We start from the raw sequence: 288,358 nt of genomic DNA, 5'->3' as shown, positions 1-288,358 counted from the left end.
CGGAAATCACTACCCTATTTTAAAGGAGTACTTTCTGTTTTGAAAAAACTTGATATTTAGGATCTAAGCCAAGATCTGTTTTAAACAAATATCCTACTAGTTTCAGTGCCTCCCCTCCAAGTACTTGTGGAATTTAATGAATAAATTATTCTTATCCACTGCCTTTATGATACTGTACCCTGACTGTATTTCCCTCAGCCGCCTCTGCTCCAAATTGAACATTTTGGTCTCAATTTCTTGATTGGTTTAGTTGCTCTTACATATACTTCTTCTAACTCCATCATGTTGTTCTTCAGAGGCAGAGAGCAGAACTGCAGATTTTTTTCCCAACGTGGGTGCACCAAGGTTTTTCTATAGTGGCAAAATATATGTAGTGATAAAGTGGCACCTTTTTCTAAATATTCTTCCTGATGATGCCCACTAATTTGTTGGGTTTTTTGGATGCTTCAAAACTCTGAGCCAATGATTTTGGAAAACTGCCCATGAGGACTCCAAGTTCTGTTGCCCATCATGTAACACCATTTCCATATTATGCATGTTTGAATTATTATTGTATTATAAATTTAAGTTTTGAATTACCTTAAATTCATCTATACCAAAGCTTTTATGCCAAAGTTAAGTTTACTCAATTTTGTGAGGCCTTTCTGGAATTCTCCACCATAGGCTTTTCTTTTTACTCAAAAGACTTTTGTAAGATCTGCAAACTGCACATTTCCTTCACCAAGTCACAGATAAAGATGCAGAATAAAACCTCATAAAAATCTCAGCAATGATTCCCGAGGACTCCAGTGATGACTCTTGTCTACCCTGGAAAGTGACCATCAAGACTTACAGTTTGCTTCCAATACTTCAACCAGCTTTCAGTCCAAGAAAGGACCTTCCCCCAGCCACATAGCAGGATAACATCTTTCACAGCCTTTGGTGTGGAACTTTATCAGAAACTTCTTGCAACCCCCACCACTTGGTATACCCAAGTATGAGTGCACTCTTCATCCATGTGCTTCCTATCACACTTCCAGAACACCATCAGGTCAGAGACATCTCTTCACAGAGGCTCTCTTGAGTCTCTCTCAATAGATCACTCTAACACATTTGTTCAATGATCGTGCTCTTCATTATTGTTTGCCATCTTTCCAGGGCTGGAAGTCAGAGTGACTGACTGATAATCCCCTTTTTGGAGCCCTTTTTCTGGATAGGATTTTCACTGGAAATCTACAAGATCTTTGGCACAGTGGCCATTTATAGTGACAGTTCACACACCTGGGCCCACAGCCCCCTAATTTTGTCAGCACTTCCAAATCATGCTCATGACTTGTTCACATGCAGCTTACCTTTTTAGACTGCCACACCCTGTATCTTCGTCTCAACCTGATCTAGTTCTTCTGACTTGTTTGACAAAGAATGTGTTCAAGATCTTCCATTGTGAAGACTGATACAAAGAATTCACTGATCTCTGCTACTCTGGCTTCAGCATCTGTGAGTATCCCTTTTACATATTGGTCATCAAGTGGTCCTATGAGTTTCTTTACTGTATTCCTGCTTTTGAGCTACTTAGAGAGCTTTGCAAGGCATGCTTCAATTCTTCTGTAGCTCTCTTATTTTTCTGTTTACACTTAACCTGCCATGTTTTATGGGTGCTCTGTTCCCTCATTTGGGTAATCTTTCCATGCTGTAAATTCAAGACTTTTCCCTTTCATAGCCTGCTTACTGTTTCTATTGAGCTATGCACAGTTTTTGTTGGATGGCTTTATTACTTTTTTTGCATGAAGATGTATGCTGGTGGGTTTAGGCATGCAGATAGCATTTTAAGAATGACGTGACCCTAGAGGTCCCACACTTTCTACATTCTCATGCTGTATCCTCACTGAATGGTGTGTTACACCTCCCCATACTCAGTCCTGCTCCCTGACTCACTGGCCATGTGCAGAGCAGCACACTCTCTATTAAAGTTCTGCCCAAGCTGCTGGGACTGGTGCTGCCCAGGCAAACTCACTGGGAGACAGGTACAGTTGTTCAAATCCTTCCACCTGATACCTGTGAAATTCCAAGTATTTTTGAAGTTTTTCATTCCTAAAATATGCTTTTGCATCTGTTTCAGGTACATGTACAGTAAAAACAAGTGCAAATCTTAGAAACCAGACCACTGAAAAACTACAGAGACTACAAGATGAGTTATTGCTCTATCCCTTGGCCCCCCCTCAGCAATTTGTACTAGGAAGATGAAATCATTGGTTGAAAGAAAAATCGGTTCTCCAGATGTGTGAATGATATCGAGGTTTTTTCCTTCTCTTATTAATGTTCTTTAACTGTATCACTTCGCCTATTGCAAATATGCACAGGTAATAAAACATGTGTGATGATGTATGCTTATAGTTTTAACATTCTAAGGTTTTCTTACTGCATTTTAGAAATACAATTACTGTGCTTCATTTGTTGCTGCATCTCTAGGATTAGAAAAGAATCACTGGAAAAGGATTCAAAAATATGTATGGTTTACAGGCAAGTTTCAATGAGGAATCTGATTAGTGCATAATTTATCTTATGTTTTTAAAGGCGAATGAATTCAAACTATGTAGACAGTGTTTTGTGTCCCAGAGGTCCTGTTAGTACTTAGTATGGTCTTCTTATTTGCTGGAATAGTACTAAAGAAAGAAGTGATATATCAAAAACATAAGTGAAGGAATGTTGGATAACATAAACAAAGAATTATCAGGAAAACTGGACCAGTGTTACTTGTCTAATAAATCATTCTTTTGCAAGAATTTCATAAACATTAATTTTCATGTCTACAGTCTCTATTTCTTCTTCCTAGTGACACAGTTTTACGATTGTACCCTCAACAATAATCCCTATTGATTGTCACTCACAATTGTTTGGCTCCGTTCTCTAACCCATCAAAACTAAGCCTGTGCCTGGATGTGGGAGGAATAAGAGAAAAAAACAGATCACTTTGTGAAAAGATGTGCAAAGAAAGAGCCACAACTTTTTACCCTGACAGAGCACTGAAATGTAAGAGACTACTATTTCAATTTAATCCCCAAAAATGAGGTCCTAACTTGAGCCATGTCCCTTGCAAGTCAGTCAGGAAGAACAGGCACAAGCCCACAGAACGGGGAGGGTGAGTCACCCTCCAAAGGTGCCTGTTCCTGTCCTGTGACCACAAAGGGAGCTCATATCATGAAATTCAGATCTGTCCAGCTCTCAGACTTCCGGCATTACTTGAAATGAATTCTACTCAAAAATTATATGCAGCACACATATACATGCTGGTCACAGTTTGCATCATGAGGAAAGAATCATATGCTGCAGAGATGATAGAACTACTCAAAACCCTGGGTCACACTGTGCAGTGCATGGCTGCTCTTCTTTATTCCGCGGTAGTGTATTGGTAGGTGGAGAGATGGATATATGAAGGTGGGCTTCTGGAAAAGTATAGAGCTGCCCTGAGTCACATCTGGCCTTAACAAGTAGGTTCAATATGAGTAACACATGGACTGTGCAATGGAGTTGGGGTAGAAGTCCAGGATCCTCCAAGTAAAGCCCATAAGCAAAGGCCATGCATGGTGTCAGATGCTTCAGTTTTCCTTTCCCATTTCAGTTTTTTTCCTCAGATGTTGTGAAGTTTATCTAAGCTGCCAGCTGGAGTGTGCCAAAGAAGTCCTACTTTTATTAAAATAAAATGTCTTAATTCGTGCCAAGAGAACTGCATTTTCAGCAGCACTGAAGAATTTGGCCTTGGGATCCAATGATGAAAATCCCTTCTTACCACATCTGTCCAAGTTCTAGCAAATCATACCAGAGCTCCAAAGGTTTTCATGTTCAAGGATGAGAGACATGGATGTGTTAATTAATACATAAATTTAAAACAATTCTTTACAGCCCTTTTTGCAACTGCAGCAGAATTATTTTCTTTCCAAAGACAACTCTGGATCACATTTTTCATTGTGTGTATAACATAAAAAAACCTATTTATTAAAGAAGTTAATCAGGTTTAACTGTATGAAACTTACAGATTTTAAAAAGGATTGCTATAAAGACCAAAGATAGGACCTGAGGGAATGGCAGGAAGATGTGCCAGGGGAGGTTTAGGTTGGGCATTAGGAAAAGGTTCTTCACGCAGAGGGTGCTGGAGCACTGGAACAGGCTTCCCAGGGAGGTGTCACAGCCCCAAGCCTGACAGTGTTCAAGAAGAGACTGGACAACACCCTCAGACACACGGTGTGAACTGTGGGGTTGTCATGTGCGGGGACAGGAGTTGGACTCCATGATCCTGTGGGTTTCTTTCAACTCAGGACATTCTATGATTCTATGATTCTATTGTTTAGTGCCTGAATGAAAGATATTTGTTGATTGTTTATCTTCTTAACAAAAAGGCAATCTTAAAACTTTTGCTAATCAGTGGGTTTCACAGTAATGCAGCCAGCTTGGGTATGTCAGTTATAATTTACACGCAATGCACTTTTGTTTAATCAAGCTCCATTCCCATTCTCCAAGGTGCTCTAGAGGCTCAGGCATCTGCTGAGACTGTGCTTCAGGACCATCCTAAGCTAGAAGGCCCCAAGGATTATCTGCCTCCATGTGCAAACAATATGCACATGCACAGAGTGCTTCTGCATCACAAACACAATAAAATCAGATTTTATGTTGCATGAGCACTCATACCAAACTCCAGGATGTCAGTGAATATCCTCTCCAGTAAAACCAATGAATCAGACTTGTTACACTTTTTAACAAAGTTTGACCCCCCCAGTTAAAGAAGGTTATTGCAAAACTGAAGAGAGTCCATTTGGGTGCTACCAAAATGGTCAAAGGAGCTAGAACTCCTGGCCTACAAATGAAGGTTGAGGACTCTGGGCTTGCTTTTCCTGGTAGAAAGGAGGCTAAGAGAGGAATTTCATAGCAGCTTACAACTTCTTGAAGGGGCAGTTGCAAAGATGATGGACAAGCTCTTCTTGGTAGTGGTAGATGTCTAACCAGGGATAAGGCCACAGGTTGTAGCTTGGCAAGTTCAGGCTGAGCATCAGGAAAAACTCATCCACCTGGAGGGCAGTGCAAAACTGGAGCCAGATACCAGAGGTCTGGGAATCCCTGTCTTTGGAAGTTTACCAGGCTTTGTTAGACAAAGCTGCAGTTGGCTTGGTCTAGAGTTGTTGATAGCAGCACTGTGAGTAGGAGGCTATAGAGAAGACCTCCTGAGGTCCCTCCTCACCACTATGATCCTATGATTCTCAATGTTTTCTAGACAGATCTGCTAGTTAGTAAGCACACTGTCATCTGGAAGCTTGCAGGATTTATGAATGTACATTATGTCCATTAGCATCAGTGAGAAGAGTGACCATAAATCCCTTCACGCTATTAATACACCACAGTGTGCTAGCTTCAGTTCAGCATGCCAAACAGAACAGTGAAGGAAGATGGAGATTAAAGTGTTGCTTTCCAGTCATCACTGGCAAATTACCATAAATAATTACCATTACAGCAACAACAAAAAAGCAAATGATTAGGCATTTGCCTGGAGGCATATATACAGTTTGAATACTTAGCTTAATTATCTCAGAAATGTGATAAGTCAAAAGTATTGTCTCAGCTACAGCTGTTAGGAGATTTTCCTTTCTTACAGTAAAGAGTTTTACAAGTCTGAATTATTTTATACACTTTAATAGTTTTGAACAAAATATTAGAAGTAAAAAGTCTCTAAGCATTTTAAGTTGATTGTACATTTTCTTTTTATGGAGATGGCTAGAATCCTGGCTACATTCTAGTTAAATATCTCATTTCTACCTACTTAAAATTTACTGTAAAGATAAAGTCGATGAATGTGTCCGTCTTCCTTCCCTGATCTGAGATGTTGCAGTGCCCAGTGCAATGACCATCACACAGGCAGCTGCATTTCCCTCTGACCGCAAAACTGGTCCATGAACACCTCACACATAACTCGTCAGAAACACAGGAGGGGTCAAGCAGCTCTTGTTTTGACAGGCAGCACAGATAGCAACAGATGCAGCTAAAAATATGCTCAGATTTGGTCTTTCAAGGCCTTATTTTCAGTTGCCACTCAAACACGGAGAAGGTGAAAGAGACCACTTCTACCACAGCTGGAATGTGACCCAGCTGCCCAGGTCCTCACACGGTGGTCCTGGTGTAAAACCCAGGGTGAAACCTGGGGCTCCTCTTTCCAGAGCCAGGTCTCCTCCTGCGAGGAGGTCCTCAGCAGATTCCTACCTCCTCCCTCCAACACAGGCAGCTTCACTCGGCTGGTCAACTGTGGACACTGTGCCACAGGAGCAAATTTCTGCTCCTCCTGGTTATGTAAAAATATACAAAAATACGCAGGAGTTAGAAGCACAGAATCACAGATTCTATTTTATTTAGCTTCTTTTTATTTAATGTAAGTCAACACTGTAACACTGTACAGGCAGATAAGACGGGTGCAGATTGCTCAAATAATTCTTATGCTGATGTTTCCTAATCATCCAGTGTTTAACCTTGCAATCTTAATTCATTTTTAACATCGATCTTGGTACATGATTCTTTACGGAACATGATCATGATAACTAAATAAGTGTCCATAGTTATGGGAGTGTTTAAATCCTGGATTATCTTTTTTTTGCACGCATTGGAGCATGTAAAAATTGAGAGCACGTCTACTGTAAGACTCTTCTTCTGGCACTCCCCATCTGTCACACAGTCACTGATAAAGAGAAACGTTTGAGGCCCATCCACAGTATAGAATATTTGAGAGGCAACATCTGAGAGTCCAGGGGAAAACTGGACATGCAACCAGCTGAGGACAAGACAGCAATATCCTGTTTGTCTCTCAATCCCTCTAGCCTGCATGGACCCTGCAGTAGAAACTTCAATGTGCATCACAAAGTTAAACCCGCAGCCCACTGCCAGCTTAGTCCTGCGGTGTTACTCAATAACAGTGAAAGCGGTGCAGTGGCAAAACCTGGAGCAAAAGTACAGCTGTGTGAGCAACTGATGGAGTGATTTAGTAAATGTTTGGTTTGAACGAGGTGTTTTGTCTGATCTGAAACAAGTTGCCTCATTCTTCATTTTGGTTTGGGTCATTTTTAACAAATGTAGAGATGCAGACCCCATAGGGTAATGAGGAGCAGCAGGGGGCTGGGTGTAGCATTAGCCTCAAATTCAAACCTCATCCCTAGTGCTGTGTTCAGAGCTGGGTATGGTTTACTGCCTGCCACCTTCCCCAGGGAATTTAAGAAATTCTGCAAGGGGGTTTTCCTCTTTCTCCTCTTTGAAATCTTCCGCTTTGTGTATAAAATACTCAAATATTTGTTGGATTTGCCAGGTGAGTACTCTGAACACGAGGCTATCTCTCACGCAGTAGAAATTTAATAGTCTGATACAACATTCAGTGAAGTCTCAGAACAGCACAGATTTGTACAGTAGCTGAGGGACTAAAATACTTCTTTTTTTTTTTTTAATGTTGTAGTCATCAGTTGAGACCCTAGCTCTAGAGGGGGCAGAAAAAGGACATTTTGGTCACATCTAGCTAAAGGCTAACAAGCAGTCTTCCCTGTGTGATTTGTACATGGAGGCTGGGTGTCCTTTCAAGACCTGCATTAGCTGAACCTGCTACAGAGCAGGGTAAGGCAGTCTAAAGGCCTTAAATCCCTCTTACTGACAGCAAAGGGCTGAATGGGCTTACATGCCCTAAAACTGAAATAACACCATAGTGAATCAGATACAAAGGCTATCTGTAAAGTCGAAATAAACGGAGTGTGGGATAGCTGTCCCAAGAGGCGGGCCCTTGAGGGCAGCTCTCAGATCCTCAAAGAGTCTATATACTGCAGTGAAGCTTTTTGTCCCCTGACCATGGGTCCCAGCTGGCTGGAGGTGCAACACACTCCGTGGTCAGTGGGACGTTAGTGCTCACAGTAAGGAGGTAGGACACTGCTTATGTTTGCACCTGGGACACTGTTGTCCTCAGCTGGTGTGCTGGCATGGCAGGGGTTAGGCTGATGTGTGAGCTGTCATGCCAGAGGGGTGGACACAAGGAGTGGATGCCACTTCCAAAACAGGGGCTGGAAACGTCAGCAAAAGGGTGGAAAGTATGAGGCACTTAACTTCAGACACAAAGCTAAGTCCAACGGGGACTTAAAAACTTAGAGATATGAGAGAGTGATACTGACAGTAACAGACATTTTGGTCAAAGTACTTTAGCATCACAAGGTACCTGTCAGGCACAGTCCTTCAGCAGGACTGAGTCTAACATGGCCAGGGGATTGCTTGCTGCAACCCCCTACTGCTGGAGAGCTCCATCATAGAACAACATAGCCATGCTTGTGTTGCTGCCTTGCTTTCAATAACCAAGCCATCTCAATCATCATTAGTTGAGGTGGCTCTGCACGGTATTTTGCTGCTCCCTGGAGCTGTGCCTCAAATTCCACTTAAGTCCAACTGTAGATACCTGACTGCTATAATATTAACATTATATCTTTAAGCAGCCTTTAGACACTGAGGCGGCCAGGCAGTAATTATTTAATAAACTTTTCAATATATTAATAAAAATGCCTCCAAAGACAGCATATGCTTGTTATTTTGCTGAAATGAAACTAAATTTTCAGTTCCAGAATAAGGGATTTGTTTAAACTAAAGAGCTTTGGTCTTTCCGGTTTGTGATTGTTTCCTTCTAAGATACAAGCCAAGTGAGTATTAAATGAGCCCAGTGTGGGGAGAAGAGGAAAAAGTGAAAATATAATTTGTTTACATAGTGAATGCTCCACATAAGGTTCATAAAAACAAAGCCTATTATAAAAAGTGAATTAAAACCAAATTGCTTCCAGGTTCAGGGAGTCTGATGAGCTAATTAAGTGATGTTTTTCCAAATCAAATCCCTGAAGTCTCCAGAGAAGGTGGGATAGCTGAGGGACACACTTTCAGGCCACCTGCTCAATATTTCTTTTCTGTTCACAGCACAGATCCACAGCCTGTGTGGCACAGGAGCAATCACAACAACCTTCACCAAATCTCTTTGAGATTCTTCCAGGAAAGGTAAGTCACCTTGCAATGATCTGGTGTGTCTTGCAGTGACCCGGTGTGTGCCATTGCTGTCCACAGGGTGAGGCCAGAGTTGCTCAGCTTTGTGTTGTAAGTTTTCTCTGTCTGGCAGGCAATGGCAGGTCCTCTTCACCTCCTTGTTCAGAGGCTCATAGCAGAAGGAGAATCTATTTGGACATTCTCAGTGACTGGCATGCGCATTCGTATGCCAAGAGTGAAGCCAGATAAGCAGAGACTGTTCACAGCATTATGGCAATGCAAGCAGTTATCTGCAGCAGATTAAATGCTGTGTACAATTCTACATACATTCTGTAACTTTCTGCTGAATAATATTTGGTGTCTCCTTACTAAAAATATTGTTAAAAAATCCTGCTGACTTCCAACAATGCCTACCGCAGGGACAAGGTCTGCTGGCAGCGCAAGCTAGGACAATTCCCAACTTGATTCCAGGATTTCAGAAGTGCCAAGTTTTGGACACTATGTTACTTTATCTGAGCATGTTTTATCTGTACCCAGTGCTGTAAATTTCTCAGTAATGTATGTATAGCTAAACTCACGTTTTTCCTAATCCACATGTCAGATCCTGAGCTACGTAGATTTGTTTACTTAAGTCTTGTATTCCATCAGTTCCAAGCATATGGCAGGAAAAGCTCAAGGCTTAAAAACCAGTACCTTCAGCTTAGTCTTCTTCCATTGTTTTTCCAAGTATTATAAACTTTCCTTTTTGGTGGTTCAAACAACTGAAATCTCAACTTCATCATTTCTTTGAAATACTGATCTGATTTCATCCATTAGCCCTACACATGAAGGGATGCACTGTATTTCATTATTTCAGCAGAACTCACACCTAATTTACAAACCCTGCTGCAAAAAAAGCACCTTAAATTAACAGAAGTAGGTCCTGCTATGGGATGACTTCAGAAGGAGGAAAGATTTCAGGATTTGGTCCATTTTAAGCGAACTTTGGCAATTCTTTAGGAAACAAATTTAGATAAATTGCAGTAAAACCTGTGTTTCACAGAAATGTAATTCTGAGACTTCCAATGTACAAAACAGAGTTGTGATCATTATACAACATTATGCAGATCTGGCTTTAGCCTGAAAACACTGGAAGGCCATGGGTTCTTCGTAATGTAATGTATCCAGCAATCAGAGGGGAGTTTGTGAACTGAAAACATCCTATGGTCTTCTGAATTGAAAACAACTTCACTGGCTCTATCACAATCAGAAATGTTTATAAAGGTCAAGAGACTCTGACTTTTGTCTCTGTGCCTTCCTTAGGCTACTGTCAAGACTAGTATAATTGTTGTTTCAAAGCTCTGTAATTCTTATTTGTACTTTAAAACCAAGAAACATTCCTTAAATGGTAGGGGTAATATAACAGTAATTTTCAAACTTCACATAACACACAGTAACACATTGATATTTTTATGAATCATGGGCCAAGTATGCTTCCAAACAGAGAATTTTATATTCCAGTGGGTACACTATTCATTCCATAGTGTGTCAAAAGTAATTGCTCTCTAAGCTCCAAAGCACTCTAACACACTCAAACCACATGCAAAATGGAATCTCAGAAATTATTGTGAAATTAACTGTTTTGAGAAAAATTAGTCTCCAGCTACCCAGGCTCTTCAGATTGCAAATCCAGCCTCGTTCTGATACAATTAAATTGATTTCTTTTCATACAGACTTCTAGGGAAGGAGCTGCTGTGTCTGTGCTTGGATATACTCAATTCAATAAATGTAAATATGAAAAGAATTTTTATGCAAAGCTTTTGTTGGCTTGTTGCACTGGTAGATTAAAAATTGGCAGTTGCACCAGTTTCCTGTTTCAGAAACTGAGCTATTTTCTCAATTTAGATGTGATTCTACAGTCCTGTAAGACACTAGAAAATAAAAGGAATCATTACATCTTTTTTTATCACAACATGGAACTCTCAGTGGAAAATAATGTCTGCCGCCTATACTTTGGTATTAGGAAAAAATAAGAGGATAACTTAGGCTGAGTTCAAATATGAACAAAAGTTTTCTAAGGTTGCAAGTGTTCTCCTAAACACCTCTGTTTTTATTCATTCTCAATGTGGTCCCAGAAACCCCACCAAATGTTTTTTTTTTAATGAGCTTTCTTGTAATTTCTGTTCTTGGACTGAAAATACAGGAGAAACAATTCTGTTCTCCTAATTCTCTACTAAAACTCCTTATACAAAATTGAACTTTAGCTCTGCCTTTGTAATATGCCAAAGGGAAGGGAAGGGAAGGGAAGGGAAGGGAAGGGAAGGGAAGGGAAGGGAAGGGAAGGGAAGGGAAGGGAAGGGAAGGGAAGGGAAGGGAAGGGAAGGGAAGGGAAGGGAAGGGAAGGGGGAAGGGGGAAGGGGGAAGGGGGAAGGGGGAAGGGGGAAGGGGGAAGGGGGAAGGGGGAAGGGGGAAGGGGGAAGGGGGAAGGGGGAAGGGGGAAGGGGAATGGAAGGGAAAGGGGGAGGAAGAGAAAGGGGGAGGAAGAGAAGGAGGGAGGAAGGAAGGAAGGGAGGGAGAAAGGAAGGAGGAGGAAGGAAGGAGGAGGAAGGAAGGAAGAGAGAAGGAAGGAAGAAAGGAAGGAAGGAAGGAAGGAAGGAAGGAAGGAAGGAAGGAAGGAAGGAAGGTAGGTAGGTGGGTGACAGGTGACTGGTGACTACTGGCAATAACCATATAAGTTACTAAGTGTTAAATATCCTCCCTGTATTTAGAACCATAGAAGCATGGAATAATTTTTGTTGGACTAGACCCTCAGGGTCATTGAGTCCAACCATAACCAACTCTAGCACTAAACCATGTCCCTAAGAACCTTGTCTGAACATCTTTTAAACACCTCCAGGAATGGTGACTCCACCACTTCCCTGAGCAGCCTGTTCCGATGCCTGACAACCCTTTCTGTGAAGAAATTTTTCCTAATATCCAATCTAAACCTCCCATGGCGCAACTTGAGGCCATTTCCTCTCATCTTATCACTTGCTGCTTGGGAGAAGAGACCAACACCCTCTGTGTCTCAGTAGACATAAATTCTCTTTTCAACTCTTAAATAAATGTGATTTTTCAGATGGCAGAAGAGCATCTTGGGCGTATCTGAGAGCTAATAAAATATTGAAAGAGAGCACTTGTCCTTGTTGAACTTCATGAGGTTCACATGGGCAAACTCCTCAAGCCTGTCAGGGCCCCTCTGGATGGCATTCCTTCCCTCTAGCTTGTCAACTGCACCACACATCTTGGTGTCATCTGCAGATTTGCTGAGGGTGCACTTAATCTCACTATGTTCTTGAATAAGTTATTAAATAGTAGTTGTCACAACATGGACCCTTGAGGGACACCACTCATTACTAGTTTTCACTTGGACATTGAGTCATTGACTGTAACTCTTTGGATGTGGCCACCCAGCCAATTCCTTCTCCATGTAACAGTTTGCCAGTCAAACCCATATCTCTTCAATTTAGCAGCAAGAATCTGGGGGGAGACGATACTAAAGGCTTTACAGAACACCAGGAAGATGACATAGATAGGTCTTCCCTCGTCCACTGATGCAGCCACTCCTTTGTAGAAGGCCACTGGATTAGTCAGGAAACTAATCATTTACTAAGAGTGATTTTCCTAGTAGCAGACAAGCAGTACTGCTTTCTTCCAGAATACAGCAGATCTGTAATCTGGTATCTACATCTTATTTCTGGTCTGCAGAACTTCCTCAAACCCTCTTTTCATATATAAGTCATGCAGTAACTGGCATGTAAGAGAATCAAGTATGCCCTGAACCACTCAAGAGATGCTCATCTAGAAAGCCTCCTTCTTAGGAAGGGCCTCACTGTGTTTAGGAGATAGACAAATGTACTCTGGTCATAAGGGTGAAGATATGAAGCTAATTTTTGATCCACAAAAAGACAACTCTAGTGTCATAGTGTGCTGAAATCTCCTTCAACTAAAACAATTACTGAAGCATATGGACTCTCCAAGCTTGCAAGTGTTAGATCCTAGAGAGTTAAATCCAACAAGAATGATAACTCAACAAGACCGCACTAAGACTGTAAAGACAACAAAACCACCAAATCTGAAAAAGGCTGATAAAAAGGCAAAACTTTCCCAACTGTCATGATCTTTAAAATATCTCCATTCTCTTGCTGGGGTTTGCATTTTTGAGGAGAGTCAGCATGAAATCACATTTCATACTGAGACTCACAAGTGACAGTCCCTCCCATATTCCTGTCAGCAAGGAATAAATTGGATTAGTCTCAGCCAACGTATGGTGTTCTGAAGGTGTAAACTTATGCCAATAAGAAGTAATATAACTCTCCAATTTAAACAACATACTGCACAAAGGAAGCCAGCAAGAGCCATACCAAACTTGAGTTAGTCATAATAGGCAGCTGCAGAATGTGGGATGCCAGCAGATTTATCCAACCCCTGGTGACCATTAAATAAGAAGGGCAAACTTGTTTTGCTGAACCTATAAATGACACATAACATCATGTGCTAGATCTTGGAAAGAAGATATTGGAGGAGAAAACATGATTTCGAGTCATCACTTTGACTCTGATCTGTAGTGACTGCAGCTTGCAATGATGCAATGACCAGGCAGTAACACATGAGAAATTGTGTCATGGCTTCACTTTATTTATCTGCTGCTACAGGCATGAAGCAGAGAAAGGGCCATCCTGGTTACTGGTAGCTGTTATTATGAGCTGGGAATAGATGTAGAACTGGAAAACTGACCCATGCTCTCACCTTTCACAGAGGTCAGAACTGGGTTACACTAGACAAGCAGGGGAGGAACAAGGTAATCTACTCCTGCTGCTCGCAGTGGACTATGGACCCTGTTTTTCAAGTCACAAACTAAGCACCAAACACACAATTCTTCCTGACATGCTTGGTCAAGAATAAGGTTAAAATAGATGCTACTGAGGTCAACAGAGTTTCTCCAGATTCACACCAGCGAGGGTAACAACAAGCAACTACTTGTGTGTTACATTACAGAGATTTTTTTTTTCTTTTAATCTTGCTGCCTGCTGCTGTGCCCATTACAAGCAGCCAGTTTTTCACTCCCTTTTGGGTGAGCTTTATGGGAGATATGCTCAGATTCTGAAGAGACTGAATAATCTGTGGGAGCAGTCCTGAAGGACACAACAGCTGGGGGGTGTTATCTGCTGCTGGACCATATGCTGAGCAGAGTCTGTGTACACAAACACAATTCTCTCTTCACATTAGCAGCTGAGAAGAAATTGCATTACACAGAAATAGAACAAGCCTTCATAAATCTGCAGGAAATCTACAATATTCATGTGCCTAGATGACATTCAAGGGGAATTATTTTGTATAAATAAACTTTAAAAAGACATAGCACAATTAGACAGAATGTGGTATTTTGATCCCATTCTCACTTGTTGCAACCAACTTTTTGATGGCAGAGTGTTCTGTAATGATAATGCAGGGAAGTCTAACATATTTGAGTTTGGTCTGTATTACCCGTTTAAGAGGCTTTCAAGACTCTTACAGGGATAGTGCTGTGCCTGTGTGAGCCAGCACGACAGCTATTACCATCTCTGGAATAGCTTGTGCCCAGCCTTTTACATTAGAGCAATTTCCTGCAAGGCAGAGAAAATGCTGCCCAGGACATCCTTAGGTCTTTGGAACAAAAAGCTCCACCATATGAGCTACTAAATAAAAGAGCCTCTGTTTTTGTTTAACAAACACTAATCTGAAAAATACATTTAGTGCAACAGCAATATCACCAGGTAGGAGGCTGTGTCTACAGCACTACAGTAAATACCCAGAGCTTTTCTAGCCTTTCTTCTCCATCTGTCCTAATGTTCCTCTGAAGAGCGCATATTTTGAAATAAGAAGCTTATAATAAAATGGATTAATGGTCTCTGCAGATCTCTGTCAGATGTTGCACTGTTCTCTAGCAAACCTGCTCTTTGTCAGGCAGCATCTTCCCTTGACAGCCCAACAGTATTTTAAAATGTTGGATGCCACTGTACTAGGGGCAGCAAGCAATAGCCCCAACCAATATGAGCACCTCAAAATTATTAACATACAATTGCCAAATTAAAACACAACCATCCATTTATGTGTATATGAGAGATAAGTGGGGAATAATAGAGCCAAAGAAGAGAAGGATATTTGGAAAGAGGGGTATGAATGCAGTGGGGTGGAGGCGTGAAAGAAGAAAAACAATTATCTGTGGACTCTCACAATAAAGAGCCAAACAGCAGCAGCCATATCCCAGATGAAAAAAATGAGGAATCAAGAGCAGTTTAGTAAGACCCATGGTACATTTTTCTCCTGTTTTTCTTGATAAAATCATACACCAAAGAAAGACATTCCAGTGCTGGCTGGTGAAACCTGACAATGAAAATTTTGGTAAGCCAGTTCTGGCATAGCTGTGTTTTGAACTCTTCAGGTAGGATTCAGTTCACTGACTACCATGGCTAAATTTAGATCCCCACATGTGCACTAGGTATCTCTGATTGCTTTGCTGTCAGTGGAGATACAACCAAGTCAGCCAGGAAGCCCAAAGAGAGATTCAGCTCAACATAAAATAGGTAGGAACCTACATAGTTATCGGGACTCAACTGACTATATTGACCAGGAGCTTGACTCTTGCCTAGAGAAAAGCATCTTGAGCTGCTCTTATGTATTACACTTCCAGTAACTATCTATCCCAGAAGACAATGGTCTTTCACAGGTCCTCTGTGGTACTTGCCAGCCCCATGCAGCTCTTTTGGACATCCCAGGGCATCTAAATCAGCAATAGGCACCTAAGTTTAATCAACTGAATCCCATGCTAGAGCTCCACTGTTGAGATTTAAAGGTCAGATCTAGAATCCTGCAGACGGAAATGTAAATAATGGGGGTTTTTAAATGTGAAAAATAAGTATCTTCTTATCTTGACTCTGCTGTTAGACATGCTCCAGCCGATGTTTCTACATGCCTGCCTTCATGTTTTTCAAGCATTCTACAGAGCTTTAATTGTAAGAGTCCCATTAAAAGCAACTCCATATATATATATATTCAAGCCTCACATATCACATATGGAAGAGGTTACTAACCAGCAAGGCATTTTTATTTCTGCTTTGTATATAGTTATATTTGTTCTATAAATAGGAAAATGCAAATGTACTTTAATGCAAATGTAACCTTTCTACTTGTAAGAGCTGAATGAAAAAGGTGTCAGCATCAGTTGGTCTTATAATAAATTTTATGGCATCTAGAAGTTGTGTAGATGGAAAGCTCAAGAGTTTTGTTCCAAAATTACCAAGGAAAACAGAAAAATACAAGATTTATTCCTTCCTTTCATCACACAAGTTCTCAATAAATGCTGCTAGGCTTCATAGTGGTGGTGTAGAAACATTTTCAGAGAGCACACTTGTAAGTAGCAGATCTGACAATGATAGTGACATGTTTCTTCCGTTCTGCTCAGACAAGAAAAAGATTGACAATTAGCACCTTCATAATGTCATTTGGAAAGCCAACGCTTAAGCCATAATCTATATTGCATTAAAAATCTTCATTGTTTTTCAAAGATCTCTGGAACTGGTCCTATTGATATAAATGTGCCAAAACCAACAGGTGGGATAGACTGCTGAGTTTAAATTCAGTATGATTAAATCATTACAATTTTTATTGCAACTTTATAGAACTTTATTGCACTTGCTATATAACGGATTCTACTCTGAAGATCTTCCTGTCAGTTAGCCACTAAGCAGAGCCCATGCATTGCCCACAGGTAAGCAGGAGAGCAGCTGTGGATAGCCTGGTCATAGCCTGGCTGTGGGTGGAAGGAGTAGGAGGAAGAGGATGCTAGGCTTTTGGTATCTGGTAAACTTGTATAGTTAAGGGAGGAAAACTAGGGGAAAAAAAAAAAAAAAAAGGAAAAAAGAAAAATGTATAAGTGGAACAAAATGAAAGGAAACCTGCATATGGGGAGATTAGCCAGTCATTTGAGTCTGTAAGTCCTAGCGGGTTTTCATGCTGTGCTTACCTTATGGAAAATGTCTACGCAAATTCGCGTCAAAGCTTTGGCTGACTTGATGCCCCATTACAGGGTATAAGAAGTGAAGAAGATAGAGAGAGAACCACAATAATTCGATTTTAAGTCTACATCTGAGTTGCAGGGGAAATCCAGAATAATCCAGCGGAGTAGCAACTAGAGAACCTGAACAGTAGACAGAAGGTCAGCAACAACTGATGAAATGCCAGCTACGTATGAGGTACTTCATTGATTTTAAGGCCAGAAATAAAATTTACAGTCCAATCTGATTCAGAATTTCACTGAACAACTTCCACTGTGAACAATTATTTACAAAGGTACAGAATTCATTTTGTGTGGCCGTCGAAAAGCTATTGTGGGTCACCAAAACAGAGATAATAACTGAAGTTCTGCATGGAAATTAGGTCATCTAGGATTAGCTTAGGCATAGAAAAGAATGGGCTGAAGATGCAGACCAGAGGGGATTAACAGAAAGCATAAACACCAAAATAATTTAGTAACCTGTTAATCAGATTTCTGTTATAGTAGGGGTAGTCACAAAGAGGGTTGTTAGCTTTTGTACACTTGTACTTCTGGAGAAAAGTACCCTTTCAATGAAATATGGAAGTACATAATGAAGAGCAAATTGTTTTATTTACTAGCTGTAAATGAGGTAACACAGTTTTCCAAATTACATGCTTACATGGAAATTACTCTACCAAAAAAGACCAGGGGTTCATCTAGCTCAGCCGCCTACTTCTGGCATCAGGAGGAGTAAAAACATGCCATGTAATGCACCTGGACTGCTGTGCAAAGCTGTAGCACAGGGAGAAAATCTCAGCCCCAGCCGGAGCTGGCAAATGCATTTTGCCTTCAAGCAGGAGTCCAATTTGATTTCTCCAGCACTCTTTATTCCACTTGATGTCTTACATTTTATTTAAGTCTAGACTGGAATCTTTTAAAGTATCTCTTCTCATTTAATTTCTGTGCTGGTCCAAGATGGGTTTGAGTTTGCCCCTAGGACAGAGCAGGACAAAGAAGATGGGTTTTTAAATCAGAAACTACTGATCAGGACTATGAACCCATTGTTTGTCACTGTGCACAGCACTTTGTGAGCATTTTACTGCGTAACTTGGAAGACCATCTCCCATCACAGGATTAGACAAACCCATATTGGTTAGGACAGATATGTGGTCTCCTATTGCAATTCCGCATAAGGTTGCACCTTTTCAATGATGGGTAGCACTTCTCTTTAACTCAGGTTGCTACTGTAAAAGTCAGCCATGTCCTTTAATATTTCATAAGAAGTTGCAGAAAACATTTTTGATTGTTTTTAGATTGTTTTCTGCTAATAGCTGCAGCTGGAAGTGGGGCACTTCAATGGAATACGTAAATTCCCACAAAGTCTTTCAACAGAAAATGGCTGCAGATTTTGTAGATAAAGGCAAATGCTCCACTCTGTCCACTGTGACTTTTTTCTTCTAAGTGAATTTTTTTGATGCATTTCAATTTGATTGTTTACTGCAGTAAAACAGGGGGTTATAATAATGGCTTATACAATACATGGCATTTAATGTTAAATAAGCTGCACTGTGTTTAATATTGAATGGCAATAGTAAAGTCAAATCAAAATGAATCAAAGTAATACTGTTGAAATGAAATATCTTAGTAGTTCCTGAAAGGAAATTTTGGCAAATTTTCATTTCAAGGGGACTCCTGATGCTGTGTTCCTTGAAAAAGCTCAGGAACGGTAGATCTTGTTGTGCAGATCTGCACAGAACATGGGTACAGATATGAGATGAACTTCCAAGTTACAGTAGCAAAAATAGCAATCACCAGTTCATCCTAGGGCCTTGGAACCCTGGTTAGGAGCTGGGCTGAGCACTGTAAAAAACAAAACAAAATAAAAAGGCAAAGATTTTAGAATCTATTAGTAGGACAAAACAGGTCACCAAAATTGACCAGCTGGGTGTTCCTGCTATCTACATCATACACCGTATAAAATTGGGAGATCACGAGGGTCTCGCTCTCTTCATCCATGGCTGGCATCTGAAAAGGATCCTGCTTGTTCTCCTACCTGCAATCCTGGGCCTGGTTCCAGTCTGTGCATCCCTGAATCCAGTTCCTGTGTACTGCCGAATCCAGTTCAGGTCTTCCAGTGTTTGTCCTGCAGCCTCGAGCTGCTGCTGCACTAGGTTGGGAAATTCAGTTATTGGTTTTGTATATTTGGCATTATTTTTCTCTCATTATTAGTATTATTAGTAAAGCATTTTTAAATTTTCAATTTGTAAGTCTCTCTCCCTTTTCCTCCTATTCCCTTTCCTTAGTGGGGAGGGCAGGGGTTTAATAAGGAGCATCTGCCACACTTTGTTGTTGCCCTTCAATAAATGATGACATTCAGTTTTGCTTCAAATATTTAATCATTTAAGTGGATCAACCAACGTCACCTTCCAGTTGGGAACCTGTCCTTCACAGGAAGACACCTACAGTACACATGAACATCAGTCCCCTGATGCCCCACACAAATGTCCTGATTCTCAGTCAAACACATGCCCATCCCTGGCAGTCTGCTTGCAGTGTGCTGGTGTCGAATAGGGCCAGACCACTCAGGGCCAGCAAGTCTCACAAAGTATGATCATAGGGTCACTCAGGTTGGGAGCAACCTCAGAAGGCCTCAGGTCCAACCTCTTGCCCACAGCAGATCAGCTCTCAAGTCAGCCCAGGTTGCTCAGGGCTTCATCCAGTTGGGTCCTGAAATCATTCAAGGACAGAGACTGGAAAGACTCTCCAGGTGACCTGTGCCTCTGCCTGAGTGTCCTCATGGGGAAAAATTGTTCCAGGCTGAGCCTTCCTTCTTTCAACTTATGCCTGTTGTCTCACATCCCTCCATCCCACGTCATCTTAGTGATCTCCCCATGGGCCCTGGGGACTTCTGTGAGGTCCATCCACCCCGAGCCATCTCTGCTCCAGATTAAATAAGCCCAGATCCCCCAGCCTCTCCTTACAGGGCCAGTGCTCCAGCCCCACCATCTCAAGGGCTTTCCCTGAACTCCATCTGGTTTATTGGTGTCTGTCCAGCATTCCATGGTCAGATATGGTCTAATCAGTACTGAGTGGAGTATAATGACTACCCTTGATCTCTGTCTCTGCTCTTGTTCATGCAGCCCAGGTTGCTGCTGGTCACTGTTGCTGCCAGGACTCATTGCTGGCCCATGTCCCACTCCCTGCCTACCAGCACCCTCAGGACCTTTCCTGCAGAGTTGCTCCTCAAGTGGTTGGTCCCAGCCTGTGCTGTAGCAAAGGGCTCTTAAATCCATGGGGCAGGATTTGGCACTGGCTCTTGCTGAATTTCAGGTTTCTTTCAGCCCATTCCTCACAACTGACTACCTTCCTCTGAATTACACCCCTTCCCCTACCACTGAATCAATAGGTCCCTCAACTTGTTGTCATTTGCCAATTTGAGAAAAGACCACACCATAAGCCCCTGAATCCAAATGGATGGGCCATACATCACATTGCCTGTTCACAACACAACAATAAGGTCCACCTGGCTCTGGTGAGAGCCTTCTCCAGGCTCAACTCCTGCAGAGGTGGCTACCTGTGTTCTCAGGCTATGCATCCCATATGTTTTTTATTTGGGTGCCTGTTCTGTATTGCATCCAAAATCCTCTTTCATGCTAGAGTATGGCTGTACTCCCACATGTTTCTTTCATATCTGTTTTGTCCCCGATGTGTTTATTCCGATGTTCTCACCGCATGATATTTTCTGCCATATGTTGCAGTGGAGCAAGAACTGCGCTTCCTCCACACGGGTGCCAGTGGGTGCCAGAGGCACACTTCCACTACGTGCCTGTGCTCGAGGAGAAGCTCACACACTAGGTGTGTCAGAGGCAGCTGACACAGGAGCCTCCAGAGATCCATACTGCTGGAAGCGCAATGCAAATTGAACCCCTCTCCAGGGCCTCCTGCTCTGGTCAGGCTGAGCATGGTAGCACCATGCAGAGCATGTGTGGAGCCACTGAACAGTCTCAGTTTTACAAGTGACATGTGCTGGGACGTGGGATCTACTGGTCATTCCCAACAGGATCTCTTCCAGCCTCTGATTTGGAGTAGTGGAGTCATTTCAAGCACACATGGTAGCAACTGGACTGAGCAAGAGGTGTCCTTGCAGGTTGAAGTTTCAGGGTAGGACGTGTTTCCGCCAGCTCCAGCTGTATGAAGGTTAGTCCTCTAGTCTAAGCTGGCTGTCAGGATTCCACTATGCTAGAAAACTAGAAAAGGAACCTGAATTTATCCTTGCTCCCCTGTTTCAGGATAGGATGGGTCATCCTCTGGAAGTGCCTGTTTCTTTCCAGTGATTAAAGGAGACCAAATGTCGTTAGATTCTCCTTCAAGTGGCTAAATTTGGATGAGGATACTCCTGGCATTTTTCAGGCTCTGTAGGTGTAGTATATATTCAAGGAATGAGGTTTTCTACTACCCCTGCAAAAATTAGAGATCTGATGGGATCGAGGGAAACTCTTCATCTCAACAGCTCTGCTGTCTTTCATTCACCTTGACCCCCTTAGTCCTCTAGCATGTTATTTAGTTTGCAAACTTTTTGGAGCCAGGACCTGGCCCCTGTCTGCTGGTAAAGCAGCTGGCACATAGTTAGTTCTGTACAAACAAGCAATAATAATGCTTTCTAGAAGCAGGTGTTTGGAACCTGTTCTCAGATGAAAATGGCTCAGTCTAATTTAATGGAATACAAATAATGTGTTACATGCAATTATCTCCATATGAATGTTGGACTCCTCATTAATTAAAAGGGGACTTAGGGAATTTATTACACATTATGTCAATCTGGCCTCACAGGTAAATGTTTTCCATACAAATTACTTTGGGCGTCGATCCTGGTTTCACTGACATCCATTGTGAAAATGTCACCAAATGCAGTGGGAGGCAGGAATGACTGTGAATATTCACTTCTCCCTTTAATATAACTACAAAAATATTATAGGCTGGTGAGGTAGTCTCCAGATACTGATAATTTTCTTTGCATTTTTAAAAATCTTTAAAGATCATGTATCAGTACTTGAACACTGATGCTGTTTCTCTCACTCCATAGACAGATTATACAGCTCTTGAGCTGCTACACTGATTATCAGTGGGTGTCTCAGACAGTGGAAAGCAAAGACATGAGATAGGTGTCTGTCTCATATTTCATCATGGATTTTAAAACACTGAGTAATAAATATGTTAGCTGTTGAACTGGAAATGATTCTCCCTTTGGTCACCTGTCTGGACCAAACAGGTTTTTGTTGTAATCAGACACTCTACAGACAATGTTAGCAGATTGTTTAACCTACTGGAATTTAGTAAAAATGGATTAATTATGTGCTTTCAACATAACAGAAGATATTTGAGAAGAATACATATATTTATATACACATTCTATAATATATAAATTATAGAAATTGAATGTAACAGAATTTTCATTTCGGCTGAAATTGCCTCTTACATCTCCATCATCCCCAGCAGCCTTTCACAGAGGTAGATAGCAGACCTGTGTGTCCTTCATCACCCCAGCCATGGTGCACCTTCTTTGCTAATTCATGGCTCAGAATGTTATTGTACCCTTCTAAGTTAACTTAGCTTTTGGCTTCAAGGACCCAAACATCACTTCACCAATCACTTCTGTTTATAACTGCATTGATTTCAGTGAAGCTATTACTAACAGCAGTGTAAGTCAGACAAGAATCAGGGCTTACTTCAATTTTCTGCTATGATTACCTACAGATTCAGAACTCCAGACAGGAAAACATGGGCAAAAACGTGCTTCTGAAGTGTCTTCAGATTTGTAATTTCTGGTGAAAAAATGTGGATGCTGTTTCTCTGACCCGACAGGTTAAACTTGCTTTTGCTTGGTGGAGAGATCTGCATCTTAATTCTGACTGTGACAGGTTCTGGTCAAAATGTCATGCGACAGGCTTCTCCTAGAAAAAAATGTTTTGAATAGATGAAATTTGTTCATGAAATCTGAAGGAAGAGTGGCTGAAAAGTTGTCTGGCAGAAAAGGATCTGGGGATATTGAACATGAGCCAGCAGTGTGCCCAGGTGGCCAAGAAGGCCAACAGCATCCTGGCTTGTATGAGGAATAGTGTGGCCAGCAGGACCAGGGCAGTGATCATCCCCCTGTACTCAGCACTGGTGAGGCTGCACCTCGAATCCTGTGTTCAGTTTTGGGCCCCTCAGCACAGGAAAGACATGGAGGTGCTGGAGAGAGTTCAGAGAAGGGCAACAAAGCTGATGAGGGGTCTGGAGCACAAGTGTGATGAGGAGCAGCTGAGGGAACTGGGGCTGTTCAGCCTGGAGAAAAGGAGGCTGAGGGGAGACCTTATTGCTGTCTATTATTATTATTATTGTTGTTGTAGTTGTTATTGTTGTTGTTATTTATTATTATTATTATTATTATTATTATTATTATTATTATTATTATTATTATTATTATACTATTATACTATTATACTACTATTGTTATTTATTTCTCATTCAGAGTATGGCACTGTTTCACTAAAACGTGAAGAGGAAGCCATGTGATTTACAGATAGAAAATAAGGTGTTTTGAAACAATAAAAAATGAATTTTCTATTGTATTTCATGTTATGTATAATAAGGTGTGTTCCGAATTTCTGCAGTTCAAAGCTCAGAACAAACACAAATACCACAGTGACAAAAAACCCCACAGAAGGGAATTCTGCACTTTGATCAGCTCTATTAATAGCCCTGAAATTCTCAGTAGGTCATAAAGCTGGGATTATCACCATATGGATTTGAAAAGAAAAATGAAGCCTGAATATTAGCAAGTATTAACTAATTAGAAGGCTCATTACACTGAAATAGCATGTCAGAGTAACTTATGGAAGATCTTGCTCTTGTAGCACTGAATATACAGTTGGACAAAAGCATTTAGAAAACTATGCTACAGACAAGAAGACAATCTGACTAAATCATTCCTACTATCTGTCCCTCTCAGTGAGAATTAGATGCTGAGTTCTATCAAGAAGATTGAATTTGGTCCAACTGCTGCAGAGCCTTTCGGAGTTTCATAATTTCAACTTTCAAAACTCCTTAAGCTAATTCAAGAAATCTCCCAGACCTGAACATTGCCTTTTGTCTTTCAGAGGAAACGATTCTGAGCACTGCATGAGCAGCATTTTCACCTCCGAGGTTTGAACGCGCTGCAGTAATTGGAAATGCAAAGCTTTTAAAGGGAGCTGAAGTGTGCTGCTTGACACTTTGCTCTCTGCATCATGCTTCCACATATGCTCTTCTAGATACACAAAGTCTGTGCCAAATTTTCTAGTCCTACCATGCACTGACAAAGTAGCACTTGTGCTCAGAAGAATGGCACAGCTGCTGTTCTGGATTTGTGGCTTCTACTAATAGTTCTTTTAAGCAGTTTTTTACCTACATCCAAGTATCAAAGTTATTTGATACACAGAAAGTATTTTCATTATGAAATATAAGGATGATTGTTCATTTTTTTGTTCCATACAGTTCAAAATTTTCCAGTTTCTATGGTGAAAACCATGTGATATCAACAGTAAATTCCTTGCTAAAGTTAAAATATATTCCACTCTCTATTTTCCAGAAACAAAATATTATCATATTGTGCTGCAGGAAATGAAAATTTGATTTCCTGAAAAAAAAAGAAAGCATTAGAGGCCCCAAATCACTTAATTGTCTGTGGTTGCTTAAAAGATTTAATTCCCTGCAAGCTATGGTCTGGCCACTGGCTTCCACAGCTTTTTTACCTTCTTGTTGGATTGTGATATAATAGTAACAATATTAGCAATATTTTTAATGAGGTATGATAAAATAAACGATACATTGGATATGACTCTGTCAGGACTTGAAGGATTCCTGTTAGCATACAAGCTTCACGTCTGAGATATCCTCAGCCATGCTAGCTCTAAGAAACAAATCAAACTACCCACACTCACCCACAACACCTCCCCTGGGCTTCCCCTGAGTAATAAATCTGGAATCAAGATCCCAGGCAGGTCTCTAAGGTACCTACTTCTGCACCTACTTCTAGATTGTCTGCAGCTGACATTTCATGTCTGCAACACAATAAAACCTACTAAGGTAAGAATAAAAACTTCTCTGTGCGGGGCAGGGGGGGGGTGAAAGTTCCTCAGGAGACAGCACTAAATGTTGAGGTGCACTTGCACTGAAACTAAAGAGTCCCCAGCCTCTCTGCCTGCCACTCCCAAGGACAGAGCACATTTCTTTGACCCTGTCTCCTCCAAAAAGAGCCACACCTGTGCATTTTGATAAATCTTCTTTAGACATTAAAAAATAAATCACTACCTGGATTTTTTTTTTTCCAACTGAAAGGAACAGAAAAAAGCATATTACTTATTAGTCATGTCAAAGAAACCACTCCTAGAAGGTGACACACTGTTGAGAAGTTAGCATAGCACAGCACAGCACAGCATCACACAGCAAAGAAAACAAGGCAAGGCAATGTTTGGTTGATTTCAAGATCAAATCAGTGTAATTATCCAGCTCAGATCCTCCCTACATATACCTGCAGTCGCCTTATTTTCACTTCTTATCTTAAACCATGATAACTCCATCCCAAAAGTGAATTCATTAAGGAAACATTTCTTACTATGCCTTGCCTATGTCAGTGGCAATGGCACAAGTGTTAATGTTATATTTATTAAATACCATCTAATTTTTAAAAACCAAATATTGGTAAAATACAAATACACTTGTATCAAAAACAGGTTCCTTTTTCAGTGAAGAAACATTATTAAACTATCTGTCCAGCTGCATCAGCCTTAAATTCTAGGAAAATGAGGGCTTTCAGCTTAAATATTACCACAGTTTTAGCTGCAGCTATTACCTTTGTTAAATGTCATTTTGCAGAGGCCAGGTTAGTTTTATACCAGCTGAGATATTTGCTTAAACAGCTATACTCTTACAGAAATCATAGGACTGAAAATTTCTCCTTGTGTGGGCTGGTGTAACAAGACTGTTACCATAGACAGCTCAGTGGTGTTCCTGACAATTTTCAATAGCTGCTAAGAATAGAACATCTAAAGCCATTTCCTTCAGTTCCCTGTTTGGGAAGGTAGGGACATGATGACAATGATCTAGAAAGCCACAAGAAGTCACTTTCAACTGTGTTTTATTTGGATTCCAAAGCAGCACAGGCAAAGTAAAGGTACAAAAAGGCCCAGTATTTATGGTAATGTACAAGAAAATGTAAAAAAGTTCTGCTAAGAATGTCAGGTAAATAAAGATGGGACGCTAGGCTGAGAACCTGGAGATGTGAGTTTCCTCTGGGGCAGCCTAGGGGTTCAACAACAGTCATTTCAACTCCCTTGTGTCTTGAAACTCTTTGCTGTCAATGGGTTTAAGTGATCATTTCTGTAAAGCACTTTCAACACAAGAAGAATTAAAATTGTGTAAGGACTAGAGATTAGTTAGACATTAGTGAGTTACTACTCATCCACAGCAAATTTGTGATTCAATCTTCATGGGTTTCTTGAGACAACAGTAGCAGCTGCTGCCACGCTGACCATGAAAGCAGATAAAAAATAACTTATCTTTATCAGAAAAATGGCTGCATTGGCTATGTAACACTGTTCTCAGGAACACCCCAGTTACTAACTTCTGTACATCAAGTTTGATCATTCCACATCAGTACAACTTAGTAGATATAAGGAAGCAGAGACATGGAGGCATTGCCCTCCTCAGCTATTCCTGCACTGCACAGTGCCACACTTTTCTTCAGGATGTACTGCTGGGTCCAAATTTATAAGTTACATGATCAGAGTTTGGATGCGTCATTTCCTTCAGTCCCTTCTTGTGCTCCCTGACCCCATCTCTGCACCATCGTCACACAATGTGGCTCTCCCAGCTCTGTCACGGGTCAGGCTCCCTGCACAAGGAGAGGCAGGTGGTGTCTGACCATTGCAGCAAAGCCTCCAGCAGGAAAATTCGAACTATGGGGCAAGAAGGAGATGGAGAAAAAGAAAAAGAAATAAAGCAGCAATTACAGGCATGAGGAACATAGTACAAGGATCCAGATCAGGGTGCGCCAGCTGGAAATGGAGACCAGGAGCGTGGCAGGGGATAGAGAGATTTAGTCCAGAGGAGGCAAGCCTTCATCAACTCAAAGCCATCCTGGTCTGCCGAAAGAAGGAAACTTTCCCCCTGTTAGCAGCTCCGCTGATTTTAATGGGCTGTGGAAAGCTGGTATAGCTGTATGCCCTGAGCTCTCCTTGAATTATTTATTATGTCAAATAGTCTGTAAGGAACAGACTGCACCACCTCATAGTGCTGCTCCACAAAGATCAAAGTCTTTAGAAAGAATCCACCTACAGGGCTGCAGATTTTGGAAGGCAAGTCTAACCTAACCCATTTACTGCTCTGGGTGCTACATGAAAGCCCGCTTTGTCAGAGCAGGTGAAAAGAACGAGCAGGATTTTATTGTCTGATAACAGCCAATACAGGAAGCTGAAATATTAAGACTAACCCTAACTTTGCTGTTAACAGCAGGGCTTTTTAGCCAGATTTGCGTGCTTTGAAGCACAAACACTACAGACAACCATGCAGTACATTGGAAAGCACCACACACCAAAGGACTGGGGAAAGAAAATGACCTTTGAGCAAAGGGAAGGCTGGAGTGACTCAGGAAGTAAAATCACAACTTTGTATCTTTGGATGGCCAGTTCAGCAAAAGGAAAGTAATGGGTATGAAAACAAGCACAGATTTTAACCACACCAAATGGAGTATTGTGTAAAACTTACCACGTATTTCTGGGTAAATTCAGTCTATTTACTCAGATTCAGAGAAGAGAAACTTACTCAAAACCTCTTAATAACAGGAAGTCAAGATAGGGATTTTGGGGCCCTTTCAAACTGTACACTTTATCAGCCATTGGCTATAATCCCATGGAAATGAGAGATTACCTATTGTTAATCTGCAAGGATTTTGTATCAGTAATACAGATTACTGACACCTTATATTCACAGCATTGTTTTTCTTGATGACAGGAACATCTGCTTGCCCCTTTTTTTCAGTGGAGAAAGCAGATATCCCACCCAACCCTCTGCCCTGCAAACCAGCTGCACACAGGGACCTTCTCCTAATAAAACAATTATCTTTACCATGGAAGATAATTAGAAGAGACTAACTCTGTCTCAGCCTGATTAACCAATAAAAAATGCAAACTGACTTCTCACAGAAATTTGAGATAGAGTTAATTGATCAATTCTGGTTAAAAACAGTCCTTTTCCCAGAAAGAAGGGTAGGGGCTAAGGATTGACCTGTATGGTGGTGGACTGTCCTTGTTCATTAACATCTTCTAGAGCAAAAGCTCCTCTTATTTAACACTGAATGCATAGCCTAAAACTCTAGTAACTAAAACTCCTGTAAAGACCAGACCATGCTGATAGTTAGTTAAAAGTGTTGGGAGAAGTCTGGAACTCATCATTTGCCAAAGCACAACCTGCCAGATCTTCAATGCATGTACATATATTAGTGCTTCAGCTACCTTGGTAAAATTAAAGCAACAAAAATCCCTCCTGGAATGGCTTCATTATACCAGCATAATTTCCATGGTAGGTACCTGCATTATAAACAAAAACCTGCCCTGATTTGATGGGATGGACCAAGCTCTCCAAACAGGGAATGATGCTCTAGGTGAAGTTGCTTTCGGCCAAATTCAGCTACTTCAGTGGCCATGGGCAGAGCCACAGCTGCTTTTAAGGTATGATTCCTCTCTTCCACCTGAGATATAGGATGAAAGAGCATGGTCTCAATGTGCCTGTTTGCTACCTACTAAGGAGGCAGGATGGCCATCACTAGAGCAGATGCAAACATATACAGGGTCAATATTATTTTTGGTCACATAAATTACACCCTTTGTGTCAAAAAATGGCACTACTACTTGTAGCCGTGGTGGATCAGAAATTAGAATTACATATTCTGCTGCATAAATCACATATAAGGGAACAATAGCGGATAACTGCTACATTTCAGCTCCTTAAAAAATATCGTTCTTACAGAGGTAATAAAAGTGTTCTGATAGTCCCTTTGATTTGAGTGACATGCACTCAATTTTTAATGCTGCCAGTACTAAGTGATGCCTAAGATTTCTAAAAATATGTATCTCACTTTCCTAACTCGCGGAAAATGTGGGAAAAAAATCTATATTAGACTTCATCTTGACATAGAAAATAAAGCTGATTTTAGAAAAGGTTGCTCCAACTGGATTGGCTGCTTCAGAAAAAAGTGCTTGTGCATTGATTACAGTTCTTACAGCAAATGTCTTGACCACTAAACTTGGCAGCTTGAAAGGGCGGGTTTCACAAAGATTGTTATGCACTAAATTGGTTAAGAGAATGAATTGAAGTAGAAAGACATAAGTTCCCTAATGAAAAATAAGGGTTGCCTGATTAGCAAAACAGCCTGGGGTAAAGAGAAAGTAAAGCAGGGATAATAGTAGCAATGCAAATAACAATATGTTTTTTAATAATTACATATTAAAAATCAGAAATTTAATAAAATATAAAACAAAGCTATATTGAGTTTGCATGGCAGGATTTTTGTAGAGGGGGGACTGCAGGGGTGGCTTCAGTGAGAAGTTCCTAAAAGATTCCCCAGCTTTAAGACAGACCTACTGCTGGCCAAGGCCAAGCTCATCAGCAATGGTGGTAGTGCCTCTGGGATAACGTATTTAAGAAGGAGAAAACAACCTGCTGCACAATAGCAGCTGGGATAGAGGAGTGAGAATATGAGAGAAACAGCCCTACAGACACCAGGGTCAGCGAAGGAAGAGGGCAGGAGATGTTCCAGGCACCAGAGCAGAGATTCCCCTGTAGCCCGTGGTGCAGACCATGGTGAAGCTGCCTGTCCACTGCAGCCCATGGAGGTCCATGGTAGAACAGATCTCCACCTGCAGCCCAGGGAGGACCCCATGCCAGAGCAGGTGGATGCCCATAAGAGGTTGTGGCCCTGTGGGAAGCCCACGCTTTAGTAGGACATGTGGGTCCATGGGGGACCCAGGCTGGAGCAGTCTGTTCCTGTTTCCCCCTGCCATGGAAAGGGCCCACACTAGAGCACTTCATGAAGAACTGCAGCCTGTGGGAAGCACCCACGTTGGAGAAGTTCATGGAGGACTGTCTCCCACGGGAGGGACCCCATGCTGGAGCATGGGAAGAGTGTGAGAAGTCCTCCCCGCCGGGGAGGGAGAAGCAGCAGAAACAACCATAACCGCCTTTCCCCATCCCCCTGTGCCACTGCTGGGGAGTAGGTTGAGAAATTGGGACCAACATTGTACCCAGGAAGAAGAGAGAGGTGGAGGGAAGGTGTTTTAAGATTTGGTTTAATTTCTCATTACTCTACTCTGATTTGATTAGCAATAAATTAATTTCCCTGAGTTGAGTCTGTTTTGCCCATGACAGGAATTGGTAAGTGGTCCCTCCCTGTCCTTATCTTGACCCATGAGCCTTTCATTATATTTTTTCTTCCCGTCCAGCTGAGGAGGGGAGTGACAGAGCAGATTTGGTGGGCACCTGGTGTCCAGCCAGGTCAATGCACCACAAAAGCAAAGCCACAAAGACAATTACATGAGCTTCTGAATAATATGCTGTGTTTTAATTATCGCAGGTATAACAGAAACCTGAAAAATAACTAAATTCCTGTACTAGATTTAAATGTTAGTCTTGTGCAATTACAAAAAGCTGGTAAAAACATTCAATAAATGTTTCTATTCTTCACTAGGGAAAAAATGCATTGATACCAAATGATGACAAAATACTTTTATTTCAAGAGCAACAAGTGACAACGTCAAAGAGCAGTTACTAAAGTTATGCATTTATTTAAGCATATTTGCCTAAATTGCACATGAAAGCTTGAAGAAGCCAGGCCAGGAGTTTTCTAGATCATTCTTTCTGAGGTTTCTGATTCTGTTCTCAAGAAGGCCTATGGTCTTTTCAAAGGTCTTGACATTCAGAGAAATAGTGTTATGCGAGTGTGACCTCTGCATTTACCAGCTTTTTAGCTTGACATTGATCCCTAGAAAAAGAAGAATGCAAGTGACATACACTCAGTTAATATAGAATGACAGAAGTCAATGTATAATCTTTGAATATCAATCAATGTGGAATTATAGAAAACAGATTTGGTGAAACAGCTGAATTACATTTTTTCACAGGATTACACGTTTGGATGATAAAAAGACTAGTATTGATGTAATAACAGCACTCTTATGTAAGCAAGTTGACTTAAGGCTGCATGACATTTTAAACAAAATAGAACCACCCAGTATCAACATGGCATCTATTATGTGTACTAAATGCTGCCAAACTGATAAAAGCACAATCTCTCCATTTATGAAGAACATTTTAGACAGATTTGATCATAATTTTTAGTACCTCCAGAAATGTCATAATGGGGTTCTTTGATGGTTCCTTCTACTTATTTCATTATGCTGAAAAAACACATATAATGAGGAACCAATAGGTGGAAGTTGAAGTTAAATGCATGAACCATAGGAATAGCTCCCTGGGGGTTACAGTGGAGTCCTCTATATATGTTAGAAAATCAGGATTGATAGCTTTTCCAAAAATGGTGCTCTGGATCCAACATACATGAAGTCAGCAAAATCCCATGATTTATGGTATGAAAAGGTCAGACTAGAAGATGGCCCCTTCTGGCTTTAATTTATACATTGCTCATGTCAGAGCATTTGCCTGGGTAAATCCAAACAGCCCATACAGGTCCACAGGCAGAAATACAGAGATAAGGGAAGAATCACTGATACTGAAATGAATTTTGCTTCTGGCTTCAGTGGAGGCAAGAGTAAGGAACTATCTACCCAGACCTCCAGATTTGCTGCACTGCCATTCATTCCAGCAATGGTGTGGACCCATCAGACAGCTTCATGCATCTGCATGACGTCCCTGCTGTCCACAGGGCTTTCTGAGAGGGCAGAGACATTTTCACAGAGAAATGGGTTGGATCAGACCACAGAAATTATAAGCAATATTAGTTTCTTCCTTTACCTTGCAACAGAGCTATGGGTCTGTCTTGCAATTTTGAAGTTAAAAATATATATGCAGATACATACATGCTTTTTTACACAAGCAGAGCATTAAAGGAGTGTGAACAAAGTCAGTATCAAAAAGGCACATCCTCACCTATGGGCAGATAGTGACATTAACAGGGAGAATTCTCGTTAAGCTATGAAGAGAAATCACTTCCGCTTGTGCATAGGAATGATCCATGGACACAACTGAGTTGGCGGACAGTCAGACTGCATGAAATTTACCCTTTTGCACAAAGCTATGCAAAACCTACTCATTCTTTAAGTTTATTTGAGAACCTAAATGGTATATAAGGAATGCATAAGCCCAGTGCTGAACAGAATTCAAAATATATCCTTGCTTCAGTCAGAAAAAAGTCTCAGAAGTATTTCATCTTGCAACAAGCTGCATGTTACTGTGAAAATGAAAAGACACATCATCTCCTGGTGGCAGAATACACCTTGGGCTAAATTTTATGTAACCGAAAGCCCCCTCACTGTAGTGAGAACGGCACATATGGAACAAAGCACAGGGTTTTGACTCCTGAAGTGGAATTAAATATCTCTCAGAGTTTAAGGAACTAACAGACTCATGAGTTGATGTTTAGGAAGGGGAGCTATCTTTCCTTTTGTGTATGTAGCACAAAGAGTGAATCCATATTAGTAAAGGAATTATTCCAGTGTGGAGTAGAAGGAGAAAGCAGTGAGACCCATGAGTGACAAGAGAGAATCAGTCTATTTCAGTGAAGTGAACATGTACAACCCAAGTGAAATATAAGAAAAAGAATTCATAGTAAATATTATCTACAAGGCACTGGCATCACTACTTGCAGTTAGAGGTTATGTTTAATGGCTTCTCCTATAGTAGGGGAACTCCATCTCTCATTGGGCTTTTGTTTGCTTCACAGGTTTAATGGAAGCAGGCATTATTAACTACAAATAAATAATTAAGCTTAATTTCTTCTGCCTATCAATTTTAGTTTGTTATTGAGCCTTAGCCTGGAGAAAAACCTCCAGACAAAAATCTAATTCCATTTCTGAAAAGTGTTCTCTTATGGCTGTCGCCAAACTAAAACCAAGGTGGGCAGATACTTGTAGTTTTAGGTAAAACTCCCAAAGGTGACCATAATAACCACATCATAATGCTTATATACAATTTTTTTGCTGTATTTATAGTGGATGAGATCCTAATAATTACAGAACCACAGAATAGCTAAGGTTGGAAGAGACCTCTGTAGGTCATCTAGTCCAAGCCCCTGCCCAAAGCAGAGTCACATAGGGCAGGTTGCTCAGGTCTGTGTCGAGTTGGCTTCTATGCCAAGCTGCTTCCCAGCCCACGGGCCACCATGTTAACCCTGTGACTGCTGCTCATAGATAGGTACAGTTCCACTTGTCTCACCGGCACCCACAGTGCATTAGGGTTTGACTATATTTTCAATCTGTAGAGGATGTGTTACGATCACCAGGTCTTGTAATGTTTCTCATGCAAATGGGCACGTTACTGTAGGAAAAGCAAGTTCAGTCTAAGCACTCAGACAGCAAAAATGATGACAACATAAAAAGGACAACTTTTATTTAGTGAAAACATAATGTATTGATTATACTGAAATTTATTTTAAATGAATACTTGATTGAGTGTGAAATGGAGAATTATATATCAGCCTGCATAACAGATGATACAATGTAGGAGCAGACTGGCTTAATAAATGTGGATTATTACTGGTTTTACTGTTACAGTACATTATGCAAGCACAGTGGAGATCAACAATGAGCCGACAACACAGATAAAGAAGAGAAAGATCAATAAAACACAGAGGTGATGTTACCCATCCAGTCTCACAGCCACAAAGATGTAAACTGAATCCAAATCTCCCAAATTCCAATCCATTAATGTCTTTAAAGCTACATATTAAAAAACTGCTGATGGAACAATTTTGTTCAGATTTTGTTAGTCTGTTGAAAGGAAACCATCCCCAAAGATGCTTGGATTTCAGTTCTGTCACAGTGGAAACCAGATAGAAATCTGTTTACATTCCCAGCAGTTCATCTGCTGTGCTCCAAAGGCAGACGCTGATTTAGGATTGCAGGAAACTGGGGTCCATAATCCCCGCGCAGCCTCCTGTGTTTTGAAATAGGAGTTCTCCTGACTCAGCCAACCTGATAGATATGCTGAAGTGCCATCACCTTTTGTGGAAAACTAAAGAAAAAATGAGACCAGGTAAAATCAAAGACCTGTCTGACAACTAGATGATCCACTCTTTGGAGATGCCCACCTCCCTTCAGAAGAGACTGAGAAAGCCTGGATGACTATTGTAAACCATATCATACCTTTCAGATAGCGAGATGATAGCGGAGATGAAGCCAACAGTATGTGTGCAATACAGAGGTGTATTCTCCTCATGATGATTGCCAGCAATTAATATAATTGTGAACTTGATTTGCAGACTCATATCAGCTGAAAAAGAGTGTAAAAAATTCTTTAAATGACAGATCAATAGAAGAAGGAAGAGGAGGAACAGACTTCATTGTTTTCTAATGTCCATTTAAAGCAATTAAAAGGAATGCTTTGATCACTTGTTTTTCATATTAGCTATCCTGCTGGTTCGGAGACATCTTTTCCAAGATCAAGGAGGCAATAGGAAAATTACCTTGAATGAATGCAGTATAAAGTTAAATAAAGCATAATGTTTCATTGAAGATTAATAAGTTACTGTAATTAGAGATTACTCTCTTTTTATTTTTTTTATAATAGCACTTTGCTCATATATGGCACGGAAGTCTGATCTTGGAGAAACAAATTAGATATCAGTTCCTAGAAGCCCCACCTCTGTCTGCTACTCTCCATCTCTTCTGAAAGGCTTGTCTTATCCTGGTCTTTGGATAACACCAGCAGGACCAAAACATGTCACCATGCCTTCATGATCAATTCCTGTCTGTCATACTTTGGACTTGGGAATTATTGCTGAATTTAGTTCATGTTAATGTGTGCTCTGAACAATACAGTACTGATGTTAACTTTGCAATATCTACCAATTAAAACCCTTTAACATTTTATTTAACCAACCAACATTATCGCCTTCCATGATTACTTGACTGTGAGACTTCAGTGATCTTCCTCATGTGTTTTCAGAGGACTTGTTCTTCCCCAGACACTGCCATCTATCAGTTCTTAAAAGAAATATATGGTTAACCACAAACCAAAAAATATTGCTAATAGCAAGAGACCTGTCAGATCATGTTCCCTTATAGTCAAGACACACGCAGTTTTCAGAAGTGTCAGTCAAATGTCAAAGTCCAGGGGTGTCAAACTCATTTTCACAGATGGCCACATCGGCCTCACAGTTACCTTCAAAGGGCTGAATGTAATTTTAGGACTGTATAAATGTAACTACTCCTACATTTATACAGTGTTCAAATTACATTTGTCCCTTTGAAGGCAACCACAAGGTTGACGTGGCCCCCGGTGAAAATGAGTTTGACACCTCAGTCATAGACCTTTAAAGGTCCTAGACCTTTATAGACCTTTCAGGAATACTTAGATTATGTTTGTAAATCACCTTTGAAAACCTGAGCTTTTGGTGGTTTGTTGGTTTTTGGTTTTTTTTAACTCCTCTGTAACTCTCTCTTTCATGGAAAAAACATTGGTATGATCCCATGAATTGTGTATAGTGAGGTTTTGACAGTAGAAGCAGAAAGAGTGCAGAGAAGAAGCTGTCAGCTTGCAATACCATGTTGTGACCAGTCAGAGGGTACAGGATTTATTAAATAAATGGTTTGTCAAACCAGGAGCAATTCTGGTTCTCTAAAACTGAACTAATACGATCAGATAATTAAACTGATGTCAGGCCTCTTGGAGAAGGTGCATTACCAGCTGGAGCATTCCCTCTGGCAGAAGAGGATGCATGGGCATAGATCTGCATTTTCTGCTTGTACTAATGATTTAACTCAGCTTTCATCCCAAGGAATGTCTAAAGTAAAGAAAGAAACTAATTGTGAATATCCTCAAAAAAAGCCAATGTAGTCAAAGGCAGATTTGTTCACTGTTGTAAACGGAACAAAAATAATCACATCCCTGCCAAAAGGCATGCAAAAATATGTCAGCTGGGATTTGGTAGGATGAAAGTTAGGACAATTGTAGCAGTGTGGGGGGTAGATAGGAAGAGTGCACTGAGAAATACACAGGGCCAGACAGCACCACCTGAGCCCTGCTGCTGTGTGCCCTACCCATGGCCCTCTGAACATCCAAAGGCACCAGGAGGAACCAGAAACAAGTAGTCGTTCTGCCTTGCTAAGTCATAGCACAGAGAAAGGTTGGGATGAGCAGAGCAGGAGCCAGGTTCACTGGTTTCCCGTAGTGCGAGGTCTCCAGCCGCGCTCCTGTGATACTGCGCATCCCGCACTGACCTCATCCGAGGCACCAAAACACGTATTGGAAGGCTGGGTCAGGGAGAAAAACATGGGAAGTGCTTGACATTGTTTAAGATAATATTCAGAGAGTCACAAGAGGGTAGAAGAAACTAAATCACAGAATCACAGAATGTTAGGTATTGGAAGGGACCTCAAGAGATCATCTAGTCCAATCCCCCTGCTGGAGCAGGAACACCCAGATGGGGCTACACAGGAAGGTGTCCAGGTGGGTTTTGAATGTCTTCAGAGAAGGAGACTCCACAACCTCCCTGGGCAGCCTGTTCCAGTGCTCTGTTACCCTCACCATGAAGAAGTTTCTTCTCAAATTTGAATGGAACCTCCTGTGTTCCAGTTTGTACCTATTGCCCCTTGTCTCATTGTTGGTTGCCACTAAGAAGAGCCTGGCTCCATCCTTGTAACACTCACCCTTTACATATTTATAAACATTAATGGAGTTACCCCTCAGTCTCCTCCAAGCTAAAGAGAGCCAGCTCCTTCAGCCGAAAAAGGTGAAAATAATTTATTTTAAATGGTCAAGATTTTCAAATGTATGATTTACTATGCACAGTCTTTATCTGTCAAGTGAACATAGAGATTGACACAGTGGAACAAATCAGTCCAATTTAATTAATTACCTGATGCTTCACAGGAAACAGAATGATGAAATACTCAGTCTCCCTATACCCTGTGACTAGCCGGTACATTGAAGCATAAAGATTACTAACTTTTTTTTTAACTTTGCCAATTTAATTTGCTTGTGGATGGCCCCATTTTCCATATTATTAATGCTTTCTTATACCCTTTTGGCTCCAAAAAAATAAACAAAATTTACTATATTTAAAAATCTAATCTATGCTTTGCCCTTCACTTCTGCTGAAAGCCACTGCTGTCCACTGTGTTTGTCCTCCTTGGTGACAAAGAAAACTCAGCAAAGGTATTTTAAAATACCAGTGAGGGCTACTTGGGTCTTCCGCAAATTACAGATAATTACTTTATATTTCTAATGATTGCGATCCAGTCTCAGGAAAAAAATTCCCTTTTGATCTTCCAATTATAAATAAAATACTTTCCAATTGTGTGGCATCCCCTAAGCATGTTTTTCTAGTTATTTTAAATGACCATGGATTTGAAGGCCTCGTTTTGAAGATACAAATTTTTCAGGCCTCTTAAAGATGCCTCACTTTTGGAAAGTAATGAACTTTCCCCTCTGTAAACTAGATGCTGCATGTGTTTGCTGAACACAAAAGAGAGACTTAGAATTGCTGATAACTTAAAAAAAAATACAGCTGCAATTCTAATGTGCTGAAGCAAAATAATTCTCTCCAGTGAACTGTTTCCTGGGGATTGCTTACTAACAGTTCTGCTTGTAGCAGAACTGAAGAATATTCCTTAAAACAAACAGTGTTATACACTTCAGCACAAAGTAGCACCCAGCATCCTCTGGAAATGAGTCTTCCTGGGAAAGGCGCCGCTGAGCTGGACTCTTCTGGAACAGTTTATCTATTTGCTGAGACCACCTAGGAATATGGACCAGGAATTGAAAATTTTATTCATAGCCTATTCAAATAAATAGTAATTCAAATTTATTCCTACAGGTTCCGCCTTGGGACATTTAGCAAACAGCTTTTAGCTATTAGCTTGGCTTGTAGCTAAATCATTTACTCAACAGAATTACTGCATGCTGAACCTTCTGCAGCCTGCATCCCATCTTGCAAGCACCAGCCTTGCTAGGCATCATTTGCACATAACAGGAACAGAAATAATTTTCAGAATACTTTGAATAAATTAAGCTGCCACTAGAAATCTGGCATCCCCTGTGCTCTTGTCAGACTTCTTGATCCCGTATTAAAAGATCAGTTGTTGATGCCAATGACAGATTTGTTATTACTAAGTGACAGCATGTGTCAGAAAATCGAAAGAAAGCACAGGAAGAACCTGAAAAGGTTGAAAGCAATAGGCACAGCACCGCTGCTGCCACGGCACAGATCGGCACCCAGCGAGGCTGGCAGGACAGTGACAGCCAGTGCTCAGGTGGTTTCCTTGTCCCAGATAATTCTACTAAAGCACCTGGAAAGAGGCGGAGCTCACCCTGCAGAGCGCTGCCACTGTAGCTGGAGCGAGGCCTCAGCAAGGACCACACCAGCAGCTGCTTCTGAACAGCCAAAGCTGATGAGGAAGAAACGCTGGAGTCGTCCCCGAGCAGCGCAGACAGCCACTCTGTTATTTGTCTCAAGGGTTGCCTTGCATTAGCAGTCACACATTTTGGCAGTGGCTCTGATAAGCCACTGAATAACATTTTATCTCTTGCCAATTCTTGACCAGTTCATGGAACACATTAAAAAAATGTGCCATTAATCACATCAAAACCAAACACCCTTGGTGTTTGTAACACTGAAGTCCATAGGGGCAGGTGGTTTCTGCTCTTCTAAAGGCAAATCTTACTTTTTGTGTTCCTGCTTTTCACAAACTGCCTCTCTGCCTATCCAGCTGCTGCTGCTTTCTAGGCAGCCATGTGGACACAGGAAAGCAAGTAAAAAGCAGCTTGTTTTCCAGTTTTTGAGCTTTCTGAACTTCTTAATTTCAACTACTTATGAAAGTTTTGCCTGCTTCAAAAAATAGATGTGGCAGAAAGCAAAAGAAATTGCTGATTTAATGTTGGTGGGAAATTAAACCTTGATAAAAATTTCTATCGTACGTTATTCCCTACAATTACCTATATTTTCTATTATTCTTACCTTTTGTCTATTTTTGGTTACCCTGTCTCAGAAGTATTTCTTTCTGTTGAGGGCCATAGCACAGTCATCCATCTGCAATGACCTCAACAGCTAAACAAGGAAGAAGCATTATAGAAACAGATAAATCATTTTATGCTTGTGACAGAGCCTCCCTGTACCCAAGACCATGGCAGAACACCAACCTTCCTGCAAACAAAGCTGTACTCAGGGTGACTCTCTTTGAAGAACTGAGTATAGCAGTTCAATCAAAGTACTTGGCTCTAACACAATAACATTGTCTTTAAATTCATTCCTTTGCAATTAACATGTAACAGTGTTTTATGTATTCTAATTACATTAAATAAAAATAAAAATAATAATTAAAAAAAGCTTTTACCAGAAAAAATACATCAGCTCACTGGCAGAAACAGCATAAGTATCTTCCCGATATTTCATGAAGGCACAGAGGGAAAACCCAGCCAACATAATGGCAGGTTCACAGCAGTATGTTTGCTCACATCTATTGCAAGGAACCAGACTGGTATGGAAAAGGATGCTTGTATTTCTTCTTCCTCATCTCTGACCTCACCCCCCTTTTCCTGCTATTAATGTCACACTACTGTGTCATGAGGAGTCACGACATTGCCCTTTTCCACCAGCAACTCCACATTGCACAGATTGACCCTGTGCCAGAGCTGGGGCGGGAGGCAGAGGCGCAGGCGCAGAAAGCTGCACAGAAAGTGCTGGTTGTGCATGTCTCTGTAGGGATGCCCAACCTTGCCCTAGTTGTCCATTTGCTGACACTGACCCTTAACCATGGCATGGGTTCTAGCATTTGGTTTCACATAACACTTGATGAGATCATTTTATAATACAAAAAAAATAGTCAGATAAGTTGTTCTAACTAGACAGAATCAATATCCTGCATTATTCCAGCAGCCAAGGTATCTGTGATAATAGAATACATATTTAGTCTATTTTAAGCACAGATGAGTATTCATTTACCCAAACCATACTCATCTGCCATTTTCTCTTCTGCTATGATTCCTGTTTCGATAAGCTGAGCCATATTAGGCAACGTGACGGCCATTTTGCAGACCATTTCACTTATGCTACAAAGGTGCAAAGCAGATGTGTCTGACAAAACCCACGAACTGAGCAGGAGGTGGTCTCCAGTTTCAGAAGTGCAGGACCTACAACAGCCCAGTCCCCACAGTCCCCTTCTGAAAAAAAACCACTGCTAAACCCATCCGTGTAAAGACAGGCTGAGGGGACGGACACACCTGTGCTGAAGAGGAAAGGCCTTGGATGCTGTATTTTGGAGGAAGACAGTCTGGCTTCCTCCATAGGAGGTAATAACCAGTTCTGCAGGCACCATCAGCTTGCCATGCCTGGTGTCCTTAGCCAAAACAACGGTTGTACTCAACTCTTAAACCATGCAAGGCCACAGAAAAATTAACTCAACCAATTGGTAATGCCACAGCTTTTGCTGCATATCATGTAGGATTTTAAGAAAGAATAATCAACAAATTGTCCATTTAAAGGAAGTTTATTATTTTTTTACAGTTGAGCAAAACAAAATAAAACATGTTACTATAGAAAACATAAAAATCCAACTAGCATGTCTAAGTAAGGGGTGTATCTTGCAAGTCGCAAGAACCATAACTTGCAATATATCAGGAGTTTTGGTGACTCTGATTGGAGCACTATGTCCAGGTTTGGGCACTGTACATGAAGAAACAGTCTGCACTAGGAATCCAGAAAATAAAACAGGCTGGAAGAAACTTCATTTTATGGGCATAGTGAGGCACTGGAAAAGGACAGATAAAAATATTATGAGGTCTCTACAATGAGAGCTTTTAAGAATATGTTGGATCATGAATTACATAGACACAAATTAATCCTGGCTGAGAGAGGGAAGATGAGCTAAACAGATTCTCAAGATCAGGGGTTTTTTGTTTGTCTAAAGTGCTACGTTTTTATGACAGCCCCCATGCAGTTTAAGAGAAAGTCCTTCAGCATTTTAGTTGGTCAGGCTGCAAAGCGTGGGAAAGAAAAGCTATCTAAGCAGGCTTAATTTTTCTAAGTTAACAAACCAAGAAAATGGCAAAGAATCTACCCAATATTACCAGGGTCTCAGCCCAAAGCAGCTTGTAACCTGCGCCTCTGAAGGGTGAGTAAGAGAATTGTCTGGACTTCACAGACACAGACAGCCTCATTTAGCTCCCCTGCTAACCCAGGTATTTCTGCTGAGAAGGGGGGGCATTTTCATCTTCAACCTTAACAATGTCTCTTTAAAGCTTTATACTATTTCAGCTGAAGTCGGACTAATTCAGACTGCTCAGTAATGGGTCATCGCTCACTTCCAGCTTCCTTTATGTGTATGGACACAAATGCCACACATCATTCACAGTTTAATTTCCTTCTCCCTCAGCAAATAAAAGCTATCTTTCATTTTACCCTTAACTCTTTAATTAATAGATAACTAGATATTTATATCTACGCCTTCTGTATTAGATATGCCATTTCTACAGCATCTGATTGCTCTCTCAGGGGATTGTGGGACTGCTGCAAGCATGAGACAACGGGAGGCAATTGCCTGGTCAAGGAGCATACAGATTTCAAGCCACTAAAGGAAGAGGATTGTCAGAAATGGCAGACATTCATCTACCCTGGGACAGATCAAGGACTAGATTTCCCAGAAGCAGTTCTCCCAGAAACTCTCTCAAAATCTGACCCAGCAATCCATTAAGAGCAAGCAAGCCAGCAACATGCAGATGAGCCAGCTCTCAGATGCCGTAATGACTCAATTCAAAATCATTAATGCCAAATACATATAACATCAGCACATCCTCGGAAAAAGTGAATCCCCATAAATCTGAGGAAACAAATTCCAGGCAGTTCTTGTAATGACATGTATTCATTGATACCAGAGGGGAGAAAAATACAGAAACCTTACTCAGGGTATAGTTTCTAGTGTGTAATAGAGATACTCCAAACTGGTGGATTCTCTTTGCAGTCTTCAGCCATTGATCTCACAGATTACAGGACTTAAACACCTACAGGCAAATGCATTTTTGCTGGCCAGAAATCCTTCCTTAGTGATCCTACTCATTTCAGCCAGCATGCTTTGTTTCGTTTGGTGCAGCGTGAGCAACAACTTCATCCCTCCTGGGGAGCTACATGGCACTAGTCTTTGAGTCCTCAGAACCTTCACAACCCTGGAGGAAGAGACCACTTAGCAGAAGAGTCAACAGCAGAAAATTGTATCCAGTCTTTTATAAGTCTCTTGTGTGGCAAAATAGTAGTCAAGCAAATCCTTCTCCTAGTGATAAAAAGGCTCTAGAAAACAAAAGAAAACAAACAAACAACAAACAAAAAATAAACAAACAAACAAAACCAAACACATAACAATTCAAGCTTAATTCCTTGGTGTGAATACAAAATTTCTCTATAGGATTTCACTGACTATTGCCAACAATTAATTTGATTCATATAGTTTCCAGCAAACTGCTGCCCCTTCTCTGGGTAGTACTGGTCTGGGTCAGTGTCTCATTATGGGTGCAATCATTAGCACAGTTAGGCCATTATTTACAGTTGCAATGTTTTCCCAGTACTTAATGTGGATGTGCATGTGGACCTGCCATCCAGCAGGATGCACCACATAGTAAATATACTTCCAGATACTAGAGAAGATGCAGCTGAGGGGCTACTGAGGAAGCTGGCAGGAGGCTACAGGCTTCTGGCAATGGGGGTGATTCCTCCTGCAGGCTGGATCCAGCCTACAGATCAACTGGGGCCTCTCCTTCCTCTTGAACCCTCCAATGGGCACCTCTTGGGCACCAGTCCTTTTTCTGCAATCGTTTTCAGCATGACTTCCCAGGCAAAGTGCCTTTTCCCATACAGTCCAGGACTTACCCCTGAATGATCACTGAGAAACTGTCCTCCAGAGCATCTACACACTGCTGGCTCACAGCATACATAATGGCATCACTTGTTGTCACACCAACAAAAGACTTGAGCCTAACAGTTTAACTAAACCATGACTTAAAAAGCGTCTCCATGTCTTGATGTTTTGTGCCCTTCCCTTCAGTTGATGTTAAAACTAGAGGAATAGTAAATTCAGAAATTAGAATAAAACTGAAAAAAACTAGTTGCAAATCTCAGAACCAGATAAACTGCCTCAAAAAACCCCAGCATTTTAATACAAAATTATTAAAATGAAGAACACTCTTAGGATACCTTCAGCAGAAGACCCTCTCCATATTTCTGTTCCAGGCATTTCCAACAGAACTGAACTGAGGGAAACATGTGATAGAGTTAAGGCATGTTTGGGTAATAGGAGATATAATAAATAGCAGGCATGGTAGTAGAAGCAATAATGTTTTTATACTGCCGTCTGGAAAAGCTTATTAGTATTTTTTCCATTTTGCAATTTTCCCCATAGCAGCATTAAAGAATGACATACACACTACCTGTTGGGTTTATGAGAAAGGCACCACATGCTTTCTGCATGAGAAGATATTCACAGTTTTTGCACCATCAAATCTGCAGTTTTCTAACTCCATATAGCTTGTTTACCCAGCAAATATGTGTTCTGGACAGGGTACTTGCCAAATGCTGGTCACTGGGCTGTTAGTACCCATTGTTTCCTGCCAAACGAAACTGAAGCATGTGCTTTTTTAATGAAATTGCACAAAAAGACATATTAGAGCTTTCTATTAAAAAAAAAAAAAAAAAAGAGTCTGTATGAAATCACAGCTCTTTATTCAAGCAGTATCTCAATCAACTTGATAATGTTTCAGTTTTTCTATTACTACCAGCTGTGGATGCAGAGTAAGTCCAAACTTGATGCAATACGGCCTTATTTTGTCTAACATTTTATATACAGATTGTGTCCAAAAGGATTTACAGAAGTAAATACACAGCTCCAGGGGAAAACAGCAGTATTTGAAAGACGTTAAAAAGACCAGCAAAGAACTGGAGACTAAAGAGGCAAAGAGGTGCAGGTGTTCTGCAGAGGATGCAGCCACTACAGAGAACCAGAGTCAGAAGGACAATGGCTGGGAAGAGCCTCTGCACACAAGCAAGGGAAAAGGTTCATGGAAGCTTGGCAGGATCCCTAAACTGATGGTCTGACTTTCTATCACACCAAACACTTCTTGAAAGGTATTCCACTGAGAATAAGAGCTGACCTGAAGCTCTCAGGAGATCAAACTGGCTGGACACACTTCAGAACAAAGTTTCAGATGAAGTAGAGCAAAATTCAAGGGAAACAACTTTTCAAATAATCCATTTAACATAAAGTTATAAAGTCAGATGAACCATACATGCTTTTTTGCAGCAATAAGTGAAATTAATTATGCAGCAGTGAACCCGGAACTGTGTTTTGAGTTTACTACTAAGTGTGGGTTCTGTTCTTTGCCGTATGCTTAAACTAATTAGATGAGATAGTAACAGAACCACACAGTCTAAATTTACTATAAATTTCATTAGAAATGCATGACAAACTGCTAGTAAATAGGTGTTTCAAAAACAGCAGAGCAACACTAAATTAGATTTGTTCAGCTGTTGTGCAATGCTACATATTATTTAAGCATAAAAGGAAAAATCCTTACCTAATCTTTATGATTTACATAGAAAATGGTACATTAGGAAAAAAAACATTGATTATTAACTGTTGCACATTTATATATTAGTTGTTCTTGTCTTCCTTTTAACGCAGAAGAAATGTGAGAAATTTACCATAGACATTTAAATACACCTGTCTTTAATCTCAAAAGAAGAAATGAAAGTGCTTCATTTAGAAGAAGGGATTGATTTAAGGTATTTATACATGGCAAAGAAACCTACTTCCACTGCAAAGCAAACGTTCTAGAAAAAGTCTTCCCATATCTAGCCCAGACAATGACATATGCATTGCAGTAACAACACAGATGCTACAGGGCTTTGGCCTTGCATAAATTTACATTTCTGGATCTTAAAATGAATACCTTCTGAGTAATCATAATGTAATTACTTAAAGCAGATTACTTGATTAGAATGGCATGTTAATATAAGAATCTTGTAATTTAGATTTTGCTCTTAACTATCTTTCCTTTTCCCTGGGTAATCATCATTACAGTAATGACAACGATAAAGGCCCATATGTTTCTTTGTCTTACGTGCTGCTGATTGAGGGAGTGTGGTGCAAGTTAATGTAAAATGAGTTTCACAGCAGCACACAGTGCCAGATAAAGATGCCTATGCAGAATTATGTGAGAGCAGCCATGGTCCCAGAAAGTAGGGCACCCAGTGCCTGGAAGGCTGCCACCTGAGATGGGGGTACGGTTCATTGGGGACCGCAGAATCAGCTGGGAGCAGGACACGACACAGACTTTGCCATGTGATTGCTTCATCATGATCACAGATATCTACATTTGCTAGGATAAAAGATGCTAATGCTGTCTGATGGGGCATTAACATGCACTGTGCAGGAGCCACACGCTGCAGATGTCCCAGCCAGCACAAAACCCAGTTTTTGAAAGCCGGCAGCTCCATGAATGGAGGTCACTCGTGTCTGTAACCCACCTCTTGTCTGGAAGCACATCTGCCACTGGCATAACTGTGCCGATGCAATTCCCTCAGGCAGGCACACTCCATGTCAGCACTGAATGACTTGTATTGCAAGTTGTGTCTGCATGAAGCCTTTGCACCAGGACAGCTGACCCAGTGTCTGAACTTCAGGTGCAGATGAGTTCCCAGAGTGTGGATAACCAGTCCACAGTACTGGCCTGCAGCTCTGGCTCCTGTGGTGCTCCACACTGTTTTCTTATGATCACAGTGAAGAGCACAGATTGAGAGCAAGGTTTCTGAGAAGACAGGATGTCACATAATGGGATGTTCTTTGCAATAGTCCTTGCTGTCCAAAAAGGTAAAGGATGTTGTAATGGCTGTATTTTAGCACTTCTGCAGCTACTCAAATAAACAGGTATCTTTTTGCTCTTGCTGTCTACCCACAGATAACAGTGGAGCCTGTCATACAGCAGCACCAGCTGCTCTCCCAGGCTTGTTTACTCGTTCCCACTTAATCTAAACACTTTGTCATGACAGAGGAGCACCCACCTCCATCATCTTGCGGTGCTCCTCACAACAGGAGATAACAGAAGGTGGTTGGCTTTCTCTTTCAAAGGCTAATCTTCATACATAACTCCTGAATGCTGGATGCTGCTTGTGTTGTACATTGTAATTTTTCCTTTGGTGATAAAAATTTAATCTCTACTGTTTAGCAGAAAAATCCTGTGCAGGGCTGGCAGTTTTCACAGGAGTGTATATATGTGTTGTGTTGACATGTAAGCTTAAATAACTATAGACCCTATATTTCCCACTTAGTATGTCCCCCAATAACACATACAAAGATACCTTGAAACCAAAAATAACTTCATGGCATTGCTTTTGTGCATATATTTTGCTTATGGGGAATGATTAAAAATTGTGCCCATAAGAGAGTGAGAAAAAATAAAGAAGACAAGGAGAAAGAACCAGTTACAATGCTAGACTGACTAAATTGCTTCTGGCATTTCTCATCCTTTATTAGGTTCAATGTGTACATGGGAAAGTCACTGGCATACACATTTTCAAACTAACCATTGGTTTTCATGGACTTCATTCATGTAGAGAGATTGTCAGTTTAAAATGAGTTGGCCTTCGTTTCTTCACAGCTCTTGAGTATTTCTGTTTTCCATTGACCTGAATCTGTGCTGTGGATGCTCTACCTTCTTGCAAATTGGCCACACAACATCTCTATTTGCATCTGAATATATGTTATTTGATGCATGGCACATAATCGGATTGTTTTTTCCGGTGTTCAAAGAAAGAAAGGTAGAGACTGTCACTGGAGTTTAAAGCACTAATTTTGTGATTTTTGATTCACATCTCAGTTGTTGATCTGGGAGAGACTTTCTCTTCCAAAGAGAAGCTTGGCCTCGTTAATGCTGACATTAATCCTTGACAGCAGAAAGGCAGAACTGGTTCCTTAATTTAAAGCAGAACTATTGATTGCATTCATAAACAAGAAGGAAGAGCTGGGATTTCTGCATGACCTTTATTCTCCCTTTTCATTTTAAAAAAGCAAAATAAAACTATTCTGTTGACCTTAGCTATGCAGGGTTTGTGGCTTGGGGTACTACATTGTAACCACCCAGCCCATCTCCCTGCGACAGAATCCACTATTGATTGCTCATGGTCTTGATGGATTGACCTTGATTTTCTCTTTCCAAGTGAAACCTTATCTGCTGCCTGGAAAGGAGTCCAATGGCTTGTTTAACTGTGCAAGGAATAGCGTTGGGGTGGAGGCTGCACTTCTTGCCAACACCAATTGCCTTGTGGAAAGCTTTCTGGCTTAGGAAGCACTGAATGCTTCAACACTCATCGTAGCTTTTGCTCTTCTTTCAAAACAGATGTTTAATCTACACTTGGGAAGGTACTTTAAATGGGGTGGAAGATCTTACTGGGAAGTGAGAAAAGGCCTCTTTATGAAAACAACCTGAAAGCCTCCTTCTAAAAGTCTTTTCTGAAAGTTGCAGGTGATAAACCTCTATTTTTGACATGACAGAGGGAAGGCAAGTCCAGCATTAGTGGAGTATGCTTTTTCACATCACAGCTGACCTCCCTCCACAATATATACTCAAAGCATATTTGTTGTTTGTTAGGGAGTGGCTTAAAGATAAAGGACATGAATCCACGGAGCAGTTGCACGATCAGAGTTTGTTCTAATAAGAGTTGTGTTCTAATGTTTGTTCTAATAAGAGTTGTGTTCTGATAAGTTAATGGTTTGACATGTTTTAGGAGCTTAGCATAACCAGGCCTCAGTGCCTCAATAGGCCTCAGCAGAGACTGCTGATCATGAGGGAACAGCAAGGACACTGTGACCTTGGCAAGGCTGGTCAACAACTCCAGGGAGGGGGGAGTCGAAAAGGCGCGAAACTCCGGTGGCCAGCCAGCCCCAGGTAGGAGGATCAAGGCAAATGTATCCTTTGGACTTGAGCCAATCAGCAGGTGACAAGTATGCATAATTACTGTAACCCCTATAAGTATGTGTTGTTAATGGCAATAAAGTTGAACAATGCGTTATCACTCACATTGAGTTGGCCTAGCTTGTTCCTCCGCTGCTCGCAGTTGTTTCTGGAAGAATTATGTCTGACAGGAGAAAAGAGCTGTCTCTTGAAAATTCAGGGTAGCTCTTCACCAGAATAGATGTCAAAAGCTTTAATCATGACCACTCAGCCAAAGCCTTCTTTCTGACAAAAAATATTTTCTTTAGTGATGCAGATAAAGATGACAGACGTGACTGACAGTTGTTGTTCAGTTTCATACTATTAGTATTTACCTTCATGGACAAAACCATCCTGCATTCTCACAACTTTGCAGATTTTATTTTTGTAATGAAAATTACAGAGAATTTCATTTAAAGGATTTTTTTTTCAATATTTCTTTGTCTGAAAGAGAATCAAATCATAGTGATATTTTGGAGTGATTTGGTGAAAAGCAGAAGTGATTTGGTGAAGGCTGGCGCTTCAATCCTTTCCTACAGTATGAACAGGAAACCTAGCTCAACCTAAAGTCGCTGTATTCAGTCTGGTTCGTCTATTCCTGCTTAAACTTATAGAGAAGAGGTCCAGTACGCTATAAGTCAGATCTGTGGTAAAGCAAGACAGAAGAGAGGGACACAGAATAGGTCAAATATTCTCATAGAAGTGCTTTAATTTCCAGGGCACCCCTTTGGCTGCTCATGCTTTGTGATTTTTCTGTAGGAGCCGCTGATGTGTAGAGACAGTAGCAGCGCTTTCATTGTCTTGTTTCTTTGAGCATAAAACATTTATTTAAGGCAATGGCAGACAAAACTTAAGAGTATTTTTTTCATACAAGTACAGGACTAGAAAGGATGTGCAAGGTCACTGGGTCTTGCCTTGCTCTGCAGTGAATGTTCCATAAATATCTTCATGAAGTTAATAAGTTTCACCTTTAAATTTGTTCAGTATTTTGTCTCCACTGGTCTTGTTCCAGATCCTCCTTTCCGTGATGGTAAAAAACATTCTTCTCATTTCCCACTAAAATGTATTCTTGCAGCAGGATAGCGAGTAGGTAGACAGCTGAAGAAGTAGGGAAGGGTCTGTGGAACCTTGGTAGTGAGGTGGGCTAAGGTTTTCCTTTCTCCTGAAGAGCACAGGAGGAAAACAGCTAAAAACTCCCCAACTACATCCAAAGTCTTCCATAGCACACAGAAATTGAAGTCTCTCATCACCTTAGCCACATCTACCACATCCAAAGATCCCCATCAACCAATGACTAGACCCCCCAGTCACCCAGCCTAACCTGTGTCCCTTAGAGAGTCACTGGCCTGTCATCTGACCAAAAGCTTCCCCTACTACTTTCTTCAGTCCTCTCTCCCAGAGCCCCACGAAAAGCAGCCAGCCTTCCTTCACCTTCCTGGCCTCTCCATGACCCAACACAGAACCCCAGCACCTGCCCTGAGGTCTCCTGGTGCCCACCTTTTCCTGGTCTTCCGTGGCATCTACTCTGACATTAGTGCAAAGCAGAATTACTGCCAAAAGGACTGTATTTCCAGCAAAATAATAATTTGTGTGACTGACAATTTTCAAGGCACGACTAGGTCTTGTGCCAAAATCGTCAATACTGTTTAAATAAACCTGTTTCTTCTCCAGCATTTATGTTGCTCTTTCATTTCTTCCTCTCCCCTTCTTTCTGCCACTTCCACTCAAATTATAGAGAGCAATAGTGTCCACTTGCTAAATTCAGTTCACTAGAAGAAACCAAGCTCTTTTTATTTTTCTCAGAGAAGATCCTCTCTATTCCCTCCATGATGCAAACAACACTTCCCTGTGTCTGCTCCTCTGCAATTAACTCTTCCTTGAGCATTCACAGCCAAAGCAGAGCACAACACTGCAGGGGAGCACTTGTTGATGACATTATAACCAATGGAACATCTTGACTTGTTCATCATGGGAACATATTTGTGTATTTCTCGGCTGTAACACATTTCTTGTTCACATTGGTCCCATGATTGCTCCTAATTACATCCAGCTCTTAATAACTCAGCTCTTTTTTTCTGGTTAGGTCTTTCTTAGTGCTGAATTCCTACATTACTGCAGAAGACACTTTTCTGTTACTTCCTAACTACACATTCCTGTGCTTCGTATTGTTGCCCTTTGGGGTTTTGTTTTCATTTCTATTACTGCACTTTTTAAGACTATCTTCTTCTTTCTATTTGACATATAAAGGTCTCTTCGAAGCCACTGCCTCCCAGCTGGCCTTTCCATAGCCACCAGCCCCTTCGGCAGCCACCCCTTGTCATCCTGCAGACCACAGGCCTCCACATCTTGCCCAGAGAGGCTACTGCAGACTTGGAGATGATAGAAATGAACAGATCTTTAACACTAACACTTTCTACTTAGCACTTTCACATTTCTAATTTAACTTCTATCATCTGTTCTCTTCTGTTAAGCAAGAAAGGTGATTGCATTGACATGAGCCATCTGTGTACTTTAATGTGTAAGAATAAAAGATGTTCTCCCGTCATAGCAAACAGTCCAAGGGAGTTGTGCTTTAGGTATCAGCATCAAATTTGTCTTTGGACAGGAATGCATTTGGAGTTTCTGTTACTTCACAGAAGTTTCCCATAATTTTATCTTAATACTGTGCAACTATATTTTTTAAAAGCTTTGGGAATGTCTATTTATCTTAATTATAAAAATGAGCATAATAAAAATGTTTTTTCAGATTACAAATATCTCCCCTCTGAAATTACTGAAAGTCTCTTACTGACATCAGCTCTGAGGAATTCCTGATGCTAGTTAGTTAGATTCACATCATTCACTATTTAAAGTAGGGGAATTTAGCTAGAATTGCACCAGTGTAATGCTTTAGAAACTTGCAGGATAATTATTTGCAAGCTCAGGACCATACATTTAATGTTAAGAACTAGCATTTACACAATCTCTATTTATTTGCTTTCTGATTTATCTCTTTATACTTAGTTGGAAACTTTAATTTTGTGAAGATCAACAAATCTAAAAATACAATGGTTGTTAGCAGTGTTTTACTTAAATGATCTTGAGACTTTATTTTGAGAGGTGAAGTTGGGCAAGAGGACTGTACACCTAGAATTACATCTAAAGTGACGCAGAGATGTGAAGCATTCAAAAGATGGGATAAGCATCACCACAAACTAAATAGAGAACAGGAACCGAATGGGCTCCAAAGAATATGAGACAGATAGAAATGGAAGAAAATGGAGAGAACAGAGCAGCTTCTGTACATCTCCTTCAGATACCTCACTTCGGTGCTCTTTGTAGCCCAAGGACTCTCACCCTCTGCAGCAGACATCTAGGCCAGTAGTAATGAAACACCAGCACCACTGGCACTGAGAGAGATTGGAGTGGGCACCAGTAATCACGTCTACAGCACTTCTTAGTGTAAAAGTGTTTATTTCATAACACAGCCATACAAAGCTTGCTTGCATTGAAACTTTTTTAAGGGAATGAATGAAGACTCTGGCATAACCCTGAGGCTACGTCTTTGTGCCAGTTAGGGCTGAGCCTTACTTGCATCTCACTTCAGAAGCAAGCTGATCCACTGTCTTGATATAATTGATGTTATTATTTACATTCTGGAAAAGTAAATTCATCAATGCAGTTAAAAGTCCCTAAAAAAATTGTTAAAAATTGTGGAGTGTTATATACATACACCATGACCCTTAAGGTCTTTGGCTTCATAACGGTACAGCCTAGAATTGAAAAAGTAAAACAGAGTGCTGGTAGATGTTTTCAAAAATTATAGAAAATTATAGAAACTCAAGCATGTAATGACTGAATGAAAGAGCAAAACATTATTAAAAATAAAATATTTGGTAGACTATTTACTGTTAAATGCCATTTTGAAAGGCATCACAAAAATGGTTTTCAAAGTGGAAAAAAAGAAGAATTCTTATTTGAGTAGCATGCTTAGGAAAGGACGTTTTTGACTGAAGTAATGTGACATTACAGTATTTTGAGAACAAGGATGAGTTTATTTCTTTAATGGGATGCACATCAACAAGGACTAAAGCCAACTGCGCTGTTTAAGAAATTATTCGGTGGTATGTTTTATTGTTCATAATGGAAAGCTCCTGTCTGACAAGGACTGCATAGAATAAACTATATTTTCTTCTGCCATGTCTTCTTGAAAATTTAGGTTAAAAAGTATTGAATGCATCAAAATACACAGTGGGATATAGCTAAAAAAAGAATGAGCCCACTCAGATATAATATTACAAATCTAGCAAATAATTTGTGTAAAAATAAATACTTTTCACTTTGTTTAGATGAAAGTGTTCTGAGAATACTGACAATTACAGTAAAATATCCTATATATTGTATTAAAAGAGTAACTAAGCTCCATGAACAACAAAATAAATATGTTCATTAAATTAAAGCCTGAAATTTATTTTGTTAGACCTAATCTGAGATACTTGTGGACACTTTTACCCTTGTGAAAAAGTAGCTGGGCATTCATGTGGCATTTCATTGCCACACATGAAGCAGCTCAGACATAACACTTAAGATCAAAAATTTATTAAAAATAAGTGAAAATTGTAAAGCAAATATAAAGGTGAATGTTTTGCAAGTACTGAAAATCACTAGTTCGTAGAATCATGAAATCATTTGGGTTAAAAAAGACCTTTAAGATCATTGAGTCCAACTGTTAGCCTAACACTGCCAAGTCCACTACTAAACCATGTCCCTAAGCACCTCATCTACACGTTTTTGAAACACCTCCAGGGATGGTAACTCCACCACTTCCCTGGGCAGCCTGTTCCAATGCCTGACAACCCTTTCTTTCCATGAAGAAATTTTTCCTAATATCCAATCTAAACCTACTCTGGCATGACTTGAGGCCATTTCCTCTTGTCCTATCACTTGCTACTTGGGAGAAAACACCAACACCCTCCATGCTACAACCTCCTTTCAGGTAGTTGTAGACAGCAATAAGGTCTCCCCTCAGCCTCCTTTTCTCCAGGCTGAACAGCCCCAGTTCCCTCAGCTGCTCCTCATCAGACTTGTGCTCCAGACCCCTCACCAGCTTCATTCTGGAACAGGGAGTTCATAGCATTCAGTAAGGTTGATGAATAAAAGTATGGGATAATTTAGTCATATGTAAATGTTTCAGCACTTTATTCAGACTTTGGAAGAGGTAACATGGCTAGTCTCCATTGGCCAGAATTATCCATAACTGTGTTATCAACAGCAGCCCACGGGCTTCATGTGTTTTGTTAATTTTAATCTTGGTCTCAAAATACTAAACTATCTATTTCGAGATCATGAAAAAAATGTGCAAAGTGAAGAGAGAGCTTCAAGAGAAAGGATTTTCAAGGATTACATTTGAAAAATTAAAATGTTTTCCATTACTGAAACTTCTTTGATAAGAAGAGAGAATTACACAACATTGCTAACAATGATTATGGAACATGTAGGTATTATTTTTTCAATTTAATTATTTAATTAAAAGGTTAATCATCTTTTTAATTTGAAAAAAATCCACTAGAAAGAAAAAATATTATCCAGTTCATCATGAAGCCTGGTAAAACTAAATTTAAAGTATTATAAAAGCAGAATTTTGTCCATTTGGCTATAAACAATGTACAGATAGAGAAGATAAATTATTAGCTGAATTCAATTTGTAAAAATCATAAGGGATTGATATAGAACAATTAGAAACTCTTCAATGTGAAACACCAAGTGTCAATATCAAAAACTAAGTTCTAAGAGCCTAGAAATTCTTGCATGTGAAATTTTTACTACTGACAATGTAAAATTTTTTGAATCAATATATTTATCCAAAAAGCTGTTCTCATTTAAGAATTACATAAAATGCAATACAAGTAAATGTCTTGCAGAGTAAATGAGCAAGACACATGTAACTCTTAAAGCAGTCACATTCAGGTACGGGATTAAGGAGGACCACAGATCTGCAACAGCAGACATCTCATTAAGTCCCTATAGTACCAGCTACTCACACTAGTGTCTCTACTAATAGGAAAGTTGATTTTTTTTTTTTAATAAGTTGGTCTTCAGAGCCCCAAAAAAGAGAGACATGGAGACATATTCTAAGAGGGATTACAGGCAGTTAAGTGAGGTATTTTGGTTTACCATTGATTTTGTAAGATTCTCAAGCATCACTCTGCATAACTTGGCCTGTTCAAACACAAAGAGTGCGGGAATCAGTTGTACAGAAGGCCAGGCACACCAGCAGACGTCTGCACGGGTGCCTTGCTCAGGCCTTCTCCATGGCTGCCAGCTGCCACTCACAATTTAGACTCCAACACCCTCCTCATCTGGGGACAGACGCTGATGGGGAGAGAGAGGAGAGCAACAAAGGGAAGGAAAGATTGCAAATCAAGAGGTTATGAGGGGTTTTTTGAACAAATAGACAAATGAATTAGAGCACTACTGAAGAATGAGAAGACTGACATGTAAGCTCCCTCAACCTGGAACTCACAGATCTCACATTGCAGGCAAATGCCTTTAATATCAGACCAGAGAAAAATCCATGGTGGAGACAATCTCCACCCCTCCTGAGCAGTGAGGTCATCCTATAAGATGTGGAAGTCTTAACCAAAATGAAGGCACTTCTCTGCAGGAGAAGACCCCTTTGGTTCCTGTCTCACCCCTCTCTCAAAGCAAGTGGGAACTCTACTCAGGAAAGGTGTAGGCAAGAACTGCACTCTGAGCCTCTACCACCCTGTTCTCTGACATGAAGGTGCCTAAAACTGTGATCTAAATTATGACTGAAAGACAGACATTTCAGAATTCAGAGTGCACAGTCAGTCTTAATTCAATTCATTTTGCATCTAGTCTGTAAATTAAATGGAAGAGTTTAAAAAAAAAATAATAGTCAAGTACCCCATTTTTTTACAAAAAACAAGTGCTTGCTTTTCCAGCTTACATGTTTCTCCATTTTTTGTACCTATCTTATTCTTAAGAAGATACAAACTAATTCTGATCTATCAAACACCTCTATGAAGCCTCAAGGAAAACTTTAACTTGAATCTTCAGTATAGGCACAATCATTCCAGGCGGGGATTCAGCACACCACAAATAGTGCTGGAGAAAGAACTTCTTCATGAAAAGAACTTCCTATGAAATAGAATTGATGTAGCAGAGAGGATTAACTGACCTTGACAATTCAACATAAAACCAAAAAAAAGTCCTTCTGATGCAAATGAAGCTATGTCATTACTACTGAAGAAAAGAATAGCACGATGGGTTATCACACTGGTTTTCAGTTGGTTTAAAACACATCATTTTTTCAAACTACATATTATATCCTACAAAGCAAGACTTCATTATTTTGAAAGAGCCCAGAGAAACCTTAAAAGCAATTTAATTTTTCAACAGCTTCACAGATATAATTTTAATTGTAACTCTTTGAGCTTAAAGTAAGCACAGTGTGGATACAATCAACCCTCCTCAGAGTCTCTTACAGTCACTGCATGGAGGAGATTCAATCTCAGCAGCCATAGCTAAGCAATATAAACTCTGTCCTATTGAGTGGCAGAATGTACATAGTGATTCACAGTGGTTTATAATTACAGAGATTAGCATCTCATAGTCATTGATACCACAGAGAGTGTTTCTTTAAGAGACATCTTCCTACCCGTGAAAGACACCGGAAAAACTGAATAAAGCCTACAGTTGGCGAGCACTCAGTGAGAAACCCCATACCACTAGAAGGGTCAATCACCACAGCAACAGCAAATGTTTCCAAGCAGATCTATCCATTGGCTTTCACTCCATGAAGCTCTCTGTAAGGTCCCAGAAAATGGTGGCAGAAGACAAATTTCCTTTTTTCATTTGCAGGTGAAATCCATTGAAATCCATTACATGGAACTGCTCAGTGTCACATTTTAATCTATGGTTCCTTGGTTGTTATGGCATGAATTTCTTCTGATGATCTGAGTTTGCAGGTTCCTGTACTTTCTGGAAAGGTAATCTCTAAATTTAAACAAAATCTCAAATTAGATAAGAATGAGCTATTTCTGTTATACCTGGTCATGGATCACTCTACAGTCCCAATCTGGATTTTCAAACAACTCCTTCATTCAGTTGCTAAACAAAGGGGGTGAAGCAGATGGTAGACTACAAGGGAAATACAAAAATTTCAAGATGCAGAAGTGTTCATACTGGGAGTATGGAGGAAGCTTATGTCTCCAAATCCAAGAACCAAACCAGAAGGCTCTAGTCTATCACTGCCAAAACTCCTCAGTTGGATGTGTGAGACCCACAAGTTCTCCTGGCACCCTGTGATTTGGTGCATGCTCACAGTAGCACAGTCCAAGAGTTCAGCATCTTCCTAAAACCCATTTCAAGCCACACATTAGTTCTCTCATGCTGCCATTTCTACTTCAGCTTAAACCCCAATAGTCAGAGTTGTATAACTCTGCAAAGTTGCAGATGTGCAACTTTCTCTGGCATGTCAGAGCCTGAAAGTGAAATAAGTCTTGCCCCAGTTTTTAAAGAAGACCCACAAAATAGGCAAAGTTTTTCATGTAGAGGTGAAAACAGTAAAGAATCTAGTTTAATCCAAAGCAAGAGAGTGTCTATCAGAAAACCCCATAAAGCCCATGGAAAGCCATTTGCCAGTTTCAGTGAGATTTGGATCAGACTTTAATTACATTACTTACAACTCTGGAATCCACAGGTGTAAAGAAGCCTGCACACAAATCCTTAAAAAATGAAATAGAAAGGGAACACCCTGTGATTTCTCATTCAAATTACAAATTTTGAAGCTAAAGCAAATAGTCAAAATAAATGTGTTTTCACAGCTGCTCATAATAGCTTGAAATATATAAAGCTTGAATTATAAGTTATTTTTCTGCTTTAGAACTGCATCATAACTTCCGCCCCCATATGCATTTGCTCAGAGAGCCTGCTAAAATAATTTGCCAAGAATGGGAGTGCATTGCCATCTGCTAACAGTCAAATGAGACTGGAGCAAGCTTTACCTACTTCTTAAAAAAAATGTTATCCTCATATTGCTGTCAATTTCTCCTCATCCTCTGTCTTGAAGTGACCTGTTTTCAGTTTCTGAATTAATTCTGAGATCATGAATAACAGAAAGAGTCATAACTTAGGCAAGAGTCACTGAAGTCAGAGAGGAAGAACTCTAAGAGGGCAACAAAGTCTGCATCCTTATAATTACATCATTGTATTTTTATTTTCTTATGTACAGTTTCAGTACATTTTGTAACCTGCCAGTTGTCAATGATGCACATCTCAGTGTTCCTTCTGCTTCCTTTCAGAAGTGATTTGGTAGCCTAACAGTACTCATTCGCACAAAAGCATTTCTTCATATCATATGAGCATTTAGGATGACCCTTGTTATATGTGTATCAGCTGTTGTTTATTTCAGATAAGTTTTAACTGTTCTGTATTATATAACTGTCTCTCAGAGAAAGGAAAGCTGTAGCCCTTCCCTCTTTGCCAATGTTAATAGGACACTGTGGCTCTGCAGTTACTTCTCCAGCATTTCTAAACAGGGTTCCAGTGTGGAGCCGCACTAGTAATGGGACCTTTCTTTTTCATAGTGGGAACCTATTCACCCACTATGAAGAGAATCCCAGCTGTCTGAGCACTTACAATTTAATGGTTCTTCTGGTTAGAGAGAAAATGTACTGAGACTTCTGCTGCATAAAGACTCCAACAAGCCACACAGTCGAAGGTCACAATCAAATGCCTTCAGGGAAGGAGATATTTCTGTACTTGTCAGCTAAATAAAGGAAACGGAAAAGGTCTCCATTGTATTTTGGTGAAAAAAAGTCAGAGAAGAAAGTGGGAACAAAGCCAGACTCCTAGGGATACAGCTGAGATTATGTATCCCCAAAACACCATTGTAAAGCAGCGAAGATGCATCTCCTTGTGGCTGAAATTAAATACATCACCTTCTGCATCTTTCATAGGCTTATAATTCTGAAAAAGTTAATCAAAGGCAATATGTCTTATAAACAGATACCACATTAGTACAATTACGTATGACAATTATTTTTCTTACAATTTATATTATGATACATTTTAATGAAGCCATATGACAGATATCCTCTACTTATCTCTTACTTACACCCACTTTCTTTCTATAGTGTGGAGACAGAAAATTTTCCCGAATTAGTTTAAACAACTGAAGGGGGGAGATAATTTATTTTTATTTCCTTCACTGCAGTTCAAACATCAGAGCTCACTATCACTCATTTGAGATTATCTGAGAAACCAGACTGCTCAAAAGCAATGTGCTTTTACTTTTTGCGAAAGAGGTACAATTTTGCTTGGTTTACCTCACCAATTGTAAATTTTGCAAGTGACAGAGTCTGAGAAGATTAATAAATTTTATTTCTGAGTTCTGTTTAGATCCACACAGTGTATATTATATTATCACATTTTCCTCATTTAAATTATTTCATCCGTGATCCAGAATAGATTGAATAATGCCAGAGGTCTGAAAGGTGAGATAGGGAACAAAAAGGTTCCTCAAATCTTTCCATTTTAATATTTTTAATTTAACATACTCTGTTCAACTGCTTGAATTGCAGTAAAAGCTTCTAAGGAAAGAACAGGTGCCTCAGCATTTCAAACCAGATTAGCCAGTTCAGTATCATGTTCATGGATAGGCCATACAAAGAGAAAGCCTGAAATGCCGGTATTGCCTGAAGAACAGGAAGACATTTCGCTATGTACATTACATGATCAGCATATGTTCATGCTGTTTTCAGTAACATTATTCTTTCCAGTATTCCTCTAGCTGAAAGCAAAAATTACAAGCCTAAAATTTCAAATGCTCCTGATAATTTTGTAGCCCATATTCTGGAAGTCATCTGGATGACCTCAGTGAAAAACAAGACACTCAAAAATCTGAAGAGCAGATTTTGTAAAATTGTGTGTCTGGGAAAACAGAATTGATTGGACTCTGCTTGGTAGGAGTATTTGGATCATAGTTCCTCTGCTGAAGGGTGCATGGTCCCCTCACTTGGCTTCAGGAGCTGGGTGGTTAAGTAAGCATTTCAGTACAAAGTCTTAGAGATGCAAGTCTCATACTGTAGCCTTTGAACATGTCAGACATTGTGCTCTGAATGGGGATCAAAATGAGCATTAGGCTGAAATTTTATGTATCATGATGTCTTTATTAGAAACTGAGGTATGACCACAACCTTGGGTTGGTAGACCAACAGATATGGGATTCTTGGATCTAGAGGTCACAGAAATGCTTTGGCAAATTCAAGGTTTGTAACTCTTCTATCCTTTAAAAAGACCACTGTTTACTGATTTTAGTGTTGTTCTTAGTTTGACCTGTTGTAAATGAGAGAATAATCAAATCCAGACTGCAAGCAGCGGAGGAACAAGCTAGACCAACTCAATGTGAGTGATAACGCATTGTTCAACTTTATTGCCATTAACAACACATACTTATAGGGGTTACAGTAATTATGCATACTTGTCACCTGCTGATTGGCTCAAGTCCAAAGGATACATTTGCCTTGACCCTCCTACCTGGGGCTGGCTGGCCGCCTGAGTTTCGCGCCTTTTCGACTCCCCGCTCCCCGGAGTTGTTTACCAGACTTGCCAAGGTCACAGTGTCCTTGCTGTTCCCTCATGATCAGCAGTCTCTGCTGAGGCCTACTGAGGCACTGAGGCCTGGTTATGCCATTAACTTATCAGAACACAACTCTTATTAGAACAAACATTAGAACACAACTCTTATTAGAACAAACTCTGATCGTGCAACTGCTCCATGGATTCATGTCCTTTATCTTTAAGCCACTCCCTAACACCAGACATTTCCACAAACAACAGTTCTTATGATGACAACTGCACTATTTTGTCAGAGTTCAGGTAAGCAGAGAGAAAAAGCCAAATAACAGGAATTGAAACATGGTAAGAAACAAAAACATCATAAATTTTCAAACACAGTAAGAGCAAGAAATGTATCAGAGACCTTGCAGAGACAATAGGTGCTGAAGCTACAACAGAAAGGCTCAGGAAAAAATGAAGCCATAGCAGAAAAAACTGTGTTTCATATACTTCATTTGCGGTGAATAAAAAAATATATTAAAAAAGAGGACATGCTGGTACCCATCAGAACATGGTTTTTCAGTAAGCACATGGAAGATCTGTCTCAACTCAAGGTGCCAATAGAAGCAGTTACAGAGTGAAGAAAAGAAAGAGTGGTAACAACAGGCAGGATGGTAGCAACTCATGATTTTACTCTCCAGGATAAAAAAGCCAAACCACTAAAGCCCTTATATCTGCTTCATAACCAGGAAAGTGGCAACAGGTTTTACAAAGGCTTTCAAATGAGATTTGATGAACTGTAAGCAAATAACCCCAACATCTACACTAGGGAAATTGGTGGAAACTCTTCTAAGGAATAGAATTAGTAGGTACAAAGCGAGGAAGATTGACATAGCCTTGACAGAGACCAGGCATCACAAATCTCCCGAAATTCTCTGATTATACTTTTAATAAACGTGTGGACAAAGAAGATGCATTTGGTATAACCTACTTTCATTTCCAGAATGCATCTGCCAGGATTTACTGTGAGGTGTTTAAAGAAGGAAACTAAAATGGATAAGAGGAAAGGTTTTCACACGGCTACATGTCTAGAACACAAAGAATAAGAATATTTGATCAGTTTTCATGTTGTGGGAGGTCACTATGAAGCTCCGCTTGGGGTCACACTGTTCTATAATGAGATAAATAATATGCATAAGGGTTGTCAACGTTTGTTATCAATACCAAGCTGTGCAAGGTAATAGAGATGCCAGCTGACTGCAGAAATGCAGAGGGGTCTTATCACTAGGTGACTGAGAGAGAAAATGACAGGTAAATCTAAAATGATACAGAGGAGAAAATCGTAATTGCATGTTTATGACGCTGGGCTCTGAGCTGGCAGTTGTCACTCAGGAATGAGGCCATGGGATAATTACATGAAATAATTCAATAACATTATAAGAAATACAAAACATTATTTTGAAAGCACTAGAAGACAAGTAAGTTTCACTGTTCACTGTACAGGCAACTCCATCTTCAATACTGCGGGAAATTCTTACTCCTCCATACCAAATTGATAGAAAAAGCAGCACTAAGTGCTGCTCATTTCTCACATCCTTACCTAAGTATCTGCTGTTGACCCCTCTTAGGGTTAGCAGGGCTTCATGGACCTACTACATGTATGAAAATTTGTTCTTCCGCCTGCTGAAACGTAATACTTCAAATCCAGTAAGCAGTGTAATAGGAACACTTTCAGTCCTAGTGAGTAGTGAGATAGTGATTTCAGTCTTATTATAAATCCTTTTAACTTAGCAAAGCTTTTTGTGTATATACAAGCTTGAACAAACAAAATAATATAATTCAGAAAGGAAGATGAATGACACTGTTTGTTTTTACGCCAGTTCACATTTGCTCCGGACAGTACAGCTTCTCACTGGTTTTTTTTTCCTACTAATTCCTAAGAGAAGTTTTTCTGTGGTTAATATAGCTCATGTCATTTCCCAGAGGTTGTGTCACTGTAATTTCCAGTCCCTGTGTGTGGTAAAGACATCTGTGAGAATTATAAACACCCACCCTGAAACTGCAACCCTAAATTAGGTAAAATTCCCTTTTGAATAAATGGGAGTCACCGTCCCTGAAAAATCACCATAGGCCTGTAGATGTAAGTGGAAGAAGAACTCAAATTGCTTTAGAAAATAGTGAAATAAGAGCAAGTGTTTTGCAGTGCACTATGTACCAGAGTTGCAATCTGACCATAATATCCACTCAGTCCTGTGGAACACTGTATATTCTACTATTTCACAAATAATCAGGTGGTCTCATTCTGAACAGTGTGATTTCTCCTAAATACAGTTGGAACGTTTCATAATGAACTGTATCATTTTCTCTTGTTTGTCTCTAATGCAAAGCACTACCTTAATTTGACATTTTGGGATGCCACAAGTAAGACTTAAGCAAAAGATACAAGAATAGAGGGTGACCAAATACATCTCCCCTCTACCACCAAACAATCACACAAAAATCTTTTTTTATATAGATATGTTGTGCAGGCTGCCAGAACCCTAACTAGACAAGATGCTCCCAATACTGCATCTTGATGTTTCAGAGAAGCATAAGGACAGAGAGGACCACAAGAGCACCAGAGAGGTGCTGCAGAGGACAGTGTTTTCAGGTGAAGTTAATAGCCATTGACTTTCTCCAGGGAGATGGGAGTCCATTGGTAGGTTTATGAGAGCCTTCCAGCTCATATTTCCATGAACACTTCAGAAAAGGCTTTGTGCAAGACTTGCTGAAGAACCAGTGGGTGCTACACACTTGTTAGAGGATATCTGTAACAAATGCTGTTGCCTGGAAGTTGCATTGGAGGAGGGACTGGTTTATGACCTGACAGTCATACTAGGGAGAATTTAAAGATGTTTAATGACAGATGGAAAGTACGGGTGCCAGCACTAAGTATATAAAAAATTTAAATGGCCTGCTGGCTTTTCTGATTTCATTATCTTCTCTTTCAAATTTTAGAATACCGCATCATGGAGGGAAGGCTGCCACCCTCCATCTCAGACCATTCAGAATCCTCTTCATAAAGCACAGATATGACCAAAAAGCTGCTTGCCAAAACCTGGCCATGGAGTGTCCATCCTGGAAAACCAGCCGAGACAGAAAAAAAAGGCAAGCACCCTATAAACTCAAATTCCAACATGAAACAGCATCCCCAAATCTTCCCCGAGGAGTCTGGGCCTGTTCCCAGCTGCCACCACTGCCCAAGCACCACCTGCAAGATGCAAGTCCCAAAGCCCTCTCAGGAATGCACCTATGGGTAGCTGGCTTTGCAGGTACAAAGTTTGGAGGAGCTTAGTATTTTTTTCTCAAGTATACATCTGACTGTGCACCCCAAGTTATTTGTTCCCTTTACGTAAAGAACACCATGTCAGGAGCAACGTGAGTTCCCATCTCTTCAAGGTGTTGACTTGAAGAAGACCCAGGCTGAGCCTGGGCATCATCTGGCTGGGCATCATCTCTCTCTGCAACACAGAAACCCAAATATGAATGTAAAAAGACCCAGGACAGGGTATTTAGGGGTTAATATTGCTACCAGTGACAAGAGGAGGTGGGATGACTCTGGCAGTCCTGACTCAGATGTTGTCCATCCCCAAGGATGACTCATGGCAGTCTAGGGCATGTTATACCAGATTCCTGCCTAGCACTTACACACTGCAATAGCTTGTGCCAGGCCAAACACTGGGACCTCCCACTGGGCTGTATTGGTGACATGGGGCTATGCACTATCCTTTCCTTCAGCATTATCTGGAAATGGAGCTCAGGTAGCAGAAGATGAGTCAGGGCTGCAGCAACGGGGAAGCATGAGAATGCTTTGTGTCCAGAGACAGACAGCTCTTCTGGCTTCTCTTCCTGCCACTTTTGCTGTCTGATGAGAAAGTGGCAAACGACCTAAGCTCACACTGGTTGCAACTATGCACTCCCAGAGCTAGGCACTCTGGATGCTTGGGCCATGGTACCATGGGAGCACATCATCAACGTGGTTAGTAGAGGACAGGTCTCCTGTTGGTCATTTTATTCTTTTTACTTGTTGACAGTTTTATTTCCAAAACATACAGATTTTCAGCAATCTTACTTCTCTCTCTCTTATAGGTAATCGAAACACGAAGCTGAAGTAATAGGTGTTACCCAGAGAAATTTAGAGCAGAATCTGTACCATCTGAAATCTCTTGTGCGGTTCTTTTTTCTTTACTTTGGACCTTTTTCCTCATTACAGATTGCATTTCATTCTTCAGAGGGTTGACAGGTAATACATATTTTTAATATGTGTCCATGGCAACATTTATTTCATTAAAACATACTGTATATGCCACATTGGCAACAAATTGACAGTATCTAAACTAATTCCAAAAATAATAATTACACCTTTCCACATTGTCAACAAAGAGATCACTATCAACATTCCCAGCCTCAGACAATTACTGAATCCACTCCTGAACTTAATTTTGGTTTAAAACTAACCTCTTCCAGGAAATATCTGAGTGACTGCAAAGCCTTGCACCACTAAAGAGTCACATAAATAAGTCTGTAGTGAAGTAAGAAATGAAGTGACTATGAGACCACAGAACTCTCTACCAAAGATCTCAGATCTACATTTCAAAAATGGCATTAAATGTCTTTTAACGAAAGCAGTATGATTGAGTTCAGCCTTCTTGCACATTTGCTTAGTTGGAATAAATGGCCTTTTCAGTGCTGTACAGATTAATATTTACTTTCTTTGGCTATTTTTATGATAGCAGTGGGATTTACAATGCCTCTAGAGATGGTCTCATTCTGATCTATTATAAATGAAGGATACTTGTGTATGATGATTACAGAATGTGTTTTCTTCATTAACTGCCTTATTTTTTGGATCCTTCTCAAACCTTGCATGGCCCAGTGCTTCCCTCCAGGTTAACTCAGCCAGGGAAGGATTCTGTTGTAGACAGTATATACAGTACTAGTATACTGCTAAAGCTTCTAAGTCCCACCTAAACATATGCTGCCTCCCACATTCCTGTAGGAGCACGTTTTACCTTTTTCCTGGTAAGCATGCCAGTGCTGTTCCAGCAGCAGAGTGACTTCCTTACCAGGTGAACACAGAAAATATTCTGCTTCTTGTTGGGAAGAATTGAGTACAAATTAGCAAATCATTGGCAGAACAGTTCAAGGAAAATGAATTAATTCATGTTCTGCTCTAAGTGGACTTTGCTGCCAGTGACTTCTAGAACTGGACAGAACTTTAGAAAAACACTCTGTGGGGCATAACCCTTCGTCCCTACAAGGAACTGGGTAACCTAGTAAGTATATCCTATCTGTATTAGACTTCAGCACCTGTGGCCTCTCAGACATCAGGACAGGTAGAAGGGTATCTAGCATCATCTTGAAAAGTATATTAATCTTTACTTGGATATTAATGAGGTGGTAGAGGTCTGATGTATAATTCCAGCCTGTGCCTCCAAGATAACTATGTGTGAAACAGTTCAGTCATCAAGTAGAGATGATTAAAGACATGGACTAACTCTATCTGCCTTACGCTCATCGTACCAGCCCCTTCCCTACACTTTATTAATGAGCACACCATTGGAAAATCCGCTTCCAATGTTCCTATTATGCAAAGGTCACAGACTGCATTAGCATTTGCAACACAGCAGTTTTTCTAGAGGTTGTGCAAGTCAGTCACTCACCAGACAAGCTACCATATAAAGAATGCATCATCTTTCCCATATTCACTCCTGCCTGGGCTCAGAGTAGAATCTATTGGAAGTCAATGATGTTACGAGGAGCATCAAGAAGTCAGTATTATCAATATTGCTCACACCTTTCCATAACACATATTTTCTAGCAAACATCTGCCTATAGAGATCTGAAAAGCAGCTCAATTGAAAGTATCTAGCAGTCAGCATGTCTCGACAAGTTTCTCTATCTTTGTTTTCAGGATATAATTTTGTACCTGCTACTGACTTCTCAAGTAAATGTCAGTGCTGCTCCCAAATCAGCAGAATCTCTGCTCAGAAGACAAATGGGGAAGGAAAACACAACAGCTTTTTTTATAGTTACCAATCTTTACAGAACTCTGAGGTCAAAGGATGATGACATTCAGATCTTGATAATGAACATGACATTTTCACAGTTACATTATCTTCTCTAAATGTCGGAACAGAGGACTCCAGTCACAATACATCAGTGCACTCAGAGGGGATATGGTCTTCCATTCCCTCACATCAGTTTTATACCAGTTTGACTTCACTCACATTAACAGAATTGTAAAATAATTTATTTAAAATTTAAAAAAAAAAAAAGAAATACAGCACAGGGATGGAGCCAACAATGATTTCTGTATTTGTGGGGAACATTTTCCTAAGGTACCTTGGCCAATGTAACAGTTTACAAAACATTTACAAACTGGTAATCAGAAAAATGAAAAGCACAAACCAAAAAGAAAGAACCCACCCCCTAAATATTGATGCATACCCTTCAGCACAATCAATCCAGAAACTTCAGTCTTTTTGCTCAGAATACTTGCTTCAAAATATCAGACAGATATGTACACATGGACAGTTAGAAGAGCTATACTGTTAAGACCATCTGTCATGTCACTTTGCAAAACCTCTTAGTGAAGCTAGCACAATCTCTGGCTTCTTATCTCTGTTTGCTTGTCTTTGGCACATCATATTAGATTCAGAACCTGTAGTACAAGAAGAAGGAATAATAAAAGAGCACATAAATTTTAGACCTCTGCTTGATTCCCCCATACCCTTATAATTACGTCCATACTCCTATACATGATGTTCATACTCTTATAATTACATTTTTCCTTTAAGTACCTTTCCAAAGGTAAATCCTTTAAATGCATACATAAATAAATATATACATACAGACAGACATAGCTTTGACAAACTCATGCATCTGCAAAGCTGAGTGAAAAAAGCAAATTTGTGTTATTTGGCAGATGAGAAACTTCAGAAAGCAGAGAAAATAACAAGAGTGTGACAGGGTAACCAACTGAATATGAGCTGAGAGTAATTTAATTTTAGGTGAGAGCAATTTAATTTTTGCTGAGAGCAAAAACAAAACCGTACAGTGCATTAACAGATGCAGTAGAAGTGGCAAAGTGGTAATCATTCAGTACATAGCATTTTGTCTGGTCCTCATGTCACACGCACAAAAGTACAGAAGATTGTTCAAATGACATTGGCACATCCAGATACAGCTTTGTTATCGAAGAATTAAAAGCATGATCTATGCAGTTTCTCTAATGGAAGGCAAACACAGAGCTTGATCAGTTTTTAGATTCCTACACAGCAGAGACATTTCTGAAAGTAGATGGATCTTTAAGCTAGCGGAGGAAAGAAATTATGAGATTCAATATGTAGATATGGAAACTGGAGACTTGGGCCTAAAAATAGGTGGAAACAGTTAACAAGGAATTTAACAACTTATAAATGTGATGAGTTTTCTTTAATTTACAGTCTGTAAAGCCAAAAGCAGTTCTAAAGGCTTTTAACACTCATGGCAGTTAACAGCTAGCACAAAAGACAGTGAAGAATAGTAAAAGTGATTTTTTTCATTAATAACTAGCTTATTTAATTCAGTACGTGTTTAAATCATGGCCACCACAACTGGTAACAAAAGTTACAACACATAAAAATTATTGCAAGAAATTTCAAAACCATAGTATTATGGTTAAATGTGTTGACCTAGAACATATTTGTGACAGGTTGACTTCCAGATGACCCCTTTCCCAAAGCCAGTGACTTTTCACCATTTCAAGAAAATCACATGTTGCAATAATATTTCCCGAATGCAACTGTTCAAGTGTGTTTTCTCTGTTGATGTTAACTAATGGCAATAAAATATATGTGGTCACGTTATGTACAGAGAACAAGTAAGAAAAAAAGGTCTATATTTAGATGAGGCAATGGAATAAATAAGAGGAAGAAACTCCAACCGAGTTAATCCTGGTCTGATCCAAAACCTCACATATCCAATGGCTGGACACAGCTCAGCAGGATACACAGATATCAGAGTTCAGGCACATGGAGATCTCACCACCAGAAAAGCAAGAACTGTAGGCAGCAACTTCCCCTTGCTTCGTTAAATAAAGTGCATTTCTCTTGTGCAGTGACACTGGTTTGTTCCAATTAGTTCTGCTTGGAACAAAAGCTAGTTCTGACAGATGATGCCTTATATTAGTACGATTTCAAGATGTGAGCATTACATATTCTTTATTTGTATATCATAATCTTTGACTTTAAAATTATTTTATTTAAAAAGATTAAGTTACTGATATCTGCAATCCAATACACAGTGGTGAACACAGAAATAAAAATACAAAGAACTGGAAAGGACAGTATTTATTAAAATACTTTAATAAATAATTTCCTAACATATTAATCATTTAGATCTTAATGGTATTATTTTGAAATGTTTGGATCACTGGCAGGTAGGTATCCTCATATAGTTCTAGCATCCTCTTCAGAAATACAGAGACAGGAACATGCAATGCCTTCCAAGCACAGTTTTTTAAACAATTCAAATTATAAGGAGATTTTTTTTTTCTCGTGCATGTTCTATTTCCACACTGTTCACCTCTTGCATAATTTTTAAGATATCAGTTCCAGCACCCCGGGAGGAACCGTCTCTCACACCAAATGGCAAAACTGCATATCCAGTTTAGCCTTTGACCGCTGCACAGCTAACAGTGAACTCCTGCTAACATGACTGCATATTGTACCTTAGCTTTGCACCGTTGTGTATGCATTCAGTTAAATTCACTGTTAAGACTGTCTTCCTCATGGGTGCCGACACTCAACCAGATCATTAGCAAATGTATCATTTTGATAAAAGATTTTGTGGAGAATGCTTTCAAAATGTTGCAAGAGTAATGAGACCACAGACAGTAGCCCACTGAGAAGGCTACTATAAGATATCTAATGACGTACACGAATCCAATGCTCTGCACAAATCTGCTGGGGACGGCTGCAGTTAAACTGCTGGAGGCAAATCCCCTGCCAGGTTATGGAACAGCAACTTTACATCAGTAGGACAAGAATATGCTCCCAGTCGACTGTCTTCTTTATAGCCTTGATCGAACAATATTTTTATATCTGGCAGACCCAGTGTTTCGGGAACTTTTACACCTTCATGTAGTAAAAAGCAGGCTACTCCATTTGGAATTAATTTCTTTATGGTTTTACAGTTACTGCTTAATGTTTCCTGCCTGACATCACAAGGATTTATACTGAATCTTCTGTTTATTTACTTTTCTTCCTGAACCTTCTCTTTCTCTCTCAGCCCTGTGTTCATTTTTTACCATGAATAAAACAGCTTCACATGAGTTATGTAAGATGACAAAAGATATCGTAGAGAATAAAATATAGGAAATCTCTTAGTAGAAGAAGAAAAATTAATCCAAAACTTTTTGGCAATAACAGTGGTCTCCTTACTCAGTCCATCCTTGCATGCTTGATATTGTCACAGTAGAGGTAACTTTCTTCTTCCTGTTTTTTAAGTGAAAAATCCATATTAAAGTTTAGATTAGATTAGATATTTCTAAGTGAGAGAATGCATTTATGAAAGTCCATCTCCTTGTGCGTTCATTCTCTCTCCTGCAATGAGTTGAGTGCTATAAGCCCTACGCCACACCGGACAGCAACATAACAGTGTTTAAACCAGCTCCCAGGAGAAAGGCTATCAAAGGGTCAATCATTCAAAAGCTTCTGGCTTTTGTTTCCCCACAGAGATGTAGTGGAAGGCCTTCTTTACACAATTTTAAAAATAACGCTGTTAAAGAAAAAAAAAAAGAAAAAAAAGGCAGGTTAATTCTCAGTGCTGGTCCCTCCTAACCTATTCTACCCCCAAGTTAGCCTAAAAAGTTTCCTCTTCAAAAGGGTTTTCTCCAGAATTCTCAGGGTATGCAGTACACCTTCCTGAAGTACAAGATCACAGAATCACAGAATGTCAGGGGTTGGAAGGGACCTCGAAAGATCATCCAGTCCAATCCCCCTGCCGGAGAAGGAACACCCAGATGAGGTGACACAGGAAGGTGTCCAGGTGGGTTTTGAATGTCTCCAGAGTAGGAGACTCCACAACCCCCCTGGGCAGCCTGTTCCAGTGTCTGTCACCCTCACTGAGAAGAAGTTTCTTCTCAAATTTAAGTGGAACCTCTTGTGTTCCAATTTGAATCCAATACCCCTTGTCCTACCATTGGTTGTCACCAAGAAGAGCCTGGCTCCATCCTCGTGACACTCAACCTTTATATATTTGTAAACATTAATAAGGTCACCCCTCAGTCTCCTCTTCTCCAAGCTAAAGAGCCCCAGCTCCCTCAGCCTTTCCTCATAGGGAAGATGCTCCACTCCCTTAATCATCTTGATTGCCCTGCACTGGACTCTCTCCAGCAGTTCCCTGTCCTTCTCGAACTGAGGGGCCCAGAACTGAACACAATATTCCAGATGTGAGCCCTGTCAGCTCTGACAGCAGATGCTAACGTGTTGTTGGACCTGTGAGTGCTCTCCCCTTCTCTCCATCACAGCAGGTCCAGCCTTCATGCTCAGCTCAAGCAGCAGAGCTCCCATGGGGACGGCTGTCGCAGTAGATATGCTGAGAGATGCTTTCTTACCTTCTCCACAAACACAGCATGGTAGTGACTCCAGCCCTGCCGTGCCCCTTGTGCTGGAAATAGTCATCTGCTTAAGCTCCACCACACATGGGAAAGCTGTGCTCTCTGCACACTCTTCATCTTTCTAATTTCCAGCCCAGCAGACTGAGGAAGAGGCAGGGGGAGCAGCAAGGGTGTGGAGGGGATGCTCCTAATGCTCTGATCCTCAGCAGGACTATGGGTCACCACCTCTGCCTCTGGTCTTGGCTGTTGTGTTTGTAAATCACCCCCTTGCCAATGCAACGTGGAGGAGGATTTTCCACAGGAAATAATCCTACTTCCAGTGTCTCTGATTTTGTAGCTTGTGCTAGTTAAACCTCTTCCTCCAAAGCTGCCTCTATGGACATTTTAATTTCATCATTGTATTCATCAGTGTTAATGTTGAAGTGCAGTCTTTCAAAAGGGTGCTCCATCTCATTCTAGAGTAACTTTCTCACACACAGGCCCTTCTGCCTTTCTTTCCATTGGCCTCAAAGTGAGCAGAACTGGCAGATCTGGCTGTAAGAAGGAGGGAGGTGAAGCAGGTTGAGTATCAGACCTGCAGCCCAGCCTGTGGCACCATGGACAGCCAGCTGAGACAACCGTGTGGGGACAGGCAGAGGAACATACAGTTTCACAGGGAGCAAAATGGCCTGAACCACACAGGCCCATGAGAGTTCCAGCTAAAGAACCGTGACCAAGCTAAAGGCCAAATGAGTAGATTTAACGTCCTCAGCCAGCCATGGACCTCCCACATAATGAATTAAATTTATTGCGAACCCATCCTTTGTAGCATTGTCTTTCTCTATTTCACACCTTTGTTTCTTACATTTCAATTTTTTTTTTTTTTCTAAACTTCAGGTAATTTCAAAATCACACAAAAAGAGCTGGAGTACTTTCCAATTCATTAACCTAAAAGAAAACAAAACAAAACAGAACAGTACCTAGGAAATATTTGCCCCAACACTTTCTTTGAGAAATGAGATAAGATCACTGGATACCAGTAAGAAGCCTCTAGGTCCATCTTCTTTACTCACAGGTATTTGCAAATGCTGGTAAGGACCCCTGAGTCTTCTCCAGGAGAAGTTCTAGCTCTCTAAGCCTCTCCTCATATGGAAGATGATTCAAGCCCTTAATCATCTCCATGGCCCTCTGTGGACTTGTTCCAGAATGTCCCTCCCATTCCCATACTCCCCCTACTTGTCTTCCCAGCTTGTGGTTCCAATCTACTGCAGCTGTCCTACCACGTTGCTGTCATTACAGTGACATTGTAACCCCACAGCTACATGCAGACAGGTTGCTCCTCCTGTTTGCTCCCCACGCAGCATGCACTACCACACAGGCACTCCACAGAGGCACTTGGTCATGCTGATTTAGTAGCTTAGTTCAGCCTTTGGTCTGATCCTGTAAGGCTACTGGTGTGGTTTAATCCCAGCTGGCAACTAAGCACCACACAGTCACTTGCTCACTCCCTGCACACTGCCAAGTGTGGTGGTGGGGAGAATGGTAAAAGCGATATAACTCATAGGTTGAGATAAAGACAGTTTAATAATGTAAAATAAATGATTAAAAATAACAGCAACATTCTAAGGAAAAGAGGAAAAAATAACAAAGAGAGAAAAACATAAATCCCAAAAAAGACAAGTGATGCAAATGAAAACAATTCCTCACCACCAACCAACTGATGTCCATCCAGTCCCTGACCAGCAGTCCCTTCGCCAGCCTCCCCCTTAGTTTTACTGCTGAGCGTGACATCATATGGACTGGGACATCCCTTTGGCCAGTTGGGGTCAGCTGTCCTAGCTGTGTCCCCTCCCAACTTTTTGTGCACCCCCAGCCCACTCACTGGTGGGTGGTATGTGAGGAGCTGAGAAGGCCTTGACTCTCTGTAAGCACAGCTCAGAAGGAACTAAAACATCCCTGTGTTATCAACACTGTTTTCAACAAAAAACCCAAAACATAGCCCCGTACTGGCTACTATAAAGAAATTTAACTCTGTCCCTGCCAAAACCAGTACACTTACTCTCATAAACTGGTGCTCTCAGTTTTTATCTTTTCAAGGTCAATATTGTAGGTAGTTACCATAAAATCATAGTCAATAGAGAAAGAACATTACAAGGTCATGGTCCAACAACTTACTCCAAGCCCGAGTCAAATATTGCTCCTGAGAGATGGGATTTTTTTAATAATTTCATAAGGTATGCAGTAGTTTCAAATATCAATTATCTCACTAAGTGTTTATCTCTCCTTAGAATTTGAATGCTTTTCCATAGTATTTAGTGTTTCACAGTCTTTGCTTCATCTGAAGTCCAAACTTTGTTCAGCTACAGCTCCCAGACGGAACTTCTGTTCCTTCTTCAGTGAACACAGAGGACAGTCTATTGACTTTTTCCTTTCTGATACCTTTTTTCTATTCCAAGGCAACCTACCCCACTGTTGTTCACATTCCTTTAATTTTCTTTTCATTGGCCCTGCTTTCCTGTCCCCTGACAAGTCTGGCTGCTTTCCCTGGGACTCTATCCAACCAGTCCACCTTTCCCTTGATGTGCTTCCCCAAAACTGGCATAACAGAGCAGTGAGGCCTGCCAAACAGAAAAAGTACACCAAGTATCCTTCCAATTACACTTGCCTTGTTCACAATAACATACAATTATGGACTCACATTTGCTTTGTGACCTCTAAACTACATAATTTCAAAATCCTTTCACAGAACTCATACAGGCCCAGCTTATATCTTATTTGAGGACATCCACAACGCAATGGCTGATGGAAGTGGCACAAATGGGCTTGGGACATGACTTTCCCTCTTAACAACATCTGAAAAAGGTTGGCACTCAGAGAACTGGTGGGTTAGCAGTCACAGAGGAGATATGGCAAAGTCAGGAGAGGATGTAGTACTCCTATACCACAGAGCATTTGTCTATCCCAGAAACATATAGCACCATTAAGCATCCAGACCCAAAGACTTCCCATCCTTCTTTGAAATGACTCTAACTGTATCACCCTGATACCTTGAACATAGTGTATAATATCTATCATCATCTCTGCTACTGTTGAAGATGAAGCCTGCAAGAGCCACCCCTGTAAATAAATCCTGTATGTCCCCACGTATTTGTCACAAATTCACGCCGACAACTTCTCATTATGAATAGCCTGCTTTTTGCATGACTCCTTACTGATGAAGCCATTCCTCTGTTTCTTTCAAAGACAAATGTGTTCATTCAGTCACTATACCTTTCTCTGACCTAAACTCTCACTAATTAGTGCTAAGAGTGATGTGAATCACAGACTCTGTATCACTCACTCAATAGTATGCACTGATCACATAGTTTCCCGAACTGGAGGAGCCAAGAGGACCCCTTTGACACAGAAGCAGGTTCACACTAGAAGAAGATGCATGGAAGTAGCACTGCTTACCTCAAGGGTTGCAAGCACAAGAGCTGACAAAAATCAAGGATGTAACAACATCTCTTGAACTTTGTTTAAAAAGGTCTTCAAGATGCTTTGTTTATTAAGTAGGTCCAGTTTATGAGATGAGAGGGCAAGATAAACATTTAAAAGTATAGATACATATATAGCTACAAAGGAGCTGTCAAAAGCTTTTGTTCCCACATGCATATAGGCACAGGAATTGTTTTATGAAAGTGCTAATGCCACTGCCTACTACTAGCCTTCCGGAAGTGTAGCGCTCCTGAAAAGCAGACATGTCTAAGCTATTTTTAACATGGCAGATTAATTACATTAAATTAGTTCACCTTGGCTTTTAATGATCATTTTCAAATTCTCCTTTAAAGCCACATCTAACTCAAACTTTACTTCTGAGCAGAAACTCAGTTGTGTATTAGCATTATAGTCAGAGAAAGGATAAAGGAAATAAACAAAGGGGAATATCAGCTACATTTGGAATCTGAAGGGAATTCCGAATATTACAAAGACCCTGTACACTTCAGGCCTGGAACAGAGAACTGAATAGTTCTGTTCCTCCTAATGCTTAGGTAGGTGACAAAGGTAGAGATGTTTACAAATTCAGGTGATCTTCAAGGGGGACCCTTCTATGAAATTAGGTCCTCCATTCTCTCTAGTTTACTCTTTCCAATAAGAGCTATTAAAGGCTGCAAAACCTTATTACTTATTGTCAGCCACCTGCAGATTTCTCTGTTGCGGACAAAAAATAAAAAACCACCAATATAATTTTAAAGTATTACAGTTGATACTTTATCCTAGGGAGAGAACAGACAGCAATATCCATCAGCCTTTAAATCCCCTTGTTTACTGTACCACTAGACTTTATGTAATGTTGTTTTTCTTCCTGAAACGCGTCTGCCAGTGATATGAAATGATCGCAATGTAATATCCTAAATGTTTTCATTGTGTGTAATTATTTATTTTCATGCCATTCTGAAATCCTAGGCAGATTGCCGACTTGATGATCATGTTTTCCCCCACAAAATACTTAGTAGACAAGAGACAAAAGCCTTAGAAGGATCAGAAATAGAAATGTTTACATAACCTGCCACTTGAATCATCAGAGAGCAAATGCTATATCTTATTAGAAAAACACAAACAAGCTTTTCTTGTAAATGGATTTTTATTAATTGTTTGCTATAAAACTTTATCAATTAACTACAGTAATACTTACAAACAGAAATGTCAATAAAACAAAGAAACAAAGAAGATAAGTAAAAGCCAAGCTGACTGAAATAATTTGTACAAAACCTAGCAAAAAGCTGACATGTAATTTCAGTTAATGTTATTAATTTAATTGGATGCCTCTAGAACTGCAGCTATATTAATTCAATTTACAGCAATTTGCAAATAAATTTGAAGTGTAGGCCCTAGTACTTAAACTGGGTGGAGAGAAATCAGTCATAGCATCACAATCCCTTTTATTTTTTAAAAAAGTAAGATATTCTGTGAATCTTTCAAAAAAATTAATATTCAGTAAATTCTCATACCAGATCGACAATTCTGAAGCTTGCCATCACAGTGGACAAAAACACAGGAGCATGGGGATGGCCTCTTTTGTAAAGCAGCATGAAAAATGCATTTTCAGCTATTTTGCTAGAACAAAGATATCCTATAGGTGTGTTCCCCATGGTCAGATTATTTTACTCTTTGGGTTGAATTAATTTGATTTTGAAAAGTCAGTTGCTGGATGAGCCTAAAAGAAAACCTGTGCTTTTTCACTAGGGCCTGAGATTTCAAGCACCCTTGGCACTTCTGCACACTTCTTCAAAGTTTCATATGTAGTAAACAACTGCACTTTGGTCTTCTCAGTCATGCTTGAAAGCATTAATAAATCCCAAACCCAGTACATGGCTAATGTGCATGAAGAGAATGCAAGAGAACCTGTAGAGTTTGGAGAGAAAACTCTTCTAGACACATTATTAGATAGAATCATCTGGGTGGAATTTATCTCAGCAAAAGGTTGCAATGTAGATGTCTCAGTGTCAGCTAGTCTCTCTAAATTCCCTTTATGGTCAATGGAGAAAAACAAGCACTTCTAAATGTGATTTTTCTGTTTAGCTTTACACATCTCCTTAAGAATGCAAAGACTGGTATTCTAAAAGTGACTTCCTCTTCACTAATTACAAGAGGGTGGTCAGATGAATCATGTCCGGGTTCCAAAGATCTAAGTATCCATATGCTTATAAACCGACCCTTGAGGTGACATAGCAAAGGTCTGTTATGGTTGCAGACACGATAGTTCTTCTTCACAAGTAGCAGAGAGCTGGTATTCTCCACTTCTCTGGGACCCATGACAGTCTTGTCAGGTTATTCACAAGTAATGGTTACACAAGTCATCTTCCTCACAACGAGGGCTAAACAAGGGCTGAAACTGCACTCATGGAGTGTTTGCAGGGAACAAGCCCCATCTGGAAAATGTTATTCTGCACAGTCATTTCTGCTCAGAATTCTCCTGGCCCTGGCTTTCTTTAGAGCGTGTCAGCTGGGTGACAGGAGGGAGAATAAGTTGGCCAGACACAACATGTTTTCAAACCTTTTCTAGTGATGTCTTTGAGATTCTTCCAGGGAGAGTCCAATGAAACCATTCTGCTGTTTTGCCACTTTCACTTCTTCCCAGCCCTACTGAGATCACTGTTATAATGGAGAGCAGCATAGCTTAACAGTGTTCTGTATAAGCTTTGGAACTCCTTTTGAAGTTTTACCTTTTAATAATGCTATAGGAAAGCTGGAAAATACAATGCTCTTATCAATCTCAAGAACTACTTCGAGGCTCCTATCAGTCCTAAGAAGAGCTTCTACTGCTATATCAGCAGACAACAAACAATAAGGTAAATAAAACCAGGTAGAATTTTCAGCAGAGTATTTTGAGCAAGGATGATAAGCTTTATATCCTTAAGTCCTTTCTTCCCACCTACACTTTCACAAACACCATAGCTCTTTTCTTCTACATTCTCAAGTAATCTCCCTTCAAGTAGGAAGCTGCTCAACCAACCTGTCTTACTTAGTGACTGCAAAATTCATGAAGAACCCCATCTAAGACAGACAGGTTTTTAAAAGTGCTTGACTAAAACAACCAAACCAAACCCACACCACACCCTTTAAAAACAATCTGTAGGCTCTTTCCTGGACTCATTAGAAACTCTAGGATAAGAACAATTTAATTTGGGTTTCTAAACATGTGTCCAGGTCTCTTGGACCTATGACCTGCTTGGAAAGACTGAAAACAACTGGCCCCGCATGAACTGATCAACTTTGCCTGGAATGTGACTCAGTTCCCCTTAATAAATACATGGAAATACGCTCTAAGAATTTCTAGCATTTCTGATTCTATCCTAGTATTTTCCACTATTTTAAGTGAAATTCGTTTGAAAAGTTTTGATTTGGTTTTCTCCTTGTTCCAGCCACTGCTCTACTGCTCCAATCTGGCTGTGTATGTTGTTCAGTTTAGAAGAACAGGTTTCACATTTTCCATTCAGTACTCCAGTGATTCCTGGAATACATGTAATTTATAGGGAAGAACTTCCACACATTATTTCAGCCTCACAAGTTTGACCAAAGAAACGGAGAATGCAACATGGAGAGAAAATCCAGCAAATCCCTTCCCTCACAGAAGACAGACACTGGAAAATACTTGAGTTTCTTGTCCCTTGATTAATATATGTCATAAATTCTCATTACATATTCTCTGAAATGCTATGATCTTGAGACACATTATAAGTATTCACAAACAAGCTCTTGTCCAAATTAAATAAGGTGCCAGAATGCCTGTCATAGGAAACGTAAACCTGTGCTTTAACTGCTCTTCATGATTCCCCATTGCACTCTGTCAGCAAGCCACAAGCCTGTACCGGAAGGATTAAATCTTCATGTGAAAGAATGCTTTTTCCATTCCCTACAGTGGCATCTTTGCTAAAGTTAATATATCACCTGAAATGTTAATTGGGATGTTTTCCCCACCAGGGAATACACTAAAACTCAAACCATATTTTAGTGATGCTATGAAGGAGATATATGTAAGTACTTAGTCACTGGTATAATAAATGTATATAAACCACGTATAAAAACCTAATCACACACCTGCAATAAGTACATGTGTGTAAAGATTTTATTGTGTATATCCTTAAGCATCTTGTGCCATGGTTGAACTCAGTTCTCCAGAAAGAGAGGCATTACATCACAGTATTACTCTACAATATTAACTTTGTATTGGACCTTTTTTCAGATTTTGGGGGTCAGAATCTATCAGCATGGAAATTAAAACAAAAATATACCAGTCCACACCAGGAAACAATTTGAGAAAAGTGTCTTTATCTCTTATTGTGGTCATAAGTGTATGTTTAGAATAAACACATAGAACAGGACAGAGTGTAATGGTGCTTCCCTTAGTAGACTCTCTTGCTGTGAGCACCAGGAGACTAGAAAACTCTGTCCTACATTGCGTTCTTCAGCAACATCCAGCCTAAGAGCTATAGCCCATGTAAGCCTTTTCCTACTGAAATTTCTGCATATTTCTAATCATTCACAGTGATTTTTATCTGCACCTTAAAATGCAAAGAACAAAAGTGCATACTTATCTAAGTGATTTAGAGTCATTTTTCCTTATGTGTGATTATCAGTCTCAACTTCATGCTCAGTATTATAGGAATGTACTAAAAAATAGCTTTTTCCCCAATAAAAGTTATTAACCACATATTTTAGTTATTATTCCAGCAACAAACAAACAAAAAACTGAAAAAAAAAAAACCAAACCAGAAAGATTGATAACTACATGAAAGATGGAACAGCCAGCTATACCAGCCAAGGTAAACAAAAATACTTTCTGTTAATGATATTTTATTGTCTTTTGAAAGGAAGTGAAACTTAAAATACAAAACTTCTTTTTTTGATTCAACAAAGGCTCTGTGTGTTAATTCTTATATGCTATACATGTAGCAGCAACACTTTCCACTTTCTCAAACAGCACATGTGAACCCAAAAGTGAACAATACCAAGATCATTTTTGGGAACAGTAGTTACAAGAGGCATACAATCATAGCTTTCTCTGGGACCACAAACACTATGTTTCTTGGATTTTTAATATTTGTCGAGGGTTTTGATTGTGGGGTGACAATAAAACCCTGGCAGATGTATTTTTAACCTCCTCTCCTCCACTTTTCCCCTTTTGCCCCTCCCTCTCCCCCCTTCCCGCTCAGGACAGGCAATCAAGAGGGAAAGAAAGACAGAGAGCAGAGAGTTGGAAAAATTAAAAATGTTTTACTAATGCTACTAATAAGAATAGAGAAAATAATACAAAATATACAAAACCAATCTTGCAAGTCCCAGCAACTGCAGAGCCAGCACCCAAAGTCCTGGATTGGACTCTGCAGCCAACCGGAGCTGGAATCAGTCTGTCACTAGGCCTCAGTTCGCAGGGATTACTAGCAAGGTCCTCTCCTAATGTCGGCCATAAGGAAAAGGGTAAAAGGGATGAGATCCTTGTGATCTCCCACTTCTACATGAAGTATTCACGTGAATGGAATGTTATACTCAGTTGGTCAGTTTCTTGGTCACCTGTTTCTCGTTGCCCCTCTCGCGAGATGTCCATCCATGCTTATCAATAACTTTGCATTCCATTGCTATGTTTACCAAAACATGTATCTGGTTCTCCAGGAAAATGCAGCTAATATGAAGGCTTTAGCTGACAGGCAAATTCACTAAAAGAGGAACTTGTTTTTTAACAAAACCAGGACAGTATTATATCTTGTGTAGAGGATGACAGATTTAAAATTAAAACTCTTACAGTCCTTAGAATGTGCCCCACTTGCTTAGCAGTCTATTTCAATTCAGATTCTCCATTTGTCATTGATTCCATTCCTTTTTCTTTATGCGTGAATAACACAAAAACCTTAAAACATAGAGTATCTTCTAGTAAAATGCTTAATTATCTTCCATAGTATAGGCAGTTGATTCGATGGTAATGACGATGCCAAAGATTGGAGTGGGTGTGTCACAGGGTGGTATTCCTGTTTGTTTTAAACAAGACTACTTTTATTGGTAAAGGAACAGAATTCAGAACCAATGGTATGTGGTATTTCTCATGGGTATTACAACCCCTAATAGCTGTCCAACTCCTTTGTCTACAGTTTCAGACAAAAATTCACAAAACAATCAAAACAGACAAGGGGAACTGATGACCAAGTAACTAACTAGCTCAGGGTCATACAAGGAGTTAGTGGAGGATTACAGTACTAACCCGTCATTTCACCAGTTGCACTATCCAAGCTCGTAGCCATGAGGCAAAGCCTTATTAACCATAGGAATAAACCATACTCTTCCTTCACTGATATCCATTTTCAATGCATTATGAAGAATTCTAAATGGTAAATCCTCTGAATGCCTTAAGAAATCAACTATTTTCTACATATTGGTTATAAAAGACAAAGAAGATAGTGGTTTTGTCTCAAAGAGAGGTCCAGTAAGGGAGACTAAAGCTGAGCAGCCCAGTGGGATGCTGAGAGACTTGTACAGACACAGATGGTAAATCGTATTTTCTACAATCTGCTGTGAGGGGAATCTTATTGTATATTCGCATCTTGAACTGCTGAAACTTCATTTACAGGCACTGAAAGAGTACTGATCTTTTCATCTCACATAGGTGATTCTGACAAATCTTCTAATAAATTTGGTTCTTGGCAAATGCAGATCTTTTATTGGTAGTACTCTTTATCACAGGATCAGATCATGGCACTTATCTCATCATCCATCGTAGCATACAGTGCACAGCTGCTGACCTAGACAGACCCCAAAGGTGAACTGAGAGAAGTCTTCTCCGTCCATTTCAGATGAGGCATTCTGGTTACCTATAGCCTTCACATATGAAGTTCAGCATAGGTCACGAGCCAAATCTCCCTTGTATTCCATATGTAATCTCAATGAACAGAAGAGAGACCATGCCTGCTTTAGGGAGTGGTTATGCTTTTCCTAAGATTTTGCCTCCAGCACCTCTGTTTGTGGCTGTCTCTAAACAATAAACATACTACAGCCAGGGATGTGTTTGTGCTATGTGTATAACCACCTTGCATCCAGTTAGTTTGTCCAGAAACATATGAAAAGAGCACACTGCAAGCCTTGCTGTGCATGGCAGAGCTTACCAGGGTCCGGTTGCCCAGGTTACCATGTCTTCACTCTCTTGCAAACAAGCTCCATAAAACATAGCTGGACTTGTTCTTTCCATGCATGAGCAGAAATATGGCAGTCAAAACTACACGCAGCCTTTGCAGCACAGTGTATTATACTACTTTCTGCAACATTATATTCCATAGACTATGGAATCACTATTAACATAGTCTATAATCTCATTTGGTTTCTGAAAGCAGTGGCACAGAAAGCCACTCTTTTTTTTTCCTGGAGACTTTATAGTAATTCCAGACTACACAAGCATGGATGCAACTGACATATTTGTGTCCAAAAAAGCATTGCTTGGTATTTGTCTGTATGGGGTTCACATGTTATTCAGGTACTGCTATTCCTTAGGCTCTAATAAAGTCTCCTAAAGGCTCCATTTATTTTTAGTATTTTTGAAGCTGTGTTTTTAAATCACCTAGGCAATAAAGGATGAGCTTAATATTACATTATATGATCGGGTAAAAACAAATAACAAGCCCACTCACCAGCACGTTCCCCTCAGCTATGTGCTTAGCCTCTAAAAACCTAGACTTTGTTTTTCCCTTGTTGTAATAACTAAACAATAATTTATGCTCCAAAGATTTGGACTAGAAAGGATATTTCATGGAGAACTTCAGATGGAATTTTTGCTGTGAAATCAAGTTTCTTAAAGATTTAGAAACAAAAGAGAAAGCTTGGTTTGCCTAGAGATAGAATTTCATCTTCAATGAGCCTAACAGTGGCTGATCTATTATACAAAATGAATTTCAGAAAGATGTCAACATCTTTTATGTATCTCCATACACACAAATATAATTGAAAGACACCACAAACAAACTCTAGTGCCTGCACAGATCCTCCAGTCAGACCCTGCAGCACAGCACAGTCTTTCTCTTTGATACTCATTTGTGCATTAGGGCCCAAATCTCTGCCTTGCTATAGACATATTGAGTTTCAGAGGTTGAAAGCCAAAGTCACAAAAAGATCTTTTGCTTGTTTAACAAGTCTTTATTTTTCAGATATCCCTATTAATACCATGTGGTCATGGTGCATCGTAGCCTTTTCAATAGTGAATTAAAATTGGGAATGTGTGCTCAGCCACACTGCTGGCCAGACCTGGAGAGATGAAGCTGCCATAGCCTCACTTCTGTGGGGCTTCCGGATTCAGCAACCGAGCACAGTGGACAAGGCTAACTCACAATCTAACCTCTGGCTTCTATTTTCCAAATGCTAATAAAAGACAGAATTTAGACAAAAAGTACTGCGTTATGCTCACAGTGAAAAGCTTGTAAGAGCAATTTTGAAGGATAAAAGCTTGATTGAAGCATTCGAGATGTCTTATAAAAATAACACTTTAAATTAAACATTTTTATACCTATGAATTTTCATGCTATATTTTACTATTAATATACATGAAGACAGACTCAGCAAATTTGTTACACTGTGCTTCAAAGAGAAAAAAGATTCTTTAGAAAAAATAAAACAATGTGAACATGGTACCAGTGCGACTAAAAAACCTAGGGCCAAACTAACCATTTACAGATAGTTTGTTGGTTTGAACCAACAGGGTGGTTATCAGGGTTATCAGGGTGGTTAACAGGGTGGTTAAAGGTATCTGGCATACTTTGCCATTAATTTCATTAGTAGAAAATTAGATAAATAGTAGCTACTGAATATAAGCACCCAATAACTGCTACAATGAGGACATAAATATTAGGAGGCAGAAACTGTGGGTGAGGCACTGAGATTAAGCACAATATTTCCTTCAGGTATCAGTGCCTCTCTGTTGGACCACTAGAATGTTTTGAGATAACTTGTCTAACTCCTGTAAACCTTAGGAAAAGGATAGTTCAGCTGTTAATGCTACATGATCACTAATGAAATTATACTTCCTATACAACTGCACATCCTGTATCTACAAACTTTCCTCAGTTGTTGCATTTGGCCCTCTCTGCAGTAACACAATGGGGTTTCTTTCCTTCTCTAAATACATGTGCAGCCCCTCACATAACATTTAAGGGAAAACTATTTTTCTACTTATCATGTAATCACCTGGAAATACTACAGAAAAAATCCAATAGAGATTACACATCAAATAACCAAGATATACATTTGCAGAATCTATCACTTAAATGCAAAACAAACAAACAAACCCCAAACAAGCAAACAAACCAACCCCACAAACACTGGCCAGTTCTAGTGCATTTAGTGATTACATTTTGAAAGTATAAATTCTTGCTGAGAAAGAGCAAAATACAGCCGACGAGAAAGGAGGGTTAATCCATGCTGCCATCTCCTGGTTGCCACATCAGAAACACCGACTTCGGTCACATTGCCTGCATCTTGAATGATATTGTGGAAAATGAAGAAACATCAGTAATGTTTGCTGAATAGCTACTGGCACGGACAGGTATTCCTTCTTTTCTGGAAAATTACTGCTGTCTTTTCTGAAATAATAAACCAAGTTGCCTTTTTCATCTTCCGATTTTCAGAGTGGTGTGAATGCAAAACTGAAGGGGGGCAGTGTATGTTTACTTATTCTTTCACCTGTAGTCTGACAGAGCTACAAACAAACATAATACACACACTTTCAAGTGCAGGCAAATGAAACCAATGGTGATTTGGGTGTTTTACCAAAAAGTAGGCGAAGAACTAGCTCCACAGAATTGGCTCATTTTTGAAGTTTACTGCTCCTTTCTTCATGCTTCTTTCCCAATTATTCCTGAAATTCTTCTTCTGCCCTTTTGGCAGACAGGACTGCAGTCTTCTCCTTCCTCTCTTTTCTCAACAAAGTTATTGTTTGCCTTGGCCCTGCCACTGAAGTACTCCCTATTGTTGAGAAAACCTAGCATTTGTGTGACCTTTCAAACTCTGTCTTGTTATTCAAGTCAAAACCCCAGCCTAACAAAATTTACTTAGTCCATTTGAAATGCAAGGTTTGGGGCAGAATCTGGTTTCACTCTGTGAACAGTGCAAAAACATCAGTAAACTAGAATTTGTTACAAAACTTGCCCCCTGGAGGAGTGGCCTAGTTCATAATTTGGCAAGTGTAAAAGCTGCATGGGAAAATCAGTTTAGTTTTACTGTTTTAATTTAACTGTATTAGAAATCTGGAGAGTATCACGGTGCACGTGTGATAGCCAAAACAGGAGAAACACATCTTATTTTTTCTGCAAATAATGAGAACGCAGAATACAGTTAATTCCAAAGCATGGACCTAGCGGTTTACGGCCCAGGAAGCACGCTGTTCCCAAAGATGTGCGGAGGGATCAGGCCGCACACCCCCCGCCCGCCTGAAAGCGCCACCATGGCGGCGAGGGCTGCCCGCGCGGGCCACAGCAACCACCGCCCTCCTCCTCCCGCCTCGCCGTGATTGGCTGCAGTGGGAAGAAGTGCTGACGAGGCGCTCGGTGATTGGTGGTTGGGGTAGATGTTTTGGCGCGCAGACGGCGCCGCGAGGCGTTCGGGCTTCGTGCTGAGGGAGCTCTCTGCTGCGTGTTCTCCGTGTGTCCCCGCTCCAGCCCTGCGGCGGCAGTGGCGCTCTGGGTGCTGGCTGGGAAGAAAGAGCAACTCTCCTGTCAGGAGTCGTGGTGAGTACACATGGTGGATTGCAAACAGGGTGTGAACATACAGTATCGAGGTACTGCAGAAAACTGAGTCATATTGAGGATGTATGGTCAGGAGGGAGGTTTGAAGACCTGTGGTGGTGTCTTCTACTGTGTCTGGTGGCGCATCTAGAGGAGGAACTGGATAGAGCAGAACAGGCCAGTCTTGTGCTGCCTTTAAAAGATTCGCTTTTCAAGGAAAAAACAGGTGTATGTTTTCTATGGATTTTGTGTCTTTTTCATTTTACTCTTTGCCAAGTGATGTAAGCAACCTGTAGTGTTTGCTCAAATTATGACGTGTATATTGTAGAGAATGGTGTTTTGTTTTGTTTTGTTTTTTAGTAAAGTCAGACACCATCATGAGTATTAAGAAAGACTTCTTGCTGGCTGGCAGTAATGAAGAGCTTGATAGAAGGAAAATGAGAGCTATAAGGTATGTGAATTTTGAGATTAGTGCCTTCATTTCTTTTAAGTTCTGACAGTATAATTGTCAGGAAGCAGTACTGAGGGAATGTAGAAAATAATGTTTGTATTCTGCAGTGTTGCTAATAAATCCATTTTTATATAATATGTATGTATATAAAACATACAGTTTGTGGCAAGTTTTAGCATTTGGAGTAAGTTCAGGGAAAAAGGCATTTTAAATGCATTTTAGGATGTCAAATACTGAGTTATCAGGCTACCAATCTCTAGTATTGATTTCTATGTATATAAATAAATCACTGTTGATCTATTCAGTATATTTTTAGTTAAATAATTATGTAATAAATGTGGTTAAAGTTTATTTTGTGGCAGTCTGTTAATACTGGTTCTAGTTACCTTAATGCTGGTTCTGCATACCTAGAAACTCAGGTATCACTTCTATTGATAATTCATGCAGTAAATTGTTTCTCCTGTGTGTGTGGTGTGCGTTTCATTATCTTAATCTTCTTTTACATAACGTCATTTTGTAAAAAGTGGCCAAGCTTTGTTCTAAGGAAGGTACAAGTCAGAATTCGTGTTTGGTTGATATATCTAATGATCTTAAACTTTTACTTCTGAAGGCAGTGTCTTAAGATACTAGAAGAGGACTTTACAGAACCAAATCAGAGAAACAGTGATTTGTGTCCTATGTCAAAAGGTATGAGTGTGAAAGGTAACCCTTTGGATCTTTTATTTCCAGCGATTTTGTGTTATGCAGTATTCACTATAAATGTATATTTTATATGGTCTGTTAAAGACAAGTGATGGGCTGCCAGATTTTGATTAACACATTATTTACTGCATTTCCAGTACTCAGCAAGAACAACCAATACCTTTGTCTTCCCTTCTGTTTTTCTTGACAAAGCTACAGAAAAGTTTTGTTTTAAAAGAAACCTCGTTTTTCTGGGATTTTCTGCTTGAGTTCCAAGAGTTCTAAAATTGTGTTGAGTAGCTGGTATTTACACGCACTTCATGAAACTATTTTTTTTTGCCTGTACTATAGGTACACATTTGTGTGTTTTCTTTTGCCTGTTTGCCTTCCCTTTCATGCATTTATCCTGTCCTGAATGTAGCAGCAAACTAATACAGGTAATCATGAGCTAATACCCTAATCATTAAATGCAAGGAAGTTTTTGTAATTCCCAGATGACTTCTGTATCTATTTATCCAGACTCCTATTCGTAGTTTTCAAATACTGTCATTACAAAAGTCGATGTCCAAATTCCTGTTGACGTGATGAATAGTATGCAGAAGACTATTCCAGTGATAGTGTGTTCTTGCTTGTCATCTTGAGTAAGATGCCCTACGGTTAACAACATTTGTGGCCAAGAGTTTCCTATGCTTGCTTTTACAGTGTTGCATGATGATGTGGAGGATGAAGACACTGATGTTATTGGCTTCTCTTCTACAGAAGTAAGTTGATCTAAAGCTTTCTATTCAGTAGTCACTGTGGTGGTATGAAACAGTGATATTCCAGGATCTTTTGCATTTTCAGTCTGAGTGATCAAAGCAAGGTAAGATCCCCTCTGAGGTGAGGGCCTGCATTTAATAACTACCTGTTTCCTAGCAAGGCTTTCCTCACATTTCATGTTACGTGGTGTAGCTATGTAGTACGCATCTGATGTCTAAAGTCTGGTTTTAGGAAAGCTTGTTTTTACAGTTCTCATTGGTGCCCCATGTTTCCAGCATCATTCTACCCTCTTGTCTGCACATAATGTGCAAGAAAGGAACCAGTGTGTGTGTATATTTCAAACAAACAAACAAACAAACAAACACCTCTTTCCCTGTCAGCTCCCAAATAAAAGGACTTAAAAGCTTTCTGTAAAAAAACAACTTCACTTTGCATCATAGTGCATGACTTAAGAATAGGTTATGGTTGGACTCGGTCCTGAGGGTCTCTCCCAACCAAGATGGTTCTATGATTCTAATATGTTTCTGTTTGTGCATTTAAAAAAAATGCTCTGCTTGTGAATATTTTCTGTGTTATGGCATTTAAATGCCATTTGTTTCACAGAAATTTATGTTTTTGACAAACACTAAATGCTTGTTGAAATTTTTTTTTTTAAATCTACGTAAAAGATAAGATGTGGAAATTCTGTTTGGTTGGTTGGTTTGTTTGTTTGTTTGTTTCTTTCCTGTTATGAAATTCAGATTTAGCCTTTCTTGCAAAATACAAGTAAGTCAGATCTTTGGCTTGAAATGGGGATGGGGGAGGCAGTCGTGTAGGTGAAAACAGGCTTATAGAATGTTTTTTACTGGGACTTGGATTTAGGCCTGTATTTGAACTTGCTTTACCTTTTCCCTCTGAATTTAGACCAAAACTGATTTTAAACTTGGGCTGCGCAGTGGCAATTCACGAAGGCTAGCAAGGTAAACCTTTATTAACTCAACTGGGTTTTTATGTGTTTAGATGCCAGACTATGGCAGGACTTGACTGAGCAAGCATTTCCAGCCATTTTTCTTCAGCTGTTGTGGATTTTTTGAGTTGTTCGGTTTTGTGGGTTTTTTAAAATTATGATTTATATATTTATGTATTTAATGTGTTCTTTAAACTTTACTAATGTGTTCTCAGTATGGATTTGTAGTACTGTTTGACCCTTGAGTACAAATAGCAATTCATTGAGAGGCTACAAGAAACAGATGGGTTTGGCTTGAAAGTGTTTGGAATGGAAAGTTGGAAGCACTGCCTGGTAAGGATGTGGAGGGAGAACAGCAAGCTGCTGAAATGGCAGGCTGTGGTGGGAAGGACTGTATCATTGAAGTGCCTCCTCACCACTCCCCTGCTGCTCCCATTGCACCTTCTGCCTAGATTAGATGGCAGCAGTGTTCTGTGGTGGTGTCATATGTAAATTACATTTATTTGCTTTATTTGTCTAGCTGTGTGAAATTGAAGGCAATCTTAAAGTGAGTGTCTTTCCCTCCTCCTTCATTGCTGTGGAGATTCATGTTGATACAAATGAGAATAGGCCCAGATAATTCTTACAGATCTATTATATAAGTGATCTGTTCTACACACATCTACTCTGTAAGGGATGCATAGGAAATGTATCTTCTGAGATTGGTGCATGGCTAACCTTTCCCAAAGGAAAACAGAAACTCAAGGTTTCATGTACGGCTGTCAGTCACTGCAGCAGTCTTCTCCAGGTCTTCTGACAGTCCATCAGAAACGACAAACTGGACAGAGGAAGAACCACACTGTGTGTCCTTCCTGTCATTACGCTGGTTTATGCACCCTGCTTTTGAGAGAGTCTTGACAGCTGTTTAGATCTATATGTACTTGGAAGAAGAGCAGGTATGGGTGACCGTGCAACAGAATTTTAAGAGTTTTCCTAACAGGATGTCAGTAGATGGTTTTAATAGAATTGGTCATGCATTCTAAAGATTTTAATGACCTAATCAATATCTCATGGAATATCTAAAGGAAAATATTTAGGCAACAATGAAAAATTAATCCTGGGATGTTACTCTCACTGAGGTTAAAAATCACTACCTTCTACTAAGGATTTTTTTAGTCTTGCCAAAATTGTAAGGTGAAAAATAGGTACAAAAGATGAATTCTAAGATTATGCCAGTAAAAAGGAAACTTTTTGAAAAATTATGTATCTGTAGTATATTGCAGTGTGAATTCTACTGTTTCAGAGATTGATGTGTGTGTGTGTGTACTTAATGAGAGATTTTGTAATACTCGTGTTGTGTCTAAAGTATTTGCGGGTAGCTTGATATTTTATTTAAAATGTGTAGGTTTTTTCTTTACAAGTTTTGTTTTGCAGTCCCTTCAGACCCAGTACTGAAGAGAAAAAAGTTCAGCACCATGTTTCTTCAAGTGGTAGACTGAGGGATAAACCAGCTCTAGCTCCATCAGGAGACATGGTGTGTTAATATGAAATTTCCTTATATTTTCACTTGTTATTTTTGTATATGCATAGTTAATACTGCACATAGAACACAAAAGCCTGCAGCCTTAAAAGTTACATGCTGTTATTCCATCTTATAGACTTGATGTGCAGCTATAGTGTTTGTAAAATAACTTGATAAAATGAATGCAACTCAAACCCAACCAAATCACAGCTGAGGAGGGCTAGTGTGTTCAGCTGCCTGTGAAACTCTTCATTTTGAATTTAACTTTTAGAAAAAAGACATATGAGGCTTCACAATATTTGAGTTTGGGGGTTTTATATTTCTTTTTAAATTCAAGATAGCTGCAAGATTCATGCAACACATTTGTTATATCACTGAATTAGTATATTTTGAGTTTTGGATGTATTTTTATGACTGCATCATGGATCATAATGAGAACTACAAAGTAGAGAGGGAGCAATGTAATTCCATTTTTATCTGTTACATCTCCTTGCATCTGCTCAAAATAGAGTGGTAATAATTGTCATAGGGAAGTATTTCTAACACAGTTAATATCCAAGTCCTAATAGGAGTAGGGTTTTCTGCCCTTTTTCTACTCCTAGGAAGGAGACATAGTTGGTTGAAGATGTTCAGGTACATTAATTGGAAGTTGTTCTAGAGATGAAGGTGACAACAAGAGTCTTTAATAAACTCTGTGATGATGTGTGTGACTGACAGATCTCTCCCAGATTGTGGGCAGCGCTTCCTTTTACTGAAACCAGTGTCTGGTTGGAGGCAGATCTGTTTCAGGTTTTTGAACTCTTAAATTTTAATTTCTCTCTAGTTTGAGTTTGTTCTCCTTAATGCTAGTGAGGAACTCTTCAGAAACTGGAGGTGTTTACATGTTAGTTAAGTTGCCTTTTAGCAAGGTGAACTGGTTGTCAAATAGTGACAGACTTACACAGCACCATCCCTGACTTCTTGGGGAATCCCCAGCCGATGATATTCTCATTTTGCTTTTTACAAAATACCACCACTCTAACCAGTACTCTTAACACTAGCTGTAGTAGTGCCAGTGGCAAAATAAGACATTTCTGTATATACCTTTGCTCCTGTGCCAATTCATATGCAAATATTTTACTGCCTTTCATCAGTATGCCACTGGGAGCTTCTTGCAGTTTTTAATTTTTCTTGGTTTTCCCAAAATATTTTCCTTTTTTTCTGAGATGCAGTATTCTCTGTATCAGTAACTTTATTTTCCTTTTCCTTCACATACTATCTTTTCATTTGTTTTTTTGTGTGTATCCAAATAAATCGCATGTATTTAACAAACAAAAAAATTGGAATCCATGTTTCAGAAATGCTACCGTGTAAATGTTCTCAGTGTAATTCAGGTGAGCTAAGTATTTTGGGCCTGTTTGCAGTTACAGAGCTGCTCAGAGCTTTACACAGATGATGAGTAGCCCACATCAAGTGCCTCTTTGTCAAAATAGCAAATTAGTGTAGCCCATCTTGTCTTGCAGTCATACAACCAACTTTATATTCATTGGTGAATCTTTCCCTAGGACATCAAAACTGTGGAAGAAATTGATGGAGCTTTGTATGCATCTATTTGTAATCTCAGCCACTTACATGATGCAGATGAGGTGGGTGAAAATAAGTTAAATAAATCATCTAATCTTAAATCCATTGATTGAAGCTTTTTGTTATGAGTAGTGACATACTAACATGCTATTTAAACATGTTTTTACTGCCTTTGTTTTGACATCTCTTTTGTCCTCCAGCTGTTTGTGCTATTTCTGTGAATATACAGCTTTAAACTTCAGACTGTAATCTGCAGTTTAAAGGCTACAGGAGTGGTCTGTAAAGGAGTACATGTGCCTGTGCATAATTGAAAGTTACTGTGTCAATTCATACATTTTGCAGAACCATACATAAGCCAGTCTTTAAGTACTAAGCTTGTGGTTCCTTGGATCAGGGTAAAATTTAGTGTTTGTTTTTGCTCTAGCAGCTACACTAACTTCCTAGTTTCCATGTCTCTTTCTGGATTTAAAGTTGGAAAAGAAATTATATGGGCAACGGAAATTTTGACAGACACAATATGTAAAACATGTAAAGCAAGTAATGCATTTTTACGCACAGTATAAAATATAGGGAGAATCCTAAAATACTGGATAAAGCTATTAATAGTTTTTACTGAGTAACCTATGAACCTCATAAATTATAATTATTTTGTTTTAACTCTTACTGAATGTGCTGTGGCAGAGCCTGCAGTTCTGTCTTTGCTGTTTATTCACATTTTACCTGTATTCTAAGATACCGAGGCGTAGAAGTGTTTAATGATTCAAAAGCTCAAAGCAAATTTATTCTAGTAAGTGTGGCATTAAGTGTCCTTCAAAGCTGTTTTCCATTTGTTGCAGTGGCCGATTTGTCGGTTAAGCAAAGTTACGGTAAATACCTAATTCGTATACTAATAGCATCTTGTAAAAACCTACCATTTCAGCAGCTCGATATAATAACTCACGCATACAACTGTGGTCTTCCAGCCACCTTTCAGTGAAGACTGAGAATTGACAAAGCAGTGTTGCATTACTCGAGATATTTTTCTCCATAGACTCTTCATTAACTATAATTTTAGTGACAAAACTGATGCTTAGCCAGAGAAAGAATGTTTATTTTTTTCCTTTATGCTCACAATGAGTTTTAAAAAAACAGTAGAAATTTTATTGTGCTGGTTGTCTCTGTACAGTGCTGTGTTAGAGCGTCAAGAAAGGAAAGTGAGGCAGTGGGACCAAGATCTGTGTGGTTCTTGCCTCATAGAGCTAAAGACTTCAGCTGACATGAGGATCCAAATAACACGAGCTGACTAGATGTTAGAGAAAATAAAGGAATTAATGAGCTACAGGTTTTCCTCAATTATATTATATAGTCATCCTCTGGTTTGCCTTATTTTGTGTCACTCTTACTGATGGAGTATTGTTTGCTGTCTTCCTGTTCATTGCTTCTGTTCTGAATTTAAAAAAAAAGTGAGAATAATGAAATAATAACAATGAATAATGAAATAATAAATGCATGTTTATTCAACACTGAATGAAATAGATCCTGAAATACTTGGAACTGAAAGTGAAGCGGGAAGGAGACAAAGTTGCAGAAGCTGCCGTTAGAACGTTTGATGAACTTATTACTTCTCTCTGTTCAAGGTAGTAATCTGGTTTGTAGTGTGGCAGAGGTGAGTTGTTTTTATCAAGAAGTTTCTAATTCAGATAAAGAACTCTAAAAAAACATTTCAGTCTTCTTCGTAGCAGTGTTTCCTAATAACTGTCTTTAATTTTTGTGCAATATTTTTGCTCTTTCTTAGTGGCATCTTAGTGTTTTCCAACCATGCAAACCTGTTCTAGCACATGCAGCCTCTGCTCTTCAAAGAAAGAAAAAAATTGGAATACACTTAATGATGTTAGTTGTCTGAAATAGCTCAATTTTGAGAGCTTTTTGATATTGCCATTAGTGGAGGATGAGTTTAACAGTAAGAATAACTTTAAAATTGACTTTCTGCAAATTTTCCAAGCTGATAGAAGTCCAAGGACACTTTATTTCTTAATTTTCAAAAATATTTGTCATCAGCTTTGAGGGGGGAGGTGTCAAAGCTTAGGATTCCAGAAGAGCCCGTGGGAGGGGAGCCTGCGATCTTAATAGACTGAATTGCAAAATTGAACTGGTTGATTTTTCAGTTGGATTTATATGGAAATAGCAGGAGACTTGAATGGAAGAGTGCTTTAAACATTTAATAAAAAATGTTTCTCCAAACAAAATGACTTTTCAGTGTGAACTCTTAACTTTTTTGTTTCCTCTGATTATTAAGTGAGTTTTCCGTGCTTTACACTGTTTGAGGAAAATTATATTCCTTTATGAGATGTATCTTGTTTGTATTGTGGTATAACTGGCTATTGTGTATTCTAGTTGAAGCTTGAATCTGTACAGCTGAATTCTTATTAAATTCTGAAAAGTAATATTTTTCATACAGAAGAAAGAAGTTGTGTGCAGAATTAGTGAAGAGTGTCAACAACTACAGCACTACTATTGCAAAAGCTAAGGAAGTCATTGAAGAGAAGAAAAAATGCTTGATTGATGCTGTCAGGATTGCAATGGAATTAAAAATGATACCTTCTGTAAGAACCTATTGTAATCTCACTCAGGTAGTTACATTCTTGCACTGTGAAATTATTTTTAATTAATTCAGTCAAATATGGATTGAAGGTTTTTGTGATCTTTCAGTTTGCTCACTTCAATATTGAGATTTTTGCAGTAATGTATCCTTACTCCACCTCTGCACACACCACTCCAGTTTATATTTGGTCTTGTTCACTAATTTGGGTCTGGTGACTGACATGAAACACAAAAGATGGTACTTGCCTCGACGAACTTGCTATCTGAAACAGCAAATGGAGGGGGAGGACTGGAAAACTCTGACATGGTATTGATCAGTGGAAGGGCAGTGTTCTCAGCACTTTAGAAGTCTCTCAAGCCTTTTCCATTCCAGAGCTCTCCAGCCTTCTCACTGAACTACTCCAGAATGAGGAGCCACACTCTCCTGATCTTCTTGGTCCCAGGCCTTTACTTCCATTCCTCCTCCCCATCATATCTGCCATTCATAGACACCCACGCTGCCTGCCATGCTGTATCAGACCAAAGGTCCAGCCTGTAAAATCTTTTGTCTCTGACAATAGAGAAGAAAAGGTGCTTAGAGAAGAATCTTAAGAACCTGGGCATTCAGAGAGTACAAGAAGCTGAAAGTTAGGGTTTTATAATCACTAGGATACATCAGGATCATTACACTGAGTAAACAGTACCTCATTGAGTCATAAGCTCGTGTAACACTTCCTTGAATGTCTTCATAATGCCTGTGGCAGTGTGTGTGTATACATATGTACATTGTATATATGCATGCATATGCAGTGGTAGTGGGTTCTACATTTTAATACTTAAAACCGGGTGCTTATTAAATAGCTCCCTGTTTTCTTTCTAAAAGTACTACACATTTATTTCATTTAGAGCCTTTGTAGTCCTTGTGAGAAAAATAATAACTGGTTTTGTCATATGTTGAAGTAGTGTGATTTTTAGATTGGCATGTTCCCTGCACCCAGTTGTCATTTTCCATATGAAGAAACTTAAGTCTTCATCTGACCCACAAAAGAAGCCTGATACCTCCTTTTTTTTCTGTTCTTTGCCTCTGTCTTCCCCAGTGTGACTTCAGGGAGCTGGCAGCCACTGCTGTCCTCCCGTGGGCCTGCCTTCTTACTTGGAAGTCCCCTTCTCAGTAGCTGTTTATACAAAAGGAAAATCCGACTCCTGCTTCTATTTACATACTAACGTTACAAAATCCCCAACCATTAGGTCTGAGCAATTGTAAGATGGCATAGTTGAGAACTGGCTGTTGGCTGTTAACCAGTAAACTCTTGGGGTTTTTTTCTGTAAAACTAAAGATGTCATACTCTGGCTTTATCATGTTGTAGGTAATACATTTTTGTATATTATAAGCTGAGACTCTGCTTCTTAATTTCAGGTTATTTGTAATTTAAAGTTGTCAGTTGACACTGAAGTCTCAAGAGTCAACAGCTTGAAGGAGGAAATATCTCCAAGGTAAATGACTGGAGCTGGAGGTATATTGAGGGGTAAATGGATGAACTGGTTTTCTTAATTACATAAACTGTTCCTATAGCAGTTAAATAGCAGAAATTGAGCTGCCTCACTTGCCTTTTACTGAAAAACTGCTAGTTCAGATGTGTATAAACTCATCACTAGCAATGCACAGTGGCCTTCATTTGAGCCATCAGGGAGAAAGCATGTGCAATTTGCTGTGATGTAAACAAACATATGCATTTAAAGAATCCTTGGCAGACATCTGTCACTTCTAAGCTTCCTCTTCTTTCCTTATCAGTAGAAATAATTTGAATAAATAAGGGCTTAATTGTTTTTTAAAAATTGAATCAGTTTCTGATCTTCAGGAGAGCCTTAGATGTCTAAGAAGATATTTGGGCAATATTCCAGTTATCGTGTTGCCTCCACTGGAAGTGACAAATGTAGTTTCTATACCATAAGTAATCAAGTAAGTGTGTCACTGCTGTGGTACAGCTGACCCTGTGCAGCTTGGTCATAAGGCTGGTGCTAAAATGTCTGTCTCTGTCTTTCTTGGAGACCCCTGTAAGTATTGAAAGGCTGCAATAAGGTCTCCCCAGAGCCTTCTCCAGGCTGAACAACCCCAGTTCTCTATGGAGCCAAATTCTTCAAGGAATGGCAACTCAAATCACTTCCCTGGGCAGCCTGTTGCAGTGCTTGACGAACATTGTGACGACTGCTGTCATATGTTAGTTGAATCATTACAATATAGATAAAGGAATCTTTAAAATAATATTTTAGTAAACTTATCGACTTGGTACATAGGCCCTATTTTGAAGAGAATGTCATTGGTGAATGAGTATTTCAGAGAAGGCTATTTAAACGCACAGTGGCAAAATCACCCAAACCAGAAAAAACTAGAAAATGACCAAATGAAATTTGTTTGCATTGGAAGACCTTACAAGAACTTGAACAAAACAGGGGAAAGGAGATCTGATAAAAGATGAGTATGAAGGTCTTCCATGATGATGCCACTCTAAAATAACATCAGAGGTGAAAAAAATCACAGCTAGGCGGTGCATGGGAATTGAGGTACGTTCTGTGGGCGTAAGATACTGTAGATTGAAGGGTGGATACATTCCTGGAGAGGCAGCGGGGAGAAGAAATGATAGGCTACACTTCAGTTTTCACAAATTGTTTATTATAATTGGACAGCAAAGCTAAGGATTGGATTAAGTTATATTTACAATTCTGTTAGCTTAACTGTAAAGTACTTTAAATATTTTGCTAGATTTCATCAGTAAAGGAAACAGCTGTTTATTAGTGTAACAATAAAGGGAACAAAAAGAACGTACACTTTGGACTTCAGTTACCATTTTATTCTTCAAGACTGTTGGAGAATTAATTTTCTCCATGCAGAATAATTTGTTGAACTAAACTGGGTATAGGTGTGAAAACTCAGTGAATGTTGGAGTACTCCATGCATGAGACAGCAAAAGGCAAGAGTTTAAGTATGACTGTGAAGATAATTAAGCAACCCAATTTGTTGTTAATAGGAATGAAAGAATGAAACTGGGGTAGGTAATTAATCTCTTATTTTGCCCCTCCATGAATAATATTGTGCTGAAAAATATCGTACATCCCAAAGTGTCAAAGTGATTTACGTATTCATGTCACCCTCTGTAATGTCTCTTCTCTCGAGATTCTCCCTAAACACTGATGAGATTACACCTTTGCTAAAAAATTTGGGCAAGATTGAATGGGGAACAACAGGGCAGTAAGTATTTCTAATTTAATAAAGAGGGTAGGTACTGTAACTTAGCTGTTCTTATAGTGGTTAAATACATATTGGAGATTAAATTAAAAAAAGAAAATCTGTATATGCTTGTGGGTTTCTATAAGAGTATAATGAAACACAGCAAAACTTCAGATGCTGTTATTTCAGTAAGCATTCCAGTTAATCCAGTTAGTGTTGCAGTTCTCACATTTCAGTTTTACTTGTGTTTCACCCAACTATATTTCACTGTATCACTTAAGTTACCAAGATTCTTTTTATGCTTTGTGCTTTTTAGCTTTGGCTGGTATTTAATGATACAATCGTTAAATCATTTAGGTTGGAGTAGACCTTTAGGATCATCAGGTCCAACCATAAACCTAACACTGCCAAGTTCACCATTAAACAATGTCCCTAAGCACCAGGTTTACATATCCATAATAGATGTTTATCATTTCAGCATATGAAAATTACTTCATAGAAGAGTAAATAAATCTCTAAAATCAGCAGCAAATATTGAAATGTATAGTATTTTCACTTCACAGTCTAAATACCGATTGTGCCAAATGCCGAAAGAAATTGCTTAAGATGAACTTGCAGTAGCAAAAAGACCCCTTATTTTTAAAATTACAATTGTTTTTATTTTATTAGTCCCGTTCATTTTTTCCCCACAGTCTTTGAAAAAAAAAACTTGACAAAATGGAATGGAGTTGCATTTAGAGCCGTAGTTAGCACTGGTTATATTAAAAAAGGCTTATTGCATGCTATGATGTTTGAAAATCCTGCACATTACGGTGAAGACTAACGGGTAGTATGAAAACATCTGACATGCCTTTTGTTCTTGACATGAATTGTCTATCACATTATTAACATTTCTTTCCAATAGTTTGTATTTGTACCTGTGGTCTCTGATCATTTAAGTGAGTAGTTCTTGTACTGAGCTGTGCCCAAGAATATGTGCCATTTACGTGCCAATCCTTATGAGGTTTCGGAAATCATGTTACTGTTTTTGTTGTCTTGGTATTCAAAAACAGGTTGTTTCAACCAGCCCTTACGAGTTGTATTCTTAATGTAGTGGTATGTTCTTAATAAAACCTCTGCTGTGACTCGTGATTTTCTGAAACAGACTGGATTATGCTAATTTGTCTCCAAATAAATATTTTCCCAAATATAGTGAAGATAACAGACAACGCACTCTTACCCTTGATGACAAAGAAGAAGTGCCAAGCTGCAATACTCAGTCATCTGTAGAGAATATGTCTCTAGCACTTAGCAGAGAAAGTAAAATTAAGGCTTTTGCAAATAAACTCGGTGTTCACAAAGAAGTGAAAAATACTCAAGATCAAGAAACACTTCCTATGCTGTGTCAGCAGAGTATTCCTGCTTCACCCGAGTCTCCATCTAGCCCTGATGTCATAATAGAAGAAATATTTGAAGATGACCTAGAAAGTAAGTTTCTTAGTACCTGATGCTTTAAATGTTCCATTGTTGAGTATGTTATTATGTGTTTTGTATTATGTTGTGTATTTTTAGTTAGTCTCCACTCATATGAACTCTTTAATGATGTCCATATTTCACTTTGTCTTCCTTTGAGCTATCCTTTCTTTTCTGTCCTAGTTCAACTAAGCTTAGTGAAAACTTTCTCTCAGGTTGTCTCAAAGAGGTGTCCTAAGTTCCTGTGTCTGCCTGGATGACTCTTTTTGGCTCTTAGTTATTGCAGTCCCCCTTGAGGTTTCTGATACTGGCTTCTGGATGATGCTTTTCTGGCAGTTCCCTCAGCTTCCTGCATCTTCTTCCAGGGCATTGTCCTATGTTAACTGGCAATAAGATTTAGGTTCTTTACCTTGCGAGGTTTTCCCTAGACTGTATTTGTAAGTGTGTAGCTAACAGGTCCAAGAAACGATTCTTCTCCACTGTTAGGCTCTTGTGAGACTGAATGTGAAAAACAGTCTCCAGGTTTGATGCTGCAGAACTGAAAATCACTGTTGGGGATAGGACTGAAGGAATTGGGAACAAGGTGGAATGTGGAAATTCCAATTAGATAATGGGGGGGTAGATGCGTCCCATAGTATTATATAATGAATATGCTTAACTTCAGAGTGCTTTACCTCTGCAACATACCTAGAAAATCCCTATGATTAATAATGTTTGGGGAGGATAAGGGGAGGGGGGTGGGTAGGGATGGTTTGAGAGAGTAATTGTGGTAGCGTGTAACTGTGATAGAGGTGAAGTAAATTTCAGAGCTTCAGTATGACCGTCTAAACATATTCCAGAATCTCAGTGGACCTCACAAATCTCTTGTCAGAACAAAATTCCTTCAAACTGAAGTGTTACATGAATTTTGTATGTCTTGAATCTAAGAATTTTAATTATAGTTTTGGTATCTTGGAATTAGCATGTGGGCTGGCCATGTGTAGGTAGCCACTTTGTGTGCATCTGTTTCAGTCACAGGAGAATTTTTGCCTTCGCAGTACTCTAACAATTCATGTAATGTTTCTTTACTTTGTGTGCTGCTTTACTGCATATGTATAAATACTTAACTAACCTAATTCATTAAACTTTTCTTCTACAGAACAAACAGAGTTTCCCACAGAATGTCACGCTGATGAGCAGAGGAAGAAACTCTTCAACAAGGAAACACCTTTTCAATACAAAGCTGGTTAGTGGTTTTCCTATCTGGTAAATGGTTTTGTTTCCTGGCAGAGACCCATCCTCTAAATAGTGAGAGCAGACACTGGAATTTGTTGGAGAGTTGGACACATTAGCATTCTCGTTGAGATCAGGAACGATCTAGATCATCTCCTGACCATCCCTAGTTAGTGTGTATTTGTTCACATGGAAGAGCAGGCTTGGGTACATAAATTGATTTCCTTCCAGTTAAAACTAGTCTGGGAGGTTCATTCAGTGCAGATGTAGGTCTTAGCACCAACTATTTTGCTTTGCAAAAACACTCTCTGGTCTGCTCTCCTTGCTAATGTAAAGACTATACTGTCTTTTTAAGATACGCTCTAAAGGCACTTAGTTGGAAGTTGCAATACAGCAGTCCCAGGCAGCTTTCAGAAACTAAACATTGGCAGTGTTCTCAATACCTGGCAGATATTTGACATAATGTTAACTGTCAACAGTGTGACCCATTTCTTAGGTCAGTACTGGATTTTGAACTGTTGTCTTTTTCTCCCCCTATGTTTATTTTTTCTGAATTATGAGTGAATGGATAAATGTACAGAACTGAGAGTAATTTGAGGAAATAGATTACTTAGCTCAAAAATTCTATAGGTACAGTTTGTGCGGTGCTTTGAGCTTCATTCGTTGCTGAGTGTAAATGGTAATAAAAGTTGAAGAGTCAAGATAGCAGTATTGGAGAAGAAACAAACTGAGCTAAGAAGTTGACATTAAGAAGCAGGAAAATACTGCTGCAAAAAGATGTGCTTTAATCTAGGACACAAAGTAATACTAGCAAATAAAACAGATTAAGGATTTTTTTTGTTTTGTTTGGAGCAGTTTTGGTGTTTTAGTTGGGAGTTTTAGTGTTGGTTGGTTTCTTGTTTTTGGTTTTGTTGGTTTGGTTTTAACTCTAGAGCCATATAAACATGCTCTTCTCAATAACTTGTGCATTTACTGGCTGCTCTCAGTGGGACTTGACAGAATATTAAGCAATTTGAGTTTTTTAAGTCCATAACAAATTCTGTGGAAATAAGTAATTAGCAGAGAAAATCTCCTAATGCCCATACTGAAGTTAGTGTACTGTGTGCTCACCCTTTAGTAGACATAAAAGAATTTGCATGGAGAGAGAAACATATCACAACTATAACAGGTATGTGATGTTTGAGCCTTTTCAGACTCCTGAATTTGATTATACACTGAGAGAATAAGATTTTAAGAGATTAATTTATAATAGAATTAACTTGATGTGATTGTTTTTATCGAGAATATGCTAAAAGGTGTATTTTGTGCAATACTGTGTATTTTTGGATTATGGGAAGCATAATTTGAAATTTGATATAATGAGTTTTTCATTCTTTCCTGCTAGTAGGGTTAGTTATCAGACAAATAATATTTTTTTCAAATCCTCCTCAGGCAGCTGTGGTTTGTTGGGATTTTTTGTTTGCATTTAGTTTAAGGAACGTTTTCAAATAGCTTAAAGACATCTCCTCTGAATCCATGTGGCCCTAGTGATCCAGAACTGGCCCAGCTCCTGTTATTGTTTTTTTGGCTGGAGGTATCGGCTTCTGCTGATCCAGTGAAGTGCTGTTAATACCTGCTTTTCCTGCGCTACTTCAGAGGAGCTAACAGACTTATCTCATCGTCGGAAATGGTGACCAGGGTGATCCAGAAGAGTTAGTGTACCTATAGCTGAACTCTTTCAAGTCATTCAGACTTTTTTACTCCGATAGCATCTTGTCTACTGGAAATATCCAAGAGTGCTCTTGCATCTGCTCTGGACACTGCATTTCCTAAACTTCCAAGTACAGTTCTGTGTGCATGCTCAGTATGTTTCAAATGCCAGAAGCTTGGTACCACTTTTTGCCCATGATCAATTGTAGTTCAGAGATGTGTACAGACAGGGCAGGGCTCTAAAATGCTGCAAATCTTGTCTGTTTTCCTGTGCCCTGATCAGCCATCCCAGTGACATTGCATCTAGATGATGCTGTCCACTCTTCGCAGGAAGTTTTGTAGCGTAAAATACTCCTGTAGGAATTGAGTTACTGGGCTTCTAAAACCTTCTGGCCCATCCAGCGCCTTTGGTGAGTAGCTTCAGAAAGTGAACGGAGTCAAGGAAGGTACCTGCAGTGCAAAGGATTCGGATGCTTAGAAGGCCTATCTTATATAGGGGTCATCTCTTGACTGGCTTTAGGCCTTTTCTTGATTTTCATGCATTACCACTGAATAACTATACAAAAGTACTTGGCATACCTGTTCTTAGAGGTAGAAGTCTTAATCTGTCTCATTTGCTCTATAGAAATTCCCTATTTCTCTGTTAAATAGAGGGAACACAAACTCTGAGTTACCTACTTAAATTTAGGTGACCACTTTTTAAGCAGACAGCCTTTTCTTTTACAGGGTAGCTTGAGGAAGGTAGTTGAGTGGTTTTAATCAGACAGCAAACACGATAACTAGTTTGAAACAGACATGAGCAGACTTGTCTGATTAAAAAACATTCGAGGTGATGTTATGATTAATGCAGCATAAACTAATCACATGTCTAATAATATCTGTTGGAGTCACTTGGAGAGTGTTTGATACCTGTTTTCTGTCTTACTCAGGTTCAGCAGAACTAGTGTTTGTAAGCCATGTTATAAATCCATGCCACTTCTATATTCGGAGATACTCCCAGATGAAAGAAGCAGGGGTTTTGGAGGAGAAACTGAAAAAACTTTGTTGTAGTAAGAGTTCGTATCTCTTATCTTCAGATGTTTTGGAACTAGGTAAATTATTAATTTCTGAAGGTCATGTTAGCTTAAAACGCTATCTTGCAGTATGTCTTCCTTAGTATTTTTTTTTTCCCTCCTTCTCCCCCTCCTTTTACATAGTAAACAGTCCTTATATGTTCTGAAATCTACAGTTAATGCTTTTTGGCAAACATATGTGGACTTTTAATAAATCACAGAAATGAAAACTCCAGAAATAAAAAAACTCTGCAGTTCTTCTCAGCCTCAACAAATTGAGTGCTTAGACTAACCAGCAGTTGAAACACCTGGCTGTAAATGTAATGTTTTCAAGCATTAGGTGGTGACTGTTAACTGATAGTTCTTTTTCAGTATAGTGATTTTAATGACTAGCCTAATTCTTTCATTACTTCAGTAAATCAGCTTTCACTCATGCAAGCAACATTACCTTTGGGTGGATATGTGTGTGGTGGTTTTTTTGTTGTTGTTGTTTTAAATTAACTTTCTGGATAGAAACCATTCTGGAAGTAAAAAGGAAAGACAATAATGCATTGCTAAATCACTAAAATTATTTTCTAGCCCGCCTATTGACAGTGTTACTCACTTGTAGAAGGTGTTTATAAAACTCATAAAAAGTCTGTAACAACCCTCAATGTCAATGGTTTTTTTGGTACTTCACTAAGATGTATAGAAAGTTTGCCAGAAATTACTTCTTAATGTAAGCCAAACACTTCGTAGCCTTACAGATGCTGTGAAAGTGAATGTGAGGAGAAAAGTTCTGGTGACTGTCAACACAAGGTTTTTATGTCTTTGTGTCTGTTTTAGGAGTAGCACTTTTACTATCTGTGGAAAATAGACAACAGTAGAACATCATGCAGAACTGTAATAATACTTCCAGTATGAAATCCTTACAAATATTGAATTTAATCTTTCTTTTTATTTGCTTCTGTGTAGGGGCTACAGCTTTTATTAAGAGTAAGGAAACTGGAATGTGGTGCCGTGGAACTATCACTAAACTAATTCCGCTGAAAAGTAAAAATAAGAGGAAGCCTTGTGGTCCTGTAAGATACAAAGTTTGTGATATTGCACTGCTGGAAGTATTCCTAATTGATTTTGGGAGCTCTGTAGTTCTGACTTCCTCAGGGTATGTTTACGAAGAGAGGTTTTTGTCTGCAGTTGTTGTCCTTGACTGTTGTTACATTCATCACTACTAAGAAACAAGTCCTCCATCAGCTTCACACAAGCAGATAACCAGATATCTAAATGACAGTCATGTTCTGTATATATGTATTTCCCACAGGAAGAGTGGCAGCCTATGTAAGTACACAAGTGTATAAGCCTTCACACATTGAAATGTTTAAGTTAGACTTGCATTGCAAAAGAAAACACATTTCCTCTGTGTTCAACAAAAATGCATTTCATTGAGACTTTCTAGTTTTGTTTCAATGACATGGCATTGTGCCAATTATTGCAGTAGTCACCTTTAGCTTAAGTCTGGGGTTCAGTTTGGCGTGTTTTTGGCGTTGGGGGTTTTTGCTTTTCTTTTAAGCTAGTACTGGCTTTATTCCCATTGACAATAGATACATTCCTGCTGAAAGGCCTGAACCTGCTACTCTGCAAACTATTGAAACAGATGACTTTTCTTTGTTTGTACGGAAGCCCAGTCAGCATATTGAGGCAGAACTTGCAGCTATTCCTCCATTAGCAGTACAGTGCTCATTGAAGGATGTTGTTCCCAAAAATGCGGTAAGTAAAAGTTGTTTATACTATTTCAGGAGATTATTTTTTTTTCTTCCTATGATTTATGTTAACTAAAATACATAATTTACAGTAATATTATTCCTGTATAAACAGAATGAAACTCGAGAGTACAGGGTATGTTTTATTCTTTTAAAAAATTGAATCATCTCTTGCAAAAAGGTGGGTTGCATTGCTTTCTTTGAAAAGGAAACAAAAGCATATAGCAGTCTGTCTTAAAGAGCCTCTGAGTTTACAAACACATATTTGAGGTTCAAATCTCGCTACTCTCACTCTAGACATGTTCTTTGTCAAATTTAAAAACAAATTGCAGAACTGATATTCTTATTTCAAATGACTGTTTAATTTTATGCAAGTAATAACTTTCAAAAATCATCCGAACGGAACAAACAGATAATCTTTTCAGGGATTGTCCTTTATTATAATACTTAATTTTTTTTTGCCACATATTGAAAAGTGTCGTTTGTTGTCTTTCAGTATAACAGGAAAATAAGTACCATTATTTTATTCCCTTACAAAAAGGACATATATTGCAGCATTCTTTTATTTGATAGTTATTTATTAGGCTTGCTTTATTTTTGCAGCATTCACATAAGAATAAACTACGTCCAATGCCGCTGTGCATTTCTGACAGTATAACTACTGGTTAGTTTGTTGTTTGTTTTTTTTTTTTTTACCAGTCTGATGTTGTCTGAAAGAGCTTTAAATAGGAAAGATCTGGAACGATTTTCACAGGTGTGGCTAAAATGCCTTCCTTGTATCTGCTTTCATTTTTATCACACCTAAAAAGCACAGATTTGCAGTATCAAATGAGAACTGCATTAACTTGATCCAAGAGAAATTCAGACTGGCTTTTTCAAGGTAGATAAAATGTCAAGAAGGATGTAGTGTAAATGGACCAAGATATCAATAAACTTTCAAATGAATTGGGAGAGCAGAAATGTAAGTCAGGAGGTGAAACTGTATGACAATTCTGGTTTACCTAACAAAAGAATCAGAGGATGAAATATTGAATCTTTAAAAGAAATGTGGTGGAAAGTGCAGCACTTTGATCTGGCTCAGTTTTGTACAGTTAAAAACACAAATCCAGCACAGAAAAATACTGTTTAGTGCTGTCATGTCTGTGGATTACACAGCCTGACAGTGTATTCAGTATTTCATCTGTTAAAATGTAACTACACTCCCTTCCTTGCTTCTGCTTTTATTTTATTTTAATTACTAATTATAGTTTTTGTTTTAACATTCTCTGACATCTTTGTTAACTTTTTCTTTCTTCCTAACACAGAGTGAAGGGTGGGGAGAGGAAGCAAAGACAAAATTTTTAGGAATGGTAAATAATAAAGTTGTTTTGATGACAATATTTAGAGAAGAGGATGGTGTTCTCATTGTGGATTTGAAAAAGCCTCCATTTAATAAAACAAACAATAACATGCCAGTATCTCTCAGGGATGCATTAGTTTTTTTAGACTTGGCAAGGTATGTATTTTCCTTTAGTTTGTGCTCTTATGCTGTAAATAACATCATAAGACTTCCAAAGTGAAGTTTACCAAACAAGTTGTTTTTGCAGTGTTTGGTATATAAATGTGTGATGTATTAATCTTCAGCAATATGTGTTGATTCCTTTTTTTCACCTTCACTAATTAACACTGTGCCATACTCATTTGCACTAGTCAGGGCTTTATTTGGATTATGAACTTTATTGTCGAAAATGACAGAAGTTAAATTTCTGTACAAGTTTGAATAATGGGGTTGAAAGGAGAAGCCCTGAGTGTCTGTAACGGACAGAAAAACATACAGAAATCAGCCTTGTGGCAGTTTGATGTGACAGCCATGTGATGTGATGCATTTAGCAGAATGAATTGGAGAAACGACGGTAGGTCATAAGGAGGGGGAGTTTGATGGCATTATAACAGCGGAGAGCTGCTTTGGCGGGACTGATGGAAGAAGCAGGAAACAGAGAAAGCCACGAATGTTTTGTTGTTTGGGTACAAGGGTATCACAGAATGTCAGGGATTGGAAAGGGCTTTGAAAGATCATCTAGTCCAATCCCCCTGCTGGAGCAGGAACACCTAGATGAGGTTACACAGGGAGGCGTCCAGGCAGGTGTCATGCAGATCTCTAGGAAATGATGGTTCGTTTTCTTGCACACAGAGAAAGGACTTTTTTATCATAGAGTCATAGAAACAGAGTAGTTTGGGTTGGAAAGGACCTTCAAAGGTCTGGTCCCAGTACAGACCCCTGAGGGACACCACTTGTTACTGGTGTCCGTCCAGACATTGTGCCATTGTTCACTATTCTCTGGATGTGACCATCCAGACAGTTCCTCATCCACTGAAGAGTCCACCCATCAAATGTGTATCTCTTCATTTTAGAGAGAAGGATGTTGTAGGGGACCATGTCAAAAACTTTACGCGAGTCCAAATAGCCCTTTCTTTGTCCACTGATGTAGTTAGTCCATTGTAGAATGCCACTAGGTTGGTCAGGCAGGACTTACACTTGGTGAAGCCGTGCTGCCCGTCTCAAGTCACCTCCCTGTCCTCCATGTGCCTTAGCAGAGCTTCTAGGAGGATCTGTTCCATGATCTTCCCAGGCACAGAGGCTGACAGGTCGGTAGTTCCTGGGGTCCTTGTTTCTACCCTTTTTAAAAATGAGTGCAATGTTTCCCTTTTCCCGATCATCAGGGACTTCACCTGACTGGCATGAATTCTCAAATATCATGGAGTTATATTTGAGCATAACTAGTTGTGGTGGTGCGAACAGTGATAGATACTGCATAAGTGTTCTTCAGGTCGTTGCTTTTTCTCATAAGTGAGGAAAAGAAAATCTGAAAGAGAATGCTTTTGTCAACGTAGTGGATTCTAGACTTTTACTTTATTTTAAAAACAATTTAAGTGTATGCTACTGCATTCCAGATACCAAAGTCTTTTTAGGAGCCAGCTGCCATATATCATTCTTCATATGTTAACATTTGTGACAGAAGCAGCATTAGGGAGAATTGGCTGCACCAGCTGCAAGAAAGAAAGTTCAAGCTATTCATACAACTATTAATCAAGTTATTTTTATAAGACCATTTTGCATTTTTTTATGGGAATCTTGACATTTTAATATAAATAGGTTCCTTCTCACTTAATTGTAACAGAATTAATTCAAAATTTCATTTTGTTTACCTTAGGTTTAGATCACAGCTTCCCAGTGAGTCAGAAAATAATACCGTCCTGCAGTATAGTCCACCTAAGATTCCACAAGAAAAAGAATTCATTTCTGTTGTAGTTTGTCACGTTAATAGTCCAAGTGATTTCTATCTCCAGCTGGTAAGTGTAGAAATAACTTCTATTTAAATAAAACTCTGAACAAACATTTTAATTTTGAGCTACTTTTAGTCCAAATTAAATAAGTTAAATTTCATTTAACTTCTGTCACTTGTTACCAGTTTTAGCATTCATAGAATTAACAGATTAGATCAATTCCTACAATCCCAGATTAATCCTAGATAAATAACTTTCTGGAATTTTAACAATTCCTGTAAATGTTTTTATCATAGAATCATGTAACAGTTTGGGTTGGAAGGGACCTTTAAAGCTCATCTAGTCCAACCCCCTGCCGTGAGCAGGGAAATCTTCAACTAGATCAGGTTGCTCAGAGCCTCATCCAGCCTGGCCTGGAACGTCTCCAGGGATGGGGCATCTACCACATCTCTGGGCAACCTGGGACAGTTGTTTTACTACCCTCATTGTAAAAAATTTTTTCTTCGTGTCTGGCCTGAATCTCCCCTACTTTAGTTTAAAACCATTACCCCTTGTCCTGTTGCAACAGGCCCTGCTAAAAAGTCCATCCCCGTCTTTCTTATAGGTCACTTTTAAGTACTGAAATGCCACAGTAAGGTCTCCCTGGAGCCTTCTCCAGGCTGAACAACCCAGCTCTCTCAGCCTGTCCTCACAGCAGAACTGTTCCATCCCTCTGATAATTTCTGTGGCTCTTCTGGCCCCTCCAACAGGTCCATGTCTTTCCTGTACTGAGGCTCCAGAGCTGGACACAGGACTCCAGGTGGGGTCTCACCAGAGCAGAGCAGAGGGGCAGAATCACCTCCCCCCACCTGCTAGCCACGCTGCTTTTGATGCAGCCAAAGATATGATTTGCCTTCTGGGCTGCAAGGGCACATTGCTGGCTCATGTTCAATCTTCCATCCACCACTACCTCTGAGTCCTTCTCCACAGGGCTGCTCTCAATCCCTTCATCCCCCAGCCTGTATTGACATGTGGGTTGCCCTGACCCGTGTGCAGGACCTCGCACTTAGCCTTGTTGAAGGTCATGAGGTTCACATGGGCCCACTTCTTAACCTTTTTCAGGTCACTCTGGATGGCATCCTGTCCCTCAGGTGTGTCAGCTGCACCACTCAGCTTGGTGTCATCCATGAATTTGCAGAGTGTGCACTCAGTCCCACTGTCTATGTCATTTATGAAAATCTGAAACAGTACTGGTCCCAATATAGGCCCTGTGGGACACCACTTATTACCAGTGTCCATCTAGACATTGTGCCATTGACCACTACTTTCTGGGTATGACCAGCGAGCCAGTTCCTCATCCACTGAACAGCCCACCCATCAAATCCATATCTCTCCGATTTAGAGAGAAGGATATTGTCAGGGACTGTGTCAAAGGTCTTACAGAAGTCCAGATAGACAACATCTGTAGCCCTTCCTTTGTCTTCTGATACTTCTTGTTTGTTTGTTTTGTGATGTGGTTAATTGCTATGTGAATTTGTAGTGTTCTACTCTTTTGGGTGGTCATTGAACAGGGCAATATTCAACAATTGTTAGGCTCTTTAATTCACTTCACATGTTCACAACCATTGTTTAATTTGGAAGGGGAACACTAGGTGGTACAGTACTGGAAAAAATGTTCCTTGAAAGAGCAAAATTACCATTAGAAAAAACTGGTGTGTATGTATGTTTTGTTTTTCTTATTTTAGAGAGATAACCTGGATTCTTTAGATCTTCCAAAGAAAATTCAGGAGGAATATAAACATGAGGATGAGAAAAACCTGAAAATTGTCTGCCCTGTTGAAGGTCAGGCCTGTATTGCAAAACAGAGTGATGGGAATTGGTACAGAGCACAGATTATAGGTGAAGTACTGATTCTTTCACCCTAATGCTAGGTTGCAAAATCAGGTGTGGCACTAGATCAGAGTCACACACTGAAAATGAATACTAACAAACAGACACGATTTTTACTAGGCATTCTTACACTAACAGGTTCATAAAGTCAGTAGTACTAATACATATCATATTTTGATATTAATGGAGTAGTTTATACATGTATTTTTTTATAGAAGTGGTATACTTGGTTTTCTATACTTTACTGAAATTTCATTATATATTTATTTAATGTTTCACTTACTTTACTGTTACAGTTTGAAATATAGGTTTGTCTGTTATAGCCAACCTCTGACTGTAACTAGTGTGGGTTAATAATTCCCCATAGAAATTGTGAAGGGAATGGCGATGTCCTTGTGCTGACCTCTGTGTTGCCTGTGTGGGCAGTGTAGGATGCCTGTGTGCTGACATGTCTACTTGGCATCTATTTAATGTGCCAGCATCTCAGAAAGTTATTAGATGGAAGGGGACCAACATGCTAGGAACCTGAAAGAGCTGGTTCTTAACATTTGAAAATGTGGTATTTTAATGATTATATGGTATAATGTGTATTTTGCTCTCAAATTCTGGTGCTTTAACCTGTATCAGATATTCTTTTTTTTTGTTTTAATAACTTGGGTTGTTTTTCTTGAAGGGCTGCCAAGTCGTGAAGAAGTTATGGTAAAATATGTTGACTTTGGCAACATTGGTAACATAACTCTTAAAGACATACGCAGAGTAAAGAAGGAGTTTTTGAGCTTTCCAGAAAAGGTAAATTAGTGCTTGCGTGGATTAAATACTCAAAAATAATAGAATGTCAGTAGGTGGAGGAGGAAAGTGAAGGTTGTTAACTTTCTGAAATAAATGTTAAGAAAGTTCCATTTCACGTGGGTTTATGATATGACTCATTTAATATGTTTAGGTACATATTGAAAAGGGTTTTTTATATAATTCACTTTTAAATGAAATCTAATGTTACCTTGCAGTGAGGAGGTATATATAAATTTTGTATGTGTTTAATTCAAGTACCTTCTTTTCGTCTACAGTAAGCCAGATTAATTTTTTCATTCCTTCATTTTCAAATGATGACCCTGATATCGTATCTTTTTAAAATTATATTTTTGTTTGGTTTATGGCATTTAAAGTTTGATGCTTTGCTAACTTGAGATTGTAGGAGTTTCCTGCTTCTGATGAGAAAAACTGAGTCAGAAGGGAAATGGCAAAGTATTTTTGTCAAATAAAAAGCACACATAAGTAGAAAATAATTCTTTTTCTTCACCTGTTCGTTCAGTAATTCCGGTTGCCAACTACAATTATGCTAAACCTTAAATCTTTGCGTGTTGATAGGGGTTTTTTTAACTAGTTGTAGACACTGGAAGAAATGATTATTTTAACTAAGGTTGGCCAGCATCTTTTACTGAAAATAGGATTTGTTTATATTTTGAGCAGAGGTTTCTGGGGAAAGTTTCAGCCAGAATAATTGAGCTTTTTTTTGACAGCAAGGGAGAGGAAACATTTTGAAAATGACAAAATGTTCTTGCAGTTGCAATGTCTTAATCCGTCAGATCAGAGCAGCTCATAAATAAGGGTCTTGGGATTTTTGATGTGTGTTATCCCATCAGTGCAACTGATTGCTTGTTATTGACCAAATATAAATCCTCAGAAAAATCCTTTACGAATTAGTAACCTCTTGAGCACATAGTACTGGGCCTCCTCGCTTGGAACCTGAAGGAGAAGGAGCTGAAGAGCTATGGATACAGATGGATATATGACCACCAGAGAATCGCCTAAAAAAACTTGAACCTATCAGTTATTCTCAAATCCCATCATTCTTATACCATATATAGGTTATTGTGAAACATGCTGGCAAGGTGTTTACACTTGATGTTTGTGTAAGAAATAACAGCTTCTTGTTGCTATTAGTTTTAATGAAAGTAATAGAAAGATCAGCAGGCTTTAGTCTGCTTATGTGTTGCTATGGGTTCAAATCTTTTTATTGAAAAAAAAAAAGAAATGAAGGATTTAAAATTCTTTGAAACATAAATGAACGCAAGATTGCAAAATGAAGCATTCAGAAGGTAAGAGTATCAGAAGGGAGGTTGGTTGTGCATGTAAGCATTAGCAAGTCTGCACACATGATAACATACTGCAGTGCCTCAAATGCAAGTTGGTTGTTTAAGAGATTTGAATTAGGCTGTTAGAAGTTGGGCTTTTTTTCAGCCCGTTAATACAGTTTGCAGACATTTTAATGGACTTGGGTGGTGCAGAAATTGTGACCTGGAATGAGCGGTGCTTAATGTACTGTTGGTTTTGTCATCCACAGCCCTGTCTTTTAATGTTTTTTTTTAACCTGTCAGTCAGTCTGATTTTCTTATTCCTGACTGCCTGTGTCCTAAGAATATCTGCACAAAACGTTGGTATTCCTGTTGTCTTTATTTCCTTTCCCTCCGTTTCCCCCCACCATGTGTTATTCTTCTTTCTTTTGGCCCAGTGAACAAGAAGGAGGAAACGATAACATTTGCAGTTAATTTAAAATTGAATCATAGTGTAGCCACTAAAGTTTGCAATAAAGATGCCAAACAAAAATTCTTTTAATCAAAGTACTTAATCTCATCTGATTTTCTGGGTCTCTCTTTTTTTGTATCTCCTAATGAATAACTTTCAAAATTCTGGCAGGAATTTTCTGACATAGGTACTGTGGTCGTCTCATATCTCTGTGTTTAGTCCTTCAGACTTTTATATTGGTATAGTCGTGTTAATCTTAGGTGCTTCAGGTTTGGGTTATTACATCATGATAAGCAAAATATGATGGACGCTTTATTACCTCTCTGCAGTAATCTCATCTCTGCAGCCAGGTCTGTGCCTAATCATAAAGGGAGGCCAGGAAAAGTAAGCTCTGTTTCTAGCCAGAATGTATCTGAATTTGGAGTTCATGCTCAGCTGCTGATGGGGGGAGGGGATCATCTTAAATCAAATAATGGTAATGTGGAACCAGAACCAAGGTCATGCTGTCTTGCGGCCCTGCTTGAGTGCAAAGCAAAAGCTATGATTTGGCTGTAATGGGATGGTCTTGATATGTGGTGGTAGACACATAATTTGAATTATTCTTTAGGCATTCAGGTGCAGGCTGGCTTCCATTGAGCCTTATGAAGGGGAAAGTGAGTGGAACAGAAAAGCCAAGGCAAGATTTGAAGAAATTACTAAAGATAAACTTATGCTGTGTTTAGTTGTTGGTAAGTTATCAAAATGTATTAATTTACATTTAAATAATATTAAATTAACTCAAATGTAGAAATATGCATTTTCATATTTTAAATAGTATAATATTTGTTTGAAGTACTTAGGTTCATTCTCACATCAGGCTACCTGTCACAAGTGTATCTAAACATGAACTGATTTGAGGAGACATAACAAATACAACTTCTGGAAAACACTGTTCATGTCTTCTGTTACAGACCACACCAGCATTATGTGATGTAAATATCCTGATCTACTAACAAATGCTTGCTTCCAAAATACTGGCTATCCTTGACTCTTGAGTTTTTGCTGGTTGGGAGTATGATCGCTGCTGCTCTAAAGCATAGGAAAAAAAAAGTTCAGATAACACACATATGTCTTAGTAGGGTTTTTCTCAATACCATTTATTCTTAAAAATACAGCTAGTTATTTTTCAACAACTATGGAATAGTCTTTTGGAAGCTATCTAATAAATGAAATTACATATAGCAGTTGTTATTTTGTACAAAATATTTTGTAATTGCTGGTGTATTTAAGTTAATTTTATAGGTATGTGCAAAGCTAAGCCTCTCCATACTGTTGATGCTCAGAATCAATTATTTTATAAATTTAATTTTACAAAATTCTGCGTATTAGTACCATTTGCTGTGTCTTCAAAACCATAATCTTCTTACTCTCATTGATCAGCACTAATTATGTTTATATTATTTATTCTCAGAAATTTTAGATAATAACATCTTATCTGTTGAACTCTTTGACTCCTCTGCTGTTCATGCAAGAAGCTGTAGTATTAACTTGCAGCTGGTTCAAGAAGACCTGGCATCATCCTACATACCTAGGTAAATACACTCTGCATAACTTGGAAGTATTTAGAAATACTGAATTTGTGTAACAAAATTACTTGCTTTAGTATGTCACCTCTAGTGGCTGGAATTTACCACATTTGTGAAAAATTCATTGCAAATCACATTTGTCAGCTGGCATAAGTTAGAGTGTAACTCTGCAGTTTGGCATAGTTGAATTCTTAAACTAAATCTTGATTAACATAATTGATTCAAAAGTTGGAAATTAAATGTTTCTGTCATACTTGTAATGTGCTTAACTGCCAAGTCTTCCCAAATTTGTTATTGTTAAGGTTCTCATTCCTTTGTAGTAAGAAGAGAAATATCACTTTTGTGTGTTTAACCTGCACCTGAAGTAAGTTGTCTCTATGGAAGGTCTTAATTAGAAGACAAATACTCAGATAACTGGGTATGATAGCAACAGCCAGAAGGGCTGGGAAGCCTGCTGGGGAAGATGAGGCTTGGAAGGAGATAGCACCGCTGCGTGTAATTTGTTGGCTTTTTAGAAAAATATTCAATGAGTTGTATTCATGAAAATCAATAATTACTCCATTAGTAGTTTTTGAATACTGGAAAATAAAAAGATTGTTGAATAGAAAGTTTTGATTCCAAAAGGGAATTATTGAATTATTTTTTTTCAGGAGGAAGTAAATAAGTGGATTTTCATCTCCTAGCTCAGAAATACAACTAAACTCCAATTTTTAATAAGATTTTTGTAAAGTTAAGCGGCTTTATTTAAACCCGAACAGCTCAATTGTGGCTATCAGTGAAGTATTTTGTTGTGTTGCAGCTATACTTTGACATTGCTTGTGGCCTGCAAACAAGTGGTTATGTTACTTTAATATATGTTTCTATGTAACTCTGGTAACTTTACTAATGTGGGGTTTTGATCGTTCACTCATTTCCCCTTCTTTAATTGGACTGGGAAGAAAACAGAAGAAACAGGAGAAAGAAAACTCCTGGGTCAAAATAAAGATAGGGACATGGCTTACCCTTGGTACTTTTGAGGGCAAACAAGACTTAATTAGTTACTAATTAGCATAAATATTACTGACTCAGGCATTGGGACACAAAATACATATATAGCACCTACCTGCCCCTTTCCTAGGCACAAATTCACTCCAAGCAGCTCTTCTCCCTCTCCTGCACTTAAGTGGTGCTTGGTCCCTTCAGTGAGGCAGTGCAGGGGTTGGGGTCAGGTCAGTGGGGTTTCTCCCTGCTGCTCCTTCCTTTTTGCTCATTTCTTCCTCTGCTCCAGCGTGGGCCTTCCACGGGCCTCAGTCCTTTCAGCAGTATGCCTGTTCACTCACAAAATAGTTTCTACTTGTCTGACCTTGTGTTCCTTATGTTATTCATCTGCTGTTCCTACCACTCTCTCACTGGTGTTTTTTGCCCTTTATTGAAGTAGAGGTGCCACCAGCTTCACAGAATCATAGAATAATTTGGGTTGGAAAGGACCTTCACAGGTCATCTAGTCCAGATAGACAACATCTGTAGCCCTTCCTTTGTCCACTGATGTGGTTACTCCATTGTCGAAGGCCATAGGCAGGACTTGCCCTTGGTGAAGCTTTTCTGGCTGTCTTGAGTCACCTCCTTGTCCTCCATGTGCCTTAGCAGAGCTTCTAGAAGGATCTGTTCCATGATCTTCCCAGACACAGAGGTGAGGCTGACAGGTTGGTAGTTCTCAGGGTTGTTGTTTCTGCCCTTTCTAGAAATGGGTGTGATGTTTCCCGTTTCCCTTTTCCCAGTCACCAGAGTCCTCCAGAGCTCATTTGTGACACTTACTGAATTTCCCATTTGTGAAGGTGAATGTCTGCAAAAGGCAGGAAACTGGTGAATAATTGAAACTTACTTTAGGTCATTTAGGATCACATTTGGCTTCTGATTACTTTTCCATGTTTAATGCTATTGAGGGACACCCAGGCCAATTCTAAACTAGTATAAGACAATATAAGCAGAAGGGCGCAGCGTTCCATTAACGCTGACTTACAAGCAAACACCATCAACCCTGGGAGATTTAAACAGTCCTAGGGAGCACGAGCAACCAGGAGCACTGCAACCAGGGCGAGCACTTTGTGCAAGGAGGCACTGTGGGCTGCTCATAGGTCCCCAGCCCAGGATAGTGCTCCAGACCTTTCCCATAATGGTGGCCGCTTGGCTCAGAGTTAAAAACTGTGCTCCTGCAGGGAATACCTGAATTGTTTCGCACTTCCAACCAAGATGGAGCTGCTAAGGAAGGAGACTTCAGTACCAGCAGTAGGTTGCAACAAGTGCCCAGGTCCTTCTCCTGGAGAAAAGGCAAGTGCCTGCACAAGGTGTGCACAGGTTGATGATCTGATGTGTCAGATGGCTGAGTTGCAGGAAACAGTTAAAAGGCCGCGCAGTATTAAAGGAGCTGAAATGGAGATAGGTGGTTCAAGAACCGTGCTCCTGTAGCAGACACCACTGAGAATGTAGCAGACACCACTGAGAATGTAGCAGACACCACTGAGAATGAGGTGTCTTGGGCCCTAGCGACCTCCAAAAGCAGGGCTCCCCCTCAGTCTCCACCCTCCAGCATCTCAGCCAAAAACAGATAATGAAGCTTTACCAGCTATAGATGCCAACAAGCAAGGTCTGCAAGGAGAAACTGTACCAGCCACATGCAGTGGATACCATAAAAGAAACAAAAGATGCTCATAGTGGCTGGCTCCCTGGAGTGCCTATCTGCCCTCCCGACGGGGAGTCACACGAGGTATGATGTTACTGAGAGGGCTCCACAACTTGCCAGGAGCACAGACTACTACCCACTGCTACCCTTTCATGTGATCACAAATGACACTGCAAGCCAGAAGCTGGGCAGAATCGCCCTGTGGATGCAAGTGAAAAATATTGGTGCCCAAGTCATCCTTTCCCCCATTCTGTCAGTTGGAGGAAAGGGGGCAGCCAGAAATAGACATATAATGCACATCAGCTCCTGGCTTCAAGGCAGTTGCTGTCGTGGGGGTTTTGGCTTTTATGACAATAGGACATTCTTTTATGACTATAACCTGGTAGGGAGGGATGGAATCCATCTGTCTAGAAGAGGCAAGAGAATCTTTGTCAGTAGTTCAGCCAACTTTGTGAGGTGTGCTTCTTTACACTGATGAGCTTAGGGGGATGAAGTCCAAAGTGGTGATGCTCACACCATCACATCCAGCTGGCAATGAGACAGGCCAGCCAGAGCAGCAACAGGTATTCCTTAGCTGCCTCCCAAGATGAGAACCAGAAGACCAGCCACGTCAAGGGTATGTATGACTACGGTGGATCTTTCTGCACCACTCATGAGCAACCCACATGTTTGATTGCTTTTCTGAAGTGCCTGTACACCAGTGCACATAGCATGAGGAGTAGATAGGAGGAATGAGAGATCTATGGGTATTCGCAGCACTATGATCTCATTGCAATTACTGAGATGTGGTGGGACAGCTCACATGACTAAACTGTCTTAGAAGGCTATGTGCTTTTTGGAAAGACAGTCCAGCAAGGCGAGGTGGAGGAGTTGCACTTTATTTGAGGGAGCAACTTGAATCTATCAAACACTGCCTAGAGAGGGATGAAGAACAAATTGAGAGCTTATGGGTAAAAATTAAGGGACAGGCTAACAAGGGGGACATTGTGGATATTTACTACAGCACACTTGATCAGAAGGAGGAAGTTGATGAGGATTTCTACAGACAGCTGGAAGGAGCCTCACATATGCCTCCATATGCCGTGGTTCTCATGGGGGACTTCAGTTGCCCTGACATCTGCTGGGAAGACAACAGAGCTAAGCCCACACAGCCCAGGAGGTTCCTACAGGTCATTGATGACAACTTCTTGACACAGGTAATGGAGGACCCAATGAGGTGAGGTGTGCTGCTGGACGTTGTCCTAACAAACCAAGGACTGGTTGGAGATGTGAAGGCTGGGGGCAGCCTTGGCTGCAGTGACCATGGGATGCTGGAGTTCAGGATCCTGTGTGGAGGAAGCAGGACAATAGGATGACAGCCATGGACTTCAACAAGGTGAACTCTGGTGTCTTCAGGGTCCTACTTGGAAGAATCCCATGGGTCATGGCTTTAGAAGGTAGGAGGGTCCAAGAGAGCTGGTTAATATTCCAGCATCACTTCCTCCAAACTCAAGACTGATGTATCCTTATGGACAAGAAATCAAGTAAAGGGAGTAAGAGGCCAGCATGGATGAGTAAGGAGCTCCTGTCAAAACTCAGGTGGAAGAAAAATGGTTATGTAATGTGGAAAAAGGGACAGACCATCTGGGAGGAATATAAGGGGGCTGTTCAAGTATGCAGGGATGCTATAAGGAAGGCCAAGCTCTACTTAGAAGCAAATCTGGCCATGGATGTCAATGACAAGAAGGGCTTCTTCAAGTACTTCAACAGCAAAAGGAAGGTCAGGGAAAATGTAGGTCTGCTGCTCGACCTAGTGGAGGGTGCCCTAGTGACAGATGATACAGAGGAGGCAGTTACTGAATGCCTTCTTCACTTCCATCTTCATTGCTAAAACTGGCCCTCAGGTATCCCAGACCCTAAGAAATAGAAGAGAAAGTCTGGAGAAAGGAATACTTTCCCTTGGTTGAGGAGGATCAGGTTAGAGATCATTTATGCAAACTAGACATGCACAAATCCATAGGCCTTGGTGAGATGCTCCCACGAGTGCTGAGAGAGCTGGCAGACAATATTGCTGAGACACTCTCCATCAAGTTTGAAACATCTTGGAGAACAGGAGAGGTGCCTGAGGACTGGAGGAAAGCCAATGTCACTCCAGTCTTCAAAAATGGCAGGAGGATGACCCAGGAAACTACAGGCCAGTCAGCCGCACCTGCATCCCTGGAAAGGTGATGTAACAGTTCATTCTGGATGTCATCTCCAAGCATGTGAAGGAAAAGAAGGTTGTCAGGAGTAGTCAGCATGGATTCGCCAAATGGAAATGTTTCACCAACCTGATAGCTTTCTATGATGGCATGACTGACTGAGTAGATGATGACAGCAGTGGATGTGGTCTATCTTGACTTCAGCAAGGCTTTTGGTACTGTCTCTCAGAACATGCTCATAGTTAGGAGCTCAGGAACTGTGGGTTTGGTGAGTGGACAGTGAGATGTGTTGAGAACTGGCTGGATGGCGGAGCTCAGAGGGTGGTGATAAATGATGCAGAGTCTGGTTGGAGGCCTATAGTTAGTGGCATTCCCCAGGGATCAGTACTGGGTCCAGTCTTGTTTAACCTGTTCATCAGCGACCTAGATGAAGAGAACAAGTGTACCATCAGCGGATTTGCTGATACAAAACTGGGAGGAGTGATTGATACACCAGAAGGCTGTGCTGCCATTCAGCAAGACTTGAACAGTCTGGAGGACAGGGCAGAGAACAACCTGATTAAATTAAACAAGGGCAAGTATAGGGTCCTGCACCTGGGGAGGAATAATGCCAGGCACCAGTACAGGTTAGGGGCTGACCTGCTGGAAAGCAGCACTGCAGAGAGAGACCTGGGAGTTCTGGTTGACAACAGGTTGACCATGAACCAACCATGTGCCTTTGTGGCTAAGAAAGCCAGTGATACCTGGAGTGCATTAGGAAGAATGTGACCAGCAGGTTGAGGCACGTTCTCCTCCCACTCTACTCTGCCCTGGTGAGGCCACATCTGGAGTACTGCATCCAGTTCTGGGCTCCCCACTTTAAGAAGGACAAGGAACTACTGGAGAGAGTCCAGTAGAGATCTATGGAGATGATCAGGGATCTGGAGCATCTTATGAGGAGAGACAGAGAGCTTCGTCTATTCAGCCTGGAGAATAGAAGGACAAGAGGGAATCTCATCAATGCTTATAAATATCTCAAGAGTGGATGTCAAGAGAATGGGACCAGGCTCTCTTCAGTGGTGCCAAATGATAGGATGAGGGGCAATGGGCACAGACTGAAGCACAGGAGGTTCCATCTGAATATGAGGAAAAACTTATTTACTTTGAGGGTGCCAGAGCCCTGGAACAGGCTGCCCAGAGAGGCTGTGGAGTCTCCTTCTCTGGAGACATTCAGAACCTGCCAGGACACATTCCTGTGTTATCTGCTCTGGTGAATCTGCTTTAGCAGGTGGATTAGACTAGAGGATCTCCAGAGGTCCCTTCCAACACCAACTGTTCTGTGATCAGTATTTCTGCATTGGGATAGGAAGTGGTCCATGCAGAATTCTAGGAAGAAGCCTTGGAGTTTGAAGTTCATTACAAATTGACTGTTTTTTCCAGTGTATCTGCAACGATAACACTATACTGGAGTTATGAGAGAGGGGGTTGTGAGACGGTAACGTGTATCACTTCGGAGAACCCTCTGTGGCGGGTTGCCTCTTTCGTGGTTTAGACTTAGTTGTAAGCCAGATAAGCAAGTTTGAGCTACAGTGTTAATTTCTTTCCTGGTTCTACAAGTGATCTGTTTTACCCATCGGTTTCTGAATACGTGCATCAGAAAGGTTTGCATAAAAAATTGTGTAGCAGTATGTAGTGGATGATTCAATACTCACAGAATTTTCTCTCATAGAGCAGTTTGTTTCTTTTCCGTGAAGGAAAAGACAGGTGGTAAATCTCTGAAAACAGAAAGTGTTTTCTTCCTGGAGGCCTAGAAGTGGCCAGCAATTAAACTCAAGCTTGCTGTCTCCTGTAGTCAGGGATGTTTACAAGAAGCCAATTCTTTTGCATTAACAGTTTTTGCTTGTTTGTTTGTTTGTTTGTTTTTTAAGCTACAATCTCTTAACATCTCTAGTTGGCACAATTCACACAGGCTTGTACTAAGCCAAGCTGTAGCTCAAAATACATAGCAGCCAACTCTTTATTGTTATTTGGCTTTATTCTATCCAGTTCACACAATTTAAACAAGTTTTCATCGAGGTATTATCATGGCCGTACTTCATTCAGTACTCTGCTTTGGAAAGTGCTAGCATCTCTTGTGTTGTGTTTCTGTCCTCAGGGAATGCTAGACAGGGAAATGTTTCACTAATGTTGATATTCTTCTGAAAGGAATATTTACGCATCTTAGTCAAATATTGCAGCTTTTTCTCAGAAGCATGATATTAGTAATTTGATGTCTTTTAAGCAAGACACAAACATTAATGTTCAGCAGTCCATTTATGTCAGGCTTTTCTGCTGGCAGCCTGTGTTGCGTAGTGCTTTCATCTGTCGGTAGAATGTGCAAGGATACCTTCTGAAGGAGGATAAAAATAAGCTACTATCATGATTGTTTCAGAAGTGGCATTTAGAAATGTTTTTGTCTTTCATTGGGATATTTTTTTCTGCTTTTTTAAGTTATTCGAGTTTTTTTCACTCTTCATATTGAATTATTCCTGTCACATTGAACTGTGATTATTGAGCTCTTTTCCACTTTGTTTGAACTGCATTTAAACTTTCTATTCTGATTACTTTATGCTCTTCACAGGTCCACTGAAAATACTGCTGTAAGACCCAATGAAATATGGGATGTTCCTCTAGTAGAAATTCCTGAAACCTCAGAAGCTTTAAATCCTTCAGACATGGAATCTGTAGATGAAGGAGATTTCAAATCCCTTTGTAAGAAAGAGCTACAAGTGAGAATTAGTCATGTTGTGTCTCCTAGTAAAATTTTTATACAGTGGCTGTCATCAGAAGGTGTACTGAAAAGGTACTAAAATTTAAAGAACTTTTCTTGAGTTCAGGCATTTTTATTATGATTGGTGAAATACAGTTAGAACAAACTCACTAGGATTGCAGTTGTCACTGGGTTCTCTTTTGAATGCTGTTGACTTTTCTTGCTTTGTTGAGGCAAGTGTAGGAACAGAAGACAGATTTATACTATGTTGTGGTTTATTAAATACTTACGATTCCAAATTAAGTACCTGGTCTAGCTCCTGTTTCAAATCAGGTTTAATATAGTGAGTGTTGGGGCCTGATAAATGCAACACTGTCCAGAAAGATAAAATCTTTCTGTTCTTTCTTTTCTTCTCCTCATTCCTTTATTAGAAACCTTCTTAAATAATACTGATATCCTAGGTCATAGAACTTCAAGTTATTTATTTCAACATTATTCTAATATGCTGTTATGAAAGTTTGAAGGCAATTTCTAGATAGTGTATCAACTTTCCTTTGATAGATACTTAGGTAATGGTTAGATAATAGTGCATACTGTTTGGAGACAGTTGAATGGAAATATCATTGCTTAGTGCAAGTTGCTTATTTTCTGCGTCTTCTCCTTTCTTTTGTCCTCTTCTTGCATGTAGCTGCCTAGAGTCCCATTGAATTAGTTATGACACTAAATTAGTAAGTACCATACTACCAAGCTGTCGACAAAAGGAAGTGCATCTTTCAAATAGTGCTATACAGAAGGGTCAGAATCACTTACATTGATAGTTTGATAGTTTTACAGAATTTACAGATAGCATGATAGTTTTACAGAATTTTAATCAGATTGCATGTGTTTTGAAGCTCCATTTTGGTTATTTCTAACATGTCGTGAAGAAAAACTACAATACTACGTGTCTGTTAAACAGTTATTAAACTTCACTGTATGCTACTTAAGCAGCAATGGACTAAATAAACCCTTTATTCACTGGATAAAATTTTACCACTAGAAAAGCATGCTTTTTAATGTCAGTTTACAGGAGATGATGGCTTCAATCTACAAAGACTCCCGGCCACAGTCCATGAAGTGGGAAAGTAATATGCATTGTGCTGTTTACGTACATGATTTGAAACAGTGGCAAAGAGGTCAAATAATCAGGATTGTCTCTGAAACAAGTGTAGAGGTAAACTTGTTATTTCATAAGAGGGTTCGTTCATACTTGTATTTCTAAAGTCTTTAAGCATTCCATGATTGAAATAATATCAAATCTTTGCTTCTTTTATGTTAGTGTTTTCTCATGCAGTGTTTTGCTTTTGTTGAGAGTTTAAGTTCTATTGTATATTGCTGCAGCTAAGGTCATGGTCTCGTCAAAGCTCAGACACTGTTAGCAGGGAACCTGGTAGTTGAGGAAGGCTCATGAGGTTTGACTTCATGTATGTTTACACTATGCTTTGCAACGTAGCACAGGTTCCCAAGCTATAGCCTAACAGCTTAGATTCCAGAAGCTGAATCTGAGGGTCCCATTAATTCACACTTAATGATCCTTGCTGAGAGATGGAGCTGGTTGAACTGAGTGCCCCACCACAGGAACACATGCGGTCACGCTGTTGCTGGAACCCTAAACTGATGATGATGATGCCTGCAAGGGTAACATTTTCCATAGTACTTTCTCATGCAGCAATGCTTTAAGCATGCATTTTGTTTCACTCATTTGAAAAGGGTAGGGAGCATCAGAAGAGGCATTTTGTGAATAGATAACTACTCAGTTCAAAAGTAAGAGTGTCTTTTCAATGAGACAGATAATCCAGCACTGGATTAGCATTGGTTCTCTCCACCCTCATCAGATTATCCCCATGGGTCTTGTTAGCAGGAGGCAGAAGTGGGACTTTCTGTACTTGTGGCTTGCATAATCTGCTTTCTAAGGCTAAGAGCCCTCAAACAACTGTTTTACCACATCAGAATAAAAAGCAAGGGCTGGAGGGTCACTATTTCAGCATTTCTAGGTTTGCAAATATAAATGCATCAACATAACTGAAGCAGAGGAATTTAAATTTAATTGGAATTTAAATGTTTATTTAAATAACAGCTTCTGTTTTGAGCACACTTGTGTGTTTTGTCCTCTTGGTACGCTGTGGCAGTCATTTCAGTTGTGCGATGGGGTATGTCAGTGCAAAGGCCATTTATTGAATCCTGGTGATGCTTGTTTGAATTTTGTTTACTTATTTAGGTGTGCGTTGAATTATTATTCATTACAGATAACACTAAGAGGTGGGGTTTTTTTGTTGTTTCATTGTGTTTCTTGTCTCTAAAAGGTAATTCTTTATGATTTTGGAGCTGAAAAAACAGTGGATATCAGCTGCCTGAGAAAACTTGAGGAAAACATGAAGATAATTAGGAAATTAGCAGTAGAATGTTCCTTGGCAGATATAAGGTAGCCTTTCCCTTATACTGAGTAGCAGTCTTAGAAACCTAATAACGACATAACAATATTTTTCTGTATTAGCACTGATTATCTAAGATTTGGATGTGGTTTGCTTTTTGAATAAAAAAGACATAGGATGGCAGCTGGGATTTTGTTCGGGTTTTTTTCAAGGGTTATGCTACGTATCAGTAAAGCAGAAACTGTGCTATAGAAAGAAAGAATATTTATAGGATGAATTATAAAATACTGTACAGTCGATAGAGGTTTTTCTTACTTTATTGAATGCTTTGGCCTTGGCTTGGAATTTGAGATGAATTAGGTCTTGTGAAGATGTGAAGGAGGTTCCTCTTTTCTGGACTGTAGAAAAGAGAGAGAACCAGGGTATTCTCCTGTGCATTTGTTTATGTGCTGTCTATATTGCAAAGAAATACAGCCATGTTTGTAATACCCATTCCCTGAATAAATATAAAAAGCTGAATTTACAGATGAAGTATGGATTTTCCTTTATCCTGTTAAGACAGATGCCATGCTTCTGGGATTCATGATCCTCAGTTTTGAAGTTTTGTGGTTACTTTTTTTAATTCTTCCTGTCAAACAGATCTAGAGATAAATAACAATTTATTTTTCCTGTTGACTGTAAGGCAGATTGTACTGTCAGTGGAAAAAAGACAGGCAGTTTCAAACAAATCAGAACTCAGTAGAGGGAAGGGTTTGTGGTTAAGCTCAAGAGACGCAAACTTCTCTTGTACTAAAGGAGATAACAATTTGTTCTATGTTAGACCAACAGGTGGAAGCACACAGTGGACAGCAACAGTGTGTGAATGTTTGTCCTATTACCTAACTGGGGCAGAAGTCAAAATGATCATACAGGTTTGTATTCAAAAGCAGTGGTCTTTGTAAAACTTCTGTCAGGTTGTCTAGTTTTTTTCTGAATATTTTCACTGTTCAAAAAAGTCCTGAGTGGAACTTGCTTGGACTCCTGTTTGCTGCAGGGTAAAAGATGCTTTTTATTTTTTCTGCTTTATTTTCATTATTCACTGGAGCACTAGAGCAGCTTGGCTACCCAGTGTAGAAAGAATACAGCCTTAAATATATTTAGTTACTGAAAAAGAATAATACTTACATCTTTGGGATCATTCATGCTGGCAGCTTTTATGGAGAGATGAGCAAGATGCTCATGTTCTTAATGAGGAAAAAATTCAGTAACTACTAGATTAGTTTTCAAGCCTTAGAAACTGAAAGAACAAGTCCAATGCTGTACGAACATCATTAGTAATTGATTTCTTCTGAATTCTTGTGATGGCTTAATTTGCTTTGTGTCTGTTGGCAGCTGCCAGTGAGGTTTTACAGAGTGTCTAGAAATAAAAGCACTGATGAGAAAAGTTACTTATGAGTGGGTTTAAAGCTCCTACTAGGGGTAAACAAGTATTTGGCAGTTCATTCTAATAGAACAGCTATGGGAAGAAGAAAGGTTATTTTCTGGGACCTTTTTTATTTTAATGTCATGTTTAGAACAGTTGATAAAATGATGGGAACTGTGACATGGCTTAAATAAATTTTGTCTTCTGATATAGGCATCAGTTGTTCAATGACATCTGATTTGCAGTCAGTACCAATAAAATGAAAAATATGCTGGTAGTTTAGAAGAAATGCATATTGTGATGTGTTGTCCAGCTCTCTCATTTTTTCCAGGAAAGTGATGCGGCTTGGACATTGCCTGTGAAAATTATTTGCAGAGATGAAACAGGACGATTGATTGATATTTCAGAACACCTTATTAAAATGGGTTTGGCTTTTAGAAACAGAAGGTTTGGATACTTTTATGTTCTTTCAGACTGTTGTATTCACATCGTCATAAGTTAATAAGTAAAACAAAAATTTGCAGTGTCCTCTACAACATATGTAGCAGCAGAATTCTGTTTTTAGTGAACTTAAATGAATATAACATCATTAGTTGTATCCATTGCACGTTTCAGTTCTCTGAATTAGTAGATGAGATGTTTGATGGTATTTTAACAAGCATTTGCCATCTTTATATGTTTGTTTTTTAACTTCTGTCATTTTATTCTTTTTCACTTTGCAAATCCTGTGTCAGTTAATATGTTCATATGATTTGGTTGAATCTGCTAGAACTGATAAAGCTGCTGTGGCTTGCTCAGACTCCAAGGAACATCTTAAAGCATGTTTAGAGCAAGAGAACACACAACTGGATGGTTGCAATTCCAAAACTGCGTGTGCAAGAAACAGCGTTGCTCCAGAGGAAAATGTCACTGTTTCAGGAATTGAACAAAATTCACGTGGAACAAATAAGGCACTGCTTCATTCAGGAATGGATGAAATATATAAATCTCCCATTATACCCGAAGCAAAAATTTTTCAAGCTGTAGTAAGCTATGTTGGACATGATGGAACTATTTACATAGTACCAAAATCATTTGGTAAGATTACATAGAAGAAAATAAATTTTTGTCAATTAATCTGGTAGCTTTGGTATATTAGAATATACCAGATTTGTGTTCTGTTATTGTATATGTGTTCTGTATCAGAACACAGTTCTGGAAGATTCTTTTTGGGGAGGATTGCTGTTGGGAGGTGATGAGGCCTTTGGTGGGGGGGCGAGGGGTGCCCATACACCCAGTTCTCTGCAGTGGTGGGGAGGTGTCCCGCAGTCCCCCAGCAGAGCATGCCCAAATCCCCAGGAGGTGCCCCCCTGTCCTTATACAGCCATCAGCATTGGCTCTTCTGCCACCCAGCCAAGAAATCAAACCCTAAGCGCTTGGACTTGCCTCTCTTGTCTAGGCAGTATTGGGTAAAGCAGTAAGTGCTTTAGTTTATAATGTTGAGATTGTGATACATTTTACCAATAATAATGAGGATACAGTCCTAAAGATTCTTAGAAGTTATCCTGGTTCTTAAATACTACTGGAATTTTTCCTTCAGTATGAGCTCAGTACTCAGTTTCCTTGGGCTCTTTATTTGTGTTGTGATAGATTCTGTAGCTGTTAGTATTCTCTGTGTGTACTGTTTGAAAGAGGTTCATTTTCATCTGACAGATGCAGTGTCAGTCTTCAGTACCATCATAGTATGTTGTGCTTTAGATAAATGTTTCCGTGTGAGAACATTAATTTTTTTTAAAGGTTTTTTGACAGGTTTGACTATTAGATCATATAATAAAACGCTGAAATTCAAAGCACAGTAACCCCATTTGCCCAACACTGTTGTATTCTTGCAACCATTTCTGTAGACTCTACCCATAGCAGAAGAGGGTCTCCTGGACATGGTGTTTTTGTTGTTTCGTGGTGTCCTACAACTGCCTCTGGGAATTTCTTGTTTTGTTCACCGAGAGGCTCTTGTATTACTGCTGCCAAGGTGTCAGTTGCAAAATTTATAGACCCTTCTTTGAGGTAAAAATCCAGAATTACTAATGGCTTTGCAATTGGGAATGCAGTTTACTTTCTTCATTAAGTAATAACCTGTTTGCATATACCAGACATTGAACATATATATTGTGTGAGTGTTGGTAAGTATTGTTTGGAGCAGCATATGTATTTTATGTGTATACGTCTTCATCTGAATCTACTGGGTTTTAGTGATTGAAATAATTTACACTAATATGCTATAGACTATTTTGAATTTATTTTTTAAAATTTCCTTGCTCCCAGAAACTGAACTAAACAAATTGGTGACTGAAATACAAAGCAACTTCAAATGCCTTGGTCTTCTGGAACCCTACTGCTGGAAAAAGGGAGAAGCTTGTGTTGTAAGAGGATCAGATACCATGTGGTATCGAGGTAAAGTTGTAGAGGTCTGCGGTAGTACTCTCCAGGTAGGTTTGATTATGGGGTAGGGGGTTGGTGTGCATGAGCATGTGCACATGTATGTTTTTGTTTTGTTTTTTTTTTTAAAGGCAAATGATATAATCCTCTAAAATAAATTTATGATCACACCTGTTTTTGTTCAGCTGGCCTGACTATCCAGATGTTTGTTCTGCTTTAAAGTCTGATAACTGTCCTGATTTTTACATTTATTTTGAAGATTAATTCCATCTGACTATTTTCAGTTGTCACAATTTTTCCCGTAGCATTCCTGGTGATTAGAAACGTTCTTAAGTAAAAAGCTACTCTTGATCATCTGTAAGTTTTTTCTTCTTCTTTTGTTGTTGTTATTGTATGCAGAATGCTTTGAAAACGTGTCCCACCCAAAAAGTAGTGGCTGCTTTGAATTTTTTCTGCTGCACAGGTGTACAGATACTTTTTCTAATTAGCAGTTAACCTAAACTCTTGAGTCTGCTCATGCTTTTTGAATGCAGATTTGCAAGTTTCATGTTATACTAGTTCACAAATTTTATATTTCTTTCAATTTTAAACTGCTGTAGGTTATTACACAAAAGGTAGGATCTCCTACAAGACAAGTTTAGAAACTGAACTTCTAATCTGCCATACCAGATTTTTAATCCTTTTCTCCATTTCCATACTTATCAGCAAACCATTATTTTTTTCTCCAGAAAAGCAAATGCTGCAAATGGACACTTTGTATTATTAAACTTGACTAAATAAATAGGGATTATTTCAGGAAAGCTTTTCTTTTCATATAGGTACAGTACATAGACCATGGCTGCATAGAGAAGATTCCTCAGTGTCATCTGTATCCAACTACATTATATACTGATATTCCTCCATTTTGCATCCCATGTCAGCTCTACAAGACAGTGCCAGTGAGTAGTGGTAAATTTGAAGACATTTTAGTAGGTAGTTACTCAAATTGCTACACTGCTTAGTCATACAAAGGCTGAGACTAATTGGTGTTTTTTCTTGCCTCTGAGAATTCCGACAATAGCTGATGAGGATCATTTCAGCACCACAGCCTTTATGAGGAAATGCTGGATTGCTTTATGAAGTGACCGTGCTTCAAAAGCAGCTGTCATTGGAATTAAATACTTGTGAGACAGGACACTGCAATAGTAGGCAGGATTGTACTCTGAATGACAGTCCATTTTGCAATAGCAGCAAGGAGAAATAAGGCCTGGCTTTCTTATTGCAGAATGGCCAGAAAATTGTAATTCATCAAACCCTGCAAAGTGTTTCTGTCATTCTGAACTGAGCTGTGTAGGAAACAAACTGTTATGCTAAGCTAATACAAGTGAAGTGTTTTAGGGGATTTTGTTAGTAAGTAATTGATATGTAAATAACATCTTCACATATTCAAATTTGATTGGTATATTTAGTACATGTGAATTGCTGAAACAACTACCTTAATTTTAAACTTATTTTTAAAGAAAGCTTTTTTATTGCTGGAAGCAGTTCAACTGATAGATTAAGAAAGATATAGACTTCAAAGCCTACAGGTTGGGAGGCAAACAGATACTGCAGGGAATAAAATAAGTATTAAAGTACCCTGTGTTTTCAGTTGTGTGTTATCTTCAAGTGTCATTCTCTATCTTTGGATTATGCTTCAGGTAGTTGTGCACACAGACATTATTATGTATGTAGTAAAGGTCAGACTGGGCAAACAGAATCTCTTTCTAAGCCACTTCAACATCTGAAAATTGCTGCTTGGCTTTGTCACACACTGAGTTTTAGTGTACCAAATAGCAGATAATGTTTATACTGTTGTAGATAAACTAATGATGTGTGTTTTCAAATAAGTTTTTTAAATTATAGACACATATTTTCCTCTTACTGTGTTAAGAATAGCAAGAGTATTACTTGTCAGCATCTTAATGTCTGGAGGTTTCTTGCTTTTTACCAAACAGATGGGAAATTTTTGGCAGCAGGATGCAGTAAATTGCCTTCAAGAACTACTTACAAATGAAGAGGTTGAAATACATGTTCAGGTAGCTTAATTTATTCATAGATGTGGAATGAGGCTTATTTTTTATTTCTTTTTTTTTTAATTTTAATTTTAACTTTCATTAAGAATAATAGGTGAAGGAATATAGCAGTAAATGTATTTATTAGACAAAACAAAATCCAAAGTTAAAGTTATTTCTCTTCTGACTTTACCAATAGTTTTTAGGCCTTAATGTGTCCTTTAGAGTTATTAATATTATTTGGTCCTTTTTGTATTCTGTGTTGTCATTCTGAAAAGCAACTTACCTACCTTACCTGCATAAATTCTTCTAAATTCAGTTCCAAGTGATTAAAATTTGGCATAATTAAGTCTGGTCATACTTAAATTAATGTATTAACATTATAATCAAACACATAATCTGTGTTGTCAGAAAACTTGTAATTTCAGGTAGTTCAATTTCGAATGATAAATTGTTGAAGACAAGGGTGTATTGTTGAGTAAACATGGGATGTTTCAATGTTAGACTGAGTAGTTGATGCCACCATTCCAGAGACAGATATATTCCCATTTCTGCCATAGCTGATGCTAATAGCCATCCTCACTGGTTTTGTATCTTTGATGAATGAGTATGGTATATATAGGAATGACAAGTTTGAATTTCCTGGTCACTATTTCTAAAAGCTCAGTCATGCTATTACTATTATAATCTAATTTTCTCTTGTGTAAATAGGAATTACCAGATAACCCATGGGGCAAATTGTCCATCAACCTGTATTGTGGAGGAATGTCACTTTCTTCCTTCCTGGCATACCAGAAGTACTGTGTTGCTGAAGATGGTCAGGACATATCAGAGCTGGTGAGAGTTTTTTTTCTCAGTGTGTGTCATTTGCTGTTGTTATTCTAACAATAAAAAGATTAGTCGGATCCATTCCAGGAATAAGTGGTTCAGAACAATTCATAAGAAAGCAAATGTTGGAGGTGTTTAGTTGCTCCAGAAAAGGAGCAAGGCATCCAGAGCTGAAGCTCATCCCAGGAGCAGAACCTCTGGACGGGCAGAAGTGGGAAGCTGCAGCTCTGAGAGCACTGAAACAGAATCTGCTCTGGGTTTAGCTGTAGGGACCAAACAGCCATCCTCACAAGCTAATGAATAAGCTGCATTCATTAAAGGATACTGTTATTATATAAAGTATAGCCAGAGTATATAATTTATCATTTTATAGCTTTGTAACTTTATTTCATTGCTTCAAATCTGTTTCCAGGTAAGTAATCAAGGGGAGGAGGAGGTGCAGGTGCTGATCTCTTTAAAGGGAATTCCATATTTAATGCATTTTTGAACTAATGGTAATCAAGCTAGCAAGTCAGTATGTTAGGATCATTTCAAAGATACATTATTTATATTTTTAAAGTGTTCATTAACTAGTTCTGTTGTCTTATAGCTAAAACTTTTTTTAAAACCTAGTAAGTATTGAAAGGAAATGTTGATTAATAGTTTTTTCATCAAGGACACACTGTTTACATTTTTAGATAAATCCTTTGAACCAGAAATCATGCCAAAGCTAGTTTGTATTTTGTTGCTAAACATGATGCTTGACTAAAGTCTGTCTTGGTCCAGGAACTAATTGAAGGAGATGTTTCTGATTTGCCTTCCTACATGTTGCCACCGCTGCCTGATCCAGGAGATATCTTTCCTGTCAGAGTTACCCATTTGGTGTCCCCTAAGGAGGTACGTTTTGTAAACATCTCATGTATATTGCAGGCAAGAATTGTTGCAGTCCCATCATGCTGGTGAAAAGGAAAACATGACTAACAATTTTAGATAACATAAAAAAGTATTAGTAAGGTTGCAAAATGCTACTGAGTTATTGATACAGATGGTTGTACAATGCAACTATCTGAATCAACTCTTATTTGAAATACCCTTGGAGTGAGTGGTGTCAAATCCAGTTGGTGGCTGGTCACGAGTGGTGTTCCCCTGGGCTCAGTGTTGGGGCCAGTTCTGTTTAATCTGTTTATCAGTGATCTGGACAAGGGGATTAAGTGCACCTTCAGTAAGTTTGCAAATTACACCAAGTTGGGTGGGAGTGTTGATCTGGTGGAGGGTGGGAAGGCCATACAGAGAGATCTGGACCAGCTGGATTGTTGGGCTGAGGTTCAACAAGGCCAAGTGCTGGGTCCTGCACTTGGGTCACAACAACCCCAGGCAGCGCTACAGGCTCGGGGAAGAGTGGCTGGAAAGTGCCTGGTGGAAAAGGATCTGGGGTTGTTGACTGATAGCTGGATGAACATGGGCCAGCAGTGTGGCCAGGTGGCCAAGAAGGCCAACAGCATCCTGGCTTCTGTCAGGAATGGTGTGGCCACCAGGGCCAGGACAGTGAACATCCCCCTGTACTCAGCAGTGGTGAGGCCGCACCTTGAATCCTGTGTTCAGTTTTGGGCCCCTCAGCACAGGAAAGACATTGAGGTGCTGGAGAGAGTTCAGAGAAGGGCACCAAAGCTGGTGAGGGGCCTGTAACACAAGTGTGATGAGGAGCAGCTGAGGGAACTGGGGCTGTTCAGCCTGGAGAAAAGGAGGCTGAGGGGAAACCTTCTCACTTAGTCTACAACTACCTGAAAGGAGGTTGGAGCATGGAGGGTGTTGGTTTCTTCTAAGTAGCAAGTGATAGGACAAGAGGAAATGGCCTTAAGTCATACCAGGGGAGGTTTAGATTGGATATTAGGAAAACATTCTTCATGGAAAGGGTTGTCAGGTGTTGGAACAGGCTGCGGAGGGAAGTGGTGGAGTCACCATCCCTGGAGGGGTTTAAAAGATGTATGGATGAGGTGCTTAGGGACATGGTTTAGTGGTGGACTTGGCAGTGTTAGATTAATGGTTGGACTCTATGATCCTGAGGGTCTTTTCCAACCAAAATGATTCTGTGATTCTATAATTCAGAACTGTTTTAACTAAATAAAGATGGAAGTATTTCGGTTTCTTAGAAAACGGCTTTTCTTAAGTTGTGTATTCTGTTACTTCTTTTACAGGAGAAACATCATAATGAATATTTTTTTGGTTCCTTTTGTACAAATGGTTAGAGCTCTTGGTCATGGTAGATAATTGTAAACACTAGATCCTGCTCTGGACTCTTACAGATTTAAGTAGCAGTTGCATGATGGAGTTACAGTTTGATTACATTCTGTACAAATTGGGGAATGGAAACCATTATCCTGGCTAGTGAATTATAATGCTGAGTTTAGAAAAAATAAAAACCTACTCATTAATTTGTTTGGACTACTAGTAGAATATCATAATGTTCTGAAATGGCTCTGGGTTTTTTGTGTTTGTTTTTATTCTGGTTTTTTGGAGCAGGGGGGCTGGAGAGGGGAAAGTTTGGTTGGTTGGGTTTTTTTAAAGGCATTTCAGTTAGAAGCTGTTCTATAGATTTTAATTTGCTTGTTTTGGTTGTTTAAACTTTCATTTCCTTGTCCTACAGCATTATAAATGAGGTGAATTGAATGTCATTGTATAGCAAAACAAACACCATTTCAAAAGTTTTTTTTTCATCAACTTTAAAATTAATCTTTGGTTTGATATTATGAAAGTGATATTATTTACCAAGTAGCAGAAGGGAGGAATCCTAGTAAGAAACAGCTGTGAAATTTTACATAGGTATATTGTCTAATATGTGCATTCCCTTCATTCATGTGGTGTTGATAAGTCATGAGACTCTTCTGCTTTTGGAAAAAAAATTGGTGTAAGTATGAAATTATTCTTAAATTGAGGACAGAAGAAAGGGGAGCAAGGATGTATTGAAAGCTTCAAAGCTGGGAATGAGTAATCTTCTAATAATCCTTGATCACTGATGGAACTTGTAGGTTTTAAGTCATCTGCAAAACTTGTAATATGAGAGAGAGGCTTTTCTTTGAGTAGGTCTACATTTGCTTTGAGCCTTCTGAGAGCCCCCTGCCGCCGTCTGCCCCGGAAGGAGATGCCAGCTGTGACTCGGAGTTGGAGAGCCTTGAAGAAGCCCTGAAATGGTGCAATAAGTGTGTGGAGTCTTTTCCTCTTGTAACACACTTCCAAACAGGTATATTAGCGTGTTTATTTTCCCTATTGTTTCATGTGGATTTAAAAAAAGCCTGAAATTATTTTTGAGGAATAGGAATAGTTGTTTCTGTATATCTTTAATAAAACTTTTGGACAGTAAGGAGGAACACTATGCTACAATTGTATGTTACACTATAATAATATGTTTTTACTTTTTGTGAAATTGAGGCTTCTCTCATTCTGTTAAACAAAAAAAGGATGGAAACAACTCAGACTGATGTTTATGAAAGTTGATAAACTGATTGCATACAGCAAAAATAAAACTTTTCACTTAAGGTGACTGAAGCTGTTAACTGTCAAAATCTTGGTAATAAATTCTGTGCAAGTTATGTACACCAAATCATGTTACCAAGAGTTAGAAATTTTATGAACCCTAAAGAGCATCACAGAAATTAGATGAAGCCTGAATAGTCTCACTTCACTTTAATTCTGGATTTCTACATTAAGGCAAAACATGGGCTTTAATTCTCTTGTCCACAGTTCTTGGGCCTAAAATAATGTAAATTATGTGGGTCTAAAACTTTGTGATGAAACCAGTACTTGATTCTACCAACAAGAAACATTCTGCTTGAGGTTTTAGGCAGCATCTGCTTTCTGTCCTCCAGACCATTGTCTACTCTCTTACAGATTGATCTGTTTACTAAATTAAATGTGCAGATGAGTCAAAGTCAAAAAGTTTAAATGTTAAGCAGTCTGGATGTATATCTTCCATAGAATCGTAGAATACCAGGTTGGAAGGGTACCAAGCAATTTTCTGTTAACTCTTGTGATTGCCATGCGAGACAGATAAACTACTTGCATACCAATGATTGTGAATGGGAGTTCAGAGAGAATTGCAGGGTGCATAGAACAAAATAGCATGAACAAGAGAAGAAAAAAAAATCTCAGGCATGGAGTAAAATGTATTTTCAAGTTCAGTTAGTTTGTACTGCACTGTGAGTATATTTTGGGGTGTTTTGTCATATTTTTGTTTGGTTTTTGTTTTGTTTTTTGTTTGTTTTTTCTATTTACAGATATGCCTTGTCTTGTGGAATACCAGGATGGTTTCTGGTATAGAGCAAAGCTCCTGTCTGTTGAAGAATTTGACCCTATTAAGATCCTGGTTCAGTTTGTTGACTATGGTAATTTTTCGGTTGTCCCTGCAAGCAGGTAAATACCTAAGAAAAAAAAAAAGCATGTAAAATGTCTGTGTGTCTATAAGTATACACTTGTGAAATCTGTACTTACTTATAAGTGTATGTATTTTACAATTATTAATATTTATTTTTATATAACTCTAGATATATTATTTTTAATAATTTAGCATTAGATTTCAGTTGTAGAGAAGGTTGGTTGGCTGGTTAAATAGTTTGTCTGCAGGGTATGGGGTTGTGCACCTGCTTTTCTTTCTTGGGTTGTTCTGAGAAGGCCATTGTTATAATATCATGTTTCTGTGAAGTAGGCTCAGGCTTCTAATCTGCTTTTGTACCAAAGGAGCTTACAAAAAATAGGGATGGAGCCTTCCAGGTGTACAAACAAATCCTCTGATCCTGTGTGACTGCAATCTGCATAGAACACAGCTGGGGAATAAGATAAGGGCATATATGAGTGAGACACAGCCCGTGCTGCTTGTGTGGAAATTGGAAGTTCAGATCCCTGTTCTGTCTTGTGCTGAGCTGCTCTGGGAACTGCTCCTGTGCTGACACACAGATGTCAGCTAAGCGTCTCTAACACCCTAGGCTTTTAGGATCCCCTAAGTTTGTCTGAATTTTCTCTCTTGAAGCACTTTATATATATACTGCTTAATCACGTTGACTTGCTCGTGAGTTCCTTTGATCTACAAGTCCTTGGTGAAGATAAGGCCAAATGGGCATTTGAACAGATTTCCTGCTTCATTAACTGTCAGGATCATGAGAAAGAGTGTGTATTTTATTTCAGGGTTGCACTTCCTCCTCTGCTTCCCCGCTCATGGAATCATTCTGGTTGGAAAAGACACTCAGGATCATAGAGTCCAACCATAACCTAACCTAACTCTAGCACTAAACCATGTCCCTAGCAACCTTATCCCTTTTAAACCCCTCCAGGGATGGTGACTCCACCACTTCCCTCCGCAGCCTGTTCCAAATGCTTGACAAGCCTTTCCATGAAGAATGTTTTCCTAATATCCAATCTAAACCTCCCTTGGTGTGACTTGAGGCCATTTCCTCTTGTCCTGTCACTTGCTACTTAGAAGAAACCAACACCCTCCATGCTCCAACCTCCTTTCAGGTAGTTGTAGACTAAGTTAAAAGGTCTCCCCTCAGCCTCCTTTTCTTCAGGCTGAACAGCCCCAGTTCCCTCAGCTGCTCCTCATCACACTTGTGTTCCAGGCCCCTCACCAGCTTTGGTGCCCTTCTCTGAACACTCTTCAACACCTCAGTGCCTTTCCTGTGCTGAGGGGCCCAAAACTGAACACAGGATTTGAGGTGCGGCCTCACCAGTGCTGAACATGAGGGGACGATTACTGCTCTGGTCCTGCTGGCCACATTATTCCTGATACAAGCCAGGATGCTGTTGACCTTCTTGGCCACCTGGGCACACTGCTGGCTCATGTTCATCCAGCTGTCAGTCAACACCCTCAGATTCTTTTCCACCAGGCAGCTTTCCAGCCACTCTTCCCAGAGCCTGTAGCGCTTCCTGAGGTTGTGACCCAAGTCCAGGACCCAGCACTTGGCCTTGTTGAGCCTCATACACTCTCTTGCTTCTGAGGTAGAAAGATAGAAGAACTGGGAGATAATAATAACAAAACTAAGGTACCTATTTCCAGTAGCATGCCTAGAGCCCATCCAAGCGTGAAGCACTTGGGAGCACAAGGCCTGTGTCATTTTCCAGACACACCAAATTTGGAGCTTTAACTGTGATGACTTGGCTTGCATTCCTGTGCTCAAATCTGTGCACTGTAGTGGGGAGCTGGTGTGCCTAGTGGGCTGAGGGATCTATGTGATACTGGCCTTGTTTCTTCATGGTTCCTGTGCTGAAGTCCTTCAGAGGGCCAAGCTGTACCTGATGAATTGTTTGGTCTGACACCAGCATGGTACTGTAAAGCAGGGACTCTGATCCTAGTTTCCACACTGTAAATCTGTCACATGAACCTTTAAGCTGTACTCATGGCCATATTGAGAGTTTAGCTTGACAGGTGGATTGTTGGCAGGCAGACATTTTTCATTTTTGTTGTAGATTGCGTCACGTACCTTATCCTCTGCTGAAGTACCCTGTTCAGGCAGTACGAGCTCTGTTGGCTGGATTTAAACCTGCTTTATATGACGAAGATGAGAAAAGAATTCCTTATTCCCCAGAATGGAGTGTGGAAGCATTGTGGGCTATGATGGAGTGCGTTGAAGGAAAACAGCTTTCTGCTTCCATCCTTGTGAGAAACACTTTTTTCTTCTCCTAGTTCTTGCTCAGCCCATAATTCTTATTAGCACTCTCGAGTATAATTAGAGTATTTGTTTTACCGTGAACCCTCATAATTTAAAATTGTGAAGTATTTACCATGAAAGAATGCTGCTAAAGAGAGAATATCATGTGGTGCTCTTTTTAATCCTGCAATCAAAATGTTTTTGAGCATTCCTGTTATTTTAAACCTGTTTACTTAAAAACAGAAGTGTTCTTTCTATATGCAGAGTTCCATTTAGGCAGTGAGTGCAGCCAGTAAAACCACTTTGACTATTGGTTAGCTTGAGGTCTAGATCTGTTGCTGTCAAGTCTGTCAACTTCTGTTTTTCAGGCTGTTTCACCAGAGGTCACCATTTCCTTGTATGGAGATGACCAAAACTTAGTTCATATGAAACTGATAGAAATGGGACTTGCAGATTTTGATGAGTGACATGTAAGTATAGTGCATGTGAACTACAAATTCATACTAGTTACAAAGGTACAATTTCAGAAGTTTTAAGCGAAGTGTCAACTGTCAGTAATGTTAATACCTAGAGGGGTTTGGGAGTTTGTGGGGTGGTTTTGTTTGTTTGTTTGTTTTTTAAATCCCTTCTGTCCACACTTCCCCTCTTTTAATAGAACAAAATGCTGTTTAAAAAAAAAAACTTTCCATATGCATTACTGAAGTCTACAGTATAGCTTTAAGAATGAACAGGTACTGAAACAAAGAGCCCTAAGGCAATATAACAGAGCTTTTGCTGCTAGTAACTGAAAAAGGTAACTTGCAGATGTGGGACAGTGTATTCTGCCCAAACAATCAAAATTAATTGTTTTTCTTCATTTTCAGCATTTGATCTCCGTGTCCAGTGTCAGTGGTTCTCAGACAGATCCATTATAGCAATTGGATGTCTATACATCTAGTCAAACATGGAATATTTTAAATCAAAAGCTTTACAATATGTGTTGTCTACAGAGAATACTGAAGACAAGGATTTTCAGATTTATTGGCCAACTCTGTTAAGTAGTCATTTTCCCTCCCATTTAATAAGAACTCTTCTAATCTATGTTTACAGATAATGTTCCCAAAACTTTTGAATCTTGAAATAGTGAAATGATATACTCATGTCTCAATCTCTTTTGACCTTAGAGCCTTAAGTATTGTTCTGTGATACCTTTCACATAATTTCATGGAATTAATGTCAAGTAGTAAAGAAATAGATAAAAAGCTGGTGTATTTGTTCTACTACCTTGTTAGAAGACTTGAAGGGAAGATAACTTTATTGCTGTGATATAATCTGTGTTTGTTTCAGGCATATTTGGTACTGGAGAAGTCTGTTACCAGAGTCTGGAATGGGGAGTGAACATTTGGGGCAGGGGGGTGTTACTGTCTTTGTTCTGTAACATGTTTGCATTAGCTGCTCTGGTTTCTGTTTTCAATTGTGATGAGATGAATGTGTTTTGATTGGCTTTGCACTTTCTTCCTACTGGAGCTGCACTGTTCATTTGAACGTGTTGGAATAAACAGGAGCTTGCATATAAAAGCTTGTTTGCCTTTGCTGCTATAATATGTGAGGTTTCTGTATATGTCTTTCTATTGTATTAGCATAGTGTATCTTTTACATTTAAAGCTTAGCCCCTTTCAGTCTTGCCCTGGAGAATATTCTCTAGATTATCAAGAAAAATGTAATGATGAAGACTCGACAACTCTCTGGGCAACTAGCTCCAGTGCTCAATCACCCTCACAGTAAAAAAGTGTTTCTTAATGTTCAGAGAGAACCTCCTCTGTTTCAGTTTGTTCCCATATTTGTGTACATACCTTATGCTTGTCTCTTCCCTCAAGATCCCATGAAATCAAGAGTACAAAGCTTCTCTCAGCAGTGTTGCTCAGGTGTACTGCAAGGGTAGTTTACATGTTCACACTAGCAGTGGAAGAATCCTTTCACAGTTATAGTACATATTCTGGTATTAATCAGACATGTGCTACATGCTGTTGCAGATATCCCATCAAGCTGTCATATGCTCATCTTGACAATACATTTTTCCTTATTTTCCTTTTAGAAAGAAGTTGCTTATCAACCATCTTGAAAGAGACTTTGCCCTGAATTGCAAAAGAAGTGCTGTTTAAGATTGCCAGGACTTGCTTGTCCACCCAACAAGCAACTTGCAGCTTTGAGTGAGCATAGTTTGCACTACTGCTAGTTGTTCCTCCCCTGGCCCCCAGGTGAAAAACAAGTGCACACACAGTAACAACAGTGCTTGCTTTCACTGAGGAGAAAGGGAGGGGACAAGGGGAAAAAAGCATCTTCTGCTATGTAAGAGAATTAAACTTTTCAGCATCCACTACACCGCAGAGTTCAAGCAGACACTAGCAGTATCACTTTGCTTGTATACTGTAGAATTTTAATAGGCAAGTCATCTTAAAAATGCCTGTTAGGTGGAAGAATGGGATGAGATGGCCTTTGTTCATTTCTGGTGCTTCCTGTCCCATTTCTGAGTAGTTTGGAGCATTAAACTGTCCCATAGTCTCACCTGTCCTGGCCTTATGAATATAGAAGAGCAGTTTACAGAACAGAGCTTGGGGTCTGTAATGCTGTTGCCTCTTAACTGTGAGATTAAAAAAAAAAAAATAAGATGATGAGGGAAGAAGAATAGCCTTAGATTAACTGAAAAGGAGTGCTACTATTTGTTTACTCTTTCGAGTCAAGCAATAAGTAGACTGAGAACCAGACTCTTAAATCTGGCCCTCTGCTGTATTTCACCAAAGCAGGGGTTCCAACAGCACAACTTTCTTACCTTGGATTGAGGAATCTTCTAAAAAGGTAATATACTGCTATTTGATGAATTTTCATTGACAGTTGATTTTAAAATACACCCTTTAAACCACACATGACAGAATACTGAATCAATTGCTTCTTAAAAGTAGAAGTGGGAAAAAAATACAAAAAGCTCTGATGTAGTAACACCCACTGAAAAATAAATTTATGTCAGGAATACTATAAACAATATATACACACAAGCTTCAAGGGGTTTCTCTTCTTGTTTACAGGAATGTACATCATTTTTGCCAATATGCGAACACTTCCATCAGTTTTGACATTACCTACAACTTGGTGTCCATGATAATATTACCATCCTTGTCCTTTATTCTTACTCTCCCTGAGACATACTTTGTTTCCTGCTGTCCATTCACATACACAGTCTTGACAGTACCATCTGGATACTCCCGTCTCTTGAACTGTGAGGTGTGCAGTTCTCTCTGGCCATTATTGAACTCTATAGTTTTGCTTCCATCTCTGCAGTAAATAAATGTATGTAAGTACTTATAAAAAACACAACATTGCAATAACTGTGTATAGGCTTAAGCTTAACCTCAGAATGAACATTAAATGTGCAAGCCTGAATGAAGGAAGAACTTAAAAAAAACCACCACTATTTGTGAAAAGCCTGTTTTGTTAAATATCAGCCCAGCTGGCTGGTACTGAAAAACTTGTTTCTGCAAAACTGATATAACTTCTTTATACTTGAGAGCCTCTATTGCACTTTCTCTGCACAAAATCTATTGCTGCAACAGTCCAAGAAAAGTTTAAAATGTCATGTTTCAGCACTATCAATTTGGATGTCAGACCTGCTTACCACACCAGCTATGTTCTCATATGTTCTCTAGAATTATACACAAATCAAAAATCTCTCAGGTTAGCCTAGGAGAAAATACACAGGTAATCAGTCTTTGTCTCCTCCCAGCTACCAAAAGACAAAAAAAACCAAAAAAAACAAACCACATTTCAAGCAGTAAATACAGGTTCATAGTACAATATATTCAAATGTAAACTTATAGAAATAGATCTGTCACCATATACTGCCTTTGGCAGTAAGCCCTAACTGCTACCTTCCCATCAACAGGCCAGGGTACCTGAAAAGGTAAAGCTTACCGCTGGATACGAACAATAGTACCATCTGGAAAGATACTTTCTTCTTGCCCATCCGTAAATAAGTTTTTAATAGTTTGATCAGGGAATGTAATTTCTTTCTTCCCGTCAGGATAATGCTTTTCTGAAATTGAGACGATATGCTTATTACATACATGCAGGTATTTATATGGGCAGCAATTTTAAGGGTTGGTTGGGTTGGATTATTTCTTTACCTATTTGCCCGTTTGAAAATTGCAAGACCTCTAAGCCATCAGAGTAGGTAGTATGTGTAGTCTTAGCATCGGCATAATAATAAATCTGCAGAAAACAATTCAGATTTAACCTAACTAGTGAGAAATTGTGTGTCTCTGTGTGTATACATGTGTATGGAAATAAGTATTTGTAGAAAAGTGCAGACCGTGTAGGATACATACCACTGTTTGATCGGGCATAACCTGCTTCACATCCCCATTGAAGAAGGTTATAGTTATGGTCTTCCCATCAGAACCCACTTTTTTCCACGTCCCATTGGGGAAAAATATGAGGTGACAGCCATTTTTCAAAACCTTTTCAACCTAATGAATACATTAGAGAGTGGTTCAGTATTGAGCCATTACACGTTCTCATTCGACTTCCAGAACAGCTGTTTTGCGGAATTTCAGAGTGCCAAGCTCTCATGTTACCTTTCCATCAGGATAAGCAGTTTCTCTCTCTACCTCTTCACTGTCTATAAATGCAGGTCCAGATGGTAGTGACGTGTTAGCTTCATTAGGAGAGGTGTCCTGAAATGACAGCAATAACTAAGCATAAACTCAAATCAAGCTTTGTGTTTTTACTTTTTTTTTTTTCCCCTTTTTTCCTAGACTGATAGGTATTTTAGGAAACAAGGAGCATCAGGGGAGGAAGACAAGTGGAGGAAGACATGAACACAGTCTGGGGTTTATGCAGCTCCTAGTATAACTTGGGTGGTAAGGCAGACTGAGACTTGGCCATAACTGTCTGTGGTCAGCTGCAGTCTGGACTGAAGTGGAATTCAGCATGGAATTCAGTGTTGTGCTGTAGCATAGTGTTCAGGTGCCTTCAGGCATCCATTTCAAGGTATGAAACAACTGATGAAGTTTCATGAAACCTGAATGCTACCTACAGCAATTAATGTAAGAATTAATTCAACTGTTCACAGGATTCTTGCATGGTTTCCCTACATGGAACATAATAAACTTCCATCTTTTTCCCCTCCCTCAAAAGGTAATATTTTGCAAAATTCAAGGGAGCATGAGATTATGATTTTATTTTCTTTCCTCAGCCAAAGAATATTGCAACTACTAGACACAGGTAAAACATTCTGCACTGACTACCTACGTAGCCATTTTCTGGTATGACAAGAAAATTGCGGTTGAAGAGCATAGCAGTTGAGTCCACAGCTTCACCAGTCACTCTCCAGGTGTTCATTTACATACAAGTAACTATTGTTTTATTTTGAGTTTCCCCTCTTAAAAATTAAAGCAAGATACAGAACTTACTCCCGTAAAAGTGCTAGAAGAATCTTCTAGTGCTGTCATTGTCTCAGAGTTGCTTCTGTCACTAGCAGGTGCTGATGCAGATGTTCTAGAAAGCTTTCCTACTCAAATACATGTAACAAAGTTAATTTGGACAGTAAAATTAAAGTACAGTTTAAGTGTTAACATAGGAGGTCAAGTTGTACAGGACACCTACATTTACATGCAGCAGAAACGCAAAGTCTATTTATGAAAAGAATCAGCATAAACCAGCTAGGGTGTGTCATTGTTTCATGTGTCGGCAAGAAGCTGCAGCTGAAGAATCACTGCAACAGGACTAATATTTGCACTTTCCTATTTCATTTCTGTAGAGATTTACAAAGGAGTTTCCTGCCCACCCCCAGGATCTAGACAATATTATTGCTTCTGCCTTACAATGAATAAAGGAAGACTAATGTAGCCTTTTAACAGGAACTGGCAGACTTTTCCCATGTCTCTTCCTGCACACCAGAAAGATTACCAAAATAAACCAGCAAGAGCTTCTGTTCTGGAAGATATTCCTCCAACAAGTAACCTAATGGTTAGTTGAGCTACCAGAGGTGTCAAAAAAGTACCTTCCCATAACTTTCTGTATGTGATTATTCCACAGGAAAGGGTATGGCTGCCAACAGCATTTGCTCTTAGCTGTGAACAAGGACAGCACTACAGCACTGCCCATACGATAACAGATCCTGATCACAGAGGGTTCTGAAGAGACACAGCAGTTCCAATGCTATCAATATGGCCATCTACTCAACATCCACAGCTTGGAGAACATCAACGATTCATGCCATTTTGGATTATAGAATGCAGTTTCTGGTAAGCCCCAAAGCACCAAACATGACCAAAAGACCTGAGTGGTCTCATCACAGCGCTCTCCAGAATCTTGCCCATATGCTCAAGTCCATACAGCTATTCTCTTCCTACTTTTGACTATCACACTTGGTGATGCATTCTTTTTAATAAAAGGAAAAGTCCACATTAAATTGCTTTTAAAGCATTCTCTGATTAGACAAACATTTATACCTTTTGCCTGTGAGTAACTTTTGCCATTTATCTTGCTGTACTTCTGTACTGGAAGAAGCAGAGATGCAGTTTGACTTTTCAGGCCTCTATTTGGTAGACACTAGAAGAAAGGAATTATTCATGGTTTACCTGATGTTTACTCATAACTGTTCATTCAGCAGCAACAAAAGTTATACACCATGTGCCATGAAATTTGCTGGAAGCTTTCTTCACAAACTACATTTTTGATATTTAACCAACAGAAGGCCTTGTGTGATGCAGCCCAACCTGTACTTTGGAATTCTTTCCCTATCTGCTGCCTTGCTACCAACAACTGCAGAATGTTAATTTGGTACAAGCAATCCAGAATAACAGTTACCATTTCAAAACTAAATATAACTGCTTTAGACAATGGTGAACTGCCTGATTTGTCTGGTTGATCCTTAAGGTGTAGAGGTTCACAGGTTAGATCCAATCTATGATCTTATAATTGCTTCTTTTTGAATTTCTAAAATGAGCTCCTCAACAGAACGGATGCTGCACATTTGGAGAGAAAGGGACATGAACAAAATTCTGTGTCTGCCACAGGTCCCAAGGTCAGTCCAGTAAAACTAAACATCTAGGTTGTAGCTGCTTGGTTCCAAATTTATGATCCAAAATTCAGGCTATTCACACAGATGAATTTAAACCAGCAATAACTTACAGATTCTGCTCTTTTTAGAGTGCCAGAATTTTCTATTTTCCTCTTGCTTCCAGCAGCTTCTACTTTCTTCCAGGCTTCTAGACGAAACCTCTCCATAATCTTGACTTCTTCTTTTAGCTCCATATTCTCATTCACTAAAACTTCTATTTGATCTTTCAGGCGTCGATGGGTGGTTGACCATTTTGCCTCTTTTCGTTTTAAATCTTCCTGTAACTCTGCAATCTGCTGTTTTAAAGCCTTAGAAAAATGCATGTTTATCAACTAAGGAGCTTTCATATTTTAATATATTAAAATATTTTGATGTTCTACTAGAAATACAAGCACAAAAAAACCCCACAAGAATGGCAAAAAAATAAGATCAGCTTAATCAGGCAAAAAGTGAAAGGAAATTAGTTTTCTTCCCTGAAAGAGATATTATTTACTTTACCAACATTATAAGCTTAGCTTAAATCACAGGAAGTGTCTCTGTTGCCCTTTTGGCATCCTTTATACTTCACAGATCGGCCAGTACAAATACACTTGAGACAGTGTCGGAGACAGAAAGTGGGGGTTGGACTAGGTGACCTTTGAAGGTCCTTTCCAACCCAAACCATTCTATGATTCCACAAAACATGGCCACCCTTGAGACAACCCTTCAAAATCTCAGTACAGGCAAACAGGGAGGACTCAGCCACATAGAACACATGTGAACGTGCCAAGCCACGTAAGCAAATGTTACTTCACTCTGTTGACCTTCCATAAGGAAAATTTGTAGAAAAGGAAGAGGGAAATTCATGTGTGTTGTTTAATATGACTTGTCTATACATCTCATGAACCATGCATCCTGACAATGAAGGAACAAACAGATCTCATTTCTTACATCTGACCTACAAGTAATAAGAAAATGTAACTTTGAAAATTATAGATTACTACACTTACTATACAACAGTTATAGACAGAATAAAACTCAAGTACAGTTCTAGTCTGCACTTCGATCCACTACCATGAATAAAGACTTACAACTTAACTACAGTAATTTTGTATCAAAGTTGAAGATCATTCTACCAGAGTCAGGAGTAGTTTTTAAGTATGGAAACATGACAAAAACATTTTCTCAGAGGTTTTGCCTTAAAACCATCAAACAACATTGTGAAGACTGTAGTTCCTTCCTCAGGCCATTTCTACTAACAGTTTGCATATTGAAATGACTTGCAAGCTTTCAATTAAGTTAGAATTTTGTTCTCAACTGCCTTTAAATGAATTTAAGTGTTTCTGTATGGACTAGAAGAGTAACACATTTTCATACCTGAATTTCATCACGTTCCTTTTTATCTGGAATTGCTTTAGCTTCGGTGGTATATTTTTCAAAAACTTTACGCTCCTTTTGCAGTTTTTTCATTTCCTTTTTTTTATATTCTTCTATTGCAGCCAGTTCTTGGGCTTTCTGCTGTTGAAACTCTGCCATTTCTTTCCTATAATTACAAAACAAAGTTGTTGTTTTAGCCCAAAACTACTTCAAATCTGGATTTTAAGGAAGCAAATGAAGACTCTGAATTTTGTGGTCATTGATTCCAACCCAGCACCTGTTACCCTCAGGAAGACTTATCTATAAAATGGTATTACTTATTTAAGGAGTAAGAATTGTCACATGGCTGGCTTGAAGTCCAACAATTAATGGTTTGATGTAGAACACTGTTCCCCCAAAAGTACCAGGGAAAAGAACCTGCTAACAGCAGGGGGTCACAAATTAAACATTAGCCAACAACATGATGCCGTTTCCAAACAAAACAAGTGACTTTGGTAGGGTATGCCATATTGAAGTCACTAGATATGATTATTCTGCTCAGTATGTCACTTGTAAATCCCCCAGTTCAAATTAAAATATTCTCCAATCCAAAGGAAAAGCATCAATCATGTTAGCATGAATATCAGTTTTCCAAGACCAGTTTAGGACTGAGTTATCACTCAGAACAAAATTCACCTAAATAAAGCCTTCAAAGATATTAATCTAGCAGGGGTTCTTAGTGTTACAATTTGTGTGTGAGTCATAATTACAGCTAAATATACATAGAGAAACAACCAGTTTCTTGACCTATGTCTCCACTGTAACTGAACACATCAATTATTTACCTGCGCTGTTGGTAATTGGACATTATGATAGCCTGAATATACTGTGTAAGTGAATGCACCAAAATGTTTCAATTAAAAATTACCTGATATTTGCCAAGGCATGCTCTCTTTCTTCTCGGAGTTTAGTAAGAGTTGTGTTTTCAGTTCTGAATCTCTCTATTTCATTTTCCAATTCAGTGAGTCTCTCCCTCAGTACCTGGGATGGAACTGTATTTCCTGTCAAAGAACAGCCAGATGCAAGTTATCTAATCTGCATCCATAAGACTGAAGAAAGCAATTACCACACATCAGTTAAAAAAACCAAAAAGTATTTTAGAGATAGTAGTCGTATTGCAAAAAAAAACCCCACAACCCTACTATTCAAATAACACAGAAGTGACATTTTAAAGCACTCTGCACTATTTACTCAAATACTGAGTATGTCTATCATCTCTGTAGAACTAAATATATATTAGGAATTGGAATGTGAAGGGCTAGAGAAATTAAGCTAAAGAAATTAAATGAAGGTATAAAGGCCAAGCATAAAGCAGGAAAGTTTATGGTTGAAGGCTTTTCAAGTTTTATTCACAACAAAGTCTGTTCACACCCATCACCGCTGTGAAATCTATTGCAGAGGCCAATAATGGGATTTGTGGACTTTTTTGCCATCCCAGTTTCCTGTTCAGTCACTACGTAACTCTCCCAGGGTTTTAAGAATCCACTTTTGAGTAAGCAAGAGAAGAGCCTAAATATTGATGTTGCAGTGTAGGTAGTTGCCTCATCCACTCTTAAATGCTCTGAGATTCAGTAAAAAAAAAAAACCCTACCTCTCTTCCTGCAAACAATATCTAGCAGGCATCTTTAGATAACCCTACAAAATCAATTCTCCATGAAACAATAAGCAGAACTAGCAGCTTTCATATGCACTTCTCAAAAACCTAAACAAAATCCTAAACATTCATTGGAGCAGAGTTTGAAACCAAGATCTCACCACCTTACAGAGAAGAGATTTAAATGCTAGGCTGGGCCACCACACTTTCACTGAACAAGTGCATTTTTAATGATCTCACATAAATGCAACAGCTTCAAGAGGAGCTTTTAGGGGCACTCCTTCCCCAGACTATAACCATATAGTCAAAATCAACTTGGACAAAGTAGAAAAATGAAACCATGTTTCCCATAATCCACATGAACTCTCTAGATACTGTACTACTGTCAGAAAACCTGGACAGGGCTGTCGCCTCCTTGTATTTTATAAGAGGAACGAGTGCAGAGCATTACCGTGCTGGGGTGTAAATGCACACTGTCACTGGAATGGGAGACACCACTTTGCTTTCAACCCGCCTTTGACACTTCCCTTGATTTGGAAACAGTGATCAAGAAGCTTCAGACAAAGGTAATTCAATAGCTGGTCTGACAGAAAACTAGCCTCTGGGGGGGAAAAAAGTTTTCACTGATTGTACTCATTCTGCAAGTTGCATAATGGTTACATTTGACATCAGACATGCAACCAGGAGAGGAGATGAAAGGTGAGAACACGGCCATTGCCTGCAGCAGAAGTCTGCACTCAACAGTCTTCGGTGTAATGTCAGGTTGCAGCTTAAGCACTAGAAGGGAATACTTGTAACATACGTCTTCTTCAACATTTCCTACCACTTGCTGTTCTCTTACCTCCTGGCTCCTGTTCCACATTTAATTTGATTTCACTCCCTGAATGACAGCCTGCCTTCTGTTTCGGTTTCAGTGAAGGAAACAGTTTCATCATCAGGTTTGATACAGGAGGTCTATTTGAATCACTGTCCACTGCAGATTCTTTGGACATTTCATCTCCCCTCTTTGCAGCAACTTTTCTCTTAATTGCTTTATCTGGGATCGTTGTATCATTCTCACTGGAAAAATCCATCTGTAAAGGTATTTTAGTATATTTCTCAGGTAAATCGCTGTTACCATAATTTTCATCAAGATCACTCCACGTTCTTTCATCATCGAACTCGAACTTATTCCTACTTATACAAGACGTGCTTCTCTGATGGTCTGAAGCTTTTCTAGTCTTCTGCTTTGACAGTGCACTGCAATCTTTGTCTGACAAGCCAAGGTCAGCATCGCCATTTTTGTTTTCTTTGCTGATGTCTGTAACAGAACGTCCATATTCAAAACATTCTGGATCACTTTCTGCATGCCTCACAACGGGTGTCTTAGCATCTTCATCCTTTAATGTGGTCTCAAATTCACTCTCAGAATCTGTAGTAGTATCACCATTGCCCTCACTCTCATCTTCCTTTACAATCCATTGATTACTTTTTAAAACCGGAGCTGCTGTCATGGAAGAAGCTGAAAGTATGACACCGTCCTTCGTTCTGAAAGCTGTTCCTGAATTTGAGACTGTATGCATAATTGCTCTATCATTTATATTTCCCTGTGTCATACAATCTGCCTTTTTGTTTCTCTTGTTTATGAGTTCAACAGCCAGCACCTTTACTTGCTGCTGTTTTGCCTTGATAGGGGTAGAAGACATTCTACGGCCTTTCATAGTTTGCTGATCTTTATCTAAGATCCTTTGCACAAATGAGGAATTACTTGAGAAAGATATTTCATCTGCAGCTTGTTCTAGAAACAAAAATTCATCCAACTCTAGATTCTCTTTTTCTTTTTCCTTTTCCCAGTTTTCCAGCTTATTCTGAAATGAAACTTCAAAAGACAGTTCTGAGTCTTTTACAGGTTGACCTATAGGATATTTAGAATTAGAAAAGGCACTTGCCAGCTCATGAGACAACTGAGGCTTTTCTGTGCCAGGTACTTTGTTTCCAATTTTGCCAGAGTTAGGCTTAGTAAATTCTACTACGCTCTCTTTATTTTCTGTTTTGTTGTTAATATCTGATGGGAAAGAATCTCTCATCTGTCCATCATGGTTTTTCCCTGGTTGCATTCTCGTTTCTAATGGCAAGATATTTTTTCCGTTGTGATTCCTGAGTACCAGGGTCTTCTGAATAGGACAAAGTTTTGCTTTATTGGGATTGTTATATTTTTTACATGGTGCAGAAGGGTTCTCAGAAACCTGTTCTTTGCCAGGAGGCACAGTTTTTTTCTGTATTTGTGATCTGTCCACTTTAATAACATTTCTGTCATCTGAAGCCCTTGGTTGAAGTTTTGGGGTGTTTTCTCCAAGTTTTGTAATTTTAGATTTGGCATTAGTGAATCTTGTTAAGCCTTCTCCTCTTTTCAGGAAAGGTCGTTTAATCACTGGTTTTTGATTGGTTGATCCATTTGTCTCCTGAAAAGGGGTAAGGAAAAGTAAATTGCAAAACATTAGAAAGCCCCTTACACAGTTTAAAGATTTCTTCAAATAAACCCCATATATGAGTACAAATTTATATACGACATTTCTACTGAATTTCTAAAGACATTGTAAAAAAGTGAAATATTAGGGGCTTGTTTTATTACTTTTAAGAACGTGAATATTGTTTTCAGTATTAGCTTTTGATGCTAGAATCTTCCTTGTGCATTTTTAAAGCACCTATTGCATCTTGGCACAATATATAAAGAACAATTAATTTAAACAAACAAACAAACACAACACCAAAAAACCCCACAAACCTGTAACTTATGGTTTTGCTCCAGTCGCTGCTCTTCGAGTTTTATCTGTTCTTCCAGGAATTCTTCAAATGTCTGTTTCTTCTCCTGAATCACAGCTTTAATAGGTCTAGAGTAATTTTAAAAAAAAAAAAGTCTAACATTTCTATATAAAATAACTATGTTAAGAGTCACTGCTATTCAAATAGCTACGGTGTAGACACATAAAAGATAACGAATTATGAGCTACTTTGGTCATTAAGTGTCAAAGTTAATCTGAGAAATGCATTGTAATGCTAGCTGTTGATCTTCTGAGAAATAGTTTATCAAACCCCTGCTTTAGTTAGTATACATCTCTAAAAGTTACCATATGCAGGTTTTGCTGTTTCTTCTTTCAGTGCCTTTCTTCTGCCCAGACCACCAAACTTACACTCATATTTTGCTCATACTCCCAATCTCTACAGAACCACCTTCCTATTCAGTAATGCCACTGAGATTGTGTTCCTTATCTCTCCCTTTGACGCTTCAGCTCCTTCACATCCTGGCACCAGGTCTGGCTGGCATGGAGTGAGCTTTCTTCACAGCAGCCCATACGGTGCTCTGTTTTGGATTTGTGACTACTATGGTCTTGACAGGACACCAATGTTTGAGCTGTTACTGAACACTATTTTGATGCTCAAAGCTTTCTTTGCATTTTGATGCTGCTCCCCTGCCCTCAGCAAGTAGGCTGAGCATGAGCAAGTGGCTGAGAGGGGTGACACAGCCATAACAGCTGACTCAACTGACCAAAGGGATGTTCCATGCAATGTAACATCACGTTCAGCAGTAAAAACTGGGGGCGTGCTCTTCCAAAAGTAGCTGTTGCTCAGAGACCAAAGCAGGCATCGATCTGCTTGTGAGAAGTGGAGAGGGACAATCTTTATATCTTTGTTGTTTGTTTTTTCCCCTCTCTCCTCTAGTTATTAAAGTGTTTTTATCTCAACCCACAAATTTTCTTGAGTTGGCCCCTCTAATACCCTCTCCCATTCTGCTCTAGGGGACAGGGTGAGCAAGCAACTCAGTGGGTGCTTAGTTGCTGGCTGGGCTCAACCCACCGCAGCCTGGAACAAGCGTGTCTTGCTTTTGTGGTGAGCTAGCAGATAAGGCAGAACTTCAGAACAATGTCAGCCACTACTTCTGTTCTATCAGCTCCATAAACAAAGCTTTTACATGAGAAGGCTTCTGGCACAAGCACCTTTGTTGCTTCATAGCCATATACAGATATTTAAACAAACATAACTCCTGGAAATAAAGTCACAGCCTTACACTCCTTCAGATTACCACTTTTGCCACATAACAGTGGATAAGGGATTGTACTAAATCAAATTTGGAACAGTAATTATAACTACTCATATACTAAGCCTATACTAAAAGGTGCTTCTAAATTATCATTACCCCAGGCTGCGCACACCTCTTCAGCCAATACACAACTTCACATCTTTCACAGCATAAGCAATTTCAAGTTAGAGCCTCTCTTACTACAGGTCTCCACAGTACCGAGCAAAATGGCATCTTTGGTTGAGAAAGCTACACAAATTGAGAATATCAGACTCTTTAAATCGGGACTCAGAATTCAAACAAACATGCATTATCTACTTGATAAAAACAGCACAATAATGGTCTGAATTACCTTTCCTCTGTATTAGTCCACAAATGTTTTCCTCTGCTGGTATTTTCAGAGAGATCTGCACTTTCCACACGTAAAGGATCAATATGATGATCTTCACTCTCCATTAGTATTTCCATCTTTTGTTCTGGACACCATATGTTTTTTCCTGCAAAATTAATAGAATTTTTTTTCCTGCCTAACAACAAATCAGTTTTCAGCTCATACTTTAAGCAGCATTCAGGTCAGATTAAAACCAGAAGGGAGCTTCATCATAATGTAGTCTGAATTTCTACAAAAATAGTCCTCAGATTTCCCCAAGTTAATTCTTATTTGAATTCAAGCTTTTATTTTTTTAACGAACGTCCAATTTTGTATTAAACATTTTCCAGAGACCTTAAATATCTCTGATTATTCATCTTCTTTGCTATTGTGAATTTATAGCTTAAAAATAAAAGAATTGAACAAATTTGGATGTCTGCTGTACTGAAGGGCTCTCTTATCAAGCTTCTGTTTCCCATGTATATATATATGAATTAAGATCAATTTATCCTTTCACATCTGCTTAGACCAAGCCCTCTGATTAAAAGCTTTAAAGCTGGTATGAAGTGTGATGAAATGCTATCTCATACCTTTTCACCAAAACCAGATTTTCAGCAACCTTATTAATTTGCTAGATCAGAACTAAATCCACTAATGCAATCATGGCAGCACAGTAGTCATGCTGGTGCCAACGGTAAAACTGAGAAGAGGAGTAAAGATAAAGAACTCCAGCACATTGCTTCTGATGTACAAATAATTTTTAGTCATACAACAGGATCTCTTTCTCAACCCATCTGGACTCCTAATTCCAGTTCAGTTACTAATCCTCTGAATAGAGCTAGGCTGAAGACATTCAGTATCCCCCGAGAGATTGTTATTTTCTATTTGCCACATGAAAATGTGGGTACAGTTCAGCCCAAACAATTCAGCCATCCAATATCTGTCATTATTTGCTGTTTTCACAGTCTTTATCATACATAAACTCTAGCAGTAAAGATTATATTTCCTTTTCCTAAAACAGACAAGCATTTCATACAGACAGAAGAACTTGATTTTTTTCCTCATGCTGCTTCTAACAAAACTCACATGGACATCAACAGGAACACTCTGAGGTCTGGAAGCTGTCACTACACCAGCCAACAAATCAAGTAAACCAGCATTTGTATAAAATCCTCACAATGCTCAACATCTACAAGGGGAAAAAAACCCACCACACACCAAGTTATCTTTCTATAAATGACTAACCAGTAATATATTTGCCTCCCTCATTTTTTTAACCTCGTTTCTCACAGACTGACAGACTCCTGAAAGACTGTTCTTCAAAGATGAGGTGCATTCCTTGTTGTTTAACTTTTGTGAAGTCACTGTCTTGTGTATGTTGAGAAACAATCAGAGCATAAGCTCTGTCTCCAAAGTGATTCTGAGACCCAGATGATGGCAACTGGTGTTAAGTTGTTAAGCCCACTGAATGCCTAAGTCTTAGCTTTTGACTTTTAGCCATTAGAGTACAGAGACACATGGCTGTGTCATTGTATTTGTATTACAACACTACTTTTCCACAGGAGAAAAGAAATGGCACTGAAAGGCAAGACCAATTGCCCAGCCTCCATTCTTACGTTACTGATCAAGAATAAGTGATTAGGCAATCTGGATTTTGTTCTCCTAATGCTAAGCCCTAAATTCATTTTCTCAGGTAGACAGAGTGAAAGAAATATCTTCACTTAAGTCAGGTTGGACTGATACTGCCAACAAAAGAGAATACCAAAAGAGAATACCTCTGCTCAACTCCAAAAGCTTTTTCCACCCCAGCACTGCCCCCTCCACTTGTGCACAGCAAACAAGACTGGAAAACTGACACAGGTTACGAATGTTTGTTTTTTCAGTACAGATGAGCTCCTCAGTCTAGTCCAGTTCATCACATGATGCACAAGCACAAACCAATAGGCACCACTTAATTTGGATACAGTGACTGCTTAAAGCAACCAAAATTATTGACAAACAACTAATCAGAAAGGAAAGCAATTGTTTGTTTTACACTGTCTTTTATAATTAAAACATGTTCTTCAAAACAAGGGCTCCCATCATAGCACAAATTGATCAAGTTACCATTACAGTTGGCATTTTATAAAAACAAGACAGTGTTCCTTCTACAGCAACACTCAATGATCAGCCACTGAAGCAATACAGCATTCATCTTTGATTAATCAAGTAGTCTTAAGATCAAGAACACTGAAGACTCTTACAGATTTTAACTAGAAAATGAGATTAAATTCTTCAGTTTACTCAAAGTCTGGTTTCTTTCTCAACTTACCAAGAGCTGCTGTCTGACCAGGCACCTTGCTAAGTAGCTTCTGCCGCTCATCCATCAGCCTTTGAAGCCTCTCTATGTGCTGTTTCCTTAGCTGTTCCCATTTCTGTTGTTGCAATTCCTTCAGCTTCTCAAACAAAAAAATGTGTTAGAGGACAGGTTTACTTAGAATATACCACACAATTAGTATCATCAAGACAATGGGTATTTCTTGTTTTAAAGGTATTCTATTAGGTAAGTGTAATATGAAAGAATTAAGACTATGAAATGCTATACTAAACAAAATTGTTTGGCGTGTTTTTGGTTTTTGTGGTTTTTGGTTGTTTTTGGGGGGGAGGTTGTTGTGTTGGTTTTTGGTTTTGGTTTTTTGTTTTTTTTTTTTTTTAATCTGTCAATGCACATGTTATTTCCAGTTTGCCCAATTAGCAGTTCCACTAGTCTTTAATTGACCAATCTGGAAACAATAGGAATCAGAACACTCATTTCTACTGCATGAGAAAACATTCAAATTCTGCTCTTTTAACATTAACTTCTACTATGCAGTGGTTTTATTAAAATATTAAATACTTCATAATAATTAAACCTTTAGAAAAGGGTGTGTTGCATTTTTTTCTCTCAAAGATCTCACAGAGGACCAAGACGGGGGCAGAAAAAGAGCATTGGAGAACATTAAGACTCATTAAGTTGTCTGAAATAAAAAAGAATTACAAGACTGACTAAATTCAGCAATCCAGTCTTTGTTTTCTTGTGTAGCAGGAGTCCTTGGCCCTGCCTCAAGGGCCATATGAATGGCATTCTGTACCCTATCAAACCCTGGCAACAAGTGGTGGGCCTCCATGCCTATCCCTGTATCTCCAGCACATGCATATGTGCTAGTTCCAACTCCTTCGAAGGAGAGACATGAGGCCTGATGAAATCCTTCCACAGATCAACAGCTGGACCACACTTGTCATCCAACAGGTAAGAAAATTTCCCTTGAATTCTTCTTGTAGTCCCTTCAATTTTCAGAAAAAAGAGAAGTAAGGAACTATGCAAGTAGAAGCTGTGAGCCAGGTGATCTTTGGATCTTGATCACTAACTCTCATCTCCAACTTGATTTATTAAAAACATTATACTTGTACCTGTTCTGATAGTATCCTCAGAAAACCAAACTGGAAAAGATCTCATACATCCAAAACTACATTTGCCACTACAAGCATCAGATGTTTTTTTGTAATATATTAAATTGTCAATAACTTTCTAAGACAGAAAACTTAACAATTCTTCTTATGATACCATTAAACCAGCTAACATCTGTCATTTAGCCACTGTCTGACACTGCTGACAATACCAAAAAAGTGAATAAATGTATTCCTATAATGTAAAATAGAAGAAAAAACTTATATGGCATCAGATAAGTTGTAGAATTGTACTCTAGAGCCTCACACACACACACACACCCCACATTTGAGTGAACGGACATAGGGATTTGTACCGAAGTAGCTGCTAGCAGAGTGGACAAGGAGATGAGTTCTTAATCCTTAACAGCAAGATCTATTAAAGCACCCCTGAACACTTTCAGCTAACACGATATATACACTAGTAATCAGGAAGTGCTGTGACCAAACGTGTAGCCCATTACAGCAGATCAGCTGACATGCTTGTATTGGAAAAAAACAATAACATCACAGCATTGTAATTCCAAGCCTTTTTGTCCCAACTTCTTGGATACTTCATCATATTAAACATTAACATCTCCCTTCATCTAAACAGAAGCAGGTATATGGGTGTACATACCTGCTTTGAAAACTAGCAGAGAATGTTGCTATAGATACAACAACATACTACTTCACCATGTTGAGAATATCTGTGGTGAAGTATTACCACTGTAACAAACAGCACCCCATTTCCACAGCTTCAAGTGAAGAAACAATTGAACATTGTAAAACTGTGTGCACCTTTCCAGAAAAAGAGATCTTGAGAACAAGTGCACTGCCACTGAATGCAATTTCATTTTAAACTGAAACCTGTGCCAGCTGGAAACAAATTAAGTTAGACTCTTAATAAATGCACACCAACTTTAATGCACACATAACTGTGACTTAGGACTTGCTCTTTAAGCTTGCTGTGTTCTATACGTTGCAAAGAGTTTGCTTACTTCCAGGTATGACAAATCATATGTGGGAAACAAACAAACAAACAAACAAAACCCAACAAACAAACATCTTACTTCTTGTACATCAAGGAGATCTAGGACTTTTACCTGTTCAACCTTTTGTAGGAGTGGATTGCTGCGATCAGATTTATTCTGACCATCCACTTCACCATGGGCAAAGTCTGTTTTAGATGCTTCTACATTATATGTTGCTGGAAAAGACGTTTCAGTGGTATATTGCTGAAGTCTACAAGAGCTGCCAGACTTTTCTTCACACAAGGAATCATCACTTGCAGAACAGCTGTCTGAATGCTCCAACACTTCAGCAGGGAAAGCTGTGATGTTTTCAAGTCCAGATAACAAATTTTCTGTGTTGATTTTCAAACCAGTAAAACTAGGATCTAGTAAGACTCCAGCACGGGAACTATCAGACATCCAGTATGCAATGAAGTTTTGTTCAATATTCAGATCTTCAACAGTTGGCATCTTGCAAATTGTATTCCAATTTATTTGTTGATGTAGCATTAACATAACAATGTTATGTTATGTAGTGTTAGGACACTAAATCTTTCAAAGTTCCAGGTATTTGGTGTGGATGGCTACCTACTTTTAACACCTAGAAATTTAAGCAGATAAACAAAATAAGAAACATACAATAACAGACTCCCAGTAAAAGAAAGTTGCTCTCTTATAACCAACCTGGTGTATTTATAAAAAATAAGTCACAATCTGCTTTTCCCTAGGCAATAGAAACAGTTTTGACAACTAGTAACACACACTTCCTGTGCAAGAAGTCAACACAATCCAACTTTTAATCTTATTATTTATTTGAGTGCAGCTAATATTATCAAGCTGTGTATAATATCCTCTTCAGGAGTACAGAAAGGAATTAACGATATTTTTTAAAGTGTCTGCAAAAAAAGAAGAGAGGTGATTTGAGGAGTTGAAGGAGAGAATTCCCTCATAGGATCTTCATATTAATAAAAAGTTTCAAATATGTCCATCTAAATACAAACATTTTACTGCACATATTTCAATGCAGCACTTATAATTTTTGTGTCTTCCTTAGTTTCTCATGGAAACTCTAAAATCACGCTGGCTGTTAGCTTCTTCCTCCCAAGCAGCTGCCTCTTTTTGAAATCATCCAAAAAAAGAGATCAAAGGCTGCAAAGTTTCAGTGGTAACAAAATTCCTACAAGTGTCATAAATCAAGAGCCTGGAGAAGACTAAGAAGAGACTTCATTGCAGTCTACAGCTTCCTCACAAGGAGAGGAGGAGAGGCAGGTGCTGAACTCTTCTCTTTAGTGACCAATGACAGAACCTGAGGGAATGGCAGGAAGATGTGCCAGGGGAGGTTTAGGTTGGACATTAGGAAAAGGTTCTTCCCCCAGAGGGTGCTGGAGCACTGGAACAGGCTCCCCAGGGAGGTGTCACAGCCCCAAGCCTGACAGTGTTCAAGAAGAGACTGGACAACACCCTCAGACACATGGTGTGAACTGTGGGGTTGTCATATGCAGAGACAGGAGTTGGACTCGACGATCCTTGTGGGTCCCGTACAACTTGGGACATTCTATGAATGTATTCAGGTAGACTGGAGACTCAACGTGATTTCCTCACTTAGGAAGAAAAGTAGACAGAACTGCTGCCGATGCTGATGTGGCAGCAAGAGCCTGACCGCTCAGCCCGCCACCTCCGGATGCTCCCAGGGCCATTCCCTCGGCCTGGGCTCACACGACAAAGGACAGACAGACAGACACAGCAGCCCAGGCCCAACAGTCCTGATGATCAGAAAACAACTTCTCAAAGCTTCCTTGTTCCCCAGAGACCAGTTTATGCTGGCTCTCGCTTCATTTTCCCACTGTAAAGGGGCTTATGCTTTTCGACCGAAGCTTGTGACTACGAGAAACAGCAAAATTCCCTTACGAAAATTCTTTTCAGCTGCCTTCTGTTTTAAGACGCTGCTGAAAGTTTCCCAGCGGGGTGCAGATTCCTGCACCGGCAAACTCGAGCCTGTGGGGCTCACACGCTATTTTTCCTGTCACCTTTCGGAGACCCTTCGAGGCAGCCTGCCTGCTTAAAGCTCCCCCTGAAGCCTACGGGCAGCAGCACCTCGGCGCCACTCCAACGAGCCAGCAGGGCTGAAGCTGACCCGCCCCGGCATGGCGAGCAGGGACGAAGGGAACCCCGAAAGGTCTCCGGTGGGGAGACAAGCACAGCCGAGGGGCCAGGCCCGGTGCCTGCCCCTGGCCCCGCGCACAGGGACAGGGACAGGGACACCGCCCAGCCCGCGGCACCGCACACAGGACACCCCCAGCGCCCCCCGCTGCCCGAGGCACCCGCACCGCGACAGCTCCAACACGGAGCCCCTCACAGGTACCGGGGAGGCAGCACCAGCGTCGCACCTCAGGCCGCTTCCACAGCAACACTCGACTCCAGCCGCCATCCCCGTCTCTTGTATTACAAACCTGCCGCCATCGCACAGCCACCCGGCGCCACAGGCTGGGCACGCCCCAGCGCGGGGCATGCCGGGAGTTGTAGTCCCGAGCCGCCGCCCCTCCGCCCCGCCGCGAGGCTGTCCTTGGCGCTCGAACTACAGCTCCCAGGAGCCTCCGCGGCGAAAAGGCCGTTGACGGGCCGCAACACTGAAGTAGTGCGGCGGCAATCGCCACTGGCCCTGTTCCTGCCCGGGCTGTCGGGGCGGGAAGAGGCGGTGAGGACGGAGGTGGAGGGATTGCTTTCAGGCGGCTGGGTTTGCCCCTCGCTCCTGAGGACGGCCCGCAGGTGGAGGCGGCTCCCGGGTCCCTCCCGCGTTGCTGCTGGTGGCTCTGTGGGCAGATGTGGTTTCTCTGGGCCTGTCCGCGCTTTGTCCCGCCTGGCGTGAGGAGGTTCCCGTCGGTGAGCTGTCCGCAGGCCCTTCGGCGGGCAGGGTGAGGCTCTGGGTATGTGGTGTGCTTTTATTGCGGCTGCTTATACCCTTTTAATCTTTAAATAGCTGCAGTGAGGGAGGAATGGAAAGATAAAGATAAATGGGCAGAGAGCATCCACTGACTTTCTGACATATTGGGCTTTATGCATGCTCTGTCGTACTGAGTGAAATTAGTGTTTTCCCCTGAACTCCAGTAAATGGCAGAGCACCATGCTCCAAAAACTTGTGGCACATTGCAGGCTGTGACCTGTTTTGGCAGCTGCTGTGGGTAGGTACAAGACAGAGTTCCAGGTTGTACAAACCTGGGGCAACCCTTTTGGTTGTGTACTAATTGTTTTAATTTCTGCTGTTACTTTTTATAGTTCCACAGGCCTCTTTCTCCAAAACTTTCCATCATCTTTCCTGCACTTTGGTTTTGCCAGTTATGCATATATTGTCTACATGATTATCCTAGTCCAGATTCTGCACTGACAGTGGGAAGCTACTGTGTTGGTAAATACAAGGATTTGTACTCATGCTTTTTTTAAAGCCAGCATCACGTTTAGTCCCTTTGACATCTTTAGTAGGAAAATACAGTAGAGGTTTGTTTTCAGTTTACCTGCACACTGAATGCCTCACAGGACTACAGGTTATTCATGGTCTCCTGTTGGATGATAAGAATTTATTTTTGGCTTCTTTTCTGCGCTAAAAAATGTAATCCATTGTTAACAATGGTGTTGAATTCATGATTTGATCACGAAGTGCAAGCTCATGTGCTTGTGTGAATTCCTTTTGAGGCTATTGGGGTCTTATGCATCTCCACCAACGTCAGTTAAAATTATAAGAACTGAACCAGTGGAAATTGTCAGCAGTTCCACTTTGCTTAACTTCTTTGATGCTGTAACCATGTGGTATTCCAGTTATAAAAGTGTTTATCAGCAGTTAATTAGTTCTCAACACACAGATTAATACAATAGTTTTCTGATACTGAATTTTGGAAATGTTGCCATTCAAGAGAAAAGCCAAACACTGCTAAAATTCCTTGAGAAGTTTGGTTTTCTAGGAAAATAGCAGAAGAGAGGCTAGTATTCAGTGGTAGCATTCATTAACAAATATTCACTGAAGGGAGAGAAAAAAATGCTGGGAACAGACTTAAGACAGGTTCTAAATCACTTTCCTGCTCTCTGTCAGGTATTCCAAAGTTCACTTGTGCTTTAAGAGTGACAATTTCCTCCTCCTGCCAGATGCAGCAAGGGTTGCTGCTCCTTAGTGTGCAGTGGACTGCACTTTGCTTGGTTTATTTTACTGAGTTGCGGTCCTTTCAGGCATTTTACAGCAAGGTATAAGTGTGTCCCAGCCCTTCCTACCTACAACACCCTGGCTCTCCAGTTGTACCTCATGCTGTTGGGGAAGCAGGAGCATCTTAGAGGGAGGGCAGCTGCCTGAGCAGGTGAGTGTAAATGATTTGGCTCCTTCAACATTTAAAGAGAAGAATGGGATCAGGGTCATTTAAGTTCTTATGCTTACAACAGAGAAGGGGGAATGCATTTGCAGAGAAACTTGGAGAAAACAAATCTCCCAAGTTTACACATTCCTTTCTGCTTACCGGCTCACCCATGATTTACTTATATATCAATTCTGTCAATATTTCTTTTTCTCACTTCGTAGCAGCTTGACTTTCATAGGCCCTCTAGCATGCATTTAACACTTATCTACCACTGAAGGGCTCTGAAGCCCTGGAAAGCCCCTGGCATGCTGAGGAGATCATGTGCTATATAAAGAGCTCCATGTGCTATATAGTGTTCTCATTGATACTGTAATTATCATTCTCATCAGTTTTTAAAATAACTTGACACTTAATATGCATCCAGAAAAATAAGTATGCATTGATGATACATTTTAGTCACTTAAACCAGATGTTGCCTTTATATTTTGTTGTCATAAATTCTACTATTGTTTAAATAAAACTCTCCTAGTCTCTCATATCTTAGCATAGTTTGTCACAAATGACACACAGCTGATTTTCATTCAGGTTGTTTTACAGACAATTTATGTTGACACTGCTGAGAAAACCAGTCCCCTTACTTTCATCTCTTCCCCTGCCCCTCCATCACTTCCACTGCTACACTACTCATTTTTGTAAATCTTGGCCATAGGCCATATTGTGAATTCAGTCAAGAAACAGATCTGGTTTAAAGCTAGCTTCTTGGGTTTAGGAGTTTTGTTGTTGGTGAGGTTTTATTTGTTGTGTTTGGTCTAATTTAGATCAGTTTTCCAAAGGTCTTTTTAAATGTTGTGGTGTGGGTTTTTTTAATATATCTACAGATTATAAATCAGTGAGTGGAAACATGAAAAGCAGCTTGCGTTCTTGAAAAAGACAGTACTGTGTGAAAGGGGAACTGAGAGGCTGATCCAGTCTAAATTAAGATAATTCCACATTACTTACAGTGAGTATTAGCAGCAAGAGATAAGACAAGACTTAGTTCAAGTCATGACTTTACTGAAAAGGTAGTTCACACTACATTTTCCATGTAATTAAAAAAAATTGATTAGGAGATGTTCTGGGTGGATTTGTTTACCAGATGAATAAAATGGGATTTGTTTTGGAACTTCCTAGACTCGCAGAGAATATATTTGGGGATAGACTACTCAGGTGGATTGCGGGAATGAAAATATTCTTTTCTCTTTTAACAGAAGGACAATGACAATCTTTGCAAACTGTGTGTTCTTTATTAAAGTGAAATACCCACTCAGGAGAAGAGCAGACTGAAAGTGTGCATAAAAGAAAATGGTGGAGTGGTTTATTTTGTGCTGAATCTCAAGGTAGGTTCCAGATTTGTTTCTGAGATCTCAGTAGGGAAATATCAAGTGGTACAAGTTGTAGAGTGTTAATCTTGCCTCATGTGGAAAAATAAGAACTGTAGAGATGATGTCTCTGTTCAATATTTAAATGGAAATATTCAGTTTATGTTTTTAATGCATCTGGCTCTGTAGTACTGAAATGTCACATAAAAAATTAAGAGCAATATTCTCCCTCCACAAAAGAACCAGGCAGGTATTTCTCATGGATAAAATTGCCATGCTGTTTTTCTTCTCTCATTGTTAGTGAAGGGAAACCGAATAAGGAGATGCTTCACAGAACTTAGTTTTGGTTATGTTATTGTTAATGCAAGCGTTTGATTACAGAGTGAGGAATAGAGGGTTGTAGAGTTAGAAATCTGTGATATTCCAGTTTTTTATTTAAATACACCTTTCATTTTGAGTATATATTGAACACACAGCCTGGATAAATCAAGGAGCCTGTTTGTGTGACATACTCAGCAGTGAAATCAGTGGGCTGCACCCATACGGGTACATCACCTGCCTGGGGATGCTCGCAGGAACTGTGGCCAGCTGGTATGGCTGCTCCCACACTTCATGCTGCTGAACTCCCTTGGACCTCAGGACTGAGTGTTCATATCCAAATTGCCTAATGGGAATGTCATGGTAATGTTCTGTCTCCCAAACCAGGAGGATGTCAATTTGCAGAAACTAGAAGTGTGCGTGTGCCGAGGAACGTGCTAGTGACAGGGAATTATCTAACATTATCTAACTTAATAGTGAAGGCATAATACCTTGTTAGTTTTGCCACTTGAAATTGACATTTATTTCCTCCTTCCCATAGGTACTAATTCCAGCAAGCTCATAAATACTGCCATACTAATGAGTGCTTACTTCTAATCCACCTTGGGGATAAGGTAATGCATCGTATTACTATTTCAATTTTTTGTTTTTTCTGTATACAGTTTTTTAATTTTGAGAAGAGTAAGACTGACTTAATTTCTCCCTATCACTCTTATTTAATGTTTACTAACATAACACTGGGTGAATTACTTGAAATCCTACTCCTATGTATAGCTCCTACAGGTGATTGTCATTTTACAAACAGCAAAAATCGTATACGTTGTCCTCAGAGTCTGCAGTTTAAATTGTGTATAACATAAGACGTTAACATTGAAGGAAAAAGAAAGGAATGTGTGAAGAAAATGAATATTATAGGTATGTTATCATCTTGTTCAGAGCCCACCAGTTTCCTGGTGACTCTGACAATGCACATTGTCAGGAGAGGAAGTGAAGAATTAAAGAATAACATATCAAGGTCTAGCAAGGGTATTCCTAAAATGTGAAAGATTTCTTTGCGCTTTAAATTCAAGATTTCCAAGATGTTTTGACACGTCTCTGGTGGCTGTGAAGCAACAGGTGGAAAATAATTAAGGCTCACATTTATCCAATCAAACTGCTGATCTCCAAATACAATTTGGAGGGAAAAAAGTCAAGAGCGTGCCTCATAAAGCCAATGAGCTTTAAAAAAAAAAAAAAAAAAAAGTTGAAAATGGCAAATATACTAAGAGTTAATGCAATACAAAAACATATTCATTGAAATCTGTATTTTGAATCATGTTTATATTTCAAAACCTGGAATTTTTGAGCTCTAGCATGCTGAGAATAGCTAACAAGTGGCCGACCTGTTCAGGGTAAATCTTACCCAAGCTTCGGAAGTTACGTTATGCTTAAAGATTAAAAAGAACCGCAGAACAAATCTGGGCTCAGTGCTGCTGCATCAGGGAACAGCTCATATTTTTAAAGCTGCACTTATGTCATATGTAACAAATAAAAGTAGATGTGTTTATCGTAATGGTTCCAAGCAGAGTAGATCTAATTTCATTCTGATGTTATAACTTCTCATTTATCTGTGTGCATCAGTTCTTGAATGCTTAATGTTAACTGTTTGAGGTGCAAAATCTACTGCCTCTTACTTCTGACCATTTCATTTTATTTGACTTCTTTAAACGTTTTTATTTTGTCCTAACTATGCAGAAAGTTTTAACTTTTAGCATATATATGATTCCAGTAAAACAATGTATGATTTTTTTATAAGGCTACCAAAGATGATGATGATGGTTATTATTATTATTATTCTGTGTTCTAGCCAGCTTTTTTTTTGGGGGGGACACTCTTGCACCAGATAGCTTTGAGTTTGTACCATGTTGGCCACAACAGAACTTGGTGCATTATTGGACCTCTTATGTGCTGCTAAAGGCGCTACAGAACGTTGGGCACTTGGTCACCTTCATATCTTCGTAGTTACTGTAGAAAAGTAGACACACTCTGAAGAAATCCATATTTTAGTTGAGCTGAACTGTTCATGAAAGAGCTCTGCTCTCTCTGCTGGCCGTGGATGAAGTGCAGATGTACCATGTTTCTAGGTGAAATATTTCAATTAAAATATGGTCCAAAAAGGTCTGGTTTAGAATGTTTCCATTGCAACTGTATTTGTAACCTGTGCTTCAGAGTACATATGTTCTTGTGTGTACTGCTGATGTCCTCAGCTGTCCTGGTCTAAAAAATATTCAGAAGTATCAGCTCGCTGTTTTATGTGCAGATTTCATTTGGATATCAGTTGAAAAGGGGATGTTTTTTCAGTTTGGTATATGAGGTAAATAAATCACAAGATGACATGTCTGACCAAAGGCTAGACAGACAGGGTAGGTATATTCGGCATAGTTTATTCATCTATCAGTTACTTAGGGAAAGAAGGTTTTAGAAGATTAATATTTAGAATCAGCTTTTAAGAAATCAGCAACCATGGAAACTGGCAATAAAGTTGATAGAAAAATTAGAAATTTTCAGGAAAGAAATATTAGTTCCATTCTATGAAGTCTTTCCATTATTTTTTTTTTTCTTTTAATGAAACTTTAAATAAGACTTCAAGTTGGAAATGTGGATAAAATATTAAAAATAACAAAAAAGCCTCTCCAATGACTGTCTTTTATTTGACTCCACTGGAAAAAAAAGACAGTAACCTGAAAGTTTTAGTTAATTTCAACAGAATGCATTTCACATTTTTCCATTTCTGTTTGCACCTACAGTCCAGCTCCCTGATACCTGCAAAGCTTCTACCAACTCAACAGGTATTATAACAGTATGGTTCAAGCTTTATGATTTTCTGATTGAAGCTCTGTTTATCATCACAACTTTTTGTCTTTTCTTGTCTCACATGGGATTTTGCAATCCAGTCTGATTTGTTGTTTTTAGAAGTGCTGAGCACCTTTTTCTCTCATGAAAATTCGTGGGAGAGCTGAAAATCAAGATAACTGAGGCTGCTCTGAGTTGATAGGGAAGTTATTGTTATAACTATTTCTAGTTACTGAGTTAAAGGAACAAAACCAGCTCAAATACTCTTAAAGCTATTAACAAAATGCAGCCTTCGCTTTTAGACACTGCTCTTCAGTCATAGGGTGGTATTTGATTACTATGTGGGAATATACTAGAAGTTACACTTGCTCTAAAATTCCTGATGCTGAATGCCAAAACCAGATCATGGCCTGGAGAGGAAATTGGGCAGTGGCATTTACTTCAGTGATTCTCTTAGGTTTGAATAACAACAATCCTTTGCATATTCTTTTTATTTTTCAAATTAAGTAGATATAATGCTTAATACTTTTAAGGTAATTTAATTTATAAAGTTTATTCCTGTCCATCTGTTCAGAAGTATTTGTGTATCTTTAAACTCCTATGATGTTTACATTAATATAAATTTTAATAAAATATGTATGATCTTTCTTTACATATAGGGCTAGTACTAAGTATATTTCACCCAGTGAAATGGAGAGAACACAGCTCCTGGCAGTTTATGATGTGGCACTTGGATCCTGCTTAGATTTGTATGAACAAGATTATTTGCTAAATAATGTACCATCGGCTTATGACAGTGTGCACAGTCTGTAAAACAGCAGCCATCTCTTCGGCGTTTGAAGTACTGCTCCTGCAGTTCTGGGCACTTGAAAAGGCACCAAATTTTGGATTTATTGTATCACTGATAGATAACAAAATGAATGTAACCTGCATTTCCATCTGGACACTAAATCACTAGACAGTAATGTGTAAAATCACTTTTGTCTGTCTTGCAGCCTGTAAAGTGTGTATAAAATTTCTAAGTCTCTAAATTCCTATTTGTAAAGAATTTGCGCAAGAAAACATTACTTAAAGAAAGATGTAAATCTCATACTTTATGATAACTGAACCATTATGACAATTTAAATTGATATTTGGAAGCAATATTTTACTTGGTGTGGAATAAGAAATCACTACCGTGAAAAGTTCATTGCTCTGTAAAGAATCCAGCTGATAAAGATCCTTGGATTGGTTCTGTACGGCAGAGGTGACAACTGTAGTGGCACACTAGCAGATACAGCTGCATCCAGGCATGCACCACTTTTGTACTTTTTTGTTGTTGTTTTTAGTTCATTTGAGGAATGATTGTGCTTTGTGGAGAAGAGGAAATAGAAGGAATGTGAAGAATACAAAGTAAGAAGGTAAGAGATGCGAGTCGTACTGATACAGAGAGATTAGGGGAGTGAAAATAGAAGCTGTGAGGTTTTTATTCTTTTTCAAAAATGATGTGTCATTTAGGTTCACCTCTTAATCAATTTGCATTGTTTTAGATATTATCTGCACCTTTGTTGTTATTGTTTCTTTGTTTCTATCAGGGTGATGAATTTGTTGTGTATAAAACCTGTCAGGTTAAAATTAGATATCTTGTTAAGTTTTGCCTTGCTGAAGATCAAATAAAACCATTTCAGCCTGCAGTTGGGATGGAACTGGAGCAAGATAACAATGAGCCATTCACAATGTTATTTACAGCGAGAGTTTAAGAAATTACAGCAAGAGGGTAAGAAATGTTTTCTGTTTGTGTATTGACTTGCTTCCAGAGTTTCCTAAATATTTATTAGAACACTTTTGAGCGTACTTGTATAAAGAGAGCATAATGAAAAATAATTGGTAGTTTATTTGTGGATGTTACCAAATTAGTGATTACCATGTGGCATCTGTGTAGCATCTGTTTAACGGATTTCCTATAGGCATAATTACCAACAGCAGTTGCAACTCCTCCTGTGACAGTGTGTTTCAAGAGAAGCATGGGATGCACTTTTGCATAAATCATCAGATGGTCTATAAATAATTCAAATGCGAAGTTCTAAACAAAGACCTTCTAAGACCTTAAAGTACTATCATGAACTCAGGATCTCTTAGACAACCAGCTTACAGCTCAACAATACAACTCGAGTACTCATAACAGAATCTGGGTGCTACTTTTGTGTTGTGAATTGCATACATACACGTGGGTGTTAATATAGGATTAGTTTCAATCATTTTTCCTGAATGTGTATTTCAAAAATTATCTTTTAAATCTTTTGTAAACTCTTTGTTTAGGCTATGAAAATACAAATCTTTCAAATCCTGTAAGAACTGGTCTTCAGGACAGATTGGGAAATCCTGTCCCTCTGAAAGGTGTTGATATCAAGGCAAGGACAACAGACTTTGTAGCACAGGTAGAGTATGCTATTTATTGTCCTTTTCCATAACTCAGCCCAGAAAAATTAGCGTTTATTAAATAGTGTTTTAGTCAAAATGCTACTTAGTATTTAGTTAATTGCAAGAAAAAAAGGGGGAGGGCGGTGCAATTCCTTCATTTCCTAAATGAAGGAAAGTTCTGAAACTGGGTGGAAAGAGTTCTTAGAGGTGTATACTCAAATACCAAAAGCTCTTTGGACAGTGAAAGTCTTGGTGTTATTTTGAAGTCTATTTTCTGCCTATGTTTAATCAAGTCACCATTGTAGAGAAACCTTCTGCCATAGTGTACACATTCTGTTCCCTTCAGAAGACCTTCTTGGCAACCTCTTTGCCAGCTGAATTATAAAACAGTGAGAAATACTTAGTCTGATTCAAGGTTTATGGAAATGTATCTGTATTTTGGTTTTGACTTTGGTTAGACAACCTAAATTACCTTTCACAAGTATCAATACGAAATAACTTACTATTCTAACCTGAGAATTAACTATTAAAAATTAGCCAAGCAGGCTAAAGAGTCCACCTTATTTTTAGTACATATGCCCTAAGAACACATTCTGTCAAGTCACAGGTCTTTTTCCAGTCCTGGGGCATAATTCCACAATCTCTTCCCCCTCCAGCTGCATCTTCCCTGAAGCAGTTTCCATCACGCCAAAGCTGTGGCTTTCCTGAGTTCTGTCACATGTCTCCCTCCACAAGGATGTGTATTCAGGGATTTCCAGTGCCAAAGTAGCTTCATAAAAGTAAATAATGGGGGTTTTTTATGCTTTTGCCAAAGCTTTAAGAAAGAAAGCAGAGGAAAACAGGAGAAAAGGGTTTGAAAGAACGGACTGCAAATGCATCTGTGCTTGAACTATTTTGACACAACTGTTGTTGGATCTGACTGATTCCTTTGAACAACTGTTCTCATGAGGGATTTGGGAGGGGTTTGGTTGGTTGGTCTGGGCTTTTTTATCTGGTTTCTTATGGAATGAATTACTATCCAGTGGCATCTGTTCTATGACCCAGTCCATCAAAGCAAAAAAGAGTCTGAACATACAAGGCATAAACCAGAAATTATCAGATGACAAGGAACAATACGAAGGGCAATGAGGAATTGCTAGAGTTTTGTGATGACATATGGGAAGTAAATAAAAGAGTGGATGTGAGAAGAAAGATGCAATCTGCCACCTCAGAGACAGAAATTCTGTCATTAGAAGACTGATACTATGCACATAGAAGTAACATAGGCTTTTCAAAACACCCTTTTAGTTTATTGTAAAAATAGACCAAGTTTTTGCAGAGGTTTACTCTTCCTTCTTGTTTAGTCCGTACTGCTTGAAACTACTATAGACATATTGCAGTGGTGACTTCTTGGGTAGGCAATAGCTTGACAGCTCCAGCTCTGCTAGTATATCAGATAACCTTTGGAAGGTCATGGCTTACTCTTCTGGAAGACATGAGATTGAGGAGTTAGAGATTAAAAGTTCTACAGCTCCTTGCATGTTTCTGGAGATACGTATTTGTCAAACACTGATGAACGTTACACCTTTGTTACTAAGGTACAAATAATAGTTCCAGTCGCAGCATACCTGTTGACGTTTTGTGGTGCAAGGCAGTTATGCTGTTACACTTAATGTATTCATGCTTTAATCACATATTAACATTACGGTTACACAAAAAATATTCATTTCAGGTAGTAATGTTTCAGACCTACACTAATCAAAACAGTAAACCAATTGAACCTAAATATGTCTTTCCTTTGGATGACAGATCTGCTGCTTGTGGATTTGAAGCTTTTATCAATGGAAAGCATGTCACTGGAGAGGTGAAATGTTTTTTGTACTTTGATGTAGCTCCTTCAATCTCAAGATCTGAAAGCACTCAATTAATAATGAAGATGTGCAACACTCGTTTTGGTTTCTCTTGTGTCCTTTGTTGCCACCACTTGACTGGATTTCAGGTAGTCATGTCATTCAAGAGAATATTGTTTTTCTGTCTATAGAGATGAAATGGCTTATTTTCGAACAATCTTTCATAGGTTGAAGAAAAGAAACAAGCACATAGGTAATATCAGAAATCTATCAGTCAGGGTGCTAGGGCTTATCTAATGGACCAGGATGTACCAGTATGTTGAATATTGTGGTTTAGTACCTATTGGAAAGTTTTGCAGTTGTCCGGTTCTTTGCTGAATCAGGTCTTTGTTAGGAAGCTCCTTTTTACTAGAACTTGCTTGGACCATACATATGATACTTCTAAAATCAACTATTGATCTTTAAATATGTGCTATGGCTTACATCAAACAGCTATTTCTCTTTCAGGTGGTTCCTTTTTTTTTTGGTAAAATATTGATTTATTCAGTTACTGTTGATCAGTTTTTGCCAGAAATTAATAAATTATTGAAAGTTTGACATTTCATATCATAGTCCTATTTTTTCCTTACACTTCACCAAAACCAAATAGTAGTTTCTGGGTTAGCAGTTGGTTTCAATGTGCCTAAACACCAATTAGCTTATTGTTTTGGAAAACATAGGCCTTAAGGATGTCATTGAAGGTAGTTTGTGCGTTTTGGTTTGGGGTTTTGGGGGGGATATTTTTTGTAATAAGTGTCGGAAACATATCTCCAAATTCTACAACTGTGATCAAAGTCCCCTACATCACTGAACTGAGTTTTTGGCATGGCTGTATCACCTTTCATGTGCCTGTTTCTGTGTCACCAGAAACAGGGCAACAGGGCAAAGCATTAAATGAGAACACACAGATTTGTTAAAATACAATCTTAAAGTAGCGTCTTCTCATTTTGAAACGAGTTCTGTGCCTAGGGCATAGTAGTCACACAAGAACGATTGTTCTCCTTATCGTGTCTTGTCTTTTATTATAAGGTAACTTTAAACATCCTTGTCATAAAGCAATGTGAACCCAAATTTAGGAATGCTGTGATTGGTAGAAAGCCTCTATCTCTGAGGTTGTATTTGTTCCTGCAAGACAGAAAGTTGACTCGAGTTGGCACAGGTTAGATTTCATATTTTGAGTTTGCTGGTTTTGTGCTGCTGTCTCCCCTGAGCCTCCTTTTCTCCAGACTGAACAGCCCCAGTTCCCTCAGCCACTCCTCATCACACTTGTGCTCCAGACCCCTCACCAGCTTTGTTGCCCTTCTCTGAAGACTCTCTCCAGCACCTCAATGTCTTTCCTGTGGTGAGGGGCCCAAAACTGAACATGTTATTCAAGGTATGTCTGGTTGGAATCTCCCCAGGAGTAACTTGTACCCATTACCCCTTGTCTTTTCCATGTGACTCCTTGCAAAAAGGGAGTCTGCATCTTCTTTGTAGACACCCTTTAAATACTGGAACATGGTGACAAGGTCTCCCCTAAGCCTTCTCAAGTCTGAACAAACCCACTTCTCTCAGCCTTTCCTCACCCAACAGCTTCTCAGTCCTTTGATCATCTTTGTGGCCTTTCTCTGGACCTTCTCCAGCCTGTCCACATCTTGTGGGGCACACATTCAATATCTGTAAGTAATAAACAGAAGGAGGTTCTCAAGAGTATTACGTGAGCCAAGTGAAGAAGCCACCATGAGACGCCCTCAATAGAGACTCCTGTTGTTTCTCAGCAGGTTGGCTAATAAACACGGTGGTTTGTTGAATTCCCTTTTCTGGGAGTACACCCTGTACACCAGATGCAGTGAGTTCCAAGTGCCCAGCTTCATGTTCCTTTGTGCAGCACAGTCCACCCTGTAATCTGCATCCTTGTGACTTAGTCTTGCTATTTTTTTAAAGCATTGCTTAATTCTCCGTGTTGTTAACTTTATACATAAAGTTTGTACGTGAAAGCAGGAAAGTATAGCCAACCTCAGCATCAAGAAGATACATATATTTTCCTGTGTTTTTGACAGGACACTTCAAACAAATAATTTCTAAACCCTGAACCAAAAGTATGTGCCACAGGGATATAATGGGGAGTAGAGTAGTAGACTTGTGATTGACTCTTGTGGGAATTAACTCCCAAAATGCAGTTCAAGATTTCTTCTTTTTCAGCAGAATTGCCAGTTGTTGAATTTTTTAAAAGTTGCTCACAGTTTTTTACACTAATTAAACTTAATATTCTCCACTTTTTACTTAATTTGGATAATTACTATCTAAACATCCATTTAAAATCATATATTCTAAATTACCTTAAACAAGTCTGTAAATGGTTATAAATTTGTATCTACAGTTACAATTTTCTGGAACATAAAGCTGCAAGAACAGGTAGAGTTTCAAAAGCATTTAATATTGAAGAATAAGTACTTGAACATCCTGTTGAAAGCCTGCCTTCCATCTGACCTGAGGGTAGCAATTTGACAGATAATTTTATTCATGGGAGTTGTCTATTTTTTGGCAGGGAAAGTCAGATAAAATAGGATTAGTTTTGTTAATACTGCTTTTAACAACATATATGGTAAAATGAATACTTTTATAGAGACTTTGCATTCTCAGCAGAGGAGAAGGATCCTTGATTGTTCCTGCTGGGTAACAGGAACGCTTATTCCTTAGCACCTTTAAAAATAATTTTCAGAAGGAATTTGAAATACATTTGGAAAGGATAGTGTTGTCACTGTGCATACTTTATACGGGAGTGATTTCAAAGTGACTGTTCTTACTGCTTGAGGAGTTTTTACAAGGTAGGCTAACTACAACATTCCAGATCAATTACAGACATTTGATGGTTTTTGAAGTTTATTATTTGGATCACCTAAATTGATTATGTGGATTTGAGTCTTTGTGTTTCTGTAAGCTTTTTAGAAAATGTTTTGAATAATTCTCCTCTGTCCATTTTCTTCTTGCCAAATACATTTTCAGTGTCCTGAATCTTTGGCTTATCCATATCTTTGTTCCATAGGATGGCTCTTGGAATATCAGTCCACGGTTGAGAAAAAAATATTGAAATTTGATGTTGATCATTTAATTAACAATTTTCTTATTAGAAAAGACATCCAGTCACTCGGTAAATACTTTTATGTCATTTAAAAACAGCACTGTATTATATTTCTTATCTGTATGCTTTATTACTTTATATGTCTAGTGGAATTCTCAGTAAGAGATGCTCAGAATTTAAATGGATCTCTTCACTTAAAGTTTTCAGAAGTGCCTGATTTTAATAATACAGTTTCTTCTCAGCTTCTCTCACAATATAGTGTCCTGGTTGCTAAGCACTTCTTCCAGAGAAATATGTGGAGGGTGTGAGATACTTAAAGTAGCAATAAAGGTTCTTCTATCTCAGTTATTGTATCTGTTGTATTAATATCTACTAAATGAAAAAAAAAAAAAAAGAGAGGAAAAGTCTCTCCTAAGAGTGAGGCAGAGACCCCTTCTGCTTTTCAGATTTCAAATAATATGAATAATATTTATATAATTCTTTCCACACACACACACTGTCTGGTAGCATTTAGTGTACACTCTACCTATACACACTTTGCTTTGGATTTTGTCAATTGATGCTCTTTGCTGGCAGCAGACCAGAAAACCTGGGGGAAAAAAAGGCAGTGCCTTCTTTCTGAAATATTAGAGGGCACAGTGCTTCACCAGAGGACAAAAATCTTACAAGTTGCCCATTATTGTGTATATTAAAATCAAAGTAGACTAGAACCCAAGCAGACACAAACTGCAGAAATCCCAAAGAAACATTACCAGGTTTAAGTTTGAAAGCCAGCTGGATACTCTTGATAGTAGTGATTGTATGGTGAAACAATTAAATTGGATTAGGACAACTGATGTTTTAAAGTGATATAGAGTACTTTGCTGAAAGTTGTCAAGAAATCTGTTGTCAATAAATAATTTAAATAGTTATACTGCTTCCCTTTTCTTCTTCCTTAGGCCTGAATGGAAAAAAAAAAAGCTACTGCAGTTGGTGGCTGCTCTTGTGTGGCAGTTCATACACTGCACAAAGAAATTGAAAGGGATAGTTTTCAAAAGACTGATAAAACCGGATGATTCATCTAATTCAAGGTGTGCTTTTAAATAGAATCTTGTAATTTAATGTAGTAATGTAAACCTTCTCAACACACAGAAGATTGATTTCATTATGGAGAGTCAGTGACTAAACTGCATGATATGGCTGTAGAAAAGGGAATGGAAGGTATTAATCATATTGGTGGCACGTGGTTTCTTTTAAGAAGATGGATGGAAGAAGGAATGCTGTGCGAAATATGATGCAAAAATAGAGAAGCATAGAAAGCAGTAAAAGATACTTTATACTTATTAGAATAATTTAATAGTTCAGGTTGGATGTGACCTCTGGAGGTCATCTCTTCCTTAAAGCAGGGCCAGCTCAGGTATTGGATAAGTTCTTCAGGATCTGGCCCAGCTGAGTATTAAATATCTTCAAGGATGGAGATTCATCTACCTCAACCTTTTTAAGGGCAACCTTTTCCACTTTTAATATCACTTATTTTAGAAACTAGGAAAAAAATCCTCTTGGACCTTTTGTTCATGAAATTTGTGCCGTTTGGCCTGCATCCTTGTTTAGAATTATCATTATGGTTTGGTGTTCTTCATAAGCATACACCATAAAATATTCTGGACAAGACTTTTGAAATTATTAGAGCAGACAATTTTTCACAGCACAGTTTCCACCCTTTCCTTTAGCTGCAGTGATGGAATGCTGGTGCTGGATCCCCAGCCCTCACTTCTGTGTGTCACAGTGCGCTATTATCTTTTGAATATACTGTCCGTATGGGGATATAGCGGAAGATTTGTCGAGGAGGTTAGTTAAATGTAAATATGCTCAAGTGACTTGCACCTGTCTGTAGAAAAAGCACATACATAACACTAGTTGTTTTACTGACCTTGTGTGCTTGATGAGTAGAACCTCTGTGTTAGATAACATAGGCCTGTGAGAAACTCTAGGCACCTTATCACTATGTCTGGGATTACTGCTTTGTTGTGAGAAAGAGCAGGAGGCCTGAAGCCTTGAAATACAGGCGAGCTCAGCAGGTCCAGGGATCTTCCAGCACGGCTGAACTGACCAGTGCCTGCATCCCCACCTGTGTCACCTCTGCCTGGGAGCGTAGGTGTGACTTCGGAGCTCCCCCGGTAGAGAGGTAACTACAATAAAACTTGCTCTTTGCAATGCATTCGTGGCCTCTGGCTCTTCTTGCGACGTGCCTGCGTATGTGTACACACTGTCCCTGCTCCTGGAAATTCCCTTTTGTTGCAGGCAAAGTGAACAATTATCAGGTGACAAGTTTTTTGGTATAAAGGAAAGGCGAAAGTATTAAAAGAAGCATGAAGAAGTCAGCCTCCAGTTAATCTGGATTGCCCCAGCCACCAACAGATTCCTTGTGCCAAAATGGGAAGGTTTACACACTTTGTACTTTACAGGGCATGTAGGAACAAGATAAAGAAACAGCCAGGAGAGTGCTGCAAAGTCTTCCTCCCTCTTTTGAAACTCTCTGACAGTAAGAAAAAGTTGGTTGTATAGTTTTGGCTACTTGATCTGGAATACAAATAAAACTGCATTGATTGCTGGCTGAAAGCAGGCTGGGTAGACCAAAAAAAGAGAATTCTAACATATGTGAACGCACAAAGGGGGAGTCAGGTTTGCCTTTTTGAAATGCAGTGTACTTCACTGTGGTGATTGAAATAGTGCAGATAAGTGCAAGTAATGATTGTAAGTCTACATATTTCCCATGTGGAAGATTCTAAAAAGACAGAGTGGCTCAAGTTATGGTGTTTTCTGCATCAGATTACATTTTATACAGGCTGGACCATCGTACTATAGAAAATACCCTATTACAAATAATTATAGTTAAAATAAATTTTCTTCATGCTCCTTTGGTGGATTTACAAGATCTCATTGTAATAAAACTTCATTTCTATGCATAGTGGTGTTCACTGGGCTTTTGAGTTGGTCAGGAAAGTGATAAAGTGGGTAAGAATTGTTGAGAGGCGTTTTCCATCAGTTTGCTAGCAACTTGAACTTGGGAAAGGCTGGGATTCTGCCACCAAGAAGATATTTGGCATCAAGTTTATCTAACATCAGTTCTCTTTCTACTGTGGGAAACTACAGCAGGTCTGTGGAATCCTTGACAGAGAGTATGGGAATAGAGATCAGCCTTGAAGATATTCAGGTTTACCCTTGAGAACGATGAGAGTAAAGGAGTGTCTGGAGATATTAAGTTGTACCCATGAGAGAGAAGGGAGTAGAAGAGTAACATGGATGATAGCAAAATTAGCCAATGAGATGTTGCTGCTGTAACTTGTAACCAATAGTGAAGAGACACATGAATTGGTAGAACTGTATAAAAATGCACTTGTAGCAATAAATGGCATCTACTACTTTCATCCTGGAAGAACTTGGTCCATGTCATTTGTCCGTCTCAACCGCAACATTCTACTTAAAATATTGAATCGCATAGTTCTTTAAGATAATAGCAGAGTTAGCTTTCCTTGCAGTTTTATATAAATTGTTTAAACTGAGGACATTTTGATCTTATATTTTTACTGAATTCTCATAGACACAGACTTCAAGATATGGAAATAAAGGGTCTTAAAGTCTTGATTTTACATAGATGCAGTATTTTACTTACTTGCAACTCTGTTTAAAATACTTTGATTTTTTTTTACATTCATCTCTGGTTCATTGCATATTATACAAGTACTTTTATAATAACTCTAATGCTTTGATTTCTCCTAAAATCTTATATGCCATTTTAATGGCACAGTAAAAAAAGCATAATGTAGTGATTCAGTTAAATATGGCAGATGTTTTGACAGAGGAACGTGATAAACAAAGAACTAATAAATATCTTTATATCATGTCAGTGTTTTCAACTGGATGGCTTTGTAATTCCTGTAGTGTGCCTTGAAATGCAAACAGCAGAACAGTTATTTTTCTCCTGCTCTGCTTTTCTTGTCAGTCATCAGTCAATTTGTGAATACATAGGTCAGTTTTGTTAGGAGGAATGACTTATCTCTTTTTCTTTTTTTCCTGCAGTTACTCTGTATTCTGATTTTCTTTGGACAAAAAACTCATTAGTTTTATACTGCACCAAACACTGAAGCCTAATAACAAAACCAGACTAAAGGCGATTTATTTTAATGTAATGGCCTTTTCATGGGTGTTTGAATGAACACGTTATATCTTCCAAATTAAGGAGCTGCACAGAATCACACTTTGGTACTTTGTGACCTGAGGAAATGTAGTTAGAGCGAGCACTGAGGCAGCATCCAGTGTGTACAGAATGAACTCTACGTGTGCTTATCCGACCATTGAAAGTGTTGAGAAGCAGGAGATTCCACAGCCACCACAGGTAATGTGTTACACTGCCCCAGCAGACAGAGAAGTGTTGTAAGAGGTTACTAACGCAAACTGCGGAATCTCTCCCATAGGTGTTTTCATGAGAATTTAAGCAATCATCTGCCAGGGATGGAGTAGATACACTTCCTCTTGTAAGAGGAGATTGCTAAGAGGAATATCCTAAGGTCCTTCTGTTTCTAAGGTGCTCTGAATCCTTTTTTTCAGTTGGGTAAGATACTGACTCGTTTTGGTAAACAATACAAAGGGAAGATTCGTATTACAATTTATTTGTGAAGAGCTAGGGTACAGGTTTCTTAAGAACTAGACAGACTCTTTAATGTAAACAATGATAATTCAGCTTCTAAATCTGCTGTTAAGACTTTGTAGGGTCAATTGCTGCATTATCTTAGGAAGTGCTGACAAAAATACAAATAAAACAAATATTTTTTTTCCCTTCACTATAGTTTATTCAAATAGTTTGGTGTTTTCACTGTTGCCACAATGCATCCCCTATGGGTATGTACAAAATGTATACAGTCATGCTAGGGCCTGAGATTCACTTGAGTGATGTGTGTTTCTTAAGAAACTGTTTCCAAGATATATTAGCACTCTGGCTCTAGCAAAGGCAGTTAAATAAGCAAATAGGGTATGGTTTATTTGCTTTTTCTTACAAGATTTTTTTTTTTCCCTGCATGTTGCATTAAAAAGCTGTGCTTGCCTACAGGCAGTTCTTTTAACGTGCCAAATACTCTTAAGGAATTTTAAAGGGTTGTATTTTCTACCGGGAAACCCTTGTCGTGCGTTTCCCCAAAAGCCCATCACCCGAGCGCAAAGAACACCTTTGCACTGGGTTACTGAGCGCTCGTTCTGCTCGGACAAGCCGGGAGCACCCGGGCGCTGTGTGTGTCCTGACACAAAGGTCAACGGCGCCAGCGCGCCTCCGAGCGCCTCCATCGCTGCTGACCAGCGCCCTTCTCCGGAGAAGCGCCCGGCGCGGACCCGCTCTCGAGGGGCCCCGCTCCCCGGGCCAGCGCCGACAGGCAGCTCCGGCCGTCACCCGGCGCGACCCGCCACGGCCGGCATCGGCGGGCGGAGCGGGACGGCACGGTCCTGCGGCGCGCATCGGGCTGGGGGACAGCCCGCCACGGCCGGCACCGGCGGGCGGAGCGGGACGGCACGGTCCTGCGGCGCGCATCGGGCTGGGGGGACAGCCCGCCCCGGAGCAAGCGGAGCTGCTGCCGTCCCAAGGCGGAGCCGGCGAAAGGCCGCGCCCTGCGCACCCCGCCGGGGCCCCCGGCTGCCGCGCGGAGGGCACGGAGCCTCCGGGCTCGCGGCCCCGCCCCTGTGCGTCACGGGCTGGCGGGGCGCCGATTGGCTGTGGCCGCCGCCTCGCTCCCTCCTCGCCCGGCGGTGGATGTCGCAGCCGCTTCTCACAGTTGTCGTTTGAAATTCGGCCCAAAATGGCGGCGGCGGGCAGCAGCGGGGCTGAGGCGGCGGCGGCCAGGCTGGAGGGGGCGGAGGAAGAGGAGGAGACGGCGGCCGCGGCGGAGGACGGGGAGGAAGATGGCAGCGGGGCTGGCAGGGCGGCGGGCGCGGCGGCGGCGGGCGGGGAGGCCGGCGGCGAGGCTGGCGGCGGTGGCGGCGAGAGCGAGGAGGAGGACGACGTGTTCGAGGTGGAGAAGATCCTTGACGTGAAGACCGAGGGGGTGAGTGCGCGGCGCCGCCGCCTGTCAGCGCGGCGCCCCCGGCCGCTCCCGGCGCTGCGGCGGGGCCCCCAGGGCGGCCGCGCTGCCGTGCGGCGGAGCTGGCGGGCAGCCCGGCTGTCCCCGCGCCGAGGGGCGGCTGCCCGGGCGGGTGTTCGCGCTGCTCCCTGGGGAGCTGCAGCGGGGCTGGGAGCCGGTTTGAACCATGCGCTTGCAGCGGGGCGGGCCCGAGCGACCGCGTCCTCCCGGGATGTTCCCCCGCTCCCCGCGCGCCGGCTATGCGGGCAGACACCGCTGCTCCGGCTGGGCTCCCTGCGCGGCTCGTGTGAAAACAGGCGGTCCGTTATAATCCCGGTTTAAAATACGTTGTGCATAGTTCTGCAAGCGAGCTTTTTGCATCTTACAGCTTTGACGAAAGAGATTAAGTCTGGAGTATGTTTACTAATTTTTTTATTTTGTCTGCATTGTTAAACTGTTCCTCGCTCTTACGCCTGAACTGCAGCAGTGTTTTGATGTAGAGAGCTGAGTGCAGAAATGGGCAGGATTGAATATAGCGGAGAACTTGGAGCTCGTTTCAAAGTACATTTAATGAGGCTATTGTTTACTGGCATATACAGTGTGCGAAGACCTCTTAAAATAAGGATTTTTTCCAATTAAAATAAGTAGCTGTAGTGATCTTTACTTTTCTTAGAAATATCACACCTTGTCTTCTTTCTTTGAAAGCAGCCTGGACTGTTTGAAATGTTTCTAAAATTTCCTGACCCTCAAATACAAAAAATAATTAACACAGCCTTTTTTGAGTCTGAAAATTGCTTATTTTAACTAATGTATGCTTTTTATTTAGGTTTCAGTCAGGTACATAATAGTACAGAATTCTGCCTGTTTAGTCTAAAATAATAGGGTTATGAAACCCATAGGTTGTAGAACCTTCAGATCAAGAATTTCCTGTATTTTTTGGTACTATTATGATTAGGTTCTATCTTGGCCGAAATATCTTGATGGCTTAAGGATATTATGCTTTAAGTGTAACACAGTATTTACAGCTTTGCCTATACAAAGTGTTGGTCAAAATAATAAATCAAGCTTGAAAACAAGAGCACCCTTTTTTTTTAGTTTTTTCCTCCTTCCCCCTCCCCTTCATGATGGAACCTAAAATCTGTACTGGAGGCCAGGGGGGAGCAAGTCATACCATTCCACACACTTCTAAAGATTACTGAAACACATCAAGTGCCATCTCTTAAAAAGGTTACTGGCATGTCCTACTAAAAAGGTGTCTTACGCCCCCTCTTTCTATCCTCCTCCTCCTGGCAGCCCATTCTGCAGCAGGTCCTGAGCTATGTGCACTTGAGGTTTCCCGGCTGGGTCAGCGCGGCTTCGCTGTGCTTGTGTGCCTTGCCCAGAACGTGTTGGTTGTAGATTTGTAGCATGGGCTCCAGCTGCATCAGGTCAGCTTTCCAGTGCTCTTAAACGTGGGCCATGCTCCTGTGCTTCAGAAATACAGGGCAGGACAGATACACCCAGTCCTAACTTCCAAAATGGCTGGAAAAAAGCTGTGTTATGTTCAGTGTGGTGTACTTTACATAGTCTGCTTTAGGCTGGTGATTCCCAGCTTGCAGATTCCCAGGTCTGATATAAGCAAATACACCGAGTGTGCCGCTGTGCAGCAGCACAGCCTGAGGCCAGTCAGGGTGTTCCTGTGTCACTGCTGCAGAAGCTGGAGAGCACTGCACAGAGGAGCTCTGGCCAGTCGCAGTCCCAGTGTTGCGGGAGCTGGCAGTAGAGGCAGCCTGAGAGAGACAGACAGACAGACAGTCCTTCTGGGATGAGACTGGGCTGGGAAGTTAGAGCTGCTGATAAATGAAACGTTAGCATTAGCAATACAAGTTTTGAAATGTTTCCTCTCAGTACATCTAGAAACCCTTTCACACTGCACTAAAATTCTACTAAAACAACAGACTCCAGTGCAAATTGTGGTATTCCCCAGCCAAGCTGGATGACCTTAACTCTGCTCTTTAATGACATAGTGATACCCCTATCTGTAGAGGTTGTTTCTAGCCCTATCACTAGTTGTCCAAGAAGCCACAGCAGTATAAAAATGTGTGGGAAGTGTTCTGTTATTTGTAAGAAGAAAGGAATAACAACGTGCAGTAAAATAACGTTGACAGGCGAGTATAGGGCTGTATATGTATCTTTAGTATGATTATCCTGTCTTCACTTAAACTGCATTTTTGTATCCCTCTCTGTGTACTGAATGTAAAGTCATCCACCAGCCAAATAGTCTTACATTTGTATTAAACTTTTATCCAGCTTTCTCAATCAATTAAAAAAAAGACTTCTAACTTATTTTGTGCCTGAGTTATAAGGATGTCACAGTAACTCTGCAGCTGAGTCCTGGATCACCAGCCAGGAGCTGGGAGTCCCCACACAGGAGTATGTTAGACATGAGTCAGCAGTTCTTGCAGCGGTGCATTTTATTATTAGTTCTGGAGATCCCTTATAACATAAATTATTCTGGGACTGTAATGAGAAAGTTATTAATCACTTATTTTGTGAATAATCCTATTACAGGAAAGAAAGAGAGAGGTGAACATGATTTTGAAAACTAATTCCTGAATCAAGAGCGTATGGTTAAGCTAAATTATAAGAGGAGACGTATTACACTAATATATCTGAATATAGGCTATTTATTTGTATCTGTGAAGCAAAATATAGAAGACTGGAAGTAGAGGTGATTGCTAAAAAGGCTAATGGTGCTCAGGCAAAAATGTAAATTTATGGATACAGATACATTTAATAGTAAGTGTCAAATGGTGGTTCTTTTGAAGCTTTCCTTCTCCAGGCTTAGTTAGCAGTTCAGGTTCTTTTAGAGCATTATCAATCTATTTCTTAAAGAAACAGATATTATTATTTTGTCTCTCCAAAGGTGCTTTCTGTAGCACCTGTGCACTTTTTATATTTAGAAAATAAGTTTAGGAGTGGCTATGTTGCCTGGTACTCATTATCAGCTTTTTATAGGGAAAATGGATTTCCTTAAGTTTGGTGCTAGCTTTTGTCAAACATCTGTTTGAAAAGACTCAGGTTTAATCAGTAAAGATGACCATGTTGATTTCCTAGGACATGTCTTAGCTCTTCAGTGAAGCTCAGTGCAGGGGGCTCTGAGTTTGCCACTTGTCTGGCTATAGCAGCAACATGACCGCAAGCTAGTAAGTTGCCTCTCAGCAAGAAAATGAGTCCATCTTGAGAAACATTAGGATTTAGACTACTTTATTTAGGAGAAAGGCAAGAGATAATTTGATGGAAAGCTCTGTGTTTTAATGGTAAAAGACTTTCTAGTCTACTGAAAGAAACAAGGTAGAGACTAAAAGGTGCAATTTCATCCCATGGTGAAGTTAAATACTGTTGAAACAATTGGTCTAGGGCTTTCATATGTCATCTTTTACTAAAATCTTTATAATATACATTGAGATGCACACACAGATTTTCTCTAGGTTTAACTTGATCCCATTGCTGTTGGTTGTTGTTGTTCTTGGTGGTGTGCTGGTTTGTTTTCCTGATCGTTAGTATTTCAGTTTATCAAAGGTAGCATTGATAACTAAACTAACGTAAGTTACAAGTTCCAATATAAAACTGGGTGAATGGCATTGATGCATTATAAATCTAAAGGGTTTACATCAACTTCTTCAGCAAAGAGAAACAATTCAAGCTTGGCTTTTTAATAGAAGAAATAATAAAACTTAAATAAAATAGTTTTATAACTTGTCAGAAAATCCATTTCAGTAAAATGACTGGGAATTTATGATCTGTACATTGTAGCTGTGGTTCTGAACAAATTATTGACATTACAATTTTTTAAATAAAACCACTCCAACTACTGAAGTGTTTCACCAGGCTACTTAGTATAGTATGTGATACAGATGGAAATAATTCTGGGAATTCTTATGTCAGCGCTGAGTTGAACTCACAATATATTCATTTCTTTATACACAAAGTGATTTATCCACTGAGATCCCCAAGAACTGAGTAAATGCAATACTGTGCTGTATCGTATTAACTGTTGGGGTTTTTCTTACAGGGTAAAATTCTCTACAAGGTACGGTGGAAAGGATACACCTCTGATGATGATACCTGGGAACCAGAGTCTCATTTGGAAGACTGCAAAGAAGTGCTGCTTGAATTCAGAAAAAAGATTGTAGACAATAAGCCTAAACCTGTTAAAAAAGACATACAGGTGCGTTTCACCTTCCAGTGTCATACACCGAAGACGTATTCCCTGTTGCGGCTCTGCTAATTGGGGGAGGGAGAAAGGAAAACGTTTTGAATGTGGAATTAAGAAGAGTTAAAGAACCTCTTCAGTCTGAAGGTGTTTTGTTTCAGGTGAAAATGGATATTGTTACGGCTCTCTGGTTAGGGATTTTTTGGTTAATTTACAAGTTTGCTTGCGGACTCTAAATCCATCTAAACTTTATTTCAGTTTTTAGTGGGGCTGTATGAATGATGTATGGTCATTTTAGCTTGTTTTTGACAACATAAACAACCCCATTTTCCTATGCACATGCATTTTGCCTTGTCACCACAGTTGAGCGCAGCTCAATTCACCATCCTGCTTCGTGTAGCAGATTGTTGAATTGTTGCGTGTTAACCATTAAATTAGGTAAGATAGGAATACAGAAAAATTAATTGTAAGAAGGCAGCGTATGGCTTTTTAAGTTTTCCAACTGCTCAATCAGTTTCAAAATCAAGCATAAGAATCTGTTTTGAAAACTGGTACCCTGCTTCTGGGAAACCTATAGCTAAATTTTACAAAATCAGGTTAATTGTTCTGGAAAGAAAATAGTTCAGATTCAGTTCTGTTCTGGAATCTTGTTGTTGGATGTATGATTGGTTTTCTTGACTTGTTTATGTATTGATTCTCATCCAAGCATTTAGTAATATAATTTAGGTAAGTGAGATAGAATTGCATTTACGAATTTTACGATTTGGCAATGTGGAATGATGTTTGTAGTGTTTAAAAAGAGATTTACTTTTTCCAAGCACCACTGCTACTATTTTTGTATAGTTTACACCAGAACGATACCGTTTAATGGGGAAAGAAATATTTTATTTTTTTCTTTACCTTTTAGAAACTATCTCTAAATGATGATGTGTTTGAAGCAGAATCTGACAGTGACCGGCAAAGTGAAACAAAAGAGGATGTTTCACCAAAGAAGAAAAAGAAGAAGTCAAAAGATGGAGAGGATAGAAGTCCAGATGATCCGAAGAAGAAAAAGTCTAAGTCTGCAAAACTCAAAGAAAAACCCAGAACAGAATGTGAAAATTCCTCAGATATTTTGGTTTCAGATTCAAAGCCAAAAAAAAGGACTTCGGAAAGTAAGGAGGATTCAAAGGACCTGAAGAAGCAAAGGAAAGAAGATACTAACGAAATCAAGAAAAAGAAGGGAGAAGTTAAAGATTTAAAAATAAAATCTAAAGAAGATTCTAAAGAAGCTAAAAAATCACAGAAGGAGAAGCATGGGGATGTTCAGCTTGACTCAGAATTAAGTACTCTAGAAGATGCGTTTTCTCAAGAAACTGATAACGAAAATTCAGACTTGGTTTCTGAAAATAAAGACGAGCAGCAAAAAGTAATAAGTGGAGAGGAGAGAATGGAACAAGAAATGGCTGAAAATGATTCCTTTGCTGATAGGCATCTTGATGGATCAGCAGGTAATGAAGATGATAGTGTTGATGTTAAGGTTAAAAGAAAGAAGAAAAAAAATCAGAAAGCTGAAGATGATAAAGAAGAAGATAGAAAAATGGAAACTCAAGATTTAGAGAAGAAAAGCATGCACAAAAGGCAAAAAGCTCAAGAAAGAGTAAGAGTACCGGGAGAGGTGGAGAAAGTGTCACCTCCTTCACCAGTGCAGAAGGGTTTGAAATTGAGTGCTGATGAAAGAGGGCGCAAGTCCATGGATTCGCCTGGGGAGGTGAGTGATGTTAAGGCTTTGGGGTGGGGACTGGGGATCAAATCAAACATCTGCAGGTTACAGGTGTCTCAAAAGGCCACTGCTCAGGATGGCAAAGAGAAAAATACAAACTGGAAAGTTAATGAGCTGGATGAAGCTAAAGAAAGGCCCACTGATCACTGTGTAGGAGAGTGAAAAATTGCTGGATTCTGAACACTATAAGGGAGGGAACACTTTAGGGCAGGGGTGTCGAACTGATTTTCACCGGAGGCCAATGTGGTTCACACATTGGCCTCCGGTGAAAATCAGTTCGACACCCCTGCTTTAGGAGATAAGGGTGTCTTTAAATGTGAAAATATTAACTTCTCCTGTTTGTTACGTGTATTTAAAATGAGATTTCCTATTCCGTTAAAGCATGCTGTCACTTTTAGCTTTGTTCCCTTCACCCTCAACAGTTGCCTTGATTTGACTTTCTTTCTACTTGTTTAGTAAGACATTCAATCTTGAGCAACTACCCATCCAACGCTGCACAATGAAGTGCTGTTTTGAGTTAAAGCACACCCTTGATCTCTTTCAAAAGCCAGCCACTCCATGGTACCTTACATGCATTAGCACCTACCTGAGAATTGGAAATAGTTTCTAGACCCAGGTGTCCCAGATAGTTGTGCTGTTGGCTTGTTAGAATTCCGGGGGTGCTTAAAGAAGATGCTTTGTTTCATGGCATTGTTCCAAATTAATTACAAATGCTGTACCTGTTTGAAGAAGCGAGCTGAGCAAATACTGGAATGTTCATTTTGCTTTATTTGAGACAGTAGAGTTTTAAGAGAAGCAGGATGGTAAAGGTAAGAGAAAAAATGGAAAAAATAATATTTCTGGGAATGTTTCTGAGAATATATTTTTTTTCAGCTGCTTTAGAGTGTTCTAATGCAGTTTGCAGTTCATAAAACTTTGACTGCTTAGAGAATCCATGTCTGACTTAGAGCAGGTTTGCAGCCAAAATACTTGGATACTTAATGGATTATATCCCACTTCTCCTGAGGCTGTAATTCTGTGGCAGCAATTTTCTTCTGTAGGTTCAGCTGTGGTCCTCTGCTGAGGGTTGTTTTATGTATGGAGCAGGCCACCTTAAACATAAGGTAGCTGATTTTGGGGTAGACAATTAAGTGGCATAATCTCAGAGCAGAGGTACACAGAACAGTGTTTTTGCAAGAGCTTAGTGGTAAAAGCTCTTGTAAACAGGGTTAAGCGGTTACTATGAGGCATAGCCCAGTCTCAAGAAGTTTAGTTAACTGAAATGCAATGGCCTGATATTACTCAAGTATTTTCTCATAGTTTGAGGCTATAGCATTCATAGAGAGATCAGTGATGACAGTCACATAAAGTTTTGGGGTTCTGTTTTATTTACCAGTAGTATAAAAATCTTGTCACTCCAAACATGAAGAGATCAATAGCGGGTGAAAGTTGGTTTGCTTATGGTTCTTCAGCCAGCACTCCTGTAAGTTGTCCGTGTGGCTTGCTCATGGTCATGCTCCAAGGAACCAAGGAAGGCATTCTGTTTCTTGCTTTTTTTAGTCTTGGAGACTTAAACAATGTTTTCTGTAGCTTGTTTGTTGTTCTCCAGAGCAACTGTGGATTTATTACATGGGTGGGTTTGGTGGTGAGTTCTAGATGCTTTTTTGACTTCACTGAATTGTTTGCCCAAGTAGATTATTATTTTCAAATAGAGTCATTGTGTATATTTTAGCTACCTGTCTTTCCTCCTGTAGCTCTGATTTACAGAGCACTGTCATGTCAATTTATAACACAGCATTCTCTGTTTGGACTCAGTTTGCATGCCCAACCATTCTTTCCATTCAGTTTATCTCCAAGAATAAATACGCAGTGTATGGTGTGCATCTGATCAGTATTGAAATCTGGAATGGAATTCAGGATTACTGATTTTAACAGTCCCTCTGTGCAGCAAAAATCCGGTAATCCCTTCGGTAAGTTACAGGTCTCCTACTAAATCAGGAGTGTCAAACTCATTTTCACCAGGGGCCACATCAGCCTTGTGATTGCCTTCAAAGGGCCGAATGTAATTTTAGGGCTGTATGAATGTACATTTATACAGTCCTAAAATTACATTTGGCCCTTTCAAGGCAACCATGAGGCTGATGTGGCCCCTGGTGAAAATGAGTTTGACACCCGTGTTCCAAACACTGGGCATCTGCCAGGACTGACAGCTGTCTGTACTGCTGCTTAATCATGTCAGTGATCAAAAGCTGTGTTTTGGGGGCGAGAAAGACAATTAAATATCTCAGCTCCGCTAACGCATTATGATACACCAGATTCATCTATTCTAATTGAAGATTTTCTTGTGTCAAAGAAATGGTAGCATTTATTGATAAATTCAGTTTGTAGTTCTCATGGGGGCTTCTTTTGGGGTAGTTTTTCAGGAAAGCAGTGCTATCCCTGTACCAGGTTAGTGTCAGAGGCTGGTAAAAAGCCATGCGAAGGAGCCTTGTCCCATCTACTCTGCAGTTTGGAATTCTCTGGCTGAATGGAGAGAGGGAGGATTGCAGGAGACGGGAAGCTTTGCTGGAGGCAGCTGAATTCTGTTTTAGTGAATTTGACTGTATATCTACATCTACCATAAATTTCCTCTGTGATATTGGATATTGCTGAGCTTAGTCTTCTGTGTAGATATGGTGGGTTTTGGTGGATTTTTCCAAGTATCTGTTTTTCACAAATGACTGTTACTATAACGTTTGGTATGTGTAAACTGTCAAACTTGGAACTGTCTGTATACAGATGTCAAGTTTTGTCAGTTAAGGTTCAAGTCAATGCTGTTATAACTGCTTTGAATATGGTGCTACAAAGGTGTTAAATACTTTGAAGTAATTACGTTCTTGTCAGGTTCAGTATTTGGAACAAATGAAAAGTTCATAATTTTAAATTTCCTTCAAAACGCTGGTTTTGACAAATTTACATCTCAAGCCATAAAACACCATTCATGGCTGAGATGCGGTAGAAATCTGAATTGAAGTTGTTGTATTTTGGAAATAACAGTTCTTCTCTTAGGAAGAAGCCTTCACAGACTTAACCCCTGACTCACCTGTTCAATTATTTTCTTAGGAATGTCCACAAGTCTGTTACGTACAGGTTTCAGTAGTATTAATTTTGAATATATTTTATCATTGGAGTAGTGAAAGGACTTTATTTTCCATTTTTTTCTCTACCACTTCAATTTGATCTTTGTTCTCAATATCAGGAGAAAGAAGGAAAGAAGACTGAAACAAAAGAAAAACCTCAAAAAAAAGAGTCTGAAAAAGAAGAAAAGAACAGAAAAGAACAAAGGGGCATAAAAAGTAAGTGCTAACTGCTTAAAGGAGAGAAGAGAATGACCCTTCAGGACATTCTCATTTCTACAAGAGCAGATATTGTGTAGTTTTGTTATACATACCAGAAACAACAATTTCTGCTTTTATTTTAGGAAGCAAAAGTCTGCTGTTTAATGGCTTTGTTAATATATGCTGCATGACAATGATGTCTATACTTTCACGTATGAAGCATAGAAGTGTATAGAAATCTCTAACGTTGTAGACAAGTCAAGATTTTGCCCCTTTTCATTTAATTTTGTTGACTATGCTTCCATGGCATCCAACAGTATTTTTTCTAGAGGAATTCATCCAGTTATTGGCTATTTCCAGAAGTGTTCTGTTGATACTATGAGTACACACTTCCTGTGTTTAGAAAACTAATGGTTGCCCATTCAGACAAACTTCCTGCGTCTTGCTTTAGGCACAATGATGAGTTTATTTTTACACTGTACAACCCTTAAAATATCACCAGAACTGGATGATTTGATACATGAAGAAAAATATCTAGGGTGTATTTCTGTTCTTAGTAGTATAATGGAGTATTAATGTTACCCCTCTTGATCTCAGTAAAATTTTGGATGATTTTATTGAGGATAAATTCCCTCACTACTCTGAGGCTGAACTGAGGAGAACTAGGTAACTGCACCTCTGATAACTGTGAATGCACATTGGAGGAGCTGTGATGGTTCACGTAGCTGTTGCTAGAGAAACGTCTTTCCCTGCAAGTAGCGCAGATGCTTACAATGCTTAGAAAAGTAGTAACAGACAGAATTATTAATTATTGTTCCTTATACAGCATGTCTGTCATCTGTTCATCACAGATACTGAACCATATTTTCAAAGTAGTATTTTACACATACTTCTGAACGACATTTCTTAAGCAGAAGATGGTGCCGTGTTGAAAGCAGAGCTCAGATTTGCCAGGGGGTAGCTGAGGTGAACTAGCTCTCCCTGATTTTTAGCTTATGTTGTTAAGCTTGCTCCTGTGCTTCAGCAATGATTAACTTCTGGAAGGAGGACAGACCTTTTCTAAACGGACTCTGGTCACTCACTTAAACTTTGTTATGTAATAGTCTTTGGTGGCTCAAGTAGTCACTCTTGGTAACTGTTTTCTAGGCTTTAAGGATGTGAAAAGTGCATTTGACTTGTTTAATGTAGCTTCAGAAGAAAAAAGTGAATATTCTGAGAATAACTGCAAAAGAGAAGAGTCTTCGCTAGAATATAAATTCATAGAAGAATTAAAATCAAAAGACAGCAAGGTGTACAAGGAAAGGAGGAACATAAAAGATGAAACAGACACATGGACTTACACTGCTGCAGAAGGTGATCAAGAAATGGCGGATGTGTGTCAAATGAAGAACTCTGGTGAGCAGTAGAAACAAATGTAGGGGCAAGCTGAGCACTGGCAGTTCATGTTTTCTTCATTCCTGCTTGCATCTTTTAGCGCTGCAATTCTTGTCTCCCCAGGAGGCTGACACGGTGTTTTCTTTTGAAACTCACTGATAACTTTCCAGTGTGTTTCTGCTATCACAGTAATGGAGTGTTCCCCTTCTCCTATCGCTTCAGCCTAATTTATTGAAACAAACAATAGTTTGTTTCAAGTAAAAGCATTTTATGTGTGTTTGTAACGTAGCCTTCGTTGTTTGGAACCATTCCATGCTGACTTCTAGAGTTTGAGTGAAAAGTAGTAGTATGTTAAGATGCTGATCATTGAAGCAATGGCAAGCAGTGAATTGTTTGGAAATTGAGAAGGTACTTAATACTTATTTTGCATTTTTTCTTCCATAAAATCAAATACATGATAGATGGCAAGCAGCAAGTCTTGAGTCTGGGTATGGACATGCAGTTAGAATGGCTGACGCTAGAAGACTTTCAGAAGCATCTTGATGGAGAAGATGAGAATCATGTGTCAACAGGACCGATATCAAGTAGTGAGTAATTGCTGGGAGGAAGGGACATTTCTTAGCTAGTGTTTCAAAGTGAAATATCCTGTAACTGCATTGAATTTGTTTTCTAGCTCTCTTGAGGGATGCTGTTAAAAGTGGAGATTACATGACAGTAAAGATGGCACTTTCTTCAAGCGAGGAATATAATCTGGATCAAGAGGTAATTTTTCTGCAAATATTTTTGGGGTGGGTCAGGAGTGAAGAGTACAAATTTGGGTTGTTGGAGAAGCTTTCCCATCTTGGCTAGTAACGGGTTTCTGTTTCACCTTGGGGAAAAAAGCACAGCGTGAGAAAAGGAAATACAGATGTTGAGGCTTCAGTAGTTGTTTTCTGTTTCTTCGAAAGAAAAAATGAAGTTTGATAGAAGCATCCTAGTAGCTGGATTTGCAGGTTTGCCCACCGGATTTAACTGAATATTAAATTCAGAACTGAATATGGTATAAGGAATTATGATACTCATCAGGTCAAGTGGCTAAACTATGTAAAATATCTATACATTAAAAAAAAAATAAATAAATGTTCTGTTTGACAGAGTGGGACCTCTTCACTCCGTGAATAATTAGTTCTCTGCCAGTTCTTCATCAGCTGTGTTCTTACTGGTTTTCTTTCAAGGATTTGTTTTCCTGTTAAATAGTACTATAGTTCTATTTCTGAGGATCAAAATCTCTGATACCAGTATTTTCACTGGTGATCTTGTGTAGTCGTATTATGTAGCATTGGAGAACTAAAGATTTTGCTAAGACTTTGTAGCATAGTAGAAGAGATGCCAAATGAACTAGTGAGACAAGCATGTGTTCCTTGGATTGTAGCATCTGGTAGGAAGTGCAAGAATGAGTGTGGGGACTAACCACTCTCAGAGGTCTGTTCGTACATACGCTCCAATAAAATCCAAAAGCAATGTTGTGGTAGCAGCTGCCTTGGCCGTTGCAGTTTAGCTCCAGTGGCTACTGGTTTATTCTTCCGTTGTCTTGCTGTCTTCCTCACCCTCAAATATCACAGAATCATAGAATGCTAGGGATTGGAAGGGACCTCGAAAGATCATCCAGTCCAATCCCCCTGCCAGAGCAGGAACACCCAGATGAGGTTACACAGCAAGGTGTCCAGGCGGGTTTTGAATGTCTCTAGAACAGGAGACTCCACAGCCCCCCTGGACAGCCTGTTCCAGTGTCTGTCACCCTCACTGAGAAGAAGTTTCTTCTCAAGTTTAAGTGGAACCTCTTATGTTCCAGCTTAAACCCATTACCCCTTGTCCTACCATTGTTTGCCACCGAGAGAGCCTGGCTCCATCCTCATGACACTCACCCTTTGTATATTTGTAAACATTAATAAGGTCACCCCTCAGTCTCTTCTTCTCCAAACTAAAGAGACCCAGCTCCCTCAGCCTTTCCTCATAAGGGAGATGCTCCACTCCCTTAATCATCTTTGTTGCCCTGCGCCGGAACCTCTCCAGCAGTTCCCTGTCCTTCTTGAACTGAGGGGCCCAGAACTGGACACAATATTCCAGATGTGGTCTCACCAGGGCAGAGTAGAGGGGAAGGAGAACCTCTCTGGATCTACTAACCACCCCCCTTCTAATACACCCCAGGATGCCATTGGCCTTCCTGGCCACAAGGGCACAGTGCTGGCTCATGGTCATCATGTTGTCCACCAGGACCCCAGGTCCCTCTCCCCTACACTGCTCTCTGATGGGTCATTCCCCAACTTATATATATATCTCGCTGCCTTTCTTCCTGGCTCATTCTGGTTTTCCTCCTTCCTGTGCTGGTCCTTGGCACATTACGGGTTTTGCAGATTATGGAGCTCAGAGTGTGAGGCCTGTGGACAAGATAGGTGGGAGGTGATGGTTTGTTGGTATCTGACAGCCATATATATGTGCATTCTTCTGCCAGGGAGGCAGATCTTGGTGAAACCTGTTCACACACTTGCAATTTTTGTATTGTGGCTTTGATTTATCTTAAAGTATTAGATTTTTTTTTTTTTTTTTTTTAAATGGCAATGGTTCTTCTTACAGGACTCAAGTGGAATGACCCTAGTAATGCTGGCTGCTGCTGGTGGGCATGATGACCTTCTCCGGGTCCTTATCAGGAAAGGAGCTAAAGTTAATGGTAGACAGAAAAATGGAACAACTGCATTGATACTCGCAGCTGAGAAGGTTGGCTTGGTTATTGTTGTATTTATGGTTCTCGGCTCTTTTACTTATGTTTCAAAGTGTTACATGAAAAAGGTTATTAGGAAGGCGCTGGAGAGAGACTCGAACTCTCGTGGGTTACTCTGAGCAGTATTTATTGTAGAAGATTCGCAGGAACAGCAGGGTTGGATCACCTCCTCAGAGAGTGACAATCATACAGCAATACAGCTAGTCATTATATAGGGTTCTAACAGGTATTATGCAACTAAGCAAAATTTATCACTGTCTGTCACTGTCAATGTCTTCAGGTTCCTCCCGTCTCAGTGGTCTGCAGGTTTCACTTCTTTCTTCATGTTCCACTTGGCAAGTACCGAACGAAAAGTCCTTGGGTTGCAGGGCTAGCTTTGAAGTTCTACCTGTCTCATTTGTTATCCATAGTTCATCAGTCTAGTACAGAAATCAGCAAACCTAACAATAGCATTTATCAATGTCTAAGGGTACAAAGCAAGCATAAGGTAACCAGGCTCGTGGTTCTGGGCAAGGGCTATACAGGGGACAAGCTGAGACTTGCAGCCTTAGCAGCACAGCTTATAACACTGATACAGGCCAAAAATCCAAATTCCCTATTTTCCTATAACAGTACACATTTTTTTTCCCTTGGATGATGCTTAAGAAGTAGTTAACAGGATATAGCAGGGTAACCTTAATTGCATAATTTCAGCAGCTGTGGTTAGTGTAGTGTAAATAAATTCTGATCACAAACCCTACCCTGAGAAGAGGATATCATAGAGCTACCTTGAGTGAAAGTGGATGCAGAGGATATCTCTGAATATGTCAGTCATGAGGGCTGAAGTTCTTGCGTTAGAATTGCTTGTTATGATCTCTGGATACACAGGATCCAAACTTGGGACACTTTGAGAGCAAGTCTCTGATTGAGCAGGGTTTACTGTTTGAGAGCTGGGACATAGAGACTCTGGCAAGCTCTTCTCAAACTAAGACCAACTAGACCAGTAAGTTACAGAATGTTTCATGGGTGTGCTCTTTAGTTCAAGTTGGTTTATGTATTTTCCCATGTACAGTAGATAAAAGTATGAAGGGGAGCTTGATTCCAGTTGAGTGATTAGTGCAAACATCCTGTTTTCTTCCTGTGGTGTAGATTTAGAAAACAGTTAAGAGTTGTAAATACTCAGGGCTATCTGTGTGCCTGAGTCTGCATTGCTCTAGAGAACAGCGTTAATTGTGTCATGTCTCATGCTTTGGATTTTCCTGATAGATTTTAAATAAATGTCACTTTATATTCTGAAAAAAACATCATCTTTTCTGCTTACTTGTCTTGTGGTTTGGTTTGGGTTTTCTTTCAGAATTTTCTAACAACAGTAGCTATTCTCCTGGAAGCTGGGGCGTACGTCAACAGGCAGCAGAGCAGCGGTGAAACTGCTTTAATGAAGGTAAATTCAGTGTTTGCCCTGACACTGTTTTGTAGTAAATACTTTTTGCAAACTAATAGAACATAAAAGCATGTTTGTAGAGCTGATTTAGGGAACATGTACTGTATTTGAGATACAAATATTTCTCTTGGTTATTGTAGGCAGTGTTTTAATCCATTTTTTAATGTACTGTTGTATCTCAACAATAAATGCAGATGCTATGAGCATACAGTGCTAAATGTGCCTCATCCTCTTCCATTGTTTGACTTTTAAGAAATGTGGATATGATCTTAAAACTGAGATAATCAGGCTGTCAGCAGGAAGAGAAAAATTCCAAAAAGAGAATCTCTTACTTGGGTGTTGCTGTGACTGACTTTTGTAGTTTCATTGCAGGCCAGAAATAAAATAACCAGTTTGGAGTCTCCTTCCTACTGCCTGTTCCACACCCCTATCACAAAGGAAATTTTTATTTCTTTTAATTTTTATTTTATTGTAATGGGAAAATTCCAGGACCCTTTAAATGGTTTGTGCTCCTCTTGTTTGTTTGTTTGTGTGTGGGGGTTTTGTTTTGGTTTGGTTTTTTGTTTTTGTTCATATCGAATCATAGAATGTCCCAAGTTGGAAGGGACCCACAAGGTTCATCAAGTCCAACTCCTGTCCCTGCACATGACAACCCCACAGTTCACACCACGTGTCTGAGGGTGTTGTCCAGTCTCTTCTTGAACACTGTCAGGCTTGGGGCTGTGACACCTCCCTGGGGAGCCTGTTCCAGTGCTCCAGCACCCTCTGGGGGAAGAACCTTTTCCTAATGTCCAACCTAAACCTCCCCTGGCACATCTTCCTGCCATTTCCTTGGGTTCTGTCATTGGTGCCTGCCCCTCCTCCCCCCCTTGTGAGGAAGCTGTAGACCATGATGAGGTCTCCTCTCAGTCTCCTCTTCTCCAGGCCAGGCTGAACAAACCAAGTGATATAAACGTGTTTATCAAGTCACTCTTATTTAACCTTAGGAGTTGGATCATACTTTTTAAAAGGGGGGACGGAATTCTTGGCACTTAATTTCTTTGAGGAGCTGTGTGATTTTTATGGGTTTCTTCAGTTCTGGAATAATGTGGATTGAAAGCACAGGTGAAAGTTCAGAGCTGAGACAAATTTCAGAAGTTAGCTTCTGAAAGGTCTCATGAAGATAGAAGTTTCTATCTTTTGTGCCTTTCCCTAATTTGTCAGAGTTGTGTTAGCGTTTGCAGAGCAAATACCTAAACTTGTTTTCTGAATTGTAAATCATTTTGGATTTTAATTCATTTCTGTACTTCTGCTTACTTCAATGTTACGCTCTGTTCTCACGGGGGATTTGTCATTGTCCGTCCTCCTGTTTTCTCACTTTCTGCACAGGCTTGTAAAAGAGGGAATTCGGATATAGTGCGGCTCATGATTGAAAGTGGGGCAGACTGTAACATTTTGTCCAAGCATCAGAACAGCGCACTGCATTTTGCTAAGCAATGTAATAACATACTGGTGTATGAGCAGCTCAAGAGTCACTTGGACACGTGAGTAAACTGTACTTTGAAGTTTGTTCTGGTGAGGTTTGCGGTACCAGGCATGTCAGAGTTTTGATTTAAGTCAAGGAGAAGAGGGGGAGATTTCAGGAAAGAAAACAGATCTCATTTGGGCAGGAAGCTAGCGGAAATCATGGGAAATGAAAATGGTGTGAGCTCACAGATTTAGCAGACACTTCCTTAAACACTGAGTGAAGAGGTGGAAAGGAGGACAAGGCAATTACCAGAAATGAAAGATTCCTAAAACTAAAAATACAGCTATTAGGAAAACTGAGAAGTGTATAAGCACTGGACAGCTGAATGTAAACTCTTATTACGACACGCCAAATAAAATACTGTGCTAAAAAGCATTAAAAAAATAAAAGGGCATCAAACAAAAACACCATGAAAAGTCAATGCAGATAGTTACGGTGTTGTTGGACCCTTAAACATGAGCTGAGAGTGCCACGAGGAACAACTGGGGAAGCTTCTAGACTCACTACCTGAATATACCAGTTCAGTGTTTCTCATCAGTCAAAAAGGAAGAGAATATCGTAGTAGTGGAGCCAAAAATAAAATGTAAGTCTGTGGTGTCCAAATGCCTTAAATAGCACAGGCCATTCCAGTTACGTTGTTTCAAGAGCAGATGAAGCCAAAAGGAAAAATAAAGATGCTCAGATATGGAGTAGCTTCTGTGAGGGTAGACCGGGGGACGTGATACACGTCACCTTCGGACAGATTAAAAGGTCAAAGTGTAAAACGAGAAAAGAACAACAAAAAAATAACGCCAAGCCATGAGGCAGGTTCTGCAGGCCATCCTGGTAAATGTTTAGTGATAGGTTTGAAATGGGGGGATATTTTTGCACAGGAAAACGGAATTATGGATCTCGTTGCAGAATGCTGTGGTCACAGGTGCCTGGGATTTTGGGAGCAGATCCAGGGAGAGGTGCGATTTGGCTGCAGTCCCTCGTTTTAGAGCCCTCTAAATCAGATTGCTGGAACCTAGGACAGTGTCCCAAAAAAAGACAAGTGTTGAGTAATTTCCCATATTTAATATGGCTTTGTCTAGCATCTGGAAACTAGGCTAGCTGAGCTTCTGGGCTTGCTTTGATGGGGCAATTCTTGTGGTTTCTTTATGATCAAACACTTGAGTTTTAGATTGTGCAGACGGTAACCTCAGCTAGCGCGGAGGGAAGTGTGTGCTCAGTAATAGCTCCAACAGCCGGGAAGCTGAGAGGGTCAGAACCTTGGCCGTGCAAAAGCGTTTAAAACCCATTAGTGTCAAAACAGCTTTCTGACGAGGATTACTTGGTGACCTGCTTGTGAAAGTGCCAGATACTGTTGGTTAATGTGGCCTCTCTTCTGGAGGCTACGCTGCTCGCTTCAATTAACACCCAATCAAAAAAACACACAAACCACCAAAACAAACCAACCAACCAAAAACCAAACCAAATTAAAAAACCCACACAAAACACCAAACAAAAAAACCCCACCATGGCAGAAGCAGTTTGGCTGTTTAATGGTAGCATTGCTGCTTTTTCACTGCGTTTTAGTAAATTACGAACTGCATTTTCGCAGTAGTATTGCCAGTAAAATTATACAGTGACTTATTTGTTTTTACACTGTACTCTCAATCAGGCTGGTAAATCAGCCACCCTGGGGCAGTGACTGTCTGCTGCTGTTTACCCACCAGGTTCATACTGATGTTTCAGGGACATCTTTTTACATACAGAGCCTTCAAAATATGTGGCTAGCTGGAATTTTTTTTAATATGCGACCTGATAGCTGAAATTTCACAAACAGATCACTGATAAAATGTTTTATTAACAAAATATTGGGACTTGGGGTTCATCTGTGCATAAATGATGAAGTGAAAATTGGGAATCCAGACAGGTAATCTGGAATCTTTTCTTGTGTCAAGCTCTCATTACGTTTGTCTGATAAAGTAATTTTACTATGTGCAGTACAGGTCTCTCACTTGTTTGGCCTTTCAGGCTCTCGAGAGTAGCAGAAGACACCATCAGGAATTATTTTGAAACCCGTCTGGCTTTGCTGGAGCCAGTCTTTCCCATCGCGTGTCATCGTCTCTGTGAAGGGCCGGACTTTTCTACAGATTTTAACTACAGACCCCCACAAAACGTGCCAGAAGGTAGGAGGGTGCTTGTTGTGCTGGGCGTGTTGTTGGGTTTGGGGAAAAAAGGTGGAACTGTGTGTTATTAAACCGCCTTGTTAAGTATGTCTTAAAGTGCTTGTTGTATGACTTGCTATATTGCAGTATGTTATACCTCTGATTATGGATTATAGGGAGGGCAGCGATGTTTTGATGCATTGTGGGTGTGGTTTGTCTTGGTTTTTTAATTGCCACAGACATAGTGGCTTTCTTCTGTCTTTCTGTTCATGGGTGCCAGTAGCTTTCTGAGGTTACGTTAGCTAAGTGACAGGTATTATAGGAAAGGAGCAGTTTACCTCAGAATGATAAATGTTGAAAAATCTGAATCTAAGAGCATACCTGGAAACCTCGTGGTGGAAGGTCGTGTTTGTAGCCAGCGCGGAACACGCTGCAGCGCGGGAGCAGTCACAGCACTGCCGTGACACCAGTGCAGACTAGAAGTGCCATCAAAAAGAAGCCAGCGTCCATCAGCTCTGGGTGGCCCATAGAGCCTTTCAGAAAGCTGGGAATCAAATTCCCAAGATACCTGGGAATGTTTCTTCATTCCTTTAGGAATCGAGATTCTAATCTCTGACGCTTGGCTGAGCTAAGTCATTTTCATTCACCTTTTGAGTGTATCAGGGGAATATCTACTGATTTTTCTTGAAATAATACATTAATGTGGCTGAAATCTTACTTAAACTAAGATGGAAAGTGGTTGTGTCTGTCCAGTTTCCTGGTTGTTAAGAGCTGTAATACAAGTCTTCCAGTGGTTGATAGTAGGTACAATTTACAGAATTAAGAAACCTTATATAATTGGATGTATTAAAATGGGGCATTTGTGGGTACTGAAGAATGTTGCGTATTGAATTTCAGCGCAGTTCATAAAGATCCAGAATTGTCTGGTCTCGGTTGTCCCTACCAAGAGAAAAGACAACCCAAACCACGTTAAATTCTATAACTCTGGTTAGGGAAAGCTAAAACCACAGAGGTGAGCCATGCTGAGGATTGCCGTGTTCATTTTGTTCTTCTTTCTAATAGCCACATAAAATTATTTCTGCTGCCAAAAGACCTGAACGTAGTGACCAGATCAGTTGTGTTCTGTGCTGAGATCCACTGGCTCAGGAGGTTGCATTTCTGTGTGTGGCTTTGATACTCCATTGATGTTTAGTATATACTGAAGTAGTTTATATATATACATACATACACACACACATATATATTTGTACCTAACTGTCTTCAAACATTCAGTGTGTGCAGTTGTTCTGAATAATGGATCTCGTTTCACATGCCTGAATTGCCTTCCCTTTCAGGATCAGGAATTCTTCTCTTTATTTTCCATGCAAATTTCCTTGGTAAAAATGTCATTGCTCGGCTCTGTGGACCATGCAGTGTACAAGCTGTGGTTTTAAACGACAAATTCCAGCTCCCTGTATTTCTGGTAAATCTTTTCTTATAACTGATCAACTATAAAACTGCTTTATAGTCTTCATGGAGCAGCCTGGGAAATCTTAGTGCCTTAATTTGGATTTTGAGTGTTGTGTTGAAGCTTTTTTTATCATGATAGGGTTCTTGGGTTTTTTTAGTGAAACTTAATTCTTTTTTGTATCTGGAGAGAACTCCAAACCTTGCATATACTAGAACTCCATACAAAATTATGCCTTAAAAGGCAGGGATGTATTTAATAGTACTGGACAACCTGCTTCTAGGTGGCCCTGCGTGAGCAGCTGATGGTGCCTGGTTGGAGCAGATGGGACCTCAGAGGTCCCTTCCAACCTCAACTCTTCTGTGATTCTGGGACTTCAGAACTGAGGGTTTGAGCAGGCACCTGAGAACTCTGTACTTAAAGCTGTTTAACTTCTCATTCACCCAGCATCTCCAATTTTTGACCCAAGTAAGTTCTGAAATATAACTACTTTGCCTTGATTTAACAACCTACCTTACCTCATATTTTTACTGATTAATTTATATTTTTTGATGAGTTTTTTTAAAGCTATTAAATGCATCACTACGCATGCTTTTTCAAGTCCTCTTGTTTTCTCTGTGGTCCCACAAAAGGTTCTCTGCAGCATACACAACTTCCTTTCAAAAAATGCACAGTTAAAATGTTGTGTTCTGTTGGTCCATCGTGTAGCACTTTGTCATATCCTGCCACTAACTTTGTCCGTTTTCTTTTTTCCTTTAGGATAGTCACTTTATTTATTCCTTCAGCCCTACTGCAGGCCTTAACAAGCTTTTTATACGGTTGACCGAAGCTCCTACTGCCAAGGTACAAAATGCTCTCAAAATTAAATACCTATATTAATTTTTTGTACAGTAACTCTTCCATAGTTTAAATGCTTCCTAGTTATATGTTGCAAATGTAAAAATTACGAGTTTCCCACCCTCTCCTTATGCCGGTTCCCATCAGTCCCAGTTCCATTCTGTGACATTGCTGGAACTCAGGAGCTCTGCCAGGGGTGTTAGTTTGGTCAGAAGTAAATGTTTTTGTGCTGCAATCAGAATAATTCATGCACCAGGATAAACTGCTGTTACAGCTAAACGTTTTCCCCATCTATACTGAGAATTTAATGACAGATACATGGAGTGTCAGTTATGTTTTGCATACAGATGGTTTGGCTTGTGTGTTTTGGAGAACTTGCAAGTGTTTCCTAGGGCATCAGTCTGCTTTGGAATAGTCTGTGTAGTCTGTTGTGTTTTCCAGGTGGTTCGGGCAACAGTCCCACTACATGCTGTAAGAGGAATAGCAGATCCTGTTCTGGTAGCATCTCTTTTTGTCCTTGGAAGATGCACCAGTAAATTTTCTGGATCTTCATATTTAAAACTTATACTCAGCTCTTATTTATTCAGTTGAAAGTACCTGTGTATATCTGGTTCAGATTTGGGGGTCACTTGTTTAACCATCACCTAATGCAGTGGTGTTATAATTGAGTCTTACAAGCTGTTCATTTTTCAGTAGGGCTGTTACAATTTGATTTTTATTAATCAGAGATTATAAATACTTTTTTTTTTCTTAGTCACTTGCAATTTTATGCTTAGTTTTCTTAGTCACTTGCAACTCATGCTTTTCCTATATTAGAATTAGTGTTGAACACAGTAGTTACACATGAACAATCTGAAACCTTTGTTTGCTGTTGCAGGTGAAGCTGCTCATAGGCGCGTACCGAGTGCAGCTGCAGTGACCTCAGGGCTGAGAGCACGTCGAGTGGGCTGACGCGTTTTTGGACGTACTTCTGACTCCTGTTCAGAGACTGACAGAGCAGTTTGGAACTTTTGGGCACCGCACTCTTAAGACGAAGTTCCCATCTGGCCGTCACTCGTTGGCAGGCCCACAGGAGTGCGTGTTGGGGAGCAGCTCAGTGTGCTGCGCTGGTGGGACAGGGCTCTCAGCTTTTTTACTTTGTACAGATGTAGATGTAAGTATTTGTGCCAATACATATAATTCTGTTTTTCTTTAACTTGTGGAGTCCAGACTGCCTATTTCAGCTTTTCCACAATGTGGAGTGGTGCATATAAGAACTATTTAAGGTAACTACATGAAATGTCTTTTTTAATAGAAAGATCTTTTCCATTTGTAAACTAAAATTTTCTACCTGCTCTAACTGTAATGTTTCTCTGTAAAACGCAGAACTGTCATATTCTTGGAGCTGTGGGCAGAAATTACACTTGGAAGTCACTGCATTAGATCTAACTTTGAATTGCTTAGGGCTGTGTTCTGGTTTGAAGCTTTTCCTGCTCTTGTCTCCCAATGAGGAAGCAGTTGTGCTTTGAGCCATTCACTTGGAACAAACACCCATAGGGCTGCAGGTATGAACAGGACATCTGAATAGGTTCCATTCATAGAGGATCGCAGTCAGATTCCTAATTATATAATGGTTTTAAAACTACTTTTGTGTTAGAGAAGCAACTGATAGTTTTACAGACATCTTAACATCTGAGTTGTTAGTCAAGTGACATGTGGGAAAACAAATACAAGCTGAAAACAGCAAACCAGAAAACTTGTAACTACCTGAAACGTGCAGGCAATGCTGTTGGTAGACAAGAAGATCCATAGAGGATTTCAGATGTTCTCAGCCTGACAGATGAGAATGTGTATTGCCCTGAAATTCAGAAGTTCAGTTCCTCAGTGCAAAGAGCTGCTATTTTTTTTAATTTATTTAAATGACCCATTTTATCAGCTGACAGCAGTTCTGTAATGGTCCTGTGCTATAAAATACAAATGTAATACTTCTCCATGAGGTATAAAATATTTTTCTTTGTAAATTAACCAACATCTTGAAAAGCTAAAAAAAAAAATAAGAAAAAAAATTGCAGAATGTGCCTTTGCTGTTGTGGTTGCCACAGGTAGCTTACATGCCACTATGTGCCTATCTTGTTAGCAAAACCATGGGGGATAAATCCTTAATGTATCTGAGTGCTCACCATCAAAATGGTGCGGATGTATTAAGTATTCTGTTAAGAACTGTGACTTTTTATTATAAAGTTCAATTAGTTTTTAATTTTTGGTTAGTTTTTAATTTTTGGTTCTTGAAAGTTTAAAACTTTCCCATTTAAGTGATGCCAGATATAACAAAGCACACTATTTCAATGTTGTGGAATGTCCCATTAAGCTGTAAGACTGGAACAGCAACATGACAGACAAATACTCATTTCTGGTCTGATTTAGGATTGTTGTGTGTCTTTGCGCACAGTGGTGATGAGACGTGAGCACATGAGGTTTTGAACAGACTTGGTACCTCCACCCCTCTGAAATCCGTTAGATACCTCATTTTGTTAAGTGTGGGCACCTGAAATGCGTGCAAAGCGCTGGCTGAGAATCGGGTACGGCGCTGCCAGCACTTAGGCCAGCGTGTGGCTGTTCTGAGTCACTGTGCATGACCATGGAAGGTGAAGTAAGGCCGGGCACATGCGTTGAGTGTTCCCTGGTGTAGTGACAGTTCTCATGGATGTAGCTCGCGCCTCCTGAGTTACTCGGGTGTGTAGGTGTAACAGTGCTGTCTGTGTGTGACAAGTGCTGCACAGCACTTATTCCTCGTAAATGTTTGAGCTGTTTGGGGTGGGGACAAAAGGTTTTGGAACAAATGTCCATATAATATAGATTCTATTTAGAAACTGTTGTACAGTCTAACCTAAAACTGTCTAGCAGTGCTCCAAGAGTTGACATAGCAAGTAGATTGTCAAAGGCTGATCGGGGGCAGGGAGGAAGGGGATGTTTCCTTTGGGGTTTTGTTGTTTTCTTTTCTTCCCTTGAGGCATTTGAGAGGGAGATGAGTCCTACAGGACATGGGAATTAAATTTGGGTTAATGCTGCTTTTGTTAAGGGATGGATTTTGCAGCCATCTTTTCCTTTTAGTTGGTGATACAAATTCAAAATCCCTACTGAAGGTGCATATGGTAAAGTTGTTTGAAGCTGGTTTTTGTCCTATTCCTATTATACGGTTTTTATCCAATTGCTAAGAAAAAGGTTTTGGTGGACAAAGTAGCTACAATAAAAAAACCAATTCTTTAGGCCTGGTGGAAAAATACCTTTGAAGTATTTGCTCAGTTTCTTGCTGCTGTCAGTGAGGCTCAACAGCTACAGCTGCCATCACTGCACTGGCACCACTGTTCCAGAGGCTGTTTTTAGCACAGGTCCTCTGTGCTTTCTGCGCCCGTTCTTTAAAAATGTGATTGTTTCTGATCAGTGTGGACGGAAGAGAGCTGTTTCAGCGTACAAAGAGACAGCACAGAGTGCAGCTCCCCCCTCAGCCAGGATTGCTCAGTGTCCCAGGCCCTGTCTGTACCTCACGTTCTGAGAACAAGTCCTGTTCCCTGGAGCTGTGACGTGTACAGACCAAGTGGGGAGAACTTGAGGAAGAAAACCTCAGGCTTGTTCACAGCAGTTGCACATCTCCGTTATGTGGGCAAAGCTGCTCTCCTTGCCACAAACAGTAACTGCCAGAGCCTCAGCCTGCAAAGCCTGTGCTTACATGCATATTGTTTTTAAAAAAGGATTTACCAAGCTGATTGTGACATCCTGTCTGGAAAAGCTTGTATGGGACATGTACAAGCATTTGGCATTCCCATTGATTTCCTGGACCTCTCAGCTCTACTGTATTAACATTCCACAACATGTATTTCTCTAAGCAGTAGGATGAAGGTCCCTAACCACAAGTGAACATTGCCCCACACAAGCCCCCAGCCTGGCTCCCCTGCATTCACCCTCTGAAACAGAACGGCTACCACGAACCCCCAGTGTTTCCACAGTGTGGAGACCCAGTAAAGTACAGCAAGACCATACTGACTTGCACTGGTTTTATTACTGGTATGATGCAACACAAAATTACACAAAATGTCCTCATTACTGTGCACCTCTAAGATGAGCCCAGCTCCATCTTCTCTGCCCCTTCCATTACACAGCTGAAGTCAGATTTCCTACCCCTGTTCTCCAGAGCAAGCAAACCCACTGCCTGTCCCCACAGCTCCTATGCTTGAACCTCCCAATTATCTTGGTGGCCTCCACTGGACTGTTCCCATAGATCTCTTGTCTTCGGGAGCCCAGAACTGGGCCCAGCCCTCCAGAGCTGCAGTCCCAGCAGCACCGAGGAGCAATGTCTTTCCTTGCCCCTGCTCATCTTGGCTGGTCCCTCAGGACTGCCCGACCAGCTGCTGCAGAGCTGCATCGGGTTCTTCTGTACCCACTACAGCACTTCACATTTGCCTTTTTCAAACTTCGTGAGGCTCCTCTCAGGCCCTTGATTCATGTTCACTGCCTTGCTGATTGCAGGAAAGAGAAAGAAATAGACATAGAAACCCTGGAAAAAAAAATAGTAACAGTGGTGGTATATTACAGTGCAATGCAAGGCTGGAGAAACCACATCAAAATTTGGATTTCATTATTAATTTCATTCCTGGGTTTTGTTTTTCATCTGTTTATTTAGCTGCATTAAGACAGCAGGCATTTTTATCACACATCCAACTCAAACTTGACTGCATGGACAGTGAGATCTTAGTGCAGCTTTAATCTCCCCACTGGGTGACATTTTCCTTCCAGTCCTTTTTGGCTGTTGCTGGCTCACACAATACTTCGTGCTCCTTCACATTATTGCAACTTAAACACAATCCACACCACTGTTTTTTCTTTAAATATAAAACCCACAATTTCCTCATCTTTTGTTACATATTTTATTGCTTGAAATTATTTTTTACTCACTTAACTCTAAAGTTGTTTTAAGTCCAAAACCAATCATTTAACCAAGGAGCAGCCTTTCAATATCAATTACTCTGATTCCTGTTGTAACAGGTATAAACTTCAGTCCTGTTATCAGAAGCATTTGAGTATTGGAAGTATTGGAGATCTGAAAGAAAATCTGCTTCTGGTACAGCCCAGATAACAAGGGAGCCAAAGCCTCGGGTCCGCAAAGTTGGCCAAGAGCAGCTCTACTACTGAATACTGCGCTGAACGCTGGTACCACCTGCTCTGCCAGCGGCTGAAGAGTGCAATGTCACAGCAGCTGTAATTGCCTCATACGGCAAAAGGCATTTTGAACCTCGCAAGCAGATGTCTTCAGATTCTTCTGATGTGGCTTTTCCAGTCTGCGGTGCTGGTGGGGGACACACCAATCCAGGCTCGTCCCACTGCCATCATTTCCAGCGGCCCGTTCCCTCAGGTCTTGCAGGGCAGAGCTGTCTACAGGCAGAGAGAACAGCTCAACTGAGAGCAGCAATTCAGCCCTCTCCCCTGCTCACCTAGGTGTCCCAGATTTGATTAAGGATTTAATAGTGTAACAACATTGTTCTTGTGCCCAGGAGCAGAGAGAACAATGAAGAAAAAGAAAACACAACACTTGTTAGGCACAAAAATAATACAAAGAGACTGATAAACCAAACACAAAAGAAACGGATTACATCACAAGAATCACCACCACTGTTAAGTGCTCTAATGAGTGACAACACGATTATCTTCTCACCCCTGATGGTCCTTGTAATTGCAGCGTGAGGAGCAGCATGTTGCACACAATCACAGTAGAGCAGAAGCCCTCTTCAGTTCTGAGGGTGTGCAGCCACCAGCAGTTTGCACTGAAACCTAACACAGAGAAGAACATTTTCAGGAAGTACGTAATTCAGGCTGGGGAGTTACTAGAGATACTTGAGTGGTAACTTCCTTGAAAACACACTTTTGTACTCAAAGTACTGCAAACAACAAGACAAACTACAAAGCAGCGCATTAGCAAATGTGGTTGGATAAAGAGCTGGGAAATGCTAACGCTTTCCTTCGTGGCGCCCTCCAAGAGGCCCCTGGAACTCGCTGCCACTGTTCAGGAACCGCAGCAGCAGGCAGACACACACACACAGTGTTTTGACCTCACTACAAATGAAATCGGAACCTGGTGCATTTTCTGGTCCAACAGAACTATATGCAAACATTTCAGCACTGAAGAAGGGAACACAATGACACACCAAGGCCTGCTCTGATGTCTACAAAATACTGCTCAGCCAGCGGTTAAGGAAGACCAAACGGAGCAGGTGTAACTTTGTGCCTGACCTGGCTCACTCTCCCAGGCTTCTGCAACTTTTTCACCATCTGCTGTTGCACACTCTGCCCCAAGGACAATGCAGTCCACTCACATTTTTATCTACCCTCAATTTTTAACACCCTTTAATTAGGCCATTATGCTGTGTCAGCCAGGTTCACGCTGCAATCTGAAATGCGCACACACAAACTAATAATAGGGACTGAGAAAAAAAGGGTTTTATCACTGCCCTCAGACAAAGAGTCATTATTTAGCCAGTCAAAGAAACACTTGTATCTCCAAGGAACCTTGGCCAGGGCTCTTCCCTTCACAGGAAGGAAACTCTAAGTTGAGGACATAAAAATTCTGAGATGCCAGGGAAACCTGCCAAGCGCTCAAACTGCTCCTTTGCACAGGGCCAGCCTGATACAGAAAGACAAGAAGACTGAAACGTCAGCTGGACAGAAAAACCTCTTCTGAGTCAAACTTTGAAAAAATTAAGTGTTTTTTCTGTCACTACTTTTCTGCTAAAGAGTTTTAACTGCATTGTCTTTTATAGATTTTGTGAGTAAATGCTTGTAGCTTACTTATTTCCATAGCTTGATGTATCTTATGCATTATTGTGTGATTATTTTTACATTACAATTTTACTGTGATGTTACTAAGAAAATAACAGGGAACTCCTTAGCAATGGGCGAGGCAAAACCACCCAGCAGGGTGCAGATCAGCTTTCCCACCTCCTCAGACACCGCTCCCCAATATGGAGTAGGTAACAGGCCCAGGTCAGGGAACACTTAATCTGGACGTGAGTTCAGTGCGTTGGGCCTGGTGGGGGGAAGTGGCTGTTGGCACTGAGAGGCCACTGTTGCTGAAGGGACACAGCAGCTGGAAGAGGCGTGCGAGGACAAGGGAAAGGAAATGTCACTCCTGTCTTCAAGGGCAGGAAGGAGGACTGGGAGGACTACAGGCCCTGGGAAGGTGATGGACCAACCACACCTGAAAACCATTTCCAGACCAATAAGAAGGTAACTGGGAGTAGTCAGCATGGATTTACAAAGGGGTCATTTGCAAATCCTTCAGGATCCTAAGCTGGCAGCTTCTGTGATGAGGTGACCAGTTCAGTGGATACGGAGAGAGCAGAGGATATTGTCTGCCTTGACTTTAGGAAGGTTTCTGACACTGCCATAGTATCTTCATTGACAAGCAGATAAAGCACAGACTAGGTTAAGTGGACGAAGAGGTGGACTGAAGTCTGGCTAAACAGCCAGGCTCAGAAGGTTCTCATCAACGGCACAAAGTACAGTTAGAAGGCAGCAAGTAGCAAAGTACTCCAGGAATCACTACTGGAGCCAGGCCTTTTCAGCGCCTTCATTTATGACCTGGTTGATGGGACAGAGCACACCCTCAGCAAGTCTGCTGGGGACACCAAGCTGGGAGGAGGGGCTGATACACTAGAGTGTCATGCTTCCATCCAGATTGACCTCAAGAGGCTGGAAAAATGGGCTCAATATGATCTGATGAAGTTCAGAGGGAAATGCCAAATCCTGCACCTGGGGAGGAATAATCCCAGGCACCAACACAGCTGGAGGCCACCTGGCTGGAAAGCAGCTTTGCCAATATGGACCTGGGGATCTTGGTGAACAACAAGTCCAAGAACCACCATGAGCAAAGAATATAACCTGACCACAAAGAGGGTTGATGGCATCCTGCACTCACTACAAAGAAAGCTGCCAGCAGATGAAGAGGGATGATCCTTCCTCTCTACTCAGCACTGGTGAGACATCTGGAGTGTTGTGTCCTGTGTTGCGCTTCCCAGTACAAGAGACGTGGACATACTGGATTGAGTTCAGTGAATGGAAGACAGCTGAGGGACTGGAGCATCTTTCATGTTCTGAAAGACTGAAAGAGCTGAGACTGTTCAGCCTGGAAAAGGTGGGGCAAAATCGTCTAAATATTTACAAACATCTAATGAGAGACATAAAGATGGCAGAGACAGAGTCTTCCCAGTGGTGCCCAGGGACAGGACCAGAGCAATGGGAACAAACTGAAAAATGGGAGCTTCCCTCTGAACATCAGGAAAATTTTACTGTGAGGGTGACCAAGCACCAGCACAGGTTGCCCACAGGCTGTGGAGTCTCCGTTCCCTGGAGACCAAACCCAAATGGACATAGTCCCTGGGCAACCTGCTCTACCTGGCATCCTGCTTTGAGCAGCGTGTTGGATTATACAGTCTCCACAACACCTTCCAACTTCAGGTATTCTGGGGTTCTGTGAAAAGCCTGTCCCAACTTCCACTGCAGAGGTGAGATGCGAGTTAGCACTGCATGGCTCAGGAGAGGAGAAGTCATTGCCAGCAGCAAAGGCAACTACCAGACTGTCCAACATACAGCACCCTGCCTGAGGTGACCTCAACACCAGGAGGGGAACAGGGCCCCAACTTTTCCTCTGAAGCATGCACACAGAAAATTTTTAATTTGGAAAAATCATGTACAAAGCAGCACTACGTAAGTGAAAGATGCAACAAGGCACAGCAGGTAGAGAGTAAAAGGTACAAAAAAAGGAAGCAGGGCTTCTGCGGAGTGTGTAAGAGGATTCTGCTTGTCCTGGGTAGAAATTTTGAACTATTTCAGTCTCGGGCATCAAAGACCACATGAGCAATTTTCCAGTATTAGTCATAACTCAGGAGTACAGTTTGAAACGTATTACTGCAGAAATATTTCTTCTCTCATGTAGCCCTTTCCATGCTTTTTACAGAATGACAAAGGACCCCATCATGTTTATATTTCCCATGCAACTCTCCGAAGTTTTACTGCTTAACTTCCAACACTTAATTTACCAGGTGACTTGGAAATCAGTAAAAGGACCTCTGTAATTAGCAATAAACCACACAGACTACTACTATAGAATCACAGAATGGTTTGGGTTGGAAGGGACCTTTGAACATCATTTAGTCCAACCCCCGTCTTTTACCTCCAATGTGAAAGATTGATTACATCTTTCAGATGTCGGTAAACAGCTCAATATATCTGGCTCTCTGTTTACTGTTAACATCACTATAGAGACAGTTCTGAGTATGTTCACTGGGCCAAACAAACACAGAAGAGAACTAACCTGAATTCCTCTTGCTGTATCAGCAGAACTTGCACATCTTGGTTAAATCCCAGTGTTTAACATCATTTTTACTTTATAAAACTGATACTTTGGAATTTCAGAACTACTGAACCAAGCTGCATCCATCGCCCTTTAAAAGCTCCCTATCTGTCAGTCCGCAGAGACGCTCTCAACGCCCAGGACAGACGACACCACACACCTGCACCAACACAAACCCAACTCTACACCAGGTCTCACAGGGTACATGGCCATGGCCTTCTGGACCAAAGGCCAATCCCAAGGACTGTCCTGAATCAGAAACTACAGTGTTGATGATACAAACTGGATTCTGAGTGCAACATATCGACAGCATCCTCTAGCTCAGACAGGACATCATATTAATGTGGCACTATGGTTTGGGATGTAAGACACCTTACAGCCAGCCAGATTTTGAGCTGTCTGCAAAAGGCTGCATACATATATTTCAAGTCCTTTAAAAACATGTCAACATACAACAGGAATTATGCAAGGAATTACATTATCTAAAAGCGAGTATAAGCTGAAGCATACCAGCAGAATTACTCTACATCAAATTGCAAATGTGAACAAAAAGAGGGCTCCTAATTTCAGAAACTGCTGAATAAAGCCAAATATCCTAAATACATACCTTGTACTAACACCTGGTTTAGGAATCCCTTTTGTTTAAGATAGCAGAAGGATTCTGCACAAGCCAGTCTTCATCTGCATTTTATGATTTTAATAGTAACCTAAAAAAATAAAGAAACAGTAAATAACTGTGACACACTAGAAAATACAGTAGTTTCTCTTTTCAAATTCCCACAATATGGAGAAATAAAACTTCACATTACCGAAAAGAAAAAATCCATTTATTCTCTACCCATTGTAACCACTTAGCTGTTACTACACAGATTTCTTGAAAGATTTTAAATCTAATTTTATTATGTCAGCAGTTAAAAAACAGCTGTTCCAAGAACATTACAAAGTTGCTATATTTTCATACTTCTGCTTAGAGTAGATTGAGTGCAGATCTACTCCAAAGAACCCCAAGTCACTTCTCTTCGGAGGGTTTTTAAAACACATCTATCAAACACAACACTGTCTTCTTCCAGGCCTGTCAACGAACGTGGCCAAAGCAACATTTCATCCTTCTCATATTATTGCCACTACAATAATTAGGACACCTGCACACAGTTATTAACGAAACTTGAGAACTAACTGCTCTCACTGTAGTTGTACTGAGGGTGTGGAAGCAGAAAGAGTCTCATTCCCATTGCACAGCCTGCTGTGGTACAGACATTTAGCAGATACTTAAAAGAGGCAATGCTATCTCTGAAAATCCAACTGAATTTAATTGGAGTAAAATGTTGTCCTACTTCACAATAACATTTCAGAGCAGAACTGCACAGAAGTCTCACTAAAATACATATTAATAATAAAAGCATTAGAAACTGATGCAAAAGTTTAAGACTTTTGTAATGTCAAAAATCTGCAGTAGATCTGCTTGGATTAGCAGTATGTGCAACTGGAAGAACTAACGGCAAGTCAGAGTATAATTTTAATCCTATTACATTAATTCATAATTAAAATTATTGTTAGTATATTCAAAAAGGCCTAAATAATAACTGAAAGCGTTAATAACGGCATCCGTCCTGAACTCTGTCCATCTTCTTCCAGAGTCCATAGGCAAAATAGTTTGGATAACTAAAGTGTTTAAAATTCAACAGCTCCCTGCCCCAGTCATTCAGGCTTCAAAACAGCTCTCACCCAACCCATACCCACACATTCCCTCCTCCCTCACCCACAACTAAAATCACCTTTTCACCACAAATACCCCCAGTTTAATGGAACATGTGAGCACTGCAATGTTTGATAGGTTTAATATAATCCATTGCTCCAGCTGGGGATGCAGACACAGAAACATGTTGCAGAACCGAGGAGCCCAAGAGAAACCTCTGTAAAGAGGCTGAGTGTGTGGAAAGCCCCTGACGACAGGGGCACAAGGGGATCAAGAGCTCTCTATGCTCTCAGATAAAGACTTCTTAAAACAATTTACCTACATCTCAGGGTCCTGTTTGATGATCAGAGAACTCAGCACATCCTGCCAACCATTTGTTACAGAAAGAATGACTTTGGAAAGCCACACACAGGTTGCACCTTTCAGGCTAGTTTTGCTCCAGGAACAGCCCCACAAAGCAACTCAGAAGTGACATATGTGCAAATTACAACACACAACCACAAACATTAACAATAAAAGTAATGTTTGCCTTACTGGGTACAGCTGAGGCTAGCAGCTCAGCAGAAATATGGTTTCTAAGTCGACAGAATTTCATGTCTGAGTCCTATTAAAAGTGCTGTTAATCCTTCAATCCTCCCATTTGCTTCCTTGTCATCTTTCCCCTCACCATGGTGCAGCTTGCTATAACATATATCAAAGTTCAAATGTTCTGTTATCTGTTCCATAACGCAGACATTCTGTGAGATGGTACCTTCTTCCTAAAGCAGATATGACAAAGCACAGCACACTAACACTTTATAACTAGGGCTTTAATTTTACAAGTGCTAGTATTAAAATCATTGAGCAGGTCCAACACGATAATGGCCAGGGGACCAGGCTGGAAATGTCATCTGGACCAATATTAGTGTCCTGGAACACCACCTCCATATGGTGAAACCAAAGGGAAGCTACAATTACAAACTGCACATCTTGCAGTCTCTATTTTAATATTAATCAGGCTTTTCTTCCTTTTTCACTGTATCTACAAACAGCAAGGCTAATATCTCCAAAGGCCTAACACGGTCCCTCCAGTTTCGTTAACAGCCAGTGGGTAAGATCTTCACTCTCCTGGCCACACAGGTTCACTGAAGAGAAAGCAGTGAGACAGATTCTTGGCAACTGATACTAGTGACAAAACTGTAGCCAATAAATCTGATATGTTTTTGAAGACAAGCCCTAAAACCAGCCAGTAAGACCACATAGTCATGTTATAAATTAACCATTTACCATAACTTGAATACTTGCAAAGTGATTCTAGTGTGTCTGTGTTTTCTTTTAAACAGTGTGTCTCTCCCTTTGCACTATTTCTTTGGGATTCTCTCTCTCTACCAAGAAATTAAGATCATTCCAACCTCCTTACCCTATAGAAACCTAAACAAACCCCATTGTTCATGCTTAACAGCACTTTGTTACATTTGAACGTATCCTAGCAGCTAGTTCTGAAAAAAGGGATCTGTAAGAGTAAGCAGGAATACACCAAAGTGACTCCGAACCATCTTCATTCATATGATAAAGCTTTTCTTTAAATTAAAGCTCAAAGGGGGTATGATGCCAAGGAAAAGGAATCTCAAATATTGTAAGAGGCTAACAGCATGATAAACATGGCTAGTCTGAAGGGAACAGATGGCATCACAGACAAAGTGAGTGATACTGTGCATCCATTGTGCCATTATTGAGGAAAACTGAAAACCGGCTCCTCAGTACAACCCATCTCAAGTAATAGATTCAGCTTAACAGATACTCCCCACACTTGCCTTTCCAATAGAGAATTGTGATGCGAGACAAGCTCCAAGCTGCCACAGCAGAATCCTAAGCAGGAACAGCAAGGACAATCCACACCACCAAAGGACGTTTTACATTTACCTCACACCCCCCGATGCTGTGCAGCTTCATTGGCTTGACTGACAGGTTGCCTTTTTATAAAAAAAAAATTAATAGGATTTTTGAGGTCTACTGTAACAAAGTTTACTTTATGTTTACTTGAAAAATTACCTAGCAACAGCAGCACAGGTAAATTTTGACTTCCACTGAAGTGGACCATACAACACTTTGCACCGGCAGGAATAGGGATCATTGAGAGTAGCAGAGCCACTATCCATCACACAGAAAGGAAGAACTCCAGTGCCGAGCTGTTCTCAGGAGAACACACAATCCCTTGTGGCCATTTATTTGGGGTTTCCAAAGGGAACCCAAGATGATCCGCAGAGCTGTGTTCATGTTTGCACTTGTTCAGGTTTACCTATCAAAAGGTAACAGATAACAATGTTGGCTGCTGATGTACTAACAAAAGACACAGTGCTAGACATTTTTAAGTGATCAAGCAATCTTTTCCTCCCCATTCTTAATTTTTATTCAAGTCTGGCCGAACCTGCTCACCTTAATCATGAGTAGCCCCTGCTAAGGACAAAAGCACACACTTGCAACAATAAAACCATCAGGGAGCAAATCAGTTGTCTCCTGGGCACCGTTGCATGGCTGCCACTGATTACAGGAGACAAACTGCAAGATAACCTTCCCCAAAGTAGGAGCAAATACCTGCCAACAGCTAGAAGTATTTAAGGGAAAAAGTGAACACTACCAAATTAAGGCTCAAAAGGAAAATTAAGTTCCTAGCAGCAGACGGGCAAATGTTTGAACTGAGCCAGCAAGGCATTCAATTCCCTTGACACAGCTATTAAAAACATTTAAGATCTATTTCACGACTTTCTATTTATAAGGTATATGGTATCTGAAGTTAGCATCTTACACAGCATGAGGAATGTGAATGTAGTCATATTCCTCTTCTGGAATCAGACACCAAAAAAGAAAAGACGGTGGCAGTCACCAGTGACAATACTTCAATCAAGGGACAATTATTTTTCTGTTTTGCCTGGATTGCAAAACTTCACTCATGCAGAAGTTAAACTTTTTCTTCAATATTTGGGGAACGATGAGCATGTCTGAAAATATTTAAACAGAAAGGACGAAGATTTCATCTGCGCAGCTTAAACAAGGTCTAAATAAAGACACTGAAATTTCTAAGTACTTTGTAAATTTAATAAAAATTGTTCATTTGCAAGTCATTATGTTCCTAGATGTAAGACCACACATTTAATACAAAAGTAGGATCCTTTTTTTTTTTTGCTAAAAACAGTTCCCTACAATTTCAAAGAAGTTTGGATTTAACCAGCAGAAGGGAATAAAATCTTTAACTTCCTAACATCACTCAGGCTTCTATCACACAGTAAAATTGAAGGGTAACATTTTAATGTATATTCTATACATACATTATATTTTTGTAAAGTTTTCTGCTGTGAGGCTGTAGTCATACAAAGTCATTATAATAATCCCATATGAAATGGCAACTCAATCCCGTATTTTGAAAACGGCCCTCTCCCATTTATCGCTTACATTCTCAGTTGAGGAACGTGCAGCACCAGAAGAGCTGGCTAACCAAACAGTGATTTTCATAATGATCCATTCTACGTATGTATTAATACAGCAGGAACACCTTCAGATGTTCAGATTTTTACTTTCAACGACTGTGCTCCTGCTGAGCAGCTTGGAAAGCCATCCAAGTAACAGTATCACTTTCTCCATCCATTACATGGATGCAAAGTTCCTGAGCATTTTATGATACTTTACCTTATCATGAACAGCTAAGAAGCACAAAACTGTTGAAGGAGGAAGGGAATAACCTTTAACCCTCATCATCTCTTTCACCTAGAAATAATGATGTATAGATGTGACTTCACCAATTAACACAAAACTGAAGAAACCTGACAGAAGAAAAGCATCTGAAACCCTCGCCTCACTCAGCATTGGAAGTTACAGTTAAAACTTCATGAACTTGTTTTATGTCAGGTTCTAGAAATTCTGAGGGAGTTCAACCTGTGACACAAACTTATGGCTTGTTTACACAGAGTTTGAAACAAATTTAGAAAAGTCTGCTGTAAACTATTAATAGATATAGTTAAACCAGTACAGCTACCAGAGAGTTTAGTAGTACCAGTACCGCTCTCGTGCTTTAAGCAGTCAGGATATCATTGCACTACATACTGTGTAAGCAAGTTTACAATTATGCAATCTGAGAGAACCACCAAGATCATTTTAGACACGCTTCAATACGCATAGTTTTATTAACATCAATTTAGTTTGATTTCAAACTAATTTTAAAAATTGTTTTAAAGTAGCAAAAATGTGCATAGGCAAAGCCTAAGAGACAGTTTTCTAAAATTTTACAGAAAATCAGCAAAACTTTGTATTACAGAAAACTACTTATATTAGTATCTATAGCTGAGATGTGATGACCTCAATAGTTTGAGAATATTCTGAATCTTCAAAAAACTACAGGGTATCTAGTTTCAAGGTAAGCTTCCTAGATTAAGCATATCCATCTTTCTCTAATTAAAAAAACCAGCATTCCTAAGAAATTGTGAAACTCGCTGATACACAGCATGTTTACTTCCAAAGTGATAGCAATGCTGCCTTACACAACTTCACACAACGCTCCCCATTCCCTCCTGTAAAGATTCCTTACCTGTCACTTGTGCAGCAGGTGCCAAGTTAGGCCAGGTCCTAACCTCCTCTTCAAAATAATGACAGCAGAATCGATTATCTTTGTGGGGCTAAAAGCTCTGAAGCCATAAGACTGTGCTGGGGGAAAGGGCAGGGCAAGCTGTGGTCGCACGGTCCTTATAAAGAGCAACAACTCAAGATTCACTCAAAGAGCTTTCATCTTTGAAGTGCTTAATGTGAAAATGTAAAATTTAACAATACTAAGCAATACGTACATCTACCTTGAAATGAAACCTAGTATGGAAGCATTCAAATACCTAAGCATGTAATAGGTTTTTAATGTTAATTCAAATAAACTTCAATAAGGTCAAAGCTTTATCTAAGTGGCAGAATCACAGAGTGACTGAGGTTGAAGGGACTCTCTGCAGGTCACTGGGTCCCACCCCCTGCTCAGGCAGGGTCACCTGGAGCCAACTGCCCAGTTGCTTTCCATATCTCCAAGGATGGGGACTTCACAAGCTCTCAGTGCTTGGTCACCCTCACAGGAAAAAAGTGTTCCCTGATATTCAAACAGACTCCTGTGTTTGTTTGTGCCCACTGCCTCTGGCTCTGTCCAAAAATTTGGTAATTCATTGTGCAATTAAGTAATTTCCTCGATATGCTAACTTTGCTGGGTGGCAATTTTCATCTCTGATTACAAATAACATCAGCTTCTAGCTTCCATGATAATAAAGTCATATTTGGTAGAAAAAAGAACATCCTACATTAGATTTGAAATACACAGGAAATAGAATCTGTATTTCAAGATAAAGACAACAGAACAGCATTAATAAACTGAGAGTATCTTGCAACTGCTTTATTAACTACTGGTCCCACTGACATACAGACTTACCTGTTTACAAAAAAAAACACAAACAAAAAACAGCAGTGTGGAATACAGGTGCTATTTCTCATGAAAACCTGTGTTTTGAGGAGATGAAGGCATTTGCAGATCTGTTTCAATATGACATAACTAGTCCCTGCAACAAACCAAGCCTTCACTTGCCTAGCCTAAGCAGATCACTATTCAGACCTGGGCTAAAAGTTGTGCATAACACTATCAAGGAACCTGAGAAAAAAATATAAGGAAGAATAAATAACTGCATAAAACTGAAGAGCAAAGATTCTCTACTTGCTACTGTTGTCCTGTTGTACTGTCTGGCAAGCTAGGACTCAAACTTGGCTTATGTCTTTTACTTGCACAGCTGGGCATATTGCTGACGCTGCACTAAGTAAGATTTCTTCAACTTTCTATTACCGTTTTACTTTCCTTATTTTAATAGAAGTGGCTACTCCTGTAAGATAAAGTTATTGTTCCTACCCAAAGCAAAACAGCTTTCCAAGTGAACAAATACTAAAAAAAGCATTAAGCTTCGGTTCTCATATATGTCAAATAAACACCTGTAATGAGGGAATAATTTCAACTTTGAATAACAGAATTAACTATCAGGCATCTCAGTGTGCATTGAACACTATTTAAAATTAAACCCTTCCACCAACTATCCCCTTAAAAGACATTCCAGTTTGCCACAACTTTCTTCACTTGAAAACAAAGTACAAAGACCTTAATGATGGAACCATGTTTGCACAGGACTAAGCCAAGACCACATGGTAGAAAATACGCAACTTCATTTTGTATCATCTTACACACAAAGGTAGTCAGCTGGCATCATATTCAAGACCAAAATATTCTGAATCGAAGAGATGACTGTTGGCACTATTTTCTATCACGGTTTTTTGTTCAAAGTTTCAAGATGCAAGCTCATACTATAATTTTCACATTAAAAATATGCATTTAAGTTATCAAAATTGTCAGGTGACAAATTTGGAAATATCAACACATTAATGAGAAAAAAACATAGAAGTTCTTACTTCAGTTACCAGTTCATGACTTTTGACATACACAAGGAAAACACGACCTTTCTAACACACTACAATCATCATTTGTTTTATCTTGAAAAGAAACTCCACATAAGCAAGCAGCAGCTCTCAAAAGTCCACATTTCAAACCAAAGTTGTGCGTACTGATGCATCGATTTCTTCGAAAGGTTAAAAGAACATTTACCTGTTATCAGATTCTTCCACTACTTCTTACAGACCATCTTCAAAGAACTCGCAGTGTGCTCTCCTATTCTGTTCAACTTTGTTCTTTGTTCTTGTTACATCTTATTTAAAAATCTATTTCATTCTGAGCTCTGCAAAATCTCGCATCTGATAGCTGAGTATGCTCTGCATATTTTTATGCATAAATTTTGAGTGATTCTAGTTTACACCACACTCTGTAAACTAAAATAAATGCATATATACAAACAGTTTAAAGATGAACCTCAGCACCTAGAGGCAGAACCAAATCTTTGCATCTTCATTCCAAAATTTGGGAATCTGACTGAAACAGTAATCTAACAGATTGATTTTCTGCAACACATCTTGAATTATCAAAGGAATTGGTGTCTTTGACAGTACATGTGTTAACAAGTTGGGTTGGTGGGTTTTTTATTTGTATACAGTATTTTTTAAGTCTCTACACAAGCTTGCTCAGATCAATACCTCATTGAGAATACCACATTTATAATTCAGGAAAAGCAGCATCTGGAAATGCACTGCAATGACTGAAAAGGTATGAACTAAGACAACTATAGCTGGGAAAAGCAGACGCTGATTTAAGGGGTCCGTGTCTATACCACCCTCAACCCCCAACTGCAGCAGCTGCCAAAGTGCAACTGAAATCTGCTAAACAGAAGTGATGAATATTGTGAAAAGCATCCTCGTAGCCATAAAGGAACTCCATTAACTGAGGCAGATGGAGCGACTGCTGAACCAGTCAAAGGCACTACACTACCACAGTCAAAGTCCTGGCAAGCTATGAGTGTTGTGTAGCTGTACACCTACCCCATCAGCGGATAAGCTGCCTCAGGTGTTGGTTGTTCAACTACTCAGGTTTATCACTGTGGAAAGATAATTATTTTCTTCATCAACTTAAATCCTTGTTTTGCCACAAACAAGCCAAGAGATTACATTTTCCTGCAATAAGAATAGGATCGGATTTGAGCAGCATTTTATTTTTAAGCAGGAGCTCTCTGAACTTGTGCAAGAAGTCCTCTACTGGATGCACTGGTAAATTAAAAGTATTTGAACTTCTGTCTTTTCCCAGCACAATTTTGTCTTGTCTATTAATGACATGCAGGGAAAGGCTAAATAAAGTTCCACCTCTGTTCCTTTACGTTTTTATGTAGACAAAAACTAAAAAGATGAGAAAATATCTAGCCAACTCCTCATTGACATTAGTCTTCTCCATATCTTAATGAAAGACAGGCTTTCAAGACTTATTTTGTCCCATAAAGCATGTACTTTACTTACATGTCTACACTGGACTAATTTCACTTATAGCAGAACTCTGAAACAACATTGAAGAATTTTAGATGAAGTTTACCACGAGTCATATTTGGAGTTTTAAGTCTATGGCAGCTTCCAAAATTTAGAAGAAAGAGACTGAAAGATGAGGTCAAACCACATCTTCATGCTTTTCCACATAACTATCTCCCCCATCTGTAAACACATGAAGAGCACTTATCTACTTTTACTTTTCCATATTAGTATTTCCACACACCTATGAGTCACAAGAGGGTACATACCTATTTTTTTAAGTTCACACGTATTCTGACAATTATTGTGTATTGATTTACGCAAAGAGAAACTTTAACATTAAATTCATCCAGAAGACTTTCCCCCCACTCAGGAAGAACCATAAATCCTTTTTAGTGACACAAGAGGTTAAGAATACATACATTATATTCATACACCAACAAAACACATATGGAAAGGTATGTAATGACTTGCCAAATCATATACAGAGTTTTTACTGTGCATCTGACTCTTTCAAGGTTAGTATTACAACCCTCAAATAAAGTTTTATACAGCTTGTATCTTCCACATCATCAAGAAATTTAAAGCCTTTAACATTAAATAAAACCTGGAATACAAAGTAAGAAACAAGGTCCTAAATGGAACAGATAAGGGTACCCAGAGCAGGCCAGCAACCATGTTCAAAAATGAATTATTTGGCCCAGTCCTACAGTCAGTATATCACATTATGTCCTTACATCACTACTGAAGATTTTGCAAAAGCTTGCAGAATTTTCACCCTAAGACTAATGGAAGGTTAGGGTTGAGTCACAATGTCCTCCATGTCAAATCAGTGAAAGATTTAGAGCTCAAATACTTCACAAATATGTAGGACCTCTAGTAAAATAAAGATTTCCTACCTTCTTTAAAGATACATCATTCAGCTTCCTTGACACTGGGAAGTTTTTAAGATACCCATTTTAGAAACAATTTTGATTTTTAAATTTTTTTTACAATAATATGAGGAAGTTTCTACAAGTTTTCCCACCTGAGGCACAGATTTCCCATCTTTCCCACAAATTAAGCAACATGTAAGAATCACGCCCTCAGTCTCTCCCAAAAATTTAGATGAACATTTTCAAATCCATGAGTACTTCTGTGACCACTACAACAATAAAGCAAAAATGCAAATGTAGTATCAAGGTTCTAGGCACAGTTTTAAAATCAGCATTTATTTCCCCAAAATATCAGACACTTAGAAAATTCAGGTTTATGGTTACTGGAAGAAGGAAAAGACACATGAAAGAATTAATTTCAAAGGCAGTAAGAATAATGCTCAAGATGAGCTTTTATCCTACTAGGCTTAAAGGCACAACAGCCTTTGGTAACAACCATCACTTGAATTATTAAATTACTGATATTCATAGCACATGGCACCATCTCCAGTAAAGTACACGTGCCTAATCTAACCAATTCTATGTTGCTAACAACAAATTTAATACCTATAACTGGGTAAAATAAGACAAAATTCTATTTCTTGTTAAGTCTCTGTAACAGTTTCACATAATAATCCAAATTTAAAGAGTAAAAAACACATGCCCAGTAACATAATGGAACTCAACACAAGAGCAGGATTTCTTCAAAGATTTGTACTCTCACCCTTCAGTGGACAGGTTTAATTTCAGTCAACACAATTTTAAAGTTTCACTTTTAAAATAATGAAACTCAAACTATTTTTAAAAATGTTTAATACAGTGTTATTCAGAGCAAACATCAGGTTATTTGTGATTAATTTACTCATTTGTACATACGCTTGTAATTAAAACCAGATTACCTATGGAAACTAAACTCAGTCATGTTTGGTTGGGTTTGTTTGATCTTTAATACTGAAGTAGCTGGCAAGCAGAAAAAATCTAGATTTAATCATAGAGGAGGAAGTATACCAAGTGATTTTATCCTGAGCCAGCTGTCTCTTTAGAAACGGCAAGAGGCATCCCGGACTTTAGTTTACTTGCCTAATATAACACGTTTTCATGACTTGCCACTTTTTTCCCATATGCAATAGAAAAAGTGTATTTTGCACAAAACATGCAGAGTAAACAGAAAACAAGCTTAGCAATGCAAACCCCTCCTAAACAAGTTCCATAATATTAAACAAATGCTCTAGTACACCTTCTACAAACATTTGCATTCAGCAGCGTGAATAAATTATGAAACTGTACACAACTGCGATGCAAGAATGATGCTGAACATGCATTAAGTGATAATACAAAAGCTACACAAAGCAAAACAAGGCAACGATAAACTGGCACATATACCAAAAGGGTCCTAAAAGCATAGCCATCTCAACTGCCAAGTTGACGTTATTTTCACTTTTAAACCTGTAATTCAATGTATTACATTTATTTTATACATTCTCTTTTAAAACTCTGAACATTCAGTTTTGAAATGTAATAACTGCATTCTTCACACACTAAGGCAGAAACTTTATATTATTTGGTACAGCTCTGGTTCTGAAAATGTCAAATGTAGAACTGCTACTGATACAATGCTAGAAGTTCTAGAAGCACAATGTTCCACACTGGAACTAAACTGAAGGTGAGCTGCTGTTGCATTATTAAAGTTTTCCTTCTGTGCCTTCTGGAAAAGGCTCTTGATTTGAAGTTGATTAAAGCTGGAGCTGTAGCTTACCTTTCACATGCTCCATCCCTTAAGGAGGACTATAAGACATGGAACAATGAAGTGCTATTGTATTAAAGAATGAAGAATGTTAGCATTTTAAAAGACAGTATTTCTCATACTTGTAACTGCAGTTTCCATATTTTCTTCCAAGAAGAAGTACATGTGAAGAGTCTTGCTTCTCTAAAGCAACTGTGTTTACCATCTTTTCTGGAGAAACCATGAAGAAGACTTTTTTCCATGTTTTACTGGCTTGCATGTAACCTTCTTGGCAAATGCAGAAAGCAGACAGATCAAGCTCACACAATTTGGCTCAATATTTTAGTGTTTTTTTTTTTTCATTACTTCAAACACCTGCCCTCTTGGGCAAGCTATCACTAAAAACGTAAAACAACTCTGCTATCCAGATACCTAAAGCACTAAACGTATTTCTCACCTATTTGTTCTAACCCATATATTTCTTAGAAGTGCTGAAAAGTCATTCGAACTCACTTAATGAAAAACATATACATGCAAAAACTACATTCTCTATGCAGCATACAGACACAGCACAAACTAACCTACGTCCACATAGTTATCAAGAGTCTTGCTCTACTGCTCACTCTATGCTGTTCTTCCCCGCTGAAATAAGCAGAATCAACAGTTTTCCCTGGGTTTCCTTAACCATGCTCACTGCATGGGCACAGAGGTGCAAGAGCAGCACAAAGCAGGCAAGAGGCAGGACCAAGCAGCAAGGAGGGCAATGGGCTGTTCCCATCTGCAGCAATGCATGTACTGAATTATTTTAAATACGAACACAAATATTTCAAATATCCCATTAGCATACAAATATTTAAAACATTTGTAAGCAGTTTGAAAGACCACTTCCAGCTGGCAATTCAAATACTGCATTCTACAGTACTGCGAGAGCTGGTTTGTGCAGGGTTTTTCCTGCAACTTCATGCTAGATAAAAATATTTAAAGCATAGTAACAGCACTGCAGAATAAATTCTTTTAACAGCAAATAATGGACAGTAAAGAAGCTTTTTTATAAAGAAATCCATTAAAATACCTAAAACACCAAGAACAAACAGCTGCAAAAAGAATTACAATAAATCCTCGTGGTTTTTACATCTTTCTAGATTCATTACATTTCCTCTTCCAATTTGCTTATGTGGTTTTCTGCCTGAGGTATATGTGGTTATTTAAAGAGGGAAAACCTATTTTGCTTGGGGGTCTGGGGCACAGTTAGGCATTGGAGTTGGTTGTTTGCTTGGGGGGGGCAGGTGGTTTGGTGTGTTTGGTTGGTGGTTTTTCTTTTGAATGTTCACTGAGAATAAAAGAACATTCCCTTTCACACAAATTAAAAATTGATTACAGTGAAATTAAGGCAAAAAACTAATGAAAATACATTAATCCTATACCAGAATTGCTATAAAATATTCACCATTTTATTTTCCTTCACACCATCTTCTGTTCGGTGCTTCTCTGGCTATGACACACAGGTGTAAGACTGGATTCTCACTGGTTTGATGAGAAGCTAGTGGTTTTAAAATCAGCTGTTCCATACTTACAACAACATAAAGTGTGTATGTTGTACATAGTTGCTGTATTCAGCCACAAAAATCAGGTCCTACAGAACAATTTCATAAAAACAAAATACAAGAAACATACCCAACTGCAGTGACACCATCCTGCATCCTATGAATATTAACATTTTTTTACAGAAAATGAATTCACTTTTGTTTGTCTGATATTCCTTGGCCACCTGCACAACACTAATCCCAAAGTTTAAAAAATCCAGGATGTTGATGTAACTAGTATTTCCACCTCTCTGTTAAAAATTAGTTCGTGGTTTTCATGTATAACAAGTTTTAAAGTTATTTTTGTGAATCTGTTGTAGATATAAAAGTAAACCACATTTCTCCCATTTTATTATGTTACTTTATTTCACCACCAGCACCCCTCCCCAGACTTTTTTCAATTTACAGTTTACATACAGGACTCTTCATACTTACTCCTGTTCAAGGTTCTATCCAATTTCTTTTACTGAGAAATTAAAGGCAAGCACAATAACTTTATTCTCGCTGCACTTCTTTCAAGTCAAGCACTTAATATCCCACATACAGTTAGCATGTAAATTAAATCAAATTATACAGTTATGCTTCACTCTACAGAAATTAAGATATAAAAGCACACTAGTAAAACTAGGAACAACAGAAGCTGTAGACAAACCATTTACCAAAACAAATGGGAAAACCTTATGAGCACGTGTATGCAGTAAGCACAGTTAAGTTCCTTCTGAATCTCAAACCTCCTATTTTGAACATTTTGTCCCCTATTCGAGGGACTACACACAAATCACTATGTTTTTACCCACATTTACAATTTTTTTTAATGTGATTTTGGTATAAATAAATCATTATATGAAATCAGTTTTAAAAATGGTTTTTACCTGTAAGTATGATATACTTATCTGTGAAATTACACTTCTCTGAATGGCTCCTTCAACTAGGAGAAAACGTTTGCTGTTCTAAACTGCTTTTCTGAAGAAATCCATCTCTTACTGCTTGTAGAAGTCAGGCCAAAGTCATTATTATGAAAACCTCAAAATATCAATTATATTAATTCTCATAGTAGCTTAAGGAAGTTCAAGATGGAAAAGACCTATTAAATCTATCCCATTGAAAATGAACACATTGAGGGCTTGCATTTAAAATAATAAAAAGTGTTGTTTTCATGAAAATTTAATGTTCAGTTTATTCTACAACTTATATTTTAGATATAGATAATTTTGATAAACTTCAGTATTTCATGGATTACTGTCAAAACAAATCTGAAATGCCTACAGCTGTGATCTTTTAAAGTATCTTATGGGGAAAACCCCAGAACTCTTAACAAAATTGAGTTCTTCATAACAGCAAAACACCAAATCGGTGAGACCACCTACTAAGACTAAGTATATTTTACAGTATATCCCAAAAGGCAACAAAAAGCTAATCCAATGGGAAAAGTTATACCTGACATTAAGTATTGCAAGTTAATAAGTTCTCACATTTCATTTAATGTACTTTTAATAACAAAAATGACTTTGGGATAATACAATCCAACGTTTGCCACTAAACTAGCACTGAACAGTCAACCACCTTCCTCTGTATTTTCCACTGGCCACACTCACACCCCTCCTCACCGTTCAAGAATCAGGGAGGTTTGGACTGATATTCCCTCATGCTAGAAGTGAGCTAACAGCCCACGGAAAGCACCAAATCCCAAGGTGGTTTCGCATCTTGATGATAGCACAGTGCCTAAATGAATAAATTCAGGGCTCCTGAAAAGAAAATTAAATTGCATTTGAAGTATGTGCTCTCTCAAGTCCCCAAGCACAAGGTAGCAAGAGATGCTAGATGCAGACTCTGTAAAACCACCCACAGGTATGCACCACTTCAAGTCTCAGGCTGAGAATCCATTCACATTTGTGGTCCAACGTAAACTGACCCCATCAGTTGCTACCCAGCCTTCCCTGTCATTTTAATAGTTCAATTACAACGCATTCTGACTTATCTTCACTGAGAAAGGAAGAATTATGATCCAAGTTGTTATAGAAAAAATTACATATTAAGAAGTATGGCAAAAATCTGTTTCCACAACATGCTTAAGTTAGATGAGCTTCATGCCATTAGAGCACACCACTCATATGCTGAACGTCTCACCTCAAAGCATATTCACCCTTCAAAAGCCCTATGGGGTTTTCCTTTTCACTTGAGAATCTTCCTTTAGATCAGTTATTTCAGCATTTTTGAGCCAAGCTATCTCAAGCCAGACTGTGACTGTTCAACAATCAGTACTTTGTAAGTCAATGCATTTGTATGTAGTACCTTGTAAAAGAATTTGTAATTATAGATTATTCTACTTTTCAAGTTAAAAAGATCTGAAATCAGAAATGGAAAAGGGGAAAAATTAGTTTGGTATAACATTTTAAAATCTGAATGTGTACTTTAGATCAGAATGTTCTTTAAAGAATGCATACTTTAAAATCCTCTTGGATTATGGTTAAAATTAAATTAATGTAACCTTTAGTTCATATTGTTCTCTTCTCATCTATTTTAACCTTTTTTTTCTAATAAGTCTCCAGTTTTATCATATGTTTATGTCCAATATGATAAAATAGATGTGAAAACTAAGTAAATCAACTTCAGATCAGGAATTTTCTTTCTAGATAATCCGTAATCATTTTTAAGTATCTTTCTTAGGAAATAAATACAGCTAAGTATATCTGAATCGCCACCAAGCTTCCCAAGATATCAATGTGCCTTATCTAATGAGCACACTGTACAGAAGTACAAAGAAATTAACTCAGAACCAAAATGAATTTTAAGTGCCAAACAGCTCCACTTGAAATGATCACGGTGATGAATACATAAGCAGTTTGACAATCTGGAGTCTGGTGGTGGTGTTTTCTTTTACTTAAAGAATAAAGCTTTACTATCTTTAAGTATTAAAATTGTGTCTCGTGTGAAAATTAGCAGTTTAGATTGAAATTTCAGGAATAATATAAAAACTCAAAAGGTACAACCAAAAACAAGAGCACTCTATCTGTCAATTCTACACCGTTCCCAAGCTTAGTTCTACCATAGCGTATAGCAGGAAGAGTCAGGACTCCACTGTGCTTTCTGGTCAGACCAAAGGCAGTTAAAAATTTAAGTACATTTGTACACAGGAAGAAAAAAAAAAAACCAACAAAAACTGATCAGCCAGATAAGATACAAGAAAAATTAGTCACTTGCAGCACATAGGCAATACCTTCAAGCAAAAACACCCTTTGACCAACTCTACATACCATTTTTAGGAACCAAACTGGGACCATTCCTTTTTTAACAAATATTGTGTTTATCCTACCACTATAGAGTCAGTTACTACCACAAATGGCAAAATGAAAAATGCTGTCTTTACCCTTGAGCTGTATACAATCAACATGGTCAGGCAGCCCTAAGCAAGCTTTCAAGAGCAGAATCTGGCAGGCTGTCATCAGCTACAAAAGGAATTCTTACGAAATCTTTAGAGTGCGCCCAAATGCAACATGTCAGTATTTATTTTTTAGGGCTTAAGGCTTGGATATTTAAAAAGATATTACATTATTTTCTGGAATAAGGACAGCAGATAAATCCACTGCTACCGCACAGTAGAGCCATCCCAGTCTGAGTTTTAGAGGAATCATAGCTCACAACTGTGGAATGAAAATTACTAATATTAAAATCTACAATAACTTTTAAATACAGGTATACCTCTGCTTGCTAGCAAAAATGCAGTGCAACAAATGCACTTAAAATAGCATGAGGTTGGCAAAGAAAGAATTAATCACTTTTTGCAGTTTTGGCATGTTTAATGTACTTCTGAAGCATATGCAGATACTATAAGGATCATGGTGTAAGTATTTGAACAAATGAACATGTGTTAGCCAGAAGGCCTGAATGACATGGACTTTTACTTTGAAAAACTGAACGGACCTTTTCAACTTTGTTCAGGTTATATTTAAAATGTGTTCCCCTTACAGTGCTGCAGTTTAGAATTACCAACTCACACCAGTACTTCTCAATCCCCATTAAATTGTCATGTACAAGGGCAGAAAAGATGAGACAAAAGTAATGTAATGTTTAGACACCTTCCTAGACACGGATGTAAACTGAATTTTCAACTGCGCACAGCACACCAAAGCAGAGAGCTTAAGTAGTTGCTATAAGCAAACACTAGTTTATAGTGTTAGTGTTAGGAGCAGTGTGCTATGTAAAACCAGTTGCAAGGTTTTTTTGGAAGAGTGCTGTAACAAGATACACATATCAAGTAAGGAAAAGAGTATTTCAGACTTTAAACCTAACTCACTATTGCATTACAAACTACAATGTGTGGCATGTATCTCAAATCGAGAAAAAAGAGCAACATCAAAAATATTGTAGAGGAAAATGCTCAATAGTTACTTACAGATGTCACAACTGAAGACCTACTGAAGTGGTAACTCCTGAACTGGACAAAAAAAATCTCCACGTTAAGCTATATAACACTGGCAATTTTAGTAAGAGTGTACAAAATGCCAGCAATGCCTCTATTTTCACGTTACCTATTTGCTCCCAATTCAGTTCACCAAGACCATCCCTGCTATATTAAGAAGTAGCACATACATGCTCTCTCTGCTGCTTGCATCCCATGCTTTGAGCTTCTTACATACCATTTAATATAATTAGGGTATGTTATCTCAAAAGAGTTTTTAATCAATTTAGCATCACTGCTCATGCTAAGTTTTAGTAATTTCTATTTCTGAAAATGTGAGTGAACTGATAAAAACAGAACACTAGTATTTTACAACTATTTTGCACAGAAAAAAAGCCATAGTAACCAAAAATATTCCTACTTTCTTGCCATTACAGGAATAGAACCAATAGGCCTTTTCCATCATCTTCCATGACTGATAAAATCTGAACCATAATAAGCTTCCTAATAGCTTTATCATCAGTTTTATCTTAAGACTCAATCAGTGAATCTAGACTGAGTTGTGATGGAAATGAGTATTTTTCAAATTAAGCATTCTGTAAAATATTTATCAAGAATACTTGTGTGCAATCCTTCTAAATGGGTATTACTTACTATAAGTGAACAATTATTTTAACCAGAAAACATATCTTTGCCTCCTAATAAACAGTTAATCATTGACAACAGACTTATGTCTATTCCAAACAACCATTGAAATGTATACTTATAATGATGCATTACACAGTGGAAGGCTTTAAACCAGCTTGCACAAATGTTTCCTTCCTTGCAACAGCAAGATACTTTAATGATCAGTAGGACATGGAGATGTCACTTTTTTTTTTTCTGTAGAAATATGGTCCAGGTAAACTTATTCATACCGTTATGAATAAAGCATACATACAGATTCTTTGTCCAAAGTATTCCCCGCTCCCAAGTTAAATTTTCCGTTTATTTGAGTAATGGATATACTCTGTTCATAGACTTATTGTGACCAAGTTTGCAAAGGGAGACTGAGATTCAAGGACACAGTATCCTTGAGAACACCTTGTATAAAATCTGATGCTCTTCAAAAGTCAAAACAAACAAAAGCAGTTGCGTTATAAACCATTCATAGTATGTACTGCAACATGCGGTTTAGCTAAACAAATTCACTCTAAGAACGGAACTTTCTTGACACATAGCAGAAACTACCTAAGAATGGAACATGTTGCTGCTTATAATTAAGCATAAAATTATTCTCACCCAGTATTAGTAATAACATTCCCCAAATCCTTTCAAGTTATTTTTATACTTTATTGTAATCAGATAACTGCACGTTTTACAGCATAGTCACACATTGTATTTTGCTAGTCACAAACACATTGCCTTACATAATGATCCGCATCATTTCTGCTCTATACTGCAAAGCCTATGACTGAATACAAAAAAAGTTTTACAAAAGAAACTGTTTTAAAGACTACAATAACAATAAAACCGTTTCCAGATAACAGCTAAAATTATAAAGGCATATCACTGTATAGTTTTACTGGAAGTTCTAAACAGTAAGGAATGAAATAAGTTTTAGTATCTGCGACGCTTGTTAGGTCCTTCAAAGTTGCCCCCTGGGTTTCCTCTACCAAAGCCACCAGGTCCACCACTCACGGCACCTACACCACTCATTGGCGGCTGAGGAGTTTCAGAGCCCGTTCTACTAACCAGAGGTGAACCCATCTGTGATGGACCTCCTTGAGGGAATCTCTCGTTATGCTAACACAAGTCCATTTGGAACATGCCAAATGTGAGTTACAACAAAAACCACAAGCGATGTTGTCATGAAGTGCAGCAGATAGTCCAGCAGAATCAGGATCACACATAGAGGGAAGAAAGGAGCGATTCAATTAGTTATTATGGAAAAAGAGCTGGAAATTAAAGAGTGCTAATGTTATGCTCCAACTTGTTAAGTAAACTAAAAATTTAAAACAAGTATTAAGACCCACTCTGGTACTGAATGTAATGTCATCCTTTCAAGCTCATCTGAAGCAATACATATTCTCTATGCAACAGAGGACAGAACAAACAATAATTTTAAACCTGAGCCCTATTCTGCCTTACAAACCCACTACAGTGTTTCCCCCCTTAAACAGACACAGAAACATTGTCAAACTATGAAAAAAATCACAGCTTTTGTATTTCTAGAGACTGTAGGGTTATTCTTTTAATATCAATATAACCTAAAGACGTATACCAATGTAACTGTGGATATTTCAGTCCATACTACCTGGAGTCAGTCTTTAGTAAGGCACTTCAGGAATATTTAGTTAAGACTTTTAAAATCCAGTCCAAATTAACTGACAGAAGTAGTGACAAAATGCATAACTGGACTATGCCTAGTTTAAAAAAAAATTTGATATATACATCTAAAGCTAACCTGAAATATCAATATAAGATGAAAATCCAGTTACCGTTCCATATTTATTTTCCTTAGTTCTATGCCTAATATTAATAAAGGTATATGTGCTTACACAGATTTGTTTGGCTATAGCAGTTAAAACCTAAACCAGAAAGCATGCATCTGAGCACTTATAGTTCAGTATTTATGCAAGTGTTTAAACATAGAACCCCACATGATGAAATTTAAAACATTAAGTCAGCATAACATAAACCATTAAAAGCACAGATATATGGTAAAATCATATCTTGAAATAACTCATCATTCACCTATTGAGGACAGTTACGCTTTCAGGAGAAACTGTTTCTGTACAGAGATCTACAATATTCAGAGTTCAACAAGAACTTTATTTATACACCCAAATCTGAAAACAATTCTTCTGAAAGTCTAACTCCAATAATAGTGGCAGAGCTCAAGGTCTCAAGTCTGCTAACTCATATATATATTAAAAACAGCATTACATCCATACAAAAATATATGCAACTTAGATCATGGTTGAATATTTGTTTAGAGTTTGTTTAGAATTTGATATGGAATAAGAAAAAAGTTACTGCAGCAGCTGCAGAAAGATCTACTCCTTCCCCAAAGTACCTTAAAATCTGCAGCACTGGTTAAGAATTGTTTAAAAATTCTCTTTAACTCGTGCCAGCTTGTTAGCAATGGATAAATACATTACCAGAAACTCCTGATAATTTTTACCATTTGACTTTTGGACAAAAAGCCCTCTTTTCAACAAGGACCCCTCACTCCAGATAATGAGAAAATTGCAGTAATTAACTACCTACAATAAAGTGGAGGGTGGGGGGCAAGATATTTTTAAAATGTTACGTTCAAAGATAATCTATGTTTCAGATTACTACAGTGGAGCACAAAGAAGATTGCTCCAACTTTCCCCTAAAAAAAAAAAAATCAGAAAAGCATCCAATTTAAAGAATGAAAGCTCTATTCCTGGTTTATAAAGCATATCCTCCATTTCCATTAGTAAAAAGTGAAATAAACTCTCCCAGTGTTTTAGTAGACAGCCCTCAAAGGACCTTTAAAGTGTATTTCCAACAGCAGCACAAATACAATAAGGCTATTCCTTTCTGAAGTGGCCTGCCCAACAAATCAAAAACTTTGGAAGTCCAAAATGAAGGGAAAAAAAAAAACAAACACAAAAGGCATTGAATTTGTCCTTAAGTAGCATGCAGAAGAAAACGGAAGTTAAAAAAACCAATAAAATAAATAAAACATGCATTTTGAACTGGCAGTATATTCCCCACATTTCCATTCCTGGAATGACTTTTTGTAGAAAAACAACCATTTGAGACAGGTACCATGATTTACACCAGCATGTTCTTTTCCCTACCCCTCTTCTCCAGTGTCTATATAATCATAAGAGAATTTTCTAGAGGTGACCAGTAACACAGTGGTCTCCAGCAAAAGCATCTTTAAAAACACTACTTTGTGAAAAGCATCCCCTGCTTTGTAAGAAATGATACAACTGATTAAATGAGCTGGCTCCTATGATGTGAAGTGAGATTCTCTTCTTTAACTGGTAAAGACCAGACTTATAATGTATTTTGTGTTCAATCAAAATCTCATTTTCCTCTAGGGAACAAAGGATTTTGTCCAAACTTTGTATACAGATCGCTCAATCGCAGATGGATACTGTTGAGAAGGCACATAAAAAAATATAGCTACAAAATGCTTCTGTGTTCCAATAAAGCTACAATGGAACCACTTTTTACATAACGTATATAACCCCTAGAACACCCCAAATATCTATTTACAGAATAATATTGAAAAAAACATAAAAATCAGATTAAAAATTATATAGTTGTTTCTCTACATAAGACATTACAGCTAGGAAAAGTGACTGGCTATGAGAACAGAGCTAAAATGGCTAGTTTTTTAACTGTGTCCCGATGGTAAATGTGCTCTTGATTAAAAAAACTGCAGATGTATACAAGACATTCCCTACCACCTTGGCAGCTGGGCAATTTTATTTTTCCTGGATTGATATGACAGTTCTCCCTAACAGCTGCTGGCACACTTATTTAACTGGTGTAATTACTGTCATAATCTCATGCTTTCAACATGGTTAGAAAATAAATACAAAAAACACTACAGTAGTTTAAAAAAATTAAGTAGTTTACACAAAGATATCTTCACACTACATAGCTTCCAACACTTCACTGTTCATCAAAAGCCCCAACAAGCCAATATGTAGAATTCAGTTTCTCAAAAGAAAAACCAGCAAACCCCTACATTTACAGATTACTCTGGTATGTTGTTCCTTCTTCACTTCACAGAAGTGATTTCATTCTACCAGCAAGTTTTTCATGACAAGTCATACACGCAAAGTTTTGCTCAAAGTGCTGCACATTCTAATCTCAATTTTAAAGTCTGGTTACTGATCAAAAAACCCCATTCCTAAGGGAAGTATGATTTTCACAGTAATATCAAACAAAGATTTCCCTTCTGTGTTGTAAATTATTTGCTTGAACAAGTTTTATCAACTCCTTCTAACAGATTCAAGGCATGTAATATGTTCTTAGTGTGAAAATATCTTTGGTAACAAAAATGAGCCATGAGACATGACAGCTATTCAAAATAATTAAATTTGTGATACGTTACCACTGTTCCATTATCTGGCATCATTGGTGTTCCCATATTTGCAGCTCCTTCTGGTCCCATGGAAGGACCAGGACCCATTGCAGGGCCAGGTAAAGTTCCTCTGTTGTTCATATTCATACCCATCATTGGAGGAGGGCCTTGGTTACCAGCAGGTGCTGGGCTAAACGCATCTATGCAAAACAATCTATACTTAGAGCTGTCCTATCCAAATTTTACAAAAATAAACAAACAATTTATAATATTTAAAAAGCCAAATGTACAAGACTTCCAATACTTGAAATAAAAAAAAAATATTCTTTGAGACTGTACATTTATCTCAATCATCTGCTTTTAAACAGATTTTCAGTAATCCCTACTAATTTGCATTACATCATCTGCCTCATGTATTTGAAATCCTGAACTTTAGAGCTAAATATAGGTGTACTGTTTCTGTGCAGGAATTGTTCATATAGCATACATATGCAGTATACACACCACAAATTAGCAAAAGTCTCGAGTGATTTTGCACTTACTGGCAGCTATAAAGCAACTTAGCTCTTTAGGGACCATAACATATTAAATATACATTTGCTGTTCTACTAGTATTGAGGGTATATAGTGTTACAATGTATTAGTCTAATGTCTAAAAGCAATACCAAATATGGTACCCAACTCTACAATAAATTATTTGCAATACGGTATAAATAAATCTTGCATTTAAATGTAATTTATAACAGTAAAAGTAACAAAAAACTAAGGGAAGTTTTGTTAGAATTGAAAGTGACTGAAAAGTCTCCTCCAAAATTCTGGTTCACGGTAAAGGGTAGAGGAAAAGCTTAAAAGAAAAAAAATCTTTGGAGGAGATCATTTAGCTGTAGCACTGTGCAAGGAAACACTACTCTGCCATCTGACATATTCAACAGTTCATAAAATGGCCTTTGTAACATTTTCTCATGCTATAAGAAAGAAGTCTGATTATATACATAATTAAGATTTGCTATTATGAAACTTCATCAATGTTAAGACTGGTGGTGATGCATTTCCCCCTCTCCCCCAACAATAATCCACCATTTTCAGCCAAAAGGGTGGATCGTAATGGACGAAGACGTGCCTTTGGAATCTAGCCTACGTTTTAAGTCACAACAACATGAAAGAATATCAAGAAATGTGACATGTTGCTAGACTAACAAACTTGTTATTTTTATTTCATAAATAAGCCTTTCACCTCTCATCAGGACTTTAACTTCTTTAGTAATGAATACATAAATGTACATCCTTGGGAACAGGTCATTTAGCACAGATACAGTACCATGGCTACCTGCAGGTATGCAAAATTGCATCTTTATTACCTGCCCTGAATATGCATATGGCAGCAGACAGTGAAACCACTGCATCAAAGATATTGATGCTAAAATGGCAGACCTGGGCTTGATCATATACATTATGCCAACTGCAAGGTGCTTAGCAAAAACAATCCATGCAACACAGTAGCCCATGTGAAATGCTAAATATTAGAATCTATAGAAAAAAGTCCTGTAATTTTGAAAAGCAGAACTTGTTTGAGCTTAGTAATGACTCTAAGACCTCTATCTGACATTAAGCCAAAACAAAGGTATGTGCAAGTCGGACACTTCTTACCTACCCACAAGCATCATCAGTTCATATAGTAAGTAGAAGATTATGCTACAATGCAAGACACAGTTCAGTATGCGTTAGAACTGTCTTTAGTGTCATACATTCAGTGACTACATATGGAAGGAAACTGAGACGACTAAACTGCCAATATAAGGAGAAACCATTGTTTTCAGAGACTAGAGTACTCTGCAAGTCTATCACAATGGCAGTGCTTAGCACTGGTAGCAGTGACACTAACTAACAGCAGCCAATGCTCAATTGCTGTTCTTGGCTTGCTTGCCAGCCTAATTAACCTTAGCAGCCAGCCACATGTAGGTAGTGTTTGCTTGTCCTTCAATTGCAACCAAAGTTCTTATCCTCTGTAACATACAAATGCACCCATGTTGCTTCCAGGGTAAAGTATAGTAACTTATACTATCAAACCTCTACATTATTAAGCCAGTTTGAGGCAGAGTAGGTTCTGAGAGGAGGACAACCACAGAACAATGCAAGGAGAAAGTGGGGCCCCTGCACAGCTTCAGCAAGAGGCCACCATGACATTTTAGCTGTACCTCTGAGGTCCTTCTAGCTCCAAAGAAGACCCTAAGAACTAACCACTTGCTTGCCCATTCTTTTTGGTAGGACACTGATGTGAGCAGTTTATTCACTTGGCCAGGTTCAGTAACAGACACAAATCAGTCAGTGTTCATGCCACAAGGCACAGACTTTAAAGGTCTTTTTCTGCAATCTGGAGGTGTCCAAACTACACATGCCAAGGTTTGGCAGAGTTGGCAACAAGCCACTGTCAATAATCCTTATCAATGCAGAGAAAATTGCCAAAAAAATTTTTTTTTCATATTGAGAAGTTTTCAGCTGAACTTTCATGTTACAGATCCAGTTAAGATGAGGCATATGGATTCTCTCAGAACACGTTCGCCACAGAAAACAATGTAAAAGAGTGGCCCTGTGCAAGTCAGCCCACCACTAATTCAACCTGTCACAGAGGCACCCTGCTTTTTAATAACACTACTACATGGGTATTTCCATTACTGAGCATACTGCAGCTCCCCAAGAGCCCACGTCATGAGAAGTCACAAACAGCACAGGTAAAGGCCAGTTAAAAATAAAGTTACAGTTCCAACAGAAATGTTAAGAAAGGATTCCAAGACAAATAATTTAAGCTCTACTATTTAAACACCTACTGCAGATTTCTGGGTGTTTTTTGGTTTTTTTTTTGGTGGTGGTGGTAGCAGTGGGGTTGTTAATGGGCCAAAGAAAAACAAACAAAAACAACAAAATATCTGCAGTGAGCTAACCTAAAATCCAGATACTGTGGAAACAAAAACTATCCTTAACTATTCATTATGGATAATTTTCCCTTTTTAAAATAGTAGTTTACTGTTACTATAACTTTTTTGGAACTACAAGTTTATTTCTATAAGCGTTGTATCAAGTTTAAAATCAAGTCATAGCACAAACCTTACAAAACAAGACTATGATGAACATCACTGTTAAGCATTATAACCTGACAAGAAAAGGCCTGTGAACTGACAGCTATAAATACACTTTTTACATATAGATTTTAAACATGTATCTTGTGGATCTGGAAAACTGGCACAGTACCAAGATTTACCAAGTCTCCTAATTAAATCTGCAAAGTCTCCTAAATTTTTAAGTAGACTGCAATAACAGGCAGATGTACAACTACAAAACAAAACAAAAAAAACCAAACATTGGTCACAACTTATGTTTCAGCTTATTATTTGTAGACAACTTCACAATGCCTTCCTGTAGAATTATTCTTAAAGCTCTTAATCTTCACTGAAAGAAAAAGCCTATTTGTATTTTACAGCTATAAATGTGTCTCAGTTAACAGATGCAAAGAATTGGTGAATAATGTATTTTAAAATCTGGACTGAGCAGATTCAGTACTCTATAAATTCACATTACTCAAAAGGTCAAGTGAAAATGTTTTCTAAGTTTGGTATGTACTTTCAAATTTAAAATATCTAAAATAGTATTAACTTTTCTTTAAATTATCATCTTAATTTAAAAAAAATTATCAGGAAGCTTCCCAGAGATATATATTGGCAGTTAATACAGTTTAGTAAGATTTATTTTTTAAATAAATATTCTAAGTTTCAGTCTTGTTTAAAAGCAGATATTCTGGATAAATAAGATTCCACACTCTTTCAGTCTGCATAATACGGAGCAAGCACTAATTATTAAGAATGTACTTGTCTACACTTCAGAGTAACAGTTTTAGCAGGGACAACATTTTAATTCACAGAAGTGAAGAGAGAATATTTGCAAATACAGACTTGCAATAAATTAGCAGAACAGTAACCACATTATTAATAATTTTTTTTGTCAGGTATGTCAACAAGAACTTATCAATTTCAAGCTCTATATCATTTTACTGCATGCAATTACAGACCCAACTTCTCTGAATTGGTAGTCCCTCCAAAAGAACACCAAATACTTTATGAACAGAAAATTCCTCTTTTGTATCAGATGATTTCTAGAGCATCACCTTTCCCTGCCTTTTGTTTCTCTTAACTTGCACATCATATTTTTCTCCCACAGGCAGTTAAAACAATAAAATAAAGATACACCTTGGGGAAAAAAAACAGCTGTTTGGAAGCAAAATATGTGAGCTTTTTTAAACTTCCTAATACTGTTTGCTCCTTTTTACCAGTAGTTGTCACTAATTAATAGTGCTTGAGTAACATGTACAGTCCCAAAGAAAAAGAAATTTTACATTACAGAAGCCTTTTCCTTCAGATCCCTACCTCCCATGTTTATTGCTCCACGAGGACCCATATCACCCATCCTCATTTCCTGTTCTCTCTGAAAGCAAACATAGTTTTCATGGTCAACCTATCATTCTTAGAACTTAAAACATTCCCATTTACTCCATGAAAATAAAGATGTTTAAGTTTCAAAAGTTTCAATTGATTACAAAAATGTACAAGGCATGAAGTTAACTATAGTCCCCTGTTCTTATAAAATAAAATGGAATAAGTTGAATATAGCAATGCTGTATTATCTTGCATAATGCTAAAGGTTAAATATCACAAATTTCATTCATCAGATGCAGCAGTCTAAAACTCCCAGTCATGTGATCAACTACAAATGATTCCATCTTCTCACAGTGTTTTTCATTAATAAGAAGTATATTTACATTTTAACTGTAAATAAAGAGGTCTTATTACAGTATTGCCTAAAGGCCGTGGTTCAATAATACAGTCAATCTGGCTTCACAACTCAAAAACGTTTATGTTGACTGGAAACCAAGTTGTGGTAAGTTACATTACGGTACATAAACTCAATCTGCCAGTTCACCTTTGTTCAAATGGTTTTGACTTAAGTTAGTGGTGGTTCACTTTTTTATAGATTATATCACACTACTACTACATCAGTTCAGTTACCATCATTTTGAAAACAGCATAGAAATATTGTATCAAATTATATATGCATTTACAGTAAATAGACAAACACACCAAACTGATCCAGATTCAACTGATGCTCAGTCATCCAACAGCAAGAGTTCTGACATTACTGATCATGAACCACGGCCTGCTGTGAAATAACACTCAAATGACAGTACCAAGAGCAGCAAAAATCATCATTTACGGGGAAAAAAAAGTACGCCTATCACAGATAATTCCAAGGGATTTTAGTTATTACTGTTTACATCAAATGGATAAAATAGAAACAAATTTATAGTTCAAAATGAAAACTAATAAAACATAAACAAAAAAATTTGTCTCATTAATTTTCTGCAAGAACGTTCATGTATATTCCATTCTTGAGCTAAGTATATGCCAAAAAATCTACTAGATTCTGAAAATCATTCCACTTGACGCAAAAAAATCTACTAGATTCTGAAAATCAATCCACTTGTGATATAAGAGTATAAATTCAGATGCACTCTGAAATCAATTCCATATACTAAGCAACCGAAACAGTCTTGCTAAGAGCAGCCTTTAAACTGAAATATTAATCAAATCAAATTACATTCATACTGTTTTCATCGTTTCGCAAACCTCCTGTTTGTTCAATCATGTTTGGGATGCCAAACGCAAGTCTTCTATCTTCATACACTTAAAGCAGCAGACACCAACATTTGACAGAACAGAGTCAATAGTTTTGCAAAAATATCCTGGTATGGGAAGTTGTCGTAAGATACATGACAAAAGGCTCTCAGGTCGATAACTCTGTTTCTAGTAACTCCTATTAACCTAGAAAATATACTTAAGAAGATTATACACTATTTTCAAGTGAATATGGCTTAGTGCAGAGGAAAAGGCTGGCCTTGTAACTAAAAGACACAGGCAGGTTTTAAGTTCCAGCTCTGAAAGGCCACTGATGAGCATCAGGAAGGATCTCTTCTTCTGATCCTCGAACTCACGTAAAACCTTTATAACAGAAGTACTTTGTCAGACCTTTCATAGTTCTGTCAACCAAAGTTTTAAGTAAAATCAGCAGCCCTATTAGGATCAATCATACCCACAAACTGATACCAATGAGTAAGTCACAAAATCAGCATACAACCTTGTTGATATTAGTCTGCTTTTACAGCTCAGCCCTGACACGAAGAAGCAGAAGGACCCTAGCCCCACATGGCAGAACACCACCATGGCTGTCAGTTTACATCACTCAGACTGTACATGCATGCATGCGTGCATATGTGCGTGGGTGAAAACAGCACATGCCACAAACAGCTATGAGATATTCTTTACCTGCAGCAGCAAGTACCACATTTTGAATTACTGCACATAACTTACTCAATGCATCTCAGGTTGGTGGTTTTATTTTTAATGTGAAACATGCCATATAAGGCAGGGCCAAGTACAATACCAGCTGGATAAGGATGTTAAGTACAGAGCTATAAAGCTGTACTAGTTACTAGAACTTGACTCATTTTCTCTACAAATGAAAGAAGCATTGGCAAGCTATAACATATACTTTGTTTAAAAAAAGCACACTACACTTCCTCCTAGCAATAAACCACTGTTTTTTCTCAGTTTGAAATGCTAGCAGTCTTCAGTTAACAATAAAGACAACAAAAGAGAGGGGTAGAACCTGCGATTTTTAAGTCTAGTCTACCCTTTGTAATAAAAACCATTAAGTAATTATTTGCCATTTTGTAGCTTTAACTTTAGTGTTTAGTTCTTACAATCTAAAAAAACATTTCAGCTATAGACTGAAGACCCATAAATATGCCTTATGATCTCTGTTGCCTGTTAATCTGTGAACGTGCCTACAAAAATATTATTCTTACCGTTGCACATTGACAACTTACGTTCTTTTGAACGTTCAGCATGGGGAAATGCTTCTGTACAGTTAACATGGAATCACCAAATTTAAGATAAAGCCTCTATCAGAGAAAATACTCAATTTAAAATGTTAACTGACAACGTGTATCATTAGTGTAACACATGACATATTAACTATAAAGACATGTACTTAGATAATTTGCCAAAACCTCTATTTGCAGGAGTCTGGATGATAACAAAAATTCAGCGCTATCCCACACAAATCATGTCCTAGTACTATGGGAGCATAAAAAAGTTATTGCATATGAAGTTAGGTCAACTATTCCACAGGTTTTGCCTAAATTACAACACAGAAAGGAATACCAACAGGCAGCTGAGTAGCCAAACCAGTGCTGGCTGATATTCCAGCCCATCTGAGAGCTTCATTCTTGGATACTCAAGCTCTTTGCAGAACATAACAATGACAGCATTATCTTCTCAGAGCTGCTTTTCCTCGCTATGCGACTGCCTATTCTTCTGTTGAGTAGCAGCCTGCTTCAGCCCCTTCCCTGCAGCCTCCCAGAAAAGGGAGTTAAAATTGAGCAGCAAGAGAGGAGGCTGAACTTTTACTAGAGAAATATGTAGGGAGGTCATTAAGAATCTCTGAAGTCATCCAGTACCTGGCAAAACAACTTAAACTGGAAGAGAACAATTAAAATGGATGATACGTAATTACAGGGGGAAAAGAAAGCCATAAGTAAGAATGTGTAGTAAAGCGCAATTTAACTTTGGGAAGATTGATTTTGAAAAAAGAAAAAGAAAAAACAGATGGAAGCAAACAATAACATCCTATTGCAAAATGATAATTCTTTACACAAAAGTTTTCCAAATAATTCCTGTTGCAGGGCTCTTGTAAAATACTTCAAAACTAATGCGAACAAACCTCTAGAAGATTCGATTCATCTGAGTAATTTGCCTTTACAAAAACTGCTAAAATGGCAACTATAGCTTTATACTTGCCAATTACATCAGATACAAGCATTGAAAATGAAATTTCCTCACAATCCCAACTCATTTTAATGTCAACTGCAAAAAGCAGATCTACACAAAAACACTGAATGCACCCAGTTTTCAAATTGCATATATCCTGTACATTTCACGTAGTAGGGATTTTCCCCTTTTTACAAGTACTAGAAACAAGATTTCTTGAGCATTTGAGGTGTATCATGTGCAACGTTCTTACATCACCATCAGCAGTCTAAGTAAACAGAGTACTGCCAAGATGATTCTTCCATTTTTAAAAAATATATTAGTATATTTTTAAATTCACTCTATAAAACCATAGAACTGTCTTGAAAAGATACTCAAGAATCAATACTGAAGAATGTATCAGAAGCAATTATCTTCTCATATTGAAAATAAAAACACAAGTAGTTAAAAAACTGGGTTTTTTTAACTGACAAACTAATCTCTACTTTTCCCCCCAGAAATAGGTCTTGCAATTGCAGCAGCCCAAAGAAAATTAAAAACCTTGTATCCAAATTAGCAATATTACAGTAACAAAACTGTAAAAAAAAAAAATTGTATGGAATCAATATGGCATGGCATATTTTAGAAAAGCAAAAAGCTAGAGATCAACAGAAATATTAACACGAGAGATCATCCACTTTTCTTCAAGTGTTTGTGGCCAGGAGATGCACTTCCCAACTAACCCAGGACTATTAACTCACCTTTCAGCTAAGGAATGGTGAACAAAATAATGCTGCGATACAGCATAAAAGAACACTTACCCGGTAAGCCTAAACTGGAACTAGTATCAGTAATTTATTTTAAAACTAATTAACAGAAAAAGTATAGGAACGTATCTGGGAAAAACTTCCATGCACTACATCTTTTTTCTGTGCTTCTTGTTTTGGGAACAAAGAAAGAAATTCAACTTCTGTGTGGTCTTCCCTCATTTCCCTTCTACATCTTTGGGAAAGCAGCCCTCAGCACCTTAACCCCACAGAAAAAACAAAAATGCAGTTAAAACGAGCCAAAAATACTTACTTCGCTAAGATGAAGTTATTCTCTAAAAATACCAAAAAAGTATTTTACCTCAAATAATTTTTTTAAAATGACAGATGCATTGTAATAAAAAATAATACTAAATTTATATTACACCAAAGCATATTAAAAACATAAGCCTTAATATACTAGTATATTTTACATAGGATTAATAAAGAATTGGGTAGGATAGTACTACATTGTACAATTTCATTAACTAAGTATTGAAAAGCCTTTCAATGCATCACCTAACACACATTAACACTGGGACAGAAATGGATTGCAGTTTTGTGTGTGAGAGAACACACATATACTCGATACTTCTGTCTTACAGATTTAGAAGAAACTGTCTTCAAAAGGAAAGTTACATATTCTCTCCAATTCATCTTTAATACCCATCATTCATTTATAAGATTGAAGACAGTTTAAGATCTTCCTTTGTTTAGGTAAAACTAGCTTCTACTTTCCAAAACACACAAATTGTTGGGGTTTATTGGGGAGAGTACGGTGTGAAACAATGGTGATCCTCCCAGTATGCTTTTAAGTCATTCTTCTACAGCTGGAAGCAAAACCCAATGTGAAGAAAAGCTGACTCCCTTGCAATACATCAATCCTCAGATGATGTTTTTAAGTCAGGTCTACACTGAGAATTTTGTCAAAGAAAGTAGTTTAATTGCACTAATATTACTCACAATACAAAGACATTTAGGGGACACCTCACTAATCAGCAACATTTAATAATCCTCTGAAAGAAAATATTATTTAATACGGAAGGGACAGTCCCTATGCTACTCTAAAAGAAGCCAGCCCACTAGGAGGCCCCTCAAATTTAAGAGCATCAAGGAGACTGCAACACATTTTTACTAAACACTGTAGTGTAAATGTCATTGTACGCACTAGCACTCAAAAGACTTTCACTAATGAAGATTGCACAGTCTTATTAATGCAATCTGATTACAACCATTGAAAACATTCAAGAATGAGCAATCGTTACATTACTATTATCTCAGAAGATATTGCTGCAAGTCATCTTTCTTCAGACTTGTTTCAACATGACTTGTGAGATTTTAAATTTTCCTCAAAATCTTTGTCAAAAGACAGAAAAGTACATTAGTATACCTGCAGTTCTTGCACCCTGGCCAAGAAAAATTGTATTTCATACCTTCTAGATATGACTGCTGCTTATAAAAGGCAGCAGTCCACATGTTGGTCTTTGCTTTGAAATGCAGAAGAACCATTATCCTATCTACCAGTTTTTACTTACATTTCAAATGTTCCTTTTTGTCTTGGGTTTTTTGTTTTGTTTTTAATTGAAAATTTTCTAGTTATTTCTCTTAGACAGAAAACATGTAACATACTGCAAAATGTGAGTATATACTTACACAATCAAAAACTAAAAACGGATTAAAAATAATTTCTTTCTATAAAATGTGGACCAAAACACCAATGAAAGTACAGTTATTTTTCTAAACACAAAAGATTCCGAAACACTCCTGCTATTCATAAACGTCCATATGGCATAGCAGGAAATTATTCCAGCCTGAAAATGTGTTTCAGGTACTACTTCAAAATTTACAAAGGGAAAACTAAAATATCTTGTAAAAAAATACTGATGCAAGAAGACAGGTTAAGAGCTGGTTGAAGTTGTTTCAAAAAAAAGTCAACTGAAAATGGCTAAGAGTGTAATCGGTCTGCAATAATGCGTCACTGTCAGTAAAATGTTGAGATACTGACAAAAATTGTGGGGTTTGGGGTTTTGTTTTGTTTTTCAAAATTTAAGTTTGAGGTAGAATGCAAACTAGATTAGGAGAACAGTCCAAAATACTTGCAACTGTTATAAAACTGAGACATTTTCTCACTCCTATGTCATGAGCTGCAGAAAATAACCACTGCTGTAAACAGTAAGTCAAATGAACTGGAAAAGACAAACAAAATTCAAAACTATGTGAAAAGAGTATAAAAAAAAAATCATTACTGGTTTTCATCTCATAACAAGTGAACAAAAAGAATACTTACTGTCTGAGCCAGAAATGGTAATGGTTTGGTTTTTTTTTGAAAGACATTCATTAATAGACACCTTATCATGGAGACAACTGAAAATTCAGCAATGTAGAGATATTTAGCCATCTTCAATACTAAAAACTGACCATTAGTACTAGAGATGGCATATAGATTTTTCTGAATGTCTTTATCTAGTGATCTTAGATGCTAGGCTTGAGAATTGCAATCTTACAGAAAATATCCAGAAGTCACAACAACTTGAATAAAAGGAAGAATAAATATATTTTCATTTAAAAGCATATGTGCCTTTTAAGACCTTTTATCACATAAGCTACTGCGGGTTTGATACAAAACTCATTTTTTCATAATGCTATATTACAGGTCGAAAATTCAAATGACAATCTAAACTTGTTGACAAAAAAAGAGTCTAAATTAAAACAAGATCTACAGTAGAGCCTACTCTGTTGATTATAGTGCTCCCATCTCTCCCACTTCCATTTGTTCTAATACAGTAAATACTGTATATTTAACATCAACAGCATAAAACTGACTAAAAAGGCAAGTTAACTATAGTTCCACATTTTCTCACAACCTGTGGAAAATCTTCACCAGCCAATATGTCACTGTTTACAGATGGCAAATTCTGGCTCGAAACAATTTACAGATAAACTGTAGCCAGGAATAAAATCCAAATGTTTTAATTCCATGCCTCTATTCAATCTTTACCTCATCTGTTCAGGCAAAGGAAAACCCTATCATGTTCCTTCAGTGTCTATGGCTATGACAAATTAAACACTCTCTGAGAGTATAACTGCAGAGACAGAACTTTTTTTTTTTCCCCAAACACTGTTGACCATTTGAGAGCAAACAGAAAGAGAAGTATTCTGTCAAAATTTCTCCTTGATCAAACAACTAACAATCACAAAGAAAATAAAATTCTGCTTCTCAAATATTTTAAGGTAAAATTCAGAAACCATTTTTTTTACAAGACAAAGGTGAGAAGTGAATCACTCAACAGATCTGGAAATTCTTTTAAAAAAAGAGGATACCTGTATATAAACTCTTTTAATAGCAACTTCATCATCACAACATTCTGTCAACTAATTCAGTTCTGCCAGGCTCAAGAGCCACTTTAAATCCATGGAACCAATATATAAATAACTTATCAGATTTCTATTAGCTTCATTTTTTGAATGGCAATAATGAAGTTAAAAACATCAATTTAAAATACTAATCAATAGCTGAAAAGCACACAAATATTTTTTCATTTGTAATCAATTCAAGGCACTCAACTGTCTACTTACCTGCAAAACTACTTTCTGAAAGTATTATCTTTGTATCTCCAAGTTCACAATTGGTACATGTAAGATAATCACATTACATTCACAACATATTCACATCTTCAGAGGCATATTAGAGAATTTTATGCTGCAACTTAGAATTGTTCTGGGTTTATTTTAGCTGTAGAAACAGCATGAGAGCAGGTAAATATCAAAACAGACATCTACGGAAGCATGGAGGATACCCTACATTCACAGAACAAGTTGCAAATAATTTAAGATGCACTCCACAATTCATCCTGGTGGGTGTGGAGCTGAAGGGCTGTTTAACTGGCAAGGAAGTCTGGGCTAACTGTACCATCATGCAGAAACACATTAAAATATTTAACTGAAAACTGGGTACTATAAAACAGTGCTGCATTTTATATTTCACAAATGTTTAAGTTTTCCTTGCACAGGAAACAAACCTACACAAATACTCAAACAGAGTGAACACTTCACTGATTCAAAACAACAATTTTCCCCAGCTGCAATACTAACGATGAGATGCAGTGAAAATCATCCATGTTTACTTAGGAAAAAAATCTAACTAGCCAAGAATAACATCATTTAGTGTTTATGTAAAAATTTAACTACCTCTGACTTGGAACGTCAAATATAACATAGCAAAATCAACTTAAAAACACTTTAAAAGCAGCACTAGTTGTAGCTACAGTACACTAAATATGGCTCTTTTCCAGACATTTGCATTAGCAAGCTTTCCTCACCAAGTAGATAATATGCTGATTAAACTGTAAAAAAAGACCCCACCAACTGTAGTTCCTATCCCATAACTGATCTGAGCTACCAAGCGACTACAATACACAAGTCAAATATGAAAACCAAAGTTTCAAACTAAGATCGAGGCAAATTTTCATCGCTAAAATGAGGTCCTGTAGGAGAAACTTCTAACAAATATATTCTTTTATACATTATGAATGTTGCTTACAGTCAGAATAGTTCAATATTTAAGATTTCTTCAACAAAGTTCTGGCGTGTCCACACATGCAGTGCTTAAACATATAAAACATGAACAAAGAAGCATCAGTGAAACTTCTGCCATGAAACCAGGCTCCACAGTTTTCCTGCTCTTCACAGTTTTCCAGTTAGTATTTTATACAACCTGGATGTCACATACCATGAAACAGAAGCAAGATGAGGTAGACTTAATGAAGAAAGATGCTTACCATTTGAATACACAGAGTTCTCAGGAAAACAATATACATTGTACCAGGCATTTCTAGGATTTTAATAAAAAGTTTGAGAAACTGGTCATCCAAACAAATCAGAACAGATTAATAAAAATTGTTTTCTAGTTATATCCCCTGGCCCAAGTCCCCACACATTAACTCTTAAGATAGTGTTTGCTTTCATCAAATGATATCTAACAAAAACTACTATTTATGTACTAGGGACCCAAAGGTCAGAATCACGGCAGGGACACGATGGGAATCACAATGAATAAGGATAAATAGGGATAAACAAAAATAGGTAGCTCTTACCTAAAGAGCATTCAAGTTCCCCTATAGACAAAGAAATGTTTAATAGTTCAGAAAGTGCAGGAGGAACAAACACAAGGACTCTATCAAATTTTAAAAGAATTATAAAAAACAGCACCATATATAAAAGAGAAACAAAGCCTGAAAAAACTAATTTGGCATCATGTTGTCTTTTTCAGATCACAGAATCATTTAGGTTGGAAAAGACCTTTAAGATCAAGCCCAACCATTAACCTAGCACTATCAAGTTCACCATTAAACCTTGTCCTTAAGTGCCGCATCTAGAGCTCTTCTAAACACCTCCAGGGATGGTGACTCCACTGCTTCCCTGGGCAGCCTGTTCCAGTGCTTCATAACCTTTATGGTGAAGATATTTTTCCTAATATCCAATCCAAACCTCCCCTGGTGTGACGTGAGGCCATTTCCTCTTGTCCTATCACTTGTTACTTGGGAGAAGAGACCAACACCCTCCATGCTACAACCTCCTTCCAAGTAGCTGTCGAAAGCAGTAAGGTCTCCCCTCAGCCTCCTTTTCTCCAGGCTGAACAGCCCCAGTTCCCTCAGCCGCTCCTCATCAGACTTGTGCTCCAGACCTCTCACCAGCTTTGTTGCCCTTCTCTGAACTCTCTCCAGCACCTCAATGTCTTTCCTGTGCTGAGGGGCCCAAAACTGAACACAAGATTCGAGGTGCAGCCTCACCACTGCTGAGTACAGGGGGCAATCACTGCCCTGGTCCTGCTGGCCACACTATTCCTCATACAGGCCAGGATGCTGTTGGCCTTCCTGGCCACCTGGGCACACTGCTGGCTCGCATTCAGCTGGCTGCTGACCAATACCCACAGGTTGTTTTCCAGCAGGCAGCTTATTAAAAATGCTAATTCATCTAACAAAACCACCTAATTTCTGGAAAATTGAAGTGGAATCTAAAGAAAGCCTTAATGGAAGACAGAAGTATCAGGCTTAAATTCTGCATTCCTCATGGAAGAGTTAATAACTCAAAACAAGCACTAGCTCCGGTAATGAGATAAACCTACTTGATGCCTATACTACAGAAAGAAGGCTTATGAAATAATAATGAGAAAAAACATTATATATTTTTATTAAAAATTAGCATTTAGCTTGGTATCAAAAGACAGGTAACCTCACAAAGACAAGTTAATTTCTATGCCTCAGTTAACTGCATTACCACTATTAAAATCTTCCACTCTGTGAGAGCTACTGAAGCAGAGTGTTAGAGGCTAAACAAAAGGTCAGAGGCTTGCTGCTCTTGTTAAAAAAAAACAACAACTACTCAGGAGGCACTGCCCCTTGACAGAGAAACCAGATCTTATGTAAGCTTTCCTCAGACTAAGTAACAGATCCACTAACAGGTTCCCTCACATCAAAAATACTATTTCTATAGACTTATCTATTGCTTTTTGGATATTTTGGATATTTTCTTCTTTCTTTAAACACAGATCCTTTGAATAAAGACAAACTTTCCAGAGGAACTTATTTTGGCTGGAAGTCTCAATGCCACCAAGTTAAGATCTCAGAATTTGGACAGGAGGATCAGTCCAAAATAAATACCAAGTAGATAACTGAAATGGAAAGTTAATTTCTTCTTAGTCTGGGTAAATATGTGTACAAACTCCAAGTCAAACTTAACTCCAGTAGCTGAGGAAGAAAAAACGAAAGTTAAGGCAAACATTAACTTTAGCTTCTTCAAAATATGTAGGGCATTTATCAAACAATTACTTAACATAAGATTTTTCTAAATTCTTTATAAAAGCCTCATTTTTACTTGTTTTTACTTTTACAAGATTGAAAATAGAAGAACTCAGTATTTGAGGAACTTAAACAGATCTTGTTTGTGAGCAGTAATTATTTTCAGAAATTATATTAAAAATATGAAATACAGAGTTTATAAATCTGCTCTTTAATAATTTTTTTTCATTTTATCTGTAAAGTGCATAAAATGAGAGAAGCTAAGTATGCAAATGGAGCATTCTATATGTAAGTATATGAGATGCACTTGAACTCTTTCCATTAATGGAACAAAAAAGGCATTTGCTAAAGCTGAGGCCTCATAAAACATGAAGACTGACAAAGACTGATGTCATTTTGCTATTGCATATGAAGTATCTTTTGAAAAGCGTTCTTTTAGTTTCTTGATCCATTAGTCTTACTGAAAGAAAATTGAGTTATAAAGGAAAACAGACAATCTAAAAAGCACAGACAATAAAATTCCTTATAGATTAGTATAGAAGAGAACAAACCTGGGAATGCTTACAAGTAGTACTGCAACACCTAAATTTGTACTGGAGATTTATGCACTTCTGACAGCACATTAAGGGACAAAAATTACTTATGAATGGTCACTTGTTCCCTTTGCAAGTTCACATGAAGTAATTATTAGTACATTCTACAGCATTTTGTACAAACTTTGGAAGATAATGGCAAGAGGGTAAAATATTTTAGTCTCCTAAATATCTAACACAAAAATTTATCACATTACCCTAAATATTCATAGTTCACACACACTGACATATAAAGTTATACATTAAATGTAACATCATAATGATTATTTGCTTCATGACTGAAAAACTACCTTAGTAGCATCCTTAATACACATAAAAACATGATCTAAAAAGTCAATTATAAAGCATCCTAAAATGGCTGTGAAATAAATACTTAAAACCAAAAGTATCTTATTCTATAAATAGGTTTGGTTTATACATACAAACATATAATATGCCACAAAAAGATAGTTGAAGTTCTGCTGTGATTTTTATGCAGTGTCTTTTCACACTAAACACAGATATGACAGTTAAAATAGTTTTTGATATCTGGAAGTATAATTATAGGCTGAAAAAAATTTATTTACTTTCTGAAAATAATACCATGTTAATATTTTAAGCCCTGTTATGGAACTATTATTCTTGCCTGAAGCACCAGATTTAGTATCTAAAACGCTTTTTGATAAATAGAAGAAACTCAAGATTGAAGCATCTGTTTACTAATGCATATCACTGCAATCCTGCAAAAATAAAAAAAAAAATTTAGTGCTATTGCCAAAACTAAGACCACCCACAAAACCACAAACTGCATATTTATAAACTGCTTTCTGCAGCCTATGCTGCTTTATGCATAGGAAGAAGCTTCATCACTGAAGCAAAAACACTGCCAAGAAAGCAGGAATGTTTTGTCAGGTTGTGTTTGGTTGGGTGGTTTTATTGTTTGTTTGGCTTTGTTTTTTGTGTTGTTTTGTTTTTTTAGTTCTACATTTAACCATCCAAGCTAATTTTAACTCAAAAGGCTTTTAAGGTGTCAAACACAAACTATTTACTTCTTCCATGAGCATGTATGCTGGACTGCAATATAGAGGTAATAAATCTCTACCAATCAAACTCTAGAAGAGAGCTTTTATAAAGCAGCCTAGCTTTATAGTGTTTTGCTAAGAAATAAACTATACTCATACAACCTCACAAAACTGCACCCCCATCAGCTTCATTAAGTACACTACACTGTCAAGATAAAATAACCAAAATGTAGTGTTAGTGGAAAACAGATCAAATTTGAAAAGATCCTTGGAAATTTTTATTATTAGAAATCTGCTTTAACTTAGTTTAGTTTTGAATAAGTTAGGAAACGATCCTGCATTCAATGAAAATTCAACCTTCTTACATAACTGAGGCTTCTGAGCATAATGGAATCAGGAGACAGAAAAAAAATGCAGTTCTATTCACTTAAGAGTCAGTAAGTAGAAAAAAAACTATTCCTCAATTACAGAAGTCCAAGGAAATCTGATAGTCTTGTTTCAAAAATGTCCACTAAATTTGCAAGCAAATGTAGAAGTGAGGGAATAAGCTATATCTCAGTAGGCTCAAAATATCAAAGAAATGGGAAGATACATTTATAAACCACGCCAAAGAAGGATAAAGCTCTTAGAACAAAGACTTAATATGCAGAGGTTTTTTTTCCAATCAAGTTTCTGGTATTCCTGAAGCTATGATCTTTGTTGTTGTTTTGGGACATGCTCTTTTACTCCTCACTCTCATCTGTCTTAGAGCTTTGATCCAAGTCCACTACAATCTCTGCTGTTGAGGCAATCTCCACTGCTTTAGCAGCTGCCACTTTATGCTGATACTTACACAACATACTTCAGCAGCAGTGCTTCTGTGTAAGAAAAACTAAAGCAAAGCTAAACAAAACCTAGAAATAATTCTTAAAAAGACTGAGAGATTAAAAAAAAGTAATTAATAAACAAAGTTTTACATGAAAGAACAGTAAGCATTCAGAAGTCAAAAACGATAAATTCACAAGAAACAGTTCCTTACACGTGCAAGTTACAGTTCAAAAAAGGTGAGTTTCCTTGGAGGGAAGAAGATGAGTATTCCCAAAAGTTTCAACTCCCTCTTTAAACCATCAGTAAGAAGAGCTGTAAGCCATAGGCCAGTGTCACAGCTATTGTTAAGTACAATACCAACCAGACACTATTTTGCAGTGTTACTATAAATTTGTGAACCATAAAACTAAGACTACAACTCCTACATATTTTGGTCTCTTTTGTATATGTATGAAAACTATTTTAATACACTAAATATACATCACTCTTTTCAAAGTTGGTGACATGAATAAAAGTAGTTCCTGTAACTGGAATTATTTGGTTAAAAGGCTCTGATTAAGATTTAACAATGTATATCTACATAAGTCATTCACAATAGGATAGTAATCTTTGCACAGTTTGAATAATTAATGTACTACTAGCACTTAGAAGTACTGTATTTTTTTTAGAAAATATTTGTGCTGCTGAAAAATAAAGTATTGCTTCCAATCACCACCAGCAAGCTCCGCTTTTAGCAAGATATATGTATGCAAAATACAAATCAGCAAAATATTAGAGGAAAACAAGGTTTATGATTAAGTTATCATGAAATTAGAATGCATACATATCAAGCTCTAACAGCAGATTTTAACTAATCAATTTTTAGAAAGCAAAGGAAAAACCCTAACCAATACAAAAGTGTTTATGGATAACTTATCTACTAGTGATCACACAACTAGATTAATAAAACTGGTTAGGCATCACTAGGCTGCCCATTAGACTAACAATCAAGGCAAACATATTTTTAACGTACAACATCACCACGAACAAGAACGCTTCATGAACAGAGATCCTCACACGGAAAATATTTATATAATCTGTAACTGAACCGAGTAACTGGTAACTGCTTTAAACTTGATTACCAGATGTTTTCCAACTTTGAAAAAACAAAAAAACAAAGTTTAAGAAGATAAAGAAAAGCTATAGAAAGAAACTTTATAGAGGAAAGCCTAATACTGCAGCCCTGTATGACAGAATCCAATTCTGACTGTCATTGCACTTACCATTTATGTCCTTTTATACTGAACAGTAAAAAGGGATAGGATATAAGTGAAGGAAGCTTACTTTTCAAAGCTTTTGAGAAACAAAAACAAGGATTAGAAACAATTATTATTTTCCTTCTAAATACATGGTTGGCAGAAAACTTAAATATGTTAAAGGGACTATACCAAAAGAGTTGATCAAGATCTGATACACCAGTATCACAAAATGCAATTTTCACCAAGAGGCAAGTTTTAAACTCTTAAAACAGAGGATAACTTCTTCAGTGTTTATACAATGGTAATCTCAGAATAGAAGCAATTACCAGATGGAGTCTGTTCACAGTAAAGAAGTACTACCAAAATGAATTTTAAAAAACCTAGCTGTATAAGAAATTCTACTACATTGAAAAAAGATTTGATGTATCATATTGTAATCTCCAGAAATGGTTTACAATTCTTCTCTGTTGCAAAATGCAAAGGCTTTTTCAAATTCCCATTTATATAAGTACAGTTATCAAAAGACATATTATAATAAACAGCTATAAAATGATAGGCCATGCTTAGAGTTATATAGCTCTCCTTATTGGAAATAGTTGCTAAAGAAAGTAAATACATCACTTCCAATTTTGTTTCAATTCTTCCTCTTTTAAAGTTCAAAGGACAGTAGAAGCAAAACCTAAGTCAACAAATGACCAGAACACTGAAGACTAGTCTGAAGACTAAAGAAAACACTTTTTTTTAAATTACTCTATATGCCACTTTGACTTGACATGACATTAAAAAACACCACCTGTACAATATATTCCTTTATGTAACTTTTAACACATTTGGTAGGATTGTCACTGCACAGCTACATCTACATATTCTTGCAGTCTATTGATTAGTTCCAGATGAACACACAATCCCACTAATGCAATCTAGTGGTAAAGTTACACTCTTTCAAAGCATTCTTCCATCTTTACCTTCCCCACAAAAAAATTTCATCTTATAAAAATCACAAAAATGATGCATAGTGATTGAAGTGCTTTACATTTGAACCATTCCTCTTCTCACACTACACTTTTTGTCACGTCCAGCACACCAACATGAGCAGTTTCTATCCACACAGAGCTCAGCGTTTAAAGATGCAAATAAGCACGAGAATGGCTAAACTGTGGCAAGCATTTCAAGCACAGAGGCTCCGTAAATTCATCTCAAGACAGCTGCAAGAAGAAAACTGGTAGAGGCTGCTGTGACCAACATTATCTAGTTTTTCCCAGCACCCAAAGCTGCAACATATAGGCCACAATCTCCTAACAGCAACAGAATCTGAGGGAGCTACTGCCATCCCCACGCTGTGGGGTGGCTCCCCAGCTTCCCTTCCTGCAGTGAGTAGCAAGGGTCTCACAGATCAGCCACAGGAGGATTTTCACAGGTAGCTTATAAGGTCAAAAAGTCAGGCCACCCCAAAAGATGCTATGTGAAGACATTAAGGTGAAATTTCTTATTTGGCGCTACAGAAGTCACAATCAGTAAGTGCTATTTCTAAACTACATCAGATAATTGTTATACACTATTTCACAAAGTACATTTAATAATATGTGGGAACAAACTAAAGGTCATTATGAGTTTTGAATCCTTGATCTTCATCATCCCAAAGAAAACACAGGCCAAAAGTAATTTTCTTTTAGAGTGTGAGCACATATGGAAATAAATTATTGTGTTCTGCTGCAAGTTTCTCAAAACACAATCGACAATATCAACTGATAGCTGTTAACAACATCAAAGGAGCAATTGTGCTTCCTCCCCATCTTTACTAAAAACACTAACGGGCAGAGGATATGAAAAGATGTCCTGCTGAGAACAGGAAATGTTTTCTTTTCTAACTTTTGTTAGGATGTCTCAGAACATACATAATATATCCTTTTCAACCCTACAGAAATGTTTTGATATCAAATGTAAAATGGCTATTTCTTCCCCAAAACACAAAATCAGAAAGTAGCTGAGAAAGCAGCAGTTTTATGTTTCATTTATGTACTAAGTTGTACCTGTAATGGGGAGCAAAATTTCCCCATGAAGACTACAGTTGTTATAACAACATAAAAGAGCATTGTGTGAATTGCTTATTCATTGCTTCCTCACTAAGAATAGTCGTAACAGTAAAAGCCATCCTTCTCACATGAAACTAAAGCACTCACAATATGGATTGCATTCAGTTAACTGCTTTGGTTGGTAGAAATAAAAAAATAATCATACCATAATAGATCATAACAAAAATTTAGAAGTTGACTTCTCTGATACCACCATTTTGCTAGTCCTGCAGGATGAGTCTTCACAGGCAGAACACACCTGAATTACTAATATAAACAATGTAGACATTATAGCAGAGGACATTTTTTTCCCCCAACTTTATCATCTTTTGGTCTCCTTTAGTAAAGATTTTGAGGTTTTTACCATACTAGTTTTAAACTAGGGTCAAAAGGGAGAGTGGTTTTAGGCTCCATAGGAAGTTAACACTGCCCATTTTGTTTCTGAAGTATATAATTCTTAATAAGTTAAGCATAAGCCAAAACAAGCAATTCAAAAAGGTTTAACAGCCTAAACTGGTTTAAAATTTAAACCTTTGGTCAAAGTAGGGCACTTCCTCGTGGAAACATCATTTATTCTCATGATACTCTAGCTAGGAAATTTGGAAAAATTCATTTCCTGAATAAAAAAGGCAAATCATTATCTGAACACCTTCACTTAAGTGAAATGTCCCTCCACGAGCTTGTAGGAAAAACAAGCGATACCACTGAACAAGAGAACAACTACACTATTAAATTTGTACCACTCCATTCATTAAAACAATAGAATACTGAAGGAAGAACAATAAACAAGAAGAAGGCAGCTCAATAGATAGTATGTAAAAATATTACAATTTTTTTTAAAAGTATTTTACACTTTCAACTTGTAGTCACAGAATTTTACTTACATTGTCCATGAAATTTGGCTTAAATCCTCCCTCCTGCTGTCGCCGTAATTCCTCCTGTTCCCTCTGGCGTAGCATCTCTTCCTCACGACGTCGATGCTCTTCTTCATGTCTAGAATATTTTTCAAAAACTATGTTAACTTAGACTCTTGACCTGTTCAGGCTTATACTCAGTCTCAGGAGATAAGATTGAGCATGTAAACAAAATTAGTCATTATTCCATTTTTTCTATAAGGTAATGTGCTAATCTGCTCCAACTGATGGGTCTGAATATTATTGATTTATTTTTTTAACTGGAATACAGGTAATTACAATACCAGTGGCATTCTATACCTGTTCTTCTGGATACATTTGGTGAGCAGGTTAAAAAGTCATTATGGATTAAAACATTTCAATACTGCTGAAAGACACATTTTTAACTCTGTGAAATGTTTGTGCTTTGTTCTTTTCTCCTCATGTACATTCCTTGTGGTATTTAACATTAAAAGTATAAACCAAATCATGATGATCACAGAATCATAGAATGTCAGGGATTGGAAGGGACCTCGAAAGATCATCTAGTCCAATCCTCCTGCCGGAGCAGGAACACCTACATGAGGTTACACAGGAAGGTGTCCAGGCGGGTTTTGAATGTCTCCAGAGAAGGAGACTCCACAACCCCCCTGGGCAGCCTGTTCCAGTGTCTGTCACCCTCACTGAGAAGAAGTTTCTTCTCAAATTTAAGTGGAACCTTTTATGTTCCAGCTTGATCCCATTACCCCTTGTCCTACCATTGGTTGTCACCGAAAAGAGCCTGGCTCCATCCTTGTGACACTCACCCTTTATATATCCGTAAATATTAATGAGGTCACCCCTCAGTCGCCTCCAAGCTAAAGAGCCCCAGCTCCCTCAGCCTTTCCTCATACAGGAGATGCTCCACTCCCTTAATCATCTTTGTTGCCCTGCGCTGGACTCTCTCCAGCAGTTCTCTGTCCTTCTTGAACTGAGGGGCCCAGAACTGGACACAATATGATGATATGATGTCTATTTTCTTAAATTGCAGTAGAGGCATGAAAACAAGTATTTGTATCAATCAGACCTTAAAGGAAAAATTGTTTGCAGCATACCGGAATACCATGTGAAAATGCCCTCAAAAATCTCCTGTCAGACTATAAATTTGCAATGTTTCTATTCCACATGCAAATAACCTGCCCACAAATCTTAGAAGGATGTTCATATCTATTCAGCTCTATTAGAGCTATACTTCAGTCACAAGGTTAAAATAAATCATATGAAACAAAAAAATTATCTTAAGACATTTCTACACTATTTAGAAAGCTCAGAAGTTTACAACAGAACTAGCAGAGCTGAAATAAATGAAAAAAGCAGTCTTTTATATTAGCATAAGTGATCACTTTTCTGTTCATTAACAGAAATATCACACATTATGCTTTTGAAAAGGAACTTTTCAGCAGCAGAAACGTTTTTTATATCAAAAGCAAGCTCTGCAAGCTAGAGTATCCAAACTGATGCAGGCCTATATCAGCTCCATGCCACACCTTTGCACAGTAGAAGACAAAATACCTCAATTGTATCTGCTTGCGTTTTTGAAGTTCTTGATTTCGAAGTTCTTCCAAACGCCTCAGTTCTTCTTGACGTCGCATGAGATCTAACAGGATTAAAAATGTATTAAAGATAAAAGTTGCCAATCATCAATGTGGCAGCACAAAAATAAAATCACTATCGCTGTCAGATTACAGTTCTAATATTCATTTTTTAAATAATTTTCTCAAAGCATTTAACTCGTTTCTTCCATATATGAAAAAACATGGTGGATCCACAGTTCACAAACACGGAAATCTATAGGGCTGGCAAAGCCCCTCAAGCAGGTAATGGAACCAGAAATCTGAAGTCTTCAAACAAATAAAAGGAGAAAGAAAAAAATTCTTCACCACTTAAATCACATCCTAGTTTTACATCTACGGCCAGCATCAATTTTCTAACAATGCTGTGTACTACTAAAGCCACACTAGCAAGAAAACTAGTACAACATATAGAGGCTTATACTCTCCACTACCTATAGCAGACCACTACATGGCACACATCAGAAAAAAGTCATATGAACTTCAGGTACATGTAACCTGAGCCTCTGTAGAGATTTGTCATGACTCTGCTTATAGTGACTTTCAAATGATTAATCTTCAACACTACCAAAAAGAAACAGCCATATCCTCTTAAAAAGCACTTATAAAGCTCTTAAAAAGCAGGGTCCAAACAACAGTAATTACTTTTCCTGTACTAGTTTCTGACATTATTGATTTCTACCTGGAAATGTATAGTTTCTTAAATGAATATTAATTCTACCTTTTGTTAGAAAGCAGTTATTTGCCCTTTCTGTCTTCATAGGATATTGGCTACATGACATTATTTACAGACACAATGACAAACATTCCACTGTATCACCTAACACATGCCTTTTATGCTTTAGTTCAGCTACTCCACACATTTCTCTATGCATTTCTTCACCATGGTAATCAAAGCATCTTTTTAGCTATGTACATCGCTTTCCTCAAATTTGCATCAGCATATATTGTTTACATCTTAAACTTTTACTTTAATATCCAAAAACTACAATGACCAGTACATTTCACCAAAATATCATGTATTTATTTTCTTCTCTAATGAAGATATCAGATTTTTTACTCTCACAGCATCCTTATTGATACTAGAAGTCCTTTCTCAAGCACATTTTGCAGGCACATTTTTCCAATCTCTTCTACAAAACTAAGACATTTCACACTTCAATAGAATATGATTACATTGAAGATTCATTTGAATCACGAAGTGTGAGAGCTTCTTTCCAACTGTACTTGCCACTGAAGGCCTGGTCACTGTTATCCTGCTACTCAGGGGAGCACCACAAGTACACTTTTTTTTTTTTTTAAAATAAGCTTTATATTATTTCAGAGTACAAGTGCACTTTTTTGTTTCAAAAATAACCTTCAGGTTGTTTCAGGGTATTACTGATATCAAGAACTGACCCATTCTATCCTCAATATTGTCCACTGTGGGAAAAGGTATTTCCTTGCCAGTTCTTCATTCTTTCAAATTTATGCAGCATTCCCTTTTTTCTTGTGTTAACATATTTGCACAAGATTTCCTACTTTTTTTGCTACAAATTTATCATTTACTCCCTTTTATTCTTAAGGAGTTTTACTTTTCTCAGTGCCCTCTTATCTTTTTCCAGAGCATAGTTCTGATTATTGGCTTTCCTGAAATTTATGTTCCAGTACCATTTGTCAACGGCAGAATCTTCGCACAAAGCCTTACAAGCCAGATGAAAACACAGATCTACAGGCTGCAGCTGTGCACAGAGTCATTCATATAAAAGACCTGTAATGATGTAATTCTGGACTGACGTATGCTGGACACAGGCCCTCTCTCTGAATAGAAAAAACCTGCACTAAAGTAGCTGCAGGGAAAAAAAAAAGAAGGACAGAAAGCACTTTCTAGTGCTTACAGAAGGGCAAGGTCTTCATTTTATCCTCACCCTCCTGCAGAGCAGAGGGCAGATGATCTAAGTGTACTCTCACATCAGAAGTTAATTCTACAAGCAGGAATACCAAGTCTAAAAAATATTTTTGTTTTAGCTGCTGATTTTTAAGGTTTTACAGATGAAAAACAGATGTCCAGCTGCCATATAACTTATGAAGAATGAAATTTCTGGTTAAATTTAGTCACATTTCCCAGTATTTGATTAAACTATTTCATCGCCATTATGAGAAAATATTTACAAAAGTCTGAAGCATACCACCAATATGCAGATCAGAAATATCATGCCAATTTACTCACATGTGAGAACATGTATCCTGCTTTACAAATTACTTCTGACTCAATTTGTCAAAACATGACACTCAAAAGTGAAAAATTACACGTATCAAAAGAATGAAGTCTACCTTCAGTATTAATACCACAAAAAACTGAGTACTTTAAGTCAACATGTTCAAGTTCCACCAGCTCTCATAAAGCAATTTTTATAAAACCTTCACCTCCAGGAGTATATGGACTCTAGTAAGCTCATCCTTCCCATCTTTTTAGCTCCTGACAGCTAATATATTAAAGTAGTTACTCTGAAATATAAAATGCAATATAGCCTTAAATCTGTTGTTTGTGCATCAGGTATACAAAAACATCAATTCTAGGTTCTGATGCCTCAGAAGTTTCATTACCGAACAGGGACTCCCACACTAACAGAATGTTAGCTTCCTCACTAGGATATCAGCACCAAAAGCATTCATATTCTAGTGGCTCTTCAACAGAAGGACTGTCTTCCTTTTCCATACAAAAGTGGAGCTTAATAGATATCTTACAATAAACTCTAGTATCTTCAAAACATACATAAGCTGCTCTCCCATGTTTTACCATCAAGACCTTTTCCACCTTAATAAAAGGCCACTGTCATCACAGTTTAAAACATTATTAAAGTATGATAATTTAAGAAAAAGTAATCCCTAACCTTGCCATCAGGTGCAGGCATAAGTTTTAGAACTGGATCATTAGCACTACCAAATATTAACAATTAGTAAAGCCAATGGTAAATTTATCCAACCTGTATTTTCAGCACTGAACCACCTTTACCAATGTCAGTCACACATACACACAAAATTTAAAAGTGAGTCTAATTGAAAAGGAGGGGCTGTACTATATATTACATGCATTGTTGTTGTATCACATTAACATTCACACTCCTCACCTACAAGACATACCTATGCTTAGATGCAAACCAAATGCTTTAACATTTTTTGCTTGGAAAATAAACTAAGAAACAACTTGACAGTTGTCATTTCAGGTGCTGCAGTAACACTTCTGCATTTCTAAACAGTTTTTTATTTTATTATGCTCTGTATTTCAGCATAAATAATACCAATACGGTTTCACACTAAAAGCAAGCAAAAACAGGCAAAGTAAACTTTTCCCTAATGACAACTTTCAGTTCAGTACATTTAAGAATACTATACAAAAAAAATGAAATATGGTAATTTTAATATCTTTTCCAGTTTTGAAAAAGTTTAAAACCAGATTTTTAAAAAGACTGTGTGTTCACATTCAATATATCCAAGCATTTAGGTGCTTTAATTCCACCAACCCAGAGAATACTCTAATACAGCTCATATAGATGTTTTCAACATGTCATTCAAGCCAGCAGAAAACATTAAGATAAATCAGTCTCCAACAGGAAAGTTGTACTACCAACAAAAATGTCCTTTCTTAAGAATAGGTAAAGACAAATAATTGCAGCAGACAATGTATATGAGTTACCTGGGTTTAAGTTTTGAAATGCTTCCACTACTTAGAATCTCAAGTTCAAATCCCTTTAAAGTGACGATGTATCCTTATTCAGTCTATCAAGCTAGTTATTGTACTGTCTTATGATCTCTTAGGGCTAACAATTTTTTTAGGTAGCCATGATCTCCCTTAAGTTAAGATTTAAAAAAAAAAAAAAAAAATTAAGTGTTTCATTCATGCAACAAACCTTGAGATCCTTTCTGACAGATATGCAATATATTTAATCTTTATCCATTAAAGTCTTGCAATTCAGCAGTCATACAGAGGAAGCTAAAATCAAGTAGTAGTTCAACATCTCTGAACTGGAAAGCAGTGACTGCATGTCCACAGCATTTTGAGAAAAGCATGTTCTGAAGACTAACAAGCAGAAAGTACCAGATACTCGCCCTGCTACTGTCCTCTCTGCCCAAGAGACACTAGAGGACTTTTTTTCACCCAACAGTAGCAAAAGACAAGATGTCCAAACAATTATTAAAGAGGGATACATGATCTTAAGATGTCAAGAACGACTGAAATTCATGGCAACTGTGAGTTATTTTGAGTTGTTACATACATATAATACTATGCACTCAGACTTCTTAGCTGGGTTTCAGATGAAAAAAAAAAAAAGTAACACCAGCTACTATAACATTCAAATCATACCAGAGGTGCACAGAACAGCCTAAATAAGCTATCATTTTTCTATTTTCTCCCACACACAACACACAAACAATACCTAACTAGTACCATCAGCAACACCAAAAATACGAAATAATTTTACTGATGAGTATGAATCTATCATTCAATTTCCTTACATAAACTACTTACACCAGACAAATTTTAAAAGTGAAGGAAAGAGACCTAAACAATCACCCTTTTCTGAGTTTCTTACTCCATTTCTGCAAATCAACAAGAAATGTGTAAGAAGAAATGTTGCTTTTCTCAGTTCAGTGCATTTCATTAAATAGTGTCTGGCAAAATCTCCCAAGTTTAACATACAGCTCAATATGCTACACAAATAAAATCTAAGACAAAACAAATTTAATACCAGTTATCCGATTTTACCTTGCCTCATCAGCATAAGCTGATGCTCATGTCTAGCTGCTTCCATTTCTGCCTCTAGCTTCTCTTTGGCTTCTCTAATGTTCCTGTCAACCTGCTCACGCTGTTGCTTTTCCATCTCATCAAGAGCCTTCCACCGTGAAGCATACTCAAACTCAAAGGTCCCAGGCTGAGCAAAACGTGGAGGCTGTTCTCTTTCCCTAATAAAAATTTTGCAGTTAAAATGTACAAAAGGACACATCAACAGCTGCAACAGCCAAAGAATTTATAAACAATCACTTCAAGTGTAGATCTGACTTTAAATCAACCTGTTAGATGACTACATTCTGAACTAGTCAAAGTTAATTCAGCTGTTAAGACAAGCAACACGATCAGTGAATTATCCTAATAAAGACCTGTTCCGTTTATATAATTTGAAGATAAAAATTCATATTTACATCACTACAAAATACTGAACTGCAACGTTAGATTAAGTATGTTCACCATTCTAAAGGAAGCAGTCAATTAATAAAACCAGTTATTTGAATAAATGTAAAAGCTTACTTGACAGCTCAGAACATTAGCCAGAAACTCTAAGCATTAAAAAGTACCAACATTTTATTTTGGGTTCTAACACTAATAGTGCCATATTTTTAAAACAGCCTTACCAGAATAAGCATTTTAGCTTCAGGCAACATGATCTCTAAATAGCAATCAAATTTCAGTATTAAAAATTAAGTGACTTCTACTTCATTATCAAGACTCACTTTCTCATGTCACGCTCAAAGTTTCATCTGAAGCATGGAAGCTGAACAGATTTACAGCCCACTGACTCTCCAGTCAGGGGGCTACAACAAAAAAATCTGTGGGTATACAAATCTCTGCCAGATTAGACCACACCCCTAAACCATAAAAGATCATAGCCTGGCCAGCAACAAGCTCCAACTGATTCCAGTGTAGGCCAGGAATCTATGTACTTTAGTAAATGCACAGAATGTTAAACCAGCAAGTCTGAATTTTGCTATAATTAGGAAATCTTGGCATGGTCCCAAAATAGCGCAATGTACAAAACACTACTTCCTGTTACACAATCTCATAAATAAAAATCAGCACATATTTATCAAGCTAAGTAAGTAATTTAAACCATGTTTTCTAAAAAATCTGAGCACAACTTACTTGTGATACTGTTGTGTTTTTTGCATTAGCTTCTCTGGGAGCCCATCTTCATCATCAAATTGCTCCATTGGTTCTACAACAACAGGTCGAGGTGTTCTGGAAGACAGTTTCAATTGAATAACTGAATCAAAAATGAAGCAGTCAATTTAGTATTTTGAAGAAACCCTCCTGAAAGCTAACATATGTGTTATCTATAATTCCTGTGTATTCCAATTTCTTCTTAAATCATAGAATTCCAATTAATCCTGATTTTAAGAATTATCTTTAAAAACAATTGTTTCTACGCCCAAAACCAGCTATTCCACCTAGGAACCACAACTCACTTGTGTAGTTCTGTTGGCTATGAAGTATTCAAAGGTTAAAAGAATCTTGAAACCCTCTACAAATAATTACAAAATATTTAGGAAAGAAATACCTTTTTATCAGTGAGGCAATAGTGGCCATGACTATATTGACAAAGGACCAAACAAACTCAAAACAGAGCAACACAACCAGTTCATGTTTCCACAGAATATTAAAAGATACTTTTAAGAGTTACTCTGCAATTGAAGACAGCTTGATAATTCAGCATTAATATTCCAGTGATAATTAGAAAAACATTTTTACTGAAGTTATTTAAAACCCATTCTTTGGACAACCACACTCACAAATCAGAATCCTAATTTATCTTCGAAAATACCTTCCTTGAATTCTCATTATCTGTAGTAATCAGAGGCAAATTATTAGCCAGTACTGCCAGGGAGAGTAGTATAAGGATCCTGAATTGTGTAAAAAGCTCTCTGCATCAGTCTTGGGAGCACAGCCTGTAATACACACCTCAAAGCAATAAGAGCTAGGGACACTATTTTCAAAATGCCAGCATTTATTTATTGTGTTCCATGCCTTTTTTTCTGTTAAAATATCTGAAAAGTGAAATAAATCAATATATTTTTAAAAACACTAACAGCTGAAAAAAAAAGCTTAGGGCACTGAGTGCAAATTAAAAAGATCAAGTCTGGAATCACAGAGCACAACTCAGGAACTATTTCTCCTGACGTTATCTGCATGGCAGTTTTGAAGACCATAGTTCAGTTTCATTTAAATAACAAGTTACAATTTAAAATAATAATTTTAAATCTCTATATTAACATTTCAAATGCCTGGTTTTGATACATGTAGCCCAGGAAATGAGAGATTTTCTTTTGATTAGGCAAAGAGTTTTCAGCTAAAAATTTAAAATTTTAAATTCTGAAGCAAAACTTTGGCAGCACATTCATCCTAATTGTCTTCACAACTGCACATTAGGGAACATGGCAGCCAGCTAAGCAAGATAAAAGATCAAGCGCTCTTTATTCACTCAGGCCATAGTTAGATGGTCATCTCAATCCAACCAATCTACTCAGCTGGTAGAAAAAGAAAACTCTCCCTCATACCCTTGCTTCTTTTCCCCGCCACATCCCTCCTGCCAAGAACAACATTCACGTAACACTGAACTAGATTGGTTCCCTTGTTTGGCTCACCATGCTACCAGTCAAACACTAAGGCCAAGAAAACCTAGGGGATAAGAAAAAATTGCTGGCACCTACTGATAACAGTAAAGCCATATTCAGATTGAATTTACTACATAGCCACCAAATCAGTTCAGTGGCACACAAGATTTTGAGATTATCATGAGAAAGAGGAGTTCCAGACTCTTTCCCCACCTGCAGTCTCATCCAGGCAACATTTTCTCCTGCCTTACTATCTGCTGGGTGTGATGTTCATGGCACTCATGTTAGCAAGCACCTTCATGTGCTTAAACAGCAAAAAAAATACCAAATAAAACCAGCCAAATGCTTTCTGTTGTTTTAGCAAGCATAAGTGGCTTATGGAAGTATCAGAAATTTCTCAGGCATATAGACCAAGAGCGCAGCCGAGGCAGGAAGAGAAAAAGAAGTATGGGTTCTGATGGCAGCAAGCTTCCATGCTGTGGAGCCACAGCCTTATTTTCCCAAACGAGAATCAGAAAAATTTTAAAAATTCTGAATATATAACAGTTCACACAACCTTTAGGAAAGCACTTGAAAATGTCACTAGTGAATGTGGTGAAACACAGCAGTTAACACTCTCTTCAGCAATTACAGAAATAAGAGGTGCAAGAAAGAAGTGCTGTAATTTGTAAGCTTGCTTGCCTTTAAAATAGCAAGTTTTCAAGGGATTGTTACCATAAACTTCTGTAGAATCCAAGTCTTCATTAAAAAAAAGTACTTCTGGCCTTTCAAGACACAAAAACTTCTGCAACAGAAATAAATGCAGGAAGACTTACCCGAGTTTACAGAAATTTGAGCCACTTAGCGCACAGTTTTGCCAAGAAACAGAGGCATGTTGTTTTGTCACATTGTTACTGGGATCAAGCAGAGTGCAATCAATGAAAATAAAGCGTCACTACAAAAAAGTAATCATGCACGTAGACAAGGAAAAGCAAAATGTTACTATCAGACTCTAATATAGTAACTAAAAGTCTTATATACAGTAAGCAGAAAAAGATGGTTTCCCCTCACACAAAAAGAAAATTAGGAGTATTTTGGATATTGATATAAAACACCTTAATTTCTCACCTGATGGCTTTCACAATTTGAAAATAAAATAAGAACTGGGGAATACTCATTAACGCGGTTTCTGTTCACATCATAGATATATACTCACACGAATTCAAACAAAAGCCTGTGAACTTACGTTGTTAGCAAGAATGCCCCATCGTTGCATCTTTCTAGAGCTTTCCGTGCTGGAGGTTTTGCTGCAAACTCTACAAAACCTTTTCCTGTAGCTCTGCCACGATCATCTACTACAACAACAGCTCTTTCCACTGGTCCAAATTGAGAGAATGCTTGTTCCAGCAGCTCATTAGAAACAACAGGTGAAAGATTCTTCACTGTTAGGGCAGCTCCATGTGTAGCAAATCGAATTCGAAGTGGTCTGCTCTTCAAAATAGTACCATCAAGTTCTGCTTTCGCTATTTCAGCCAGTGTCCTAGATTCCTTTTTCAAGATAAAAAATATTTTACGTATTTTATTTTCAAAGACAACAGATATCACTTTTGTGGTTTCTCCCCTCACCCCTCCCAAAAGTAAGAATTTATTTTTCCTTAAGCACAATAGCCTCAGGGTCATTCAACTCTTTCTCCCTAAAAAACTCCCCCTAAAAAAAAAAACCAAAAAAAAAATCAAAAAACCCACAAAGTTCCTGTTCAGTGATTGAGGAAAAAAAATGAAAAAAAAATTGTGATCCCCTGTGACTTATGCTAAAAAAACGACACATGCAAAAAATTTTGTTGCACATTAGAGGACTTAAGAAAATATTCTTATGACGGATACATTTCTGCTGCTCTGTAAAGGCTTTCAGTAGAGTTGAAAACTTGATGTTTTTTCACATTTAACTACCCAGCTGCTTATATTCTGCATCCCTAGCTCCATATAATAGGAAACATTTTCAAAGATTACACTACAGATCTAAGGTGTTTTGGTTTGGCTTTTGTTTTGTTTTTAAATAAATGAAAATACCACACTTGGTCGTTACCACTATCAGATGAACTCTCAAAGGACATCCATTTCGAATTTCATCAACAAATGACAAAATTACCTTATTTGCTCATACATTCATTCTCCTCACATTTATGGGCTTTCTGCACAGACACCCATGAGACAGTTTGTATCAATAACTGACTTTTTCCCATTACAGAAATTTTCATTGAGTTTGATAGCTACGATCCCTTACAATTAAATAAATTATTCTTTAGATGATAGCCATTTTCTCCACAGTTCAAGTCACCAGGTAAATTGTTTAAAAAAAAAAAAAAACCCACACACCATATTCCCTAAACATAACGGGAAGCTCAGATAAAAGCTGTATCTAATCATACAAAATTGAGTAATGACATGTAAATGTATCGCACTTCCTCCAAAAAATTGCTAATTCAGGCTGGGGGATTCTCAAGTGTATGATGTATGATAGAATGCCACAAGCAGATGACAACAATAACAAAAAATTCCTAACCAGTAAAATATATGTAAAAATTGTAACTAGAGATGCCCAAAGCACTCTAAAGCTATTTCCAGAATGATATAAATCAGTGCATTCTAGACACAGGAGTCATGAAAACTAGTCCTGCCCGTTAAACTGACATTTAAATACAACATCTTAAGTTTTTCAGTTTATGCCTTTTTTGCATGCTCACTTGAGTATTTTCGATCGTATAATGTATTATCCCTAAAAATCTAGCCTTATCTAGACACAAATAATTTAAACAACCCAAAGTCTCATTTCTTTGCAATTCTAAGATTATGCGTTCCGTTTTCACGGCGTGTGAGCAGTGGTATTTTGAAACCGTGGTCAGTCTTTCAAATTAACTGTTTAGTGTATATATATATATATATATATATATATATATGCAGAATCAAATTTCAGCCTGTATTTTATTGTGAATATAGGTTTGAGCCTATGAAACATACACTATATATGCTTCATATATAGTCTCCTTTGCCTTGTTTTCTCTTAATTAAAACATACTCTGCTAGGTTCTTTTGCTGTTCTTATTAAAAGCAAAGAATCCATCCTCTAGTCAGTGCACAGATTATCAAATCAAAGCAAAGGTTTATTCCCTAAAAGGATGCATATATATTTTATGTATATGTATTTTTTACCTAGTCCTAAAGTACGACAAATTCTCCGAGTTAAATAAAGGAAGCCTTTATACAGGTGTTACAGGAACAAAGCAAATGGCGCAACGCAATCTCCCATTCACGGAAGACCAAGCTGCAGGACTACCCGTGGTAACAGCACGTAAACTGGTGGAGCTGCCCTGAAACCAGCGGAGTATCGTGCAGTGAGGTGGGAATCTAAACGCGACGGGCAGGGAAAGCTGTTCACAACGCAGGCCTCTGACTTGGGTGCAGGGAGGCAAATAGGGGAGGGGGGAGACAGCAGAGGAAGCTGAGGGAACAGCGCTAGCAGCAGGCAGAGAGAATGGGGGCCAGCTGTCCTTCTATACAGCCGCCCGACAAAGAAAGGCGGGGGGAGCCTGGAGCAGGAGCCTCCCGCTCCCAAAGGCAGCCCCGGGTTACAGGGCAGCCACACGGACTGGCGCGAACGCTCACCAGGCGGATGAAGCCAAAGCCACGGTCCCGGTTGATGAAGACCTCGCTCGGCTCCCCGTAGCGCTCGAAGAGGCGCTTGAAATCTTCCTCGGTGATATCAGTCGGCAAATTCCCCACGAACAGTCGGCAGCGCTGCGTGTAGCTCTTCTCGCCAGGTTTGAGAAAGCTTTTGATGTCAATGGTGAATCCAACCTCCTGTTCTTCATCTCCACCTTCTTTGCTCGGCGGTAGCGCCATGGCCGCCACCGCCTCACTCTCCGTTTCTAGGCCCCGCAATCCCTTCAGATTGCCGCCGCCACCCCCCACCATGCCCATCGGCGCCGCTGGGGAGCTGTTCTCGATCCGCACTTGCTTCAAGTTCCTATTCGCTGCCATATTCAAAACCTCGCTCCTTTCTCGCTGGTTTCCTCGGGGGCCGCGGAGCCCGGTTCAGCAACCGCCGCCTCCGACCCTCAGCCAATTCAAAATGGCGCCGCCGCCACCCTCGGCGAGTTGTAACGTCCCCGCGGAAAGGCCCGCCCACCCCCGCGCGCGCGGCCTCGCTACCGCCCCGGCTGCTGCTGGGCGCGGCTCGCGCATGCGCCGTCCCGCGCGGCAGTGCGGGGGCGGGGGGGTGTCTGTGCTCGGAGTGCGGCGGCTGCGCTCGCACCTGTGCGGGCGGATCCGCCTCGGGCCGCGGGACATCGCTCTGTGCGTCTGCAGAGACGGGTGCGCGCCGGGGGCTGCGCTGCCTGAGAGGATAACCCGCCTAGAAGCCTCCCTGCTGCTCCCGGTTCGCGGGGCTCCCTCGGTGCCTGACCCGCGCGCAGCTGCAGCGCAGCCATATTGGGTTAGAGGAGCGACCTCCGGAGCCTTCGGATCCTGCGAGCTCTGCCACAGTCCCCCCTCAGGCTATAGAGCGCTTTGCTGGGCTCTGCGCTGAGGGAACGGGACCGGGGTGCCCTGGTGGGGGGGCTGGCCGGTGGGAGGGAGCGTGGGGGGGCTGCAGGATAGCTCTGCGGAGTGGCGGGGGGACGAGCGGGAGGAGCCCCGCGGGAAAAGCGTTCCCCGAGGGACGTGGGAGACGAATCCGAGTGGAGAGAGGCCTTGTTACAGCCGCTGCTCGCAGGAGGTTTTCTTACAGGGCAGCAGCTTTCCTTTGGAGAGGTGTGAAATCAAACCTTCCCTTCCTTGGCCCCCCCATGTAGTTAGGACCGTGTGCCTCACCTGCAGCACAACACTACGTTTTTTTCACCTGCCAGATGCCCAGTCGCTTGGTTTGATCTGTGTGCCTCAACTGTGTAATTCAACTGGCACACGGCTGCTCAGGCAAAGAGCTCATCAGTCTGCCTGGAGCATCCTAGAAAGCCAGATAATAATCAGCTCTTGGCTCATTGCTGTAGTAGCCACAGTGCTTCAGGTGGCCATGTAGCTTTGCGTCGGGTGGGGGAACTCCCAGACAATGCAGCGACACTTCAGGAGAAAGTAACTGTATTATTTGTTTTATTAATACAACTATAGTACTGAAAAAGTCCAGACAATCGCGTGGATAATAGTTAGTTCAGCTAGTGAGTGGTATGTACTGTTCTTTTGAAGAAGCAACATCAAGTAGGATGTTCAAGAAGAACTTCATTGCACAACAGGCGTCAATCCATTGCTCAGGGATTTCCCTGTACACCGGGGAATATTTTAAGTTCCTCTGTCTTGTTTTTCCATTTGAGGCACGAGAAGGATATCAGTCACTCTCATCTCTGAGCTTGTACCAGGATTTGGAGAAAACATGAGCTCCCAGACAGCATGTATTACTCTATCAGCCCACCTGTTCCTGAAGCAGATTCATGGGTATAGGGCATTGAACTGAACCCAGATTTAAACCTCAGAAAATAAACACAGTAGAGGAGGGTATCTACTCACAGCAAGGATGGGAAGTTAGGCGGTGTAGGAACATAAGGAGATACTAGAGTAACGGTACAGGATATAATTACCTTGACTGTCCAAAGAACTGTGGTTTGTAGTATATTTTGGATTCTATAACAAGTGTTAAGGGAAAAAAATACTTATAGCAAACCAATAGCTTTTTAAAACTGATAAGCATGCAAAGGGAGTGAAATATATGTTATAAATGATGTGATTATACATTGTAGAGAGTGAAAGCTCAGTAGATGGGAAAAGGGAGATGTGTAGTAGTCTGTTTGTTATTGCCAGTGCTGTGTAATAATTCTTCTCTTTAGTGACCAATGACAGAACCCAAGGAAATGTCAGAAGATGTGCCAGAGGAGGTTTAGGTTGGACATTAGGAAAAGGTTCTTCCCTCAGAGGGTGCTGGAGCACTGGAACAGGCTCCCCAGGGAGGTGTCACAGCCCCAAGCCTGACAATGTTCAAGAAGAGACTGGACAACACCCTCAGACACATGGTGTGAACTGTGAGGTTGTCACGTGCAGGGACAGGAGTTGGACTCCATGATCCTTGTGGGTCCCTTCCAACTCAGGCCATTCTATAATTCTAATAAAATTGCCATGGTTTTCAGACACATCTTTCCAAATCAGGTTAGTAATACAAGCTACAACCATTTAAATATACAACCGTGATTTCTTGTGTACTGTAAAAAGTTAGTAGGAGGAGCAAGGAGTGTTTACAAATACCATGCTATTCTTTCCTTAGCTGTAGTAATGCCTGAATAGTAAGGGATAGTCCAGTAAAATAAATCAATAAAAATCTAACTGCCAGAAACAAGGAAATTATTTCTATATCTGGGGGAAAAAAAAAAAAAAAAAGAGCAAAAGATATTTAATATGCTCATGCATCCATAGCTTACTTCTGTTAGTGAGACTTACGGTATAACTATAATGCACATACTTGCACTGTTTTTAAACTTTGTTGAGCAGGAGCAATTTGCACATGCCCTACAGTCAAACATTTTAGTGTGATACACAAAAAGAACTGATGCCTGCTATGCTCAAACACTTTCTCACCTTAATTTACAATATGTTATTTCACATTTTACTCATTCATCATGACAACCCCAGACAGTTCATGTCCTACCTGACTGCCCAGAGTCTTTGGGGCTCGATGATTGCTGCACCTTGCCACTGACAGCAGTTAACAACAAAAAAAAGAAAAAAACACAACATTTTGAAAGGAGACAAAATGGATGCCTTGAAGTTCTTGTTCCAATGCTTTCCTTCAGTTATAAACTTCAACTTAAATTTTTATGATTCACTAGTTGCAACCCATATCACAGGAAGCGGTGTGCTAGACTGTTCCAGCCACTGTCTGTAAGTTTGGTATTGAGTACTTTAAATGCATCTGAACTACATGAAAGTAATTTCAGAAGAGTGAGGGAGTAACAGTTATGATCACATAGTAATTTGCTTTCACTCTGTAATTCCTGAGGGGTTTTTTTTGGAAGCTTGAATTTATTCAACTTGACATTCAAAAGGCCACAACAGACAGTCCTGACTTTGTACCAAGAAAGTTTGCTTTGGTCTGGAATTTATTTTAAGGTCTTGGGAAGGTCACAACTTCTTGTCTTAGTAATATACTGCCTTTACATGTACTACCAGACTCCCTTTTCTGACTCATGCACAGCCTTGAATTATGATTTTGCAAATGGCTGAGTATTTCAATTTATTAGCCTAACTACAATATTCTGCATATGCATGGCTGTCTGTGCTACAATCACTGTTCCCTTAAGGACAATAACATTTTAGTGTAAGAACACAGGAGCAGAATTGTGAAAATCACCTGTATTTTTCATTTTGTCTGCTACAGAGAAAGGTTGGTGTATGTTGAAGTGTTAATGCTATCAAGAGATTTGGGTGTATTTCCAAAACACACACCATCCAGCCATGTGCCATGTGAGACACAGTCAGAAGGAACTGTTCTAGCTTTTAATTTTCTGTATCACAGCATTACTTCCCTATCAAATATCAGGATCCTGCAGAAAATAAAGGAGGCATCAGACCTCTAAAAGAAAGTCATCAGAGCATTTTACACTGCAAACTTGCTACACATCTTGATCTGCAAAACTGAATCCCAAACTATTTGTATTCACCCTTGAACACCTTCAGAGTGATTGCTCAGATAACACTGCTCTAGTGGAGATGGCTGTATTAGTGCTAAAGTCAACTTTGCACAGAGGCAATTGTGATTTACTGCTCAACACACCTCTGGACTCCCAGATTTATTTCTTTCTACTTCTGTAATCTGCAACAAGTCATGGTTGGGATCAGTACTTGGAACTCAAGCTGCAATGGTAGACCATGACAGAATATATCAGGCTGAAAGGTAAATTAGGGCAGGGAGGGGGATGCTCCACTTGGGAGGAGGAGAGAAAGAAGGGAAAGCATGGAATTCTGCACTGAAGAAGTAAGGGATGCAGCAGGTGGTGGCTGATGGCCTGAGGTTGGGATCCTGTTGAGGAGAGCAGGGCCAGGGGACTGACTGCAGTATTATTCATGGCAATATCCAAACAAATTAAGTTTAGGGTAGGTTTTGCTCTCCACTGCTGAGCTTTTCATACAAAGTTGGCTAAGAATATTAAAAGCACTAGCTATCATAGCCGTGCCAGCAAGCCTGGTGGTATAAAGGTGTGGAGAAAGAAGTGCTTAATGAAATCTGATGAAGTGATGCATACTTTGTAATTATCTGAGGTTGACCTCATGCTACTACTCGGGCATTAAAAGTGGTTAGAAGACAATGTCATTGCAGTGCCATCTGGTGACAAATACTGGAATTATCACTAGAACTTTAATAGAATAAATCAAGTAAAAATCAAGATGGAAAATGCTCAATAAAATTATCTCTGTGGTCCCAGATGAACAGGATGACTTGTATTTTCTATATTTAAACCTGGTGGGCAGGCCTCTTTTCTCTGTTCTCCTCAATATTAGCATAATTCAACAAGATGCATTCATCATTTTTTACATGGAGAGAAACGTATATGAATCACATTTATAAAATAATCTGTAAAACCTAACCTAATATGGTTAGTACCTATATGCACACCATATTCACAGATTTTTTTACATGAATGAAGACCAGTATTTCAGAATTATCTAAATATAAGAAGTTAGTATTATTCTTTAAAACAACACTGTGCAGACAAACTTTAACCGCTCTCCGATGCTTTAACCCTGATAAGAGCTAATAAAAACTGCACTACCAAATCACAAAACTGCCTGGTATTCTTCATGCCATACTTTGTGCACCATGAAAAGGATTCATCACTAGTTTATGTGTTGTTATCGCCTCTACACAGCAGCTGCCATCCAAATAACCACACACTAAGGTCAAGACAAGGGAACAGTCTTTGCGGTGCAGTCAGTCAGAATAGAGCCATGCCATTGATGCAATAGTAAGGTCTTAAAAATACTAAACCCCACACCCATCAGGGATTTTCTTCCTCAGTACTTGTGACACCATTTGTGATGCAGGAAAAATTTGTTGTTGAGATCATATGAGTAAGGGAAGAGCACTGGGATGAAGCTGAGTAGACTACCAACTGTTGAGGAAGAACCCTGTTAAGCAGCACAGATCCTGATGCAGAGCTAACACGTCTTCTCCACTCCATGGTGAATTTGGGAAGCCTGGGTTCAAAGAGTAGGAGAGGGCGGTGGCATCGCACTGAGAAGATGTGATAAACAGCTGTTGGTATGAGAGTATCACAGTAAATGTGTGAAACTTAGCATAGCTGAAAACAACATGGGACAGGCTGAAGAAGCTGTTAACATCTAATTCTCAAGTGCTGGATAAGCAGGAGACCTGCCTTGCAGTTAGATCACTGATATGGAGGTAAGGGCATTCCAAGCACTGGTTATCTCAGTTTCTTTTTGTGGAAACCTTTTGGGAGATAGTTGGCATTTTTTTTCCAGTGCTTTTCTGTTGTCCTAATGATTTTGAACAAGAGATTTCACTGCATTAGCAGGCAAGAAAGAAGCTGGAGTTTGAATGAGCTCTCTGTGAACTGTTTCCCTTACTGTAAAGTGATGGATTCACAGTCTGCACATATGGCGATCTAGTAACAATTCTCACAGTATGCTTAAGATACATTTTCACAAGCAACCGAGCTGATCTAATAGTTAATTGTCACCAAAATGGGGGAGTAATCACTCCCTTCCTTCCTCTACTGCTTTGCTTTCCCTTATTTTCTTCTCGCCCTTGGCCACAGAGCATCCCCCTCCTTGTGCTGGCTGGTATGTTCAGCAGACCCTTCCATGATCCAGTTAGCTCACTAACCAAAAGAAAACTTGACACTTTTCTACTGAATTAGTTTTCTGCTGTGTTAGTGAATTGAATCAGCTTGAAGAGGGCTCTGACAAGCACACAGCACACCACAAAGGTGAACAGCATGTAAGTGGTCAACAGCAGGGAGAAGGCAAAATGACAAAAGAGTTGATATGTTTCAGTTTCAACCATTACAGAATTTACCGTTTGTCATTTTTGGTTTAGAGCAAGCAGTGGAGGCTGAAGCCTGGATGCTTGGGTACCAAGTAGGGACCCAAAGCAGCAGACAAGCATGCCTGGCTACCACCTGGAAACCAGGGCTGTGTCACCAGGTGAAAAACAAGCCTGGAAAATCACAGAATCACAGAATGTTAGGGATTGGTTCCCTTTCAAGCATAGCTCAGAGTTTCTTTGTTTATGACTTCTTCATAGTGACACTTTTTAAATTTGAGGATAATGAAGAAAATAATTATTTTTGTATGAAAATGATTTGGCAACAACACTGTATTTTATAATAATTATTAATGTTATCTAAAATAGTTGCTGAGTTCCAAACTTGTGTTCACGGTAAAGAATTCTAGTTCAGGTGTAACCCCAGACCAAAGTTTGGTCAAAGTTTCAGTTTACCTCTCCCGGATTGAGCCTTGACTTCTGAAAGTCCCTTGATAGGAGGTACAGTTCACACAGTCCCCCCAAGCTCCAATATCTAGAATGTGCTAGATTAGGGTACTTAAATCTTGAAGCTTATAAGAGAATCTAGACAGAGAATCCTTGAAAAATAGTTCTGCATAAATAATTGCACATGGCTTTGTATCTTTAGTACATATATCATTGTGTCCAACAGGGTTGCATAACTAAGCACTTGTTAAGAGTTCAGTTGCCTAAACATGCAACCATTAGAAGTGACCTATAAAGTTTTGCCAGCCTTATGTTTTTCATGCAAACCTATTAGTATGACAAAATTCAGAAGAGTATATATTTAATCCTCTTTCTAAAGCATGTATTTTCAGTATGAAATACATAGATGGAAGAGTTAGTGTCATACAAATGAGATGTTGTCCGCTAAACATCTTACTAAAGCAAGTGCTGTGAAATACTGGTTTTAACTTGTAAAACCTGTAATGAAATGTACAGATACTTATAAAATAACTTCTCGATATTCAGCCATAGTGGTGGAGATTAAATAATATACTTAGTCCATGAAAGGCTGTTAAGAGGATAATTTAAAGTCTGAAGAGCCAATAACACCATAGAGAGAACTATGTGGCTTTTAAAGGCTTCCTTTCATTTGAGGGACCATTCACTTGGTGTCCAGTAGGATGTAGTAGATGGTCAATGGTTGGTTGCCTTTTACTCCAAATCATCTCTCTTACAATCTGTAGGAAAACATATTTATTGCATTTGATTATTTGCATCTTCTCTGATTAAGCTTATATCTTCTGTAAATTTTCTTACATGATTCATCTTTGTACAGTTATTTCTTCTTATGATTTTCCTTTCAAATTGCGGCATAGGACTGTTTCCATGTGAATTGATTTACACTGCGACAGTGCCACTGGGGCTGAAAATGTTCTGTAATCTGAACAATTAAAGAACTCTTGCAATAGACACTGACTATGATCTAGAAAAGTATGAGACATTTCTTTGTAGTCTTTATTTTTGCTTTTGAGGTCTAGGGTTGGGTTTTGTGTTGGGCAAGGGAAGGAGTTTAAACTGAATTGGGAACGTGTGAACTCAATTTTCAGTAGTTTATGTAATATTTTTACCTAAACCTTTTCTAATTCTTCACGGAAAGGGTTGTCAGGTGTTGGAACAGGCTGCCCATGGAAGTGGTTGAGTCACCATCCCTGGAGGTGTTTAAAAGGCATGTAAATATGGTGCTTAGGGACATGGTTTAGTGGTGGACTTGGCAGTGTTAGGTTAATGGTTGGACTTGATGATCTTAAAGGTCTTCTTCCAACCTAAATGATTCTATGATTTCACTCATATCTGTCAGTCACTCTTATAGCTAGAGAAGAAATAGTCTTTATAATCTTCGAAGATTTCCTACAGGTCTAAATATTTTACCATCCTGAAAATTCAGTAACTTGAAAATTTTACCTAATCAAAATTATGAAGTAATGAGCAAATTAGGTGAATTGAAACATTATTTTGATACATTTAAAAATATTTAATTTCAATTTTATTTTATTATTTTTAAGGGAGGATATGGTTTGTCTGTAGTGTAGAACACGGGAATTCAGGTACTGCCGTGACAGAGAAACCCCAAAGCCCATCTAGTTCATTGTACTATCTTTGACAGACAGTTGATGCCAAATGTTTAAGAGGAATGTGCTGACCCGTCTAGGAAGTAGATGCAGATAGCAGATGTACAGTTTTGTTTTACTGGAAAAAAACAATCAGCAAAAATAATGCAAGATGTGTAATCCCAAAGTTGCTAAATTAAAATTGATGCCAGAAAGTTAAGTTTCACTTCATGCTGTGTAAAGCTGTTTTCAATTTGCTATAGTTACTATCCAGTATTTGTTAATTCAGGTATATGTCTAAAACTATACTGCACACAGATGAGATTTTAAACATTTTATATATTTGTATTACATTTGCAAAACTCTGAGGACCTAAGTCTTGTGAGTGTGGCTGTGCCTGGCAGCACCATTTACTGGTCTGCAGAGCCTCTGCTTCATTCTTTGTCCTGACATTTCTTACTGTCCCTGCCTTACTTCTTACTGCAGTTTTTTTTTTAACATATTACTCATCTGGTTATACAGCTGAATGTGAATGGCATGGGGGAACTAATCCAGCTAAAAGAACAAAGGGAAAGGGAAAAGAAAAGCAAGTTAAGGGTTGTTTAAGCCAGTGTTGATAGCAAATAAACGCAGAACCATATTTCATCCTGCTCTCAAGCAGCATCTGTTAGAGGCATCATCTTCCCTGAGGGGAGGGAAGAAACACTCCCTAAAGCAGATCTTAGATATCTGGAATTAGGAGGTATCCACCTGTGTGGGCATGACAAGGAGTCTGTCCCTGTAACAAACGCACTTCAGGAATTTGAGGAGGAAGCCTAGCAGATCCTGCTGCAGTTTAAAACTTTTCTATCCTTGTGTCAGCCATTTCTCTTCCAAGTCTTGCCAGCTTTCCGGTACACTGCTCATCAAAGGGGACTTGAGCTAAAATAGCAGGCTGAACTAGGGCAAATGAGACATGAGCACATTATTTCTTGCTCCCAGCTCTTCCTGGTAAAGTTATCTTGGCAAGGAGGTAGCTCAGGTACCTGGCAGACAGCTAAGAAATGTAACACACTAAATTCTGCTAGGAAAATTAACCATAAACTTTTAGCCTAGTGGTAACATTAAATGTAGATCCACTTTTTTTTCCCAGAGGTATAGTCCATGTAATAGTCCAGTTACAGTCCATTTTATCTCTTCCCAGACCAAAATAAAGAAGGCCATAGGCTCCCCAGTTATTCTCTTGAGGAAATCCTACAATAAATGACAGGGCAGTTTAGCTCATTCAGCGAACAAATACAGTAAACCACTACGTGCCTGCAGGTCAGGGAACCTTGCAGTGATAGCCTAGTCTCAAAGAAAACCTCTTGCACTTCAAGACAAGGCAGCCAGCTTCTGTTAAGTCTACTAGCAGACAACTATTGCCCAGAGCACTTCTCCACACCAGTGCACTGATGAGTTCTGGGCAGAATCAGCTGCTCCCACAGGTCCTTATGGTGCTGCTTACACTGTGTGAGTTTCTGCGAGTCACTGGTTAAATCTGTAGCATAGCAAGATTGCTTCGTTGCCCAGCAATGAAGAAATCCATTAGGAATTGTACTATTTCATATAGAAATTTAAGACCTAACATTGCATTTTGCCAGCTTCTGGGTAAGACTACGTATGTGAGCTCTTTTTTTTTTTTTTTCCTGGTATGTTTTTTCCTAGTATTAAAGACTATAAAGGGAGATAAATTAGAGTTACTGTTTGAATATCAGACCGAGCAAAGCCAGATACTTCCTGTGAACACGTTTAACACATTGTCCTGTGGCCTAGAGCAATTTGTTTAAGTCAGTATCTTCAAAAGCAGGTGACAAAAGGTAGAGGCTAAAATCAGCAGAAGCCATAAGTACTTATTATCTCCAAAAATAAGGCCATTTTCATATAGGTGTCTATGGGACATACAGTCTACTGAGTCTTGATCTTCATAAGATCTCAATTTCTGCACTGGGGGAAATGTTTACTTGCTTCACAAAGTTAATGTAATGTAATATGAATTAACTTTTAAGCACTCTGAATCCTTAAATGAAAGGAACTCTTCAGGTATAGATTCCCAAGATTAATAATGCATTATCACACACTGAATCCCAGTTATCCTATGGCAGAAATCTGAGCAGGACAAATCCCCAAAGCAAGCAATGTTCACTAGGCGTTCCAATTCTGATAAAAATTGGGACACTGTGGTCATTTTTTATCAGGCAAAGGACTGAATGTACTTCTTGTAGGAACAGGACTAGAAAGAATAAAAAAAGAAAAAATTAAGCCAGATCCCCCTACTCTGCAAATCAGTTCATGTGATCACCTGGTGCCTCACAAAGAGGCATCCTTGGTGCAACCTACATGGCCATGTACAATGTACAAAGGAGCCCATGTGCAAAACCAACACCCCACAGCATTTGCACAGTGGGATGCACACGTGCCTGAGCCAGCTAGGGGTGAATGCCGCATTTAGTGTGTATAGAAAATAGGGTGAAGTTTGAAAAAAATTTCATGATCCAGAAGCACCTGTGGAGCCCAGTGACATTTCAGGATCCTGCAGTGTCCAGTATCCCATGTCCAATTCCTTTGGACACAGTGAAACCAAACTGGAACTACATGGTCACAAAATTCAGCTTGGTCACCACTGGTCACCAATTCAGCTTTTTTGCAGATTAACTTATTTGGTGGATACTCAAGGGAGAACTGTGACCAGAACACTGGAGATACTTTTTCTCAAACTATCCCAATCCTGACTCACCATGCTGAGTGTGATGGGTTGCAGAACGCAGTGAGGAGATCCTCCTGACATCTGCATGTGCTTTCTAAGACATGTCAGACTTCAGTGAAGCCCTAAAATGGAGAAGTCAACTCCACTGATGCAGAGGGAGAACAGACTGGCTGGGGCCCAGGTGTGAAAGGATACTGCTGTCTCTGAGCCTGTGTATGGAAAATAGGTCTGGTGACAGAAGGTTGCTTTATTTGGCTACCAATAACTTGCTCTCTGTGGCAAAAATGTTTTCTTTCTTGGTATTTGTAATGGTTCAAAAGAAATAAAGAAACAATAATCTCCTCGTGTTTATTTTTACTTTTGCTTCCCCCCATGACCAGGTGGAATATTTATGTGATCTGGCCCTGGACTAGGTCATCTAAACCTGGCTAGTGGCCGAACTCAGGCAAGATACTACCATGCATTGCAGGAGAATTTAAATGGTTTTGCACTGAAAAGAATTTGAGCACAGGCAAAATTGGCCATAAAGATAGCTGCAAGACCGAATATCAAAAGCTAAGTAGAGAACTGGAGTGCTGGTAGGTAATTTTGAACCGTCTCTATGCATCCCTTCAGGGACTAAACATTAGCTTTGATTTGGTAATCTGTGCACTGACTAGAGGATGGATTCTCTACTTTCAATAAGAACAGCAAAAGAACCCTGAAGAGTATGTTTTAATTAAGAGAAAATAAGGCAAAGGAGACTCTTGGCTATAATCAGAGACACAGACACAATTAAGCATTTGGTAAGTCCAGCCATTACTTTGCTACACTAAAGAGTATCACAGTATGACAGTATCACAGTATGACAGTATCACAGTATGTTTGGGATTGGAAGGGACCTCAAAAGATCAGCTAGTCCAATCCCCCTGCTGGAGCAGGAACGCCTAGGTGAGGTCGCACAGGAACATGTCCAGGTGGGTCTTGAATGTCTCCAGAGAAGGAGACTCCACAACCCCCCTGGGCAGCCTGTTCCAGTGTCTGTCACCCTTACTGAGAAGAAGTTTTTTCTCAAATTTAAGTGGAACCTCTTGTGTTCCAGCTTGATCCCATTACCCCTTGTCCTATAATTGTTTGCCACCGAGAAGAGCCTGGCTCCATCCTCATGGCACTCACCCTTTATATATTTATAAACATTAATAAGGTCACCCCTCAGTCTCCTCTTCTCCAAACTAAAGAGACCCAGCTCCCTCAGCCTTTCCTCATAAGGGAGGTGCTCCACTCCCTTAATCATCTTGGTTGCCCTACGCTGGACCCTCTCCAGCAGTTCTCTGTCCTTCTTGAACTGAGGGGCCCAGAACTGGACACAATATTCCAGATGGGGTCTCACCAGGGCAGAGTAGAGGGGAAGGAGAACCTCTCTGGATCTACTAACCACCCCCCTTCTAATACATCCCAGGATGCCATTGGCCTTCCTGGCCACAAGGGCACAGTGCTGGCTCATGGTCATCCTGTTGTCCACCAGGACCCCCAGGTCCCTTTCCCCTACACTGCTCTCTAATATGTAATTTCCCAACCGATACTAGAACCTGGGGTTGTTCCTGCCCAGATGCCGGACTCTACACTTTTCCTTGTTAAATTTCATTAGGTTATTCCCCGCCCAACTCTCCAGCCTGTCCAGGTCTCTGGATGGCAGCACAGCCTTCTGGCGTGTCAGCCACTCCCCCCAGCTTAGCGTCATCAGCAAACTTGCTGATAGTACACTCTATTCCCTCGTCTAAGTCGTTAATGAATATATTGAATAATACTGGCCCCAGTACTGACCCCTGAGGCACTCCACTAGATACTGGTCTCCAACTAGACTCCGCACCATTGACTACCACTCTCTGGCTTCTCTCCTTAAGCCAGTTTGTAACCCACCTCACTACTCTATTGTCTAGACCACACCTCCTCAACTTAGCTGTGAGGATGCTGTGGGAGACTGTGTCAAAGGCTTTACTGAAGTCAAGGTAGACCACAACCACGGCTCTGCCATCATCCATCCACCTTGTTACATTCTCATAAAAGGCTATGAGGTTGGTCAAGCATGACCTACCCTTGGTAAAGCCATGCTGACTGCCCCTAATAACCTTCTTATCCTTGATATGCCTTGAGATAGCACCAAGGATAAGTTGTTCCATTACTTTCCCAGGGACAGAGGTGAGGCTGACCGGTCTATAGTTACCCGGGTCCTCCTTCTTGCCCTTTTTGAAGATTGGAGTGACATTTGCTTTCCTCCAATCCTCGGGCACCTCTCCCGTTTCCCAAGACTTGGCAAAGATGATGGAGAGCGGTCCAGCAATGACCTCAGCCAGCTCCCTCAGCACTCGCGGATGCATCCCATCTGGACCCATAGATTTATGGATGTCCAGTCTATTTAATTGCTCCTTAACCCAGTCCTCATCAACTAAAGCAAGCTCCTCCATTGACCTGGCTTCATCTGGGGTCTCAGGGGTACAGGGCTCCCCAGGACAGCCTCCGGCAGAGTAGACAGAGACAAAGAAGGCATTCAGTAATTCTGCCTTCTCTGTATCTTCCGCCACCAGGGCACCCACCCCATGCATCAGTGGGCCTACATTGCCTCTGGTATTAGTTTGATCCGCTATGTATTTGAAAAAGTTCTTTTTGCTGTCCTTGACCCCTCTCGCCAGCTGTAATTCTAAGGAGGCCTTGGCTATCCTAGCTGCCTTCCTACATCCTCTAACAGCAGCCTTATATTCTTCCCAAGTGGCCAGCCCCTGCTTCCATGACCTGTAAACTCTCCTCTTCTGCTTGAGCATACCCAATAGATTCCTATTCAACCACGCAGGCCTCCTGGCTCCCTTCCTTGACTTCCTATGTGTGGGGATGCTCTGATCCTGAGCGTGGAAGAAGCAATCTCTGAATGCAATCCAGCTCTCTTGGGCCCCTTTTCCTTCAAGCAGTCTTGCCCATGGGATTTCCCCCAGCAATTGCTTGAAAAGGCCAAAGTTAGCCCTGCTAAAGTCCAGGGTTGCAATTCTACTTGCTATTCTGTTCCTGCCACACAAGATGCTGAACTCCACCATCTCGTGGTCACTGCAACCCAGGCAGCCCTCAACCTTTACTGCTTCGACCAGACCCTCCTTGTTAGTGAGGATGAGATCCAGCAGTGCACCTCTCCTAGTCGGCTCCTCCACCATCTGCATGAGGAAGTTATCATCAATGCACTGGAGGAACCTCCTGGACTGTGGCTGGCTGGCTGAATGGTCCTTCCAGCAGACATCAGGGAAGTTAAAATCACCCACAACAACCAGGGCCTGTGACTGCGAGGCCACTCTCAGCTGCCCATAGAAGGCCTCATCAACTTCCTCAGCCTGATCTGGTGGCCTGTAACAGACGCCCACAACAGTGTCACCCCTGCCAGCCTGCCCCTTGATCCTGACCCATACACTCTCAACTCGCTCATCATCCACTCCTGGGCAGAATTTAGTACATTGTAGTTGCTCTCTCACATAGAGAGCAACTCCACCACCACGCCTGGCCGGCCTGTCTTTTCTGAAAAGGGCATAGCCATCCATGACCACATTCCAGTCATGTGAACTGTCCCACCATGTTTCTGTAATTGCCACCAGGTCATAATCTCCCAGCCGAACATAGGATTCTAACTCCTCCTGCTTATTCCCCATGCTGCGTGCATTGGTGTACAGGCATTTCAGGGAGCGAGCAGAGCACTCCCATTTCTCCCTAGGGGCATAGGAGGCCACCTGGTCCTCATCAGTTTTAGAATGCTGCCCCACTGGGACAAGCCCAGCTACAACCCCATCCCCCTTCGAGCCTAGTTTAAAGCTCTCCAAATGAGCCCAGCTAATTCCTGCCCCAGCATTCTTTTGCCCCTCTGAGATAAACCTTTCCCACGTGACACTGTCCGGACTGGTGTCTTATAGAACCAACCATTATAAAAAAATCCAAAGCCCTGCCTGTAGCACCACTCTTGGAGCCAACCATTTAGAGAATGAATTTTCCTATTCCATCCCACATCGTCACTTGAAGATGGAAGGAGTGAAGAAAAGATCACTTGAGCCCCTGAGTCTTTCACCATCCTTCCCAAGACCTTGAAATCATTCTTCATTGCCCTCAGACTACGGGAAGCAGCTTCCTCCCCATCTGTCTGGAAGACCAGCAGCGGGTAGTAGTCTGTCGGGTGCACCAGTCTTGGGAGCTCTCTAGCAATATCCTTGATCCGGGCTCCAGGTAGACTACAAACTTCCCTAAGATGAGGGTCAACTCTGCATATTGGGCCCTCTGTTCCCTTCAGAAGGGAATTTCCTATTACTATCACCCTTCTTTCTTTCTTACCAGAGGCAGTCTTAAGTTGTGGAGTCAGCCGCCTCTTCCTATGTGATCTTGTAGGCAGGCTTGGCACTGCCTCCTCACCTACCTCTTCTTCAAGATCCAGGGCCTCAAACCTATTACGGAGGGGCACCTGAGGAGACAAAGCAGGCAGGGAGGGGGGCTGCCTGTGACGCCGAATCGGAATACGCCTCCAACCCTCGTCGTCTTCTAGGTCCCCTACCTCTGCCCGACAGCAACAAGGGTGGGGCCGTCTCAGGACTTCCGCCTCTGTCCGAGAGGGCAGGAGGTCCATCTCTTTTTGGGGGGTACCTCCCTGGGACCTTTCCGACTGGCACGTCAGGGTGTTACTCCACCAGTCAATCTCCCTTTCGCACTCCCTGATGGTCCTCAGCGTCTCAATTTCCTCCTTAAGCTTCACAACCATGTGAGTGGCAAAAGGCATCTTTCCAAGCTGTGTTGCCATATGAATCATAGGAGGAAGCTATAGGTACAGGTCAATAATAATGACAAAACGGAAAATAACTGGAGAACAGTGGCATCCAGCCCACATATCAAGACAGATAAGGCCTAGTCTAGAACATGGACGCTACAAATCCAAATGAAACATAATCTGCCCTGACATGGAAGGAAAAAAGAAAGAAGGTGTATGACCAGTGCAGGGAACCAACATGTGCCAACCTGTAAAACAAATGAATTTAAAGGCTGAAAGCCTTCATCTAAAGCATGGCAACATCACCCTTGCTTTTTCGTGTTCCTGCTCTTAATGGGAGATGCCCAAGGCAGAGCGCTTGGAGGATGAGGAGACAGTCAAAATACCAAGATACAGTGAGAGCTGAAGCTATTATTGCTGGTATGGGCTATACACTAGTACTCTCCACCCCAGAAAGCGGTGAATATTCCCATAAAATACAGAAGTATTAACTCTGTTAGAAGCAAAATATGCTGCAATCAGCACAAAAATTGGAGGAGTCAGAGTGGGCAGCAGGAAAACCTTGGAGAAGGAGCTGGACAATAAAACAGCAATGGATCCAACTGCACTTGCAGTAAGTGGCCAGTTTGGTTCACAAAGTGTGAATTACTTTCATGCAATTACTCCGTGTATGCTACAAAACACACACATTTTTTTTGTTATTTATATGGTCATTCTCTCATTTATTCTACATCCATATAGCCTTGCATAGCATCGCACATTTCTTATTATGTCTTACTGTTTTTTTAGTAAATGTGCTACCACAGGTTGTCTTTTAAAATACTTATTTAGCACTGATGGTCTAATTACTTTTTTAATTATTACTTTTTTTTTTCTTCCCTGTAACTGGAGACTTATCTGCCAGCAGAGGCTGGTGCATAAAGTCTCTTGTGGGGAACCTCATGAATAATTGATCCCTTCTACAACGCCAGTGCCTCCCATCCTTCCCAAGGGGGGCAAGATCATAGGCGGATGCGCCTTTTTCTGCCATTTTTCACCCCGTGCTATTGTTCCCGATGAGCTGAGCTCACCAGGAGGCCCAGCCTGGCCGCTCTCAAAATGGAGGCCTGAGGGCGATGGCAGCTTCACTCCCAATTGAGATCTACGTCCTTTGTCTGCCATTTTTAAAGAGGGCGTTCTTTGCGGTGTGCTCTGCGGCTTCAGGCCCTGCTCAAGGCAAACCTTGGCTTTTGGGAATCCACGGAAGTGCTCAGCTCCGAATGTAACACTGTGGGGGTGTCGTGCTTGACGTCCCAGTGGTTTCCAGCACTGTGAGAATCTGAAATACCCACCTTGTTTCTAAATTAGGACAGAATTTGGGAGAGTAAGCCTATACACAGTACAGAAAACTTCAGGCACAATTTTAACTTCTAGGCTAAGTAACTGGTGTACACAATCCTATAACTGACTTTGTAGTCAAGAAGAGAGCACTGAAATCTTCAGAGCCTATTCTTTATTTCTTGTATACAGAGGCTGGCCCTGCTTCAACATGTCTGTTCGTGCCACGGGACCCCCTCGGCCAGCGGGACCGAGCATCACTAACCGTGATGGTTGCTTGGCCCCGATTCCCCAATGTGTATTTACTCTTAAAAGGTACTTCTCCAATGGGCAATGCATTTGTAAGATAATAATGTAATTTTACTGTTTGTTTTTCCATTTACCCTTTCTTACGGGGAACGTTCACCGTATCCTCAACAGAGGTGTTGCAGTCACCCCTGCCCGCCTGTAACTGCCTTGGCACACCTGGTATCATAGTACCTATGGGTACATTTCTCCAAAAAGCAGGTGGTGGAAGTGGCTGCAAGGCCAGGTGCCAGGTGAGCTGGTGCCCTGCCCACGACAGACACCTCGGGTACAGCTGGTGGGCCTGGGGCAGACGGCAAAAATCCTTCAGGCACCGCTTCAAACAGAGCATCGTCCCCACAACAGAATGGGATGGTGACAGTAGTTTTGGGTTGGCTTTCATGATGCAGCTATAGGTATATTCGATGCATCTTCCAAGTTAGATGTAGAAGGAAGAAAAAAGTAATTTGTTTTTATTGATTTAAGGATACCTCTTGGAAGTACACTGTTTTTTTAGTGTGAGTGATCAGAACAACTTCTAAAGGAAAGTGTATTATCAAGCTTTAATAAACAAAGACACTTGCAATGTGGGCTTCCAACTGCTACAGTTTTTAGGTTCCACTGACTGATCTGACCCGACAGAAGGGCTTGTATTCATAGCCTTACTTGTCAAAATACTTGCATAAATCGTACAGTGATTTTAAAAGTAGAAGAAAATACAAGCTATTCATATTTCTAATGTTTCAAATACAATATAAATTCTAATGTTCTAGATGTTTACTATTTAATTAATTTTTAGCTTATGAGACTATTTGTTTTTGAAATGGTGATAGGTAAAAAAAAAATATTAGCTATGTTTGAAAAATTATTATAGCACAAACTGTTTTTTAAGAAGTCTGAAAAAAAAATTAAATATTCCTTAGAAATGTTTATCCAAAGAGCTAATGGGAACTTTGAGCTATTTTTTTTTTTTTGAGATTGCCTCAAGCTAATTCTGTATGTGTATGTTGGGGAAGCTAAGTGGAACATTTTGGGTATATACATATATCCTTAACTAATTGCTTCTTTCTGAAGTCTAAGTCAGATATCATGTGAATATACACACTTTTTTTACCATGTTTATACAATTTTATACCATTTCTATAATTTAGTTCCATTTAAAACTACAATTGCAATATGTTTTACAACAGATATTGGTTGATCTCATGGAACTCATTTCAAGCCCAATATTAATTAAGACCATATAAAGTTAAATTGAATATACTTAAAATGTAAATACTTTGGAACAGGTATTAGGATGTTTATAAAGTTGTTAACACAGTGGGACCAAGTCATACTCTTAAGTGATACTGCAATGTAAAACATTACATTAAGTAAATCATTGTACCATTTTGATTTCTGTTACAAATACAAGTACTGAAGATTGTATTGTAAGATCTTATAACTCACTAAACAAAAATTGATATTAATAAATGCAGATGGATGAGCATTCAGTTATACCCTCTTGCACCACTACACATAATACTGGCTAGAAATTGCTACTTTTTAGTAAGACAGCAGTTGCCAGGATGTAGGCTGAAAAATGCTTGATTTAATTTGAAATTTTATTGCCAGATTTCACACTTTATACTTAGCAAGAACTGTTTCTTGCCAAGTGAACTTTCAGAAGACCATACTGTGCAAAATGGGTGATACCGTATTTGAAAAATACATATAAATCTGTGAACACAGACTGCAGTCCATCCAGACAGTGCGAATGTTTAACCTAGAGAAGAGCTGCCTGTGAGAAGCACTGTATTTACTGTTATAAAACATTCGTTGTGTATTTCAAAATCACTTCAGGGAAGCCTAGCACAGCATCCTCAGATGGAAGTCATTTTGAGAGTGCGATAAACGTTGTGGTTAATCAAGAATTAAAAAATATATATTCAATATTCTGGTATGAATCTCTTACTTCTCCCAGTGGAAATGCTTGAGGATCAGAGGAGCAAGCAGTACAAAAAGTAAAACCAAGCACATTGTAGAAGTGTGGAAAAGGCTCACATAATAAAGAGAACTGCAGTAAGGCCATCAAAGACAACTAATATTCTTTTTCTAAACTTGTGGAAAGAGGTAGAACTGCAAAACTTGCTCTCCAGGTAGCTTAAATGAATGGATGAATGGCACAGAGGGATCAAGCTTGAATGAAGTCTCAGTGAAGAAGTACCTTCACAGATTACATATGTCTTCTTGATATGCAAAGGTATTTGAAGTAGAATGACAAGAATTACAGTGAAAAGTAGTTCAGGGATCATCACTACACAGTCAGATAGTTGTGCTACGCAGTGAAATAATGATGAAGGAAGAACATCCATCAGCCTGCTCAGCTGCCGCTCGTGCAGACTAGAGCAGCCGCCAGCTGACATTTTTATAGGGGTGTGTGTTCTGCCTTCACGTTCGTCTCCGCTCAGCACATTTAAAGATCTATCTGGATCTGTTTGGGAACTGGTCACAAAACTATCTACCTACAAAGACACTCTGGTATAGGTACCAAATATGCCAAATACCAGGTGTCCCAGACAATGTGATTTTTAAAGTTATGCTTTTTTATTTAGTTACAACTACAAATTCATTTCTACTCACCTCCCAGAGACTGACTGGGAGTAACCGTAAATTAAAAAGTAACTGTTGTTACTTAATTGGCTGTTAAGTGGCAGAATATTCAATCTCCATTTACTCAGCTGAAGCTGGGACATGTCTCCGAGTTTCCTGATTATTTCACTAGAATACATTGTGTGTTACTGTAGCTAGATATGCATCTCAGTTCAATCTCATCTATAGAAACTGTACTGCTACGGTTGTATAACTGTTATCAGCACAGTTAAGCTTCCATCTAAATTCTGTCTTTAGTCCTATATTGTTTTATTTTAGAAAATTTGTTTGACTTGAAAAGCTGGATAGACTAGTTCTGAATTCCAGATGATGGAGAAAAATGTCATGCTGCTGTGTAACATTGACGTGCTTTAAAATCGCTTCAATCTAAAATGTTCAAGTTATAAAGTACTACAGACACTGTAGTCTGATAGCCAAATACTTCGTACGATCTGGATCTTAGGACACACTAGTTCAAAAGGATCTATTTCTATCTTACCTTGCCTTCCACTCTTAAAACTCATGCAAAAATAACGAATGGGCTGTTTTACTTGAGCAGAGGTTGTAATTAATAAACCTGTACATAACTATGATGAGTGCAATAAGCATCCTGGTCATTTACTAGAATACTTCTGAGCAGGTAAGCCTGAGGACCTGGTTCCAAATTTGTACCTGCTGGATCACCTTTCAGTACAGATTTATTATAATCCAGATCAAGCGTGAATACAGCATTGCATTTCCATTACACTACCAGAGCACTTGATACAGTGTTTATGCCTCTTTTTTTGGTGGATATCCGTTTTCATACTGTGTATAGAAGGACAAATGATGCTTGATTCAGCAAGAAACCAAAAGTAGCTTGGTGAGATAATGCCTGATCCAATATCAAATCCACTAGGACAGAGTTAATGCTAACCTTGACATTTTTTTACAAAAGCTAGAAGTTGCATGGTGAGTTTGTATAAGCTGAGGACTTTACATCCCATGGCTGCAATGGTTTTGATCCAATACTAGTACATTTCCTAGAAGAGATTTACAGCCTTGTAGAACTATGGCTGTATGGTCTGTTCCTATCAATCATGCAGAGGAAGAGTGTCTTCAGAAACCAACTACAGGTTTTGGGGGTTTGGTTTGGTTTGTATTAATTAAAACACCTGAGTAACAATTTTAGCTGCACTATATAAAGATTATTAACAAGAATGATTCTGAGCTAGTGTACTGTGAAAATTACTTAAATAAGGACATTCTCAAGTAAACTTTCATTCTCTACAATAGAATGTGTCACATGGAAAGTTATTTAATATCAGGGTGCAAGAGAAGATTTTGGTGTGTTATAAACTGGTTGTACAGTTACTATTATATCTAAAATTAATATTTTCTGTCCATATTTCATTTTCTAAAGTCATAGTTTGGTTTGGGGCAGTAGTAATCAACAGCTACCAGTAAGTTCTTTAGGAACTATCAGGCGTCACTTTTGAAAAGACAGTTGCTTATTCAATATCTTAATATCTTAGCATACCGAAAATCTACCTGATCTGAATACCCATTCTTGAGTTTTTCTAGGACATTGAGAGATAACTTTATCTGGGGTAGGATTAAAACTTAGATATTATATCCCAGTGCCTGCTGTCTACGTCCTGCAACAATGTACTTGAATAAAAATCTCTGAGTTGTATTTAAATCTTAAAAAGCAAATTTCTGGTCTTGTGGTTGTGAAGGAAATACTGGAGTCATGAATGAGGTATGACTGATCAGCGATGTTTAGCCTAAATAAGAAGTGTGAGTGGCAACTACCAGTTAGTGAAAGAACTCTGTGAACAGACAAAAGAAGTCCCAGATGGCTTTTGTCACACACAGGCACATGCATAGCTTGGCTACAGAGAAGTGTTATCTATGCATGCTTCTCCCTGCTCCTATTTCTTCTCTGAAAGGAGATGGGATTTCTGTGGTCACTTAGTTTTTCCTGAGAGGAGTCATCCCCTGAGGCCGGTCTGAGAGCAGATAACAGTGTCTGTGCTACTATTCTTGCCAGGATGGTGGAGAGGGCAACTCTGGTCACCACCACTCCAGTAGAGTAGCCACAGCAAAGCCAATGGGAACCCCACGCCATGATATGCCTCAATCCATAGACTACTTCAAGGGCTAGGAGAAGATGCCCCAAAAATGTATGGGTAGTACACTGGGATTTGTCAGAGGTCTTTTAGGCTGAGAACTTGCTGATCCCCATTGTAGAATAAAAAGGAGCAGGAAAGCCTCTGGGTCTTTGCGATACAGAAACTTACAGGATGATGAAGAGACCTTAAAATAACCAGAAGCCCTGAACATTCATGGTTAGTATAGGCAGTCATGAATCTTCAGATGCTTAGAATATGAACATACCCCTTCCCTCACTCTTCTGCTTAAATACAATTGTCCTAAATGACTGTGTTTAAAGACCTTGAAGTCTTAATACATTATTCAAATTATGATCAAATTGATGTAACAGATTGTATTATTTTTCAGGGAACTAGAATACTAACGGGCTAAAACCTGTTGTGGACAGATTGGTAAGCAAAGACTTACCTGTGCTGTGAGCTGCAGATGGTAGAGGGACATCTGCTGAAGATCTTTGGACAAAGAATAGAAGAAATGTGTATGGGTGGTACCACTGTGGGAGCCTATTGAAGATCAGCAAACCAGATGTTGCTACTACTTGTGGGCAAGTAGATAAGCGATCCAAGAGCAACTCTTTGATAGTAATGTAGATTATTAATTAGGCTTATTACTTGTTGGGAGAAGAACACAGTGGGACACAGACTGTCCAGCAAGGTCCTACAATACTCTGATGAAACTTTTTGATGCAACAAGGGAAAGCACTTTGAAGGAAGCTTC

The 288,358-nt window shown here is 39.2% G+C and overlaps 5 protein-coding genes across 12 annotated transcripts; 3 read left to right on the top strand and 2 right to left on the bottom strand.

Annotated features, from left to right (window-relative positions):
• Positions 1-84,516: 84,516 nt before the first annotated feature.
• RNF17 (ring finger protein 17) lies at positions 84,517-136,461 on the top strand (the record flags this gene model as incomplete). The annotated part of the gene is made up of 35 exons (XM_080364353.1): positions 84,517-84,676; positions 85,034-85,124; positions 85,735-85,811; positions 86,508-86,566; positions 87,468-87,523; positions 91,307-91,361; positions 92,090-92,190; positions 93,012-93,183; positions 94,551-94,627; positions 97,504-97,597; positions 97,781-97,826; positions 101,642-101,803; positions 102,719-102,908; positions 103,345-103,510; positions 104,808-104,998; positions 106,695-106,833; positions 108,492-108,650; positions 109,249-109,425; positions 111,767-111,887; positions 112,610-112,730; positions 120,163-120,384; positions 121,354-121,504; positions 122,634-122,752; positions 123,523-123,613; positions 124,436-124,551; positions 124,874-125,181; positions 126,406-126,569; positions 127,338-127,457; positions 128,496-128,576; positions 129,264-129,398; positions 130,146-130,256; positions 132,441-132,578; positions 133,558-133,766; positions 135,813-136,002; positions 136,363-136,461. The coding sequence occupies 35 exons, from the start codon at positions 84,517-84,519 to the stop codon at positions 136,459-136,461; spliced, it is 4,668 nt and encodes a 1,555-aa protein (XP_080220479.1).
• Positions 136,462-138,486: 2,025 nt separating this feature from the next.
• CPAP (centrosome assembly and centriole elongation protein) lies at positions 138,487-155,434 on the bottom strand (the record flags this gene model as incomplete). The annotated part of the gene is given in 19 exon segments (XM_080344589.1): positions 138,487-139,303; positions 139,940-140,060; positions 140,152-140,236; positions 140,353-140,493; positions 140,602-140,700; positions 141,439-141,539; positions 142,480-142,579; positions 143,162-143,398; positions 144,447-144,612; positions 145,354-145,486; positions 146,921-148,520; positions 148,844-148,949; positions 150,489-150,633; positions 151,785-151,803; positions 151,806-151,866; positions 151,868-151,953; positions 151,957-152,027; positions 152,818-152,941; positions 155,057-155,434. Coding segments are annotated over 19 exon segments (3,966 nt in total). The 3' UTR covers positions 138,487-139,110.
• Positions 155,435-160,554: 5,120 nt separating this feature from the next.
• On the top strand, positions 160,555-174,236 carry PARP4 (poly(ADP-ribose) polymerase family member 4; the record flags this gene model as incomplete). Its single annotated transcript, XM_080364338.1, is given in 21 exon segments — positions 160,555-160,600; positions 160,603-160,676; positions 163,185-163,318; positions 163,320-163,378; positions 164,211-164,265; positions 164,468-164,611; positions 164,613-164,649; positions 165,383-165,513; positions 165,515-165,564; positions 166,107-166,225; positions 167,920-168,051; positions 168,265-168,291; positions 168,295-168,351; positions 168,757-168,988; positions 170,436-170,470; positions 171,102-171,131; positions 171,134-171,206; positions 171,285-171,295; positions 172,107-172,207; positions 174,086-174,167; positions 174,171-174,236. Coding segments are annotated over 21 exon segments (1,695 nt in total).
• A 2,723-nt stretch (positions 174,237-176,959) lies between these two features.
• On the top strand, positions 176,960-203,423 carry MPHOSPH8 (M-phase phosphoprotein 8; the record flags this gene model as incomplete). Of its 3 annotated transcripts, none has more annotated exons than XR_013923620.1 (15): positions 176,960-177,205; positions 181,275-181,430; positions 182,323-183,165; positions 186,395-186,491; positions 187,620-187,868; positions 188,309-188,434; positions 188,521-188,609; positions 190,461-190,601; positions 191,939-192,025; positions 193,394-193,548; positions 195,531-195,685; positions 196,999-197,126; positions 197,871-197,954; positions 198,826-199,101; positions 202,968-203,423. XR_013923620.1 is itself a non-coding variant. In XM_080364068.1 (14 exons), the coding sequence occupies 14 exons, from the start codon at positions 176,960-176,962 to the stop codon at positions 198,865-198,867; spliced, it is 2,598 nt and encodes an 865-aa protein (XP_080220194.1). In that variant the 3' UTR covers positions 198,868-201,202. The 3 variants fall into 3 exon arrangements, 1 of the variants encoding a protein (XP_080220194.1); XR_013923621.1 differs by having other exon boundaries at positions 202,930-203,423; XM_080364068.1 differs by lacking the exon at positions 202,968-203,423 and having other exon boundaries at positions 198,826-201,202.
• Positions 202,020-265,765, bottom strand: PSPC1 (paraspeckle component 1). 6 transcript variants are annotated; one of them, XR_013923622.1, is made up of 11 exons: positions 265,317-265,765; positions 262,900-263,201; positions 262,490-262,567; positions 260,206-260,301; positions 259,054-259,250; positions 254,248-254,332; positions 252,688-252,796; positions 211,055-211,301; positions 207,935-208,034; positions 203,635-203,750; positions 202,020-202,479 (listed from the first exon to the last, which is right to left on the bottom strand). XR_013923622.1 is itself a non-coding variant. In XM_080364069.1 (10 exons), exons 1-10 carry the CDS (start codon positions 265,689-265,691, stop codon positions 227,180-227,182), a joined length of 1,656 nt encoding a protein of 551 aa, XP_080220195.1. In that variant the 5' UTR covers positions 265,692-265,765; the 3' UTR covers positions 226,989-227,179. The 6 variants fall into 6 exon arrangements, 2 of the variants coding, with proteins under 2 accessions (XP_080220195.1, XP_080220196.1); XR_013923623.1 differs by lacking the exon at positions 202,020-202,479 and adding an exon at positions 203,219-203,354; XR_013923624.1 differs by lacking the exons at positions 202,020-202,479; positions 211,055-211,301 and adding an exon at positions 235,052-235,109 and having other exon boundaries at positions 203,610-203,750.
• Between the last annotated feature and the right edge of the window lie 22,593 nt (positions 265,766-288,358).

Source organism: Nesoenas mayeri, assembly GCF_963082525.1.
Source record: "Nesoenas mayeri genome assembly, chromosome: 1".
Lineage (NCBI taxonomy): Eukaryota > Metazoa > Chordata > Aves > Columbiformes > Columbidae > Nesoenas > Nesoenas mayeri.
Note: the sequence above shows the minus strand (reverse complement) of the source record. Positions and strands in the feature narration are given on the sequence as shown.

Bases quoted from the DNA above. Each gene is read 5' to 3' on its own strand.
- PSPC1 (XM_080364069.1), bottom strand. From the start codon at position 265,691: ATGGCAGCGAATAGGAACTTGAAGCAAGTGCGGATCGAGAACAGCTCC. The intron at 235,110-252,687 runs GTAAGTAAAATT...GTTTGCTTTCAG, and splicing joins AGCCAAATTTCATGGACAAT to AGAGAACAGGAAATGAGGAT. The intron at 227,366-230,666 runs GTAACGTATCAC...GACTTGTGTTAG, and splicing joins TGCCAGATAATGGAACAGTG to CATAACGAGAGATTCCCTCA.